Source organism: Tyto alba, unplaced genomic scaffold (assembly GCF_018691265.1).
Source record: "Tyto alba isolate M040663 unplaced genomic scaffold, T.alba_DEE_v4.0 Super-Scaffold_28, whole genome shotgun sequence".
In the NCBI taxonomy this organism is placed as follows: Eukaryota; Metazoa; Chordata; class Aves; order Strigiformes; family Tytonidae; genus Tyto; species Tyto alba.
This window is the reverse complement of record NW_024881302.1, coordinates 6,988,510-7,198,636: the sequence shown is the minus strand read 5'-3', so window position 1 is coordinate 7,198,636 and position 210,127 is coordinate 6,988,510. Positions and strand designations below refer to the sequence as shown.

Sequence of the window (210,127 nt, the reverse complement as noted above, 5' to 3'; positions counted from 1 at the left end):
GACAGGCCATGAAGGGTAATAGCCTGGGCAGGAAGGCTGGGCTGGTTGTGCTGAGGACGGGCTGGCCACGAAGGGCAATGCCCTGGCCACAGGGTTTGGCCCTGAAGGGTATGGCTCACCACAAAGGACGGGCTGGCCATGAAAGGTGGCCTGGCCAGGAAAGAGAATAGCCTGGCCAGGAAGAATGGGCTGGCCATAAAGGACAGCCAAGCCATGGAAGGTGGCCGGGCCACGAAGGATAATAGCCTGGTCACAAAGGATGGGCTGGCCATGAAGAGTGGCCTGGCCACAAAGGATAATAGCTTGGCCAGGAAGAACGGTCTGGCCACAAAGGGCAGCGTTGCCATGAAAGGTGGCCTGGCCAGCAAGGATGATGGCATGGCCAGGAAGGACAGCCTGGCCACAAAGGACAGCAGTGTGGTGAGTCCGGGCAGGAGCACAGCAGCCCCAGCACTCCCTGTGCAGCCGAGCCCCCAGGCCTGGGGCACCCCATGGCTCGGGAGGGGATGGGAAGGGTGGCTCACCAGCTCGGCCCTTTAAAGTAAAGCCATCACAGCCAGGAACACCTCTGCACGAGGCCCGGGAGGAGGAACACCTCTGCACGAGGCCCGGGAGGAGGAACACCTCTGCATGAGGCCCGGGAGGAGGGTGGTCGCGGCTGGGACCAGGCCAGGGTCCAGCGTGTGCGCACGCTGCCGGGAACACTGCAATGCACCTTAACATCCCCTCTGTTCCCAGGGAATTCACACTCATGGTTCCCACGGAATAAAGGGTGGAAAAGGACTCCTGAGGCTCACAGTCAAGGCAGGAGCAGCATAACAAGAGAATAAACTCTCTGATGGTAAACATAAGGCTATTTTAAAGGAACAACTTGAATTAGTTACGTAGTTTATTGCATTTTAAGTACAATTACTCAAGAAGAGGACCCTGACCACCCTTTTGGTTTGATGTGTGTTGACCACGAGTAGCACCCAAAACGTTGCGTAAAGCACAATATGAGCACAACATATATACTTACTAACTAATACAAATGAACACTAGAAGTTATATAACGCTGTGACAGACACCCGGGAGTTACTGCCACTGCGGTATCGATCCCCCCAGAGAAACCGCAGAAGGGACAGGGGATGCTAGCAGCATGTTACGTAGGGAAGCCTCCACAGCCCCATCCCCAGCATCCTGCTCCGCCGCGGTGGTCCGGCCGTGTCGCTCTGCCGTCCCCCTCAGTCTTCCCATCATCTCCGCCCGCCCGTGGGGCTCTCTCAGTTTCGCATCTCTTTTCTCCCCGTGTGATACGAATACCGGGTCCCTCTCCGGCAGGTAGCTATTGTACCTGCTGGAACTACCGCCCTGCCATCTCGGGTCTCTGCCGTGGGGCCCGGGACATGCCCTCAGCGCGGCGCGGACACGGCGAGGCCGGGCCCGGCCCACCCCCGCCACGACACCGCCCGCCCCGCGTGGGGCCGGCCCGGCGCGGGCACACCCCCACCTCGCCGTAAAGCGCCCGCCCGCCGTCGCAAAAGCCTCGCGCGTCCTTAGCAACGCGGCCGCCCTTCCGTGGCGACGGCGGAGCATGGCGGCGGCCGAGGCGGCGCAGGCCGTGAGTCGGTCCCTCAGCCGTCTGCAGGAGCCGGGCTGCGGCCGGGCGGCGCGGCTGCGGGCGCTGGAGGCCATCCGAGCCGAGGTGCAGGAGCGGCCGCTCTCGGGCGCTGTGCTGCAGGAGGTTTTTGGGGCGCAGCTGGTGCGGCCGCTGGCGCGCTGCCTGACGGGGGACACGGCGGAGCGGTGCCGGGAGCTCGCCCTCCAGCTCCTTTGCCACGGGCTCAGCCACGGCGACCGGCCCGGCGAGGCTCTGCCCGTCCTGCTGCCGGCCCTGACCCAGCGCCTCTGCCCGCCGCAGGGCTTTGAGCCCAGCGAGGAGCTGCGCCTCGGCCTCGTCCAGCTCCTCAGCCTCCTGCTCCAGCGCTGCGGGGCCTCCGTGGCTCCCTACCTCACCGACGTTACCCGCATCCTCCAGGCCACCCTCCTCGACCACTATGCCGAGGTCAGGCGTGAAAGTTGCAGGTGTGCCGTGGCCTGCGCCCAGGCCATGCCAGGTGGGGCCTAGGAGTGGGCAGAGGGGGGAGCCGGGGGTGATGTGAGCCTGCAGACTCCTGGGGGGACAGGGGCTGAGGTAGCGACCAGTGGGTGAAACCAGGAGAGGGAGAGAGATGAGAAGTTGCCCACACCCTCACAGGTGGGCTTTGCAGGCCTTGGAGGATCTGCTGGAGAAGAACCATGCCAGGGATGGACACTGAGTGGTTACAACATGGGGGTAATAGGGGGAGGAGGGGGCATGGGGAGTGCATGTGGGCTTGCATCTAGCTCTATTAAAGTTAAATCTGCATATTTACATAAATGCAGCAACATGAATCAGGCTGCTGTGCATAGTGTTACAGAAGTCACGTTGCTCAAGATCTGTCAACCACATCAAGACATGTATGAAGTTTCTGTCTCTCTGTCCTAACAGAGCACTTCCATATGCAATCAGAATCTCTGATAAAACCCTTAATGCAAACAATTTCACACCAGCACTACAGAGTTCGTGTTGATGTAATTCAGGCTACTGGAACAGTGATACAGTTTGGAAATGGAAAGTCTGTGGATGACGTTCTGTCTCATCTGGCCCAGAGATTATTTGATGAAATTCCCAAGGTGTGTCTTTCTTATTTTCTTTTTATTCTGGTGGGTTTTTGGTTTTTTTTTTTTGTTGTTTTTTTGTTGTGGTTTTTTTGTTTTTTTTTTTTTTTTTTTTGTTTTTTTTGTTTTTTTTTTTGTTTGTTTGTTTTTTTTTTTTTTAATCTGTTTCAGGTTGGGTGGGTTTTTTGGTGTTTTCGTACCCCCACCTTCCCCAGATCTTCAGCTTTCATTCATTCAGTTGAGATATGTCACATACAGGCTTTGTCAATTGTAAGCTGTCCATAACCATGGTTGGTAACCTATTCCACTGCTGTCTAATTCTGCAGGCTGTTGAAGTTTGTAGGCACCTTTTTATTTTAACGAGTGCCTTCAATTCTGTCTTAAAGTATTCTGTCAAATGTCTCTGGTACTTGATTCTATGGCCCTTTCAGACGCTTAACAAACACTTATTGCATTAGTCCCTTCATAAGATGCAATTGAGGCAAAATGTGCAACTTACAACTAGAATATTTTAATTTTTGAGTAGGTGTATTCACATTATTTAACTTAGACTTCCTGTATAATGAACAGATAAAATTGTCTTCTGGAAATATACTTGGAAAGCTTCAAATTCCAGAGAAATGTCCATTTCTTACATTCTTGGAGAGATATTAATGATGATAATTTAGAGTTTTCTGAGTTAGGTCTGTGTCTTGTTTTCCTCTTGGAGATGTGCTTTTGTGCAGCAAATAGTCTAACTAAGCCAGAGTGGGAACACAAGAGGGAGCATGATACCTTGCTTGTTACTTAAGATGCTTACTATAAGTGAGGGAATCCTGGGTTCTTGTAGTTTATTCTGAGACTATTGATACACTGTACCCAAAGCAAATACTATGTTTCAATTTTTCTGACATATTGAAAATACTCTTTTTGAATCCATGTAGGTTCGGCATGCTGTAACAACTGTAATTGGAGAATGGTTGTTGCACCTACGAGATAGATACTCATATTTTCACAAGTTGATCCCCTTGTTACTTGGCAGCTTTACTGATGAAATTCCTGAAAATATGTAAGCAGAACATTTTTTTTTTTTTTCCTATTTTTCACCCCTAAATAGTTGTTCTACATGGAAGTGTTTCTGTGTTCACAGATGTATTGCTCGGTGAAAAAAAAAAAGACATTTTTTTTTCTTAAACCCAAAATGATAGTATTATCTTCACTAACATTTGTTATATGGTCTTTTTATGCTACATTTAAGTAAGTGTGAGAGACATGAAGACAGAGAGGTAGACAAAGACAGAATTATCCTTTGTAAGAGGTGACCTCTGTCCACGGAGTACAGAAGCAGCATAAACTCTTAACTTAATGTGCCTAGGTTGAATGGCAGGAATGCTTCCTATCCTTCCAGCTGAATTTAAGAAGTCAGAGTTTCTGGAAGTTTTATTTTAAACTGTTTTAGCGGCATGATGGTATAATACTCTTACTTTATGTCTAGGAAAGTGGCTTGGACTTACTGGGAAAAGATAGGCTTGCAGTGGGAGAAAGAGAATGAAGAAGATCTGAAGGATAAGATGGATTTTAGTGTTTCACCATCTCATTATCCCAAAGGAGGTAAGTGTTGCACTGAAAGTGGGTTTTGCTTCCTGAATAATCCATGAGAGCTGCAGTGCAGTAATGACAGCAGACCAGGATGTGTAATATTCATTACAAGATGTAATATATAGGTGTATATATGGGAGTGGTGTGTGTGTATACATACATATATATATATATATATATATATAAAAATATGACATGTAGCATACAGGTATATAAAATTCTTTATGTTAAATTTAAATTTAAAAAAAAAATGTTTGTTCAGTAACTACATTAAGTTTTCCCATTAATCCCCAAATGCATTATGGAGAAAGAGTAAATGAAAATGCATGTGCTGAAAAATAGGTAAAGCAGTCGTGCAGAAGCAGCAGTAAGTTCTACATTAGCCAGCAGCTGGGTAGAGAAGAGGCACGGAGATGACCGGAAAGGAAGGCAGGATGAAAGAAGAACCTGTGAGCCGAGTCCTTAGATAATGAAAACTAGACAGAGCATTAGTGATCCACAGAATTGGCATGGAAGAAAAATTTGCAGTGAAATGATTTCAGAGTTCTTTGTGAGACACTGGGATGCTAAATAAAATCTGCCAGTGTATGTGAAGAACGTGGGAACAGAAACAATAACTTCTTATATTATACACAAAAAAAGATATGCAGCCCAAGTAGATTACTTTTTAGTACTCTGTGATTTATAAGTAGCTTTAAAATGTTATATTTGCAGTAGCTTGAAGCTTGTTTCCTGTCTCAGGTTCATAAAGTTAATGTTTAAAAATATACATATGGGTGTTGGTGAGAGAGAGAGTTTGAATGTGTCATTTGTTGATTTCTGTACTCATGTTTAACAGAACAAAATCTCTTTTTGTGTGAAAGAACAGGTTCATGCTTGACTTGTGCCTACATGACAGTCACATCACAGAATACCCAGCAGCAAAATCTTTTCCATGACAGGGGGTTCCGGAGTCTTTCTTCTTTGAAATTACACTTTTTTTTTTTTTTTTTTTTTTTTTTGCCTTTAAAGTTGTTTTACTCAGTAATGCTTGAATGAAAGGGGAAGCAGTTCATAATGGTGACTGGTTTGACAGAACTGTTTAGCTTTGAAGACAGGCAAGTTGGTCTGTTATCCTTTACATTTTTTTTTTCTTCCTTATTTTATATATAATATTACCGCAGGGGTTTGTAAATGATAAAGAATGCTATTGCTTCCACTACTGATGGTAAAAATGCATTTCTTTCTTTGGCAGTCAGAGAATTTTTTAACATACACAAGCTGACAAATTTGGGTGTCTAAGCTCCAGTCACTTATTTTGCAGAGACCATCATATAGTGAAGGTCATAAAAGGCTTCACATGCTAGTCCTTGCAAGAGTTGTTACCATTTATATTGCTAATATTGTTATCTTGTTCAGTTTTCTCTACGTGTGTGTTGTGTTTTGTATGTGTGTGTACTGTTTGGGGGTTTTTGTCTTTTTTTTTTAGAAAGGGACATCTATCAATTCATAATTAAATTATATGTACTTTCTGAAATAATCTTCTTACCACAATAAATATGCTTCACAAATTTGGGCAACATTCCAGCCCTGCATTTAATTGAATTTTCATGCATCTTGCTTGGTAGAATGATGCAGTTGAGGCTTGAATGTGACATATGTACACATACATGTATATGTGTATATATATGTAACTAAAGAATATTTTAAATAAATGACCTGATAATTTTGGACTTGAGTCCCAAGTTAATGGTGACTTTAAGACATAATTTCCTGCTGCTTATCTTTACTTCCAAATTGTATGTCTTATTAACAGTCAGGCTTTATGTGACAAAAGAGAACAAAATTGAGAGGAAAAGATGATTGGCTACTTAATCTTACAGATAGTAAACTGTATCAGAGGCACTAGTATAGCTTAGTTTCAAGGAATAATTTGTGGTGTCCTACCACAGACTATATGCATGAGTTATTATGTGTCCTTCCCCTTTGTTTCCCTTCCACAAACTTTTTTTTTTTTAATATGATAATGATGTATTTTAACACTTTGTTGCCATTTTTTTCTGACTTATTTAATGTACTAGAATATCTTCTTACAACTGTGAGTTTATAGTACATTTTGCTTAACTATCTTTGTCCAACTGTCAAGCTAATGGACCTGACATATGAGCCCCACTGTGCTTTGATCTCACGATGACAGATATTGCAGGTCAGAGGAAGAACAGAGTTAGACCTCATACCTGGTGTCATCCAACCAACCCAACTGAATAGCTTTCCATTGAGCAACAGCAGTCTTTGCCTTAGGATACAGGTGCAGACAGTTTATAGCAGGGAAGTCTTTGACAGGAGTAGCTACAGGGATAAATGCCTGCATTTGAACATCTGAAATGAGGGAACTGCTGATAAAGGATGGTCCAAATTCTTTAAACAAACTTCAGCCTCAGGTCGAATAGGATGCCAGTCTGTATTTGCTGTCTCAAGTTGATTTCTTTATTTGACCTTTTGCTATTCGTTGTCAGTTTTCTTAATCCAAAATGTTATCCTACATTGACAAAAGAAGCAGCAATTCATGTCCTGATGCTTGATTTTTTTTTTTTTTTTCCCTAATCTAGGAATTTCATAGGCATTTCTATAAGCCTTTTGTATTCTTCAGACCATTTACTTTACTCTGTTTTCCTTTTAGCTTTTGTAGCTGCATGGGTCAATGTGGGAAAATATCCTGAGACAACTCAGTCATTTCCTTTCTGAGCATTTACAGGAGAACGCTATACCAGAAATGAAAAATGCACTTGCACATTCAATGTTTTTTGACACCTCATCATGAATAATGTTTCCTTCTTAAAACAGTATGTGAGCATTGTAAGTGGCAATTAAAACATGGTGGCTCTCAAGAGAACAGCTTTTCAGGTTTTGTTTGTATAAGCATGTAGAGTGTACAGGGAAAAAAATTCAGCTGTAGAAAAAGTCACTAAAAATGTTTATTGCTTTCTTTGTAAAGTGCTGTCATAGCTTTATGTGTAAAGTACAGAAGTAGAGGTTTGAGAGTTGCTTGTGATACTGATCAAGTTGCTTCTCTGAGTCTCAGTGACTTACAAATGAGATAAGAGGTAAATTTGATGATTACCAAGACAGGACAGTAAGCATCTGCTGGGGAAGCTAAATTTATTAGTTCTCTAGAAGTCTGCATCCTTTATTGTGGTAAGAAATATGTATTTGCAATACTTTGCAGTTTTGTTTAAAAGCAAAAGATAACTACAAAACCCTACTTTCCGCAGAGTCTTTACAAATGAAATTCAATCAAAAAAAAAAAAATTCCCCTCCCAACTTCTGTGTAATCTTTCATACCATTTTCAAATGTGTTATTTAATATAAAAATCAGACAGAGATTGAAGAGTCACATTGGTGAGTTGCTTTTCCTGAAAAGGCCTTAGAAAAGAGATCGTGTAATAGCTGTGATTTTTAAAATACTATCAGTTTGGTTGGCCTGATCTATTACACAGCACTTGTACCCCTTCTGCTTTTAATTTGCTAGATACACTTTCAACCTTTTTCTTTAGAGGGCACAATTGACATTGTCTATTTTACTGCAGTTGATGTCCCCTGTACTATTTGTGACTTCTACCTTTCTTTTCCCCCACCAAATCACATTTAACTCAGTAGTACCATGTTTGAATGAAAAAGTCTTTCTTCTGTTTCATCTCTGTGTGTTTCAGTTTATTTTTTTTTAATGGGATTTGTGTTGCTATAAAAATGAAAAGGAAATTATTAAGCTGTGTTTTCCAAAGTGGGTAATGTCCCATACTCATTTAAGTTCTCTTTCTCTTCCCCTTCTGTAAAGATTTCAAAACACATAGTCTAAATCACCATCCAGTAATAAATACATCAATTTTCAGAGAGCTATGTGGAGATTAAATTCTGCTATATACATTAAAGAAGTACAACTTGCACACATAAATTCCTTAGAAGCATTTGAAATATTTTTCTCCTGGGTTTGTGCGAGTCTTACCTTGGATGCTCTTTGAATGGCTCTTACCTTGGAGCCTTTAAACTTTTCTGAGGATTAATGTGCTTTGGCTTTTCCTTTGATATTTCATTCTCTTTTGTGTTTGTTTGTTTGTTGTCTTCTAGTGGCTCGACCAGGACTAGGTTGTCGGGAACTTGTGTCAAGAAACCTCTCCAAAATTCTTCCAGGTCTCTGTCACGATATAACAGACTGGGTTGAAAGCACAAGAATAAAAGCATCCCAGCTCCTGTATACATTATTGCTACATGCAGAGGATCACATCACGCAACACATGGAGCTACTGCTTAGAACTTTGTACCAAGCGTGCTTGGATGAAGAAAGTGATGTTGTTAAAAATGTAAGTTTAATCTGTTAAAGCATCTATTGTACACTGAATAAAGACCCTATCCTTTATAGTCCCGAGTCCGTCTGCTGAGGGTTGACCTTGCGTTAGGTCACTGGAATTTGCCGATGACTGAAGGATCAGGCTCAGGTTTTTATGGATGCTAAAAAAGGTGAACTATGTCAAAATAAATGTATCCTTGTATTAATGGTATGAAGACCAATAGTAAAGTTATTTAAATACTGTTCAGTTTATGTGCCAACCCCATGAAGCATTGCTAGTGATCTCACAAAAAATCATAAGCAGTGGCTTAAAGTAAAAAAGCCTTAGGGCAACAAATTAAATTTAAATAAATGTGCAGGTCATGCCCTTTCAGGTTAATTTTAATTCTCTCTCTCTGCTGCATAATCCAGCCATAAGTCCAACCAAATATTGAGATATGTTTATTCCATGTGATACCCATATTCAGTGTTTGAATACTTGACCTAATGCTTGTAAAATGGTGCGCTTTTTTTTTTTTACATGTTTTTTGCAAGAAATAATTAGTATCATTTCTTCTAACAGTTGATCCTCTCAACAATTTGATCAACAATAAATCAATAAAACACATGTAGTTGAACACATTAGATAAATTTAGCAAAGGATGGATGGACAGGTGATACAAATATTTTTACATTTTTAAGATAAAATCTTCTGTCCATATTTCTACACAAGGAAGAGAACATATGTATGACAAAAAAAAAAATCCATGTAACTTACTTTAAAGCTACAGATTTTATTGCTTTGGGAAATTGGAAGAATACATCCTGCTTACTGAACGCAAGTAGTCCAACCAATATCAGAGAAGCTGATTCCCTAAATCAGGCTTTTCTTTAGGTTCCTGCTATCAGTTGAGCCATATAGACTGTGAAATCAATTTCTGAAATTATCCTTTTTTTTTTCCCCTGCAATTTTTTGTTGTCTTTTAGGCTTTCTTAGTACTAACTGTCTCCCTCCCTTAAGTTTTCCTGAATTGTTCCTCCCCCTCCCCCAATTCTTACTCTGTTATACCCTTCTAGCTATTCTACCGCTTCCACATCCCCTTTCAGAACCAGCATCTGACCTTTAACCGTATTGCCTTACAGTGAGATTGAGCTTATAAACTCAGCCGGTCACACACTAATCAATAGTAGAGAGAAGTAAACCTGGAAGACTGTCAGAAGTCATCTTGTTGCTTCAGAAAGGGGTATACAGGCCTTAGGAAGTCAATGTCCCAGGGTTGAAGTAAGAGATATGCCACTGTGGGCATGCAGCTTTTCAAGTTCTTTAGTGCTTGTATAAAATACATAAGAAAACTTAAATAATTAGAAGAATAAGCCCACATAGCCCTGCTGTCCTTGTCAAATTTCCTATCTAATGCTTGTTGCTATAAATATAAATTCAGAAATATGTGTTCAAGCAGCATATAGTTTTCCCTTGCCTTTTTTTGACCATACTTGTCTCTTTCTTAGAATTCCACCACTAGTCTTCTTGCAGGTGCTTCCAAGAGATTTATTCCCAATTAGGAGATGGTTTCTGTATTGAATTTTACACTTTGTTGTGCTAAAATTTAAGATTCGGCAACTTTTGTTTGTGAATGCCTTTTATCTCCTTAGTGATGCTGCTTCCCAGGGTGCTGCGATTATCTCCACTATCATTTGTCACTGTAGAACCCATTTCAGAGCAGCAACCAACTTGGAAAATGTACATGTCTTTCTTCAGCCTAATAATACCAAATGAAATGTGTAAGAGTAAAAGACCAGATGGTCTCTCATCCTTTTTTTCTTCTTTTATCTTTTTCTTTTTTTTTCTTTTCCCCCTGTTGAGTAGATAAATTGATCCATATAAATGTATCAATTAATGTTTTTGAACTGTTTAATTGTATTGTCCTTTTCCAGTTTTCAGAGCACTGAGAGTCTTTTTCTCTAAGTCAAATATGGAGGAGGACAGGGATCACATATACATATTTATATAGAGTATGTTAGAACTGGTTTGAGTCTTCACCTTTGTGAAAAGAAACAGCTATATATAGTGCAGATTGAAACTATAGAATTCATGGCTACGTGCTTCCATTGAGACTAAAAAACTAGAATGATTTAAGTATTAATTAGGTGCAATTAAAAATCCATGGCTAAATCACTAGACTAAAAATTATATAGAGAGGGAAATACACTTTCATGTTAGGGGAAATGAGTCAACTATTTAAATAAATGGGCTAGGAAGAAATCTTCCTGTTGCACAGGTGATGGTGCAGTAGTTTACTGTATCTCTATTCATGCACCTGATTGTAAATATTGGGCATCAGTCAGGGAGTAAGTTCTGATGTGATGATACTTCATGTGGAATACAACGTACTGATATGTCTGCAAGGCAGAGATGGAATCAGAGGGCATGAGTATCATGGGGAATACATAGTAATTTAAGCCTTTTCAGTTAAAGAAGTGAGAGATTGAAAGCAGTGGACGGTTCCCCCATGGCAGTGCTTCCACACTAAACCTGATCTGTAATGTCAGTGTCAAAATATCATACAATAACAAAAAAATTCCTCTTTCAGGGTTTTATTAATGTTGCTTTTAATAGACGGGTGATGGGTACAGTAAGAGCATGCCTCAACAGCATTTGGAGGACAAAATGCTAAACCACTAAATTGCAACATCTGGTTATTCTAAACTGGAGACTTTATTACACTGGAAGTTGTATACTTCATTTCTGTGCATTACTTTCTCATGGAAGTTTGTCTGATGCCGAGAAGATTGCCTGCATGCCTTATTATGTGCTTACTGAACATATGTCAAGAAAATTTCTTCATGCATATAATCATTACCGAGTGAGTGGAAAAGGCCTACAAGGCAACTGCTGAAGCATTTAAAATAACAGCTGGAATCATAAAAAGAAAATGCCTGTGATATATTGAATGGTCTTTGTGTTTTCAGGAAAATCCTTGAGTTATTCCTGTTCTTTTTTCAGTGTGTGAAAGCAGCAGAATTGATTGGAGTATTTGTCAGCCCTAAAGTGTCATTGAGATTAATCACACCAGCCTTTGGGAAGACACCTAAGCCATCTTGTATAATGGTTCTAACTGCAGTGATTCGAGGTAGCCCAAAAGAAATCTTACAGCCTCATTTGACTGATCTTGGCAACACACTGTCACAAGCTGGAGTTTGTCAACAAACTGAAGAGGTAAGGCAGACTGGAAAATACACAACAGACCAAAGTTTTGGACCATTGGTTCTCTCAACTTATTTTTCCCCTTGTTCTCCCTAAATGCTCACATTCCTATGCCTCCCTTGCACACCTACCCCACCCTGTCTCAGGATATAGTTGTGGACATGTGTCTGAGACAAAACAGGAGCTTCCTTGTCCTCCCTGGGCCATGTTGTGGTCTCCTGGTCAAATCTGCTATTTCCAAAAACTTGTTAGTAGTCCATCTTCTCAGCAGATGTGGGTTCAAGTTTGACAACTGCTGTAAAAGGCTTCAGATAGTGGGAGGAAAAAGAAAAGGTATGACAGGAAGAGAAGCTGTTTGGTATATACTTGTACTAATAGAGGACTACCTTGGCTGATCCAGAGGCAGAATTTAACCCATGTTTTGAAATGCTTTGTGTTCATAATCCAAAAAAATCATCTATTTTGATCTTCATCAGTGAAAATGACCAAAAACTTTTCACAGTCCATTGTAATTGGCATGTCAGGTTTCCTAAGAAAGATTCCTTCTTAATATCATCTTCTAATTTTTGTTTTTTATTATCATTATTCTCCATTTTAAAAGGAAGGTACCAGTACTCTTACGTGTACATTTAGGAGCATGCTTTGTAAACTGCTGGGCCTGACTACTTCTCTTTAAGTGAGAATCTAGGAGGAAGACCTGTATAAATTAGAAGTTTGCTCCCAAGTGTACCCTTAACTAATGGCTGAGCCTCAAGACCGTTTTCATTTTAGCATTTGAAGAATATTCATCGATTTCTATTTAAGGAGATGAGAGATTCTCTTCAACATGGAATGAAGTTTTTTAACTTCCAGGATATTTTTTTTCCCCTTCGATTGTTCAGATATGGAAATAAATCTGTTAGAGATGCACAAGAAGAATCCCTACAATTTCCCCCACAAATGAAATCCCAGCTTTCATTCCACCAAAAGTTTGTTAGGCCTCTGCTCTTAAGATGACCAAAAAAGGGCCAGTGCTGTGCCTTCAGAAAACCGATTTCATGTCAGATGCAGGCTTCCCTTTAAAAGTTATTCATGCATGTAGATTGAATCTAGTGTAATTGTCTTTTTAAGCCAATGTAAAATATACGTTTGAAGCTCTTCCCTCATTAGGTTTCTTCCCTAATGGAGTATGTACAGTGATGCAGGAATTAACCTTAGTCTCTATGAAGCCTGTGTTGATTAGGAACTCATATAACTGGAAGCACTATAACCTGACTGTTCAAATAACAGTTCCCTGAAGTATATCTGCAAAATTGCTATGAGGTCTTAAGCTTACCACTTCCATTTGGCATTAGATAGAGTAGACACATTCTTCTGCGGCTGAAGCATTTGGTGGAATTGTTCTAGCCTTTGGTCTTGGAAAACAATCTGTATTTTAACAGTGAATGCTTCATAGACACTGTTTAGCTAAGGATTGACCATGTCCATGAGATTAATAACATTTATAGCTAACCTATTCCTAGACTTGATTTATTTTTTTGGAAGTAAATTTGTAACAATGGCCCCTTCTGTTCTTTGAATGTAATCTGACAGCGTCATGGAATATCTGATGCACTTTATCATAGAAGTTATTGCAAACTAACTGACAACAATATTGACTTCAGCTGGTATCAGTTGAATCAAGATAACATGCATTATATTGCATCAAATGAGATAAATTGGCTGAGATAAAAGCAGACGCTCAGGTTTTCTTGGTTTATGTATTTAACCATTATTGTTCCATTCAAAATAGTCAAACATGGAGTAATATTTGAAAGAGTTATAACAAATATGTTATTAATTAACAAATTGCACTTCAGAATGAGAAAGTACCGTCAGTAAGCATTCCAGAATGCTTTGATGTTTTTATTCACAGTGGAGCAATTGTGTGAGTAAGAGCAGAGTCATTTATTTTGTTAACAGGACAAGGTAAATATGAACAAATGGTATGGGGGGAAGATTATGTTGGAGTCTATAAAATGTAGAATGTAGGTAATCAAAAGAACTAACATGAAATTATCAATATGTCACCAATTTAGGGGATTATACAGTGCTCAGATATTATTGTCATTTCCTGTATCTCTCCCTTAAAGAGAATGTTATATTTTATAACAAAACATAATAAATCTATGCTTTTATTAAAAACCAGGTCTTTTATATGGAGCAGTTGCTTTACTGTGTACAAGCATTGATTGAAGCATGCCAAGAAGACTGCAAAGAAATTAACTTGCAGCTAATGAAAGTTTTGGTGACAATAATGGCAATACCATGTTCTGAGCATCTTAAAGAAAAGGTAAACTATGAGCTGGTTTACTATTTTGTTGTGTTTCTGATTTTTACTATTAAGACACCTTGTCTAAACATAGCCATAATTATTTTTCTGTTAGGTTTAAACCACAAAAATCCTTAACTAAGAGCTCATCCACAAAGATTGGTAGAGTTTAAAATGACTTGGTGTTGCATGATCTTGACTGTACCCTCTGTCTCCTCATCTTTTTCCATAGCTGAAATTACTTTGTGTTTAGTCACTTTAAAATAGATAAAGGCAACTCCTCCAGAAGAATAAATCATTAAACTCTTATTTGTAGGAGCTAAGAACTTTTACAATACTACTAGTTTTGTTCGGAGGTTACTTATTTTTCACATGTGTGTGTGTGTATAGCAATCTGTTTCAAAAATTATGTAGAAATACAATAGTTAAACATTTAGATATACGTATAACTTCCAATTCATCTGTTTCACTGTGTTAGAATGAAAGAAGCATGAGGGGATACTTGGATTCTGTGTTTAGTCACAAAACTGTTCTGCAAAGATCTATTCCTATGGCACTGTTTTGGTGGTTAGTTAATGTTTAGAAGTCACTGTGAAGGCTAGAAGATCTATGAATGTTATAATTTGTCGGACAAAATACTGGTATTTCTGCTTTGCCAGATCACAGTTCATAGTTGCTAGGTGCTATATCTATTTCCAGACAATAGTTTGAAGATCTCTCTTTAATCCTGCAAAGCCACGGGGCTATAACTCTGATTAGCAGCAACAAAGACTAGGGTCTTATAGGTTACATCTTTTATGGAACTGGAAGACAGCGTAGTGCTAGGGTTAGGGTGGGACTGAAGTTGAGGTTAAAGTCTAGGGCAACAGTGGTGCCACAACAGCTGAACATACTGTTAAATCTTGCAAACACTGTAAGACTAGCATGTACAGTGATGTTTCTAAGGCATATATTAGCTCCTACATAAGTGTGGTTTGCAGAAATCTGGTTACTATCTGAGTTTGGCTGGCGTAATAGGAAAAGATATTACTTGGGTAAGGCTTGTTCACTGCCTGTGGGCTGTATCAGTGGGGAGCAATGACTCGTGGCTAGTCTAAGGCTGTACATCTCCCACTGTACATACTGTATATGATTAATACCAGAATTAAGGTTGAAGTTGGGTTTACAATTTGGGACAACAGATCCTGGACAATTAAGTTTCTTCATAACTTTGGTTGAAGGCCCATAGAGTTGGAATATGTGCTGGTTTTGAGAAGTGCCCTAGACTTCAGTTTTATTTTGTGGCCAAAACCACCCAGTGTGGGTCTGTAGGTTATAGTTACAACTAGATTTATTTTTACTTTCTTTTAAAGTGTGTTTAGATCATGTTTCAGAATAGATGCCTTGAAGTACATTACTGGAGCATGGGAAGCTCACAGGTGGACAAGGGCTGCCATTGGCCTAGGAGAACACTTGAGTGGGTATTAATCACTGGGCCATGGTTTAGGTAAAGTTTTGGAACAGGATGTGTTCAAAAGTTGTGCTTGTAGCTGGATTCTGCAAAGCCTTGGGAATGCTGTTAGTGCTGGTTGAACTGTTGATGCTTGCTTTTTAGGTGGATGTAAATCACTGGATTATTGTTAATGTTAGGTTATGCAGAGGAGCATACAAGTGGCCAGGAAGAAGCTCAGATTTATTTTCTAACTATTAAAGAACTATTTACCTATAGATCAGGAGCGCTATTAGCCTTTAAAAAGTAATAGTTTCATAATCAATTTTTTTATCTTTAGATAAAGATCACACTGATTTTACAGTAATTGACCTTTTTACCTTCCCACCAGAACTTAAAAGTTTAGATGTTGCAGGAATGCTTTAAAATCAAGAACATTTGTAGATACCCTGATAATAGATGAGCTTTTTTTGGCTAAACATTATCTCACCCCCTTATTTCTCTCTTCCCCAAGCTAAATATCAAATAAATCAGAAAGTCACCCTCATGTAGTACAATTGTGACCTATCCAAGTTGTCTTTTTTTGAATGTGCACCTCAAAATGCAACGGCTACTCTGCTTCCTTTTCTCTTGCTTCCAGGCATGGTATTCCAAAGGCCTGTGTAGCATCAGTATTTATGGCCCCATAGCTGTCAGGCTGCCTCCAAGAAGGCATATACTTAGAAAGCTATTCTGAAAGAAGTAAAATAGAACAAAGCTTGAAACAAGTATTGAAAAGACTTTGCAGGTCAAAGAGGTATGGCATAAAGATCTGTCTCATGGAGAGCTGGTGCAAGGGTGGGATTTCTGAGGAGTTTGTTTTGGCTTTGTTTTTTCTTTTTTTAAACAAACAATCTGTCCAAGTAAGCTTTGGACAGATGGATTTAGTATGTTTTGCAGTGTCTTGTCTGTTTAGCCCTACAGTGGTCTATAAAGTCAGGAATGTCCATTTAAAACCTTACAAATTCATACTCCTACAAAAAAAAGCAGTTTTGTGGAGATAAATCCCAATTTTCATATACAGAAAAGTTAATCTCACAAGTTTATTAAAGGTTTAAGATGTTTCTGCAGTCACAGATTATTTTTAAAGTTGACAGTATTTTGGATGAGAACCCTTTTTCTCAATAGCCTTTCTTTCAGCTGGACAGCTATGGCTTGAATTTTTTTTTTTTTTTTCCCGCAGTTACTGACTATTCTAAAACGTCAAAGTGAGCTGTACAGCTTGCAGAAGGCAAGAAGTTCCTGTTAAAATAGCTTAAGACCATATAGAACAAATGTATTAAAATGTATTACAGCTAGTTTTACAAGTATAGATTTGCTGTATGGAGAAGAAGTCTGTATTCAGGATCAAAAGATTTTGAGTATAAACATAAATTATTCAAAAATTTACATTATAGAACTTAAATTTGGGCTTTACTATAAGGGGACAGAAGATCACAGAGACAGCAGAGACCACAACTGAGGTGACCTGATTGTGAACACTCAGTCTTGCTTGATTTCTGGCCCCTTTGCTTTGTGTTCATCAGTGTTTCTGGTTGCTTAGGACTGAGGAAAAAAATCAAGACCACCAACTGAGCACTTCAGTGTCATGATGATGGTTTACTGGCCCAAATAGACTGAAGCCATAACAGTTGTTAGAGTCTGTTAAGCATGTATTGAGCTTGTCAGTGATTTAACTGGTGGCCTAAAGATAAGATTTTGTTTCATTACCAGTGGCCTGTGCTATGCTGGCTTCTCTTTTGGCACCCATTGATTATTAGCATGAAAATGATGTATCATTAGACTTGTTAACTTTCAAATGCAGGAAAGAAAATTACCCTTGCTATTTTATTCTTTTTTAACTGTGAGATACTTCATAGTAAGAAGATATGCATCAGTCCATTGACATACTTTTTTTTTATTTTAAATTGCACTCTTGAAACTACTTAAAGTTTATTTTAAATCACCTGTGAATAATGTATTATTTTGTGTCTTGTTCAATGGAAAAAAACATCTTGCAGATTGTGATGGGATTAATAATGGGGAACAGTTTCTGTCTTTACACATTCTGTCATGTAAAATGTTCCAATTAGTTTACAGATAAATTAATATTTTACATATAAGTTATTCTGAGTTGTTTTGGCTGGCTGTCAGAATGCTCCAGAATGCTCTGGAAAGGAGAAATCTATTGTGCTTGAGGCAGGCAAACCTGCTTTAAGAGTAACCTTTGTCCTTAGCAAATCCTGAATATTTTTTTTTTCCTAGAAATCTCATTTATTTTCTCCACATCTGGTACTTCCATAATAACATCTTTGTCTGGCAAGTGATTAGTTTGTAAAATTCTAAAGATCCTAGACATGTTTCAGCTAACTTGTGTGCAGCTTGAAAATATGACTTGAATTTGTAGCTCTACTGAACCACTTACAGTCAAATGATGTCAGTCATAGCACTGCACTATATCTTTCCCTGCAAGAACTGGCTATGCTGATGACATGTTATTTCTCGCTGGGGTTTCTAACAGTCTCTTGCTCCTCGTTCTTGCTGTCCACTGAAATCAGTAAGACTATAGATGCTGCTTCTAGCAAGCTTTTAATATCCTCCTTAGGGAAGTCTTGTACCTCTGGTAGGAGTTTTCAGGAACTGTAAAAGCAGACTTTCTGTTGGTTTGAAATACATCTGCTACAAGTGATTAAGAAAATCTGTGTTTCCTTGCCAAGCATGATCACAACTGGAATTCATTTAGTAGTTCTTTTTGCATGTTTTATTTGTACATGTTTTGTTTGTCTCATGGAATGGTCTAAATGTAAATATGAAGAAGGTATTTCAAATGTAACAGTGAATTTTGGTACTTCTAAGCAACAGTAGTTGAAAATTTCAAGAAGAACCTGCCCAGCTACTGTAAAGAAAGAGCATCTTGCATAATTAAAATTGGGGGGGGGGGGGAGTGGGAAGGAAGGGGGAGAGGGGAAATACCAGGTCTTCTCAAAGCTGCAACAGCAATAGTTTCTGAAAGCTGCCATAGCCTGCTAGATGGGACTGCAAGAAATTCCCTCTATGTTAATGTTTTAAAGCATTCTTAAGGAGAAAAAAATCACTACATCTTTAAAACTAGTAAGAGCTTTTTTATGATGTGGTTAGTTTTTGGATAGGTTTTCGCATGGATTAGAAATTCTTTAATTTTTCTGTTATGTTGCTGTGTTCCTTATGATTTCATCTTGAAATCAGGACAAATGTTTCAGTTTTACTTAAAGTTAATGGCTGTAGTATAGTCAGACATTAAATATCAATCTTGATTGTCTGAGTAGAAACTATGAAAAACTTGTATCCCTTCTGTTTTTATAGTATAATTGTGAGGTTTTAAGGTTTTTTCTTTTTTTTTTTTTTTTTTTTTTTTTTTAAACATTGTTGCAGTTAATATAAAGTATCCTGTCTCTGGTTTAACAGGTAGAGGAAACAATGTCTTCATTAGCTGAAGTGCAGCAATTGGATAGTTTTCTTTATCTCTACAAACAGCATATAATTCAGCTTCTGGAATGGGTTTCAGTATCATGTGATTGTTGGACATGCTTTTCTCCAGAAGTATTACAGTTAGATGTCATCGCAACTCATTCAGGTACAACTTATTTCGTAATTCTAAAAAAAATAATTATCTCCATAACCTGCAGGCCCATTGTGCTTTATAATGAATAGTGTAATATTCAGAAACTTCACAAGAATAAGATGGTAAGCAAAACCAAAAATGTTGAAGCAGCTCAAATTCCAGAAAAGACTCCTTGGCTGTAAGTAGCGTACTAAAAGCACTTATGTAAAAGTACGCTGTCAGGTAAATGAAATAGGTAAGGATTATGGAGAGACAACTGCTGTAGTTTGTGTCCAAAAATGTATCTATTTTTTCCCTCTATTCATTAGTCTTATAAAAGATACTATCTTTCTGTTCTTCAACATGCTGCTGTGTATAGATCAGTGAAACACTGGCATACGTTTCACTTAGCTTCGGATCTGCACATCTCTAACGCGGCTCTCCAGGTTGCATCTAAAGGCAAGGTTCTTGTCACCTAGACACCCATTCTAAGATTATTAAAATGGAAAGTCCTCTTTATTTGTTTTTTTCCTTCCTGATCATTAAAAAGGGGATGTAAACAGCTACTTCAACTACAAGTGAGGTATTGTTATTGCTACTGCAGATAGTTAAATGTGGACAGGTATGTTTTAAGGGACTGTATCTTCTGCATTTAATTGTTGAATCTCAAAAAAAGCCTCAACAGACCTCTGTGAAGCACCAACTTGCTGGTTTGTGCAGCAACCAGCATAAGTACTTTTTTTCATCTGTGGAAAGAACAAAAACTTTTCTCTGTGCAAGATCTGAGAGGCCAACTTTTCTGTATATTTGCACTCCCATTTCCATGACTGAGGGACTTCTAGACAGTTGTCTCTGTTTTCCTTAATGCTAAATAAATCGTCAAATGTCTGGGCAAACATTTTGGCTTGCACCCAACACTGGTAATATGCTATTGTCTGTGTTTTCTGTCTGACACAGCAGCTCCTAGAGCTATTTTGTTTCTTTGTTTTCATTCCCACACATAATGTTTTTTTTAATCAATTTAATCAGGTTTACTCATTTCAAATTTCTCAGTTTTTATTGTTTTTCAGGAACGTATGCTTAAACTGAAATTAGCAATGTAGTTTATTTTGTTTATTTTCCATCTGTTGAATTTGCTGTTATCAGTTTGATATAATAGTGGTATCTTTTAAATGTCTCAGAACTCACATGAAGCAATATATTTTGAATAAATGCCATGAAAATAAAGACCTATTTGTTGGCACAGAAATTAGCAAACTGCAGTTCGACACTGTATTGCTTCAGTCTAGACAGTGAAGATGGGGGGGGGGAGTATTATTATTTTAAACATTAAATTTCCAAATATTAAATGCTATTGAACTTGTTTTGTAAACTTGAATATTTCAATCTGTCCATTCCATGTGTGAGGAATATTCTTGTCATCAGAAATACCAGTGTTGTGTCTCCTTCTGGGAAGATTTTCTGAGTGACTGGAGTTGAATGGAATGTGCATCACAAGGATGCAAAGCTGAAGAAGTTTCTCAAGGAAAGTAGTTTATTGCAAGCCTAGATCAGAAATAGCATTCTACAGCAAGAAGCTTGCAATAAAAAGCATGTGTATAGTCTATATGTATTCTTTTTCTTTAAAACCATATAGATGTCAAGGAGAAAGGCACAAACTTCCTTCTGTTTTGGGAAAATCATTTCTTCAAATGTTGGGATAACAACTTAGGATGTGTTTGTTTATTGTTTAGTGGTGAAAACAGAATTCATCATAGGACGTGAAAGTGCTAGCAAGCAAGACAATTAATTTGGGAAATATTTTTATTTCAGATAGCTCCTAAAATCCATCATATTTTAGATTCTGTTGTAAAATGCAAATAAGCATTATTTAAACATGGAGAGAGAATAGTGCTTCAATAATTCTGTTATCCAATTTTTGAGGCTGACCCTTTCAAACATGCCCCTTCCTGTGCCTCTGGGAGACAGGAACATCTTTCCTCAAATGATGCATGTGGAAAAACTTAAAAGAAGAAAAAAGCATAGCTAATGCTGCTGTTTGGAGTAGTGCCATGGCCATACTAGATTCAGTATAATTTTTCATTAACTTTCATAAAACAAAAACTCTGTACATAGCCTCAAGCTTTCAGAGCTACATAGTGAACAGCATTAATACCCCCACCAGATGCATTAGTCCACAAAAAATTTCATCTTGTACTGCTGGTCCCAACAACTAGCAGGTGTCATTGATATGTCCATGCTACATAATACAATGTAGTACATCAATAGCAAGCTGGCTAAATGAGACGTGGGGTAAACATCCTTCAGGAAGAACCATGCTGCTGTGGCTAAGACTGTGGGTACCTGAGCCCATGCAGAGTGAGCTTGGGTGTTTGTACACTGCTTAATATGCTGTGACAGGGATACGTCAACAGCTGCCGTGCAAGAGTGGAAAGTTAAGTACTATTTTAATACCAGGCATATTACAGATTTTAATGCCCTCACATATTAAACAGCTACACAGAACTTATTAGTACTCTGAAATAAGTCTTATGTGTTTATTTTCTAGGTCCTGTCATAGGTGAAGCTCTAAATAACTTTATTCTCATTCTTAAGACATGTCTTCAGCCAAACAAAGATCCCCAGATGAGGTTAAAACTTTTCACTGTTTTATCACAGTTGCTCCAGAAAGCAAGTGAAACTGTCAATTCTCAGGGGTAAGTAGAGTTCTAATTTCACACAGCTGTTTGAATACTACAGTGACATTAAAAAGTAATGACCATGGTAGTTATTTAACCCCTATAATTGTGTCCATGTTAGCATGTCTGGAAGAAAGACTTTCCCACCATCTACAGCATATTTTTCTTGCTGTATTTTTTAACCATCTTTAGAAGGGTAGAGTGAAATAATTAAAAAAATATATATAAATAAATTGAAGCCTGGACTTCTTCCACTGTAGTCTTCCTACCTCTGCCACTATGGAGAATTAAAATGGATATCATGCAGATCTGGATATTTTTCAAAAAATAAAGAGCTATAGTTGGAAAGAATACGTGTTTGAAAGCTAAAATGGGGATTCTTAGGAAAGAAATGGGGCAGGGGTTAGGTCTTTTTGTCTTTTTCTCTCAGGCAGCTCCTAAATCCTTAAACTTTGTCTATAGTCATTGTAAGGAAACAATAAAACACCCCAAAAATGGGCATTTAAAAATGCCCATGATCTAGTATGATGTTTAAAAAGCATTAAACTAGATGTTTAGTAAAGAATTATTATTATTCTCGGTGACTGAAGATGGAGGTCTCCTGTCAACTGGCACTATTTATGCATTGCAAGTACAATCTAAATATAATTTATGATGCTTATAAAACCCCTCCATTTATAACAATGCCAACAGTGGGGCTCTTTTGTCATTATTCATTTAGCCTTACTAATAGTGTAAACACTGCTGCAAAATTATCTTGAATGCATAAACCATATCTGCTCTGCTTTTCCGGGTGCCTGCTGCATTTAGTATGTAGATGTATTCTGATGTCTATTATTTTCATTTTTAACTCTTAAAAATACCAAAAACAATTACATGAAGCATTCTTCCTAAAAGTACTTTGATAGCAATGGTCCTTTATACATAAAAGTTTTTTCATGATTCTGAGGAGCAAATTGGCACTCCATGGGCATTTTGGTATGTTGAACATTCATTCAGGTTCCATAAGGCCATGTTAGTATGAATGTAGATGTATTTTTACCATTCTTAGATATATTTAGTATATTCATGGCCTGCATCCTGTGGGAGGAGGAAAAGGAACAGGAACCCTGGTGTTCCCATTCAGTAGGGGTTTCCAGGTAAGCTGAAGGATCTCTGCTAATACATCCCCTAATAGATTTTGAGCTACTGTGCTTAAGGTGGAATATAATGAAGCTGTCCTTTTTTAACTGAAAGCTTTTGTGCCAAGCGTGTTGTGATCTGTTCCTATATTTTCAAGATTCAATGTTAAAAATCCCTATTCATATGGAAATGTCTTTGTAGTCAGTGGATTACTTGTTTAAATAATCATGTAACTGAGTGGTAGTTACAAGATCAATCTAGATATTCAAGAATCTTCCAAAAAGAAAGAAAGAAAAGCACTTTGAAAACTATTTTAAGTGTTCCAAGATCTGACTAGTTGTTGTAAACTAATCTCTTACATCTCAGATCTATATCATCTAACTGAGACTGCAAAGACCATGGAGCCAAGAAATGTCATCTCATGTGTTCTGTGGTGCCCTGAGCATAACAATACTGCTTGTTAAGTGTGTAATAATGTATTTCAGTCTAAAAATGGCTAATGTGACTCTATCTATTTTGGACTAATTTTACTGTCCTTTATTTACTACAGAACACATTATTAGCTCCTGTTCATCCACCGTACAATGGCATTTATTATTTTCTACATTCGTTTTCAAACATTAAATATGTTCATTCTTTCAAAGTATTTAATCAAATTCAGACCTGGTCAACAAATTAGTCTCACCAGCATTTCCTCTCTATATATTTTCAGTTATCTGGCTCCTGCTTTTCCTCCTCAAAAATAGCATTACAGATTACAGCAGAATAGAATTTGAAGAACTCAGTTAAATTCTCTGTGCTGTCTCTCATTGTGATCTACAGAAAATCATTTAGGCTGCATCAAAGCAGTATGACAGGTTCATTACATGGCATGCTAGAGTCATGACCCAAAATGCTCCTGACTAGGGTGGCTAGGAGGTAGGGAGAAAAGATTTCTTCATTAACAGAGAGCCTTATTCATTCTTTCTCACCTGTACAGTAGGGTTGGTAGCACTTCTTTATCTGAAAGTCTCTGAAGTGCTCAGGTAAGTATGTTGTTAGGTCATGTAGGTACTGCTGGTAGAGAGAGATGATCAGTGCAGGATCATATGGAGAACATCATCAAAGAATTAACTTTTGTTTTGGCAGTAGGGTAAGTAGGATGAATAACAAAATCTTTCATCTGCAACCCAGTCATTTGTATAAATAATGGAGCCAAAGAGGGGAAAAAGAAAACCAAGCAAATGAGCTGCCAGCTTCACTAGGATTCCCAGGAAAGGGAAATTATCAGTGTAGAAAAAATAGAAGAATATGTTTCAAAGTAATACTCTCAGTGACTATAGCCACACATCACACCAGCTCTCCACAGATAGCAATGATGGAATTTGTTTCGCTCAGGGCAATATGAGTGAGTGGCCTTTTGTCAAGATTAGACACGTCCAATGACGTTAATAGACCTGTTTGTATGAAGAACGACTCCTGGCTAAGGATGGCCCAGTCTAACTCATAATGAGGCTCTCTGTCCTCTCAGATCAAGAGCAATGCAATGAATTTTACCAGTAGGTTTATCTTCAGAAACTAAAAAGCAGTAGAGGGAGCTAAATGACTCTTTGAAGTCTTGATCCTACTTACCATTGTGACAGCAAATGTTTTTAATGTAGGAAGTAACAAAGTTTTGTGTTTGAAGAGTTGTTTGCAAAACATGTTATAAAAGCAAATCTGATTTTGTTTTGAATTACCTGGATTTAGGATGTTAAGCTTGGACAAAACAAAAATACACACACAAAAAACCCAAAACGCAACAATCCATAAACATATAAAGCCAAGTGTAGCAGTGCCATAAAAGCAGAAAAGGAGCCAATCCAGAACAAAAATGTATAAAAAATAATTAACATGAAATGAAAATTTAAGTATATAGGTCCATAAAATGGGGGTAGCAGTTTTAATGTAAACCCAAGCTCTGCTTTTTATATCTGTGTAAGCATTATGTATTATTGTATGAACAGGTCATGTTTTAGTTATTTCATATCCAGTTGAGAATGAAGTCTCAACTCTAAATATAAATAGCACAGACAGGGTATGTTCTTTCATGGAAATGGCTCACTTTTAGAATTAAGTTACATAGGTTTACAACAGTAAGATCTGAAAATGGAAAGAGGCAGAATTTATTTACATCAGCAACAGCAAAAAATATATCTTAATGGCAGTGAGAGTGTAGTGAAGCAGTAATAAATTCTGGTTACACAATCACATTCACTGCTGGCAGTAATTTGTTTAGCTCCTTAAAAACATTCTAACAGTTTAGATAGGAAGGCTTTCAGTTATTATGCTAAACACAGTTGTGTGGTCATCTAATTTTCTTAAGCTGACATGATTAGGTCAGATAATGGCCAGATATTGCTTTACTGATTTTAATTCAAGACATTAGAACAAATATTCTCACAAATAGGAATGGAATTTACCTTTATGTTTTGACAGATTGGTTTTTCCTTGCAGTTCAACAGAAGGTTTTATTAAAAACAGAATCAACTACGGATGAAATAGCAAAGTAGCACAGATACCACAAAGCTTTTTTTAGCTTTGGAGATAAAAGGAAATCTGGAATCATGATGATGAATAGCTATATTTTTTCTGGCATTTTTTTTGAATTAAAAGTTATTAATTCTCAAAAATGTGTTTCAATTAATAAATATAAGGGGTTCTGCCAAATTTAGATGTGTCTAATGGGATGTCAGATTACTTGTTATTACTGAATCTTAAGTGCCATCTGCTGGTCAGGAAGCAAGAATGGCTCTGCCTCAGGCACTGCGTGCTCCCTTAGCCAAGGAGCTAAGCAGCAGCCAGGTGTGTCTATTTTCATCATGTTGAAGACAGACATTTTCAGTTTTGTGTGTGTGCAATAGGTAATTAAGGCCTGGCAGGCTAGCTGGTCATACTTCAGTCAGATTACACCTGGATGACATGGTCTCACTGCAGTGGGTAAAGGGTAGTTACAGGAAAGACGTAGATACAATCACATTTCTTGTTACATTGATACAATGTTATTATATAAATTATATAATTTTTTTATTGCCGAATTATCATTGCTGGATGATTTTGGTTTGCTGTTGTGGGGATTTTTAAAAAATACTTAGTGATAATGGCTTGTTGTTAACATCTACCCATTCTATTCTTCCTGTGGCTTGGCACATCTCTGTAGGAGCCACTTATTCATCGTGGAAATGTAAGACTCTTAGAAAAGTCAGCAACAGCTTCTTCCCTTTCTGCCAAGCATCAGCATGGTGGTGTGCTGTTTTGCACTTGGCTGGCCACAGTCCAGGCCTGTGGGAGGTTTGAATACAGTGGTACACCAGTCAAGGTAGACTTGGCATGTTATTTGTCAATCTGTTTTGCATGCTGCCAGCTGTTTTTTAAGGCAGAGAGACACAGTGAATAACCTGAGCCTTGGTTATCTAGTCACAGCCAGGCACATGTGTCTCTGATGCAGCGAAGTCTTTTTTAACTTGTGTGCAAGATATATATCTCTTTCTCTTAATTTAAAATTGTTTGAGCTGGAATTAAATGGTTGTGAGGAAATACTGCCTATTGCAATTGCTGACTCGCAGCAACTGTGAGCATTATAATAGCCCATTCAGTAGAGGAGGAGGAAGAAGCATCAGCAAAAATATCAGATTTGTGTGTTTGTAGTGAAAACAAACAAGTATTGGGACTGGCACTGTCAGAAAATCTGACAGACCTTTCATCCTTGAGGGAGACAAGTTTGAGCCAAGGGGAAGCTGAAGCAGACTGTGTAGACTCCCTGCAGTATCACTAGTTCAGGTCTCATCAATAGCATTCATACTTTTCACATTATAAATACTTTTCACTGGACAGTCTCAAAGGGTCTTACAAATATTAATGAATCCTCACAGCATTCATATGAGGTGTTATCTCCGCTTCACAGACAAAAAAATGAGACAGAGAGAAGGTAAGTAGTTAACCAAGATAACGCAGTGAGTCATGGGCATCATCTGAAGTGGGAGAAAGTTTAGTCTCTCCTTTCCATGAATGTTAGGTATTTGTTTAAATATTATCTAGAAAAAATAAGTTATGAAAAGCTTATCACATACATTATAATCGTATTGGCTTAGAAGATTTTATGTATTTTTTTACAGAGTCTTTTTTCTTCCCCCTTTTCTGTCTATGTTTCTGTGACAGAAAATTCTCTTTTACATCCTGTCAGTCTCTTTATCACTTTCTTGTAAACCTTTATTTTGCTTTCTTATTTTTGGCTTCAGGCTGTTCCCTAGCTACCTTGAGGCTGTGATAAAAGACATACTGGCTCCTAATCTGCAGTGGCATGCTGGAAGAACAGCAGCTGCCATCCGCACTACAGCTGTATCATGCCTTTGGGCTCTTACTCACTGTGAAATGCTTTCACCAAAAGAGGTAAATTCTCTCTCATCAAATGTACTTTGAAATCTTAGGCAGGAAGACAAAATAAATGCAAAGGGGAAAAAAAGACTAAATCCTTATTGTGAGTAATATTTTCAGATGGCCATATAGTTTTCATAATAAAATTCATTAACTGTAATTGAGGATTAATAATTTAAATGATCAGTAGTGGAGGAACAATGATACCCTGATAGGAGACCTGAGGCAAGCAATATGGTAAGCTGTAGAACTTGCCATCATCAAATCTTGTAGATCCTTGTTCTAGCATAATGTCTGTTCCATCACACAAAATATTAACCACTATTAGCACAACAGCTTGGGTGCATGACATTATTGGACCCCTAGACAGTGCCTGTGCAGCAGCACTGGAGCGAGCCAGGACATGCTTTTGTGTAACGTGGCAAATACAAGTTGCCTAATTACCTTGGAACCCACAGGTCCATTTCAGAAAAAAAAAAATCTAGAAGATTCCTAGAAAGGTCAGGAGGACTTGAGATGGAACTTGAAGGGTATCTGTAGAAACTGAAGTAGAGAGCTAACAAGGAGTTCACATAAAGAAATGTTTCCCACCATAGTGATTAACGATGAATTGAATCTAAGGGGTTTTTTGAAGCTTCTTTGCTAACAAAAATAGCATTTGGAAATGATGCACTGAAAATGTGTTAAATATAAGGATTTTTTTTTTAATAAATGGAATTAAAATGTTATTAAATGTTCATAGTCCTTATTGTCTTTATGACAGACCTTAATTGTACAGAGTGCTTAAACACATGTAATCAACTGAGTTCACATACACAAAAACATTTCTATCAGAGACTACTATTCTAGTTAAACATTTTTAGTGAATCAGTGCCTTAATGCCTTTTTTGCATTAATGTATAAGAAATGTACATATTAAAGTGAAATTATGAAACTCACTGAAGCATATTACAACAGTCTTTACTTAAAAGTTTCCTTTTAGAATAAGAGCACCATCTACTGGTACATACACATAATCCTCATTTCCAAATTATTTAAAGACTTGCCAACAATTTTTTAAAAATAAAAAGGCAAGTAAGTTTAAAGCTTTTACAAGTTACATAAAACTCATCTGCATATATACTGAACATTCATGAACTGGATGATCGACTGGTGGATTTTCATTTCCCAGGCTTGCTTAGAGGCAAAAATAGAGCTGTTTAACTTCCAAGATTCTCAGGTTAACTTTTATAGTTAACAACTTCTTTTTAAACTAAGCAAGCCAGTATCAGTCAGACCTAATGGTAACTGATGTAACCACTAAGCACGTTGTTTTAGAGTGACTGAAAAGCTGCTGTTCTTCTATGCTTTTCCTGGTAATTATAGATCTTAAAAGTCAAAGATGGGCTAATGCCACAAATTATTGCTGCCATGGATGAAGATTCTAAAATTACTCGACTGATGGCTTGTCGTATTGTTGGTGTTTTTTTAAAAGTCTGTGGGAGGCAGTTTGATGAAGATAAGTTTACCACCACTTACACAGGTAAGTGTAAAAGTTTAATTAAAAAAAAAAAATAATCAAGATCTCTGTGTTGAAGAAGTACAGCTCCTTCTTTACCTGAAGTGCCATAGTTAGTTTAGCTTTTAGGGATGAAAAGCATTGTGCTGGAGCAGTAGGCAGAGTCACTATGGCTTTAGGATTCACTGTGCAGATTGCCCATCTCACCTGCAGATTCACTGCAGCTGGTAGTAGTGAAAGCGATAATACAGACTAGGGAATGACAAAAACTGCTGTCTGACACTGGCATCTGCCTTTCCTCCCATGTAAAGAGCAAAAAGCCGTTAAACAGCTGGAGGTGCAAACAGGGGCAGATTTTATGTAGACTCAGTTTCTCAGCCATTCTTATTTCACTCCCATACACATATTCTAATTCTATTTCTGTGTTCTCTTACCTGGTGTTTTAACTGTTTAGGTAGTTCTCCCCCAGAGTAATTTTATAGAAACAGAAAAAGCAAAGTGCTGCACAAAATCATACCATTAACAGCATTTTTGTCTATGAGAGGCAATTTAATGTCTTAATCCTGCAGAGACTTAAGACATGGTCTTAAACTGACAAGTGAGACTGCCTCAAGTGTATAAAGTACACATACACATTTTAGAAAATCAAGGTGTTAAACACTTGAGTAGGTGTTGTTGAGTGCAACTGCATCAGCACTTGCTTCTTGCAAGGCTGTTCTGTAGTAGCTTTTTAACTGCAGTGTTTTGTTTCACTGGTGTATTGCAGATAAGTTAATGTCCTTTGGAAGTGCCCTCACTCCCAGTTGCGCAGAGCTGAACAGAATGCTCAGTGTTATTTTGCATTAGACCAGTAGATGGAACTTTATTCACTATTATGGTCTTTTCAAGGCTTGCCAGTATTTCATCTGCATTGCTTCCTAGTTTAGACTATGTGAAATAATGTTCTAACTATAGTGAAAGCAGAACAGTAATGCATTATATAAATGGTTGTCACATTGTTCTCCTTGCTGTGTTTCAGAGTGCCAAGAGCAAGCCATTTAATTGTACCATAAATAGAGCTGAATAGGTAGTGGGTTGGGTTTTTTATATTAAAAAAAAAAAGAGAAGGAGGAAGAAAACCCTAATCTAGAGTGCTGTAATGTCAAATAGCGCTGTTATCTGTAATGCTTCTTAGGATGATGTTTAAATGCTAAACAATGAATCGGGAGAAGTACAGTAACAGGGTTTATGTTCTCAGAAACATACACACATACATCGGACTTTCCCAAACTCAGCATCTTAATAACTGATACTTTTTCTTATGTGTCACAGTAGAAATCTAACAACAAAACATTTTTATTTTGGAGAAATTAATGATCAGACAATTGTCAAAGTATAACTTTGCATATTCAAATAGTCTGCAATGCAGTCATTCACTGAAACAGTAATATTTGGTAGAAATACTGTGCTTTATAGAGCACTGAAATACTTGAACTATTCTGTAATGCATTAATAGACATTTATAGTACCTTGCTAGGAAGAGTGCTAGAGAATGTTCAACTAATCTAAATAATTTTCTACATTTCTTTTCATGCTTTTGATGACATAACAATCCAATAACAGTGTAATGTGTGGTTTTAGGAAGAATGTACTATGTGTATTTGCAATGTTCAAAAGATAGAAATATGTCATAAATGCAACAATAATTTTAGTGATGACAGAATTCATTTCTTTTTCAAATACAGAAGATAACTGCTGTTCACAGTGCTGTTTGGTTATGTATATGTGCATATATATATATATATATACATGCTCCTTTTCAGAAGTTTTAAAGCGTCTGGATGATGCTTCATGTGATGTACGACTGGCAGCTGCTCACACCTTAACTAATTGGTTTAAATGCTTAAAGGACAGTGATGTGAAATCTGCAATGGAAAACCATGTTGAGTTTCTGTACCAGGAACTGTTGATACATCTCGATGACCCAGATCAAAATATCCAAAATGCAGTCCTAGGTAAGACTTTCAGTTGTATGTATTTTTAACATTTCTTTAACATTTATGTATTTTTTTCAAATGTTATATGAAATTAGCACATACAACTAGAGGCTAATCTGAACAATCTGGAAGCTTTCCTTTGAGTTTCAGTGAGTATGAGCTCAGACCTTTTACCTGTAAGCAGAATTTCATGTTTTATCTAGCACTCACCAGAGGGGGAGTATCCATGCATCTCTTGTATTGGAAGACTTTACAGATTGTAAACAGGATATGGAGCGTAAACACAAACCCTTGCAGGATGTGACCATATCCTAGCTTGCTTGATAGATTCTTTGAACACAGACCGATACACTAATGAATTCCAAACATGTAAATGTCAAAAACCAGACCTCTGCAAATGCGGGAGGAATCAGGCTGTCATGACTGCAACTTGCAGAAGAACAACATCCAGGTTAGGTTTCGGCTACTTTTTGAGGAAACTTTGATAGAGAAATGCAGAGAGCCTAATGATTTATAAAACATATTTTTGTTTTACAGAAGTTTTAAAAGAAGGAAGCGTTTTATATCCAGAACTGCTCGTGAAGGAAATTGAAGGGGTTGTACATAAGCACCAAACACCAGTCTATTGTAACCAACTGCTACATCACATTCAGTCAGCCAAAGAATCAGCTTTATGAGTCAGTGCTGAAATTCTTTTTAGTGAACTGTGTGTGAAATGTGTATGATCTGGATTACTTCTGTATTTTCATTTGCCTAAGAAAGGCTGAGCAATAAATAGATTGGTTTTTCTTTGTAAGTTCACTATTAGCTCATTTAAAAGTCAAATTGGCACAATTCTGTTTTCTTTGTCTTTTGAACAGTTCTTTGTATTTGCTAGCAATAAAACAATGGTTTAATTCACTTTGCATTGGAAGTTTTTCAGATACAAGACTTAAAGGAGGAATGTTTTTCAGGAATTGACACTATTTGTAATTGAGAAAGATGACTTTGTTAAATAAATTTAATGTCAAAGTTATTAATGTAATTCAGCGAGGACTCAGTCTTTCAAGGAGCATTTCAAACTCTGGGTAAAATCAGACTTTGCAGAGTCAGGTCTGAGAGGATCAACTTTATCAGGAAAAAAACCCAGCCAAACTTCTCTTGCATACTGCAGCAAAATTCTTATAATGTTTTGAGTACTCGTTATGCTGGTATAATAGGGACATATTCTGAGTAGGTGTCACTAGGAACAGTTTTTACTGTATTATGTTTCATGACTGAGAATAAAATAGCCTTTTTTAAATTAAGGTTTATACATGGGAGGAAATGTGCTATTTTGTCACTTAGATTAACAGTATTTATATTTTTGTATTAAATATATCGCACTGTAGTTTTTGTTTATACCATTGTGCCTTAGAAAGCAAGCAACATTTGTTTGCTTATTACTTTGAAATGAAATTCTGCTACATTAGGTTAAAGCTTAGTTTATTTTTTTTAAAAAAACCTTTGTAGTGTATAAGTTTTAGTGTCATCTTATATTCTCAGCTATGTAATAAAGTAAGTGAGCTCCTAGATTCTTGTCTATGTCATTGTGGGGCATATGCTATTTATTGCACACGCAAATCATGGAAAATCAGGATCCTGATTTTTTTTTTTTTTTTTTTTTTTTTTTAATTATCTGTATTATACAAAAAATGCTCTTTGGCTTCTAACTCCCAAGTGCCTTGTCTTTGTATAAAGTATAAAAACAGGCTCAGTGGTGTTTGGTAATACTCCTTAAGCTGTAGGAAGTCCTCATGTTTGTTTATTCTTCTTAGCTATGTTTACTTTTTCAAACTTATGACATAATTGTTAACCAAACTATGATCTGTTTACAGCAATATCTACTTGCATTCTTAAAGAAACATTTGAGAGAGATTAGATACACATGACCAGTCTTATTCCTAGTTTAAAAGCAAAGTCATGCAAACTCATGGCCCCATCTCCATAAAATACTAGGTTGCTTTGAAAATTCTGCCAAAAAGGGACTAATGATACAGAATAATAAAATACTTTCTTATGGATCCAAAAGCTATTTTGCATTCCTGTAAATTGGATAGTCATTTTAGATCATATGGACTGTATTTGAAGTTGACTTTTATTTTCATTAAAAGCCAAAATATAACTATCCCTGTATTGAGCAGCATTTTAGTTGACTGAAAACTATTAACTAACTTGCTCTAACTGGAGGGTCAGCTGAAATTCTTAGAAGGTGCAATGTGAGTGAAATAAGGAAGCCATTAAATGGAGTGAAGAGGTGGTGCAGTCTCCAACCTTGGAGATAGTCAAAACCTGACTTCACACAGTCCTGGAAAACCTGTTCTACCTGACTCTGCTTGGGCAGGGATTTGGATTGTCTGATCTCCAGAGGCCTCTTTCAGCCTCAACTTTTCTCTAATTCTGTTAAATTATTTCCTTAGTCCAATCAATGATTAAAAAGCTAAGTTAATTAGACTGGAAATAGACTGCATGACTATCCTTGCAGAACCCTTAGAGTTTTTATTCAACACTCAGATCTCAGAAAAAAACAGTGTTTCAAAGCACTGCAAAGCTGCAGGTTCTACCAATGAAACCTAAAGTTTCACCTCGGCAACAAGAACCCAGTTCTTACTGTAAAGTTCCCTTGAAAATCCACCAAATAAATCTTACTTAATGATATTACTACAGACACAATTTTTTTTAGCTTCATATGCTGGCAAAATGTACATTATTTTACTTTACCACTGACTGCAACCTCATGATAGCTGAAGTACAAATGTTGTGCAAATGCTTTTAATTACTCCTGCAATCTAAAGAAGAGATATTTGAAAACCCAACTTCAAAGGTGGGGGAAGGGAAGGGAGCGGAACGGAACGGAACCTTCTTGGGTGAAGTGAAATCTAGTCAAAGTTTTTCAAGGTGTTCTAAAGCTGGTACACAAATAGTGAGAGCTGAAGTATTCCTCAAGCTGAATATCTTCAGCAGGCTGGGAAATTTTTTGTCTGCATATGTTGAACATTTTGTTATCTGTCACAACAGTCCGTTGTGGGATACCTCCCAAAGAAAAATCTCCACATCATCCAACAAACCAGCTTTTTTCTTGAGAGCCGAGAGAGCTTTTTGAATTGAATATTCTAATAGTCCTCCTAGAAACATGTTAAACAGCAGCCTGATCTCGTTTATGCATGTGTGACAAACTAGATATTTTCCACTACATCCTTTTACTAGAAAGTGTTCTGGACATAGGACTTCAACAATATACTGACCCTGCTTATAATTCATCATATTTTAACTTACATAACGGAAATTTCTCTAATCCCTTTATGAAGAAGTACTATTGTTGTCTCCTGTGGATGGTGTGTGAGCCTGGGTTATAGTTACTTTCTTTGAGACTCAACTTTCTCAGCTTCAGCCTTTTACTGCATCAGTAGGAGCACAACTGAAATGTATGATTTTTTTTCTGTTTTGCTAGATCAGCTATTATGTGTACTAGATTTTATTTGTGTTCATTGCATAATGTTATTAGGGTCATATTCATTACATAACTTTTAAGGAAGGACAATTTTGGGGGGCAAAACAGTTATCTCTAACTTTCAGACTCCTTAGATAAGCAGGCTTTAGCCCTGCCCTTCCTGTGACGAACAGATGTGCTTCTGGCTTCATCCTTGTAAGCTAGAAGACCTGTTCTGGAGGATTCTGGGACTTGGATTCTCAGCAAAACAAAGTTGTTGGTAAGTGCATGCCTTTGTCTAACTGAATATAGAATCTTCTAAATATTTGTTGACTACCTTAAATAGAATCAGTTAATTAAACATCGAGAGGGCACTGTCAAATGAGACACCCAGACTTTGAGAGAAAGTCTTCATCAGAGAGCATTTTTAGGAGATGCTGGAGGTTAAGTATGTTCCCAGATCCATCCACTTCTCATCCACGCAGGTCCTTACAGGCAATCTGCAGCTTTCCTCAGAAATGCTTTAGGCAGATTGCAGACACTCTGTCTGCAGGGGCAGCACACTGTCATCGGAGTCCACTAATGCACCCTGTCTGCTTGTGTATGCAGTGTGCTCCCCAGAGACTAACCTCCAGTTATAACCGGAAGGTTATTAGAAACTATAATAACCCATCAGAGCTCGAATCTAACCTAATCTCTACATATAGACCTTTAGCTACATATAGACCTATAGTATCATAATTTTCTGGTTATAACTGGAAATAACTATTATAGTATATAGTATAGTTTTACTGTAGTATAGTAAAATTACACTATTATAGTATAGTATAACCATAATAGTTACTTATGTTATACTATAAGTTATTTTATTTATTATTTTACTTACTATATTTTAAGTTATTATACTATAATAGTTATGGTTATATATGTAGATAGATTAGCATTCTGATGGGTTATTGCGTAGGCTCTATCTCACTCGGGGCAAGACCCTTGGCTGCACAACACAAACACAGGAGAGCATTGCCACAGATATAAAGTAACATTTTGGCCTGTGGAAGTCAACCACTGATTTGAGAGGAGCCAAGTTTCTGTTTCATTTGCAGACTCTGTATTAGGATCACTGCATGGGAAAGTGGGCAACTGTTGTCTAGAAGAGTGGGTCAGAGCTGGTCGTGGTGGATACATAATGGATTGCTCTGTGCCTCAGCCCTTCATGTGAAGCTCTAGCAATATTTTAAACAGAGAGAAAGAAAAATAAAAAACAAATCTTCATCATTAGGCAGCTGAAGGATCAACAAAAATTACAGTTAACAGGCTTGTGTCCATTTACTGAAATCAATCCCCCATGGAAGCTCATGAACAACAGTAACTGAGATGAAGCAGCAGTTGAGAGCTGTGAAGAGAAGGGCTGCTCTGTCGGCATGCCTTGTATGTAATCGGCTTTTCTTGTTAATGTCTGAAATCCCCTGTAAGTCAGGATGGTGGCAGGATGGAGTGGCAAAATTGAATTGAAGTGCTTTGCAGCCCCCTGTTAACTGATAACCTAATTACGCTGTATGGAGCACCCATTGCCTTTGGCTGACAGCAATGATGGTGTAGAGAACGGGCCCATAAAATGTGATGCAGATGGCAAGAAACTTTAATGAGCAAGAAATCAGATTTCCAGATATTTTAGGCAATTTTCATACTAATGCATATATATGATCATCTCCCCAGCCTTGGATATAAAAGCCACCACACTGCCTCACGCTGAGGAACAAATCCACAGCATCTCCCTCACCCAGCACGTCCCTGCCATGCGTTGCCACAGCTCCCCGATGCCAGCACCCCTCTCCGGGCTGCTGCCGAGCTCCCTGTGACTCATCGCAGCACTTCCCCAGCCCCACCACCTTCAAACAGCGAAGCCGTGATCTGGTCCCCACACTGACCCACCGCACAGCTCAGCAATCCCCCAGCCTGCAGGCTGCTTCCAGGCTGGATGTCCATAACCCTGGGAAGTGCAGTGTTTCACCCTTTCCAACCTGCACAGCAGCATGCCGTGCCCAGCACCCAGTATTACCAGTCAAACACCTTGCCACACTGGTTTCTGTCACATTCAGTCCATATCTTCAATTGCTGTGGGGACCTGTGCCTTTTGATAGCGAGGACCAGAAAGAGGAGCAGAACTCGTTTGCTAGGTGTGAATGCAGGAGTGCACTGGGAATAAGAGTGGGAATCACAGCGGGTAGGGAAGGCAAAGGAACAGAGCAATAATGTGGGAATTACAGTGAGAAGGGAAGAGGTGGGACTAGAGAAGTGTGGACTTTGGATTGGTTTGGCCTTGTATTGCAGTTTCCTGCAACTACTCAGTGTCAGTTAAGAAACCTTTTTTCTTTTTTTCCTAAATTCCCAACTGCCCTCTACAGTGTTAAAACCAAAATATTTTTAATATGATCAATTTTTATTCTTATTGACCATTTTTCTACAGGCTTCAGCTTAGGCAGTAAAATTAAATGACCCCACTTTGTGTTCAGAGCTCATTGTTGGACACCGAAAAACTATGAATTTTTGTTTGCCTCAAAGCAGTTTCTTCTGAGATGTGGAAAAATTAACTCCCTATACATACCAGCTTCTTTTAACAAAACTGGGACATCCGACCAAGCTTCCCTTAAATCTTAGAAGCCAGAGGCTCTATTACTTCTCACAGCTGAGGAGCAGAGGCACAGAAAAGTCTAAGCCATCCTTCTCCAGCCTCTTGGCCTGGTCCTGATGGTAAAACAACTGCTTGGGACAAGTCAGAGCAGCCCGGGGAGCTGGAGCAATGCCCGGGGAGTGCGACATGCCTCGTCCTGCCAGAGCAGAGCACAGCCTGCCCCGGCTGGGCTCCAGGGGAATGGCGGGGAGAAATATCCCTGAGAGCGCCTGGCCTCACACCACCAAAGAATTTCAGGGAGATTTAAACTAAGAAGTGATTTTTCCCTGACTATCTTAAGCCCTTGAACACTATCTACTGTAAAGACAGGAAAACAAGTGTGGAGTAAGTACAGAAAGAGAAGGGGCGCTCAGAAAAGTGAGGTGATCGCAATGTATTCAGCCATATACTGGGAGGAGGCGACTGGTGAGGGGCTGGACATCTTAACAAATCATGTGCTGGCTTCCAGGTGTTACTGGGATCATCTCAACTTTGGCTGCAGCATCTCAAAACTTTCACATAGCTAGAGCAAAGCTCTTTTAAAATAAACAGTAATTGCCTAAAATCAATGCTACATCAACATCAGCTAACGTGAATGTCTTTATTTTGCATCTTTTTCTGTTTCTTAAGGACCAGCTGCTTTTACCCATTTTGTATCTGAACAAGTACACAGAATCTATTTATTTGATAATTACATATTTATTACCCAGTCTTTCCCAGGAAGCTGAGTCATTTCTCTTGCACACACAAGCAAATAACAATTTTTGGCCTGATTACCCTTTCTCGAGTGACACATTCCCTGTTCTTTTGTTTACTGACAGTTGAACCATCCTTGCCCACAGTGCACAGCATTGTGATGCCCGCATGAAAACTGTAGGCTCGGGGAGACTAAAAGTTTAACAAAACGTGACTCAGATGCAGATTTTAAATTTAATGTATTTGCATGCGTTCCCCAAATATTTGAACAATGGGGCTTGTTTCACACCAGCACTTCTCTGCTGAAAGCAGACGTTTCTTTTTTTGTTGTTGTCCAGCGGTTACTGTGTTGGCACCAGTGAAGCTGGCTTGAGCATCGTGTGGGATCTGAAGCACTTAAATCCCACTGAGTGGCTCACTGTGGTGCGCAAGCACGAGAAGTCTTAGAGAACAGCAAGTGAAAGGGAAAGAAAATCCACAGAAGACTGAGTGGGAAGGAAACTGAAGGGAGACGCAGAAATAGTGGGAAAGTCCAAGCAAGGATCCAAGCAACAGAGGAGGAAGTGAAAATTAGAGGTAACTCTCCTCATCGCTTTCACATTTCTCACTCCAGAGGCATCCACGGCTCCATTTTGCAGAAGGGGAAACAGAGGCAGGGGGCTGCTTGGCTGCGGCCCCAGGGAGGGATGGGCAGCCGCCATGGAGGGATGCCGGCTGAAGAGCCGGGAAGCCCCGGGACGCTCCCGGTGTAGGGGCGGTGTGAGGGGCTGCGTGAGGGCGGTGTGTGAGGGCAATGTGTGAGGGGCTGCGTGAGGGCGGTGTGTGAGGGCCATATGTGAGGGGCTGTATAAGGGAGATGTATAAGAGCGGCGTATGAGGGCGGTGTAAGGACGGTGTATAAGACCGGTATGTGGGGGGGCTGTATGAGGGGCGGTTACCTGGGGGCCGTTACCGGTGGGCGGGCCGGACCGCTGGGGGGGGGCGCTGGCGGCACGCGCCGCGCGGGCGGGGCGGGGCGGGGCGGGGGCTCCCGGCGGCCTCGGCAAGGCGGGCGGGGCGAGGCCAATCTCAGCCGCCGCTGCCGCTGCCGGCGGTTCTGCCGTTCCCTCGCTCCACCGGCGCCAGGTAACCGCCACCCCGGGCACGGGCAGCTCTGGCCTCGCCTGCGTGCGGACTTCCCTCTGCTGTGAGGGGGAGCCTCCCCCTCCCCGCGTCCGCGCTGGGGCGGGTGGGGGGGTTCCCCTTCAGGGCTCAGGCCGCGTTTCCCGCTCCCTCCCTCAGAGCGGGGCGTGTATGTGTATCTGCGGGGGGGGGGGAGGGTTGGCGAACAGCTCGGCCCCTGCCCGCTCCGGCTGTTGCCGCGCTGCCAGCCGCCCCCCCGCCCCCGTTTACCCGTCACCCGCTGACTGGCGGCAGCTGCCGCCCGCTCTCGCCTCGGCCCGCCCGCCGCCGCTTCCCGCCGAGAGGGCCGGTCCCGGCCAAGGCGGGCTCCGGCGGACAGGGCCGCGTTAGGCAGCTGCCCGCCTGGGACCCTTGGGGCGTTGTGTCTCGGTCTGCACCCTCCTCTTGGCTGCGGGGGGTCGGCTTCTTCCCCAGGTCGGACAGTAGTCTGAGGAAGGCAGCGGGACGTGAGAACGTCGCGTTGGAAAGCGGGCCGGAATTGTTGGGACAAATGCTGACTTCTCTTTAGGGCCTGAAGTCATTTGGATCAGCACTGTTAAGCTGGAAGGAGAGAGACAAATCTCTGCCATAGCTGTCAATCTGCTTGGGTGCCTCTTGGCCTGGCACTTGGAGCGTTTCCTTGTCAGAAGGAACTATAACCTGGAGCTTTCCACCCTGATTTAGAAAGAATTGATAAGCACGCTGTAGTGCCAGCGCTCACTGCAGTTTCTGAGCTCTAGTGCAAAGGTAATGTACTATAATCGATGTTGTGGTCTGGTGCTGCGTGGTGCCAAACCTGCCTTCACTGGCCCCCCGGTTGTCACATCAGGGCAGGTGGTCGGTGAACTGCCTCTGTGAGGAAAGTGGTGTTAAGCAGACAGGGTTTTACTGTAAAACAGTTTGGCACCACTCATTGAGCAAGTGATTGCTTGTAGCTTTACTGCAAAATGTGGTATGTCAGTATTGTGCTCATTTTGAGGTGCTAGAGCTGTGTTCCTGATGTGGTGATTACATTTGGTGGTTCTTCAGTAAACACGGAGGTATGAGTGTCTGAAATATGAAACTGTGTAGAGGCAGCGCCTGTTTTCTGTCAGTCTCAGTAAGTTTTGTGTCTGCTGGGAAGAACAAGTATTTGGTTTGCCTTATTTTATGTTTCTTTTTTAAAAAAAGTATTATTTATAATACAGGAAATGAAAATCTTAGCTAGCAAATTCCATGTTCTGTGTTTCTGCAGTACTTGCAATCCCCCTATCCCACGTCTGACTTTCAGTTTACCATTACACAAAAAGGAAGTGAAAAATAAGCTCATTTAAAAAAAAAAAAAAATCATGTGTCTTGGTTCTTTGCAACTGACTATTACAGGCTAATGCTTCTGTTGAATTTCCAAGTTAATGTCTAATTCCCTCTGTCACTTATGGCAGTGTATTACTATTTGCTGATTTACATAATAATGTTATGGAAGTGAGTTGCAGGCTTTTTCGTTGTAAGTGATCTGTATGGAGGGCTTTACTGATGAGCTTGGTAGGCTTTTTAGATTGATCTATTGGTAAATATGGCATATATGCTTAAATCTGTGCTACTTGAGTGACTTGTAACTTGGTGATTATATGAGTTGTGGACATTTAAGGCATTCAGGTGCAGGAGTTAGTTATAAAGAGTAAGATGATGGGTTTTATGACGTTAGTTAATATTGAGGTTGTGTTATTGGGCGAGCGAAGCGTTTTAGGAACGCGAGACATTAAGTAAAATAAGCCTTTTGTTATCTGCCAGTGAGCTTTGTAGTTAGAATAAACCGGAATGCCGCGCACACACGCGTTTACAGAGCCAGCTGGGGCAGCGGCACCCTCTCCCCACGGGAGCCCGCGGGTTAAGCGCCGTGGGCTGGCAGCGGCGGCCGCGGCCAGTGAATTCAAACTCAGCCCCCGAGTGCCGTGGGGGGGGGGCGCGGGAGGGCTGGCTCCGACCAGCCGGCTCCTGCGGGCTTTGTTGGGGCCGGGAAGCCATTTTGGGATTCTGCGGTGTGGCATGGAACAGCATGTCCTGTCCGCCGGGGAGCGCGCCCTGAGCCCGGGCCCCACGGCGGGCGCGGCCCCGCGGCCCCCGCCGCCCCCCAGCCGCCGCAGCCCGCGGCGCCGGGCACCGGCCGCGCCCCGCGGCCTCCGCGCCTTACCGGGGCGGGCTGCTGCGGCGCGCCGAGCCTCCCCGCTTCCCCGGCAGCCTGGCGAGTCGGATGGGGGAGGCCTTGAGCAAAGCGCTGAAGCCCTGTAGCTGCAGAGGCCTGGTGAGGCTTGTGCGCTGAACTCTTTGTGTGTGTTGAGTGGAGATGGGCTGGAGGTTCCTGGCTTATAAAATGACTCGGGGTGTAGCCGTGCAGCGTTTCGGGTGCTGTGTGTGTAAACCATGAACAGACGTGTTTATTGTTTCGCCATAGCTGAAGGTATGGCTGGTTTCTGTCGATCTTTCTTTTAAAAACCGTTTGAAGGGGTGTTTAATGCGAATATGCAATATTACTGCTTTGTGAAGAGCCTCTGTTGTTGTTGTTAGTAGCATTACAGTTTGACACCTGTATTTGGGGACCTTTGCCATAATAGTCAATGGTAGCATCTAATTTAAAATGTGAATTTTATTACTTGGGATTTTCTTGTTTGTTTGGTCTTGTGTTTTTGTTTTAAAGGAATGCTATTGTTTTAAGAATGTTTTATTAAAATGTTGATTTAATATGGAGCTCTTTGCTCTTCAGCCTGTTTAAACTAGTAGTTAATTGGGTATGTGGAAACATTTTTCATGGAGTGTATTTATTTAAGAATTTACCTTTTTTTTTTTAACTAAAAAGAGTAATTTTATTGGTTGTTCTGAATAATAATACAAACTAAAAATTGAAATTACAAGTGAAAAATGGGTTGCTCTCGTGAACTGGTAGGGTTGCATGCTCCAGTTTAATTGTTATGAATAATTTGCCCAAAAGTCTGTTTAGCTTTTGTGGCATTAATATGTTAAATCATGATGACTTAAGCTTACTTTGTTTGCTTTAAAAGGTAAGAATATAATGGGTTCTACTTCAAGTAGTACTACCAACATCTCTGTAAGACTTTAAATGTATAACTTTTTTTCCCCTTGTAATGTAAAAAATAAGACATGCTTTCTTACGGATTTTCTCATTCTGTAACAGGCTTCCTGGTCAGTATTTCTACTCTGCCAGGGTCCTGTTTGTGGAATGGTGATTTGCCACTTCCTTTGTCACAAAGGGTGTTCATGAGGAAATGCCTAGATAGTGTGTTTGTGGAAGTTTGTGTATGTACCCTAGAAGACATAAGTGGGGGATCATCCTTGTCAGGTGCTTGTAGTGTATTACAGTGTGTATTTGGTGCTGCCCTGCCCCTCCCTTGTGATCCTTCTGTAAAGGCCACTATCTCATCACCTTCCATGAAAGCCAGGAAGTTTGTTGCGGCCGTGCCAGGGGTTTGTTTGGGCTGGTTGATTCTGAAAGTGATTTTCAGGTAAAGAGCCTTATGAGGTAGTGGTGCAGCCTCATGTCATTCAGATGATTCCTAGTCCACATCCTCTGGAGACAGCCAGGTTTTAAGCAAAGGTAGATTCTGCTGCACTGATGACAGGAGTACCTGTGCTTCCTTGTGTTCTTACCAAGTCAGAATCTGTGTCTTCTCCTGCCCTTCTACTATGTTAATTTACTCTAATGCTGATTCAGTTGAATTGCAAGGGAGAGATGATACTTGAGATGATTGTTGTCTGCTTCCCCAAAAAGGCAAACACTCCAGCTGTCTCTTCTGCAGGAACATGGAAGTTAGCTTCTAAGTTGAGGTGCATTGAGTGTCCAGTTGCATTCTAACTGAAATGTGTGCTTCTCTTTAATTGCCTTTAGGATGTCTTATAAATGTGTTCTTATTATTTTTTTTTTTTTATGTAACTACATGCTTAGTTCTTTCATTGTACATACCTTATTAGAAATAGATGCTTACAGGCTTCTGAAGAAGGAGAAATGGCTATTTAAAGTTTGGGCCCAGTAATGCTTGCAACAAAGCTTATACTGAAAGTCTACAGGAATCTGAGTGCAGACAGATCTGTGACACCCAGATCAGAAATCTGCTGGGCACCCAGGAGTATTTAAACTGGAACTTAAGTACTATGTCTACCTCTCAGGTTCTCTGCCAAGTTTTGTGGTTTTAAATTTCCAGAATACTTTATTAGCATGTTTCTTTCTGTTCCAGTTGTATATGAAAGTTTCATAAATGAGAATGAATAATATATGAAAGGTGGAGTGCTGTTAAACATGAATGAACAAATTAGAGTTATTGTCTTCCACCCACCCCTGGTCTGTTCTGTAGTTTAAAGTTCTGCAGTAATAAGTATGTTCAGTGTTTCTAAATTGATTGGGTTGATCACTTGTTTTGTGGGTTTTGTTTCGAAGAGATGGATAACTAAATTTAAGCTGTTGAACTAGTAGTCAGGTTTAAAAACAAATCCAGTTTCATAGTAAATTTTAGATGTCTGCTTTTGAAAATTGTGGTGGTTATCTCTGAAGGTTTTTTTTCAAGTTCTGTTTAAGTCAGTTAAGCCTGTTTTGTTGTTTTGAAAAGTTGAGTATAGGTTTTTCCCTTTGAGTCTGAATTAATTTTAGATCATCAGAAAGTGAATCAAACTGAGCCCCTGAATTTTCTAAGTGATTTCTAACTATGTGGTGTTTAGATGGCAAACCTGTTATCTTTACTGGAGATCTTGGTGCTATGAAAACCAGCTATTAATAGGCCTATGCATACATACCTTCAAGGCTTTTCAGTTAGCAGTGCCATTGTCAAGTACATATTTTATCTAATACTAACTTAATGATATATATTTTGAATCTTATCAGGTAAGAAATATGATGCAATTTCTAGCATGTGATTTCTTCAGAAATCAAGTAAAGAGAGAACTGGTGGAGAAGGGGAAAAGAATGGGAAAGAAACTGAGCAATATGCTTTTTTTTTTTTTCCCAAAAAAGTTCTGCCTTTTCCCTGCCTGTATGAGTAGCATAGACAGAGGGAGGAGTTGGGTAGCTACTGAAAGCGCACTCACATAGCCTAGCTGTACACGTGGGAAGATACTGCTGGGTGTCAAAAGCATGGTATCAGTTACTGAGTTGCCTGCTAAAAACTAGGTTTGTTGATGAAATGATGGGTGCAAAGCAGTTGAGATCAGCTCCAGTGGAAACTAAGCAGAGGTTCCCTTGTGGCGTCAAAAATCTTTCTATTGGGATGGACCAATTTAAGCAGATCAACCTTAATCATAGTTGTAGATTTCAGTAGGCATATGTCTAAGAAATCTGTTTTTCTGTTTAAAACAAGTGCTATCTGATGTTATCAATATCCCTCATCTTGAAATTCACTGTATTTCCACTTTTATTACTGGGGAATCATTACTCTCTGGTCCCCATTTCCTATGTTCTAAAATGAGCTCTTATTTGTTGTTAAAGTATGGCAGCAGTTGTTATGTATTTGAGCGGTATTTGGGGCTTATTCTAGCAAGAGAATTAGACAGCTTTGTTAATACTTCTGCACTACTGATTTAAACTTCCTCTAAACAAACAACAAATCTTGTATATAAGCCAGTGAAAGCATTACGGCTGTGGCACAAGTGAAGTGTAGAGAAAGGTCACTTAATGGAAAAGCTTTCCCTATAATATTAAAAAAGATGATGTGTAAATAGCAAAAGTGAGATCTTTCCGTTAACCCCACAAATGCATGAGAGGGACTCGCATTCAGAAAACTACAATGTTAAGGCCTGTGAATTCTGATTTTTAAAAACAAGAAGGAAAATGTCTTCCATAGTAATGGAAATATCCTCCTGCCATATTAACATCAGGATTTGGAGGCTACAGGTGGCCTGCCTAAGAGCATTTTAATGTTCTGCGTAGAGATTTCTTTTTGAGCTGCTCTTACCCGTACCTGTGACTCTACTTTTTGTCTCTATTTCTTATGTATATGTAGCTATACAAATGAAAAGTCTTTATTTCAAAATGCATCCCCAAAATGAGATACTTCTTGATGCTTTGATTATAAGAATTAAAGTGTAGCTAGGGATATTCTTACCTTGGTTTAGGCGTGTCATCACAGTTGTATGGAATATTTTTTTACTGCTGCTGAAACAGGAGCCATAGATAATCTGAAAATAGCCACGATTCAATTTTGCTCACCATGCAAATCCAGGATAGCCAAAGCTCTATTTGTTAACCATGAATAATCTACTATCGTAGAATCTTTTCTAGAAGAGCAAAACTTTTCTTGGGGCTAATAAAACTGAGAAGGGCTCAAGATTTTTTGCAAATATTTTGAACTTGAAAGTCAAATCATACATAATACTACAAGTAGGCACACATGCAGCTCTGCAAGTTTCTTGATATGATGACATCAGTTTTTATTTTCTTCCTAAATCTATAATACATTTCAGAGACCCCATGGAAAGTTTTACAAGTGTTGGTTGGGTGGTTTTTGTTTGGCTTTTTTCTTTTTGGAAGTGGATGGCACTCTGGAAAATGTACCTAATTCTGTGTGAGTCACTTTGCAGTTGGCTCTTCTGCTAGGGTGTATATTCAGTGTTTTTTATGACAGGAAAAAATAAACCGTTAACAAATATTACAGATTTGTGAAATGAAGGAAACTCCCTTGCTGCTTAGTGTATGGTGCTCAAAGGTTGTAGAGTAAAATGATTTGACTATATGTAAAAACTTTCTCCAGTTTCATCTGTGTCAGGCTTTGTTGGTTCACAGAACAGCCTGTGCTTTACTCGGGCTTTCAAAACAAAACTTGTTGTGAAGAGATCTCTGAAAGCATGGCTATGTAGTCTTTTAATTTTTATGCTTAGCTTTTGGGGATGCTGGCGTAACTTAGTTCCTGTGGAAGTGTTGTAGTATAGTTGCGATAAGAGCTTGGCTCATATAACAGTAATGTTCCCGAGAAGTCAGAAATTGCTGAAAACTGAGTATCATAAAGTTGCGGTCAGGAGTACACTGAGCTTCATGCAGTAATGATAAGGGATATCTGGCACTAGCAGCAATACTGCAGAAATACCGAGAGCTCCATATTTCTGGAAACAGTTTTTTTCTTTATTTCAATACTTTGTAACACAGGCTGAACAATGCAAGGGCTCTTAAATTGACTTTACATAATTTTAAGTCATTGCATTACTTTATTTTCACCTTTTACAGTATGATTTGAAACAGTCAACATGGACTTTTCACGTCTACACACGTACACTCCTCCCCATTGTCTGCCAGAGAACACTGGCTATACATATGCACTCAGGTGAGAACTCTTTTCTTCTTGTAGAGAAACTGTATGTTCTCTGAATGTTGTTAATTCTGGAGAGTGTAGCTTTCATGGTAAGTAGCTGAATTCTTTGAAGAGGCATGCTTTATCTAGTCTGTTTTGAAAATAACTGCTGTGTCCTAAATGGAGGAAAGAATACATTTTGAACTAACAAGACAATGACTAAGATAATGACTCAGTGTTTATTAGTTGCTATGAATAACTAGTCTCCGCCTAGTTACAATTGCTGTTTTATTTCTATAAATACATCATCAGAATTCTTAGATGTTTTCTGGTATGTCTTGTAACTTCTGTATGTGTTTTCTTTTGTGACTTGGCACCATTTTCACTTTAAAACACTGATTGATATGCACTCCTTGTTGCTAGTGTGGAACTTGGCTGGAAGTCTTATGTCGATTACTTTTTTACCAAAACTGCTGCTTGTGTCAGTGTAAAATCTATATTCTAATGAACTTGCTTTTTCTTGTATTTTTTAATTAAACTTACTGTTGTTAGACTGTTCTTCTTAGGTCACTTCAGTTTTCTAAAAAAGAACTCTGTAGTATTTTTGCTAGTTTTTGTATTATGTATTCAAAATAAATGTTGTGATGCCCATGTGAGTGGTTTTAATATTAGAGTAGATTGTGGCTGCTGATTTAATCCATCTAGCTTTTGCTGTTGTTGAGTTGTATTTTGAAGCAAGTATGTATCAGTGAACCCAAGTTATTGATGTAGCTGATTTGAAGCTTAAAAAAAAAAAAATTTGTTTGTTAGGATGAAATACAAGATTGTTTTCCTATTCTGTGCCTGTAAAACATTATTAGGTGTTAATATGTATAAAATATAGTACTTAGTTTGTAGAATACTTGGCTACTTGCCAAGAAAACAGAAGTTGGCAAAACTGTAGAATTAGGAGATCACTAACTTGCTTTTGTGTATAATAGTATTGGTTTTGTGTACACTAAAACTGTAGCATTGCTGGTTTGTTGGGAATCATGGGGGGTTTTTTGGCTATAGCCTGATGTGAATAGTGTTGCAAAATAGGATGTGTTTTATGTATCAATTAATTTGCAACTCTTACTGAATTTTAGAAAATCATTAGTAAAATGTTGGTTAAATACAAGTGATTTACTAATTTCAAGAAAAGATATGCTGGACAATGAAAAATTATTTAAATGCCTTATATCAGCCAGCAGATTCACTATTATATTACGAAGTGGTTTTAGACAGCTCTATGTTGCAAATGTACCTTAGATATTGGCTGAAATATTTTAACTCTTTTACAGAGGGTAACTTCCCCAACTGTGAGCAATGAGAACAGACTGATTCTTCAGGTTTAGACAGTGATTTTTATGTCTATGTGAGCATGTATTTCTTAAAACAAGCTGTGAAATTGTAATCTCATTTGACTTCTTTTCCTTAGCTGTCACATTTGTCTGAAATTATACTAGTATGTTCTACTGTACAATCTTCTCCACAACAACTAATCTTTTCACAGACAAGAGGGAATAAGTAGGTCTTAGTATTAACTTAAGAAATTGAGATTTTTGTTTTTATTACATATATTTCCAAGAGTATTAGCAAAGTAAAGTTCAATGGCTTGCTTAAACTAATTTGGGGTAAAAACCCTTCTGAGCTGGGTTTTTCTTCTTGCCCACTATTTTGTCAGATAAAAATTTTGTTTCTCAAAAGCAAACAAGAATACCCCAGGAACAAGAATTAACCAGCCAGAAAAGGAATATGCAGAATGATAAAGTGATGATATCATTTTATGATATAAAATGATAAAGTATATGAAGTCGGGAGAGTAGTTCATTATGACTTTGGGTTTTGTGTAGAAGACAATTGGAGTGCTTGACTTTCTATATAAATGAAGATTGTTTTTCAAAACTTTTCAGCATTCCATTTTGCTGTGTTAAACTGTATTAGATATAGACATTCAGAAATTAATAGAGCTAGATAAGCTGAAGTTTAATAACTGTCTTAATGAGGCAAGTATAGTTAGACTAGGTTGAAATTAATTGTAATTCTTCCTTGTGTAGAAAGGAGGGATTAGCAAGAACTTTCTTTAAAATTTCCTTTGTAAAAGTTCTGTGAAGCCCCAAACATTAAAATAATGGGGGAAAACTACTTGGTACACTGCCTGTTTTCAGGGTGTCAAGAGAGTAAACTACAGTCTTTGAGTGGACTCCTGCTGTGTGTCTGCTTGCTGAACCTGTGCAGAATGCCCTGTATTACTGATGTAGCTCTTCCTAACTTGGGTCAAGTAATATTTGAAGAATCTGAGGAAAGGCTGAGTTAGGCAGAACTGCTATCCAGAAATATTTTCATCCTGAATTTCATTCTTTCTCTCCCCCTGCCACCTGTATTTGTTTTGCTTATATTTTGATTTAGTTTGTTCTGCCTTTGACAGTTCAATCTTTATAAAATCTGTCTGTGAGTTTCTTTAAAGAAATTGGCATGCGCATGTAGCACTGCAGAAAGAAGTATAGCGAAGTTAGATACCACAAAGCTATTAATAGAGTTGGATATGACCTATTATTAGAATTTATATTAATACTCACTGGGATTACTCTCTGTTCATATGTGTTTGTAGTGCTTCTAATCTGTGCTTTTACTCCTCCAGCCCAAATCAGAAAAGCATTAAACTGATATAGCTAAATAACCTTTATCCTCCTCAGAATGCAAGTCAAACTTGTGAATCTCACCCACTTGTCAATTTATAATTTACACCCCCTTTTAAGGCTGATCTTTGCTTTTAGTCACTGTCATCTTTTGAGTTGTGGTATTTTTGTCAATCTGGGCACTTTAACACTTCTTTTCCTTCACAATTATGGATTAAATTGATAAGAATTTTGTTTGATCCCCCCATGTCAGAGCATTAAATCAGGATGTAACTTCTCTGCAAAATAGTCAAATATTTTTTTATATATATATGTGTTCTGGGACTGATCAAAGCAATAGCTAAACAACTGAAATAGTATCCTTGAGCAGTTAAAGTAGTAATGCCCTGGTCAGAAAGCACAAGACCGTTTGTATACTGATTATATGCCTGTGTCCATGTTAGAGATGTTTGTTTAGCTATAGTGTATTGCATTTATTTTTTATTATCTTGAATAATCAAGAACACTACTGCCCATTTAATTCCAAGGAATACTTATAAAATAAATTACACTTAAGGTTCTTCAGACCAAAGCTATAGGTGTTAAAATTGGCAGATCTTGTTCTCATTCCATTTGTAAGTATATAACTTGAAAATTAAGATATTGTTACTCTGTAGAAGCTTATGTGAGGGAGGTATCAATGTAACAGCTAAGAAGCTGGAAGTAAAAGTCTAGATCCAGTCATCAGATCTGCCAGCTGCCATGGGAGCTGTTTGTCCAGGAAAGGAACCAGAGTCTAGACTGTTTGTGTAGGTTAATTGCATCCCACCTTTCAAGATGCTTTTTGGTTAGCCATACATATTGGACAGAAGTACTATCAATGTACAGGTTCATTTCTGTCCTGTGAAAGGAAAGGCAAGGGTTTTTTGTTTACTGTAGTCTCTTCTATAGAAGAAAAAAGGCCACTTTCCAAAGGATGGAAAGCGAAATGGCAAGATAGGAGACTTTTAGATATTGTCCTGCTAAGAGGACAGATAATTCACTTTCTATGTGAAGAGAATTATCCTGCATAAGCAAGAGAGTAAGCTCTCTTTTTGTTTGAAGAGCAATAGATCCCATGGTTTTTTTCTTTCTTTTTTTTTAGATAGTATAGTCCAACTCGAAGCTGTGTATTCAACCCGAATGGATATAAATGCTCATTGAGATACTTAATAACAGCAAGTGTTCATAAACAGAAACAAACTGAGGCTGGGCACAGCTGTCAGCTTGTCCTGTGTACTTTGTGTTCTTGTGAATTGAGTAGCTGTAAGAAACATTACATGAAGATAAGGAAAAGCAAATGCATCATGGCAAATGTAAATAGCAAATCTGAGTTCTGAAACAACTGTTTAGGGGGGACTTAATAGTAAATTATTGTGGCTTTGACCCTTTCAGAATGAACAAGAGGAGGAGCTATGTTAACCCATATTCTCACTTCACATCTGTCAGAATGCAAGCTATCTAGGCTTTATATAATTTTTAGTTTTCAAAAACATTCTTTTGTACCTAACCTAATGTACACTAAATCCATTTTCACATGAGGAGGCTCCTGTCTTACTTCCTCTCCCCCTTCCACCCAAATGTAAGCAAGGATTAATAAGCATAATGTATATAGTAACGGATGCTGGGTTTGTCTTAAGCTGTGCTTAGACTTCTGCCTTGCACAGGGTTGCACTGCATGTGGCAGCGATAGCGGGGCAGGCCAGTGAGATCAAGCAGGTAGTGCCAAAGACCTGACATCAAATCTGTGCACCTTTGGGTGACTGCTGTTATTTTGGACAAGCTGTGGTCTGATCATGGGGGCTAAATGACCATTTGCTGGAGCAACTAGGTGTTTTCCTGCAGGTCATTGTCTGGGTTAAGTTTTTCTAGCTAAAGAAAATGCAGTTCATGCGCTCTGACACAGTCCCATTTTATGTGCTTCACTTTGCATTGTGGAGCAATCAAGAAACCTGCTTCAAAAGCACCCACCTTGTCAGAATTAAATCACTACTGTAACAAGCTAATAGGCCTTCTGATGTCAACTTGTATGCCAAAGTAATACAATACATATATTATTACCTTGTAACATTCTGGGATCTTTAATGATTCTGTAAAAAAAAAATATTTCCATTAAATTGTTTTTATACAAATACATATTATAGTAGCTGTTTATATGTATTTTTTTAAAGGGAAAGCTTCCATTTCAAATACTGATTGCACAGTAGAATCTACTTATTCAGATCTAATTTGCTTGCTTGCGTTTTTCTGGTATTCTGGGGAGAAGGAGCTCCTTTAGTTAACAATACCTTGCTCAGCTCTTCTGTTAAAAACCAAACAAAACCCCCAGGAATATTCAAGTAATGGCTGTTACAGCTCCATATATCGCTGTGGCCCAAGAGGGAATAAACACTCTAGGGAGGCTGGCCTAGAGCACTGAGTGTTTAGATACTTTTGATCACAGTGCTGAGTGGTTCTAGAACCTGGCATCCTGCTGCTCAGTACCCTCTGACAACAGGCTCTGCTCAGTTACATGACTGAATGTTTCCTTTGAGTAATCTGCTTTAGGCTAAACTTCTGTTCTAGTAAATGTATTTCTTACCAACTCCTGTTTTCATCTCTTTGTGTTATGTTGCCACTTTGTCTTCATTGTAGGTTTTCATGGAGATTCTGAGAGAATCAAATGTAAAAGTATGGAGTAGAGTTTCTGGGGTAATGATGCAGCGCTTGTCTACGTAGAAACTTGTTTCTGTAGGATAAAACAGAGAGAAATGGATGAAAGACTCTAAACAATTTTTATTTGTTCAGAGTTAAATATTTCTGATGATATGCATTAAATTAATAAATATTTTAAAAGCACATTTAAAGTATTGGTAGTTAAACTAATGTAGCTAAAGTAGGGAAGCCTTTTAAGTACCTTGAAGGGGGTAAGTTGCTACTTGTTGGAAGATGGAATTTCAGAGTAGTGTGCCGTACGGATCTTTGGTTCTCAAAACAAGGATTTGGCGAACAAAAAATTTAAAAAATAAACTTTGACTATAAATGAATCTTTACCTTGTAACTTAAGAGTGCATCATGAATTTTTAATTTGCTGCTAGAAGTGGTGAAGAAACTGTCATGAATGGCTTCTTCTCACAGATTGGTCCCAGAAGAACTGTGTGTCTGAGGCTGTAGAACAACTGCTTGTTCTGGCTCAACTTCAAACATGGTCTCCATGGTGGTTGTTTCTTTCTAACTGTGATTTGCTTTCAGCTGTTAAACTTGTAATATGAATTGCTTAAGAGAACCTTGAATATCTACATGCTTCTAAGTTATTTGGCTTACGTGGCATATCTTGTGGGAATTGCTCTATAACCCTGGATAAACTGCTTTTAATGGAAACTTAAACTAACTTGAAGGGCATGTTTGTTACTAGGGGAATTTTCTCTTGAACTCTAGTAACTTCACTGTTCTCATTTTGCTGCAGTTCAAGTTACTCTTCATCTGCTTTGGATTTTGAGACTGCAAACAAAATAGATCCAGTATTTGATTCACCAAGAATGTCACGGCGTAGTTTACGGTTAGCTGCTGCAGGATTTAATAAATCAGATGATGCACAAAATGATCATGACAGCTCTTATGCCGGAAGCACATCCTTCAGAGAACAGTCTTCTAGGTAAGCATTTATCATCACAAGTTAATTTATTGGTTGGAGTTTTGAGGCTTCCTGTTTGAACACAATAGTGCAAACAGAGGTTACCTACTGTTTTACTCTGTTCTTAATGATTACTGCCATACTTTGAAAATTAAATTCAGTGTGTGGTTGTCAATGAAGTCTTTGCATAAGTATAGGTGCTTAAATGTGAGGAATTTCTTTTAAACCTGATTTGAGCTGTCTAGTTATGTCAGTGTCAAAACACCTTAAAAGTTTGGTCAACATGTTTGGTTGGTTGGTGTGGTTTTTTTCTTTTTTTGTTGTTGTCATCTGTTTGCTTGGGGTTTGTTGGTGTTTTGTTTGTTTTCATTTAAAATGAGAGATGAAGAGAAATTTGCATCTTCAGTGCAGTCTTCCTCATCTTTGCTTTGTTTCCTAGGTTGATGAAGCAATGCAAAAGTATGAATAAACAATCTGGTAGCGTAAGACACACGCCAAGGAAAAATCTACCCAGCTCTTCCATGTTTAGCCAAAGCAGTTTCAATAGCCATGCCAGTGATGCATCAATGTCATCCACTGTATTAGATGAATCTTTGATTCGAGAGCAGACAGAAGTTGATCATTTCTGGGGTAGGTAATCATTGCTGTTACTCATAACAGACTCTGAAAACTGCTTCTGGTTTGGTGTATGTAAACATATATCCACATCTTCCCTCTTTTCCCTACCCATTTTTTCATCCTGCCCTCAAATCTGTGCATGTACTTACTCTTTTGCTGTAGATGTCTGCTTGCTAAGATGCCTACTGGAAATTCACAGTCCAGTGTGTAAACTTGCTTCACTGGCATAGTAAACATCAGGACATGTTGCACAGTCAGGTTATTATACCAGGAAAATGTATACGATTTTGTGATGCAACACCATAGATTGTATGGATGTAATTATCTGTTATCATTACTTTCTTCAAAATGCGCATAAAGTACCGTATTTAAAGAATGGTAAATGTTTAACTTGTCTTTGAAAAGCCAAAGGAAAAAAAGCATTTTCTTGTTTCTAGGCAGAAGTGTGTTTCAATTTAACATACCTTAATCTGAAGGTTTCAAATCAGTGACACTTCAAGATTTCCTAGAGAGTGTTTTTGTGTGTGGCTGGCTGGTTTCTTTTTGCAAGTATTTACAAGTATGCTTTTCTACAACTACTATTTTTCACTGAAGAGGAAGATATGAGAGTTTTCTACACAAAGTATTGTGTATGTAAATTGTTGTGTAGATGATCAGCAATTTATTGTATCTCCTAATTCAGACTTTGTTTCTAGTCAGTATGCTCATGATCTTCCCAGAGTCTTAATGTAAAGAATTGTTTCAGTCTTAGTAGAACGTGTTGTAAACTTTAGATTACCTCTCTTAAAACAGAATGTTACAATACAGTAGTACTAAAGTAGTTACCAAGCAACAGAAACAGTGTAAGGTTGTAATTAGCTGCTTTGCAGTCACATGGGAGCTAAGAAGAGATGTAGTTGTCATTCATACTATTCTGTCTGCCACTTCTGTGGTAGAATGCTTTTCACTAACTGTTACCCTACTACATTAATTTCTGAATATATGGATCTATTCTTGTGGTGGACTGTAAAATATGTTAAATACTAAACATAAAGTGGCTTTTCTTTGAAGTCTTAAAATTAGTGGGACTTTTAATTTGAGTTCACATCGGGTATTATAGTTGATTATGGGAAGGCCTTACAAAATTTTTACTTTTTTTTTACTTTGAAGGTCTTGATGATGAAGGTGACCCTAAAGGTAACTACACTTTCCTTTTCCTTCCACATGCATTCTAGTTAGTGGTAACTAGTAATGGAAGTATTGATGTCAATACACTAATTGTTTTACTCTTGATTTGCTAGGTAGTGATACTACACTGATGCAGCGAAATGGTGATATAACAGCAGAAACGCAGACCACGATGATCAACGGCTACACTTGTAGTGACTGCAGCATGCTTTCCGAACGGAAGGAGGTTCTTACAGCGTACTCAGCTTCTCACGTGCCATCCTCTAGAATTTACTCTAGGGATAGGAGCCAGAAACATGCATCCAGTAAGTTACTTTCCCTTGCAGTAGTTGACGCATTTTCCACATAGTGTTATTTAAGCACTTTTCCTACCCTGCTAAATTTACCAATAACTAAATTATGGAGATCAACTTAGGAAATACTGTAAGCTTCTAATACATAATTATCAACTTTTTTTTTTTAATGCTGTAGTGGCGATTTAACAATTTCAAAATTACAGTGCCATGGTATCTTAACAAGTTATATTTCCAAACTCATTGGGGACACAATGGGCTGTTCCAACCAGCAACAATCATAAGTCTCCTAACCTGCTATCGCATCTATATGTGTCTGTTAACAAGGTTTTTGGTCAGGTTTTTCAGATAGAAATTTTTTCTACATGGTCCAGTTTATTTATTTTTTTTTTTTCTTACAGGAACTTTCAAGATTGAGCAGTGTTGTTACTTTGCAGTGCTTCTGTTATCCAAGAAATCTGAGATACCTTCCTACTTTCTGCTTTATTTTTTTTCTCCTCACTTAACCCTGCAGCTTATTAGAGTGTTTTTAGAAGCTAAACCTCAACTACTTGAAAAATTGAACTTCAAAGGGAAAACCTGGTTCCAAATAGACTTCCTAGTGACTGTGTTCCTAAAGCTCAAAACCAAATGAATCTGCTGTAAACAAGGTTCTGCCTTTCTAAGGCAATCTCCATTCTATGGATGGTTGTCCTCATTGTCTTGACTGTGTCTGCCTGCTTCTTGCTTAGTATCTTGAATTTCTTCATTGTTGGTAGTCCTCAGTTGTTACAATGTTTTCTTGAGTGGCCTTGAATTAGAAAAGAACCAGTTTTGAAATTCTGTAGGTTTTTTTATTCTTGAATAATGTTTTCAGTAGCAAGAAATCACCTTGGACTGTAAGGTGCGACTTGAAATACTTTGAGGCAAGTATTGCTTTTTGGTAAATGTGTAGAACAGGTAGGAATTCAGTTGGCTTAGCGTAATGAACTAAGTGACACTGTAGGAAAACTGTTTTCTGTGCTCCTGAGTTTGTATTCACACAGGAGAATTTTACAAGGAACTCATCTTTACATTCCTTTGAACTTTAATCTAGTAGTTTGGGTTAAATTTGGGGAGGGTGAGGGAAATCATCACAGGCTTTTGGAATGTGGCTGTTTCTAGGAAAGCAGCAGTATGAGGGACTGCAGTTTTGTTCCATTGTCTCTGAAGAAGTGTGTATTTAGCATTTGAGGCAGACCACTGCAGTAACTTCCTCCAGTGTAAAAGGTGGAGAAAAGAAGGTGAGAAGTCTTCACCCTTTCAAATCCAGAATAAGAATGTAGTTTCTCTTGTTGGACCTGTGATCCACAAATCAGTATGAACAACTCACGTTATTGAGAAATCCTGAGTTCTGTAAGCAAGGAATTCATTGCTATTTAGAGTACTTAATTCTCGCAAATAAAAGGTATTCTTGAAGTCATACAATCTATCTTGAGGGCATTTTCTCCAGGAAGTGTAGTTCCTACAAAAGCCTTGCTGTGATATCTAGTGCATCCAGACTTTTCAAACCACGCTTGCTTAAGTTTCATGCTTGTAGCTAAACAAAGGCTTTCCATACTTTGTTCTCACTCTTCTACAAGCTAATGGTCACCAGAGAGTAGAAATACATCTTTATATAGGTGAATAATTTGTATTCACAATTTTTTTCAATAGGAGGAACCTATTTCTACACGAGTAAGATTCTGCGATTGGTCAAACATGCTGCAGCATCTTTTGCATCACTATTAGTGCAACTATTTCAAATGGTTTTGCTGAAGCTGGGTTATAAATTTAAAGGTACCTTTTCAGTTGTCTTCCTTGGTCTCCACACAAAGACAGAGTGTGTGTGTTGTTTTTTTTTTTCTTGTGAACTTCATCTTTGGCACTATGGTGTTTTTTCTATAGTCTTTTGACTGGCTTCTATCTTTCTCCTATTATATTGGTTGTGCTACCCTTCTCATACTTTCCTGCTGTTTTGGAAGTATCAGGATTCACGTATGTGAGATCTGTGTTACAGTTAAGATTCATGCATTGATTTTTACTAGGAAGTGATAGAAGTTAATGTTCAAACTGAGAAACTTAAGTAGATTTTTAAAAACTGATTGGTGTGAGAGTGTCAAATCCTAACTTTTCAATGTCTTCCGGTTTGGACTGTCTTGTTATCCTTAAGCCCGCTGCGTGCTTAAAGCCTGATTAGATCTGTCTTGCAAAACTAAAACTGCCATCATCACTTTGTACTACTCTAAAGGACATCTTGTTTTCCTTGAAAATGTTTGATTCTTCTTTGGTGCTTTCTCTTCTATAATATGTGCTCTACAAGTGAAGTTAAATTGCCAAAGGCAGAAGATAGCTCATTTTTTTTGCGTGTGAATAAAACTTTGTTCTCTGCTGTTTTCTCTGCCTCAGTGCCTTATAATTTGCTAATTCTGTCTTGTCAATCTTTTATGATCTCTGGTACAACCAGCACAAAGTTGTAGCAGTTGGCCTGTTTAACAGAATGATAGGAATAGGGACTCAAGATTTGATTTGTTACTTAAGGGCTTTTTTACTAACTTTGCTATCTGAAAAGAAGCAGAAATATTTTTTTGAATGAAAATGCCCCCTGTTGTTCAAAGAACAACAACAAAAAATACTGCACAGAGTAGGCTTCTTCCTTCATTTTTCAGGCTTCCTTGCTTTAACAGTGAATCAAGTCAGTTTTTATCTAAAATCTGCATATATAATCGCTAAAATGCTCATATATAAAAGGCTTTGAACTTGAGAGTTACATTCCATGCATGCTTTTTGAATGTGTTGCAGCTCACTCAGACTACCATGGAAGCAAGAATGTGAAGTTTTGCAGAGAAGATAGCCATCTTGGTGTAAATGAGGAATCAATATGTAAGTATAAGTGACTGATGTTGTCTTTTAGCCTTGGGCAGTACACCAGGTTGTTGCTATGATTGTAACATCAGATGCCCCATAACTCTGTGGAAGCTACAAAGTAAACATTTGTTTTGCAACTTAGATGTAGGGGGGGAGAATGGTGATTGCTTGGTGTACTGCAGTATTTCCCCAAGCAAGTTTAATTCCACTGAAGCTTGCTTAGTCGTTTTTGGTTTGATAACTGGTATTATGAAATAGACTTGTTCAAGTTATCTTATAACAATCTTGATTTGATCCTGACTTTGTCCCATTAATTGACTGTTGCCACAACCAACAGGTGATGACTGTAAGGGGAAGAAACAGCTTGAAATATACACCACAGACCACATGCAATCCTCATGGGCTAAAAGGGTAGCAAGGACCATTTGGCACACCTTTTCTTATGCAGGTTGACTTGGACCTTTTTTTCTTTTGCTTTTATTTTGCATCACAATCTCATAATGTTAATCATATTGTTTTGTGTCTTTTTTTTTTTTTTACCTTCACCTATCAAAGTAGATTACTTAACACCTATCCTGTTTGACTTCTTGCTCTGATTCTGGATTTTGTACAAGCTTGTCAGACTGCTTACCTATTAGTAAAAACAAGGTGTAGGGACAGCATACACCTTGTATGTTAGAAGGAACAAGTCAGATTGTTAATTGATTGCACTTTGGGGAAGTCTGCATAGCTCAATAGGTTGAAAATCTGCCTTTAAATGGAAGCTAGGTATGAGGTATTGGCATGCAGATTATTTGAATAAAGGGTTTTTAACATTTTATTTTTGTTCTAGTGATAGTCAATTTTTACAGGAATCTTATATAGGGATAGCATCTTCCCTCTGAGATGAGCGTTCTCTAGCTTGAATGACAGAGGCATCAAGAATCTGTTGAGTGCTCTTTATTCAGCAAAGGAAAATGATTTGAGACACTTCAGTCACCTAAATGCTTTGCAAAATATTGGGTTGGTATATCTATAATCCGTCAGATTAACCTGAAAGTGTCTGCTAATCTAAAAATGTAGGATTATTTTCTAAACGTATACTACTTGGTTTGTTCTGTAGAATAAATAGTTCTAGTCTTGGATATAGTAACTGTTGGCTTCAGTGGGCTTTAAGTTACAGCATTTTGTTTATAATGTGTTGGGTTTTTTTGTTGTTGGTTTTGTTCTTTTTAAGAGACTCAAAACTGACATACTGAAGATACTTGGGAACGTTCGGTTTAATGAAAACTTACTGTTTTTAACTTCTAGTCAGGAATATTTTCTATTATTTATTGGTCTTTCTTAGACATCTTATTTAATTCTTTCACCAGGTTTTAAAATTAATTGTTCCCTCTTCTACACATGAACCTAGTTAACAAACTCAATGCGTAATTCGGAACAAATAAGATGCTTTTAGAGTAATGATGTGCTTAAAAGTTGTTTTTATAGCAGTATTTTTTTCTGTTACTCTGTTATACTTAGCATGGCACTGTTAGATGAACATGCTACAAAATATAAACTCTGTATTTTGGAAAAATGATATGCTAACTGCACAGATGCTGTTGATCACTATACATGAGAATTCTATTTCTAAATTGTCTTAGTTTCATTTGGCTTTATATTTATTAGTGGCTTGCTTTGCTTTTAAATAGTGAAAAAACAAATCTGTAGATTACTGAAAGGTATGGTTTAAAATGACACAGCATGTAATGGGCAGGGGATTGAGTCTGTTTATGGCGTGAATTGCAAAAGAACATCAAGTTAATTTATGTATGTTACCACATAGAGTTACTTTGTTACAATCTAGGTTACTTTATTCTTCATGTGTTGCGAACAGTGGGAGCAACGGGATGGCTTGTGTCTCAGAAGGTGTTGTCTCTACTTTGGCTGGCCATTCTTTCTCCAGGTTACTATCCAATCTGTGTGTGTGCGTTGCCTGTTCTTTAGACAAACTAGGAATCTGCACTATGTGGTTTACACTAACTCAACTATGCTTATGCTGTACCTTTTGTATCTTCAAATTCATGTGCTACTTTACTTTCTTTATTGACCAAAATATGCTTAATGAGAGGGTATATTTCTGTTCACAGGCATAATGGGAGACTAACCAGCCTGTGTAATGAGGGAATGAGTATGTGAATAGCACAGATTATGGGGTGTCAAGAATAATAGGGTGTGTTTGGTTTGGTAGTCACTTCCTATCTCAGTGTTCCTCCTAACAAAAACTGATACTGCTAGTCTGTTCACTTCTTGAAACATACTGAGGTCTTCAGTGCGTGGTAACTTGGATTTGAACATTAACAATGAATTTCTGGCAAGATGGCATTGTTATAACAAACAAGCATGTCATCTTTTTGCATGACTATTGGTTTTATTGAGTAGCTGATGTTCTAATGCTGTCATACTTGTGATAACTTGATGTTAATAAGCTGCATGCATTACCTGTACTCAAGCATTTCTCTGCTGTGCAAAGTATTCTTGGCCACAGTTGCATGTCCCTCTGGCTTCTTTGAACATGTGCCAGTTACTGTATTTCACACTACCGCTTTTTGTCTTCTAGGGAGGGCAGCTTCTGGCATGTTCAGGTTGCTTAGAACTGGGTGGTATCAACTTGTTACTCTGATGTCTTCACTCAAGGTGTTTCTTCTAAGAAGGTGTGTGTCCTCTGGGGGGGAAAAAAAAAAAATCTGTGAGCGAATTATTTACCCACTTATAATATAAAACAATAAAATATGATAAATGTATTGTTTCTTGTTAACATTCCCCTCTCTTTCTCTAGATACCTTCCAAAGATCTACAAGCTGTTGCTGTTTCTTATCCCACTTCTGTTTCTATTAGGTATGTGAATTGTTTAGTTAGTTATACTGCGAAGCAGTGTATGTTTACTACAGCTGTTCCAAAATAACATCTTTAGTTGAACTTTTGGTTTATGAAGAAGATGCAGACGCAAAAAAGAGCAAATTTATGAACAGGGCAATAATTCAAGCTTTCTTGATTGAGCTTTCCCCTTGCCATGATAGGAATACGCTTGATTTCATTTCAATTTAATTTCATAGAGCTCTTCAGACAGAGTGAGTGAGTAAGTGCGTGTACAGAAGTTCCTTCTTTCTTTACCTCCCTTCATAGGAATAGCAGTGAAGTCATAAAGAGCAGGCTGTGTACTGATTGCTTTGATCGTTGTAGATCTCCCATAAAAGTGTGGTTAAGTTCTTCTACCATCCCAAAGTCTTTCCTTTGCTCTAGCCCATGCTTTAGCTGCTTAAAATACTGCTATTTAGACTGGCTAGTTAGTAGCACTCCAGGTCTGCTTTGAAATAGACTCAGTTTAAAATATTTAACAAAAGTGCTGGGCCATTTCTGAAAAGCAGTTTCATACCTTTGCATGTCCTAAAAAAACTTGTAGCTACTTTGGGGAGGAAAATGAAGCTTCTTAAACTTAGTGGGGATGCAAAATCCCGTACTAAGGACAATAAGAAAGCAAGAAGCTACCCTGTGTAGAAAATGCTGCTAGTTCTCACTAAGATATTGCAATAATAAGTGTTAGCTGTGAAATGCTAGCTTGTTTCCATGGAAGCCCAAGTTTTTTCCAACTTTTTAATAAATATTATGCAATGTAGTAAGTAGGGTATAAGGCAAGATATTTTCCATTGAGATAAAAAGCAGTATTTACATCTGCCTTCAGTGCCTGTCTTAAGTGAGATCTAGGTCCCAGAGAAGCAGTAATAGGAGATTAAGGATGTATAATGATGTATGTAAGTGCAAGTTGCCTGCCATACAGCTGTATGAGTGGTACTAATGGCTGTTCCCTAATATTCTTGAGTGCTTGACTTAGCGTGAGCCAGCTTTAAAAGTTGTTGACTTTTGTTTAGACTGGAGTAGTGTCCACTGTGTGATGTCTACATTGCAAACTTAAAGTAGCTTGTCCTTAAGTAAGAAGACAAGTTGTAGATATAAGCAGTCTTAAGGGAGAATACTCTTCAACACCCTCTTTGCCTCTTTTTTTTTTTTTTTTTTTTTTTTTTTTCTGATCCAGGCATATGGTTCTGGGGGTTTGATGGCTTCATTTCATTATTACCTTCATTGAACTTGACAAGAATTGATAGAATACAGAGACTAGATAACTCTATTCGTGTTCCTGAACCACAGGCTGAATCTTCCCACTCTGTACAACCTCCAAAGGTAAGGGAGAACAATCTAGGGAAGAACTTTCATATATTTTAAGACTTAATTCTCATGTCATCAATATTTTGTGATAACTACTTGACACACAGGGCTAATATAAATAAATGTCTTTATTTTTATATATATATTTTTTTTTAAATCTCTATACTGTAGGATACCATAAATATCTTTGATTCTGGTCGTATAAATAAGCTGGAAACGCAAATGGCCTTCGTGTCTGACAGATGCCATCACCATGATGAAGCATATAGCAAAGTGATGCTTCTCCTGCGTAATCTTCAAGATCAGGTTGCCCAGATGAATGACAAAAGTGAAACATTGAAGCTAATAAAAAATGTGATGGGTCAACATGTTAAAGATATGAAGCTGGAGGAGAAGGTAAGATAGTCAGTTACTGATGCTTTCTGATTCTGATCAAAGCATTCTGTTTTAATAATGCAGATTATTAGCAACTTGACTTTAGGATTCTTTTTCTGTTACAGAATTAACTGATAGGTAGTAAATGCCAGGGAATAGTCATTGACATTTGTTCCTCCTTTGTTATTGCTGACAAAGAATTAATTCCAGATAGGTGGTCTGCAGTAGAATCTTACACTGCTGAAAAGCAGCTGGATTTTTCCTGTTTTCATACAGAGAAAGAAGACTATATAAAGGACTAGTAACAAAGAAGGGGTTTTTAGGTAAACTTCCCTGTATATAAATAACCCCTACTACTACTGAATCAGGCCTTTTATATTTATTACAGATTCTGTAATTTCTCATGCTACCTGCAGAATAAGCACTTAAGCACTCACAGAATGAAATAAAAATTACGCTTTGTAGAAAATATCAATTATGCTATTTGTACTTGGAAAGAAAATACACCACCTTTTTCTTCCCTGTTTTTTAAGTCTGAGTTCCTGGCTTTACATCAAGAACATGAGTCGCGCATCCTGACACTGGAAGACCTTCTTGACAAAATCTCTGCTGAATCCAAGGTATTGAAAGTTAACTTTGGTAATTTACTGTAATTGTAACCCATTAATAAAATAGATTATGTTTTTAGTTGGCTATGCCAAACCTGTTTGCTTTACCCTAGCTTTTAGTTGTTTAAAGTCTCAAAATTTGTGTTCTTGCTTCCCCTTTTTGGAGAGGGTATCAGTCCAAAGATTAAAAATGATTCACTTGACCAGTGAGGCAGGTTGTATTTGGAACAAAATCTTGTTATACAGAGGCACAAATATAAGTTTTGGGACCTAGTCCTCTACAGGTGCTGGTAGAATGTGTAATTTTCATCTAACATTCTTTATCCTCTTGCTGTCACTTGTGTTTCTTTCGATATGTTAAAACTACCTTTTCTATTTTGTAGGGCATCCAGAAGGAGCTTGACATAGCCAAAGTAAAAACAATGAGGTATAAACACTTTTCAAATATATTCTGCTTTTTCAATCCTGAGGCTAACTGATGGTGATACATGTGTTCTTTGAAATACAGCAATCCTTTTCTTTGTGTCAGTTAAATGACCTTAGGAGTTTCTGTTGTCAGCAAGAGTAATTCCTTCTTATAGTAGACTTCAGCTGTAATGCTGAATGAACATCAGCACAAGGCCCATTTCCAGTGTGTGAGCAGTCCAACTACATTTTTTACTAGAGAAAGCTGTTTGTACAGAGGAGGAGAATGAGTGACTTCTTATCCTCTTATAAATGCATTAGAATTTTTCCTGAAATTGCTTAGTAAAGTATACAGTAACTGCTTTTGGTAGGGTTTATATTTATATTCTTGAGTTGTATCAATTCTAGCCTTCATCTCTCTTTGGTTTGTCAGCTATACTACTTTCTACTTGTGTACTGTGTAATACCAGGATAAAATCAGCAGCACTTCATTAAGTAGTTTCCCCATTGGGAAGAACAGAAACACTTATCTGCTGAACTGTCATTTAAATTGGATCTAAATGTAAAATGGCTTTAGAATGATGGCTGATACTTTTTTCCATAGCATGCACTGAACACTGATCCATATCGGTTATATGTGACCTGCTACTTAAGCTCAACTTGACACCTGCCTCTAAAGTTATTCTGGTTTAAGTAAGGTAACCTGAAACTCACTCTAACCAGTGGCAAACTCATGCAAATAAAGTTTGACTGGTCTGCCAGAAACCTTAAATTCCTAAAAATCTATATACATTTGACTTATTGTCAGCCTGGTGATGTTCTAAAGTCATCAGTGCTGGATTTGTTCACAACTTCAGAGTACTTTGATTTGAATATATTAATCCTAAGTATGCCTAAAATAACATCTTAAAGGACTTGAAAGCTCACAGTATCTATCATGGTGAATAACTGAACTAGGAAGGCACTCTCTATTAAGCAAGTATGTTCTCAAACCTTTGGAATTTGATGGAATGATTCAAACTACTTTCCTAATTATTGACTCCTTGTTTTTGCTAGAGATGATGATGAACATAATCAACTTTTGTCCAAAGTTAAAAAGCTAGAACTAGAGTTGTCTCAGATGAAATTGGAGCTGTTAACTGAGGAAAGCGTGAAGACAAGTTGTGAGAAAATAGATGTCATTCATGAAAAAGTAGGTGCTGTAACTTTTGTAACTAAGTAAAACTTGGTACTACTTGATTTTGTTCACTAACTTTCATATAATGCGAGTGTAGTATTCATCTTAACGAATGGTAGTGCTTTATGTACCGATACTGTAAATTTTTTCCATTAGTGTGTAACATCTTGCCGACATGAGTTAATGGTTTGTTTTCTACAATGGCAGGGTTTTTTACATTTAAAATATGATTCAATAGCAGTTTTCATACAGTACTTTGCTGATTTTACCAATGTATTTTGCCTAACCCATGGAAATGTGGGAAAAACTTATGTAAAAGCAAGTTAGGTTTGTGATCTGAGAGTTGTTTTTAAAAAAAAAAAAAAAAGGCTTAAATTCTTTTGAAGCCTTCTGTAAGTTCTGACTAGAACGTAGCCAGCAAAATACAACAGTAAGTATTTGTATGCGATTATCTACTTTGACTAAAATACCATCTTGTGATAATGCTCAGTTATAATCCAGCTACTATGTATGGAATCAAAGCATGCCATGAGTGGGTGATAAAACAACTTGCTTGACTAGGCCTAAAAAGTACACTGATCCCCTTAGAGTTGCCACAGTGCCTTCTTTGAACTGTTGCAGCCAACTGTTTTTATTCTGAAGTGTTGTACCCCTAATGTAAACTGCAACGTTTGCTAGGACTTTAAGTGTGTCTTATTCACCCAAACAGTGAAGCATCCAGATTTTCCCATATGTTCTGCACACCTGACTGGTCTGTTATTTCCATGTAAGTCAATGTAGTTAAAGCACATGTGAAAGCTAGACATCTGTGTAGTACTGAGCATATGTCTTGATTTCACATGTGCTTATTATATATGGTCTTACTTAATGGTTTATAAAGACTAATCATTTCTGTGTAATTGTTAATGGCTTCTACTAGGTGGATGCCCAGGTCAAAGAATCTGTCAAGCTCATGCTTTTTGGTGATCAACAAGAAGACTTTCCCAAATCGCTACTCCAATGGCTTACTTCCAATTTTGTGAGCAGAAGTGATCTGCAGACTTTGCTGCGGGATCTAGAGTTGCAGATCCTCAAGAATATTACTCTCCATATGTCTGTTACAAACCAAAAACTAACATCCGAAGTAGTAACAAATGCTGTGACTAGTGCAGGGATTTCTGGAATCACAGAAGCGGTGAGTGAGTTTAAGTTCTCAAAAGTTCAGCTGAAACTGTAGGGAGTCCTTTTATAAGCATTTTGTGGAGCATGACTGTCAGTATAAATGTTAATGATTTTAAGAGATGCTTGGAACATGAAATGGGGAGAACAACAGAAAATGCTTTATCAATTATACTCTTACAGCATTGCTTGTTGCCTGTTGTGAATGTTTGTTCTTTTCTAAAGTATGCTATCTTGAAAATTGAAGAATGTCCAAAAAACAAGTATACCAAAGAAGTGCAGCTTGGGGCCTTGGGAAGGTGGGGGAGAGAATGCAACTTTTGAAGAAAACCCCAGTCAAGATGCAGTAGGATTTCACATCTTAAGCCAGACAATCATGCATTAAAAATGGCCTGTGTCTTGGCAGAGGCTTTCAAAGACTTGCGATGGAGTGCAGCATCTCAAAAAGATGCTTATACACAAATGTGTAGGTATCAGTTATTCTATCAGTTGATGATATTAGTCTTTCTGTTCTCTTTTGTGTACATCTGTAGCAAGCACAGATTATTGTAAACAATGCACTGAAACTCTACTCTCAAGACAAGACTGGTATGGTGGATTTCGCCTTGGAATCTGGAGGTAAATAGTAAAGGAAACACCATTTTCACTATCCATGTTATTTATATTATTTACTAAAAATCTTGAAATTGGGACTAAAGGTTAGTAGAGCATCCTCGGATGTTGCCTGATTATCAGCCTTAGTGGAATTTATGCATGTTTACAGGGTCATATATCAGCCTAGGTATGCGTGGATGGGGATAGAATAGTTCTTTTAAGCATGTGTACAACTGCATAATAAAGAACCACAGATGTATTTGTGTGGGGCATACGCAGCACTGAACTCACTAGGGAAGATGTGTATTTTTCAGCCCTCTTAAATGAAAAACCTTTAATATGTTCTTACAATAACATTGTACCTGATAGAAGCATTGTATCCCCAGAAAATTATTAGACTTCAACAACATCTTTAATAGCTTTTTTTTTTCTGAAGAAAATAACTGGTATATTCATTACACTTTGTACAAATCTCTGCCTTAAAAGTCATCAGGAAGAAATGAGTAATTGTTTCTGCTAACCTGATAAATCTTTCTTGAGGTGGCAGCATTCTGAGTACTCGCTGTTCTGAAACCTATGAGACCAAAACAGCATTAATTAGCCTCTTCGGAATTCCTCTGTGGTACTTCTCTCAGTCTCCCAGAGTGGTGATTCAGGTAATTAAAGGCCAAGTAAACAAATTCAGCAATGTTATTTTGCATTGAGTGATTTAGATTGATTTTTGGATGCTGGATGTTTCTGTCTGCAATATATTGGTGGGCACAGGTACTTTGAACAAATTTCCCAAGAGCAGGATTATTCCAGTAGTACCTGGACACTGCTTAAATCCTAATCCAGCAAAATTAAGATCCTTATAGGAGGCTTGGGTGGTGCGTTGGGCTTCTGCAGAGTGTGAGCACTGGGAGGGTTCCTGTTGAGAAGTAATGTCTCAGGGTGGGTCTTCAAAACACTGCTGGTAGTTCAGGTGGATATGCTGTCTTCCTAAAGAGTTCTACCAAGTTGATTATGTTCTTCCAGTTACTAAGACTGTCCCTAATAATTCAGAATTCATTACAACTCTTTGCTACAAAAAAATCATAAAAAAATGCTTGTGGTTATTTTTGTTGCTGTGCTCATCCTGTTCTCTCCCTGCTCCTCCTGTCTAGCCGGACATGTATCCAGGGAACTGCTGGGCTTTCAAAGGATCGCAGGGCTACCTTGTAGTGAGACTTTCAATGAAGATCTATCCGACTGCCTTTACGGTGGAACACATACCAAAAACACTTTCACCAACAGGAAATATCACCAGTGCTCCTAGGAACTTTTCAGTATATGTAAGTTTGTCTCTGAACTTAATTTGATGTTTACATGCATAAAGAATATTTGTGTTACCTATCTTGGAAAATAACGATGTAAGGGAGGACAGCTAAGAAGAGAAACTGTTTCTGTGACTGCTGTTAAAATTGTTTATATTTTTTTGAGTTTTAACATTAGGAGTAAGAACCGTTACAACTAATTTTGGGGAATTTGTTTACTGCTGTATAAAGCAAGAGGAAAATAAACATTTTTGGAGGGAGGTGATGGTTTTTAATTTGGTATAGTTCTTTCATACACTTTAATTGTTCTGCCTTTCCTCCACCCCTCCCCCTTCCCCTTTGCCTCCCACAGCCCCCCAGATTTTGGCTCTTCACCTTATCGTGATATACCTTAAATCTTTTCAGTTAATTTGAACTGGCACCACAGTTGTGTAGGCGTGACTGCAGAACGGAAGACCACAGGCTACACCAGAGTATAGTTGTGATATCTGAGAACTTTGTCTAGTTCTTTTAAAAGCTTAAACAGATATGCAGTCATCTGAATCTTAACTTCAGTCTTGTTTATAGCATTGATGTTTTCTTGTTTGTCCTGAGCAGTTTATATTCTACACTGTGTTAGTGGTTTTGCTATGGAAATTAAGGGGTTTGATTAGGAAAACATCTAAACATAACACAACTATTTACAGTGCAGGAAACTCAAATACAGAGCTGTGTCTGAAAAGGCATTCAGTTACATGGGAAACATTCTGATCCTGGTTTGATAGATTTCTGAGTGCTGTCTGCTGAATCTCCATTACATAGGCATGCTTCTGGTTTTGGTTTGATTTCAAATTTGACAGAAGCAAAAATCTTTATCCTGTTATAGGGTCTAGATGATGAATATCAAGAAGAAGGCAAGCTTTTAGGACAGTATGTTTATGATCAAGGAGGAGAACCTCTGCAGATGTTTCCAGTGATGGTAAGTCTGGATTATAAAATTTAAAGCATGAGCAGAAAGATACTCATATTTTCTATAGTAGTGCACAATGAGCAACAAAAGAAAAAGGCCTCATTCTCTGGGCACTGTAGAAGCAGGTAGAAAGTATTTATTCTGCCTGAAAACCTATGGTCTCATTAGATTAGAGGGGAGGAAAGATTTGTGCCATCTGGACACAAATGGTGCGAAGATGGTAAACACAAAGAGTCTGCTTCATGCTTCCTACGACTCCCTTCACAAATAAATAGCTGCAAGGCAAGGAAGGGTCTGCTCCAAGTGGCAGAAAATTCCCAAGGCATGACTTAGATTCCTGCAACTACCAACTTTTATTAATAACTAAGAAAGCAACTTCAGTTGCACCTGTTTATACTAGAAACCTGACTCTGGTTTGTTTGCTTTTTTCTTCTCTAGGAGAAAAGCGAAAATGCATTCCAAATAGTGGAACTGAGAATTTTTTCTAATTGGGGACATGCGGAATACACATGCCTTTATCGGTTCAGAGTGCATGGGCAACCTGCCGAATAATCTTCTACACTACAGCCTGGGTTGGTTTTGTTGTTGTACATTTTGTTCTCAATTTGTATATACCGGAAAGCCTAGAACACTGGAATCTTTAACGGATGAGGATGCAAGATATATACAGCAGAACTATTGATCCTCTGATAAAGGCAGAAGACTGTCAGCAGAACTGTATAAAAAATAATTTTTATTTGCTCTAAGGCCCAGCTTGTAATTGCCAGTTAGCTTTATATTTTTGTGTCCATGCTGAGAGAAATAATGCATGCAAACTACTCTGGTTCATAAAGCCCAGTTGGCAAACAGGCAACACCTATTTTGTTACAAATGAATGTATAGGGTTTTTTAAAAAGAATAAACCACACTTTCTGCAACTAGGAATCTGTTTTTTTTTTAATCCAGGATTTAACTGCATACTACTTCTGTTAGCTTGGCACCATAAGCCAAAAACTCTGGTACATTTTAAACACTGACTGTGGCTAAAGGTGTCCTTCAGCTGACCCTTGGTTTTGACCTTTTTGACGGATCCAAAAGGGTGGCTTTAAGTGTTGAATATGATAAATATAACTGTCAGGGAAAGTTAACACAACAAAAACTAGTTTAAATACCAGCGACTGCGAATGCTTTGCTATAATTTGTGGCCATGATTTGCTCTGAAAGTCAGGGACAAGTAACTGAAGTTATTTTAAGGGTTTTTACCATAGCAACTTGGCCACTTTGTTCTTTTTTAGTGTTAATTCTGAATTGACCTTGATGTACTGACTAACTGGATCAGAGCTGATAAGCCTGCTAAATTGCTTAGTAAACATTAGTATACAGCAACTGAACAATCTTAATTTGTCAAAAATGCTCTCTTTGAGACAAGAATTCCTTAGGCGGGTTCATTGTAAGTAAATGTTGGTCTGTGAGAATGCAGTATGTGCAAAACAGGACTGATGTAAACCTTGCTACTTCACACTTACAAAAGGGACTTCTGCTCGGTACTGCTGTATTGAAATACATGGGCATTCTTGAGATCATCCCCCAAAGCCTCACTTGGCTCTCAGAAGATTAGAGTTGTGTCTTGCTCTCAGAAGCAACATTTCCATCTCGAACGAGATGCAGCTGCCTATTGCCCCCCTTAGGATTGCTACTTTGAAGATCCTTTTCAGAAAAGATTCCCGAAATGTATTTGTAAGCAGAATTTTTATCTTGCTGTTATAATGCATTTTATAGTTACACATGAACTGTTAATCCATGGAACTGCTGACTGGTTTTCTGAATAGTTATGTATGTTGCACAACAGTCCTCGAATGTTTAACAACGTCTCCGGGTGAAGAACTACTTCTTCACTTAAGCTAGAGACAGAACCTATGGCCTACACAGAGGAGCTAGATTACACATGTACAGGTGTTGTCATATTCTAGGTTACATATTTAAAATTAGAATTATCCTGTGTAAATTGAAATTAGGTAGCCAGGGTGGGAGTATTTTGAATAACACTAACTTATTTTTAAAAAAGCAAGATAGGACTTTGTGCAATGTATTTTTGTAAATGCTTTTCAAAATGTCTGTTATTTGCTGCCTCCAAACTGACAAGATGCTATTGAGATGTTTAAATAAAGAGTTTTAATTTTTGAAAGTGCAAAGTGCATGTAATATTTGAAACAATAAAGTTTCTTTTCTGTACTTTTGATCACCTCCTTAAATAACTGAGGACAGTAGAGTCTAAAATGGAAGGAATAGGAGATAAGTTTTCCCTGGGGCTCATTTCCAATTACAAACCAACTCTCTCCCGCTGCCCCGGTTCCCTCCAGCAGCGCCCTGAAGGGGGGTTGGGGTCACCCAGCCTTGCAGTGCGAGCAGTGTTTGGGAGTGAAGTTCCCAGGGCTTGCTTCCCCTTCACTTCCTGTGCAGCAGCGTCTTGTGCTGCTTGAAGGAAAAAAACCTGCGAGGTGGTAGTTGCTCGGTGATTTTTCAAGTGAAAGGCTGGGGGGTTGGGCTTGTTTGTTTTTAAACCCTGTGTCCCTGCACCACAACAGTATTCAAATCAACGCTACACAAACCCCTTGCAGATTTTTATATATATATATATCTCCTTTTTCCCTGGGGTTACAGGCCGGTTGTGCGACACCGGCATCAATCTCTGCACGGGCCCAACCCTGGGGCGTTTCTCCCCTGCCGTTTCTAGCCCGTTGCCCTTCCCGGCGCAGCCTGTTCCCAAACACGACCCCGTTTCTCTGCTCTGGCCGGGGGGGGCCGCCCCGCCGGCCCCGTTACCGCCGCGGCCCCGCCCACGCCGCGCCACGTGACGCAGCCCGTGCCTCGCCGGCCGCCGTCAGTGCGGGCGGAAGCCGGGCAAGGCCGGGCGCCGCCCGCGACGTCGCGCCGGAGGTTGCGTGCGCCTGCGCCCGCCATCCCGCCCCCTCCCCCCCCCGCCCTCCCTCCTTCCCCCCTCCCCTCCTCCGCGTTGATGGCGGCGGCGATTATGGCGGCGGAGCAGGAAGCCGCGAAAGGCGGCGGCGGCAGGAACCGCGGCGGCGTGCAGCGCGTGGAGGGCAAGCTGCGCGCCAGCGTCGAGAAGGGCGACTACTACGAAGCGCACCAGATGTACCGGACGCTATTCTTCAGGTACGGCCCGGCCCGGCCCGCCGCCCTGCCCCTCCCCCGCCCGGCCTTCCAGAGCCTTCCCACGCACTCTACCCTGCTACCGCCCGCCGCGCACACACCCGTGCGCCATTGGCTGCCGCTTCTGCCCATCTCCGCCTCTTGCTCTCTCATTGGGCTTTGAGGGGGCGGGGTGGGGCGGGTATGCGCTGGGGAGGGTAGGCTGAGCGGCGCCGGCCCCGAGCTAGGGCCCGCGGGGCGCTTCGTCCCGTCCCCCACCGCTCCGCTCCCCTCTCCTACCCCGGGAGCGGGGGCTGTGCGAGCGGGCGGCGCGGGGAGCCGCTGCCCGCCGTTGTTTGAAGGTGAACTCGGACTGCGGCGGGTCTGCAGCCCCGACCCGAGCGGCCCGGCCGGGCCCGGTGGAGGGGGTGTCCCCCTCCCCCGCCCCCCCCCCGGAGCGCACCGGCCGCTGACGCGCGGGGGGTGTGTTGCATCATACTTGCCAGAGGTCACGGACAGAGCTGAAATTCGCCCCCCCGTCCCCAGGCGCTTCTGGGCGGCTCCGAGGGGACCGAGCGAGGCGGGGCGGCCGCGGGGTCCCTCCCCGGGCACCCCCTGCGGGCTCGGACCTGGGCTCGCCCCGTGTCCCCGGCTCCAGGGACATTCGCGAGCTCCTCAAGCAGACACAGTCTCACCAGCCTCTGGTTTGCCAGCTTATTTTAAACACCTGCCTGTCTGCGGAGTACACTGTTCCAGGGTTTTAAGGTTTTGGCTTAATGGTTGTTTAGCCAGGAAACTGGGCTGCTTTGGCACATGGTAGTCACCCTCTGGCACTGCTTTTAGGAAGGGGCAGCTCTCAGGATTGCAAGAATTAGCTGCAAGAAGGAATTTTGTTAGAACAGATTCTGGTATTGCCCTGTTTGTGTACATGACAATGATTAAGTAGAGCAGGCCTGAACGCTTGTTTGGAGATATTTCTGCTGCCTGCTGTGTCATAAGAAACGTAGTTTTATTGTAAACCTTTTGTAGATTTTTTTCTTTTTGACATCCACTGTAACTTGTGGCGGTCAGCCTTTCATCAAAATTTAAAATGTACACCCTTGCTTTCAGAGGCATGGAACAAAGTATTATTTCTAGGGGCTTCCTCGGTTGGTCCCAGCGTTGTTTACTTGTGGCTCTGCTGGGGGAGGGCAGGTGGGGAAACTGAATTCTGAGTGTTGGTAGCTCACTTGTGTGTCAGCTGTTCTCAGAGCTTCTCTGAGCTGGAACGGGAACAGGCCTGTGGGTATCCTTGGGAAAATAGCAGCCAGGTATGTGGGGAAGGGAGTCCTTGTGCACAGTCGGCTTCTGCTACCAGTGTACATTACATTGCCTACCCTGCCAAGCACCGTTAACTAAAAGCAGTTGTGTTCTGCCATAGCCTTTTGATGGGATCAGCAAGGGCACTATTTAGGCCTTAGGACTTAAATTGTATTTGAAAATAAATCTAAATTTAAGACAAAGCATGGCCTATTTTATAGTAAGGATTATATGATGTGATGGCTGCAGTGGCAGAAGGTGACTTAGCTCAGGAGGTCACTTCTCATCTAGTCTTCTGAATGTATTAACTCACATACTTTGCTTAAGCCTTCCTGAATTAATTTGGAGTCAAAGATCCTGTCTTTTCCATTTTAAATGCAAGAGACAGAAGGTGCTCAATTAAATGAAAAGGTGACATTTGCATAGCTGGGAAGAGGGTTTCCTTCTAGGCCGAAAGATGTAATGAGACTGTGAAACTTGTTTGGAAAGTCACTGAAGCAAAAAAAAAAAAGTCCTGTGTAGTCTCATGTGTCCTCTGTAAAATGTACATTAATGTCAACAGTTTTCCAGAGACACATTAACACAGAGTGAGATGATCTCAGCTGCAGAATTGTAATTGGGATAGACAGTGCTTACTCGTTTTAAACAACAGTGGCCTGTAAAACATGTGTTCTGTCACGAGTTGCGTATTAAACTTGAAATCCTGACTCAGAGTTTCAGAAGTCATAAACTGGGATGTAATCGAGGGTGGAGGAGTGGAAGAAGTAGAGGAGGAAATATTATTGTAAGCCTGCCTCCTGCAGACTCCTTATCCCTCCCTGTGGTCCAGGGGGCAGGTAGAAAACTGCTGTTCTTGCCTGACCCTGAGCAGTGAGTCCTGTGCTCCTCCAAACAGGAGCGTCTGGGCCAGTGTTGTTGCTGTACCGGCTGACAGGGCTGACCTCTGTTTATGATTTGGTGATTGAGTCAAATGTCTAAGTTTAACATCCCTGTTACATTGGTTTCTGTTTTCCTGATCCATGTAGGTACTTTTTCTGGTATGAATAATCTGTTCCAGGATTTCTCTCATTCTAAATGCCATTTAGATCAATGTCATGGATATTTATTTTTATTTAAAAAACTTTTAAAATAAAAGTTATTTTAAAAAAACCCAAACAACTCTTTTTATATTGGAAAGCTATAATAATTCCCAGATTAGGAGCTTCCAAATAACATTGGGAATCCACTAGAATTTGTGGAAGTGTATCATTGAGATTCAAAGTCAAATGCATAGAAGCACACCTGGATGTGAGGCCAACTGTAAAAATGTTGGAGCTACATGTTGACTAACGTGGAACTTTTGCTGTGATGATTACAAATCTAAATTATTCCAAAAAACCCACCATCGTGCCAGTCATTATTGCAGTTCTGCTGTTTTGGTTAAAAGACCTCCTTGGGGTTTTTAGAAGACAACAAGAAGGGTGGGAGGACTCTGTCTCCTTCCTTGCTTGTTGTCGGATCTGATTTTACTGGTAGGACCTGTCCCTGGAACTGATGGGTGTGACAGGAATCTCACGTGCAGCACACGAGGGTGGTATCCACCGTTTGTTCGTTTGTTCATTTGTTCATTTTCCCTCTGGTTAGTGTGACCCGCTCTGTGCCCACACTGTCCCACCACTCCCCGGACTGCTTCGCTTCACTCCCAGAATCACTGACCCCTCTCTGTTACCCCACGGGGACATTCCTGCATGAGATCTGCTGTACAAGGGGTCTTGCTACTGCAGGAGCAGGGAGGCTGCTCTGACCTCTGAGAACAGAGGGGGGTGATGCAAGGACACAGCATGACCAGGTGTCGTAGAGGACAAAATGAATATTGCAGATACTAAAGCAGTGTGGTAGAACTGGTGTCTTATCTTTTTTGATAGGAGCAAATTGACTGTTGTTATTAACTACTCAGAAAACAGACATTTTTGAGAAGCAGTTAAAGAGAAATGGAATTTGGAAGTTATCTGCTGCCACACCTTAACTGCTTTTATAGGAAATGCTGCATTTGTAATCCAGAGATGGGACTATCCAAGACCTTTAGTTACCAATAGTGGTGATGTGCAGGAGGCTGCAATCGCAGCAGCAGGGTAAGAGGCTCCTGCTCTTGAGGTAACCATTTGGAACAAATTCTTTTATTCTTCATTTCATGGTTAATTCTTAAGTGAGGAAGGTGGAAGCTACAGCAGGTGTGGTTTGAAGCACTATATTTGAAAGACCAGACATGTTTCTATTTATGAATTGGTGACTGTAGAGTGCTGCATGGTAAAACTTGCTGGCTACTCTTGTCTTACTAGAGCCCATCAGAGACAAGTTACTTTGATTCTGCAGAGGACTTAGTATGTGGCTGATGTTCCCTGGCAGAGAGTAGCGGTGGTCAGAGGGACTTAGAGCAGTGGAAAGGAGACATTGGTGAGGAGAGGGCTGGAGTCACTTGTGCAGTGCTGGGTGTGCAAGCTGTCCAGGGTGTATTCTGAAAACTGTTTCACTAGGATGGCTTTGGTTTTACTTAGTAAAGGCTCTGTTGTGGTGGTCTGAGTGGCGTAGTTCAGTGCATTGGCATCTTTTGCTCAGGTGAACTCCTGGGATCATTTCCTTTTCTTTGTTCCAGCCCAAATCAGATTTGAAGCTCTCCGTTTTCATCTTACACTCTTTGCTTGTATTCCATCAAGTCTGGAGCAAAGAACACATCATAGCTTGCAGTTAAAGTTACATCATTATTGAAACTAACCTGATTTAAAAATAAAACCCTTACTGACTTTCTTTTAAATTTTAGTGATCTTTAATCCTTTAAATGTAAGTAACTTTAAACAACTTAATTAGTTGTGGTAATTTTTATCATGGCTTTGGTATTGTTTTCAGGTATATGTCACAAGGAAAACACGCAGAAGCAAGAGAACTGATGTATTCAGGGGCTTTACTGTTCTTCAGTCATAACCAGGTAAGTCACTGATTTTGTGTGTGGTTTGGGGGGAAAGATTGTTATCCCAAGATTTTGAGGGGTGAATGGTGAATTCTCAATGGTAAACGTTTGGAGTAATTGCTTTGTAATCTTTTGTTTTATCTCTTTGTTGAGCCTTTCTCCACAAAGGAGGATTATGCCAAACTGGAACATAAAGCAGAAGTGTTTGTGAGCATCCAAACAATAATTGTAACCACATCTGTTTTGCTTTCCTGGAGCCTTCTCTTTTGATGCCATGAAATTACTATAATTTTTTCATAAGGGAAGGTTGAGATTTGATACTGTGTAGCCTTAGCTGTAGATGTTGATAAAAGTATTAAATCTGCCTCTGACAAAATTCTGGTTGATGTTTTCTTTTATGTACTGATATGTTCATCACTACCAGTATGTGTCTGTTTTGTAGCAAAACAGTGCTGCTGATCTGTCCATGCTAGTTTTGGAGTCTTTGGAGAAATCAGATGCAAAAGTAGCAGATGACCTTTTAGGTGAGTTGACCTTTGCACTCAGTTTGATGGTGTTTAGATATATTTTCACTTCACAGTGACATTTGTTAACCATATTGGAACCTGAATTTCTTTTTGTATGCCCTCCCACATGGCTAAGGGTTACCTTCATTATAGAAATGGACTGGGGGAGAATTTTGTTAGAGAATAATGGATTCCTGATAACTTTGTGGGCATGCTTAGAACAAACATTGCTGTCTTGTGACGTTGTCCTTTCCTCCATGCAGCAGTAATGTATTGTCTGCACAGCCATTGATATCCCCAGGGCTTTGTTAGATGGTGATCCCCCATCCTAGTGGTGTGGTAGTGTGCACATTATTTGTGATTCAGCTGTTCACAAGGACTTTTTCTTGTTCGACCGTGAGTTTTGGTAAGCGAGCAATTCAGGGAGATGTTTTTAAGAGCTGCCTGGCCAGACTGCTGCTGCAGCATGGGTGAACCACTCCTACTAACAACCTACCTATGGAGACAGAGGGACAGAGACCATTCTTTGTTTACTTAGATCACCTTTGACATTTTGTATCCCATCTATGATTTCTGGTGGTGCTTTTCCAAACTATAGCCCTCTGTCCCTCACAGATTCCCCGTGAATGGCAAGCAGTCCCATAACCTGCAGTCTTTCTTCCTCCTTGGAACTGTGTGGCTCTCTGGAATATCCTGTCCCAAACGAGGGCAGGGAAGCTGCCACCTTCTGTACCTTGACTGCAAGGCACAGATGTTGGCTGTGGAGGAGTCATGAGTATTGCGGGCTGATAGAAGGAAGATTGACTTGATGTATGAGAAGTGGCTCGATTTCAAAGTCACTCTTTTCTGAGGTGGTTTATGGAGACTGTTAAGGGAGCTTCAAGACACGGTAGCACTGTGACTTAAATGTTGTATCTTAAAGATCACTAGAAGTAACATTTCATCCTGTTTCTATTAATGCTAAATATTTATGAATCTTATCGCTTCTAGAAAACTTGGCTAAATTGTTTAGTTTAATGGATCCAAATTCTCCCGAAAGAGTGGCTTTCGTATCCAGAGCACTAAAATGGTCTAGCGGGGGATCAGGAAAACTTGGACACCCAAAACTACACCAGTTACTAGCAATTACCCTGTGGAAAGGTAAGAAAAATCAACTGTCTTTTCCGTGTTTTCTTTTGAAAATGTTGAAAGTATGCTGTTGTGGAAGATCTACTTTGGAAGTAGTCTAAGGAAGCCAAGATGGAAATCATTGACTGGGTTCTGCTGTTACCCAATTTTTGCAGTAAGTTCAGCTTAATGTTGCTGACAAAAAAACAGTGGGGCTGTAAATACATATTAGTGCAAAACCCAAACACAACTGCTTGTGAAGCAATCTGTAAAAGGAAAGTTGATCCTTTAGATGTTGAGGTAGTTTGATTGAATCATTAGGAGGAAAACTGCTGGGGAGCAAAGCTGTTCTATTGTGGGGTTTTTTGTTTTAAATCCTGGATAAACATGTCAAAAATTGAAATACCTCACCTAGAATCCAAAACAGATCTGTAATTAGGTGCTTTTTGAGACATTGACCAGCAGGTTTATTTCAGAAAGAGTGCTGTTGCCTTTGATTTATGTGGGATTTTATCACTCATGATGGGATGCAAGATAAACAAAAGTGCACTAGTTAATTATTTTACTTGTGGATGGTAGCCAGTTTTTAAAGTCTTATGTTCAAAACTTAACAAAGGTGAGAACGGTTGAATAAATGCCATCTCTTGTGTGGTTTCTCATGAATTAATAACTGTGCAAGATGATTGTTTGTTTATTTTAAATTTTTCAGTAGCTGCCAAGTGATGATAGTGGTTTCATATAACAATCCTGACCCAAAGGTCAACATTCCAGCTCATTGCCTTTTTGCGTGCAATAGACGATCCCGTAGCTGTTCTCATGGGACTTATGTTAGCTTGATGTTTGCTGCCAGCCAAAAAGGGAGGATTTTCCTCAGAGCTTTAAGCTAGAAGCTGAGATATGATTAGGATAATAAACAGTTGCATTCTGAAAGTAAAAATCCCCATTTTGTAGCTGTCTGCTCACTGTTCTTTGAAGAGAAAAACGTGTACATTTTCTTAGTCTGTAGTTTTTGAGAGTTTCATCAGAAAAGGCTCAGATTTTTAAAACAAAGCTTTTACATGATCCAAATTAGCAACTATCCAGTTTTGATTTGTCATTGCAGTGATTTTGCATGATGCTTTACTTCAAGTTAAGTTCTAACAAATCGTTGCCATCTCATACACCTTTTTTTCCTGCATAATTGCTGTTCTATTCAGCATATGGAAGCAATTTTAATTTTGATAGCGAGAGTGGGCTAAGCTAAAAATAGGAAATGCCTGCTTTCTGTTCACTTAGAAAGAAGGACTCTGAAGGTGCTGTTTGACTTCTTGGTGCACATACTCTGATATGGAACTTCTTGATTCTTCTCATAAGCACTGCTCATAGCACATGAAGTGTCAGCGTGCTGTTAGATAAAATGATATGACCATAGCTCAAACTATTTGGTCCAGTGGTAGCTGTGTTTTGTGGTGGCGTTGTATAAACTATTTAATAGCAGTTGTTCAAATGTATTTAGGATAACGTATTTATTATCTCCCTTTATAATTTGTCTGTAACTTTTATAATGGAAAAAGCCCACTCTTTTTGCTAGTTACCTTGTTTCTATACCATGTGTGTAGCTCTTGTCCTTTTACCAGGTGTAGTGTACAAGCCTAACAAATTTGTTTTTACGTTCAGGTATGATGAAATGATGAACTGTTTTCTTAAAAGCCATTTTCTTTTTCCTTTTATAGAGCAAAACTATAGTGAATCTCGGTATCACTTCTTGCACTCCACAGATGGCGAAGGATGTGCAAATATGCTAGTAGAATACTCCTCGTCCAGGGGATATCGCAGTGAGGTGGACATGTTTGTAGCACAGGCAGTATTACAGTAGGTGTTAAACATTTTTTAAACTATTTTGCTGAGATGACACGGTGTTTGAGGCCAAGCTAATTTAATCCTGATAACTGTAGGTTAACCATGCATCCTTTTCAAAAGAAACTGTGAAACTGGCCAGAGCTTCTGAAACTCACTTTGTATGGTAACAGGAGAAAAGCATCTCCAGACTGCTGTGTTGAATTGGTCACACTGGGGAGAGAAAAAAACCCGAAAACATATTAAAGACAAAACCTGAAATCATGTTAATTGCCTGAAGAATTAATGTAATCTGTTTGACCCTGAAAGCACAATTCTTAGCTTTGTTAACACCACTTTATGTCTAGTTAGGGTTTACCTTGATGTTCTTACCAAGAGTGGACCTAATTAGGCTCCATATTTACTTTTAGCATAGTAGTTGCTTTCAGTCTCATTGTCCCAAGAGACAATTTGTCTTGGGTCACCCTGGTCTGTGAGCAGCAGTGGAACAGTTCTTGGTTTGACAGAGTTGCCGGTGGCTTTCATTTACTTTAGGCATTTATTTTGTAGGAGGTGGGCGTGCAAGCTACTATGTGCCTTTGCAGAGCTCATGTACAATTAAGGTTGACAAAGCCAATTTTACTGTGTTCAATCAGCTGATGGATTTCTTCAGTCAGGGAAAGCAGCTCATGGAGGAGTCTGAGGAGGAGGTGGAGACAGGACTGTGCAGCAGGGAGTTGGGGAGAGAGTAGGTGTTGGGGGAGAGGGAGGAGGTGAGAGCAAGTCTGTCTCTCTTTTGGCAACAGTGAGCTGTCATATCAGATTTGTCCTGCTTTCCATAGCTGGTTGATATAGATCACAGTGGTTTGGAACAGTAGAACATCATTTATGGAAATCCAGTATATGCAGGACTCTTAAACAATTTTATGGGGCTTTATTCTGGAGGGGGGAAAGTTCTGGGGAGAATTTAGGAGTAAGAGATTATTTTTTCAGTATTTATACAGCACTGCTACTGCATCCTTTACTGGCCTGTATCTCAAATACTGTACTAAATCCTCTTACATAGCAGTTTATACTCTAATGAAAATAATTGCAGTTCCTTGCTCAGCAGTAAGGCAGAAGAGCCCAATGCCCTTGCATGTGTGAGGGTATAGAATTGGAGGCCAGCCTATGATCAAAAATGAGGCTGCTCGTGGCAGCCTTCCCAGTGCTTGCTGACAGCATTTGTCCAAGATAAAGTCTCTTGTTAGGCCTACGGGACTTGCAGAGATTGCCAGTTAAATTAACTAGACCTGAACAAAGATTTGATCAGTTTGGGAAATCGATCTATTAACTGGTTACAAATGGTTTGGGAGCTCAAAGTGCTATTTTATTATGAGATTTTTAGACATATGTGTCAAACTTGTTAGTGGTCCTGATGCCATGTTACTTTGAGGTAGTGCTAATGAATGACAGAGTCATCAAACACCAGCAGATACGTACTGAAAGGAGATGTGTTTGGGAGTGGATCGGGCCAGGAGAGAGGTCTTTAATTCATTTTTTACCTCAGCATAGTAAACTCTGGACCAGTAAATGTAATATCGTGTTTAATTTGAATTACGTGGTGGCCAGTCTTTCCACCTTTTGATTTAACTGATGCTCTCTTTTAATAACCATCCTGTATACAATCTGCTTAGATATTGGTTAAACTCATTCTATTAATATTTAATATCAGTTCTCCCTCCCAACCTGCTTATTCCACAGTGTATTCTAGTAGTGCCCTTTCCTGGTTGATAGCCAAACCATTGCTGAAGATGTACATCTCTACTGGCTAGTTTTTGCCATCAATTTAAGCCTGAGGTGGCTTCTATGCACGAATGAAGTAGACACTGTTGAGCTTTTGGCTTCCTTTTTCCTTTTCTGCATGTAAAACTACTTCTCTGCCTTTTATTTTTAACTTGCCCTGTTCTATTTCCTTTTGCAGATTTCTGTGCTTAAAAAATAAGACCAGCGCATCGGTTGTTTTTACGACATACACGCAGAAACATCCTTCAATAGAAAAGGGTCCACCCTTTGTTCAGCCACTGCTAAACTTCATCTGGTTTCTGTTATTGGCAGTTGATGGGTACAGTCTGATTTTTCTCATGTTGTTCTTGGTTTTCTTTTCAGTTGTTGCTGAGATAACATTTTTGGTTGTTTCCTTTCTAGAGGAAAACTAACAGTATTTACAGTATTGTGTGAACAGTATCAACCTTCACTGAAAAGAGATCCCATGTATAATGAGGTGAGTTACTCCTAGTTATAAACAGGATTTAACCTACAGAATGAAATAATAGCTGATTGTCTCCTGTTTTGTGACTTGTAGATAGGAGTCAGTGATCTAGCTTGTGGTGTCACTGCTGCCTGTAGTGTTTTCACCTGTAACAAAGTAGCTGACGTTGTTATTCATCTTGTGTCATTTCAGTACCTAGATAGAATAGGACAGCTTTTCTTTGGTGTTCCGCCCAAGCAAACATCGTCCTACGGAGGATTACTAGGTAAGGTTTATGCTGACAATTGTTTATAGATACCACCAGTCTCTTCAGAGCGGTGGCTCATATAAAACGGCTGTGCTGGAAACAGAGAATCTGTTCTGATGAATATATCATATTTTTCATAACCTGTAGAAACAGTCCCTACTGTAGAATATGAGATTAATTGCTTGCATGTGAAATGAATTTGGTGAAGCTAGTAGACTTTTCATCTCTGAGAAGGGGAGAAGCACGTAAAAGACTCTTACAGTTAACAATTGACATTATGGTATAACTCCCAAATGTAAAGAAAAATCTTATTTGTATTAAAGTTTCATTTCTTCATGCTTCAGTGGCTGGTTTTCCTTAAGTCAAGTCTGGAACTTTGCTAGAGACCTAACCGGTGCTGATATTAAATGCATGTTCCCAGAGTAGAAGTTCTGAAATTAAAACTGCACTTCTACAAGAAATTAAAGGGAATAGAGAAATTCAGCCCTCATTTCCTGGCTCTTATATAAAACGTGAGCAAATTGAACTGGATTACTTTTGTAAAATCAAACTTTTCTTTCCTTGAGAACTAAGCTTTTCTGTTTGTAAACTGACTTGAAGCTTTACCTGCAAATGTCAATTCTCTGATACCCAAAGTTTGATGAAAAACATGAACGTCATAGATCCCCTATATAAATAACAGCTTTTCAGCAATTCAGTTGTCTTTAAATTGAATAAAACAGGAAGAACATGTAAATGCCTTTGAGTCTCAAACAAGTTCTTTATAGCGTGCTGCAGAACATTGCTGCTTTTTGAGAGTTTTACTGCTGGAGTCATGTCTTTTCTCATTTAGTTGTTTTTTTTTATCCCCGACAGGGTGCAACTATAGTACATAAGTATGCAACTTTGGTGTGTTTTTTTTCCAGTGTGTTCTTAGAGAAGGAACAGTATCAAAATGCAGCTTCCTAAACCAATAAATTCTTAATGGAAACTGGTGTGGGAATACTAATGACTTGCTGAGACTCTGTCACTTCAAAATCTCCCTTTTTTTTTTTAATTATTGAAATCTGCACCCTAGCAGGATGGAAGGAGAATAGTTAAAAGTTTTTCAGATGGGATTGTAAAACTAACACTGTTGACTGTCCTGTATTTTCTTCTAGGAAATCTTTTAAACAGTCTGATGGGAACTGGAGAAGATGATGACACAGAAGATGGTCAGGAAGATAGCAGTCCTATCGAGCTCGACTGAATGTTGTTGTCATTGGGTGCCGTGTAAATCTGATGATTTGATGACTCCAAAGACAGTTTTGGAATTTGAATCCTGCAGTTGTTTCGTGGCGCCTAAAAGGGCTCCTCTGGTCTTTTAGAAATGGTTGCTGAAATGTTTATAATGTTTGGTCTATATTATTTATGTAAAAAAAAAAGAAAGAAACCAACAAAAAGTAGCCAAATGAACTAATCGGAGCAATTGTTAGCAGGTTTCCGATACAGCGGCTGGTGACTTTGATTAAAATATAGTCTTCTACGGTTTCTGATGCAGTATTCCCTTTTGCACAGTAATTCAATAAAGCATAAATATGGGTCTTGTACTTCACGGCCTACCCAATGCTGTCTTTGTTGCGAGAAAGCTTCCTTGACCTCCGCCACCTCCAAGGAAGATCTTGAAAGGCAGGGTGATCAATTGAATAATTTATTTGCAAGGCTGGTGCCAAAAGTACTGCGAGACGAGCCAAGCAGCATAATTTGAGGTGCACATCCAAGAGGCATTGATACCAAGAACTCGCTTCCACTGCCGTCACACGCGCCATTCATACTGCCTTTCACTCGACTTAAGGTCTGGCTCTGGCTGAGCCCGTGCGTGTGTTTAGCCAGTACTTCCTGAAAAGCACAAGATTGAATTGCTCTTGAGTAAAAGCCAATCAGTGGAACACAGGTAATTGGCTTTCATGTGGATCTCTTGCCTAGGTGTAAAAATTTGGCATCTAAAGTACCTCCTCTGGCTCATGGCTCTACTCCTTTGGAACAGATTCTTTTTCAGTGTAAGTTCACAACCATACGTAAAGGTGATGGCATTACAGTGAATGAAATTATTTGCCACAAGCAATGTATGTGTTTGAACTGCAGCTGTATGTAAAGAAAAGGGATACTGCAGAACTTTTGGTTCTTTATGATATATTTATTTTTCTTGGGTGATTGATTCATTTAACACTTTCTGTAAAAAAAGAATAAATCGATAAATAATGGAGTAACTTCAACCCCAGTGGTAGGCATAGCCATTCTACATCTCCTCTTTAATGCAGCACAGTGGATGTCAGTGGTACAGTGAACAAATGAAATGGTGGGGAAACGCTTTATTTTTTCACGATGATAATAAAAAGGCTTAGATTAATAAACAGCAATCATGCATGGGGGAGGGACTAATACAAATTTATTGACTGTATGAAAAAGAAAAGGCATTGAAAGGAAGACTTTGTGTTAATTGTGAAGTCTCAAATAAACAGTTTATACCAGGATGTGTGGTATTGCTGCTTTTGAAGAGTTTTACAAGCAGAGCTCTTACTTTCCTTGCTATTTTTTTTTCCCCTCTGTGCATTTGACTGTGGGTCAGCCAGACCTCAGTGCTGCAGCTTTACCTCTGTGCAGCAAAGGCACAGCTTTAGCTGGGTGCTGCGATGGCTGGAGCAGATGTAGATCGCTCGGGTTTGCAGCAGGTTGAGGGACGCACGCCCTGCCCGGGCTGCTGCTGTGGATGTTGAATAAATAAACGCTCTGGGGGCAGCGGGGCAGCGCTCCAGCCTGTGCCTGCCAGCGCTCGGGCCTGTCCTGGGCCAGCTGGGGTGCCCGGTGGCCCCCAGGGCAGCAGGTTACGTGTCCCCCGGGCTCGGGGGAGTCTGGGCTGCTGCCTCCCCCAGCACCCCCCGAACCCCCACCTGCGGGGCAGGCAGTGCCCCGGGCACACGTACAAAATACATAGTCATGGCAATGGTATATACATGTGTGTATAACGTATATTAAAATATACATATGCACACACATATATAAACAGCCTTTTGTGTATATAATAATTTATAATTAAATAATTATATAGCATATAGTTTATAATATTACTTATATTTTTCTTAATTATACACGCACGCAATCTTTATAGCTAACTCTAAAGACAAACAACCAGCCCAGCCTGTCCTCTCCCTGCTCCTGACCTGCCTGCGTTTTTTAAGTGTGATAGTGTGTAAAATATATATTTATAAATACTTTTAATATAAATTAAATACCTATCTATAGTTAGGCATACACCTATGCATGTGGATATATATATTTATATGCAGTATTTTTCTCTTAAATTTATAAATTTGTTATATCCTTTATACCTATATAAAGGTATATATAAAGGCATGTACATGTATATATTTATAATTATTAAATATTTTATAAATTTGTAAGTATAAAAATGTCTCCATATACAGACGTGTATGAAATACATTTAACATATATTTATAAATTAAACGTATATGTCTAAAGATAGCTACATATACACATGCATGTCTTCATATGAACTATATGCAGCTCATACCATGCACACCCTCCCATAAAAGTGTATTATATATTCTGCAGCATCTACTATGCACAGCTCATAGTGGTGTCTGTGAATAGTCAGCAACTCAGAGAATTTATTTATATACTCCTAATATGTGTCTTTCATGTATGTCTGTGCATACATAAATACAAAATCAGTATTATATATAAAATATATACAATATACACTAATACACACATATAGACTAATTACAATATATAGTGTGTTAGATAACACAATGTCCTGGTTTTGTCTGAGAGCTATTTTTTTTTTTTTTTTTTTTTTTTTTTTTTTTTGCTTCCTGGTAACTAGAACAGTTTTGGATTCAGCATGAGAAGAATGTTGACAGTGTGCTCATGTTTTCAGTTGTTGCTATGAAATCAAGAACTTTTTAGCTTCCCATGTCCTGCCCGTGCACGGGTGGGCACGAAGCTGGGAGGGAGCAGGGCCAGAGCCCCAGGCCCAGGGGGGACAAGGGAATATTCCAGATCCTACCGTGTCCTGCTCCATCTGCAGGGGAGGGCAGTCCGGCACGCCTCTCGCTTCCAGGGCTGGGCTTTCAGGATTCTCTCTGGGGTCACTGGCCGGGCATCAGTTGGCGGGTGGTGAGCAATCACAGTGTGCATTACTCCTTCATATTTTCTATTATTACTATCATCATTTTACCTTTATTATACTTCAATTATTAAATTGTTTTTAACCTACGAGTCCCCTTACCTTTACCCCTCCAATTCTCTCAACCGTCTCCCGAGCATTTGGCTGCCGGCTGCGTTTAACCCAGAACAGGTACATAAATACGTTGGTAAAGCTTACATGAAATATATTTACTGGGGGCACACGGACACACAGACATGCATGTGTGCACAGCTGCTCCCTGCCCCCCCGCCCTGAGCAGCCCGGGGAGGGGGGCACAGATGGTTTTGTGGGTGTCCTGCACCCCCGGGGCTCTGACAGCACCGTCATTTCCTTGCTTTCACTTATTTTTAACTCCACCTCACCCCCCTCCCCCCTGCCCCAGCACCACACAGCCACAGCTCTGACATAATAATTTATTGGTTTGAATGACATTTAGTACCACAGTTGTCTTACCAGTGACAGAACAAATGCATACAGCCGATGAGATGCTCTCATTTATACACACCAACGTAAGAAACGCGTCGGACGGGTCAGTGTCTGGGGCCGGTACTTCAGCAGATGCCAGAAATTTCATTTTGGGGTAAAAATCCAGCACATGGTGTGCAGGTCCCAGCCCGTCCGCCCCTACCGCAGGAATTACAGTGCTCACCACAGCGCTGAAACGTCACTTCAAGCAGCTTTTTTTTTTTTTTTTTTTGGCAAGGAAAAAAAAATAATAAAAAAAAATTGATATAATTATTGAAAAAAAGATGCAACCACCAGTCTGGAGAAGCAACATGCCATCGGCTGGAGGGATGCACCAGCCAGGGCTGGGCTGGGCCAGGCTTTTGGGGTGCCTGTCAGCAGAACTGCACCTAAAGCTCAACCCCCCCCACCCATACCATGCTCCCAAAATGGTGTGAACCCCCCCCAAAACATGAAACAGGAACGACCCAGGGAGCAGAGCATGGGCCCCAACCCCAAAAGCTTTTCTTGCCTGGCCTTATGTCATGGCTCAGTGACACCCCCCCCCCCCACTGGGTACCCCTCCTTCGTGCCCTTCGTTAAGCAGTAACGAGGCCAATTTCCTCTATTTCTAAATGCCTTTTGAGCCTAGCCTGGGTACAACGTCACCACCACTGCCCCCAGTGAGGTAATTTACTTATCGTTTACCCCGACGTCGTCGGGAGGCTCAGCCATTTCACACATCACCATTTCAGCTGTTCCCAGGTTGGTGCTTCGCATCCCACGAGGACGTCACCGCTCAGGGACTCGCAGCCCCCTGCGGAACGGGCTGGCAGAGACCTGGGGATGCTCAGCGCCAGCCCCTGGGGACCAGCTCGTGGGGAAAAAAGCCCCATCTCCCCTCGAGATGTGCCACCAACAGTCTTCACCATCCCGCTGAAGCCAGGTGGGACACCCCTTTCAGTGGGTGTGGGGTGACGGGGTCACGGGACCACCCGTCCCAGAGGCACATCCCATGGAGCGGCCACAGAGCCCAATTTCAGGTTGGATCTGCATCTTCTCCGACATTTCGCTGCCGCCCTTCTTGGTTTCCAACATGATCAAGTGAATGATGAGGGGAAAAGGAAGTATTATTATTATTATTATTACTGTTATTATTATTCTTCATTATTTTTAACATTTCAAATAAAACCACGTTGTGTTGTAAACAGAAGCTCACTCCTCAGGTCTGCCCAGCCAGTCCCACCTAAGGTTTATGTTTGAAATGGGCTTCCACTGAAAGGAAAAACAGAGAAAATAAAGTTAAAAGCAGGACAAGCACTGGGAGGCAGCAACAGCCTGGCGCAAGCCCACCCTGCGGATGGTCCTTGTCTCGCTGCTACTCCTTGGCTCAGATTATAACTGGGTGACCAATCATCCTTACAGCACCATAGACATCATGCCAGAGGTGATGAAGAGAGAAGGAGACCATCCTCCTCCTCCTCCCAGTGTGAGCCCCTCTCTGCTGGGACAGCCTTTGCATCCTCCCCGGGGCGGGGAAGGGCTGCCCTGCTCACACTGCACGGGAGGGAGCGATGCGGCTGCATCCCCGATCCCCCTCCATCCACCCCGTCCTCCAACACGCGGGAAATAAAGTTGCTGATGCTGACCTCCAGCCTTTGCCAGCAAACACACCTGCGTATTCCTGAGGCAGCATCGGCCGGCTTATAACTTTCTGAAAAGTTGTAATCCACTCCAGCTGGTCGTCCTCTGTCTCGCAGGCGAAGAGGAATTTCCGATCTGGGGTGACGATGGTGATCCCGTGCTGCCAGTGGTTTCCCTGTGTGGATGGCGGGAGCCCTTCCAGGACCTTGTAGCTGTTTTCCTTGCTCCCAATAAAAACTTCCCCTCTAGCAAAGGCATCCTAGGAAACAGCAGAGCAGTCAGGCAGGCGTGACTGTGAAGGGGAGCTCCGTGTCCCGGGCAGTCAGGACACGGCTCACCCTGCACCATCCAGAACCCTCATCAAGCAAAGTGCAGCAGCCAAACACCAAAAGCACCAACCACCCCAAAAAACCCCACTCCAGCTCCTCCCAGGAGCACCCACAATACGGGACCAACACCAGGGATCCAAAATTCAGCTGCAGAAATATCTACAGCTGGTCCACAGGGTTTCTGAAGCATTTTTGGTGAATATCTGTGCATGGGGCTACTGCACACTGTACACCAGGCAGATCCACCTAGCAGTGATGGCTCAGTGCCCTCATGGCTCTCCCACCAGCCTGAGCTTCACTGTATACTATTATTCTATTATTATAATTATTAATTATTATTATTACTACAGACTATTCCCAGCAGACAGTGCACGCAACTTCATCTTACCAGGGGATCTTTGAAATACATGAGCCGTCGGTCATCCATGGTGAACCATCGCTTCTTGAATCCCTCTGTCTGCTGAAGAGTCAAAAAATGTCGGATTACACACCAAAGCAGCACAGCTCCTCTTACTGGGCATGACCTAGGAGTATCAAGGCTCTTGGAAGAGCCTGATGGGCTGAGAGAGTTGGGAACTGGCAGCTTCTGGGCCAGCACAGCTAGGGTCTGGGCCAGCTGGACCGGGTGGTTTTGCAGGGACAGGCACTGAGGGGTGAGATGAGGTGGTTGGGTTTAGATTTCTTTTAATATTTACTCCCAGGTGAGGGAGTGCGTTAATGTATTCATGGCATTAAGGCTTTGCCTTTCTGGCAAGGGTGGGTTTGTCCCACCAGTGGACCCTTCTCAGACCTGCACAGAGCAAGACTCATGTTTAAAGGGACTGCAGAAACATTTTATAGCCTACCTTTGGTCCCGTTTTCTCCATGTACCCTTCCTTCAGGTAGTTTCTAGAAAGCTTTGGCACCAGCTGGGACAGCCGAAGAGGAAAGAAAAGAGAGCACCATCAGATGGAGGGAGGTGGGGGGTCACCAGGCATGTGGAGCAGGGTTAGGGGGGCACTGGGAGGAAGGCCTATGCCGAGCTCGCCCCCGTCCCAAGCCCACCCGACAGCTCTGGCTGAATGCTTTGGTCCCACTCCTCCAAAGTGCGCAGAAGAGGTGGGTGCAGAAATCATGAAGCATCTTTGAGCACTTCACCAGCAGAACCAGCAGCCTCCAGGAGAAGCCCCCGCGACAAATCCCACTTTACCGGTCAGCTCTGGCAATGCATCTCCTCCACCAGATGCAGTGGGAGCTCCTCATGCAAGCTCTGAAGTATAATTTGCCTGTAAAACCCCATTAACACATGCTGCCTGTGCACTACCCCTGCCTGCAGATATTGCTGACAACAGTTACCAGTACCTAGGATATTTTTAACGTTGCTTTGCAAAGACAAGGCAGTAGCTGCAAGATCTTTTCAGATGCCTCTAAAAGCCTCTTGAAAGATGAGTCTCACCAAAACCAGGGCAGACGAACCTGGCCATGCGCCTCCCCGCCCCTGACTTCAATTTAAACAGGTTATTAATGACTCCACTTGCCACTCCTGCAACACCTAACTCTGCCCAAGAGCAGCTCTCATCTAGCAGGCAGGTGCTTGTAGGCAAAGACACCCCAAAATACAACAGCCCAAAGAATGACAGCGCTGTTCCACAGCAGCCGGGCACATCTTCATCTTGGACATTTCATCGTGGGCAGTGAAAGGCTCTGCAGCGTTCATAGCCCCGGTGTTTGGCTCCTGAGACAGGGCTGAGGACACTTTGCTAATCAAGGAGCTCGTCACCCGTGGCTGAGAGGTTCCTCCACCCTGCAGATGGGTCCTCGAAGACCTTCAGAGATCCTCGCTCCCCAGGAGCTGCAGTGGCAGCCTGAGCATCCTTAGGGTGGTGTGAGCAATTTATACCTCTCTACCACATTTAACCTGGCTCCTGTTTAAAATAAATGCCTTTTCATCTCTCTGACAGGGTAAAGGAATCATAAATTAGATGCTAATGATGGCAACACTCAGGATGGAGCTACCTCGTGTATATAACCCAGTCTCCACAGAGGTCTCCCCAGGCTGAGCGCTATGAAGTATTTCAAGGTCATAAATTAAACCTTGCTAAACATTACACTCCTCTGTTTCCTCCAAAGAATAACTGATGAGAAAGGAATAATAAGTAAAAATATAAATAGCTTATCTCCCACAGAAACTGCCAGGGGGTGAGCATATAAACACTCTCACCAACTGCTGGACAAATGGCAACTCTATTAAGGTCTGTGGGGTTTTTTTGGGACAGTTTGATTCAGATGTGCCAACTAACTTTAAGAGAAGTAGAAGATATGGAGAGGAGCAGAAATTATTAAGGAAAATATACACTGCACAGCACCTGTACAATAGCTAGCTAACGAGGCTCTTACGTTTTTTCATATCTGCCCAGTTTAACTTCTTCTCAGAAAATGGTCTGAAGTCCCTCACATGGGGGATCAGATACCATCTGTGGGACCATTCTTCTTTATCTCCCCATGGGTGAGGACAATGTCTGAGCGTGGGTCTGACGGGAAGGCTTTGGCTCCGGGGCTCCTCGGGGTTCATGGGCAGAGGGGGACAAGAGTTACCCTGCAGCTCAGAGCCAGCCCCAGATCACAACTGGACCCCTCCCAGGTAAGTAATGCAAGGCAGGTAATGCAATTAGGTTTCAAAATCTACAAAGTGAAGGAGGTAACAGAGAGCAATCAACAACAACAACCAGTGACGTTACACACCAATTGCAGTGCAACTGCAACACAAGGCACTTACTGTCAGCTTGAATTAATACTGCCTCTAGTATTATATTAACAAAAGGTAATGCAATTAGCAGTTCCAGCTCCCAGAAAATACATGACAGAGATTCATAAGACAGACTGCATTGACCTGCACACACAAGAACTCATTCCAGAGGCCTAGGTACAGCACTGACATTCCTTTGGTTTTATCTTTTCTACCTTCCATCCTTTGTTTCAGCTTTTAATATTACAGCAATAATCTTTGCAAAAAACACTTATGGCTTCTGCACGCGTGACAGTGCTGGAGTTACTCATACGCACGACTCACATTTTGAGGGTGAACATGTGTGCATGCACACGCACACGGTTTCCAAGGCTGGATGTTGGTAACAGGTGCTGCACGTGGGCTCAACATCCCACCACAATAATTTCAGCCCAGTAATTGTAAAATGCTCTGAAGGATGGAGCACTCTCCGAGCCTTCCAGCTTGTTAACAAGATGATAAAAATGAGCAAAAGAAGAAAAAAAATAACTGCAGGAGAACTCACGTCAACGTCGCTGGCTCCAGGGAATGCCACTTGTAAGTAATGAAAACGTGCTGCCCGGATGGCATTGAACCAATCCACTATTTCCTAATAATGAGAAAGAAAAGCATAGTGAGCAATGTAGTCTGCACCTAAAATAATGTGATCCTGCTGCGTTTCATCTCTCCCATTGCTTTGTCCCAAGTGGCAGAGTGCAGTTTAGCAGCAGTCCTAAGAAAATAAAATACAGACATAAAAGAGCAGCAAACGGGTGAAGGATGGGGAACATCCAGATGCTGTCCTGGGCTGCAAGATATGCACGGAGCTCTGCAGCCCCCACTGAGCACCAAGGGGCTTTCTGCAGAGGGAAGGATTCAAGCACGTCTCTGAACTGGCAAAACCAGCAACAAATCAGCGTTTGAGGGACTGAGCCCAGCACTGAGTTTGACCCTATAAACACTGCTTGGCTCGTGCTGGTGGGGGGCAAAGGCAGCCTGACCACTGCAGCCTGCCCACCATTCCCTGCCCACCCCATCCCTCCAGCACCCACTGCGGGCAGGACATGCGAGCAACGCCTGAATCCCACCCAAATTTTAGGAACATACTTCAGTGTTTTGCTAAGAGTGGCTAGATATCTCTTTATCTTTGCACTGCAGCCTATCAGTCATATCTACGAGTCTTCTAGGGACAAGCACAATGATACTGAAGTCCCAGCTCAATTCCCAGAAGCTCTGGCGCTTCTTCATGCCCTCGGCAAAAATCTCCCTCTGTTTTTTTTTTTTTTTTTTTTTTTTTATTCCCCCCCTACAAAATAGTTATTTTGTAACTTCTTTGTTTTGAAACTCATTTATTCATTTGTCTCTGGTGAGACTCACAGAGCTTGTGCTGCTCTGGATGCTTTTTGAAGGTTTCACTGAGAAATGCCACATTAATTTTAAGTGATCCACACAGGGAACTCTCAAATATCGCCTTGCGGTCTAAAGGTATGGGCAAAGGAAAGGCATGTTGGAAGGCAGATGTAACAGCTGCCCTCATCAGGATGCTGAACTATTAACACACATGAAGCTTCACATATCAGGGACGAGTTCAATGAGTCAGACTTGATCCTAAAATCAACATGGTCAACCCTCTCAGGTGAGGTTGCTGTAGTGTAGGAAAGACCATATCAAAGTAGAAGTTGCCCTTCAGTAAGACTTAAACATTTTTACACTTTAAAAATGATTGAAGGGAAAAAGAAAAAAGGCTCCTATTTTGGACATCTCAGTTTTAAGGAGTTGAATTGGGGGTATCTCAAAAAGGTCTAACATGGCAAATAGCCACCCTCTAAAAGTTCAAACGCTTTGCTTTGGTTTGTTAATCTACTTCAAGTTGAAGGGGAAAAAAAGAAAACAAAAACCAAAACATAATAGGACATACACGAACAATGTTTTGGAAAACTCTGATCTACTTGTCTGAGGTTTTACTTACTTTTCACTTGCTTTCCTACCCCAAGCAGCTAAGCAGGCCCCAGGTAGCAGCACAAAGAAGATCAGTGAGAGGAATTGGCTCCTGAACTTAACGATGACCAAACCAGGCTTGAGGTAATGAACAATAAGCTGTAATGTTAAAATGTTGGCATTTCATATAGTCACCAACTGGATGGCTCTGTGTGTGTGTGTGTGTGTGTGTGTGTGTGCGTCGTCTCCTCAATCGCTATGTGAGATAGGGCTTCACCCTGCAGAAAAGCAGAGACTGAAACCCTCACTGACTTCCAGCAGTCAACTGCTTCTCGGAATATTGATCATCCATCACTGGAGGAAGGCGTACCACCACCTTTCTTTATACAAACCTATACCTGCATATGCAAAGCCAGAAGGCTAACAATTGCTAACAATTTTCTGCGTGTATAACTGCAAACAATGTCACAGATAGACTGAGGCGCTTATGTCTGATGTATTAAACCAACATTAAACTGCTCAGCGTTTTCAGACGGGAAGGTGTTGTCTCATTAGCTCATTGGCAGAGATTCCTCTCACTGATTTACATCTTGGGGCAAGCAGAGGAAATGAACTACTGCCTGAACCTCTGCAAAGGGCTTTGCCAGGCTTTCAACTTCCTTCTGGTCTGCTTGCGGTGCCACCGCAGACTCCCCCTCCGTGTGCCACCCCAGTGTCTCTCCAGTCTCCATCCTGCACCAGAGCCACCCACATTGCCATGGCAGACTCAGACTGACAACCCCAGATAAAAATGCAACTTACTCTCACCGTACCTTCTACTCATCCATCCCTGGAGCTCAAGCAATGAGCCCCTCCATTGCTGCTGATTGATCCCTCATGCCACCTCTTCCCATCCTGAAAGCTCCTGGTGTGGCTCATGAAAGGAGGAGCACCGCGGAAGAATTTGTCCAGAGAACATCTGAAGATCTTGGTTTGCACCCTAAAGGGTGGCTTTTCCTGGAGACTCAGCCCACCTCTGAGCATCCTAAGGGTGATGGTGACACCAGGGATGGCAGCAGCTTCCAGGAGAAGACCTGCAGAGGGAGCTTCAGCCCCGGAGAGGAGCTCAGAGCCGTGGGAAATCCACTCCTGCAGCTTTCCTGCCTCCCACACCCGACAGAGATCCGGGGGCAGGTAAAGGCTGGCTCCAGCCTGACGCCCACAGGAGGGACAGTCCCTCCAGCACACGGGGCAGTCTGCACAGAGGGGTCACCCCACGCAGAGCATCGGTCTCCAGCTCCAACAGGAGCCTCAGCTTCACCCGGGCTGGCTCAGTACAGTGGTGGGTGTTAACAACATCCTTGGAAATGGTCAGAGCCCAAGACACATCTTGCCCTGCCCCTCCAGGCACCTGCTGTCCTTAGACACCCACATCACAAAAGCACCCCGATATGCCTATTTTGAGCAGGGTGCTGGGGCTGGTTTCAGTCTCCCGTTTGCCATCAGGACACACTGAGGAGCTGACAAAGCCACCAGGCTGAGGTCACCCAGGAACCACATCTCCAGCCAAGCTGCATGATGCTGTTTCACCCCATGAAGCTCTGGGGCAGCAGCACGGTGACCCGCTTCGGCCGTCTGTCTTTTATCCCTTTGGGTGACTTACTCCAGCAAATGCCACCAGGGCAGCAGGGCTCTCCCAGATGTTTTAGGGGTTAAATAAGCACATGTGGGATTATCCCATTTGAGAGACAGGCCCATTTTCTTCTGGGGTGTTGTAGCAGAAGACCCAAGTGGAGAGCAGCATGCAATGCTCTGGATTACTGCCGAGATGCTCAGCGGAAGCAAAAAAAAAAAAAAAATAAAAAAATACTGCCCCAATAGGAGGCCAGCTAGATTGGTGACAGGATTAGGGAAGGAGGGATTAAACCCCAGAAATACAAGACAGGAGCCTAAATCAGGCTTAAGCATTTCAGATTAGGGGAGAGGCAGCACCTCTGGGGTACGAGGGGACACCCTGGGGCTGCTGGGGGAGTACGGGAGGGAGCGAAGGGCAGTGGGGGATCGGAGGCGGACCCCAGGGCAGCCTCTGGTCCCAAAGGGCAGGAATTTACCCCAGGGGCTGTCATCTTCTTGCAGCCCTCGCTCAGCCAAAGGGGAAGACCACTTTCAGGGAAGTGAAAAGAAATTCAACCTGCGGATTATCAGATGGCATCAGAGTGTGTCCTGCCAAACCACAGTCAGGAAAGCAGCAGCAAATGTGTGAGACCTGCAAGACTGCTCCTTTCACGAACTCCCAGCAGAAAGCTTAGCATTTAAAACACAGAAACCAAACAACCACACGGGCACAACAGTGGGATGCAGCTTTCACAGGAAAGAGTTTCTTCCTCTTATTTCAGTTTAAATTGTGGCCAGGGAGGTACCTGAGAGCAACACAGCGATACTTTGCTGTGCTAAAGCAGCACCTGGTGACAAGCAATGCCTACTCCGTGCCGCAGGACTCGCATATCCCACCAGGCAGAGCGGATGAAGGGGAGGGTAAATTTGGAAGCAGCCCTGCCAGATCAGCTCTCCGGGACCTGCAAATGCACAGAGCAAGACCCCGTGGTGCTGCAGGGTGTGAGAGGCCGGGCAGGCTGAACTGGAGCACGGGGCTGGAGAGACACAGCCCGGTTAATAAATCACTGTGTGCCCAGCAAGCAGAAGGTACATGGGCATGGCCACGCTGTGCCACTTCCTACCAAGCAGCAAGACCTGCCTAGTTTTAAGTGGTCATCGTTGCTTCTTTTTCTAGACAAACATATACATAGAGCAGGGGAGAGAGAGAGACTTCCCTTATACATCTGTAAGCAGCAGCACAGACACAGGCACTCATTCATCTATTGTACGTATGTCTATTATACACTTGTACACATGTGTGCACGCATATTACACACACATTTCTGTGCAGGTTCAAACCAGCCTATGCTACTAATTAACCCAACCTGACACGCTAATTGCCTCCTGCCAGGAGTGCCAGCACTACACAGGAACCACATCCAGCCTCTGCAGCGCAGCCCTGTGAGCACGACAGGCATCACCCGGCTCCACCGCAACCAGAGCCTGAGCAGCAGCAGAGGCCAGACCAGCTTTGCTCACCCACAAGTGAAGAATATCCTGTTTTTTTGGTTGCACTATTGGCCTGTAAAGTCTGGAGAGAAGCGACTGCTATGAGCACAAACTGCTTATCCCCAGCAGGGCTGCCTGGCTTGCTGTGCCTGGGTGAACAGCTGGGAATGGGTTGTGCACCGAGACAATCCCGCAAATCCCTGCCGTGACCGTCCATGAGGGATTGCCCCCAGAAAGCCTCTGAGAGACAGAGTGCTGAGCGGGATGTAACATCAAAGGCTGAAGGCACTACAACAGCCAGAGGAAAGCAAACGCGATGTGAACATGACAACTTTGGGCTCTTCAGGCCACTCCAGGGCTGCTGATATTTCATGGGGAGACACAAATATTTGGGGGAGGAAAGAAAGAGATGAAAATAAGGCTGTGAGATGGCACCCACTGCAAACTCGCCTGGGACTGCTCTCTGAGTGGACACCAGTCCGTGGAGACAAGATCCACAGGGCAGCACCGTGACTGTTGCAGTTCTTCACAGTGACACCCCCCCCAGGCTGGGACTCCTCTGGCAGCCTCCAGGAGGGCTGGGACCCCCCCTCCCTGCCCTGGCCTCCCTCTTCTTCACACCCCCCTTCAGAGGCATGAGGGTATTGAAGCAAGTGGTTTTACATCAATACAAACATGCAGATTTGCATTTTATGAAGTACAAGACAGGCAGAGAAACAACCAGTTCCTCAGTTCTACAATCTAGTTGACTCTAAGGACTTCCACAAGTCCTCAGAACAAGTCCTCTCACCTTTCATTGCTCCATTCACCCCATCTCCTTCTCCAGGCACCAAGAAGCCTGCCTTAAAAAAATGCCTTTCCCCTACATCTAGTTGAAAGCAGAGGAACACTAATTCCTTCCATTTGCTTCTTGTTATTTAGAAGACACGGTCTGCAACCTCCATGCTTGGAAGGACATGACAAACACGCTCAAAGCTGCTTGTGCACCCTGTACCCCCATCTCTTCCACACACCCCCAACAATTCCCAGGTTGGTTAGAGCCCAGTGTGCCACAGGCTGTCTCTCAGCAGCATCAACCCCCAGGACCACAACCAAATCCTTCTGTTACCTTCGCACTCTCACCTTGCCATCTTCATGATAGACAAAGATATTCCTTGTGCTATTGTCCTTCAAGTAAGTGATCTGCAGTCCGTGTGGGTTCCCAATTTTTGCAGGCTGGAAAGTTGCATTTAGATGTTCGATCTTCATAATTGCTTTGGGTTCTTTTGCCTGGAAAACACAGCTGAGTGAGCAAACACCTGAGAATTGGCTTTCAAACCAGAAAGCAGTTCACTTGATCAGAAAAAAACTCCTGATTGAGGCCATTAGCTAAAAAAAAAATTACTCCCAGCTCACAAAACTGTCCGGTGATGAGATATCAAGAGACTTTGTTCGAGTATTAGTGAGTGCTTTCTGCCAGCCTGGAAAAATGCTCTGTTCTTCTGCAAAATTCAGCAGAGTTCAAGGGGACAAAGGTTTCAGCCCAGAAAAGATGGACAGGCCAAGTCTCATGATAGGATGTTATGCTATAAAGACAAGCATCTTCACCCTGCCTCCTGTCTCAGCTTCTGTTCAACTGTCTCCTGACCCCTAGATCTCTTCCAGACTCTTTACCTAATGATAAGTGACCAGCATTACATTGGGATGAGCGCTATCAAAGAAAGAAAACCATTCAGACAGACCAAACACAAAAAAGCAGACTGCTAACTAACAGGCCAGGATGCTCTCTGCATCTCAAGAACCCACAGCAGTTCATCCTTGGCCAAGAAGACAGAGGATTATCCCCCCTTGCCAACTTCAGATCTGGGTGCTAGACTGGCAGAGGATACCATGCCCACATCCCCACCAGTCCCACCCTCTTACATGAGCCATTGGCTTCTGGCTCCGCTCCTCCTCTTGCCCTCCAAACTGGGAATTTTCTTCTCAGGGGGATAAATATAAACCTTACAGTTCACCTTTTGGGTGGGTTAGCCCAACAGTGAGTCTGGATCAGGCCCTCCCAGGCACCAATCCCACCTGCACCCTCTGTGGCAGGTCACTTGAACTGTATAGCACGGTTGTTCTTCCTAGAAAACATCTCTAGAAGTTTACATCCCTTTCAGGACTGCACTGAGAAATGAACTAGCAAGCATGAATAAAACATCCAAAAAAACATAAAGATTAGGCTCTTGGAACATCAGTTGTAGGGCACAGCCAGGGGCCAGCAGAAGGTTGTGTGGTGGTGCCATGGTCCCCAGCACCATGCAGAACTCCCTGAGCTGGCAGAGATGCTAGTAGTGCTGCTTTGGGAACTTGGGGACTTGCCGGAGACACGCAGCCGTCTCAGGTGACCACAGCGGGGAAATCCCAGCCAAGAGGATGTGTCTGGACAGCGCCGTTCCCACCATGGCTGTGGTCCACAACAAAGCAAAGCAGCTTTAATCTACTGGAGCAGTCAACAGTGACTGAATGGGGGCTGCTGGGACTTTCACTTCTCCCTCGGTAATGACTGGCTCTCTCCTGTCCACAAGGTGAAATTGTACCAAACCACACCGAGCTGAAGAAGACGGTGCTATCAAAGCCGTCTGCCAGCTGTGGAGAACTGTGGATGAATGTTTCCCTCCTCTGCACAGCGTGGCTCATCATGACACCATGATTGCATCAACTACTTGAGAAAACTGCCTGGTGGCCTTGTCTGGGCTGCTCTCAGCTGTGATGTTCAAAGGAGACTCAAAGGTCAAGGAAAACACCTCGGCTTCCTCCATTACATGGTGCAGAATAGTAGAGTGTCTGTCCATTCATCGCAAATGCAATTTTCATGGTAATAGATTCCTTTCTCACTTACAATAAATGAAATGTGCTCTAGGGAAAAAGACAAATGCTTCCACACTGCTTGACACTGGAACAGAAAACCAGGGAGCTTTTCCTATAGATTGCTTGCCATGCCATGCAAAGATTTCAGACACCAGTGACCACTGCAAGGTGGTGATACCTTCATCACAAGCTAGCCATAAATAAGAAACCCACGTCAGTTGGATGATGCAGAACCAGAGCTGAGAAAAACTCCTTCATTAGCAGTTTAAGAAAAGCCTTATCAACTTTAAAGGGCAACAGAGCAGGAATGTGTAAAATGGTCAGTTAGGGTGTCTCACCATGACTGAGGCTCTGGTGGACCAAGAGCAAACCCTACTAAAGAGAGTGGTGAGCTGTACCTGGCACCCTTCTCCTTGCGTGACTGGGGACTCAGTGCTTATGAAAACCGTTGTGATCCCCTGTCTGCATACAGCAACCCCAGGTACTCACGTCATTTTTGTTGAAGTACTTCAGTGCACCTTCCCGCTCCGATAACACGAATTTTCGGCTTAAGAATTGCCCGTTGTCGCGTCCTCTCTTCCACAGAAACCCTTCTCGGTACCCTGCAGCAGAAACCAATTGCTGAGAACCAGGGATAAAGTGCTGTATTTAAAAAAAGAGATTGGGTAATGAAAAGGAGAAGAGCTTTGACTTCAAAACCAAGCAGACCGCATGTGTGGCTGGATTGCTCAAGACACGAACAAAACCGGCCTTCTCCTTCAACTTTGCTCTTCTCACTCTGCTCTTGATCTTTTCCAACAGTTTGTGCCTTGGATGTCCCCGCTCTGACACCACGATGTGGCAGGCAAAGCGGGATTCCTGCCGTGCATCCTGTGCTGCCATACAGGTGAAGACTTGAGGAGCAAGGCTGTGTCCCTGCGCAGGCTCCCAAAGGACAGCCCCGGCCACAGCTCCTGGCACCAGGGATGCTGCTCAGCTTACTCAGATAAGTAGCACTTTTGGAGAAAGGAAAAGGCAGGTGAGATCTGCCCTCCTCTGTTGATGCCGCTAGAAGAAGAAAAACAGGGTGCCTGCACACAGGGAAAGTGGTTCAGGGTGGATGGCTGTATCAGAGTAAGCCAGAAATACATTTTTCACACAGAAAAAGAGGAAAACACTTGCAGTTCTTCCCACTGAGTTCCAGGCACTTTAGTTCAGAAAGCCCCTGAGCCAGACTCAGCACCCTGTCCCCACGGGGCAGGTCCCTCCAGCCCCCAGGCAGCCCAGGCCTCTTCTCTCCCCCTGGATAACAGCCCCATGGGCAGATTTGCTGCCTGGGAAAAATGCTATTCAAAATAAACATGCTTTATTTAAAGCTCAAAAGAGCCAGAAAGAGAGAAAAAAGTATCTAAAAATCTTAACTTCTCAAATCAAAAAAGCAATTACAGCTGCTTGATGCCAGCTCCTCCTGCAGCAGCTACACTGCCCAACTTATCTCACAACAAGTTTAACTGATGCCCTTATTTTAAATGCTTCAAAATAAAGAAACCCCAAGAACTGTCCAATACAAGTTTTGTGAATATTAACAGAGCAGTTTGATGGTCACCTTCCATTTATTTAAGATATATTTATAAAAAAGTCCCACTGAAAAAGTATTCCCTTTCTCTATTTGTTATTGGCTCTCAGGAGCTAGGATTTTCAAATTAAAAATTATATGTTTTATAACAACATTCAACTAAGTAGCTAATTTATTTTTTTTTTAATATGACAAGTGGCATATTAAAGTCTCTCCTTCACCTGCCTGCTACAAACCAGTGGTGTGAGAAATACCTCATTCAATCCACTTTTGACTTGTCCATCCTGATATAGGATTAATTTAAATCACAGATGAAAAGATACAGAAAAATCCCTCAACCAGCCTCTCAACACTGACTCTACAGGTGTAAGCAATATAAAATATTTCCATGATATAAAAACCTAAAGCAAGAAAAAATGCACACACACATACACATTTCTGTCTGGAGTCATGAAATCCTATGCCAAATACTTTCTCCAGGTCCTCAAAGAGACTTTACTGAACGTCTGGCAAAGCCATCCACATCTGCCATAAATAAGTGCAATGGCAAAGCCCGTGCTGTTGCTAATGCTGTGTGCTAACCACAGAGAGCACCATAAATCCAACCGGCGCATCCGACGGCTGGCATGCGGGACTGCAAACGGGCTGATAACTTGATGCAGATGGAAGTGGTGGAAATATTTAAAGCTGTCAGCAGCCTTTCCTTTGTTTCTTTATTCTATATAGGGCATATGTTGCAGCGGAGCTTGTTTTTAAAACGCGGGACCTCACTCTGCCCCTCAGAATGGGCGTGCGTGGCCACCCAGCAACCAGCACGGGTGTTTTCATTTCAGAGCCCGCGGTGATCCCCTCCTCACACATTATTTACAGCTCGCTCGCACAGCTGAGCCAGCACAAGCAGAGCACACACCTCTCCCCCCCGTGAGATCCAGCAGTCCCCGCTGCCTGCGCTCCCATGAACCTGGCGTTCCCCACAGCCAGGCAGACCCACAGCAGCAACTGAGTCTGTGTCACAGCCCAAACCCTCAGTCACCCCACGGCCACACCACTGTCCACCTAATCCTCCCACCTCCGAGCCCTCCCCGTCCCCCCAGTGCAGGATAAGTGCTCCACCCCATGCAGAGCACCGTCACCCATGTGCACTGGCAGCTGTATCTGTGTACCCCAGCCCAGTAAACCAGCGGACTGATACTGGGAGATACATCAGGAGAATGACAAATCTGAAGCTCCTTCCCTGGTCCACCCATCCAGCTTGAGAGAGACTTCCCCAGCACCACAAGCAGAACGAGCTAATTCAGTCCATCAATTCAATCCTATCCAAACTGTGGGCTTGCTATGTGTTTTTTCTAGCAAAAAGACACAGATAACCCCTTGGAGGGCATCTGCAGTGTCAGAAAGAGAAGAACCCACAGGGAACAGGATTATCCAAAGTCTGAGCAAGGGAAAGATGCCAAGAAAGCCACCGAAACGCAGCCAAGGGCAGCCGCATTCGACAACAGCACGGGAAAGGCCCGGGCTGATGCATTTGCATCACTGCCGTGGTAGGAATTAATTGCTGGGGAACTGAAGCTCTGACTGATTCAGAGTCAGATGCCGTTACCTGCCAGGCTCGTATCAGCAAAAATGCTATGTACCCTATAGCAGGCTGTACATGATGGAGCTGAACAGGAATAATGTCTCTCTGACAGGAGACAGACAGGCAGTAGGCGATGCCTGGCTGATACGTATATAAAATGCAAGATTTGCTTAACGTGAGGCAGAGATGCTGCCGGGGCTCTGACGGCTGGCGATTGCCGACTGCTCTCTTGAATGGCAAAACGTTAAGCAGCTTGCTCTCAAAGCGTGCGGTTTAGAAACCAAGGACAGGCAATTTCTGTTCCTGAAGGGTGCTGATTTTTAATGCCAAGCCAGTTGGAGCAATGGGAAAGTACTTCAAAAGCCATTTCTATTCGCTCCACTAAACAGCAGAGACAGATTCAGAGCCTCTCTGCTACCTCTCTGTGTCTGACATTTGGGGATCACTATCTCATAGGGCGCTGGAGAGAGCTGGGTTTGGAGGAAAAAACATCAGTGTCAAATGAGAGAGAGAAGAGACAACACAAGGAGGACAGTGACATCTCCAAATGCAAACGCAGGATGATGGAGATGGAAAGCCCATCTTTTCCTTCAGAAATCCCCACCTGAGGTCCACGTGGTTCAGCAGAGCACTGGGCACACAGAGCTCAGCTCTCGGCAGCTCCACCTTGGAGCAGCTCAGCTCCACAAGTCTTGGCTGTGGTTTTCATCCATTCATTCATTCATCTTGAGTGTTCTGTTACAAACATCTGAATGGCAAAGGATGCTGCAGGCATTTCTTATTAAACTTGTTCCCCTCCGCAACATACTTTTTGTGATTTTTCTTAACATTTAAGGGATGAAGAATAAAATCACTCTGCAAAATCCCCAAAGAGGATATCAAATAATTGAAAAACCTGTAAAGTCCACCTAACACCCCTGGCAAATGGGCATCATAACAGTTTATATATAAAGAGAGGGAAGCCCAGAGAGGTTTGGTGAGTTGCCCAGGACAAAACTGTGTCAAAGTCAGGCTGGAAATCCAGCTTTCCCTGCCCTATTACATAGGGACATGTCATCATTTTGATCTCTTTCCAACCTTTTGTGGCAAAACTCAGTATCCAAATTCCATGCCAAGGAAGAATTTAAAAAACCTAACACAACACTAAGTGTTATCCCTTTCCATAGTTCAAGTGCTTGCTTTTCCCAGGCCAATTGCCTCTGCAAAAGAGCTCCTGCCTGCTCTGACAAAGCCAGCTGCTAATTTCATTGTACTTTGGTACGGATTTTCATAAATCTTTCACTTTCTTCTTTTCTTCTTCCTTCTTCCTTCCTTCCTCCAGGCTGCATTCTTGGGAGCTGTTCCCCTGCTCTGCCCAAACCTGCTGCCTGCACTCCTGTCAACACTCATCAGTGCAAAACACTGTGAACTGGACTTGAACCCAACACAAACCCATCCAGGCTCCCCAGGCAAACAGTATGTCAGCAAGATGCGTCCTCAACGTCCTGATCTAAAGGATTGTGAAAGCAGCTAGAGAAGGTGTCGAGAAACAAAACTGCAGGAGGCTGAACAGGGAGCAGATCTCACACCCGAGGGCATCGGAGCTGGAGAACTAAACTGTCTCTTCCTCGTCTCTGTGAGCTTAGCAACAGCTTCATATTTAGAGGTATCTGGACAAATTCAGATCTTCATGAGGGCTGTCCTGCTTAAGCTGAAGCTACGTGATTGCTAGCCCTACAACACTTGCTGATTGCTGGTGTGGGACCATGCAACTTCATGTCACTAACACGTTTGCTTCCCCTCCCAAGGCGCAGAACAAGGGATGCGGCTGCTTGTCATCATCCCACTTGATCACCAGCACCCAGCCATGACTGTAAAAAGGACTACCTGGTGAAGACCTGCTGGAAGGCACCTATGGGCACCTTTTAGAAATACCACTCTCACATGGCTAACACCGCTGCTGGTCGGTTGTCAAGTTTTCTGCATTACTTCAGCCGCCTGCCAAAAAGAAAAAACAATCGCTTGCTTTTGTAGGCAGTTCTGGCACAAACCTGTGACACTTGCAAAAAACCACCAAGCAGCTGTGACTAAGTTAGCCAATGAATGGCACGTAATATAACCTTAAATCACACAGCCCAAATGGGTATTCTTTACCCATTATGTAGTTTCCAAGGTAAAATGAGGAACTGTCACTTCCATGTACTCCATCACTGCAGGCAAAACTCTTCAGGGCAAAGAAAACAGGGTCACCACTTTGGTTGACTGAAAAGAAGTTATTGCATGGCCTTGTGTCAGCTCCATTGAGCTGGTGGCTGGAGCTCCTCCAAGCCAGGGATCTAAAATTGGCAGGACCCACTGGGTGCTCTAGTCTGAGCTTTCTTGCTGTCCAAGAAGCCACAGAGGAAGTAAAGGAGAGGATTTTCTATGAAGACAATCTGACATAGACATCGTCTTTCCATCCAATTTTTGCCAGCAATTTGTTCAAGTTCCCCATTTTTTAAGAAGAGGGATATTGCTACTTCCTCACTTCAGAAAGCCGTTACGATGCTTAGTTAATGATGGGGGTTTTGGTCTCTGAGAATGTGAATTATAGGAAGTACCCAAAACTACTTTTTAAGTTTCAGCCTTTGTTCTCAGAGAAGAAAAAAAAAAATCTCCTTCGAGGAGGACAATCAGATCCACTGGCTTGGAAAAAAAAAAAAAAAACAAAAAACAAAAAACACGCATGGACTTTGCTTTCTGTCATCCTAAATAAAGCATTATAAATTTGGAATTAAACCACATCTGCTCTTCGGTTTCTTTAGTACTTTATTTTGCAATTTCACCTGGAAAGATGCATCAGAACTGCTTACTTCCATGATGTTTCCAGGGCTGTGGTAAAACCAGGTCTGGTCTAAGGCTTTTAGGAGAAGCATGTTAGTGTATCCAAAACCGAACACAGCAACAGAACCAATACCATACCCAAGCCCAAATTCATCGCTGCTGTTTCTTGCCTTCTTCTCTCACTGCAAGACAAAGCATGGGAGGTTGAAATAAGAGAAAAACTGTACTTGTGTGTGTAATCTAAGAGCAATCACATTTTCCTAGAGTTCAGGCAGGGCACCGCCACCTACAGTAGATTTTGTTTCCCCTAAGCAGTTAGAGTGCTTTGACCCCAATTCCGAGCTTTAGATAAGATTTAAATACAACTATATCACTTGGCTGCTAAAATTGCAGGGTATATATTGCCACTTCTCTGTATGTCAGAAGCTGAGTAGTCTGCTATATTAACATTGTAAGAAGTTAATTAAATCAGAACGGCAGATAGGTTCTTACTGGAGATGACGTGCCTGCTCTTTCTGCGAGGTTAAAGGAATTGCATAATTATTTGGAGCAGCTGAATGGTGAATCCCTGACATCCTGCATCACCACTTACACCAATGTCACAATCTCCTTTTAAAACAAAGAGTCTGAAGGATATTCTTTCTGAAATAAATGACACTGTCCATAATCAGAGGGCTGGATGGAGAAGGCAACATATTCTAAATTTTCTCTATGTATTGGACTTTGAAAAGTGTTGCAAAATGAACTACACACCTCTTGTTTGGCCATGGCAGTACAATTTGCTCAGTTTGATTGCTGTCAGTTGTAATATTTCTTCCACATACTTCTTCTGGCATTCAGCCACCACCAAAGCAAGACATTTCAATTACTTCAATTTTAATTTTTTAAGCATTTGCATTCCAGTAAAAAAATATTTTAAAAAGAATATTAAATCTTCTAACGGAGTGAAAAGACAAACTCATTCTCCCCATACATAAGGTAGTCCCCCTGAAAGTGGTGTCAAGGTTGGTCAAACAACTTAGAGCTTACAGTCAAGGCTACAACCGTTCCTCCACTCCTCCACACAGCACCAGCAGCTTTTTTTTTTTTCACCCCTATCTGCAGCTGTGCTGAGGAGCTTATAACTTCCCTGAAAATAATTCTGCAGTCATCTCTGGATAAATACACTTCCTGCTGGTTACATGTTCAGCAGTGCAGATACAGGCGTCCTGGAAATGTCAGCGTCCACATGTGCAGGAGGCGGATGGGATCTCAGCGGCTCACTGATGAGATGGGCATCCTTCCCCTGAGGTGCTCTCTGCACAGACCAGGTGAGGAGCCACCACGAGCTGCTACTGCTTAAGCACAGTTCAGTGTTTTGGAAATTAAAGCCTCAGTAAGGAGTGAACGAGAATGCATTTAGTGATGCTGCAAACCTGTTTCTTTGCCCCTAGAAGACACCGGGTAGGTAAGCTCTTGGTGCACCTTATGTAAGGATGGGTACCTGGCATGTCTCACGTCACACCCTCTTGCAAGCGTAAGAAGGGAGTGATCTCCCTTCATCCCCCTTAAGACTCTTTATCCCCCTCTAAAGAAATACGTCCTCATCACATCTCACCCAGCCAGGCAAAGGAGCCCAGGACCTCCCATGTGCCCACATCCCAACACCCGCACCAACCATTTTCTCATGCACACTCCTTTTAGAGGCGAGAGGCTTTCCCAGCTCTTAATCAATCAGCCCTCTCCTAATGAACACTTAGCATCCAAATTACTTTTCCTAAAGGCCATTTTGCAGAGAAGGGTTTCCTGTTGCCATCCAGTCTGCCTCTGCTGCCTTCCAGGAGATCATAAAACAATTATTGTCCTGCTGCATTGGAGGCCTCAGCTATGGATGCAAGCAGCTGATTAGATTGATTGCTTTCACAATACCCAATTAACCCACTCACTCTGTAAATGATTGACTTAATCAAAGGCAATTAGCACTTGAATGGCGGCATCAGAGAGAAAGCCAGGATTTAGTAGATGATTGAGATAACACCTTACAGACATCTCCTCAGCCTTCTAAGGGAAAACATCACCATTAATGCTCAGTTCAGAGCTGGAAGTAACTGAAACCTTAGGTTGGTGGTTTAGGTGGCACAGAAAACACAAGGGAGTAGGAACACATGCATTTCCCTTTGCTGATAAAGAGAACAATGCCACATGCTACTCTTATAGGGAACTTGAAAAAGTATTGACGTTCCCCTTTCCCCCCTCTTCCTGCTCATGCAGGACTGGGAGCAGCACCAACCAGTTGAACAGACCTCAACAACCAACTGTCACAAAATGGTAAATTTTGTCCCTGACAGCTCTAGATAGTCAATCCCTGAGTGCTGGACATACAAGGTCGCCTCCCATTACCAATCCTCCAAGCAAAGTCAAACATGTTTTACAAAACCATCTTCAACATGGATGCCCTGCAAGGCATCTTCTCCCACAATGTAAAAAGAGCCACCCAAATATACCAGATTTGGAGGCAGTACCATGGCTCTGCAGACATACGGGTGTCTGTCCTCAGTGACTGGTTTTCCTCTAGCCAAATCACCCCAAGCCAGCACAGCCAAGACAAAGTTTCACCATGGGAAGGTCAAGGAGAGCAACCCCTGCCCCCTAAAATGGAGGACAGAGACCATTTTAGATCATGTGTAGGACAACTTCAAGGTTGAAGCCAAGCATGGAAAACAAACTCTCCAGATCACTGCAAAAATATGTTGTCATCTTGCTTCATCTTGAGCAACAAAGCCTTTGAAACGGAAAAAGTAATTTGTTCAGCTACCCAGCTGCTGGGATCAAAATGTGACACAGAGCCAAATACATCGTCTCTATGGTAAAAACATGGGGCTGAGCTTAGCAACACGTCGTGATCCTGAGGCTGACAGAAAGAAGATGAGTTCTGTCCCCATACATAGGCATGTGGTATTTAAATGCAAGGTCAGTCCCTGGGTTTCCAGTCCCTTTTAATGTCATCATGAATACACTTGCATTGCTGGCTCACAGCTGAAAATCCAATCTGCTTCTAAGCAAAGCCCCAATAATAAAGCTGAAATCCATTAAGCCTGGGATGTTTGCCACTATTTAAATCTGATTAAATTTGTACATGACACCACTAAGCCTAACAGTCAGAAAACACTCCTGTCAGGTCTGATGTTTCCCTGTGTAATCCAGACCCTCTGTTCTTTCACCAGGTTGTCAGCTAAAAGGAGCCATAATAAGAGATCATGTACCTAATCCAGCTTCTTAAACTGTTTTAAACTGGTTTCGTTAATCACATGTTGTGATTCCCTATGGAGTAGCTCTCATAGGGAACACCAAGACATTAAGACAGTCATTCCTAGTCCCAGAAGGTATCTCGGATGGGATCATGTTGCCCCTTGCACCAACTGAGCACAGCAGAAATGAGACGCACGGGGAAGGCGTTAGCAGGATGAAAGGTGGGAAATCGAGGCAGCAGGAGGTGACAACCTCTCGGCAAGCAACTGCAAGGTAAGGTGGTGCAAAGGACACTCACCAGAGAAAAAACTCCTTTTAGTAGAGTGATTCTTGATCTCCCAGTGGGCACTCACCTCCCCTGAAAACACTGTGTGGGAACAACTAACTGTCAGGAGAAAATACCAAAATATACCATTACCAAGCCTTCACCTGAGCACTGCAGGCATATGAGGTTTGGTGTCCACCGTAGAGAACACAGCCACATCCTCCCTTTTATCAGTTTATCTTATAATTGACCGTTGATACAGTACAACTTCCGTAGTAACTTAATTATTGAGCAAGTGTTTACATATTAAAGATAAGACAATAGTTGGCTGCTGCAGAGCAATTCGATTGTATCTGCTGGGAGATGTTAAAACCCTCTGCTACAGAAAACGCCTTTGCTGGAAGTCTTGCGCTTGCATTACTGAGAATTGAATGTGGAATCTAATTTTACTTGGAAATCAAATGCTGCTTCTTCGAGTGGCATCTCCACACGCCCACCTGGGAGCTGCTGACTGCTCAGAGAAAAAAAATCCAGTTACAGGTAAATAACCTTCATGTTTTGGTCTTTTGAAGCCAGTCTTTTATTATAAAAAGGCAGATGAAAGCTGAGAGGTTCCCAGTGTGATGCTCATCCCATTTACCAGCACTAAATGCGCACGAAGCCTGATTTAGCTGAAAAGCTGGACGAGAAAGCATTTAAGGACAGGCACGCAGTACTAAGTCATAATAATATCTGTGCAGCAGTGCGCTGTCAGAAGCTGAAGTTTGAGAGCAAAACCAGTCCCAAACCAGAGACCAGGATCTCGGACCCGGAGGAACCACTGCCACCACCCCACACCCACCGGCCCTGCCCACACACAGAGCTGGTCCTGCCTGGGCGAGGGAGAACCCACCTACAGCCGCCCACGCAACCTCAACAGCTTTAATACAGAAAGCAAAGAGGGAAGACACTGGAAGACTTGGGGATGAGGAGCCTTTACACCCTCAACACGCACTGCAGATGGGCTACGCCAACCTACATGCTGCTGAGGCTTCAGCTCAAAACAACTGCAAAGCGTCAGGAACCACCTGAAGGTCTGGATTTCATGCAGGCATCCTGCAGAGCCTCCAACTACAGCTACAGGATCAGTCTAAAATATCCTCCAAGCCCTGAATAGTTTTAGCTGGGTTTCTTAGCCACACCAGTAAATAAAATCTCAGCCTAGGCAGCTGCTCACATAGATCAATCCAAACAAGGATGAGATTAATTTAATCCCCCAACAGAGCTTTACAGAAGTCAGCAGAGAAGTTCACCACTGGCTTCAGATGGGTTTAGGACCCTCTCTCTGGGGCATCCTGGAATAAAGCATTCCCCCCACGTAGGCAGCATTGCCGTGCAACCATAAATCACAGAAACCCGTCCTCGCACGCACATAACATTCCTCTTTGTTTGCTTTGAAGAGAAATCCAAATGGCTTTGAGCACATCTGCTGCGGTGCTAACAGCTTCTGATCGTCTATTATTGAGTGTTCAACACATTTACAGTCAAAGCTATTGCTTTATGAAGGGAATGGAGAATTTTTTAATTTAGGACTCATTCTTTTCCTGGCTGCTGGTTTTATAGCTGTTCCAGAAGTCAGCTTGTATAGGATGCTCTGGCAGCTGCGGTATCAAGGGAGGTGCATTCAGCAGCGCAGTCACAACCTCCAGGTTGCACGAGGATATTTGCACACCTTGGTTTTTCTAAAACTATCACCCCCTCATTCCCTGGAGCAGTGCAATCCCACTTTATGAACTCCTGTAATTATAAAAACCAAGGCTAAATTCTAGCCCAAATAAATCATTGACCAAAATTCCCATCAACTTTGCTACGCTGTAATTTCTCCTTTCAGCTTCTGCAATGCGTGAAAGTTTGAAATTCACTCCCCACTGAGCAGTCTCCTTGTCTTTTAGGTATTTTGGGGTTGTACTGTTTGTTACTGACATGCCACATAATTGCTTCCCTCAAGGACTGCTCTGGTTATGAAAACAGACCTGGCTCATCTTGCTAGCTGCTGTGTGTGCACCAAACCGGCAGCAATTATTTTAAACCCAGTCCTATTTAGACAGCGCGGGAGACACCTCCCAGCCCAATTTCACTGTAAGCATTCAAGAGGTGGGGTGTGGACAACTCCGCTGCTGCAGACTTCCCTGTTGCATCAGAGATTTCAAGGTGAAATCTCAGGCAAGCTCACTATAGGGGGGAAATGCAGATGGAAACAGGCTGGTGTCAGTCAGAAAGAAGCATCAGCAGATGCTTACCCTTCTCAGTTGAGGTTGATCTAAGACTCAACTACATCTTTGGAAAACTCCAGAAAAAGACATGATCTCACTCTGAAAAAATGTTCTTTATCTGGTGAGAGACAGAAACTGCCTGGCCCTGCACAGGTCTCCACATAAAATGGACCCTTCTTCAACCGAAATGTAATTAATCTAGGCTGAGTTGCCAGGAAATGAGCCTTTTCCACGTACTTGTTATCGTATTACTTCCTAGTCTCTCCCTTCTCGTTATCAGAAGAAAGATGCACCAGCCTTTTGGTCCTGTGACACTACACAGGGAACATGAATGGGCACAACATAAAAACACCGAGAAACATTGGGAAATCAGGGACACCAAGAACTACCTTCATAAACCATCAGAAATAGAAAGGGATGGTTCCCCTATTATTTCCTAAATGTTTATCAAAAACATGGAGAACCAGCCTAATACTTTTCTTTAGCAATCTCCAACCAGTATAGATCCATTTATTGACTGTAAAAAGCCAAGGTTACGGGAACATGCAGCCTGAGCAATGTCAAAATATATTATTTCAAGTTGGTTGACCTCAAACAGGGAAAGCTCAAGACCAGGAGTGACTCATGCTAATTATAATTGGGGTGTTTCATACACTTATTGATCTTCTAGCCTATACTCACCAACGGGACTGACTCTCCCTGGGGGCCCCAACTGCTCAGGGAAAAATCCAAAGCATATCCCAAAACGCAGGCAGCACATTCGGCTGTCAAGGGAACCCAGGGGCAATAGGGCTCAGACCATCTCACCCATGAGAAACTGTATGAGTTGAGCAAATGCAACTGACCTCAGACTGACCGCAGATGAAACATTTTTGATTTGAGTTGACAAATTTAAATATTTCTGTTAAGGATGATGCAAAATGAAACAACGTTTCTTAGGTGTGTTTTTGAGGGGGAAAAAACCTAACCAAACATTTTGCACAAACTGCTTTGATGGAGAAGAAAAAAGACCAAACCCCAACTATTAAAAATTTCACAGGCCAGCCCTTTCCCCTTTCGGTAAGGCTCACTCCCATGCTACTCCCCCTGCAACAAGCACCACTGCTGCTTTAATTTTTGCACGAGAGCTGCTGCTCTTTAGCTAATTATAGAAGCTTGGATCAGAGCTATGCTGAAGGCAGCTTGACAGAACCAGCTGTTAAAATTACAGCTGGATCCTAAACTAGCTGTGAACATCCAGCTTTAGCTTGTGGCGGTGCTACCCCCTCCCTGGAGCCGGCTGCCAACACCTTGCTTGGCCGACTGCTCCTCCTCCTCCACCGCTCCAGCTCAGACCCACAGGTCCTCGCCCGCGATTTTTGGCTGCCTAAATGCTTTTCTGCTTTAGGGAAGCCGAAGACACCAGTGTATTTCTCTTTGTTAGATGTTTTTCTTCTTCCAACAGCTATCTGTAAGATCCATCACCACCCCATCACTTCATCACTGCAATGTTCATGAATTTCCTGGAGAGCATAACAGCCGTCGCTGGCCTCTCGCCACGGCCCAGAGAGGTAGAAAAAAATAAAAATGCACTGAAGTTATCTCTAAAAGAAAAGCTTTTACATTCGGAGCCTTTTCATTTGCCTTCTAGTGGTGACTTTGTGTGGCATCTCCTTAGCAAGGCTGGGAAACGGCAAACGGCATAGCAACTTCCTTTGATTTTAACAGTGCCTCAGGAGGAGGTGTTACTCTTTCAGAGGGGCTGCACTGGGCCTGAATCAGCACTTCCAAATGCTACGGGAAGGCACTGGAAGGCTGCTCGGGTTCTTGGTCATATGATGCCCATCCTGCTGAAACGTCAGTGCATCCTGGCACTGAAACAAGGCCGTGTGTGGGTCCTTATCACAGGCCTGCTCCCCTTGCAGAAGAAAAAATAATAATAAGACAAAAATCACTGTGGTCTCCCCTTGCATCCTCCTCTCTAGTTTAGTTTGTTAAACAGCTCTTTGATGCGCCTTGTCTTTACTGCAGTAAGGTCCATGTTTGATGTTTGAATCATTTGTATTGCAAAATTGCTATGGGGAGTGAGAGCTGAGCAGAACCCGTGGCAGGCAGCTCTCCAGGACTTGTTTTCTCCACTGCCTTCTCCAGGCTCATGGCTGATGCTGCAGTAGATGGAGTTACTCTGGCTGGGGATTATAGCTGCTGGTGATTTCTTGAGTGGATTTTTTCAAATGGATCCCTTTCCTTCCAAGGCAATTTGGCTCAATATTTATTCACCCTGGAGACAGGCTGTTGCGTGAATTTTTACACTGCTCCGGATGAGGCTGCAGAGAGCAGGAGAGGTGACCTGCACACCATCACCCCCCCAGCCCTGTCTGCTTCCCGTGGGATCGGTGTCAGGGCACGCCAGAGAAGAAGAAGTAGTCATTTGTTTTAAAGCAATGACTACATTTCCCTCAAACCTCCAAGGAGAGGATGGGGAAAGATTTCTTGGAACAAGTCCTGACAGGGAGTTGTGCTATGTTAAATGCAGGATCATACAGGGAAGACAGAAAAAGGAGCCTGAGCATCAGCAAACGGTGTCCTGTCTGCTTCAGCTGAACATATTTTTCAATAAGGTTTCCTCCTTCTTCCATTTCAGTTTTTCCCAGAGGCTTTCACCTTAATCTATTCCTCCCCATTAGACAAAAACTGGGGGGAGAACAAAGAACCCCAGCCCTTAGTCCCCCTTTTCTGTACCCATAATCCACAGCACAAGCACCGGCATGTGGGTGCAGACGCCAGACCTCACGCCCACCCACGGGACATCACACCCTGCCCTGCTCCCAGGGCTGCAGAGCGCAGGCACAGCCCGCCGAGCAGCATTTAACCCAGGAGCACGTGTGCTCTGAAGAAGCACCGTGCCCACGGTAAGCGGGACATCCAACGGGGAGAGCCCACCCGGGGGTGTGGGGAGGCAGCGCCCGCGGACCAGTGCCCGCCGAGCCTGGCTCCCAGTGTGACTCACGTCCCGGCCGGCGGCTGAGGTCAGTGCCCGGAGAACAGAAGCCCTCTCTGTGGCTCCAGCAGCATGAGAAGGAGGTTTCTGTGCCAGGCAAGGTTGCTCGCTGGAGGGATGCTCATGCTTTAACTCCCTCCTGACAACAGCACATCAGCCTCCAGTAACCTTGATAATGGGTTGGGAGAACTGCAGGGTTTGCAGTTTCCATCCAGAAACTCACTTACCCAGTCTTCTGATAAATGCTCTTTGATTATAACCTCTTGGGTCCAGGACTGCTTTTTCGGTGCATCTGTACAGCACCCAGAGCACTGAATGCAATCTGCACATAATGGTCTTACACATCCTTGAAATGAAAAAACACTCTTACACTCCCTTGAAATGCAAACAGCGATGATGTTTGCATCCTTTTTAGAGAGGGCTAAAGCCCTGCTGCCACTTAGCCTGCCCTCCTGCATCCCTCCCTGCCACGCTCCCCACAGCTCCAATGACCACAAGAGACGCATCGGCAGAGTTTGCACAGCACCAAGCTCACAGCAGGCTGCAAAACTCAGCCAAGAAACTAAATTCCATGGTACAGTCCCTGAGTGCCACAAGCTGCAGTGCCAGATTATTTTATACTCTGGGACATTAGATGGGGCAGAGGTCCATGGCAAAGAGATGCAGCATCCCTGCACCCTGGGGTCCTTGTTCAGACATAAATCCAGCCGCCTTCTAAGGTCAGTTCTCATCTCCAGCTCTCCCAGGGTGCAAACACAGACTGCAAGTGGGTATCGGTGCCAAGCAGAGGAATTGCTTGTGGTTTCAGCTGGGGAGAGTGAAATGCAGCCAGACTTTGAGACCGAGCAGCCAAGATCTTACAGACAAGGGCAAGATTGAGCGTGGAGATTTGTAACGCAATTCTGCTGAAACCCAGTAAGAGCCGAACCTGGTGCTCTGGTTCAGACAAATACCGGAACTGGCTGCTGGGAATTTACTGGAAACCGTGATTTAACAGAAGGCACCAGTGATGCAATCCTAGTGTGCACACCAAGCACCAGCACACACTGCAGGGAACTGGTGTCACGACTTCCTACCACAAAACATCTCCTCATCCATGTCCAAATCTCTGCTTTGCAAAAGTCAATGTGAATTTACAACAAAATAATGGGCTACTGAAATTTTTGCTTTTTAGCTGCACTACTTTTATTTTTTTATTTCCATCTCTAGGTCTATGAGGGATCTGCTGAAAGGGATGGGAGAGAAGGGCTAAAACAGTGGTACCAAAAAGCACCTCACAATGAGGGATGCTCCACAGATCTCGTGACAGTCACACCTTCCCAATGCACATTGCAGCACTGCATCACAAAAACAAGCACTTCTCATCAAAAAGGGACAGCAGCAGCAAACACTGGAGCTTCTCTCGAAGCTCAGCTCTAATACTTGAGCCTTTCAAGCATCAGAAGAGGATTTAATCCATTTTACAACTAGCATCAGATATCAGTGACATTAAAAAGCAGTTGGAGCAGAGCAGCAACTCTCTTGGAGGCTAATAAGTAGAAATAAATTAACTGATTTCTTTATATTGAAAATTCCTCTCTGGACTAACATCAAAGCCTGCTAAAGTTTTTGACAGCTCTCTTTGCCTATCAGCCATGTGTGCATTGAGGTTAGAGATATACACTCACAGAAACTCCTGAAAAACTCAGATCTTTGGATCAAGATTACAGATGTAGACAGAGTTTTCAGAAGTTCAGCTCAAAAAATGACAGAAGAGCCAGTTATAATTAGGCTTTTTCTAAATTTCTATATATGGTGTAAATCAAGAGGCAAGTCCCTGGCATTATGGGAAATGTGCCAGCAAAAAAACAGAATGAGGAGAAAATAAACTCTTTATTTGTATGGTACTATTCACTTTACAGACACATAATGCAGGCTAGGCTTTAAAGGCGACTTACAATTTTGCAGCATTATGTGCCTCTAGAACTTTTATTCTGATATTCAGAGTCTAATGTAACTTAATGTTTATAAAGTGACATTTCAAGTCTCACTGCTCTCACCAGAAATGCCTCCATGGCCATCACTAGGTTTTGGGGGAAGACTGGGTACTTTAATACAAACCACTGCAACTGCTCTGTAGAGATTTCTCCACTCCTTAAAACACTGAACAGATAGCAGAGATTATAAACCGATTTTTCTTAACAAAGTGTTTATGGTCTAATTACAAACCGCTCTGAGCTGCTCCTGCAAAGTCAGATACATTAGTCAGCAGATCTGCTCCGGGATTGAACATCTGCGGGGGCTGCCCCCAGGTCTCTGCCACAGCCCCTCAAACAAAGGGCAGGCAGAGAGACCGCAGCTCTGCTCAGCCCCGCGTCGACACCAGAGGCTATTTTTATCATGAGGAGATGTTGTAAGTGCATAGGGGACTGGGGAAAGGGAGAGAAGGTGGAAGGGGGGAAAAAAAAATGCTAAAGTATTATATAACTTGACAGGTCATATAAGAGAGGTGGCACATGCCCTGCACCATGGCCAGGTACACCCGTCCTCACACCAGCAGCCATACCGGTGTTCAGGCACAGCACAGAAATGATGGTAGATTGTTTCAGACACACATCAAAAACTCACACCAGCCAAACTCCCCCCAACCCCCAAAAGGCAGCAGGATGCTCCTGCACACACCAGTACACCCCGTGCCTTGCAAGGCTCTGCTGCCGAGGGCTGAGCCGGGCATGTGAGCTTGTTCTGCACCACCACGTTCCCCTGCAGCACATACCAGTGCCTGGGAAAGCCCAGTGAGTTGTTGCTGATAAACCTAGAAACGGTTCCCTTCATTGCCTGGTTTCTCTCATTGCTCTTGTGAGCTCGGTTTCCTAAGGAGCCGAAGCTTATATGAACATCATCCATCCATCTCCCCCTCTGGCTTCTCAGTATCTTGGACAATTTCAGCCAGAAGTAGCTCTCCATAGTTGCTAAACACTCCACTCTCTCTTACTTATAAAACAATGGGATAATTTACACACTCAAAAAATTGGCCTCACCCCTGCTTTTTGCAGAACCACCGCTGTAGTGGGGCTCTGTCTCTTTCTCTGAGGGACTGGAATCTGCCTGCTCTTACCTTACACTCAACTGTACTGCCATCCTGCTCTGTGTTTGTCTAGTGCTTAGCACAGCATCACCTCGGCCACCCGCAGATCTTCACCTGGGTAAAGCCAGGAGAGCTTCCCTGGAGTAGGTGGAAATATAAACAGGAACATCAGCCAAGGATGTGGGCTGCATTTGGGGAAAAAACAACGCTGAAATAATATTCATGCTGGTCTGCATAAGAGAAGCTGAGATAGCAGCTGGCTACCGTCCTGACCACACACATTAACTACTTCAAATCTTCCCTAGTGCTAAAAGCAGCTCTTGATTTAGCTGATACCACCTTTGCAAAAATAGAGTTTCGATTCAACTATTTTACTTAACATGCTCGTCTTGTCAGCAGTTAAAGGATGCTACAGGAAGCACCTATGGCACTTCTCCCTACTTGCAAGGAGATGGTTTCACACAACAGCTTTGTATCACCCATATCAAGTTGCTCCCACAGTATCATTTCATCAGATATCACCAGGGCTTGCGTGAGGAAGGGCACCTCACTACCTACGATGTGATGCTCTGACCACGGAGCAGGTCCAATGGGAGGGAACAGTCTCTTGAACTAAGACTTTCAGACAGTATAAACCAGCACAAGCGTTGATGAAGCAATGCAGATTCACGCCAGCCAAGGCAGCAATATGGCAGAGGGAAAAAAAAAAAACAAAAAAAACCAAACAAACAAAAAAAACCCAAGCAAACAAACAAACACAACAACCAACAAAACCTTTGCCTCTCTTGCACCTCTCACGGAAGCTTGAATCCAGTAACAACCTTCTGCCACAACCTTGACACCACTACAGTGCCCTGAACTGAAACTTTGCAGATGACTCTTTCTTTAAGCCTTTTCACCGGCATCATTTTCTCTCTTGTGGGGAAGGAAAGTTGAAGCAAGAGAGCTGCAGCCAAGACCGAGTAGGCTGTATTGCAAGGCAATTTATTGGCACAGGTAAGTATGTGTATGTGAAAGGATGCTGGAGAAAACACCTCTCCTTCAAGCAGCATGCTCTCTTTCACTACTTTCTCCCCAGCAGTTTGCAGCATAAAAATCTCGCTGACTGCACAGAAGATGCTCTGTTCCCCTGAGCCTGCGGGCCCAGCATGTGCTTGCAAAGCGAAGGGGACAGGGACAGTTCACGTATGGCTTCACACTCCCTTCTGCATGAGCGTCTCCTTAAAGACCATATGCATTAAGGGCTTAGCAAATGACACCAGGTGCCCTCAAGCCGCTGCTTTATTTCTTTGCTGTGGTTGCCTGGCAGACTCCCCCCTCCCGGTGCTACGGGCTGTCTGATGTGCCCTTTTAGGCTGCCATTAGCACTGGCTTGCTCTCCAGGTGCTGCTCAGCCCTGTAATTCAGCAGCGTGTGCAGCAGGAGAGAGGAGCTTTGCTTCTGAGGTTGTAAAAAAAAAAAAAAAAAAAAAAAAACAAAAAAACCAAAACCAAACGGAGGAGCCAGTGTTGCTCTGACACTCATAGCTCCCCATTAGCTAGCTGAAATGGTGTAAGAGACAGCAGAGGATGAGGTCTGTCAGTTAAAATAATTGGGTTTTAACTGCAATGCTGTTCACCACTTTGTCTGATCAGGCCCAAAATAAACTGCATTACATCACTGCAGGTCAGACTGAACTAATAAGGGTATCTTTCTCACACTGAGGAAGAACATATTTATGTCCCGTGCATTTTCTCTAGTCCTTTGCAGTTACAGCTCCTTCCAACTGTGCAAGTGCAGGGGAAAATTAATTCAGACTGCTGCCCAAATTATACAAGAGCCACATGGAATGGAAAGTGCATATTAACAGATTTTACTATTTTAGGGTATTCTTTCATGTCTCATAATTTATTTTGCCATCATATTTGCAGACAAATACAAAATAACATATAAGCCAAGTAATTTTTAGGGCGTTGACAGTGAAGATAGTACAAGGAAATAGGCACCTTCAGACAAATACTGCCCTTTGTAACTACCTGGGTAAATGCAAAGCTCACCTGAATAATGACAATAAGATCTAGTCCATGGTGATATAAATACAGGAATATAAACCAACAGAGCCTAAAACCCCAATCATATTTGACTTTGCTAACATACCCAAAATCTTGCCTATATCTTCTAGCTTTCTCAAGTGCTCCAATAGAAGCTCTTGGGCCATCTAAGGTCACAGTAACACCATATTATCTTACTCTGCAGTCCAACAGGCCATCCCAGCCCACCCAGCTACATGAATACCAATCAGATAAACAAAGACTCCTGCAACTTCCACCCTGAAGGAGAGCGTTTAACTCTTCAGGTGGTGTAAATCTGAATTCCTCCACCATTTTTATAGGACCTGTGACAATTTACATCAGCTGGGAAGCTCCAACCTCCCATGACTGAAGAATGAAAGCAGTGATGCTTGTTGGCATTTATTATCCTTCTCCCTTGCAATTGAAGAATTCCCATCCTGAATGCCTTTGGGAACCACATGTCTCAACATGAAAGATAAGAACAGCATCTGCCATGAGGGAGGGAAAAATCACTGTTCCCCAGTCCTACTGCAAGGGAATCGTATCGGTATGCAGAGCTGGCAGCAGCACTTTTTATCAGCTGTACCCTACTGCAAGTCTTCTCTTCATGACTGCTCTTCCACCACCTGATAAATTAACAGTAATAGGATTTACTGACCTATTTACAGGAAACACAAGAAGGCACCATTCACAACAAAGTTGCAGAAAGCTGCATTGTTGTTTGTGCCCAGTTTAACTTGTGCCTCATTGGAAAGCACCTACACCCTGACCTAAGAGCATATAAATCATTGCTAAACTATCTCAGGCAATGCTTACAGGAAAGGGTGGCAACTGCTTTGCAAAGCCTGGCATCTATCTCTGTTGCTGGAGACACCCATCAGGCCTCTTGCATTCCATGGATAGGTGCAGGTGCCTTCACCGTCCTAACAGTGAAGTTAAGCCATTTTTCCTGACAAGCATTAAGAGATTAAACACCTGGTGTTAAGAGCTCTCCCATTTAATTTGCTCATGTTAAAGCAAAGATCCGAAGGAAGATGTGTTATCCCTGCCCACAACTCCTCCTGGGCTGGGCGTCAGCTCATCCCAGGGCACTGATTCCTCCTGGCATCCAGGCAGTTACACGATGGGTCCACCAGGAGCCAAAGCCAAGTTCAAGGAGCAAACAACTCCCTTTTGCTCTCTCTCAGCCACATGCACATCCCGTTCTCTCATCTGTGGCCTGAGATGAATAAGAGCAGCTGCATCTTGACCAGTTTAGAATATTACAGTCCTCCAGCCCTGCAAACACTGTTCCCTTTTGCTTCCTTCATGCCTCCCTTGGTTAAAATGAATCTATTTGATTAAGAGTAATCAAAAGCACCCAAATGAATTAACATGCAGCAGAACTTTTGGAAAGCATTGCCATAACTGCTGCCTATCAACAGTGGGGGAAAATGTCCAGTCTAAGCTTTTTAAAATTAAACAAAATATTTTTTAAAATTATCAAACCTTTCAATTATATTGAGATCCAGATCTGGACTTTGATGGCAATTACCACCATCCTCCATTCCTAGGAGAATTCGGCACCCATGCCCCATTAAACACCATCAAAAGGGATAATTACCTGGAGACTGACAGCAATTTAGCCAGTTCACTTATCCAAATGGATAAAGCCAATCAGAAACACATTAATGTGAGGGTCTTAAAACTGGTATTATTCTGTACTGTTGTGCAACAAATGTATTGCTAGTAGAAGGGACTTGGACCATGGTGTTAATTGGGATTGCTGAGGTGTAAATAATGTTTAATTTCATAAAGTCTGGCTAGGATGAACAAATTATTTAGCTCTCATACTACAGCTGAATTAAGAGCTCAAACGTATAAAAAGGGTGTATCTAAGAATCAATAGTGGATCACCAAAACATTTAATCACTGTTTTACTAATCTCTCTGCACTATCTGAACTCAAACTGACTCCTCACACTAAAATCAATGGCGCTAATATACTCATTAACAACAGCTCTTTTGGACGAATGAAACCATCAGAGTTTGAAAAACTAACTGGGGGCAGAGGAGCTGAAAACTGTGAACAGCACATGGGCATGTGCTCCAAGGCTTCCTGGGGGAGCAAGAAACTGCCTAAAAATGCCCTGACAGGGATTTCTACTGCAATCTTCTACCAAGGGTAAGCAGCTGTGACTACATGTATAACAGCACATCCCTGAGAGGAGACATCTGGTTCAGGGACTTAAACAAGACCCGTGGATCTACAGCCACGGCTCCTTTCCGGAGAGAGGCTCGAGAGCTGACTTCAACGCTCAGCGCTGCCCACACCAGGGATTTCTGCACGTGCAAAGTGGTGTTGTTTCCCAGTCCTAGTTCTGCTACCTTGCATCACTCTGTCTCACAAAGCAGACATTTCCCATTGGTTCAGGAGCTATGCAAGACCTTTGCAGGCATCTGTTACTTTTTGCATCCCACACTGCCTCTTATTTCTACTCTTCACCAGCAGCTGAAGAGTTTGCCGTGTCCTCCTGCCAGGCTTCCCTGCCTGCCTATCTCAGCTCTGACCTGCACATCTGACACTCCTGTCCCGAGACTCGTTTCTCCTAAGTCTGTCAGTTTGGCTGTGATAGCTTCTGCTTGGCATCTACAGGCTCCAGACAGTCTCTCCCCAAAGGATTTTTCTGAAAGACACCGAATTTCCGACCAGAGTTTCATCAAGCTGCCTTGCTCAAAACTATTCAAAGATAGCATTTTCTTATTTTTTATGCAATTATTGAACAAATATCAGAATGCAAAATTGCCCCTGGGATTGGAAAATGGAATTAAATCTTCCAACAAACATGAGAAAATGGATAACGATGTCTCTATTAGCAACAAAATGTTTCATGCTTACAAACTGGCAATCTGACACCCCTCCAGGGAATTCAGAATGGTGAGAAAAAACGGTTTAAGACAGCATTAGAAAGAAAAAGAGATATGCATACATTCCAGTGAGACACAAATGGGATGTGGGGTGGGCAGGAGGGTGTCCTTGTGCTGGTCCCACCTTGGTGCTTTCACATGCAGTTGAGGTTATTAGTGAAAAGCATCAGCCCAGATCCTCTGAAGTTCCTAGTCATGCTAAGCCCGGCATAACCAGGCACAGGGGGGGCCACCCCATACAGGGTGCATCCTCCAAGACACTGGTGTGGCCACTAAGCTGTATCAACCCCTGCAAGCAGCAAGAAGGCCAGAGACAGGACATGTGGTGTGGCTGAGCTGCTTCTGCAAGCACCAAGCTCCAGCGTGCCTTGGAGGGCACAGTTCAGACCAGTTTTGATGGCACTGGTTTATACCAGCTGGGCAAGCAGGTGGTTCAGCACCACGTACAACACAATGACAAAACACCCCCATTTCACCTGAGCGATACAAGAACTGGCCCAATGCACAAGGGAACATCTCTGTGACGGACATGGTTTAGTAGTGGACCTGGTAACATTAGGTCGATGGTCTTAAGGATCTTTTCAAACCTAAATGATTCTATGATCTCCAGCGTTCTGCTTTCATACAGGACACAGGACTTTCCTTGGGTTCCCTTCTCAAGCCACAACCCTGGGAAACAACCAACTCCCAGTGTAACAGCCCAAGAGCTGAAAACAGCATCATCAACTGGATTACATCATGCAGTTCAGAAGAAGGAGCACTGTTTGGCATGGGGTGAAGTACAGGCATGCAACCACACCTGGGGGCTGTTACGGTTCAGCTGAAGGGAAAAGTTGGCACTGCAAGTTTTGTGTGTGTCCCCAGCTTTGTTTTGTTGTAACAGTAACCGGGTCATGATAAGGAGAAATCACCTGGACAAAGCTCCCCTTAAAAGCCCAGAAGAATCAGCAAATGACATCCCAGTTGCACAGATCATTTTCATGGCTCCTACACTGGGTTTTAATGGTGGTACAATTCTCAAAGACAATATACAATCTAAAAGCACTCATACACAACCTGCAAAATGCCCACTGGCCTGCCTTCCCTTCTCCTCCTCCTCCTCCCGAGGGCACTGATAACTTAAAATGGCTTACCCCATTCTCTTCTATTTTGCATTTAGTGGCTTTTGAACTTCAAAGAGAGGGGAGAAAACCCTATCACTTCACCATGCAGTTAAATGTTATGCAGCCACATTACTGAAGAATACTTACAAAATACACTGCTAAAATAAACTCCCATTTGAACTCTTCCTGCAGTATTTTTTCAGAGAACTCAGAACACACTGCCCCTTCTTCCCACACAGCACTGAAGCACCTACTTCACTTTAACCAGGTACACGCTCTTCTTGGAGTCAAAAGGACTAATCATGTGCTTAAAATTATGCAATTGCCTGAAGTGCCTAGCTGAATCCAAGCTTTTATATCTAGAAGTTGCATGGCATAAATTGGAAACATTATTCCTGGGTGAATTTTATACAAACGTTAGCAGATATATTCCAAAATTATCTAAGAAATCAAACTATTTATTTTTAATAGAACATGTCCAACTCCAGCAGACTGCTTTGAAAATCTGAAATAAAAATGTGCACAACATACTATATATGAATATGGATATCCCACACACACTATGTGCGTGCTTCATGTATACAAAACAGCAGAGTAGAAATGCTCTAAACATAAACTGAGGATATACGAGATAAGATTTTAATTGTGGTTTTAATAACAGTGAACTGATGGAGCTACCTGCTTATTATTAGCCTTGAAAAGCAGCATGAAAATAATATCTTAACCTCTCATCTGTAACATGGTCTTTGCTAATAAAATTATCCCAGAGTCATGCAAGCACATAGCTGGTGTCAACTACTTAATATGCAGAATAAATTAAATGCCACTTACATATAGCAAAGAAATACCCAGCTAATTTCATGCACTTTCCTGCCGGTCTTTATGCTGGTGCAGACACACAATAAACACGGTCGAGCCCTGCATCTCCTCTTCAAATCCTGCCTTTCTGCAAGAAAATCATCCAAGCCACTGCTCTACTAAAGCACCCCTTTGCAAGGCCACTGTCACTCTGCCCATCATCCTGGGAGTGCTGAAATAAGCTTGATCACACATGCTGTGTCTTTGCAACTGTAAAACACTGTGCTTTTATTATACTGCAAGGAGACCAGGTCCCACTGACAACACGTGGAGCATTGTGGAAAGACAGTAACGGAGATTTGGGAAGAGTGGGGGACCTGGCACACTTATCTACCATTAACCGAACCCTGCTAATAATCCTACTTCATCTTCCCAAAGCAAACATCACCTTGATGAGACAAACACCCTCATCTCCATTTCAATCCAGCTTCATGCTTCCTGCTCCCAGGAACAAACTCACTGGTACCGTATCTGACTTGCTGACGGTGAACATCCCATGGAAGTCGACAGAAAGACTTCTGATAACCGATTTATTTCCACCAGATATTAAAATTCCCAATATTCCAAATCAAATACAGGGAATGCCAGGAGGGATCCTTCCCAAAAGACCACACTTTCTCCTCCTACTTAGTGACATATGAGCAATAATCAATATAAAGAACATAAACAGAGACGAAAAAGTGAAGGGTCCTGGACATCAAAAAACTTATCTGTCAAAAGTGTCTTTCACTACCTGCAGAATAAGGCTCCTGCTTCTCGCTGTGAATGAACTCTTTTCGTTCGTATTTGGCTCTGATCCACTGTTCCCGCAGCAGTCTGGAAAAAAAAAACAGAGAAAAGGAAACAGGGTCCAAGATACACGAAGAAAGAATCCAGAATCATTAATTCTTCAATCAAAATACAAGTGCAATTTAAAAGTTTTCCAAAAATTGCACCGTACAGTCTGGAGTCAAGGGTTTCTTCTGTTTACTGTTGGACAGCAATAAATCATTTCCTTGTATATCAAATTTTATTGGAAACTTATTTAATAAAATTTAGAAATTTAGCAGAATAGCCCGTTGCCACCCACCCAATCAGTCTCTGCACAGAATTCCCTCAGTATATGAACGACTTTAAACCTAATTTCCTCAGACTACATTCTTCAGTAAATGGGATCAGTAAATGAAAAAAAAAAAAAACAACAAATGCATACATAAGAAAAATCTTTGCCCTGAAGCTATCGATATAGAAGCAGAAATTGCATATGCCTTATGCAATGCATGTGCATGATGGCATTACGGAGTTAAAGCTGCAGATATTGTCTCTCTGTCATGCATGGACAGCTATTAAAAAAAATTGTGATATGCCATGTTAAAATTATACTTGTAATGATGAGAGGAAGCCTGGCCCACGGATGGGGGACACTTGTGACTCGGTGAACACAGAGCTTGCTGCAGCATGTCACACATCTCCCAAACTAGGAACAACAGGAATTCAAGAAAGAGGTGACCTTCAAAATGAAAGTGTCATAGGACAGTTATATCCCAGGCCCTAGCCAACCTCCTGGAAGGAACTAGGGTGTGAAAAGTGAAGAAGCCTCAAAAAGACCAGGAGAACATGGCTGGGTAAGGATGAGAGGGCTGAGTGCTGTGGAACACAGAACCCAACCACTGGAGGGTGGTGAGAACCCATCTGGCAGAGCTCTGCCAAACTCATAGCCTGTACTGCCAAGTCCAAGAAAGAAATACATGATGCATGGCAGGAAGTGTGCCTATTAAAGTCCTTTACTCTTCATGTTAAAAATCACACCAATGATTTATACACCAAGACCTTAACTTCCAAAAAGGAAAAAATACCCCCAAAACTATAAATACTTTTCTGCTCTTTTATTTTAGCATGAATGCTGGAGTTAATGAAGTAGTTTAGATCTAGAATGTGCTAGAAATTGCTTCAAACCATTTTTAACTGCACTTAGCTCTTAATTGCCCAAGAACCTTAAATAGCCCAAGCAGGCAGAAATCACATGCAGAAATAAAGGCATGTGTCATCCCAGCTTCACAGCAGACATTTCAAAGTGGCCTACACTGATGACAGTAAGAGATCCCCCAGCGTTGGGTATGCTCTGTAAAACCCATCACACTTCAACACATCAACTTTTCCACCAATGAAAACTGTTGATATGCTTATTACCTTTTCTTTTTAGCCGACTATGGAAACGTAATGCTATCTTTTCAACAGACACGTTCCAGAATTGCTCAAAGAAGGTAAGCGTACTAACACTGCTTATGAAAATTCATCTGCAGGTACAGCAAACAAAATCATCAAATCTGCAAGACACTACTCAATGAGAACTGTAGCCGTAGTTGGTTTCCTAGCAGTAAAGGAGGAATTAATTACATATATTTTGTCCCACCCATTGTTTCATCTCCTTGGTTGGGGCACCAGCCTTCCCCCACAAGGCTCGGGGAGTACCATAGCTTCCCTCAACCCAAAACTAAACTGTGAGCTTCTGCTGTAACAGAAAGCATGCACCAACTCTGCCTTTCCCCCTTCTGTTCCTGTTTTCATGACTGATCTTTACTTGTTACACACACATCTGCAAGTTTGACTGTGAACTCTGAAGACGAACACCCATCTCCCTTCTGCTGTCACCCTGTGCTACGCTCTGGTTTGGGTACAACCCATCTTCAGTTCCTCTCAGGAGGTTCAGATGCCTTTTGTAGAAGTGTGCAAGGGGGCTCTCCCAGGTTGAGCAGGATGTTCTTTCTGCATCTGATATCCACAACACGGCAGCCTGCAAACACAGAAGACTGATGACCCAAAAGGTAGCACTTAATTGCTTGTTCCTATACTTCTGCCACTCATCAACAAAGCTACCAAAATTTAAACGTAAAATCAACACAAATACTTAAATTCTTGCAATTTTTCCAGCCCAGCAGCTGCAGAGAGCTTGTTATCACCGCAGCCAAACTTGGACCTTTTCAACAAGACAATTAGGGATTTAACTAGAAGGAAGAAAATTCACACCACCCTCAGCTCCAGCTGACTTCAGTGGATTCAGCAGGAGCTGCAGCTGTTCTGAGCCTCTGAAAGTCAGCCTTCCAGTACAAATGTTTAAATACAGTATAAATTAAGGTTCATGTGCAGCAATGGGAAAACACTTGCTGTATAATGCAGATAGTACAAGAGATACACTCTGCTGGTCTCACGCCTTAGGGAACACTGCTCTGCAGTGACTTATTTCCCGCGATGCTGTCAACAGCAGTGGTTCAACGTCTCCAGCTTTTGTGCAAGGGGGCCTAAACTGGGCACCCATGAGGCACCTTGCCCAAAGGGGTATCCTGAGAAGCTGCCAAATGCTCTCCATTTCTCAAAACCTCTCCCAACATTTGGGCCAGAACGTGAGTGGCTCCGATGGCAACTCCCACAGCAGACAGGACTGCAGCCATGCCTCTTTCCCAGCTCACAGCAAGCACTTTCTGACAGTTCACATGTTCTTCCCCTTTCCTCATCATCACAAACCCAGGCTCTTTCTGTAATTTTCCAAAAACCAAGATACACCAAGAGCAGCCCACAGTTAAGACCAACTCAGTGCAAGGCCAGTAGCTGCAGCTTCTGCTCCAGTGGTTATTTATAGAAAGCAGAACAACTCCAGGAAAAGAAACTGAAACAAAAACCCAACTAGGACAGCAAGGAATCCAGCACCTCCCTTCAACGCAACAAAAGTTGAGCAGTAACACGACCATGCTCACTTTCATGGCCTGGAGGCAATCCTGCCATAAAAAGCTGCTTTTGAGTCTGGCATCAAACCCTAGCTCCACTGGCATAGCTTGGATAAATTTAAACAGGAGCAGGAATTTCTCCTGGTATCTATGAGATCTGAGAGCAATTGGAGGGCAGGGACCACCCAGAGGTCCCTCAAGCCATGCAGTCTTCTCCACTGTTTTCAGTGGACTTTGGACCTGATCTCCATTTTATTTTAAGTATGTCTTCAGGGGCCTTTTAAACATCTGTTGCTGTGTTTTAGTTGAAATGTATTTTTCCTGAGGTGAATATGTATATGAATAACCCAGGGCAGATATCACATGTCAAACACAGGACCCTCCATCCTAACCCGCCCTTTGATTTCAACAGAAGTTCTGTGAACAGAAAGGACCGTAGAAACAGCCTCATGGTACTTTATTGCATTTCTGATGACAGTATAACATAGCAAATATGCCATTCGTGTTTGTTAAAAAAAATTGTAAGTGCATCATTCCTAAACTGCAAAGATACACAGCTTTTGGGATCAACTCCAAAAGCTTTAACAGCCCACCTAAAGTCTGGCAGGCTGTTGGTTACAGGGAAATGTGTCATTTTTTGGCAATTAGAACAGAAAAGGTCTTTGTAATTATCAAGATAAAAACCTGGGAAGAAAAAAAAAAAAAAAACAAAAAAAAAAAAACAAAACCAACAACAACAACAAAAAAATACCACAAAACAACACACCACCCCAAGCTAAAAACACATTTCCAACAGAATAAAGGAAAATTTGACCCCATGAACGGGCTGCACTGGGGAGGCATCAGGTCCAGAGGCCAACAAAGCACCACCAATACCAAGAGATCCAAATCTCATTTTAGGTACTTGTTTGCTTGCCTGGCCACCCACATGAAAACAAGTGTTCTCTGCCAAAGGGCCAGCAAAGAAGGTTTCAGAAGAAGCCAGTGCAGCAGTTTTATCTTGGTCCCATATACTCAAAGCATTTTGCTCACAGCAAAAAACACCACAGGAAAAGCTGTGCAAGCAGCTTAATATCAAATTGTGGCTGTGTGGCTTCACTGTGCTCTATCGAAGAGTGCTGGCCAGCCAAATTTATAGTCTCCAATTTATTGTTACCCAAGACTCAGCTGGGCTGTCTTTCCTAGGACGCACTACAGTGCACACACCACAGGTGCTGCACGGCTGCTATGATGGCTTTCTGAAGACGTATGACAGAAAAGAAGCCCCAGCTAGAGGTGAAAGTGGCCCAAAAGACATCAAACAGCATCCGCTACCACCCTCTGATTGCATCTTTGTAAGCCACAATCAAGTCCAACAAAGACAAAAGAAATTAATGCCATTCAGGAACACCATTTCCAAAACCCAAATTTGTAGCTTCTCATATTTGTCAGAGATTTTTCCAGCAAAAAACCAATATGCTTTCCACAGGCAGCTCTGTGGACGCAGCTATGCCAAATTTCTGTCAAACAACTGTTTTAAAGAAATTTTAAGTCCGAGTCCAAATTTTTGCTAGATTGCAAGGCCAGCCACTGCAGCGTAGACTAAAAGCCTGTCTAGCTTCACGCTATGCCTCCACATCATCTCCTATCTGCTAAGCCCTTGTTGTGAGGACTTGCTTTTAAATGGCTTTGTGGGGGCATGAGGCAGCTGGGGGGGTTCTTCCAGGCACTCTGTGCATCACCCCAGCTTGCAGAGCCCCAGGAGAGATATGCCATCTACCCCCTCAAGACCAGTGGCCAACAGCAAGCTTCTGAAGGAGAGTAAAAAGACAGGGGTTTTGGTTATGAAGGCATAAAAATCTTGCATTATGGATTTGAAGAAGTTAAAACTGAATTCAAGTACAGCTCAAAATCATAACATGGTCAATTAAAATGCTAACTGGTTCCTTTTTTGTTTGGTTGTTGCACATGCACGGTCCAGTTCACCACAACTCTGTTTTTCAGAATGGTTAGACACAGATTAAAAACATGTAGAAAACAGCCTGTGTCAGTACTACCTTAACCTTGTAGCAATTTGCTTTGGAAATTAAATTAATCCATATGAATTAACAGGCTTAGAAGCCAACAAAGAGTAAATGCATGACAAGCAGAGAAGCCCCTGCAGCTGGCTGGGACTGAAGGGGCAGGCAGATCTCAGGCACTCGGCTGACGGCAGGGCGATGCTCAGGCAGAGACTTCCCGAGGCCGAGTGCCCAGTTTGAGCCACCACAGGAGGCTCCACCACTTGGGAACCGACGAGCAGCCACTCCGAGAGGCCACACTGCAGCACCTCAAGCTTTACACCCAAGACATCAGGCACTCTTGAAAGCCATGAACTTAAAAGCTGAAGACCCTTATTAATAAGTAGAAGCCTGAGCAAAACACTGAACTTCACCCCTCTGGACATTAAGCATATACAGTACCAGCAAAAGGAGGTGACAGATGAAGAGGAGAGACCAGGAGAGAAGTTTGCATCCTTGACTATCATTATGCCCCACGCATGGGAAGGGAGGGAGCCAGACAGACCTTTAGACACCAGACTGAGGTAGTGGGCTTGGTAGCTCCTCTACCAAATGAGCAAAACTTTAAATTATAAAATAAGGAAAAAAAATTCCAGAGATTTACTACGCAATTTTCTCTCCACACATTTTAATCATACTGTAATGCAATGAGCCAGTTCTGCTAATAACTGTTCTTCTTCAGATGACTATACAGATGACTCCAAGATGCGAGCCTTGCTTGGATACAACCTTTCTCTGACTGATTCTCATCTCATTCCAGATAAGTCAAGCATCCAGTACAACTCATGCCATTTCATTCTGCCCCATTTTTCCTACCAATGTACTCAAATGTACTGGCAGTCAGTATATTTAAGTGTTCTGCATAAGGAGCAGATGTAGCTCCCACTTATCCAAGCACAGAGAGAGGAGTGGAGCAATGCACTGTAGCTCATACGCAGTTCCGCAGAACGATGCTCTGTGTTCCAGAATCGAGCAAAAAGGCAACAGAAAATCACGTTAAGCATTGGGCAGGGACATGGATGTACTTCCAGTACTGCAAAAGCCCAGGAAAAGCTTGTCTCCAACTTCTTATATCAGTTTTCAGCCAAGCATATGGCTGAACAAGGCCTTTTTCCTTTACTTTTACTCAAAAGCAATGCTCACTGGTAACTCAAAACTCAACCATGTGCTTGCAGTGTATCTGCCCCAGAAAAGTCTGTTTTACAGCTCCCAGTCTGCTGCTGCGGTGTACAACCATGTGAACCATGACCACTTGCAACCATCCAAAGATCTTTTTTGTGGTTTAAGTTCCTCACCAAAGGCTCTTGAGGCCAATGCTGCAGCAGTGTAGGAACATCCCAGAGTCTGGGATTCATTTCAGCCTCAGGGACTCCCCAGTGGTACAGAAGCTGGCTGCTCTGCTCAGTGCTCCTGATGCATGGGCCAAGTTGCTGGCTGTCGAGAGGACAGAAGGGGATTTTTTTTTTTTTTTTTTGGCTTGTATGGGTTTTTTTTGCCTATGCATAGCTGATAAGAGTTTCCCTGGGCAATTCCAGAGCACCCTTCCAAATTCTCTAACCTGCACCATGTGTCTGACAGAGCCAGGAAATCACAATGGGGTTTCTGGAGGATGCAGAAGCCAGATGCAGCAGCAGGCAAATACCACGTATTTCCCAAGGAGTCAAACACAACATCATAGGCAAGAAGAAAAGAGGACAAGCTGGCACTGCAGCACTTCTTCCCTCTTCCTCTGAACTTTTCAATTCTTCAAGCAACCAAAGTAGAGGGATTCCAGAAGTAGCATTATAAAATTAAGAAGCTTCAAATGAACAAAGAGCCTGTCTTTATTATGGCTCGTACATCAGCATCCTGCCGCGCCAAGTCTGGGGGCAGCTCCCACAAAGCCTGCCCTGCCGCTGCAGCTGGCAGCTTGGGTTGTTGTAACTAGAAGCATCAAAACCTCTTGATGCTGCAGAATGTGGGTCGGCACACAACGGCACAGTGCCAGCGCTGGATGGAGGTGTCATCCATCGCGATGCTACCCAGGGCTGTGAGTTGGGAACAACTTATGCTGTTGCAGTGACTGGACTGCAGCGAGGCGGGGAGAAAGCTAAATATATACCCCTTTAAAAAGCAGCACTCCCCTGCTCTTGTTCAGCATGCATCTGTTGAAAGGCACAGAGCGCCTCTAACTAGAGAAAGAAAAATACAACCTGGCACACCATCCTCGAAATATTCCCAACACGCAACATACCCACAGCTGCTTATATTGCAGCAAAGTCAGAAGGAGATCTGTTGCTGCATGAGGTCTCATCTATCCCAATGCACCCTGCTGCTATTGCAGCGCCTGTCCGGAGAACACTTCCATGAACAGAGCTCAGATCAGAAATCAGGACATCCAGGCTGAAAATTGTCCCAGTGCAAAATAGGCACAAGCCAGGAACACAAAAAGGCCAGAAATTGGTCTTCCAGCCACTTGCAGGAAGACTAGCCTTGCCTCATCCTTCCAATCAATCATTAAATAAATAAATAAATAACCAACAAGAAACAACAACAACAAAACTCCTTAACCCTCCTGCTCCTGTTTCACACAGTTTATAAGCCCAGCAACATGTCTCTCCACCAGGCACCAGGAAGGGCTGTGGATAGAGCGGCCGTCCCAGCGTGTGCTCGCAGACAGCTTTGACAGGGCTGCAGTTAGAGCTCAGCCACCGCTCAGCAAAGCTCCCTGGAGTGCAACTGCACCGCAGGATGGAGGAAGAAAAATATCACAGCGGCAAAGCCTGAGTTGCATTACCAAAGGAAGCCAAACCAACGGAGCACAGAACCAGCCACAGACTCTTCTGCCAGCCTGACAGCAGAAGGAATGAAAATGCTTGTGGTCTCTAAACTGCCTGAGCTGCAGGGTGAGCTTTCACTATCTCTCAGCTTGACCCCTGCAAGGAGAGTTGGGTGCAATTTGGGGGTCCCAAACTGCAGAGGGACCTGCCCCACCTCCAGCCAGGCTCCCCCAGCATGAGCTCTGCACCCCCTCGGGCAGGGATGGGGCATGGAAAAGAACCAAGACACTGCTCCAGAACAATCTGAATATCAACTAGGCCCCTGCCTTGTAAGAACAAAACATCAGCTAAGGCAGGAATGTAACATCTAATTGAATTTAACTGAGACTTAAGAGTAAACAAAATCAAAATCCCCTAACAAGTGTGTTTCTCCTTCCAATGACAACTAGGTGGAGAATTTTGCTTCTCCATCCTTAACATCACAAGTACATGCAAGTCTCAAAACAGCACAGCTGACAGCTGGAATTTTGGAGCTTGGAGATACAGACGTGGTACTGGATCCTCTCAGAACCACAACAGCTCACCAAGGATGGCATCCACCTTCCCAGCTGCTGGCAGAGCCAGCAACTTCTGCCATCTGGGAAGCATGGAGAGCTTGGGGCACCCTTCTTCTTCCCTGTATCAAAGAGATGCTATGGAGAAGACAAAGGAAATAAGCATGAATAACACTGTCAAAGACTTTTTGTTTCAACTCTGTGGAGAAGCAAGAGAGAAATTATCAGTGATTTTCCTTTTGTAGATGCAAAAGATGATCTTAGGAAGTGCAATCTATTTACACAGCAAGATGCAGGAAGCAGTTGATGCACAGGGATGAGAAGGATGCTAGAGCCATCTGCAAGGGTCACCGCAGACCCCGTGGGGATGTTGAGACATGCATAAGGCGGCTCTGGCCACCAAATCCTGCAGTAACAGGATACATCTGTCCTTGGGCTGCCAGCTCTGCTGGTCAGGGGAGAGAGGCAGGATTTTGTGGAGATGGATGGATTAACGTCATGCCCAGAGTGTGAAGAAAAGTAGGAAGCCTGGCCTGTTAGCTGAAGGAACAGCAATCCCGTTGTCCAAGCGTAGACAGACAGAAGCAGGCAGGTTTTGTCCTTGACTGTCATAAGGCAATTCCGCTCCACCTCTTCCAGTTGCCAGGTTTGAGACATTATTTTTCCATAATGAGTCATTACTAAATCGCAGCCCTAATCTTTCAGAGCCTCACCCACACAAGCACTTCTGAGTCCCCAGGAAACCCCACATGAAGCATCTTCCCCACCTTCCCTCAGCCAGAACCCAGGGGTGATATTTGAAGACAAGTTCAAAGTGGGAGAAGAACCTGAAAGGTCCTAAACTCCCAACGTGGTCAAACATATGCAGGCCCTTCCCTCTCTCTGCCTGGGGAGAGACAGGGTTTAAAAAAAAAAAAAAAAAAAATTCACTTTGTCAAAGCTGTTTTTCTGAAATGAAGAAAAAAATAAACAGTGGTGCTGCCATTTTCAGTTGCATTTGCACCATCTCCTCCCTTGGACCTGTGGGATCACTCTAGTTTGGGGCACCTTCCCAGTGGTTTCTCCTTGGGCTCCCTCCCACAACAGCAAAGGTATTCCAGCAATAGGAAAGGTAAGAGGCTGAGGCATTTACTCTTGGAGAAAAATAATCCTAGGAAGATAACAACACACTCAGAGTGTGCCCCTCCACAACACACAGTGGCTTTGCCAATCCTCAAATCATTTCCATACTTGTTGGAACCATGGAAGCCATTACAGATCAAAACCAAGATAAGGAAACATTGCTTAAATGAATGCTTTCTTTTTTTTATATTGTCAGGCCAGGCAGTGCCACACATACCTGGGCCTTCCCAGATTTAGCATTTGAGCGTCGTCAAATAGGGGGTAACTGATACGTCACAGAGACATTTCACAAGCACAACAGGTGCCCTCTTTTGTCTTTACTATAAAAGGCTTTTTGCGTGACGTAGGAGGACAATAACTCTTTCAATAGTTATTACAAGAAGATTAAACACATAAAGTCACTTTGAGGATGAGTATAGGTACTCATGAACACTTTGGTCCACCTCTGGTGTGATTTCAGATTTGGGGAACACAGCAGTGCCTTCCTACCCAAAGGCCAACATCTCATGCAGGGACCCCTATGAACCCTTCCAGTACTTCTGTTTTGGGCACTTCTTACAATGCTCGAATACATCATCCTGCTGCTCAGAGCCTCACACACCACTGCCATGCCGCCAAACCACACCTCCTTCTCCAACTAGTGACACCCAGATAAAGCAGCAATATTTGGAGGGAACTCGGGGACCAGTACTCGCTGGTTTGCTAATACAAATGAACTGGCTATGGAAATTATGCCCTTCAGACCCTTTGTAAAGATTGGTTTCACAAAAACACAAAACCCCCTTGGTATTCTGAAGGATTGGACCCTAAAAAACAATTTCAGTTCATCTTCTTGATCCCTAAATTTGTACAGCATGTTCTGGCCACTCAGCCCTCTTGGCCTACAAAGTCTACCCCAGCTCACTAGGGAGGTTTACTCTATGTTGTGTGGGAGATATCTTTTCACTTGCCTTCATGAAGGAGATTATTTTTCTTTTAGGCAAAAAAAGAAAATCTACCACCTTGGCACTAAAACTCAGCATTACTACATTACAAGTAACCTCACACCTCATATAGCAGATAAGTAAGTTCTGGTTTTGATCATCTATTTTGATGCAGAAGGGTTATTTGAAAAGTCAGAGGAAATCAATGGGTAGAAATTGGCATTTCTGTAGCCTTAGAAACTTAGAAGAGTCTGGGGAACAGACAAAGCATTGACTTCCCTGCATCATCTCAACTGTACTTATTAAATAAGATCCCACAAGTAGTATAAACTCTACCACATGTGTGCAGAAGAAAAAAGATTTTTGGGGTCGTCTATAAAGGAAACCTCCTTTGCGGTTAAAAAAAAAAAAAAAGTGTATCATGCTAAAACTAAAATATCACAGAGGCTGCAGCTGCACAAACAACTAAATGCTGTTTACCAGCAGAGGTATTTACTTACTGACAGTCAAGAAACGTTGGCTTGTAATAAAACGGTGGCATTTTAGATTCATATTTTGCTTTTGCTACATTGTTTCCATTTGAGGCCATAAACTGCAAAAAAAAAGAAAAAACATAAATAATTTTAAAATCTTAATGGTATTTTCCTGTGTCCTCTTTTGCTTCTACAGAATAATAAAATTATTGGCATGGGGCCCCTGTTCACTTACTGAGAGATTTCCCCAGAACTGGGCACAGAAGGGATGTTGTAAAGATTGTGCCTGCAAATGGGGTTCAGAAATTACTATTGATTATTATTGCCGGGGCTCCCCTAGCTTAATATGACGCCAGGGACAAGTCCACGTCCCAGTCACAGGTGCACAATCCCCACAGCAGCAGAAGGCAGGACATGGTGACATTTCCCACTTGCAGGCATGTGAATGAGATGGTTCTTAGGGAATCCAGTACAGAAATCAGGCAATCAGAGGGCAAAACCTGACACTAACTTCAAGTCTCCATGCGTTATGGCTCCAGCAAGGTAATAATCTCCAACAATGCACCCTTTGCTTTGGATCACATCATTTGTTCCAAAAGAATAATTTTATTTTTGCAAAGCCATGCCAGCAACCTCAGAAAGGAGCTTTAAGTAATAAATAAATAAATAAATAAACATTTTATCTCCTCTGACAACCCTCCTTTCCTTCTGGTCTTGTATACAAATGGCTAGTTGAGAACTCTGCAAACAAAACAACATATTTCCCTATTCAAATATTTTATTTAATGAAAGTCACTTTATAAGTGTAAAAAAAAAAAAAAAATCATTTTTTTCCAGGCAGCCATGATAAATACATTTTGTCTTGTATCAAATGCCAAGCATACAAGCATAACAAGCAGCTAAGCTTTTTCTTTTTTTTTTTCCCCTAAGCATTTCTTTATCATTATTTTCATGGTTTTGAGCTTTTCAAGTTTACATATTCAATCCATTCTCAAAAAAAAAAAAAAAAAAAAATCAAGAAAGGGAAAACCCATCCAACATAAAAGCTTATTTTTCCTCATAAAACACATGACTCAATAAGCTGTGGCTTTCAGAAAAAAACTCAAATCTACAACATACAAGATAAAGATCAAATGGCTGGTAGCGTTCTTCATGCATTTAAAGACACCAGAAGTCAAAGCAGAAAGGTTTCCTCAGTAGGCTAGCCTTTAGCAACTTCACCCAAATCTAGGCAGGTGTACAGCTTAAACAGAGGGAATTTATACTGTGATGATTCAGTTATGCAAGATGTGAGTTTAAGAGTCTTCAACGCTAAGTGGAACACAGCCAGAAATAGGTAGACTGAACAGGGGTGGTAGACTAGAGGTCTAGCCTACTGTCTAGTCTAGGCTAGAGGTAATGTAAGAAACAGGATGAGACAATTAATTTAAAATTAGTAATTTCTACACAGTCTATTTCATTTACATTTTTATAAGGGTGGGGGAAATACAACTTCTTCATGAAATAGCTATTCTATTTTTCAGTCAGCATCATGGTCCGCAGTCCCACATTCAGGAATTATCTAGACATGTTTTCTGAAATTACATTTGTGTAGCATCTTTAGAAAGGACTCTGTTTTACAGCTTTGCTGTTAAATGCAGCAACCCAAGCTCACTGGTCCCCCAAGTCTCAGATGCACGTACCTCCACTTGAGCATCATCCCAGTCATCCAGACGGACTGACTTCACTTTGCTGACTTGGGGAATATTGCGATGGATTCCTGAACAATTCAAGCAGATGAAGATCCCTAGGCTATGGGATGCCCAGTCTGGGTCTGTAAGCAAGAAGGAAAGAGAGAATTGCACTTGACTGGTCTATCAGATTCAGCTCAGGAGAAATGAGAGATAGGGCAGGACAATGTATGGCAGGGGAGTTCAGGAATCACAAGGTCCGAGTTCCTGGATTTTAAAGGCATCAAATAAATATACAAGCAAAATAAAGATATGTGCTAGTTTATATTGATAGTAGTACAAATTAAACTAACAATTAACAGATTTGCATTCTCAACTGCAGCTGTTATTCATGAAACCCAATATACAGACAAATGCATTTGTCCAAGACCTCCACAACTCACTCCATGCTCACACAAAGAGGTGAATGTCCACCTTTCATCAGCAAAACCCAAGCACTGCGTGGAACAGAAATTGCACAATTAAAACAAACAGCTCAGAGAAATTGCTATGCTTCTCCCTTGATTTGCGGCTTTTTACTTTTTTCTTTTTTTTTTTTCTTTTCTTTTTTACAGTGGGAGTGCTCCACATAGAGACTTTCCTCCCACAGCTACGGCTGCCCAGCAGCACAGCCCTCCATGCCAGGAGGTCTCCAGCCCTTGCCTTAATGGAAAAATGCTGCCAGTGGCAGCTCTGTACTTTCTCCGAGCAAAACCACACTGTTTACAGACCCAAGCTGACGTCTCACACAAAGCACTTTAAACACAAGCCCTTCGCCTCCAAATTCCTCCTCGGGAGAGGCACTGCCTGAAGCGCAGGGAGATGGAGAGGAACCAGAGGAGGGCAGAGGCAGGACACATCCACCAGTGTCTCCTCGCTAATAAGGCTGATACAGGGATCTTTGTTTGAACTCCGACTAGCAAATGTCAGTGCCTGCTATTCCAGCTGCGCCCCAGCAGAAAGAGCTTCCTCGCAAGTCACCAAATCAGCCACTAAATCATCCCCCTCCTCCCAACAAAGGTCCCCTCACCCCATCCTCCCCCAAACCCATAGGGGTAGGAGCCCCCCCGGCCACCCCATCGCATCAGGCTGTCGAGGGATAAGGGCAGGTCTTCCCTCGTCACAAAGTGTCGTCATTTGTTTATTTCCCGCAGTAATTACACTGAACATTTCTCACAGCATAGCAATTATTTATAAAAAGCAAAGGAACATGCTTTTTCCTTCTTATACATATTTAATGGTCTGGCTATGTCAGTGGAGCAGGAGCTGGCATGGGGCAGCACAGCTCCTCTGCACAGGGTATCGAGGTCTGCTACCAGCCCCTGCCTGTGGGGATGGCCACCAACTTCCCCCAGCACACCCTAGGGAAGACAAATTCAGTTTTCCCAGTGGTGGTTGTGATCAGATATAAACCCATGATCTAAATGAGCAGCCTCATAAGACACAGCAGGGTGCTCACCCAGGAGAAGAGAGCAAATTCCAGAGCTGTTACAAGCCCCATCAGCCACAGCTCCCTTGGCACTGGGCTGGGACCAGTTGCCAAAAATAAAGGCGGGTTTTTTTGGTTCACACGGTCTCTCATCCTCATGTGAGACCCCAACAACTACAGCTCAGGCCTGGAAAATATAAAACTAGTCAAGTCAATTTAAGCACACTGCAGCAGCAACCAAGCGCTGCCCACATCCAGCCATGCAGTGAGGGGATGAGTGCTCTGCCCCACCAGCCCTGACCCCCGCACCCTCACCCCACTCCTTCCACAAGGCCCAGGTGACTCAGCTTCACACCACGCCCGAAGATTGCTGCCAGTTATTGGGTTATAGGTTGGCAACAACAATCAAGAGTTCTGCACACTCATGCACGTTTCTGTACTTTAGCTCCTTGTGTTGTCCTCTCCCATCTCCAAACACATGGCTGTAATCAAAGTCTGGGACCTACCAAACTTCTTACCACAAAAATAGTCCAAGGTGCAGTACTGCTGCCCCATGGTAGCCCAGGACCATGGGACAAACAGTGCAAATCAGGCAAGGTGAAAGCATCAGGTTCTCCTGTTGGAAAACCCATCTCTGACTTCCATACAGCGGATCGGGCAGGAGGAAGGGCAAGAGGGTCCAGAGAACAGGGTGGACACAGAGCAATGGCAGCAGTGAGGAAGAAGTTGTTGTGGCAGCAAAGTTTGGGGTTGGGAGCTAACGTGGCCACCAGCTCCCTGTGCTCAGTGCAGCCGTTCCACAATAACCGTGCTTCAATCCTTGCTGGTGTAATGAGATCTGATCAAAGCGGCGTCCGACTCAGGCGAACAGGTTTCAATGCATTGGCCTCCACAGGTTTTATCGGGAGCCCCAGTACATGTTTTGTATTAACTAATTTATCTTAGGCACGCAGGTGGATTTCCTCATATTGTCTGCATCTTCCTAAACTCAGGTTTCCAAAGTCCACTCGAAGAAGTAACCCCTTTGCTGCCTGCACTGCTGTGTGCAACAGGACCAGGAGACATCACACCTTCCTCCAGCCAGGGATGAGGACACATTTGGGTGGAGGAACATCCTGCAAGAAGATCCTCAGGCTCAGATGGAGGACACTCCAGCTCCAGTGGACACTGTGAGGCAACTCATATCCATGTCAAGAAGAGATGGCTTGGGTAAACAGCACCTCAAGCAATGGGTTTCAATCACAACTGGGGCTTTAAAGCATTCTCCTGATACCAACGGTATTTTCTTTAGCCCAGCCTCTTAAACATGCATCCCTACTCCCTGCTCCTCATAATGTCAAGCCAGGTGTAGTTAAGAAAGCAAAAGCTGGGCTATATACAGGAGCATATGCACAAGGTTTCCAGAATATGATAGTACTTAAGAGGAGCCAACAAAGAGGGTCAGTGGTGACCCAACCTTTGGAAGGGATGATCTCGGCTTGTTCAATAAAACCACACCTGTTAGCTGTCTCCTCCTGATCACCTTCCTTTCAGTCTTTCCTCTCTTGTCTAGACACAAGGTCCATGTCCATCCAACACCAACAGCATCCCACATACCAAACTTCGAGGAGCACCGTGACAGAGCTGCATGTTTTACTCAACTCACCTCACCTGATACCAGCAGTTTGCATTGCTGCAGTACATTAATAGCAACTTCCCCTTCGTTGCTCTCTTGATTTTAAAAATACACAGATAGCTCTTAAACACAAAAGTTATACAACAAGGAGGGGATGTAAGAGTTGTAAATGCTCCGCTGGTTGTGCACTGCTTTCCTGTGACGGCTGCAGCCCAGACCTGCACAAATTTGGCAATTGTTTTCAGTGCCAAAGGGAACATCAGGGAGGAGGAGAGTTCAAAGGCCTCAGGTGCTGAGTAGACCCATCCAAAAAAGTAGCAAAATCCCCCCGAACTGATCTACCAGAGGAAGTATCTCTGAAATGTCACTGTTACAATAATTTATTAGAGATTTCTCATGGATCTTGCTCTCCTGGCTGAAGACATCTGACTGAGAAAGTAAGCCAGCCCCAGCCTTTCTTGAACTTCAGTTGAAAGCCAAAAGCAATTTCTAAGCGTTGTCTGAACTAGCCAGAGGGTTATGGACCCACGCAAGTCCCCAGGCTGGTACCTCTCTGTGACCCCCCTGCGCCACCGCTCTGCCCATGGACAGGAAGGAGGAGGGTGGAGGATTCCCCGACTCCATCTTCTGGAGGGCTCTGCCAATGCTGCTTCCCCTTCTCACCCACTCCCTGCACTTGTGACACCATTTTCAAAGAAGCCTAGCTACGAAACCTCTATGCCCACACATCTTCTGCGGGAACTGGTAACAGATCCCCAGGCAGATGGCTGCTGGCCGGGGTGAGCACCCACCTCTGCAGCGATGCTTTTCCAAAGCCTTCTGTAGGGCTTGGGGCTGGCAGCAACTACAATGCTCCCCAAGCACATCACAGTCCCCTTCTCTTAATTTTTGCCCTCCAGCACAAACATGAAAAATTCTCAGCTCAGGAACATGGTAGATAACGCCAGTGATCTCTGACCTTGGCATAATCACAGATTCCAACCCTTCAAATGACTGCACCAATGCAGGCTTCAAGATAAGACATCTTATCAAGCACGCAAATTCACATAAGCGTGTTTATATGAGAAAAGTGAGTTTTGGGGAAGCACCATTAATTTAGTGAACCAGTGTCCCCAGGCTGTACATGGCTGGTGGTGCAAATGCCTGCCCACAGCGAGCTGAGGTCTCCGTAGCCAGCTGAAGTCCACCTTGCCACTAGAAACTTCAACTGCTGGAACACTTTCTCCATGCTGGACACTATTGGGGAGTTCAGTAATTTTATTTAAGCCATTTTACCTGGGCAGGGCTCAAAAAAGTGCACCAAAATGGTAATATATCGTAATCTCGACCTTTTTGGGGCACTGCCCAAAAAAGATGATTTTTTTCTAAGCCTCCAGAGTTTCAAGCAAACAGCAGTGAAGTCTAATGAAAACTCTCTGGCATGCCCAAGTTCCACACAAATTACTTTATTCCATTATGTCCAGCCAAAAGGAACAAAGAATAACAAGGAGCAAGGGGAATATTAAATCAAATATAGTGTTGTAAGTGCAGAAAGTCTCTTAACCTGCAGCATCATTGCTCCAGAACAACAAATGCCAGCTCTAGAAGGCTTTCACTGCCCAATGTGGTAAAACTTTCTGGTCACTTACAAACGGATTATAATGAATTTCAAAATAAAACCTTGATGCAACTTCATTTTTAAAATTAAACAAAGCTAAACAAAACTCAGTGAAAGGGGATTGGGGTGATATTTTCCCATCTTGTTCATCTGAAAGGGAAGGCACAGACAAAGATTAGAGAAGCATCCAAAGCAAAATTAAAACACTTGGGCAACAGAGCTAAATTCAGTAATTAAACTTCCTCACCCAGTCCCTTCTGCCACCACGAGCCCCAGGAAAACCAAGCGCACAGAACAATGAACTCTGCAGTTTGAACCCAACATTTCTGAGCATACGAACAGCCCATGGAGGGAAAAAACAAAGTCTGAACCCAGAAAAAAAAAAAACCAAGAAAAACCAACATAAAACATAAGACAATTTATGCAAACCAAAAGGCTAGTAGAAAAGACTGGAAGTGGGATGCCGGTGGAATTTAAATTTTTAAATAAATAATCAATACTTCCTGTATCCAGAATATAAATATAGGGTTCCGGTTTGAAAATCCCTAGATGCCATTAACCCAAAGAAAATCCCATGGAGCGGTAGCAGGCTCAAAGTAGCCACAAGACAAAAGCAAAATATTACTCGGATGCTCCCACTCCACCTTTAGCCTTAAACCAGCATTACAACTATATATAGCACAGTATATTGCTGAGCAAGACTAATATCTGCAAGAACGTGGCCAATGCATGGCAATACCCTGTGAACGCATCCTCCAGCACACAAGCAATGGCCTGACCCTTAATTAGCTGCCTGGCTGCATCCCTGTTATGCCAGCTGGGTGGGAGCCAGTGTTTTGTTAGGATGGAGATTCAACAGATTTTTCTGATCTCTCTCCCTGGTTTGAGGTGATAAAGACTAATTAGAGGGGAGAGGAGGACCTCTCGAGGAAGGCAAAACCTTTTTTTACCCTGCACTAGAAAGGTTACTCATGCCCTATGATAGAGGGTATAATCACAGGGATTTTAGTACAGTCAACACAAGCAAAAAGCCTTTTCTGCTTGCCACTCAGCTGATGCTGATTTCCTAAATGCCCTAGCCAGGAGAACCTTGTGTTCAGCACTGAACTACTGTTGCTATTTACTTTAGGGAAAGATTAGGAGGTTAATAAACAGACCCTGGTCATGCATGTTTAAAAATAACAATAAAAGATGTTAAAACTGAAGCCAGATAGCCTCCCACCAACACTCCTCTCTAAGTAGGAAAATTTTTCAGTGAAGGCACTAAACTTGCCAAGGTCTTTTTATTCAGCTGGCAGGTCTCAGCAGCCCCCTCTGCTTGCTATCTGCAGCCCACGACTGTGCTGCAACCCAAGCATCAGGACCGGACAGAAAACACTGTCACATTAAACCTCCTTTGTTTCAAAAAGTCCTTTTCCCTGCAGAAATTGGCATCGATCTAAACACAACTGCTATGGGATTTTTTTTTTTTTTTTTTTTTTTTTTTTTTTTTACCCCTCCACTCTGCTTATGCCCTGGGAGAAGGGCTGGCAAATTCCCAGAGGGGAAAAAAAAAAAAAAAAAAAAAAAAAATCACTATTTAAGTGAGAGGACAATGGAGGTGCAGGAACAAGTTTCCACTTTTAGCTTGAAAATGAAAAGCCCGTTTCACGCCATTAGAGTGGTGAAGCTCTGGAACAGCTTTCCAGTAGGAGGTAGTGGGGGCAAGAGAGAGAACTAGCTGTGAGGCAGAGACCCATCGCTCCACAGAGGGGATGGGGAGATGTTGCTGCGGATAACAGCTCGAGGCAGGACCCAATGACTCAGTCATTTGTCTTTCTGATCTGTGTTTTTAGGACCGGTGGTTGGATAGGGGAAGAGGAGGGTTGAGATCAAATCCTTTCAGTGCCTTCCTTTACCCTGAGCAAATCAAGCAACCCCCAGCACTCCCGTGTCTCCCTCTAATCACCACCCTCATTTCACGACATCAAGGGAATGGAAAAGCTTCACCTGCTTTAGAAATTAGAAGATGTTGGGCCTGCAGGAAAGGTGTTCACAATCACCTCAGCAACACACCACCCACCCTCAGGCTTTTATATATCCTGTTACACCAAAATACCAGATCTACTCAGCTTTGCAGAACAAAGCTCCAACACCAGGCTCCGCTCCATCGCATGCCTTCTGCTCTTCCTTCACCCCTCACCTCCTCTGAGCCTCGGGCACTAAGGCTGATGTTACCCAGGGTCCATGTCCCTATAATCCATCCCAAATAGGAAAGATGAAAACGATAAAAACAAGCCATGTAAACTGCTGCCGGAGGGTTTAAACTGCAGGATCACTTTGATGGGATTTCCATTTCTGTCTTCAGAGCCTCCCTGTCCTCCTACAATGTAAATGATTCTTGCTCCATGGAAACACAAGCTTAAGTCATAGAAAAATGGAGTAAAGAGAGAAATACTCAAGGTCTTGTTATGCCCTGAGATAACCATCCATCTCATGATGTGAGGAAAGATTGCCTGAGACAAAGAATCATTTAGGAAAAAGAAAAAAAAAAAAGGCCTAACTGCCACATTAGTCTTGAAGAAAAAAAGATTATTCTAATACATGGAGAGCCATTACACACCAGCAATTCAGCAAGATTGCTCAGTTTGCACTTAAGACTGCATTTACCATGCTGTCTTCACTGTGAAAGCACATCTTTAAACCCACCAGAACAAGATGCAAACCAACATCCAGGACCCTGACTCCAACACAGAAGTATGTCATGACAAGAGATCCAACACCCCAGATAATGACTTTAGTACAGTGGCTCCTACCACAGAATTCAGTCTCAGAGATGTAGCTAATGCAATTTCATTATTCATTACAGATGGATGACATTTTTGCAACTGAAATATCTTTTATTCAATACATTTCATTACAAATTAATGTTTTGTAAAGATACAATTAATAAAAACCTAACTAGAAACTTAAAAAAAAAAAAAACCAAAACCACAACAAAACTGCAAGTGAAAAATGTAACCTCTCAGGCTTTTTTCCACTCTAGTTTTCAGTTTCTAGTTTTGCATTCTTTCTGCATTTCCAGCTGTTGTGGCCAGGGCCACCGTAAGCCTGTTCTCCCTACCTGAGACATGCCCTCAAAATCTGGGAGGAGTTTTTGGAAGCTCTGCTTTTGTACGAGAGATTTTTTTGCCATACACACATACTGGTCCTGTGGACGACACAGATCTGACCCTCCTGAACATCACATCCAATACCATGTTTTGCCCAGCTGCAAGTGTACATACCCTGTTCACAAACCAGGAGAACACACATCTTGCACATAGCAGCCTTGCTTGCAGGACTTGGCCACTTAATTAATTCTCAATCACGATTAAGTGGTAAATTCTGGCACAGCCCCAGGCAATCAGCAGGTTTTGCCTAGGTCTCCCCAAGGAGAAGCAATGACCCTTCAACAGATGAAGTTACACAGCCCAGGAGGAAAAGCACTGCCTCCCCTAATGCTCTCCATCCATCCCAAGCTTTGATTTTTTTTTGCCTGGTCACAGCTTAGCCACAGCAATGTCAAGCTGTGAGCTCTTTTGCATCAGGAACCCGGGTTTTTGTTACACGAGTACACAATACCTGGGACAAGCTGTTACTTCAGGGATATGGCTAACTGAGCCTCACCCAAATGCCAGAACAGTAACAAAAGAAAATAACCTTTCTTGACAGCAGGGAAAAAAAACAAAACAAAACAAAACTTTCACTGACTGGCTAATTTCTGAAACAAATAATTTCCAAGAGCAAAAGAAAATCCAGCTGGCTTCCAAATACACAAATTTGTGCAGTGACTAATAGAGATTTTTCTCGTGTTATATTCGTGACCCAATCTATTCTTTTTTATCAGCATCCCTGAGCAAAATACCCACTTCTTACCAAGGACCCTGTATTAACTGTGGATCTCAGGGAGAGGAACACACCCACCTAAGAAGCAGCAATAATAAATCAGGGATTCTGACCTTTCTCTTACCCCCAGCTGTACCAGATCAGCACTATGATGATACACACATGTGGGAAATCACAAGTACACCCTGCTTTCCTTATCTTCTGTTCATTCCCCACCCTCCCTTCTTTCATTCTCACTTTTTCTGCTTTGTTGCTTTTCCAGCATTTAGCTGTCCGTCCAGTTCCACCTGTCACCTTTATCTTTCTGTGCATCCCACTTCTCAGCAAAGAACACACTTGCACCCCATTCTGAGGGCTCTCTGGAGGCTTACCCTGCATTATCTCATACCCAGAAAGGCCTGGCCTGCCACACCTGCCCAGGATGAATAACAGAATTCAGCCTGAATATTTTCTGTATTATCTACAGACACAAGTTATGTGTCTTAACTTATGTTAAGCAGCCCAGGGCATCTCAAGTTTATCCTCACTCCCAGGTAGACAAGCATATTACAGCACCATGAGTAGCTCTCATTTGCCAAAGAAACTGAAGCAAAGTGATCACTAAAGAAATTGGGTTGACGAACAGAGATCCAGTCCCAGGGAAGTAATGCTGTGACAGTTCAGAAGAGAGGCTGGATGGTATGAATATAGCACATCTTGTGTTACAAAAGACACTGGCCCAAATTCTCCTCTCAGAGTTTCACATTCACCAAGACATCTCTGCATGCAAATGTCACCAAAAGCAAAATACAGTTTTGTTGTTTTACAAGCCCATTTGAAGCCTTTAAAAACAACCCTCTTTCCCTGCCATGAACTATTTTACTGACCTACAGCTTCATCTCCATTCTGCTGATGCTGAGAAACTTCCCATTTTGCAGAGGGGCTTTATATCACACACAGAGCAAGGGAGAATTACCCCATGGATCTGAATGGCCCAAGCTTGTAAGGTCTTCTCTGGGAAGGGGTAATTTATGCAGACACCTATTCGGTGAGCCCAAGCTCAATAAGATACCTCAAAGGTGGGTTGGTACACTTAGACAGTAACACCCGCCAGGAGATGGGCAGGAGGAGGCAGAGCAGTGCAGCGCTGCAAATCTGTTCGCACTATGCAGAAAGTTCTTTGTCCTTTCCAGCCAGGTAGCGGGGGACACAATGCATCCAAAAGTGAACTGCAGTGTCCTGAGATGTAGATTAGGGACATAAAACCATTGGTAATAGTACGAGCTAGATGGTGGTATCCAATAATCTTGAAATCCTAAATAAATCAATAGCTGGAAATATAAGGTTCTGCTGAAGTGTTGGGTTTTCTTTAACCTATAGAATGACAGGCTGAAAAGGACATCCTTTCTCTATACCTCTTCAGAGCCATCCTGCCCAAGCTAATGCAAATTTAGGTGTTTCTATATAGTTGTTTTTGGTTTTTTTTAAAAGACTTACTTGCCATGCAATTTTCTAAGATGCTTCTCAAAGGCAAGTCCCACCACACCATGCAGACCCTACTCAACAAGAGCAAAGGCTCTCCCATGCTCACATCCCGACCACAACAATTCACCATCCAAAGGGCAAGGAAGATGCTCCTAGCTCAGATTTTCTCCCCTCTGCCCACCAAGAGGACTAGGGACATTTCGGCCCCGTCCTCTGCGCGGTGCAAAGCAGTGCGCAAGGCCGGTGCCCATCGATGGCTCCGCTGGTCAAAGGTTGGTGGGCAGGATGCCCAGGGCAGTGCCTCTGGTTCCCCTCTGTTTGCTCACGGGTAGGGCAGGAACAGCGCTGTTCGCCAGGGGACACGGAGGACAAGCCGCCTCCAGTAGCTCCGGGCACCCCGCCGGGCACAGCCCCCAGCCGCCCGGTTACCGACACCGGGGCTGCACTGCAGACCGCGGGGACCCGCCGGGGATGACATCAGCGCTGCCACGGCCGGGCGAGGGGCCGGGCTGGGAGGGAGAGAAGGAGGGATGGGGCGATAGCTCAGCCGGGGCTGCTCCGCGGGTACCGCGACAGCGCATCCCCATCCCTCCCCCCTTCCCCGGAGCATCCCCGCTGCATCCCCTCCCCCGGGGGGATTGGGTGGTGGCGGGGGTGGTCGGGTCACCCCTCGGCGTGGCGCAGCCGTGCCCGGAGAGGGCAGAACCCCCCCCCCCCCCACCCCGCCGCTGCCTCCGTTCCGAGCCGTTCCGTTCCGTTCCGTGCGGGCAGGTGCGGCCGCCGCCCGCTCCCCCCGCCTCGCCCTGCCCTTACCCGGGGCGGCGCAGTCGGCGCACGCCGCGTTGCCCGGCCGCTGGAGCAGCTCCACCAGCGCTTTCCTGCTCCTCTCCTTCGCCATGGGGGCGGCGGGCGGTGCGGGGCTCCCCTCGGCTACGCCAGGTTCATGGCGCGGGGCGGGGGCCGCTGGCGAGGCTGCTCCATGCGGCCCCGCTCGCCCCCGCCAAGGTGAACGCCTCCGATAAGTAAAACCGCAAAGGTTTTACTGCCCCGGCCGCCTCCTCGCTCCGCCGCTACCGGAGCCGGAGCTGGAGCCGGAGCCGCCCGCCCGGGCACGGCGCCGGTTCCGCCTTCCGCCGGGCCCCGGGGGGGGGGGGGGGGGGGGCTGGCGGCTCCCTGCGCCGCTCGCCCGCGACCTCCAGCGGCCGCTCGTCGTCGGGCTCCCCCCGTCCACCGTCGGGGGGTCCCCCACTCTCAGGGCACCCCAGCCCCTCCCCGGGTGTCCCCGGCGCTCCCCAGCGGTCCTTCCCCAGGTTTAACTCGGGGCTGCCCGGCGAGGGGATGCGCTCGCTCCCGGGGGTGGGAGCTGCCGTGGCAGCGGGGAGGGTGGGGGACAGGAGTCTTCGTGTGGGGGAGGTTGGGGCTCACAGCACCCCAGCCTTCACTGGGTGAGGCCTCAGCGCTCGAGCACCTCAGCAGGTTCACGAGCAGTGCTTTTGTGGCGCCTCCTTAACGTTAGCATCTTTTGGGGGGGTCTTCATAAACATTTAACTGGTATCCACGTGCACTCCAAAATGCTCCTCCTTCACCGCTGCCCTTCCAAGTGCACATCACCACCACCTCTCATGTCTGCGCCTTGGCAGGCTTGTCCTCCAAGCATCTTCCTGTTTTTTTCACACCCCTCCATGGTGTCAAGGAAGTATCAGGGGAGAAAACACCCCTGGGGCAAGGTCACAGCTTCCCTGTGTCATCAGGGCGGTGTTGCTGAGACCAAGGGCTGCAGCTGCTGGTGCATCTTGTGTCACCTACAGGGGCAAGGCTCCTGTCCTTGCTTTACCAGCTAAGGACTAGAAGGTGACTCGGGGTGATATGGGAAGTCTTTGGTCAAGGAGGGGGTGCAGAGCTGTGCCTTGTAGGCTGCTGCCTTAACTAACCCCTGCTGAGACCTCCCTCTCAAGTATGGGTCACAGGCATCTGCGATGCTGCTATGGCTTATTTGTGGTTCATACAGCTCTGCTTATAGAAACGTTTTTGGTTTTGCAAAGCAAGTCCCCCATTCAAACGGTCCATCTTTGCTTCCTCCAACAAAGCAGAGCACCCACCCTCCTGCAAAGCTCAGCTCACACTTCATGCTCCCCACGAGGGTCAGGGTGCTCACGAGTGTCTGCAGGAGGAAGGTACCAGTAGCTCCTGGAAAACTTCCACAAGCAAATTACCGTCTTGGTCCTGCGAATGTACGTGGCTGTGAGCAGGTTTCAGGGAACACTTTGTGGGGGAAAATAGCATATACCCTTAAATACAGACAGAATTACGGCCTGGTGCATTTACAATGTCCCCCTTGCCTAGAACATGTTTTCCTATGTGACCTTTGCATTTGTGCTCTCAGACAGGTGACTATAACCGAGTTGATTTTTGACTGTTTTAAACTGATATTGGCCTGTTCCTTGCTGACTCTATGCAGCATTACACATCATGCTGGGGTTTGCTGGTTTTACACAGGTAGGCTGATAATGTCTGAAAACTCATTCCCACGCTAACCAAAGGCATAATCCCACACACGGGCCTTTTGCAGAGAAGTTGAGCTGCTGTATCCAGATCTCCACCTTCTTCAAGCCCCAAGTCATTAATACTAACCTGGAGCAGAGCACTGACTTCTAACATCCACTGAGTAAAACCAGCTCCAGTATCTTAGCTCTCATCCTCCATACCCATGCCATATTCCAGCTTGTCAGTGTAAATGCTTACTGGATCAGAGCTTTACCTAAGTCCAAGGTATGTTAGGTTTTCATTTGAACTCTGGCTTTTCCAGAATATGCAATTGCTGAATTCCTCATGCGATAGCCAGGATTCTGCACATCACCATGAACTTACCGAGGGCAGGGACTGGGAGGAGGAAGGGGGATTGGTTAAGTCTCTGTTTAGCTTTCCATTAAGACTTATTGATTCTCTTAATTTTTTGTTCTCCTGGTTGCTAGGCAATCCCTCTCTCTCCTCCGCATGCTGGAAGCCAGGGCTACAGACATAAATTTATATCTTGTAATAAAATCAGATATAACAGAGCCTGTTGTCAATGATGAGAGGGAAGTAAAGGACAGGCAGAGCAGGAGAACAGGGCCAGCAAGGGTTGATCAACAGTGGTCCTCAGCATTTAAGTACCATCCCAATTACTCCAGACTTCACACTGGGAAACAAACAGCCCATGCAGGTGGAGGGGACGTGGAGAAAAAAGGGAGAAAAGTTCAAACTAAATGAGCCAAAATTGAAGATAAACTTTCATTCGGCGGAAAATCAAAGGCTCAATCCAATCTCAAATATACAAGAGTATCTCCATAGAATTACTCCTGATTTATCCAAGGCCAAGAGGCTGGGTATGGCTCCAGTGTTGATCCAGGGATGCTCTCCTGATGGTCATTGGCTCCTAAGGACTGTGATTCCTGGCATAGAGCAGGGACATCCCAGATCTCACCATCCCGCACAGGGCGAAGGACGAAGGTTGCCCTGGCAGGGCCAGTAGAGGCTCCCGGGAGGCTGATGGGCATCACTGCTTGGGTTTGTCCATGTCAGACTGCTCCTGTCTGTGCCTGCAGGAGCTGACACCTTGTCTGAGCTTTTTCCCCACATTTTGCCTGTGGGTACAACCTGTCAGGGAACACTTAATGAATTTGCTCCTACTTCTCACAAAGTCTCTGGCCAAACTCCCTGGAGACTGGTTGTCACTGTCAATATATCACCCTCATTCACATGCTTTCTGTCTCTCCACTGCTAAGTGCCTTGTTAAGTCTGATATAAATTTATATACATATGTATATAAATACGTACATATTTATGTGTAAAATGTGTTTGTTTGTAAACACACACACTTTTAACTCAGTCTTTTCTAAATCACAAGGTTGTTGCCTTAGAAACGGACATTATTAATGTGATCTCCCCAGGTGCTAAGCTCAGTGGCAGCAAGGGCAACCTCTGGAAATGCCAGACTCTGAGGTCAGGGCAAAGGATGCTCAGAAATTCCTGGAAACCTTTTCATCATCTTTGTGGTGACACCCTGGAAAGGCACAGACATAACTATACCTTCTCCTTACCCTTCCACATTAGCTCCTTTCACACTGAGACTGCCTTGTTTTGTTAGGAAAGAACTGTTTACACTGTTTTTTAGTTAATTTTGCAGCCCCAGACCTGAAATGGCTAAATCAATGTCACAACCATACAAGTAAAAGGGTGTTAAACTCAACCCCTTATGTGACCCAGCAGCGCATTCACAGCATAATGTGGGGAAGCATTACAAATTCCTGTGTGAACAGCAAACCTTAACAGAAATATCAATAATTCATGCCACTGCAACTGCATTCAAGCAAAACTCTCTGGAGGAGTTGACACACCAGGCTGGATCCCTTAGGCTTCCTCAGCACCACAGGGGAGGCAGCTCTTGCAGCTGGAGGTCTGTGTGAACAAGCCATAGCACTAGCCACCCGCACCTATGCTAAGGCAGCTAGTTTCCGCTGCAGTATGGTTTCCTGTTCAATAGGAAAAAAAAAAAAAAAAATCAAAACAACAGAAAAAAAAATCAACCAAAAAACTGAAATCCTAGAAATTCTTCTTAAAAAAAAAATATATTTTCTGGGTTATCCAGTTAAATTAAGAGTGGCTATAGCTGGGAGAGAGGAATGCCATGGAGCAGAGAGCTCAGACCAGGGCAATTAAAAACTCTTGAACTGAAAATCCAATACTTGATGCCAACTTTCTCTGATTTTGAGCAAATTGCTTTATGGACCCTGTGGGATTTTTCTCCTGTAGAACAGGGAAAAGAACACTCATTGCATCTGCATGGTTAGGACGTGTTGGTCAAGTTGAAGAGGATGTTGCAAGAGAAAATGATGTGGGGGTGCAGAAATAACAGACTGAAGTCCTATGTCTGCAGAGCTGCTCTGCACCTGCACCGGCCCTCAAAGAAGAAAAGGCATTGTGCAACTCAAAGTGCCTCACTGCAGAGCAATTTGCAGATCAGGGTTTCATTATATTTGCATAGTGGTTAACTCTGTTGCAAATCTCAGTGTCACCAGTGTGAAAAAAAGGAGATTCCTTTATTTCCATGATTTAATAGCCGTGCAGGTAACATCATGCACACCATGCCATGGAGATCCTCTGTGAGGGAGAAGAAATGGGGAGAATGAGGACAAGAAGGGGGTGCAGAGCAAAATCTCTCTGATGATTGACTTGAACACCATTTTTTTAGGCTTCTGCAACACCCTGGAGCTGAGAACCGCTCTCACAGCTATACCACAACAAAAAGGAAAGTAGCTCTGACCACTTTTCTGGGTCTGCCCATCATGTGCTCAGGACATCTTTTCTGATTCTTCTCCACCCACGGTCTGGCCAGGCCCGCTGTAGCGATGGGCTGGTTTGGGAATCGGTATATGGTCACAGTGGCTGCTTAGTCACTCTGACAGGGTGGTCGGGAGCCAAGAGACAGCCTAGAGAGCAAGGGGGTAATTGATAGCTTGAGGATGTTGGGTATATGTACATCTGCTCTAGAGTACACAGGGAAATCTCAATGCAAGAAAAACTGCACTGCAACAGTCCTGTTGCTGCTGTATTGAATCCATTTCATGCAATGTAAAATATGACGTGGAGGGGGCAGCTGGGGGAATGGCTCCATGGCAGCTACCAGGCATCTGACTGGAGCTATACTGATTTCTATAGCCTAATGATGGGTTCTTTTCTGCTCTCAGAGAAGATGAAATTAGACCAATGAAGTCAATAATTCACCTACACTAATGTTAGACCACTGTTTTTAGCATTATTCCTGATTTATACTAATTAAAAGGCTTAGGCCTAGGGAAGCTTTGTATGGCGAAAACCAACATATATATGAAGAGATACATATGTCAGGGTATCAGCTCCAAGAAAAGCCAAAGTGATTATTCAGAGCAGGCCATCATCAATTCAGTCTGAGTCAGAGACAGCAGCAGGACAGGTTCGACGTGCAAACTGCAGGGCAAGCACTTACCATGGAAATTGCTTTTGCTCAATTCCAATAATTTAATCTCTTCCTGGCTCAAATGGCTCATCTTTCCAGGAACAGCTTGGAGACATTCAAGTAGGAGACTGGACTGCACGATGTCCCGTTGCAGGGTGGAGATGGAAGTTGTCCAGCCAACTCCTGCCTACTCTGGGGACCCTGGGAACCCGTGGCTGCTCCTGCCAAGGACCCAGTGCCAAGAGGGTGATGGGGATGCTGTAGGCAGGACCACAGGGCAGAGAGCAAGGGGCTGAAGCCCAACACATAACTTCTGGTCTGGAAGTCCCTGCAGCAGAGCTCAAGTCCCTCAGAAAGAAGACAAGCCTTTTTAAAAGGACACAGACAAAAAAAGAAAATGGTGCAATTATAGGTCCCAGCGATTGGTCTCGTATCACGGACTGCTGCCTTCAGCTGCTCGGCCAGCTCAAACATCTGAGACCACATCACTTTCTGTAACGTTGCTCAGCTGTGATTTGAATAAAGCATTAGATGGAAATAAAGCTGTGGGTTTTCTCTAGAAAGAGATTAGAAATGATGGCCTGAAGGAAGCTGCTGAACAGCTGGAGATGGTAATTGAGCCTCCCTCCAATTAACTTTGTCCACAGAAAGTTGAGGACCATGTCCTATCCTTCCTCTGGCTGCTGATAGGATTGTTTGGATGTCACTGCATGCCTCTTACAAGCTCCCACACCATTGAGATACAGAGCATGCTGCTCACTTATTTGTTTATTTCAATATGCTTTGCCAAAGAAAAATCAGCAAAGAATTAATTAACAGCAATTATTTCTAGCAACAACAGAGCAGCCCTGCTCCAGAAGCCATGAAAACAACATCATGAGACCCCTGTGGCTGAAAGCCCTCTATAGACAGGTGCAAAAATAAACAATTTTATGGCAGGCTATAAAAGGAGCCCAAGCCAGGTTGGGAAATGGCAGGAGAACAGCCATTTTGATGGCTGAGTCGGAGCAGCCACCCAGGTGACTTTTGTGAAGGATCTTTAATAAACAAACCAGAGCAGAAGCACCAAGCTGAGTCAAAGGACCAGCAGGACCAGGTTATTGCTGCAATAGAGGGTTTACTATACCCGTCACTCTGTGTTATTAGTGCTGCTAAAGTGATTTACTGTCCAAGTCAGTCCAAACGATTAGAGCTGTGATCTAAAGTACTAGCCAGCTCCAGTTTCAGTGATAAACATCACCCCCCCCTGCCTATTGCTTGCTAAAATAAGCTGAAATAAAGCCATCAATCCAGACATCTCTCTGCTCAAATGAGTCCTTCTAGCTGGCACCACTGCACCTGCGAGTCTCCTGCCGCGCACGCTGAAAGGACGGAGGTAGATGCTCCAGACATGGTGTCATTTTTCACCCACCTGGTTCTTTTTCAGCAGCTGGTGAACTCAGCATTTCTGTTGTCCCTCTGATCAGGTCTTGCACATCTATCACCAAAGCCCTGCAGTGACCTGGTTCCTGTTACATCTCTGTGCTGCACATGCCCACACTGAGCACTTCCCTGTGCCAGGAGGCCAGGATGCATCTCCTGCCAGAGATGTTCACCTCCCTGCTCTGTCCTGCTAGGTGGCAGTGGACAGTCCCTCTTCTCCACTGGACTCAGCAGCACAGTTTGGGGAGGGGGGGGGGAACTAAACCAAAACCCACATTCCGCTCACCTGTACCATTCACACTGATGTCTGTGCTCACAGCCTGTTAACACCTGATCCGTGGCACTGCCTGGGCTTCTCCCATACAGATACCTGTCTGGCATTGGGCTGCATGGACCCAGTACCCACATACCTATAGATCAGACAGAAATTCAAATGCACAGAGAGAGGGGGACAGATTTATGCTGCCTTAGCAACAGCTCCAAGCACACACACACACGCCGGATATGTGCCAAACACCAGGCACACCCTGGAGTGTGTGCTCTGGAAGGGCTGGGTCACAGTGATGGGTTGTAAGGATGAGGGGTTAAAAACAGCCCGCTAAATCCATGGGTTAAAGTCAGCACAGTGTAACTCCCACATCCATGTTAAAGAGCAAGAGCCGAGGGAGGCAGCCCCAGCTATGAAAGCAACCAGCCTCATTACGCCCCAGGGCTTTCCTATTTGGTATTTGTTCATGGGGATGTGAAGGCTCATTTATCAATGGGGGGTCTTGGTCCTGCTTCGTTCAGCATCCTGAATTACCAGCAATTTTCTCAGCACTGATCTGATCCGCAGCTTCTGTACAATTCCTGAGTGGCAGTGGGCATTTTTTTCCCATTTGGGTCTGCCTGCCCCAAACTGCCTTCTTCACTGTGGTGAAATCCTTTTGACCACCCAGCAAGCCATGCTACCATGGGGCTGTCAGAGCAACCCAGAAGGAAAAGCGCTCTGTAGACTGGCAGCAGATTGCTCCTCTAAGCAGGCTGCAGCACACAGTATCACATCAAATCCTCAGGGCAGTCCTGGTGTCCCAGATTCTGTAGTGTTATCACTGTCCTCCTTTGTCTACTAAGGAGAAATTCAGTGCTTCCAAAACCTGCTAAAACCCAGGACATTGTCTGAGAAGAGAGAAATGTAAATTGAGCAAACAAAACTGGGCTTGACTCCCTTGCAGAGCACCTCCCCCATGCAACTGCCTTCCCACATGCTATCCTTGATTAGCAGCTTTGAAAGCAAGATCAGAACCAGGTGTGTTAGCCAGTTCTTGCTGAGCAGGGGTTACTAGCAATGAGGAAACTAGAAAACCTCCAGAAATCAGAGCTGTAAACTCCTAGAAAGTCACTAAAATAGTCAAAGGACTCAGTTGCCCAAAGGGGCTGCAGGAGCACCCCCCACTGCCTACTTTTTAAAACCATCAAGGTGAAGTTAAAAGCCTGGGTCGTTCCAGGTAGTCTCCTTGATTTCTTCACCCCCCTGCTCTCTTTTTGCAAGGCTGCTTTCCACCAGTGTTCCTATCAGAGTTTGACATAATTCATAAGGACCTGAACAGAAAAGCATCTACAATACTGGGTGGTTTAAGGTATTGCTCATCACCAGGCAGCAGCACACACAGCCAGATGGACCACAACATCCTTCCCACATTAGTGGGAACCTACCTTACTCTGTGTGGGAGCTGGGAAAGACTACTTGTGCAAACAGCTACATGTCCCACCAGAGGCGGGGAAGCATGGGACAGTAAAGGCTGGATTCAGCCACATTTGGCCAGGTGCACCAGATTTGATGCACCTGAAATGTTTGACACTCACAGAGATAACTTCAGCTTTTGTTGGGCTATACAGAGAATGCCAGTCTTGTCTGGGGTGTTTTTCATCCAGCCGAGCCCAAGAGGAACCAGCAAGCGTAAGACTGATGCACCCACTAATGCAAGTCCCAACATTGCCTGGAATAATAGGAATAAACAATCCAGTGGTGAAACAGTCTGTGTAGTGCTTGAGAGAGAGCACAAGCATCAGTATCTCTGGGAAGAGCCATAAAAACCCATCCCTGTATCATCATCAGTCCCAGGAAACAAAAAACAAACAAACAAACAAATGCATCAAGGTCTATCAAGTCCTCTGCACACACACATTGGACTTCTAGGTGCCTTTCTATGAAGCTCCTATTTTGAGCAGTGATCAATTTTGCATTTCAAGCCATATGGCACCTTCATTCCAAAAGGAAGGCATTTTGTCTTGAAATCTGTAAGCTAGAAAATCTGCTGCATCCTGACGGAAATGCAGCATCACCAGCTATTCACAGAAGCAGAATCATTAAGAGAAAAAAGAAAACCAGGATAACACAAACCAGACATCCAACTTCCACTGAAATACCCTGGAAGGGAAAATGGACCCTTGCATGTGCTCTTCCAAACAGTCTTGTTTTAATTAATCTGAGTTAGAGCTTTGATTTTTGTAGGAAACCTGACACAATATGCAACATTCCCAATTGAGCAGAATCTTCTCCAGGCAAAAAAGTAACTCAAGTCCTCTGGGGTCATTGGATATGCTACCAGAAATGATGGCATTGAGCCTACAGCAACAAGTGATTCTAGAAGACTCTTCTTATAGGAGACCAAGCTGCTCCTTCTCCCATAGACTCGTATACCCCAGGTTTAGTTCCAGCAGCCTAGTGGAAATGGCACTGCCTCCCAGTGCTCTCCAGGCCTACTTGGACTGAAATAACAACAGTGTGAAATTCAAAAGGTGCTCTAACTGATCTAGTTCCTTCGCACTCTTGGCACTGGTCAGGCCAAACCCACAAAAGCATCAGTAAGTTATTTCAATTGCTGCCACAAAGGGTAATTAATCATCAGCAAAGGCCAGCAACTTGGTAGTCTCCAAAGGAAACCAAGTGGGTGACAACTTACCATAACCGTGTGATGCCCAGCCGCGAGGACTTCCGTGGCCTTGAATCAGGCAGGACAAACTGGGGAGAACGCTTTGAAAGAGGACCAAATGTGAAAATCAGCTGGCTACCCCATTGCCTGCCTGTGCACAACCCCCAAAACAATCACTTTACAGGTGCTGACAGACACAACCTTTCTGCTATGCCAGGTATACATATATCTGCCACACTTCCAGGTGGCAGATGCAGCAACAGTCCTTCCTTAGTATAGAGGCACAGGCTCACTGTGCTCCTATAAAGCACTTTGGACCATGGCCCACTTCCAGCACAAGCACAGGAGGCTCTCTGTGTAGGCTTTTCTGTGAAAGAATACCCAGAGCTTAGGAAATATTTATTAAATCATTTCTTCCTTGTTCTGCAGGTCATTGCAGTTGTTTGGAGACATACACCTAGAGTTCAAGGTCTCCCAGAAAGACATAACAGTTGGCTTGCAGCAATGTTCTCCCTGTAAATAGCTGTGGTGATCAAGTCTAAGCTCTTTGCGGTTGAATGGGTTCTAATCTAAGCAAAGGAAGGGGGAATGTGTGGGCAAGGCTCTCCTAAGTGCCAACATGCAAAGCTCTGCTGACCCGGAGCCCTCCGGGGACTCCCTGGGCCAGGATCCCAAGCAGCAGCGTGCCTGGGGTTAGGCTGTAAACCAGGCTTTGCTGAAGAGAAGCTACAGGAAAGATGATTACAACGCCCTCACTTATCAGTTTTGATTATTGTGGTAACAGCTTACATAGTTCTTCACTCCAACACAGCCAACACTTCCTTCCTGCTTTGGGCTATCCCTTCCACACCTGTACAATCACATCCAGGCTGGCAGTATGTACATCAGTCCCAGCCCAACCTTGTTTCACAACCGCTTGCATTTCTCCAGCTCCCAGGGTCTGTCAGCAGGTGGTGCTTCGCGGCAGCGCTGGGCAGGCGGCACGCAGGCCGCCTGCTCACAGAAAGATTAATGCATTGGTGTGGGACAGCTCATCAACTCCAAACAGCTCCATAAAGAAATGGGTGCCCCTGACAAACCACCTCCCTCACGGGACACACGCCTTGGATTGGTGTTTAATAATTTTTTCTGCAACTTGGCATCAGGCTTCTGGAGAGGTTCCTCCTTGGTACAGGAAAGGTAACTACAGATTTACAGCTTTCCTTTGGCTTATATACTGCTGTAATTTTAAAGGAGCATAAACCAGGATCCCACAAGCAAGGTTAAAATAAAGAGGTTTATATGGAAAGGCTTTAACAATCTATATGTTGGTGGAAATAAATTGAAGAGCATTCTGGGACTCTTCCCCCAAATGACTCTGCTGCTGCAAAAACTTGTCCTATAGAGCAAGTTGGGAAAATTGTTTGACCCCAGGCTCAGCATTGATTAATGACTGGGTTTCCCACCACTCCTCAGTTGCATTAGATCTCAATCAAGATCAGGTGATGACCCTCACCAGCCTTGAACAAACCTTACAGCTCCATTAAACATATTCCCTTCTCCAGCTAATGCCTTACAGCCAGGAAGTATGTGCCCCTGCCAATTCCCTGAGTTCTCAGCTACCCACTCACAGCCCTCTTCTTGTCCTGGCATGAAGGGGACAGCACTGGGAAGCTGACTCACCGTGCTGGGAGGCAGGATGAAACATGCCCATGGATCTGGACAGGATAAAGATGTTATCTTCTTTCAATTTGGTGAAAAGTGCAAAACTCTCACCCCAGGTAACTCCATTAAGGTGGCAATTACTATTTCTGTAGTTATTTTGTGAAGGATGAAGCCTTCTCTGGCCGTTCTGGTGGCTCAGTCAGTCTGCGCTACGCAGGCTCCTGCTGGCTACGCTGCCGTTAACACTACAGGAGGACTCCAGGCCTACAAGTAGCACAGAGCACTGTTCACTTCAGCATGCCAGAAAGCTTTTTGAAACTGCCTTTTACCCCACCATCCCTCCTGCAGCAGGTCCAAAATTTGGGCCTTGGTCTCTATAAACAGAGTCCCCAGTGGTCCCTCCTTCAGTGTGCATTCTGAGACACTTCACTTAAATGGCAACTATCACTCCAGCTCAACAATCAAAACTCAATCACTCAAGACTTCAAAAGCTTCACCCCTATTACTCTGTAATAACCTGGAGGAAAGAGTTGGTATCAACTGTCTCAGGAAAAGCATGCACCTAACTCATGAAGTAACTGTTTGGACAAACAACAGTGCAGAGTTACATCCGAAAGATGAAACCACCACTGATAACAGCCCAGATTAGTCCACCACCACTGTCAGGTTCTTTCATACCTACCAGGGATTCACTTCACCTTGTAATATTCAGGGAGCACAGAAGCATGAAATTTGATTTCTTTCTTCTAAAGATGCTGGAGATTATTTTAATAATTCTTACTTAGATTACTGAAAGAAAGCTCTTGTTCAGTGATTTTATATGAAGTCTTTTAATATGTTTCAGCAATAAAATCTCTGCTTTCTTTTCTATAAATGTACTAATCTCACCAAAGGATATAATCTAAACAGTAGAATGAAATAGAATAAAAATATGCAGCAGCAAGCGAATATTCTTTTCAAACAGAAACCCGCTCTGAACTATGTGCAGTCTGTTCAATCAGATTAGACCTGAGCAACAATTTAAATCCCAGCTCCAACTATCAATATGAAGAGCAGAAAACGTTCTTTTACCCTTTCGTGGATCTCTGTGTGAAGATGCACAGTTGAGAGAAGCAGAATCAAAAGGAATAATAGCAGACAGCAGGAAAGGTGAGATATGTCAAACAAAGGACACCAAATAAAGGAGAAAGTGTAGGAGAACTGCCTTGGTAAACTCTGTGTATCACTATCTGCAGGCTCTGACCCTAAAGCTTGCTGTTTGAGAGCCAGATCCAGTGAACCATTTCTCTGTGTGTTAAAAAAAAAAAAGAAAAAAAAAAAAAACAGCAGGAGGGACAGGGCAGGAAATACAGTGGAAAACACATCCCACGGATTTACGAATTTATTGTCTGCTTGAAACATATTTCTAGGGGGTTAATAGGCCAAATTAATTCATAATGAGTTCAAACCAAAATAAGAAAGACTCATTTGCATTAGTACATGCAAGAGAAATATAACTGGGTCTGATAATTCATGGCTGAGTTACACAAACACCTATCAGGGATCTTAAAGACATACTTAGACCTGACTGCTTATCTACTGTATGGTCTGCTGCATTACCTTAATGTATGGGCTGCAGCTACGTGTTCTGGGAATAAATACTGTATTTCTGAGATAGTTAACTCTTGACATACCCTGGTTTTTAACATAAAACATTTGGTTTTAAAAGAATAAAATTGTCCAATCACATTTATATGTCCTTTTAGAGTTAGAACACAAATATATACCATTCCTGTCGCCATGCTGATTTTACCATGAAGATATTAAAAAAACATATGGCAGCTCTCCTTGGAGAAATGAATGTATTCCTAATGGAAGATTCCCAGTTAAATGATGAAATAGTTAGGTGAACACTGTTGGCATGGTAAATAAAAGCAGAATCACTACCTGCCTGCTGTCTGGAACTAGAAATACTCTCCCAACAACAATGAAGGTTAAGAGACTGAAAAAACCCCATCCCCAGTACCCAAGTATTTTCTATAGCAGAGTGAGATCACCCCAAAGATGGAGATTAATATCAGTATTTAATAAAAAGCAATTTTCAAGTACCACAACAGCTTTATTCCCACCTGACAAGTAACTGCTGTAAGCATATTAGTAATGACCACATAAGATTAATCTGTAGTTCAAGATCTACACAATAAAGGTTGGTGGGTTTTTTTCTGTCTTTTTAAAATAAGACTTCACTGTTCTTACAGAGGCATGGAGATCACCTCAGGCAATAATTGTTTTCTCCAGGTTCTTATGGATCTTTAAAAGTAGGCTAGAGAAATTTAAAGAAAAAAAGTTAATAAATACTTGAGGAAAGTCAAAGGCAGTACTTTTGCTCATTTTAAAAAAAGAAATCTTAAGAAAATTAAAACTCTGAAAAAAAGTTCCTTCAGTTAACACTTCCTATTGCAATACGAACAGAATGTACAATATGTACTACATTGACTTATGCTTTCCATACGTGAGGAGTAAAGTTGTCTGTCTTCATTACAACTTTTCAGGTTTTGCTTCTGATTGCTCATCTATCAGGTCTTTATATCCCAATTTTTCCAGTGGTTCGTTAGCCATAAGTTGCCTAAGTTAAAAACAAAACAACAAGAATGTTTTGTATAACACAGTCTATAACCAAGAGAATAGCAACATTTAGAGTAAACAGTGCTAGACAAAAGAAATCCCAGGTATCCACACCAAGCAACTGCTGCTTGGAAAAGCCTCTGAAACTTTTTGGGAAAGCAACATTCAGGGATACTTTTTTTTCTTAACAGTAGCTTTCCAATTAAATGTGTTGCTTCCTAATACTAGATATTGAATAAGAGTTCCCTCAGAAGCTGACCCGACTCTTGGTTATCTTTAATTTACAGACTGCATAAGAGCTTCCTAAAATTCTACCTGTGCCATTTACCAGATTTTTAAGTGAATGTGGTTTAGAACAGCATTTGTAGTGTCACTACACTTTGCTGTCGTGACCTTCAAACGGTTTTTGATTTGCAGCCTTCCTCACCACCAGCCCATGCAGCGTATGCAAGTGTCCTTGTATTCAAGTGCACTCTGTGCATTTCCCCGCCTCTGCCCTGAACAGAAAGCACTGCAAAGCAACACTGAAATGGAAACATCCCTGGAAAACCAACCATCAACACTTTTTTCACTTGAACTGCACAACAAGTTAAACTTTTAACCTGTAACCATAGATAGGGGGAAAAAAAAAAAAAAAACCTTCACATTGAGAAAGACGGCTGTGCACGGTGGAAGCTTGGCCGGCCTCGCAGTTACTCAGCCTTTCGGGCTGGGTATCTACACCACATCGAAAACATAAGGCAAGGAAACTGCTAAAGCCACAGAGGACACCTGCTTCTTGCAAGGACACGAGCTTTCCGCACGAACCCCTGCCCGCGGGGTCCGTTCCCCTCCCCGCCCGCCCGGGCCCCGCAGGCCGGGTGCCCCTTGCCTCTCCATACGGCACTCCAGGTAGGCCATGGCGCGCTGCCGGCAGGCCCCGCTCTCGTAGCCGCTGTCGCGGAGGCACTCCATGAACCGCTCCTTAAAGGCGCTGCACTCCCCTGAAAGAGAGCGAGGGCCGCGCTACCGCCGGGCTCGGGCAGCGCCCGCCGCGGCCCGCGGGGAGCTGAGGGGAACGGGGAGGCGCGGACCCGCGGTAGGCCGCGGGGAGGCCAGGCCCGCGTTACCGCACCGAAGTGATCCAGCGGGAAAGCGCCCTTGTCCGGCGGCCGCGGTGTGAAGCTTTTGCTGCTGAAGTTCATGGCGGTGGACATGTCGGCGGCGGGAGGACGGACGGACGGACAGACAAGCCGCAGGTCCCTCCAATCACACACTCGCCGCCTGGGGGGAGCCGAGCGCCGAGCGCATCGAGCGGGGGGCACGTGACTGCGGCCGCTCCGCAGCGGGGGGGGGGGGGGGGGGGCGGGGCCCACGCCGCCATGGGAACGGCGTGGCCGTTGCTGCGTCAACCGGAGCGCCTCGCTCCTGCGGGGCGGGGGCGGAGAGGGGGCGCGTCGCCACGGCAACGCGCGGGTGGGCGCCAAGAGTGACGTCACCGCCGCAGGCCTCGGCCACCAGCGCGTGTCACCATGGAGACACTGCCGCTGGCCGCCATCTTGGCTCGGGCCCGCGGCCTCCGGGGGGCGGCGGGGTCGGGTCGGATCGTTCCTGCTGTGCTCCTGCCGCTCCCCGCAGCCAGGGCTCGATCAACCTCTGCGAAATAAAACGGTTTATTCTCATAAAAAGCAGTTGTGTTGTTTTTTTTTGTCTCCTAATTAGCCGCCGGGCTCTGTGAATGGGAAGGGTGAGAGTGATGGTCGCTGCCTGGTGAGGGGCAGGGGAAAAGGGTTTGTCGTGTCGCGTTTGTTCGCTTAGAAATGAAGGGAGAAAGGGTAAAACTCAGAGCCCGGTGCCGGCAAACCAGTGTATACGGGATCCTGCCTTATCTGAGCATCCCCCGTTTCCACCCAGGAGCCTGCGGTCGGGCCTGGGCTGAGGTGGGCTCCTCCTTGCCCTCCACCACGAAGAACAAATTCCTCACCTGGCACTGCTGAGCATGGGGCTCGACTTAAAACATGTTTTTCAGGACCCAGCTCTGGCTGGTGGTGTGATCAGAAGCTCTGGGGATCAGTACCCGGGGAGGCAGTATGAACTTTCCTTAGAAATCCAGCAAGATTTTGGAAAAAGCCAACCCTGTCCTGCCGCGATGACGTGAACTCCGCCATCAGCCACCCATGACAGCAGCAACACAATTGCTCATCCCTCCTTAATCCTCCCGGTTTAACGCCCGTGCACCAACCTGATGGGCAGCACTGAATTATATTATGCCTCCTAAGCACTGGGCAGGTTCGCATCAGGCAGCATGAACACTCATGAGGCCAGTAAAACCTTTGGCAGATGCCTGGGAAATGGTGAACTTCTGGGTCCTCAAGACAGATAACCAAGAAAAACACCCCTTCTGCCTGCAGGTTTACAGCACACTCTCTGCAGAGCCTCAGATCTCATCCTGAAAGGAGGATAAGAAATGACGCTAATTTAACCTACCCGAGTGCAAACTGTGGCTTACGCCGTTAGAGTCTTTTTTCTTCTTTGCCCATAGCTGCAATTGGTTTAAGATGGTCTTTCATCTGCTTTAAGTTGATTTTCTTTTAATTAAATGACTGAGATAAGTAGAAAGAATTCAAGGTTGGGAAGAAAAAAAGAAACAGCTGCAATTGTTAAGGACAGCCATTATGGAAATATTACCTGCAGCCCCATTTACAGTGTGTTTTGTTTATGCTTTGATTGCTTCCTTATTACAGTATTGAAATTGTAAATGGAAAATTACACTATGTTCTATTACATAAGCAACTGGTTTACACAGCCTGAAATATAAGGTTTTATTTCTTATTATGTTTTCAGGGCTATGAACAATAGATGTTTTTTATTATACGGTAAATAGCACTTTTCCACTTGACTTCGTTATAACACTTAACAGTAAAAGGGAGATACTCCTTTTTCATAAATACATGCAGCAAACTGTCTCCCAGGTCTCAGAGGACTGAGCAGCAGAGAAGCAGCTTTGGTTTATCTGGACAAGTTTAACTGAAGTGTCAAGGTACTTGATTTTAGCAAACTGCCCAAATCATGTCCCTTATTTTCTGGCACAGTGATTGACTTGCTGATTCTTCATGTGATGAAGGAAGAAATCAAAGGAAAAAGATATGCAAGGATCCCCCAGTGGAATTATTCTTGAACAGACAGCAACAATCCTATGCAAAGGCTGTATCACCTTGCTGTATTACATTATATCCAGATGTTTTGATTACCTATTAATTAACTCACTGTCTTTGCAGTCTTAAATTTTGTAGTTACCCAAATTCAGATCAGATATAGTAGCAGGTGTTTGGTTATGCTTACTTAATGTTTTTATTGCAAATGTTAATTGTATCTTCTAGAGTTTCCTTTAATGGTACGGTTTGTCTTAGAGCCTAATACATGTGCTTTAGCAGTTTAGCATGTTTTTCTCAAGGAGATCAAATTAAACCCCTCTTAGATAATCAGTGTGAAGAAAAAAAAAAAACAACCTTGTTTGCAGATTAAGCCAACCAGTTCCAAAAGAATTCAATAAAACCAGTGTCACAAAGATCAGTGCCACAAATAAAGAATTAAATGTTTTTCACATATTATCTTTCAACGATGTGAGAGACTTTCATGGCACCAGGGAAATCTGAAATAGCTGTTTCGGTAAAAAGGTGCCCATTGTACAAGAGAAATTGGATAATTTGTAAAGCATCCAGTGTTTCACAGTATCCCTAGTTTGGAATCCTGAGCCCTTTCCAAAAATTAGAAGGCTCAAATTAGAAGGCTCACCAAACTAGAGGAAATCTTGGATCTTCCCCTTTCAAGTTACACAGCTTGATAGATTAAAAAAAAAAATCCTTTCCTTGAATCAGAGCTGTTAGTCATTAATTATGGACTAAAAAGTCCTTAATTATGGACTAAAGTAACATTTTTTAAATGTCTGCTTTTTTACAACATCAGATCACACTGAATATTTATTCCGCTCTTGGTGCTTATCTGTCAGTTGTACAAATGTACCTCCAGAAGGAGTTTTTACACACTTAGCATTACTTTTGGAAGCACCAAATTGAATAATAAATCAGAGCAGAACCTTTATTCCCTTTTATAGACAGGGTAGAGTCCAGGATGTTCATTATTTTCCCTCTCTCACCATGCTGCATCTTCTAAGAGCCTACAGATTCAAATTATCAGGTAGTTAATTTGAAAATAATTTATAGACAAGCCCTGAAAGGCTTTGAGTAAAGTACTAGGGGATATTGTAGCTTGACTTGGGATAGCTGTAAGAAATTAATCAGTTGAACAAGACCAAGCACATTCAGACACTGGAATTTGTGCCCTTGAGACTGCTGTTCCCAGCCCAGGCACAGAACACACCTCAGAGAAACATCCTTCCAGGATCACTCATTCCTATGCCTCTCCCTTGCGCGGCAAGCATGCCGCCAGCTCTTACATAAGGTCTCTTGCTACATCATTGCCACAGGCTGTTGTAAACCATTTTTTTCCCTTTTAGTTCAGGTTCCTAGACAAGCAAAAATGCAGAATATTGCCAGAATAGTCTGGGGAATGGGGATTTCTGTTGTGGATGATTAATGGAATATTACTGTTTTGCACTTACAGGGAAATCATAGTTTCATGCCAGTAAGGTCAGGGCCTTAATATGTTATGTGCTCTACAAAGATGTACAGAACAATAGCTCATTTTCTGTTATGATTGAGCCAAAGCCTCATCAGGTTAGAGGGGAATGTGGTAGAAATAGTAACACTGTGCTGAAAGCCAAAGCAAACATTTTTCTTACATTGATAGTTGTAATTCTGGTGTATCTAAATCCACATCTCTCTGCATCAAGACAAGGGACCCAAAAGTAAGATGCTGGGATCCTGGCTCTGCAGATACTTATCAACTAGTCATCCTTCATGCTATTCCCCAAACTGCCCTTGGATATGCCCTGTAATTTCTGCAATACTGTGTTGAGATAGAGTCAAACTATAAATCCAGAACAAAGAGGTCCTTGGAGCTATGTCAAGGCATGTGATCTGTTCAGTCATATTTTGAAAATACATTCTTCATAACCTGACCTCCTCAATACTGACTTCTCAGGTCAGGCTGTCTTGGGTTGTTGGCATAAGTGTGAGGTCTGGAAGATCATGCTTCTGCCTATAGTCACAATGGATTTTACTGCAAATATTCTTATAACTATCCATATTATAAAGTACATTACCAGCACCAGATCCCAGGATCTCCCATGTATTTTGTCACTGAGTGAGACTCGTGAAAGAACAGGGCTTTTGACAGCAACAAAGTTCCTGAGAACAGCTTGTTACTAAAAGGGGTAAATGCTTAACATGAATGGGAAATACTGTGACCTTAGGCTCCACACAGAGACAATGCACTGATCCCATGCACAAATTTTTAACTTTTCTTCTCCCAGTGACCAGACCCATCACATACAATCTGTCAGCTCACAATATAGAAAAAACCCAACAATCTTTCATTGAAATTTTGCAGTGAAATAATGATTTTGAAAGGTATTTTTCAGGAATCTTTCCTCCCAAAGTAGATGTGCAACACACACTGATTTGACACATAAAAGAATTCCAGTACAAGTTATTTGTATCAAAATGAGCACAGTAAACACTTGAGATACTGATCACTACCCTGTGATTTTTTATGAAAAATTGAAAGAGGTCAAAGTTGGAAAGCTTTTGATCTCTTTTTGCACTGGCATTTGTCAAGGTGAGCAAAATCCATTAACAAGGAGCAGCCTGAGTTTTAACACATCTGAGTCTTCAAAAATGTTAATGTTTAATAGGGTGTGCTCATGCTTTATATATCCCTGATAACAATGCATGGGCTGATAGGCATCTCTTGAGGTTGTAAATCAGTGGCAGAGCCTTGCAAGGCACACAAATACTTGGTGTTCACTCTCATGTTTTATTATGTTATCAGAACTCATTGACTGAATTATGGCCTTATAACAGCTCTTTCTCTATATTATCCTGCTGTTACTGTAGCATTATTAACCTATGTCCCATTAGAAGATTGTAAGTCCTTCTCCAGATGAGCACACAGAAGTTAGATGACTCTTGGGCTGTTTAATGTACAGGCTTATTTTCTAAGAGGAACTGATTATTTCCCTGAGCTATACCCACAGAGTCTACTTACCTACAGATGATATCGGTTCTGGCTTGGGCTGGTAGAAAGACAAAGACCTGTGATTAGGGAGCAACATTTTCCCCCCAGTCATGTGTGGGATGCCTCACCTGCAAGCCAGAAACTCAGTTATAGGCTGTGGTCAGGATAGTGTACTGGAAGCCAAGTCATGTGAGGAAGAAATGGAGGTGAGGACATCACATTAGTTCTATTTTAAAACCGCAGTGATGCCGTCCCACTGGAGAACTCATCCGTCATTTCCCACAGTGCATGCATCAGTCCAGCAGGTTGCAAGTCCATAGGCTCATTACTTGACAAAGGATTTCACACTGTCTTATCGCCAGGTACAACCTGAAGGTTTAAACAGCATGAAAGCCCTTGAGAAGGCGCTCTTGCTTTCTGTGACAGTAGCCAGCTCTACTCCAACTTCTATACAAAAATAGAAATAATACATTTCCTCCATTTGTACCTAACTGGGCCCATGTAGGGTTTTTTCCTCACTCTTGCTGCATATTATGATGTCTCAAGAGTCCCAGTGGTCACACTATTTGCTCAGAGAAGAGTCTGACAGAACAGAATATTCTTGGAAATATCTGGGAGAAGAGGGTGCAGGCCAAGGTCTCACAGCTGTGCAGCAAATCTCGAGACGGCCATGACCGTCCTTTCTTTGCCCACCCTGCCTAGTCCTCGTCTGCACAGGGTAATTCTCCCTTCTGAAAAATTCCACTCCTGATTACCAGCCTTGGAAAATAGGCAGACATGCAGGCACCTTTTTCATGTCAATCTAGTTAGAGTTTATTGATTCTCCTTGCCTTCAGCTAATGTACTTTTATTATTATTATTATTAAATAATCATCATTTTTCCATCAGTGGAGCCTGCACCTGGGAGCCTTGGAGGATTCTAGCAAAAGTATTGTTAAAACTAAGGGTTTCTAAAGGGTTGAACAGCAGCATGACCCAGGAATCAGACAGAATCTGCAACTGGGGAGCAAAATATCCCCACTTGAGAATATGTGACAGAGCATCAAACTGGGTCCTTCGCCTAGAGCCACCATTTAAAACTGTGGCCTCGTGTTCACGATCACATCTGCTTTGTTGTCATGCCCCAAGGATGCAAAGGGTGTGCAGGTGGCTCTTGGGGAGCTGTCGCCCGGGCACGCAGGCTCTTGCAGGACCCTGCCCTGGCATGGTGCGTGACTCAGTACACCTGGAGTGCCAGAGCTGTTGCTGTGTGCTCCTCCGGGCTGGCAGCCCCTCAGCAATAGTTGCCCAGGCAGCCTCCAGCCTCCTGCCTCTGCCTGGCCAGCTGCAGAGCCTGATTCTGGCCCCTCCCAGGTTACAAAGATCCCAGATCTCTTTCCCAATCTAAGCAGAAGGATTGCCTGGAGGGGATGGGTTCTCCTACAGGATTGCATGCATCTGCTCGTAAACAGGCAGGACAGCCAGGAAAGAGTCATCACCAAACTCAGAGGCAGAGGTGGACATCCAGGCACACAGTTCTCTGGAGAGTAAACTGCAAAATAGTGACTGAAGTGGTTTCGGAGGCATTTTGGAATTGCTGGTAGAGGATTTGGGGGACAAGATCAACAACAGTGTCAGCAATGAAAACACTGTGTTGCTCAAGGACATGATTTTACTGGGGTGACAGGAAAGCAAAGAGAATCAGAGTTGTCACCTGTAAGCAGCCCTAATCCTGTCTGCAATCCTGAATTAGTACATCTTTATGCTACCACCATTCCAACTCTTCCTTGGTCGGCATCATCTTCCCTGAGGACTTCCTTGCCAGCAGCACCCTGGGCCATGAATTACTGTGGGCTTTCTCTCCTGCTTCCTGCATTGCATCACCAGTGGTCCAGCTGAGGCCTGTGACCTGGCACTGTAACAGCAATCCACAATGGGTCCTGTCCCTTAATTCTGCCCCTGAAATCACGTAGACCACAACATACCCATAACACAGATTTTCACTGGAAAACAAACACCTTGCCCCAGTGTTGTAGATGAAATAGGAGCTCCAGATTAAGATAATCCATGTTTCAGCATAAAATAGGTTGCTTTATTTGGCATAAAAATAAACTACATCTGGTCTAAATGGAAGTAAACAAGACCTCAGAGTCCATTTCTCTGTGCAAAGCCACTTCCCCAGAAGGTGTGTTCAGGCAGTGGCAGAAGGGCTATAAAGGGACCCCAAGATACTCATACCCACACTTCAATCTAGACATGGCCATACAGAGTTTGCTGCAGTACGTGGGCTCCAGCTCGCTGCTCTATTTGGCAGCAGGGCTGGTCGCTCTCCTTTACTTTCTTACCAACTTGAAGAACTCGGCTTGCAGTTTGCCTCCTGGGCCACGACCCCTTCCTTTGATCGGAAACTTGAATGTGGTGGACCTGAAAAAGCCGTTCCAGTCGCTGACAGAGGTAGGGCCTGAGTGAGCAGGCAGGAGGAAAATGTGCAATTCCTGAAGCGAGAAATGCAACTGGGGAAATGGAGATGTAATTGTGTTTGTATTGTATGTAGGGCAGAGATGAGATATTTGGTGTATAGACAGGCTGGCAGAGTTTCTTTACCTTCAGAGGCATACACACATATACACGTATTTATATATATAAATATAATACACACATTCCTTCCTTTATACACACACAAGCAAAAACCCCCACCGCTTGCAATCAGCTCCACCTTGTTGGTATTTTGAGCCCCTCAGAGGCTGCAGGTAGAAGATTCAAGTTGGGCCAGCCTGCTGACAGATCAGGACTGTTTGCCATCCAGAGACATCTCACTGCAGACAGACCTCTCCCACTGAAGGTAGGTAGGAAGGAAGGGTATCATCCCCACAGCAGAGAAAATGGCGTCATATGCACATTTATTTCCAAAGCTAATTATATCCCTGCAATGCAAAGATCAACTCTGCCTCCCCTAACCTTTCCCAACCCTTCCCCTGCACACACACACTGGTCAGGGTTATTTAAGACTTGATGGATGACTTTTGTATATCTAGGTAAACAAATTGCTTTTTCTCATGCAGATCCATGGATACTTTTATTTCTAAAAGAGAAAAAAAAAAAAAAAAGACTTAAATATTATAAAGCCAGGTGCAATGATTGTTTCAGAAAATGCTCTGTTTCCATAGGGAGGTGGGGACAAGTCAATGTGAATTTAGATTTCTTCCAGTTGCTGTAGAGGTTGTTGAGGTGCTGTGAGTGACCTGTCACATACCATGTGTGTGTGCTTACCAGACACTATGATGGGGGAAACCCAGTGCTCAGTGAACTCCTTCAGCCACCTGAAGAGCCACAGTGAGGGGTCAGTGAAGGCATCGAAATTCTCCAGTTAGCCATGGAAGAAAGGGCATCCTGGGATGAAAAAGTACAGAATTCCTATAGCAGTCATGCAGTGTTCATCTGCCTTGATGTACAGTGCAGAGGATGGTGCAGAGCACAGTTTTGATGGACTTCTGGTCCTGAGCTCCCCTATGATCATAGGTATGTTTGAGGGTGCTGGTATGGAAGAGTAGCTATTCTTGGCGCTACTGGGGGATTTTATGATACAAATGTCATGCAAAGGCACCAGACTAATTTCCTATAATCTGCCAAGCAGCTTTCTTTAGGCTTTCAGACCTGCCACATCCAATACTTCTGTTGCTGAGAAAAAACAGGGCTGATGCCAAGAAGTACTAATGCAAAGAAATGACCCAAGGAAGGCTAGGAGGTGGCTGTGATTCCCTGCCCCTGGCTCTGCCACACACTCTCTGAGCTGCTGGGGATGAAAGAACCAGTGTTAATGTTATCTCCCAAGCCGTCAAACCACCGTTTGATGAAAACAAATTCAATTTGTCTGGTGTAATAACAGGAGCTGCTTCTAATCTGAAATTCAATTTTCGGAATGTATCTAATGCATAGCAAATGGTAACCCAGGCACATCGGAAACAAGAAGACATTTGGAGCGGATGGCTTGCAGTGTGTTTAAACGAAGTCTAAAATACCGAGTGAATGATTAGATTGTCAAAGCCACCCTTCTGTGTAACAGATGATTCATATTTAATTTGCTATAAAAGCCTAGAGCTCCTGTGACATTATCTACAAGAATATGCTTCCTAGCTGGATTCAAGTTGCTGGTGGCCAGCAAATAATTTTGTGATGACTGCAACACTACCCACCTTGCCATAATTAGAGACAAGTGCTGTCCTGAAAGAAAGAATTATTGTCTAGCTTTGTTTTTGCAGTGTTTGTGGCTTCAGCCTCAAAGATGTGTGCACACCCGCTTGCCTCAGGTCAACAGCATTAAAATAAACAGGCCTGCCTGATACAGCATTTTCTAACTAGCCTCCGAATGGTAGTATCTCTGGGCTGGCCTGTTACTGCAGAACAGCAAAGGAATGCAATGGCGTTGTATTGACTTCTCTGATAGGAGCAGTGATAGCAGACACCTTGTTGTGCAAACAGGGTGCAAGCAGAGATGCTGGCATCGATAGCTGTTGCTCATTAGTTGCGTTACAGCAGCACCTGGAGACTTCAGGCAGGGCTGGGAGGCTCCTTTCGGGCTAGAAAACACCTAGGGTGGCTAGTGCTAGTGTTTGGGTCCAGATCTGGTTTTGAATGAACATATTTATTCATCTTGACAGCTCTCCAAGATATACGGCAATGTCTTCACTGTGTATTTTGGACCCAGGAAAGCTGTGGTACTGGCTGGATATGAAACCATTAAGGATGCCCTTTTAAATCATGCTGAAGAATTTGGAGAGAGGGCAGAAATACCCATATTTAGGAAAATGACACAAGGAAATGGTAAGTGACCTTTTGGCTGGTTAGTTTTTGTAGTTTGTCTATGTTCATGTTCTTAGAGCACAGAGTATCATCCTTTTACACATTGCTTTTTGTTTCTGCAACAGTGTAACAAGCAGCTTTGGTACCAGTGTGTTAAGAAGATCTTACAAATGTTTATTAACCACAGGTAACATAAGGATGTTACACCTTTATTATAGGCATAGCATTCAGCCATGGAGAGCTATGGAAAACTATGAGAAGATTCACCTTGTCCACACTGCGAGATTTCGGAATGGGAAGGAGAACCATTGAGATCCGAATCCTGGAGGAAGTAAACTCCCTTATCAAATATTTTGAATCCTACCATGGTGAGTGGCAAGACTTTCATCCAGAGACAGAAAACATGTCTAGCAGAACAATAAAGATTAATGCAAGTTTAACTCTGAGCAAATGGTATCTCATGGTTAAAGTTCAACATACGCCGAAGTAGGTTATTAAACTGAGGACTTAAAACATTGAAACCAAGTTCCCTGCTAAGCATTCTGAGTGTTGAATTATTTTTTCCTTTGGGAGCTCAGGACTACATTTCCATAGGAAACCAGACTGAAATGAACATAATCACAGTGTTGTTTGTTTTCGTTGCTTGAAATACAGGGAAACCATTTGATACGAAGATGATTCTGAACAATGCTGTATCCAATGTCATCTGCTCTATATTGTTCGGAGAGAGATTTGAATATGATGATCCTGTATTTCTAACTTTGCTGAAGATGATAAATGAAAATACTAAGCTGTTGGGATCCCCTATGGTGCTGGTAAGAGCTTGATTTTATGTTTAGCTTTTAGTTTTTGGGGGGATATTTGGTTGCCTGTGTGGCCTCCCACATCTTGCTTCATGAGAACAAGAACATTTTCAGTCAGCCAGCCTGTACAGAACACATCTGTGGTTCTGTATCCGCAAGACACAGATGCCCAGGCCCATGCACTTAGTCTGTGAAGCTTTTTAGTAAAAGAAAAAAACCCAAATTCTTCATAAAAGGAACTATTTTACCCTCTTTGAAGACCAGAAGCACAATATGTCTCTCTTATCAGAGATCAATCTTGAAATGCCATCTCAAATTTGCCTCCTTGTATTACACCTTCAGTAACTGTCTTAGTTCTGCCTCCCCTAGATCTAGGTTTGACAAACTTATTTTTCTTTTATTTTGGCCACTGAAACTCAATCTTAGCAAACTAACAGCTGATACAAACCCATTCCTTCCTGACACAAAGCTTCTGCTCTGAATGCCAGTAGTCATCTTTCTGAGCCACACTGAGATCTGCAGCTGGCTGTAACTCCAGACAAGCTAAGCCCAAAAAGCACCACCCAAGCACAGGTCAGAGAGTTACACACTGTGTACAGACACTCTCCCAGGACAAGGCACCAGCTAACAGCGAGTGTTTGTTTAATTGACTAGCAGGGCAGCTAGTGGTGTCCTTGAAGATGTGCACACCTCTCATGGGATGATGGGGGTGAGACCCCTCCTTTTTCCTGACAGCACGTATGTCCATGGGACATACTGCAATGCTGTGCTCAGTCCAGCTCCTAGGAACAGAGTAGTTGGGTTAGCTCGATGCTCTGCCTAAGCTAATTGGCTTGGAAAGCACCATGTTGACACAGCAATATTGTCTGTCTGTGTAAATGGCCAGTCCATGTCCCTTCTGCTGCCATAGGATGTCACAGACCCGAGGGCTGTGCCTGGAAAAAGTACAATGCTCATGTTCCCATCTTTCACATCTAAGACCCTCTGTCCCACCACCTACACAGCTGAAAGCCCTGAAAGAAGATTAAGCTGCTGAGTCTTCCAACATACATGGCAAGGACTCATGCAGAGGTATAACAGAGAGAACATTCTATTTCTGCAGCAGTTCATAGCTGCTTGGACTGTACAAGTGAATGTGGGGGAATTAGGACCTGAAATGTCAGGGCATGGGACAGGGGACCAGCAGTGTGGTTTGAGATACCAGTGTGTGTTCAAAATGCCAATTAACAGTAAGACTTATCTTCTACAGTTATATAATTTCTACCCATCCCTTGGATTTCTCTCTGGAGCTTCCAAGACTGTGCTACAAAATGTCAGTGAACTGAATGCTTTTCTCCAGAAGCTCTTCCAGGAACACAAAGAAGAGTTTAATGAAAATAACTTAACAGGCTTTGTTGATGCCTTTCTGATGAAGCAACAACAGGTACTTTAAAGCTAAGTCTCAGAGTCTTTCTGTTCTCTTAGCTCTGACTGATTATTAGGACTGACCATCTGTCAGGGACTGGGAGTGAGTGGAAACAGAACTGCAGTGAGCAGAATATATCAAAGCTCATACTCACAGTGAGCTGTGCTGTATTCACTCCATAGCTCCACTGAAACTGCTGGTTAAAGGGATCTGATTGTCAAGATGTCCCACGTGGGTGAAATAAGTTATCACTCAGCACACGTAAGGAGATCATCCCAAGCCTTCCTGCAAAAATGGTACAGTGATAAACTTCATTGCAGTAACTAAATTCCAACTAACCTAATATCTAGACCTGGGAATTGCTCATACACTTGGGACCAGACAAGTTCCTTACAGCATAGGCCCTAATGCTAAAATACTATACATTTAGTTTCCCAGAGCATATAAAACCACAAAAAAGCTAAAATGCAGATAAAAATGGTGGCAACACAGTCACATATTGGTATCATTTGATGTAGATCTTATGGCCATTACCTGTATGTTTTGAAGGAGTCAAAGAAAACCCACACTATGTTCAACAACGGAAACCTGTTGTTTTCAACCCTGGACCTCTTCGCTGCTGGGACTGAGACTACTTCTACAACTGTGCGCTGGGGTCTTCTTCTGATGATGAAATACCCAGAGATTCAGAGTAAGCCTGAGAACTCCTCTTGTACAATATGCTGTTGCATGCTTAATGCTTTGGTTGTGGAAGGGAGTGGAACTCATTCAGTGTTGTCTAGAGTAATTATTCTGAGTACTCTGAGAGAGATAACAGCCGTTGACTTTACAAAGGAATTTTATTCAGCTGGATTTCCATAAACCAGCCCAGCCAAGTGGGAGAGGCAAAGGGCCAGTCTACAGTTACAATAAATCTCCCCCATCGTTATTCTCCTGCAGGCTATGGGCTTACGTCACTAAAGGTCTCCTCAGGAGCTGATTCTGATCTGGTTTCTGTTGAAGGTTATGAGATAACAAAGGTGTTTAATCAGAATCAGACATGGGATGTAGTGTAGTAACTCCGTTCAAGCTCCCTTGGTTCAACAACAAACCTGAAAGAGCCACACCATGCCCTGACTTACCCACTTCTGCTCTTCCCAAATACCCCTCAAAGTTTTCCCTTTTATTCATCTCGGCCATTTCAGTTGCAAGATAAGAGGGTTATCAGCTTCTAAATCCTTTCCTCCCTCCAAGGAAAGATTCAGGAAGAAATGAACCATGTCATTGAACCAGGAGAGCTGCCTAAGTTGGAGGACCGGAAAAAAATGCCTTATACAGATGCAGTAATACATGAAATACAAAGGTTTGCCAATATTGTCCCAATGGGTGTATCACGATCAACTCCTACTGATGTGAATTTCCAAGGCTATGTGATTCCTAAGGTGAGTCTTGAGGCTAGCAGCTTACTATGCACAGACTCCTTATGGTTTATGTTTAAAGCTGATAAGAAGAAAAATACAAAAATCTAAAGACACCGTGATGCATGATTTAATCTATGAAGTGATCCTTTGTCTTGGATCCAGGATAGCTGTTATAAACATGCACTGGTCTGTGGTCTGTTACAGCTGTTTGAATCCAGAATAACCAGAGACTTTAATTAAATCACACTGGTTTGAATCTCTTATGTCAAATGTGGAACCTCTACTTTGGCACCTTTCTTGAAAGAACTGAAAGGAATGTTTTGTGGTCCAAAAAGTGAGCAGCAGCTACTGATAAGAGGCAGAGCCACAATGGGGCAGGGAAGCATCCCCCAGTTGTATTTGCTGTGGCTCACTATTATTTACCTCTTCACATTAGAAAAAAGAAGGACGCCTGGTTTGACTAGGAAAGTGATCTGCTCCAAACAGCTACTGTGAGTTCTCTGGTCCTTTTCAGGGTACAGAGATTATTCCACTGCTGACCTCCGCTCTGAATGATGAGTTACACTGGAAAACCCCAGATCAGTTTAACCCTTCCCACTTCCTGGATGCCAGTGGGAACTTCATTAGGAGAGAGGCATTTATTCCATTCTCCATAGGTAAGAGGGATGTGTGTGCACCACCCGGGGCTAGGCTAATGGCACAGTCCCCCTTGATTCCAGGAAAGTATAAAAGTCAGGGACACAGAACACAGGATAAGGGATTTCTGGTCATTTCTCCTGTCCACCATTGCTGTAGATAACCACCTCTTTTTGCGAGATCTGGGAGACACTGATTTTCCCACAATCACTGAATAATTTCATATACCTACAGGTTTCTGTGTAGTTTGAGACCAAGTCAGTAGCACCTCTAATATACAGAGAGAAAGAAGGAAAAAATTTTCTACTTCAGCACCCTGCCCTTATGAGCTGTACATCCAGTTTAGAAGCTCCCAAATATCAACACCAGCAGTTACAGTGCTGATCATCTATGTCTCTCCTGGTTGTTTTCAGGACGAAGGGCTTGCGTTGGAGAAGGACTGGCCAAAATGGAGCTGTTCCTCTTCTTTGCAGGCTTGCTCCGCAAGTTTGTTTTCCAACCCCCTCCAGGAGTGGATAAGTCAGAGCTAGATCTCACTGCTGATGTCGGCTTTACCTTGAACCCCATGCCTCACCTGGTTTGTGCTGTGCCCTATGAATGATCAAACGACATGGAGTTAGAGTAGTGAACACTTCAAGCTTGAAAGCAAGTCTAGTTACAGGGGGAAAAAGCTGTCTGTAACTGAGCTTTAGGGGAAGGAAGACACTGGGCACTGCTATTTTACTCTCATTTATGCCATTCTTTCCAGCAGCTTTTGTGGTGTCTGTATAATGCAAACCCTTCAGACACCCCTGAGTACTGCTCTCAGAAACTGTGATTCATTCCTGGAACAGCACATCAGAGATGCAGTTTTCAGGGCTGTTTGAAAGAATTAAATGGCTTCAAGCCTCCTTTATAGATGTAACCCATCAGAGGCTTTCCTCTGAGAGCCTCCATGGAGAATTTCTCAGCCCAAATTCCAAGCTCTGTAGCAGAGCTGATTATCAATGGTCCACCTGGAAACAACAGACAATGGATCTAGAAATCTCCCCAGGACAGTTGCTCAGCTGAGCCCCAGACTGAGCTTCCATTGTGTGATACAACCTGCCTTATCTTTATTACAGAGTCCCAGACACGAGGGTGTAACATGGGCTGATGCCAAGATCCAGGCACGGGACAGTTATCAGAAAACATCTAAGTGGTTTTGGAAGTGGGTTCATTCCAACTCACACAGGGCACTTTATGCCAAAGAGCCTGTTTATGATGGGGCCAATCTAGAAGCTTTCTGCTTCTGCTAAGAAAGGCATTTCTACCACTCCCTCACCTCTCCTGGCTTCATGCTGGCTCTGGCATTTGTTTGATTCCTTACTGGGCCATCTTAGATCTCTAAACTGGCAGAAAATGACCAGCCACAGAAATTTTCTGACTCAGCATGGCTAAAGCTGAACACAAGCCCAAGGCAGTGTGAGGGCGATGCAGCCTGGGGCTGGGCAGCAGAACTGCCATGCTCCCATCAGAGAGCTGAGAGAGGCTCAGCCCTCTTCTCTGCTTGCACCTTAGGAGCCGTAGTTGCTCTCTAGATCCTCTCTAGCCTCCATAGAGAGAGAAAATCCTTCAGTGTATGATCCAATTGCCATAAGATCTGAATTACTCACTCTCTGTTGTCTGCAGGCTAAACTATCATTGACAAGCTCCTAATTCAAACTTCAGTCTCATGTATCAGGTGTGTTGGGATGAATAGGGACAATATTTTCCATTTGACTGAAAATGGGGCTTCAACTCTTTAGAAAATGTTGCTGTCTTCAGCTCTGCACCAGATACATAGCCGTTGGCATTTCAAGCTGTCTTCCTCTCCAGACATTCCTTGTGTGAGGGATAGGCAGCAAGGTCTCCAGGCAGAGTGACAGACCAGCCAGCACTGCTGAGCGAATACCCCTGCCACGGCCTCTCGTGGAAGTTATATGTGCTCAGTACACAGCAGGAGCAGGGCCACCACAATAAGAACTGCAAGCGAAATTTTGGTGCTCGCAAAAAGTGCCTTGGCCACTTGTGTAGGAACTGAAGTTACAAATCTAGAGATGATAATGCTCACGTTCTGCCAGCAGTGATCTCGCATCATTGTCAAGGCTAATAAGATTTTGAATGTAGTCACTGTGAAAATAGATGTAAAACTGGTAATAGTGTCAGGAAGGAGAAGCAGGTTAGACTTTGTTACCAAGTTGCTCCTCTGTACCATTAACTTGTCAAACGGGGGTCTCTGTAGAAAGCTGGTGACACCCAAGAGACTGCAGCTGTCCTAGAGCAGCTGTTTGATTACTACAATTAATGATTTATTTCATGTAGCAGCCATTAGGAGTAGGAACAACTAGCTGTACCCACAAGGCTACACCCATTGAGGGAAGCGTGATACGTGTGTGAAATCTGAATGGCGGTGCAGGTACAAGAGAGGAGGCTGCTTCATGTGCTGTGGAACAGGCAGAAAACCACATGTGGGTTAGGGAGCAGTGAGTCACTGAGGATGCTTTTGTGTTGGTTTGGAGGCAGGAAAGTCAGGTTAGGATGAAAAGAAAAAAGGGAGAAACAGAAAGTTACAGAGACTGAGGGGGCAGTTATGGCAAATCTATGACATAAAACTAAAGCTGCTGTCATCTAAAGCTAGTCTGTGCTGCGAGTGGAAGGAAAGGAAGGAGGAAGAGAATATGAAGGAATGACAAAGTAGGGTGGTCTTTGGCCAAGACACTGACTCTTCACACTAGCTTTAGGTCACACAACTAAAGGCAGCACTCTAACAGTTGTACTGTATCTTGTACTTGTCCTGGTATTGCACTTGTACATCTATTGTTTCATGCGGCCAGCTCTAGCTTCTGGTTACATCTCAAGGAGTCTGCTTGACAAGCTATGTAACAGAAAAGCCTTCTCTGCTACACTTGCTTACGTTTTGTTTTGCTGTTGCTCTATTTGAAGTCTAACTACTGCAAGCCTGACCTTATCTCCTACTTAATAAATAAATATTTTGCTCTGTTGCTGTTTATCTATCTGGTGTTGCAGGATGAAGTTGATTTTGGGTCAAGCTGATAAAGTTGGGCTGCACCACCTTTAGCACACCCATACTAGAGAGGTGAGCACAGGGATCCTGGGGCAACATGGAGCCAGGACATGCTTAGCAATGCAGAGTGAGCAATATTCCTAGCCACGAATGGCTCAAAGGAAATAACTGAATTTCTAACTCCAGAAAATCACAACTGCTGTCTGAAACAGGACATGGCTCTGGATGGCTCTCTGATGTGGCCTCCTGTGGCTCCTGCCCTTGCTTAAAAGGAGCTCATTACAGTAAAAGCCAGCAGGAGTTATCTGAGGCTGCAGTCCTGGATGCACTGCTGGTCAAGAATGGGACTGGCAGGGAAGGCACAGAGATTTTGGAGGATTTAAGTTAATTTAAAGAATGCAGGGCTGGTGCTGTACTGGCTGGCTCTCCCCAGGCTAACTGGCAGCCCGGTGGCTACGCTTAGAGGTGGGTGCACGATGCCCACAGTCAGTCTCCTCACCGGCACCACCTGGTTCACACGCTGTGGCAGCAGGGGATTTGCCACGTGGGCCCAAGGGACCGAAGTCAACCCGGCCTGCGAGCACCCCGAGGGGCCCAGCTGCCCCAGGAATGCACCCGGAGCCGTGTCAGCGCCTGGCAGGTGGTTTGTGCTCAGCTCTGTGTGCTCAGGCAGGGGAGCACGTAGCAGCGCGGCTCCGGAGCGAAACACGTACCAGACACATTATTGAGACAGGAATTTCTTGTCATTGAAAGAGCTTGACTTACCTTTGTCATTTTAATGCATTGCACTCAGAGCCTGCTTTGGGAAAAAAAAAAAAAAAAAACACAACAATACATTCCCCCCCACCCTGGCTTTTCAAAGATAATTTAAGTCTCTTTCTGAAAGGCCTTTTTATGATTTCAGCAGCTCACAGGGCAAGGATGAAATACCAGCAGAAAAGGCAGTAACACATAACTTTCGCACTGCAGGGTGCTGCTGGTCAAACAAAACCCTGCAGGAACAAACATTTTTCACAGGGAGCAGAGCGTGTGCCATCCCAAGTTCTCATTGCAGTGCCCACATTCTGCGTCCTCTGCCAGCCCTGATCCTTCTTGCCTGTCTTTACAGCCCCTCTGCCTCTTCACTCACTTGAACAGGCAGGGTTGAGTCATCCTAGGCATGCTCTGGGGGAAACCGTTGCCTCCAGCCCATTTCTTGGAAACTAATAAAAAAAAAATATCTCAGAAATGTTGCAACACACTTGCTTCTTCTGCTTCTGGGTGGCTGTTGTGCTGTAACATCTCCACACTGCGCAGGCAGCTCCAGCATGCAACCAAGCAGCCGTTTGCTCTGGGACCGTGCTAACCGTAACTGTGCCGTACTTCGGAGTAGGTCCACTTCCTTCCCTATCTTCTTTGCATTCACAAGGCTGAGGACCCATATTTCCCGAGTAATGGCCTTTTATGATCTAACCTTTGGATAAATGTACCTTTAGTCTTGTGCTTCCTGATCATGTAAGACAGTTCTTTCTTCCCTGAACAGTTTTTTTCCATTGGCTGTTTGTTCCCAATATCCTCTTGAAAACCACTATTCAATCAGGTAGATCTCAAATCTTTCTGTATAAGATTTAAACCTTTATGATAGATGCAAGCTCCAGGTGTTTAGCATCTTTGGCTTAAAATAATTCCATTCCCCTGTCTTGTTCTCCTTCTGAAGCCAGTTAGGTCAGCTGGCTTCATTAACTTCGTCCCTCTGTATCTTAGAAGCTGCTCTTGCAAAATGAAGAAACCTCCCAGAAGTTTCAAATCTAATTTTGTCTTCCATTCTACTCATGAAACCACTCATGATCACTTGATCCAAGCTAATTTTCCATGGCTAGCTATTACATGTCCTCTACTTCAGACACAAAGTCTGAAATCACATCCCTTCTGGGCAGTTCAGAGCCGACTTTATGAAGAAGTTTACGGGCTACAACCCCCAGGGATACATGGGCTTTGCCATTATTAACAACCTTTGATCTCCACTTGACATCAACAAAGCTAAAGTTTCCCACAACAATACTATTATTCTCTCTAGTAACAGGGAGATCTCAAACCCTACCCAGATCTGAATCTGGAGGTTTCTAATAGGATTCAAAGAAACCTTTTTATTTCCCCATGTCAGCAGAGTGTTTGGAGGGTCATAGTACTGTTAATAAGGGACCTTGAGGTCTCAGGGGGTGGAGGAGGCTATAGAGGAATGCCAAGCACCTTTTCCCATGTATATGTTCTTGCACACACATGCATGGGTTTGTAATTTGAAACTCTCTTTACTTCTGGACAGGCTTTGCAAACTGCTTAGACCACATTCTCTGAGGTGTTTAAAGAGGGTGGAGTATGCAGTATTTATTTAGGTACTCTACAAACCTTAATAAGAATCGAGTGCTTGTAGCAATCGCAGAGAGCAAACAGAAAGCCAGCTGGCAGAAACTGAACAGTGCCACTGCATTTTTATTGCTTCTAAACCCCAAAAAACAGATTATTACTAAAAAAATGTCTTTTTTAATTTCATTTATCTCTGATCCTGCATTAATTTGTCTGCTATGTGCAGCAGTATTATTAGCTGTACTTTATTTTTCAACTGGCTATAAAAATTCAGCTTTTAAATTTCCTCCTGGTCCAACTCCTCTTCCGATCATTGGTAACCTGCACTTGGTGGATCTTAGAAGGCAAGATAAATCACTAATGAAGGTAGGACAACAACCCCCAAACCCAGACCCTCATAGATTTTAAATCTGCCTGGGATATATCAGCAAGAACTTTTTGTCTTTTTTAATTCAAACTAAATTGTAAAGGTGTGAAAATAGATTTCTAATATTTTTCTGGGCTTCTTCTAGCCAATGTCTGTGCTAATGCAATGTCATTTATGAGCGATCAACCATTAAAAAAAGACCTCTGGGTAATATGGGATTTCTTCATGTAATTGTGGTGATGTACATGAAGTATATAATGCTTGTGGGATTTGGAATGTTAATTTGACAGCTCGGACACCCAGAAATCTTTTAAAGCACTAGGACATAACTAACATGAAACTAAATTGCTTCCCTCCCCTCAGCCCTGGAGAACTGGCAAGGGGAATTCCACGATCCAGTGACCCCAAAACTGCTTTGGAGAGGGCCAAACCCAGATGCCCCATCGCAAAAACCACTTCCCTCTTGGATACGCATTAAAATCTAGACAGCAGCACAAGGGAGGGATGGAAAAATTGCGCTAAGGAGCCAGAATGAATAGCCTGCAAGCTCTTCTATTAACCTGTAATTAAGACAACTTACCCCACTTATGGTGGTAAACAGTTCTTCAGTGCAGGACGAGGCTGGCACAGCCCGGGGTGTTTGTTAGGCTGCTGAGTGCTCCCCCCTTGCTTTAGCAGACAGCACCCTCGGGGACCGACCTGCGCCGGGGTCAGGGAGAGAGTGAGCAAACAGACAGCGGCGGTTCATGACCAGGCGTCGACACGGCTCCCGTAACACCGGTGCTCGGCAAACACTGGCAGGTCTCTGGGAGCAGCCGAGTGGTGGGTTAGCACTGCCATGGGGTGAGGCTCCCAGCACCTGGAGTTGTTATGGGCAATGTCAGGGTTGGGGTCAGTTTACCCAGCGGGGCTGGGCAGACGTTGCTACAGTCTCTGAATGGTGGTTTGGTATTACCTCCACATGCTTTCATCACCTGCTAGGCTCTGTTTGGTATCGCCTATGTTTGCCTTTACTTTGGGGTTACTCCAGAGGGATTATCCCCCAGCTCAGCCCACAGAGAGCAAAAATTGGTGATTGCACTGAGCAGCAGGCACCAGTGTTTGCTGGCTGGGCACCCCGATGGGGTGTCCCTTCTCCCCTGCAAAAGCTGCCGGTGGACCCGGCACGGGTTGAGGCTGCAGGCATACACAGTGTGTTTGCTTAGGCAGCAGATTTGGACTATGGCTTCCTATCACCTTGCTCCAGCCCAACCCAAACTCTTCTCGGCTGTCCCCAAGTGCTGCTTCCAAGCTGTCAGGGAACAAGATGCAGCTGCAGCAATGGGGAGGAGGTAGGCAGGAGCAGTCAGCCTGCCCCCGTCCCCAGTGCCCCAGGGGGGATACACGGGCAGGAGCTGGGGGCGGGCATGACAATCTCACCCTTGTAAAAAGCAGACGTGTAGCAGCAGGCACACACACACGATGGTCCTTACGGAACGTGGATTCCCTCGTCAGCCTGCCTCACTCTGCCGCAGACCCCATCCTTGGCAAAGAGGAGTGGGGATCTGCACACAGCACGGCGGCTCCGAGTGGCACACTTAGGACATGCCAGCGGGACCACATGCTCCTGGAAGGATTTTTAGCCTCCTGAGGTACTGCGTTGCCTTTGAAAACCACCCAGCAAGGCACAGCTCTGGCGAGGAGCTGCAGAGAATTTGTCCTGGGGCATGTAGCAGTGAAAGACCTTCTCTGTGTTATTGCAAAGATACGTCCAGAGCCCTCTCAGTGCAAAACAAGCATCACTTTGTGTACAAGCATGCGGACGGCCAGCCTCCTGCTGTGGGTTTCCCTGCTGTGCCCAGCTGAGCTTTTGATACCAAAGCCAGGTCTGAGTAGAGGGGCATGGATTTCCAATTTGTGGTCATCCAGCACAATTAAACGCCTGGCATGGGACAAACAGCTCCCCTGGTCTAGTAGCAGGGATGCAGGAGTGCTTTGGTATGAGAGGAGCATTGTATCAAAGATTTCCTGTGTGACAGCATCATTATTTTCACTGAAATGTCTTCTCTTTTCGTCTTTCTCCGGTTTGCCAACTTGTCTTGACATTTGAGGTCCTGTCCTTAACTCTAGGTGGGTTTTTTGTTTTGCATTCACTTTCTCCTTAACAGCAAAACCCGATTACTAATGCACTGATGGGGGTGGGGGTTCTTTCATGACAAAAAGCCTAAAATCCATACGAATGCCAGCCAGGCATCCGTACGAAATGCCTTGTGTTTGATCATGATGAGCTCCAGCTCACAGGCACTGTTCTGCAGGTAGCGGCTCCCGCAGCCGTTCCCAGCAGGATGCCAGGATGTAATATATCCTTTCAGAAAGCAACGGGCACTTGCCCCATGCACGCTCCCTCCCTTCCTGACCATCACAGCTCGCTTCTTTTTCAGCTTGCGGAAAAATACGGCCCCATCTTCACCCTCCACTTTGGGTTCCAGAAAGTTGTGGTCCTGACCGGGTACGAAGTTGTGCGGGAGGCGCTTGTGAACTACACAGAGGAGTTTGTAGACAGACCATCCATCCCAATATTTGACCAAATTCAGAACGGAAACGGTACTAGAGCAATGAGCGGGGGTGGGCGGGAGGGACGACACCGTCGCTTAGTGCCAGCCTAGCTGTGCATCCCTGGAGCCCAGCTTTTAAACATCCCCCTTGGACCCTCCTGAAGCCAAGGTGACGGAAAATATCTGGCTTTCCTTGCTTGCATGCAATGCCTCCTGGCTTTTCAACATTTTTGCTAATACACCTGCAGCTGACCCATAACCTAAACATTCAGGGGTGAGGAGTGGGATTTTTAAAGGCACTGTGGTAATTATGAGGTTAATTTCCATAAGATGTGAATGAGAGCGGCTCACCACCACATTTACAAACCTTCCCCACAGTTTCAGGGCACTTTGGACTAACTGGTTTGGCTGTTCAGAGCTGTAGGGCTTTTCCCTTTCTCCCACTGGCAGGTGCCACAATTTTGCACATCAGTCCCCCGTGCCTTGCCTCCCCACAAAGGTTCTTGGGTGGACAAACATGAAACAGGTTCAGGCAGAAGCAATAGCCTGAGTCTGGAAATTCATCCCCACAAACAACTCCATAGTTTTTCCAAGGCAACTCTCCATCCCTGAGTATTTCAGAGGACTTTTTGCCTTGTTTTTCCATCCTCTGCTTCAGTTAAGGCTTTAGCTCTGAGCATCCAAAAGGCAGCTTTTTATGCTGGTCACAGGCTGAAGTTGGGATTACAATTAGAAATTAAATTACCCAGCCATAATATCAGTAGATGAATTTATCGCTACATAAGGGAAAGGAATCAATGGGGAGAAAAGCATTTTTCAGACCTAATTTACATGTAAAATATCCCTGTGGGAGACTGTCAGTATTGCACTATAAGTCCTTTCACACTTACCTTCTCAGCCCAAGTCTGAGCCGCTTAGAGGTGACCCAAAGCTGTAAATTCACAGGGCCTGTCAAGTAACAATGGTCACAAATTTTCCCGTGAACATTTTTTCTTCAGAAAATTAAAATTTGTTGACTCTGAAGTTGTTTGCAGAAAAAGAATGATCCAGATGAAATTGCATAAATTAAAGAAAAATTTTAAATCAAGTTTAGAAATTTGCTTTAGCATTTTTAGAGCAAGAAGTTTTGCTTTCCAAATTAAAACTACACTGTTTTAAAATAGCGTTTACTCTAGAAAAAGCAAACACATTTAAAAACCTTGCAACGAATCCAGTTTTTCAATTGACAATCTGAGATAGTATTTGGATTACTGACACAATTTTTTCTTTCACTATTTCCAGTACTTGATGGGATGAAATACCTATCCCTGCTCGGTAGTGTTAGTGATCATCAAGGCATGAGCTCAGAAACTTCCACAAAATGATAGTACTTTTTCCACTGCTGAAAATACAGTGTTGCTGGGAATCTCAGTAAGACAGTGCAGCACTGACCAGGGTTGAGGAGACTGAATTATCCCATCCCACATAGATAAAATACCTTTATGACAGGAATAGGATGAACAGAGAAGCTTCACAAATACAAGGTTGTTGCTTGAGGTCTTAGACTTGCAACCAAATAGGGTCAGAAAGGTTGCATGATTGACTTAGAACAACATTCTCTCCAGCTCTACAGCCAACCCGTACTGGTCTGAAAGCCATACCTGCTTGTCTTGCACTCAGGAGAGGGCTGGGACAAACTGGGTTGGGTGGGAGCTTATTGTTTCCAAGCTACAGGCTCAGTGAGACTGGGAGAATGGAGCTGAGAGAATACAGGGATGGGGCACACAGAAATGGGAGACCCTTAGTCCCTAAATCCATGGGAAACTGGGCAGCAGAAACACTTGTGGAGATCCCTCCTCATCCAGTCCCCTATTTTGTTTCGTGCGGTGGGGCTCCTCCGTGCATGAGCCCAGCGGCGATGTCTCACGGCCTCCCCAGGTTTGTTCTTCTCTATCGGGGAGCTGTGGAGAACAACCCGGAGATTCACCGTATCCAGCATGCGCAACCTCGGCATGGGGAAAAAAATGATAGAAGGGAGAATTTTTGAGGAGCTTCACTTCCTTATCGAGATGATCAAATCCTTCAAAGGTGAGCTGGAGACCATCACAGTGCTATACAGCCTCATACGTGTCACTGCTGCCGCAACATCTCACTAACATTTCCATCCTCCTCCAATTGCAGGGGAACCTTTTAGCCTGACATCCTTCAACTGTGCTCCAATCAACATCACCTTTATCATGCTGTTTGGGGACAGGTTTGACTATAAGGACCCAACATTTCTCACTCTCTTAAGACTCATAGATGAAGTTATGATTCTTCTGGGATCTCCATATTTGAATGTAAGTAATCTGTCCCACAGATTAACAGGTTTTTACACTGACATATTACATTTGTGAGCCACACAAGCCATAGGATTTGGTTCAGCAGTTTTCAAATGTTCAGAAGCAGCCATTACAACTAAAATGTGACAGTTCTCCATGTATCACCATGGTCACCACAAATGTGCTGTGAGATTCCCCTTTGCTTTTCTCCTTTTGAACCATCCTGCACATCTGTGTAGCACTAATATGAGAACAGCACTACGGTTATTTTAGCTTCATGGAATTTTTTTTTTCTTTCTTTTTCAACATAATTGCACTATCTAGGATTTCTTTGTCTTTGCTGCATTTTCTAAAAAGACACATTCAGTGTTGATGTCTAGGTGAGTGAGATTTCACAGACTGCATTAAAAATGCTTCCTTGAAGAGGGCCAGGAAAACTCACTTATTTTCAAACTCATAGCCAGTCCTTCATAACTGATGTTGTAAAAAACTAACTAGTCTCATCCTGATCTAAACTTGCTGGTGGCCTGGCACAGTGGAGCTCCATCTCTGTTCAGAGGCTGACCAGGCTGTCACTGGTAGAGGATCTGTTCATACAGAACAGCATAAATGCTTAAAATTAGGTAGCACTAAAGAAAGGCTCAAAGGTTGCAAAGCCCTCCATTATGAAAATCTGCCCAGGAAGTCCCTGGGATGCTAAGATACTACTACTACAGGACAAAATTCAACTGATATGTCATGCCTTAGGAAGAAGCTGTTTCAGTATACTAGTATTTCTGCAGACTTAATGCTTCTCTTTTTTAATTCCTCATTAGTATTTCAATTTCTACCCGTTCCTTGGATTTCTTTTCAAAACCCACAAGATTATGCTTGGGAAAATAGAAGATGTGCGTGTCATTTTAAGGCAATATATGAAGGCAAGCAGGGAGGATATCAATGAGAACAGCGTGAGGAGCTACATTGATGCACTGATATTCAAGCAACAAGAGGTATTTGTCTACTTAGTTCTGTTGACTGGTTGCAGTGTCTCCTTTCGATTTTCTAGCTAAAACAGTTGCTGAGTCTTGATTTCAATCATGTCATATAAACCTATTGAAATCCAGGCTGTTATTCTAGTGGTATTGAAATCAGACACCAGTCTATTACAGTTGGTGTAATTTATTGCAGGGATTTTTCTATCAAAATTAGGATATGAAAGCCACTGTCTCAATCTGCTACTAAAATAGCAGTGCTGCTAATATGAGATCAACTCCTTGTTCCTGGTAGAAAATGCATGAATTCACATGAAAGCTGACTCTGCCTTTCTTTTTACAAGAACAAATCAATTAATCATCGATACTGTTGCTCTAAGATGAATGATACACTTAAAGTACTTGAATGATAATTCATCAGTACAAGTCCTAGCCCTGTCCTGTATCTTACTTTAGTAGCGACTCGGCAGTTTCACATCTCAGTTGATTTCATTCAACAGAAAATATATGGGCTCTGAGTTTTTAATTCTTTCCAGCTGGACCAGGGCCAAACTTAGGCACTAAGTATTCTACCCAGCTACGTGGAGGAAGGGTCGGTACAGTCCTAAAGCCTAACAGAAATGGCCTGAAAGGTTATTTTGAACATTGTTCGGGGTTCAAAACTGTCCTTGGACAGGAGGAGTCTCTCAGAGCTACGATTAGCTGAATCTCCTTCTGTACAGGGGAGAGACCAGGCTCTTTCCAAACCTGTGACGCTGAGTCTGTTAACAGCATCTGGCCCTGGACTTCAGCCTGCTTCGGGGTGGAGATGGATGCCAAACCAAAACTCCACCCCAAACCTTCCATCTTTGGTGCTCCCATCTTTGGTGAATGCTGTGCATTCAAGATCAGGTCTCTTTTATCACCCAGGTCACAAACACAAAATCGTAGTCAACAGGATCCCAGGCTATGCAATATTTCCCAAGCTTGCTGAATACCAAGACTGATGGTTTTAAGACCTTTCTTATCACTTGTGTTTTTCAAGGAGAAAAACAAGAAAGACAGCCTATTCCATGATGACAACTTAATAGCATCCATACTTGACCTGGTCATGGCGGGAACAGAGACCATAGCCACAACGCTCCAGTGGGCCATTCTGCTGATGATGAAATACCCAGAGATTCAAAGTGAGCTCCTTCTATTATGCTCTGTCCATGGCATGGCTGATATGGGGAAGGGAGAGGCCTGGCTCTTTTCCCTTAAGAGCTGAATCCCATCTGTTCATTGTTATGAACTCCTGATGTAATTAGATGCTGTTCAGAGTCACAATAAATTAGTCCCTTTGTCTTGCTAGGAGAAAGGATGAGTGGAGATCAAAGTATGATGCTGGGGAAACAACCCATCCATGTGTCTGAACTAGAAATAAAGCAGGGAAATCCAGGCTGCTGTTTTATTAATCCTCTCAGACCCTCCAGGCCCTGCAAAAATATGTTTTTCACAAAACTGAATCTGAGGAGGGAGCTGGATTCCTTGCTGGAGAACATCCCCTTTGTTTGTTCCTTCCAGAAAAGGTGCAGGAGGAGATTGGGAGAACCGTCAAATCTGGAAGCTGGGCCACATATGAGGATCGGAAGAATATGCCATTTACAAATGCGGTGCTACACGAAGTGCAGAGGTTTATCACCCTCCTGCCCCATGTTCCCCGCTGCACTGCTGTTGACACCCACTTCAGGGGTTACTTCCTTCCCAAGGTAGGTAACTGCTCCCTCCCAGGAACACACCGCCCCCTCATTTTTGCTAGTGCCATTAAAGACTGGTTTCTAGAGGGAATTGTAGGACTGAAGCCCAAAGTAAGCATCCAGAATCACCCCCAGAAGAGTTTCTTCCTCTCTGGTGACTATGCTGAGTCCAGAGAGACTGGTATTGTAGGACTCAATTCAGTCCCTCTCATGCTCAGGACTTCCTCACTCCACAAGTGACCCTGGTTTACCTCCTTGATGCCATCTGCACAGTGAAGTATCTGCCAGGGAATTTACAGGATTTGACCCTCTGCTTGAGGTTTTCACAGCACCTCCTGGGGTTTGGCTTCAATCCTTTGTACTGCTGGGAAAATCTCACTGACTTCTCTCTCTATGAGCTGATGAGATAAAATCCTCAGGGTCTCCAGTACTCCAGGTGGAGCAAATCTCATGGGACACCAAAGTCTGTGTCACAAAATGAACCAAAACAGAGCATTTTGCTATCTGTTGTGCCTCTATGTCCTTTTCTTCCAGGGTATAATTGTAATCCCATCGCTTACCTCAGTGCTGCTAGATAAGACACAGTGGGAGACACCACATCAGTTCAACCCCAACCACTTCCTTGATGCTGAAGGGAATTTTGTAAAGAGAGAGGCTTTCCTGCCCTTCTCCACAGGTAACTAAAGGGCTGATCTGCACAGAGCTGAGGCTATGGCAGAACCATTTTATTACAATATACACTGATGTGCACTTCATGGCTAAGTACTGCCTTTAACTCAGTCAATAAGCAACCAGGCAACTGAATGGAGTAAATTATTCTGCATCCAGGCAAATGGCTGCTCTTAGAGAACACCTCTACCACCACTAAGGAGGTTGGTTACCAAAGAATCAACAGAAGAAAAAGACAAAGAGATATATTAAATCCAAAAGAAGGTGGAAAAATGCCTTAAAGCTGTAAAGAGTAGGTAGATAATCGGACAGGAGTGATAGGGCTGCCAGCCTCACTATGCATGGGGTCTTGTGAGCTCTCCTGGAAGTGAGGATACAGTCCAGGGACCCTCAAGTCCTGCTTTGAGGAAAGTCCCACGTGTGAGTGGGTCTGATGGACAAGGCCTCATCCATTGTCTACCAGAGCCAAGGAGGATGGTCCCAATAAGCCTTGCATCTTGGCTGGTTATTACAAGCAGCAGAGACCCAATATGGGACAGAGTACACCAAACCATATTACTCTCACTATGAAATCTTAAATCCAAGGCCCTGGATTGTTCCCACAAATCACCTTGGATGGTGATTCTTCCAGTGGCACTTTTGAGAACTGCCAAGGATTCCCAGAAAGACGTGTTTTTTTAGAGGAAGAAACACAGACCCATGGTTAGGGGAGATGATAGAGCACTTGGCATCTTGACACTACCTCCAACCATCATTTTAGTCAAGTCACAAACTTTTTCTTTTCTTTTTTTTTTTTTAAATTTCAGTTGCACCTGCAAAATATGATTAACATTCTTTCCCTGAAGGGTCATAAACCCAAGTCCCTTGGGACTCAAACTGAGATAATGCTAGGAATAGTTGCTAGATATCAGAAACTCTCCCCTGAGCCATCCTAACAGAAGAAATGTCACTTCCACTGTGCCTTCCCAACAGCTTCCAAAGGTTGATGATTTCCAGAAATGCCTGCCACCCAGCCCATGCGCTCCATGGCTGCAGCAGTGTGCATTACGAGAGGACACGGCTGGTTGGAGTAGTCTTGCTGGGAGTTTAACAAATCCCAACACTGCAGGAGCCCTTAAGTACTATAAAGGGAGATTTCCTGCAAAATCCTACAAATCCTCCCAAGTAACCCTGCACTTTCCAGCTGTTCCTCTGAAAGGATTGCTTGAAGGAATTCCAGAATGTGCTCCAACCACAGACCCTCAACAGTGCCTTCTGACATTAGGAAGCCAGTCGGCGCTGTCCACCAAGTGCTTCACCTGTACAGGGGTCATCATGCAAAGCCTGAGAATCTAGCACAATGAGGGAGTAGGAAAGAAGTAACACAGTCTTTTCTAACAGTTGGATGCTAGGATAAATTGTACAGGAAAAATTAGTTTCAAACCATTCCGCTTTGGGAGGAGGTGGTATTTTTCTCTCAGGCTGCTTTTCAAAGAGAAAGAGTTAAAGATGCTGAGAAGGTTGGAAGAGCTATGGAGAGGGTACATCATAAGTGCCTAATAACCCTGTAACATGCCTGTGACTTGCTGCTGCAGGTAGTTGTGGGATAAAAGAGACCAGGCAGGCACACTGTACCAGTGTGACTGGGACAGATACCTTTAGCAACACAGGCTCCTCTGCTCTGAAACGCTCTGGTGTGTTTCAAGGTTTCATTCCTGCTTCCATTGCAACATCTCAGATGCTGTGTCCATGGCAAACACTCTAGTTCAATCTGTCCACCAAGTAAACACACTGCTTTCATCTGCAGGGCGGAGGAACTGCATTGGAGAAAGTCTCGCCAAGATGGAGCTGTTTGTCTTCTTTGTAGGGCTGCTGCAGACATTTACTTTTCAACCCCAGCCAGGAGTTTCAGAGTCTGACTTGGACCTTACTGTCCCTCAGACGACTTTCACGTTAAGGCCTCAGCCTCAGGCAACCTGTGCTGTCCTGCGTGAATAACTACAGCCTTGCTGAAGAGCAGCCCAACAAGTGGGGAAGCTGCTTAGACCCAATTTAACTATGCTAGGACTCACCACCCCCCATCCTGCCACATCACCCTCTTTCACATCCCCTTCTCACTGTCTCCATCCACACCCACTCTGTTTCTCTCCACCACTGCATCCACCCATAGGTTGCTGACCCCTCTTTGCTCCTGTGCTGTGAGGGGTGCATATGATCAGTTAGAAACCATGATCGTGGTTGACAAACACATACTTCTTCTCAAGACAGACTGTGCAAGGATTCACTGGAGGGATCAAGGGGCTGCTCTGGTGAAGGGGATACAGCCCACAAGTAGTAGGTGTGACACCCAGGTTCCTATGGCAAAGCAGTGAGGTTCATAACATCGCAGAAATCTGCCCAAAATCTGGAGGAAAGGCACACCACTGTTTGCTAAAAGCCACAGAAATACACTTTGGGTCACACACTTGGATCGTCTGTAGGTACCTCCTGAACTTTTCCAAGCTCCCTAATTACCCATAGCTTCTATGAAAATCCTACCAGGCTAGGCAGCCAAGTCAAACACCGGGAGTGAAAAAACAGATCAATTCATGTAATTTGATGACAAAGTTATTTCTACCTTGAACAGTGTCCTGAAAGATGTCTCAGAGTCTACAAACCCGTTTAGATAAGCAAATGCTGTTACCACCAAATTCAACACTGCTTCACAATCTGAATGAAAGAAGATCCACTTTTCTAAATTTGCAGTCTAAATCATAAGGCCATATGAGATTTGTACCAGCAAGCAATCACAGAAGGCTAATGATACAGGCCTGTTTCTAGTTTTATGGTTTTCTGTCTTTCCTGATCCTGTTAAATAGGAACAAACACTGTTCCTCTCTTCAGACCTCCTGGGTAGTGTTAAGAGCTGACGTCAGCAGTCAATCTGGTATTTGGGATTGTCTGGCCATTGGAACCAGCCATGCAATTTCCTTGCAAATGGTGTCTGATTTCACAATGCTTGTATTGCATACACACACACGCAAGGAGAATTGGGATCAGGGATTAGAGACGTCCTGGTTTTGGTTGTTTTCCTTTCCTCTGTAGCTTTGTCTGGCTGTTTTCCCCATCTGTAGCACTCTTATCTGCCATCATATTACACAATCTTATTCCAGTTGATGTATAGCTCAGGCAATTTTCATCCATTTATCTGCCTGTGAACTGCCACTTCTCCATATGCATTTTCTTATCATGTGCTTTATCATATTGTTTGTTTCCCCCTTCATGGGAACGAAATAAAGTTTTAATCCCACGTCTTCATTATATTTCATATGCCTGCCACCCAACTTTACATTACACAGAAATGGAAATGTCATGAAAGATTGATCCTGAGCCCAGAGTGACAACAAATATTATCATTTTACTTGTATCTCATAGGTGAGAGGTTCTGCATACCCTCATCCTAGTGAAAAACAGCTCAAGAGGAGACCCTCTTTTTCTGCAGAGTGGTTTCTCCAGGGCAAAGCGCTTTCCCTTTCTGCGCAGCTATGGGCTAATAGTCAGTCCTGGGGATGGCCTTGGTTTTTCACTTTTATGTCTTCAACTCTTAGTTGCAGAGGCTGAATGAAAGGTTGCCACCATAGCTTCACTGATGCTGGTGCTGTCCTTTTGTTTAGTGCCTTGGATCCTGAGCTTCTCACCTCTTGCTCTCCCAAAGCATTGCCTGCTGGCAATGTCACTCTTGAGGAGTGGTGGCAGCAGGATGGGGTCTTCTTCAGGGAAGGCAGGGAGGGATAGATAAAGCGACTGAAGAGCAAGCCACATATCAACTCAATGAAGGAAGTCTTGGCCTTGCTGAAATAAAAGACGACTTTTGACTTTGGCTTCAGAGAGGCCAGGACTGTTCCTGCACTAGCCCCTTCCAGAAGTAGTATGAACCCAAAAGACAGATATGGCAACACTCTAGGTGCTCCAGGGGACAAAACTGGGCTGGGTTCAAATCTGCACAAATTCGCTGGTGGAACATCAGCCCTGCCCCTTGCCATGGGCTCTCAGGTTCTTGGCTTCGAAGGAGAGAGATGGATTTCTTCTTACATGGCATATCAGCCTTCAGAGCCTGCTCTTTTTGGACCTCACCTTCCAGACTGGCACTCCCCAGCAGGCAGAGCAGAGCCCGCAGCAGTGCTGGCCACATACAGAGGTTCAGCAGCCTGCACAATCCCCGTGCCTCAACAGGAGCCATGAGTTACCAGGTGCAAACATCCAAGGAAAACATGTTTCTCTGATTCCTTTGAAAAGTGCATCCTACTTGTGCCTGTGTTAGCAGATGGATGGAAGTGATGACTCCTCAGCACACTGAATTAGACAGCTGAATATATCTCTGCAAAAGAAAGTACCTACCTCCCATTTATTTTTTAAGCCCAGAAATGGAAGAACATTGATTATGACTCAGCTACATATTTATCTAGCAGCAAACATTGGCTCTCAGGGGTGGAAATACCATTTCTACATTCCTCGGTGGCCTGAGGGTCTTCTTTCCAGCTGCAAAACATGTTTGTGCCATGCAACACACTGATCTGAATTGAAGACAAACATCTTGAGGCAGGACAGGTGGCTTGATTTTTAAAGCAAGATCTGAACAAATCCACGTCACGCTGTCTGTGGCTCATGCCACATGCAGCTGGCTGGGCAGCACATCCCATAGCCCAGCCTGCCATCCCTACCACTGCATGGTGCTGGGACCAGGGGCTCCTGCTCTCAGAGGGGCAATGATCAGGTGCAAGGATTTCAGCAACTGTACAGATTTGTAAAACGAGGGCTGCCTTGCGTCTGCAGCCCTTCTATGCACTGGCCAGAGCAATAAGCTTTGTACAGAATAGAATTTCTATTTTCTTTTTGCCACGAGATGGCACCACGATCCCTCTGAGTCACAGACAGCCCAGCCAGGCAGTCCTTATTGGGATAAAACGCCCTGCCAGCCACAAATCCGGGCTGTATGAAGAGGGCAGAGCTAAATCTTGAGTCTTTATGCAGCCTCAGATCTAACTGCATTTACCTGCGAGCAAGGCTTAGAACAAAGACAATTATTTACCGTTAACCTGGAAGAATCAAGTGGTATGCAGGGAACAGGAGAAGTCCTGTCCCCATCACACAGCAGATGAGGATCCTTACCAGGGATTAACCGGCTCAAACACGTTCTGAGACAATGGATCAACCCACCTCCCATTGCAGTCCTATCAGATCCTTCTGGACTCCACTCAGCATTACAGACCAAGGAAGAAGCCAGCTGCTATAAGAGAGTCCTATTGCCTTCACCGATGAAGGGACATGATAAGGCTCCATCTCCAGTCATTTCAGAGGAGGAGGAGAAGAGACGGGAATGTCAGGAAAAGGGAGGGTCCTGACAAATCTCACAGAAAGCTGGGAGAAGTGAGGAAAGGGGAGATGGACAGGTTTTCTGTTGCTTTACCCTGATCAGCCTAGCTTCTGTGCTGCTTAAGGCAAGAGCATTTTAGAAGCATTTTTGCAATGTTTGAATGCTTGCTTGTTCACATATGGTGCTCTGAAAAAAAGTTCAGTTTATGTATTTGAGCTACCTTTGTAAAATGTTGGGAGGGGTGTCTTCACTTGTCTAGGGAGAGCTGTTAAGTCCCACATCAGTGCAGGTGTAGCAAAACCTGTACCCAGAAAGGGTCAATACTCCAAAGGAACTGTGCTAAGGTCCTTCAGAGCAAGGGGAACCTAAAATGTCCAGGGTTTGGTATTTAGGATTCAAAACCAGAAGTCTGAAAATTATTGGAAGAGCATCCATCAGACACAGAAAGAACAGGTATTTGGGAATAATTTAACCCATGTGCAGTTGAGAGTGAGAAAAGAGCAGGGATTAGATGATGGCCAACATTTGTATCTAATATTATTCCCCAAGTGAAGAAATAATGTACTCTTGAGAAGCATAATCTCCCAGAAGCTCAGAACTAGAATAACTTTCTTATGTTGTGTATTTGCTGTGTAAAGCAGTGGCTGTCCTGTCATTTCCAGTCATGTATCAGGCTGGAATTTTCCAGGTAACCTTACCCACCATCCCTCCTCTGCTTCTTAGAAAAATATTTGTTCAAGAGATATTTTAAGCATAGAGCCTGTACTTGCAAGGCTTTGAGTAAGAAGACACTACTTGTATCTACTGCACATGGATCTGGTTTCTCCTTTGTGCATCTGCTAGGTTCTGCACAAAACAATTATGTGGATTTTTCTCAGTTCAGAGCCTTGGGCTTATTGGCGTAGCACAGCGCAGACACACTGTGGGTGGGGTCTCATGGTGAATCCAGCTTCTGCAGTCATGTCCAGCTCAGATTCTTTGATCCCAGGTGGAGGCTTAAAAGTAAATTTCTGGATCAAGCCTGTGAAGAAGATGAAGAGCTCCATCGTAGCAAGACTTTCTCCAATGCAGTTTCTCCGTCCTGCAATGCCAAAAGCATGGCTGTTGGTGGAGTGATTGGGTAAGCGGTAGCTCATCCGGACACCTCTTCCTTACTACTTGGTAGCAGTAGTGTGAGGGACAGTATAGGCCTCAGAAATGCAAAATAGCATGGCATGATATTCAGCAGCCATCACTGTTGGTCTCCTACAGGCATTTGAACATGGCTGTTTCACTCTGAGCCTGCCAGGAATTGATCTGGGACACCCTAGAAACCAGCCTTCCCAAGGCAGAGGGAAGGCTGAACTCTTGCTTGAAGGCACTGAGTATTCTGTAGGTCCCAGTGGTGTCTTTAAACACCAGGGCCTGGTATGCCTCCCTGTGTGGGCTGAAGGGCTGTTTGCAAATCATCAAACCCCAGAGAGGGTATTTCCAAACCATCCCCACCACTGATGTCTATGTTGTTCCCAATGGAGGCTCGATCCTGCCACTTGAGTAATATCTTCTGAGGGGCACTGGGAACTCGGTGCCCCGGGCAGGACCAAACACTTTCATTACCTGTGGAGAACGGCAGGAATGCTTTCTTCTTTACAAAGTTCCCATCCGCATCAAGGAAATGGTTGGGATTGAACTCATCTGGCGTCTCCCATTGTGTTTTATCCAGTAGCACAGAGGTAAGCAGAGGAATCACTGTTGTTCCCTGAAGCATAACAAAGCTCTGCTTTAGAATGTGTGGATGTAGCAAACTTCTGGCTTTGCCCATTCAGCCACATAACTGCTTCTCCCTTTGGGCTGTGTCTGCAAACAAACTTCTATCTCTGAAGAACTGATTTCTAGGCTTGCACATGACCAAATTACCCTCAGTAAATGTGGATACCCAGTTCACTGAAATTACTGACTAATATGTGATTAAACAACACTGGTTGTTGGCTCTTCCTGAGTTATGAAGCAGAAGAAAGATGTGGGCCAGGCTTCCTTCCTGCCCAGCTGCCTTCTGCTTTCTCAAGCAGGCAATGAGACAATGCCATGGTACTCCAGAGGCAGAAGTGCTCTACAGGGAATGAATGACAATAGAGAATGAAGAGAATAAGGTACAGGCTCCAGATTACAAAGACTGAGTTCTGGGAAATGGGAAGTTGTGTGCATAACCCTGAAGTCACACTCCATCTGTCTGGGCACGAAGGAGACAGGGGATTAGGGAACTGGCTCTTCCCCACCAAAAGCCCTGTGCTTCAAGCTTCCCCACTCCTTATGACATTTAGTCCTGTGGGTCACTGGTGTGCTGCACCTCCCTCTTCCTTTGAAGAGAAGCAAGTACCTTGGGGATGAAGTAACCTTTAAAGTGGGTGTCAATGGAGGTGCACCGTGGAACATGTGGCAGGAGGGTGACAAATCTCTGCACCTCGTGGATCACTGCATTGGTAAATGGCATGTTTTTCCGGTCCTCAAAGGTAGGCAAGCAGTCAGGGCCAAGAACTTGCTCAATCTCTGTGTGCACTTTTTCTGCAGGGCAAAGGAAAGGCACAGAGTGAGTTTCCCTCGGTGGTAAAGCACCTCTAAATCCCCACTCATGCTGACTGTTGGTTGCACTACCTCAGGGCAGGAGGTTGCCCAGACCCTGAGAGCAGAGAGAGAGCTCAGATCCTTTGGTCCCGAATGGCAGCATACAGTGCTTGAACAGCGGTGGACAGGTTCCAGATTTTGGATGCATGAGAGACTATGAAACTTTTGCAGGTGAGAATCACTTATGAAGTCACTGCAGAGTACTTCAGTACCCTACGTAAGAAAAGCAAAATCAAAAGCAAAAAAAAGTGTCTTACTTTGAATCTCAGGGTACCTCATCAGCAGAAGGATGGCCCACTGCAATGTTGTGGATGTTGTCTCAGTGCCCGCCATGAGCAGGTCAAGCGCAGAGGCCAATACATTCGCATCATGAAAAATTGTATTGTTTTTATTTTGCTCCTTTGGGGAAAAAAAAGAAAAAAACATGGCTGTTAGTACAGAGAGAGAACTAGGGCAGGTGACTTAGTCTTCAGAAACATTACAGTGGGATGCATGTCGATTACAAGTGCCAAGATGCACTGCACTGACATACCAATACGGAAGTGTTACACTTTTCAGCAGAAATATTTTCACAATTAAAGTTTTGCTCCAAAAAATTAACTAACTGGACAAATTAATTGTTTTTTTCCAACATCACATGACATTTATCTATTCTGGGCAGTGGTTATTCAATCGACTCAGAACTTCCATCTCCTGCCTGTGGATCCTGAAAAGGTGGGAAATTGATGAGTGGTGCAGGACCGTGCCTTCCCAAGTCAGGGAGCTGGGGTTTGCCTAGGTGTGTGCCAGGCCCTCCTAGGAGCCACAGGAAAGCCATGAAAGCCCAGGACACCACTGGTACATCAATTCCACTGTCCCTGCTTCGTGCTGCTGGTGGGAAACACTTTGCCCGTTCCTGTGTGCAACAGCTGAGGCACTCACAAAAGGTGTCAAGCTCAAATACCCGTCCTGCCCACCACCCGGCTCAAGTACAGGGATGCAAACACTTGGAGAAGAAGGGCACATCCAGACTGATACTTCCTTGCTATACTCCCACACTGTCATTCCTGTTGGTAAATCCACCACATGGGAGCTAATGATGTGTTTGCAGAAACGCAATAGGAACTTCTGCATCTCTGCAACTCGTAATCTGTTGCCTCTTCCCATGCCCATAGGGAGGGATGTGTCTGCCTGGAGTGTGTTGGAAAAATGATATTACCTCTTTCTCTTTCTCCAGCAATGAAGGGACTACAGCTGACAGCTGAGGACAAGTTTTAGACATACACACAATACTGTGTACTTAATTATTTCTTGCTTTTCCTTCAGTATCCAGTGTTTAACATATTAAAATACTCCAAATTTAAATATTTTCAGATAGATTGTAATAGAGCAACACAGAGCATCTCTGTATAACATACCGCACTAGGAAACATCATATTGTTAAAATACCTCTTGTTTGAATACCAATGCATCAATGTAGCTCGTCAGGTTGTTTTCATTAATACTTTCTTTGCTTTCCTTGATGTGCTTCCTTAAGATCACACAGACCTCTTCTACTTTTTTCAGTATCATCTTGTGAGGTTTGAGAAGAAATCCAAGGACAGGGTAGAAATTAAATAACTAAAAAGAAAAAAAGGGGACAAAATCACAGAAAAAAAATTAAATTCGCCCATTACCTTACAAAACTCAGGTATCACAATGAAGAAATCATTTATGTGAGGAACCAAATGATATGTGATTGGATCCTCTTGTTTGGTAACTAAAAAATTTTAATGTATAAAAATGCCTTTTCTTATTAAAAATTCTCTACAGAAATGAATGGAGCCTATCAGACTTGTCTAGACAGAGCCTATAAACACGAATTTAAAAAAATACAATTAAGGGAAAGTGATAGTAAACTCATGAAACAATAAAATTACATTTTTAAAGAGGTAATAAAGCAAAAAGATAAAGCATTACGCATTACGCAAACTCTAAATGTTTAGCAATTCAAAATACTTATGTTTTAAAGTTGTTAGATCATCATTTTTAACTTTCACATGAATTATAAATCAATTACACTCAGTTCTCAGCATCATTAAATTTCACAGCACAATAAACAGTTGCATTTTATGTGCAGGGGGGGTTACTTACACCATTTCTCAATGTTATAAATAAACTGGCTGCAGAATAAGATTCACACATCTCTTGCTCTTGCTAACTGGTTATAATTTTTGCTGTTTTCTGAAAAAACTAAACCTGCTGTAGAGATTAAAAGAAAGGGGATGTTGTAGTATTGTAAGTTGTAACTATTGTAAATAGTTCTTATTCAAGCAATAAATTCATCAGCATCTTTTTTTTTTTTTTTTTCTTAACAGCTTTCTGGATAACTGTTTCAATATTACCTTAAGTAATTAATACTCCATTCCTTGTGATGGAGGATTAAGTTTAACAAGAGCTTGCCGCTCATATGAGAACCTCTTAGTTGGAATACTCTTTTGATGATTCTTATGTTTCAGTACCCTAAAGACACTCCAAAACTATCCAGTAATAGTAGGTCAGCTTGACCTACCAACTCCAATGAGATACTGGAGCATCTCGTCACAGAGGGTAACTTACATGTAAGAATGGAGAGCCAAGAAGGTGCATAACTTCATCTATGAGCCTTAACAGAGTGAGAAATGTTGGGTCTTCATAATCAAACCTTCTTCCAAAGAGAATAGAAAAGGTGATGTTGGTGGGGGCCATATTCAAAAATCGTAATGGAAAAGGTCCACCTAGAAATTAACAAAATCATAACTGTATTGGCCATTTCTGGGGAAACCCAAATGTCTTCACAGTGGCTTTGTAAAGTAGCATGAAACACTCAATGGCATCTCCAGCTCACCTTTGAAGGATTTGATCAACTCAATGAGAAAATGAAGCTCCTCAAGCATCTTCTCTTCTCCAAGATGCTTCCCCATGCCGAGATCCCGCATGGTGGCTATGGTGAACCGCCGTGTTGTCTTCCAGAGCTCTTGAGAAGAAAAGAACACACCTACGGAAGGATTGCATGCTCTGTTTGCCGAGGCAGTACAGGATTTTCTCAGAAACATCAAAAGCACAGCTGGGGAGCACAGGCATTTTGCAACCTGGTAGAGCCTGCTTGGAAGAGGACTGGGGGGGGGGCTCTTGTGGAGCTGGCTTGGGAAAGCACTGCCCCAGGTAGGTTCAGGAAAGCAAGAGGCAATATTTTAAACAGTTGGGTGCTGTTCACACCAAGGCTCTGGGTTTGGCTTGTTTATAGCTTTGTCTTTTTGCAGCCATACAGAGTAAAAAGCTCTATGCATGGTCTTTGTCTCAGGCCGACTTGTTTTTCCTTAGAAAAATGAACCAGCTGTTTCAGAGAGCAAGGCTAGGAGCAGATGACACCGTTCCATCCCTGTCATGAACAGAACAAATCATTTCACTGAACAACTTGAGGTTTAGAGGATGAACTGTACACTGTGCAGGGGGACAAGGAGGGGTGGCAGGGAGGCACCTTTGCTTACATCTGGGGAATACCCCCTGGCTGGCTAACTCATTGGCTAAAGAAAGTGCTCAGCCAAGAGTGCATGGAGGTGTTTGGGTACAATTCAGAAGTCCTCCCTTCCCCCCTTCAGCCTTCCAGGGCTGAACATAATCTGCATCTTCATATGGTGGTTGGGAAAGTAGTGCAGTGCACCCTTCCTCACGCTGGGCCTCACTCTTAAAAACAAGATAAAAAAAAAAAAAAAACAAAACCGCCACACACTGTATGCATTATATACATATTAGGTCATCAAATATTTTCCTTTCAGCCCTGGATTATTCCCTTCATTGTTTTTCAATGTCTAGTCTTGGGCAATGTATTACTTTTTAGCGTGCAATTCAGAAACATGCCAAAAATCTGTTTACAGAAGTAATTGTTTGAGGTACAAACAGCCCGTGCTATTGCACTCTTGCCAGTTCTTTCAGTCTTTATCATGAGTCATGTGTGATCCATGCTTTGTCTGAACTCCCAGTAACTGTAGAAAAGAGATTGCATAAGGACCTCAGCCTTCACATTGTGAAAAATAATTTCCTTCCCTTTGCACTGTAAAAAAAACCCCTTGAAATGTGACCCAAGTAACACTAAAAGCAAAAAACTGATAAGGTAAAGAGGAAGATCCCCAGATAGGAAGTATTTTTCTTAAGAAAACAAACAACTGCCCCCAAGCCCCACAAAACGTAGCCCTCAAGGATAAGGACACATATCAAGACTTAAATACTGTTGCAATTGAAACAACGCATTTGAGAAACAGCATAGCAGGCGCATCCTTGTCTTTTCAACCTGCCAGTACCATTTCCGTGTTGGATGTGATAGAATATGGGTATAGCTGGTCTGTCCTCAAACACATCTGCCGTGTTCAGAAGGGCATCCTTTACTGTTTCATAGCCAGTGAGCACCACCACGTTCTGAAAACCCAAATGCACGGTGAACACAGGGCCATATTTCTCTGAAATCTAGAAGGAGAGAAAAATCAGAGCATGGAATTTGTGAGTGGGAGTGGTAAGTCTTGATGGGGTGGCTGAAGAGTTGTCTTCCCTCCTCCTTCTCTGGCCAGAAGGGATGGAGGGATGCCAGAGATAAAGCCCTGAGACACTTAAATGAAAGAGGAATCAAAGCAAATAAACACTGGTCTTTTTAACCCAAGAGCTTCCATAAAACTACTGTCTTTCTGAGCTGGCTGGACTCAGGTTGGCCGGGTGGGTTAAAGAGTCAGAAGGTAACAAGACTCTTTGGACACCAACAGCAGCATAAAAGCATCACTGCCAGGCAGCTATTGAGCAACTGCTGATTGAGCAGGCTGTAACACTCCAGTCCACCAAAAGAGAATGGAAGAGCATAACCTTATTTGTTAGAAAAAGTTAAATAAAAGCTTTATAGTAATTAAGGCAAAGAGGTATATAATATGATTCACCAAGGATGGACATATGAAGGCATAAGAAACCATTGCTCTTTCAACTTGCCCTAGAAAATTACCACAATACCACACTCTACTTTTTATTTCTGCTACACCATAGTTTTCAAGCCACGGCACAGTTGGACTTCATAGTGAGATCTGAGATACCAGGTAGCAGGCACTCTCTGGAGGCTCACAAATATGGCTCTGCCAGGCCTTACAAAGAATTAAGACTCGACTGAGAGCAATGGAGTTGAAACTGCATAAAGCTATTATGAAATCAAGCCTGGTGTCCCACAAAAGGAGACCAGTTCTGGCAATGTAAACCAGAGAAGGTTCCAAAACTTAGTAACCTCCGCTGCTGTACCAAATCAAATAGGTAGCCCAGGCAGAGTCTTATCTGTGCTTCAGCAATATAGCCAGACTTGTTTTATTTATACAAAAAAAAATATAGTTCACAGGATGCTGATTTTAATTATTTGTTCAAAATAATGTTTTGATTGCTGCATCATCTACTGTGCAACTTTCATGGGGAAATCCTTTAGGAATTCTCCTTTTGGAGAGGATTTTCTACTCCAGGTCATTTGTTTGCTAATACCTTAAAAGTCTTTTGGCAAGTCAACTTTCAGATCATTACTGCAGATTCACAAGCTGAATATAAAATCTCACCCCACTTGTAGCTGCAGCCTGGAGGACCCTCTCACCATCCTCTGCCCTTTGCAGTCAGGGCGAAGCAGACACAGGCTGACTGCAAAGGGCAGAGGATGGTGAGAGAGTCCTCCGTGCTGTAACCACAGGCTCCTTTCCCAGTTTGTTTCAGCAGAAGAACCCTTTCCCAGTTGGCTTCTTGATGCTATAGTTCAGTGGGGGAAAGAAGGCATTGGCATGGCCAACGTGTCCGATACCTTCTTCTTGAGTCTGTGCTTCACTGAGATGTTATCACCTTGCTCTTGGATCTCAGGTCACCTCCTCTCCAGTTTCTTCTTTGTTTATTCTTCCCAGCACGTCCATGCACAACCCCCAAACCCCTTCCCCCCCTACCTTTCTCTGCAGAAGGATTTCTGGTCTTGCCAGAAACAGGAACCACAGTCCAAACCATTTCCCACCTCCCAAGCTCTGGATGTTGAGCCCCCTGTGAGCTGGCTGGTGTAGGATGAAGATGCATCTCCACAGGCATCTTGGAGGCCCCTCACATGGCACAGTGATGCGAACGAAATAGGGGAAGCCAGCTCCTCTTCTCTACATAGTGCTAAGCAGGGCAGGGGGCTGCTGGCAACCTGATGTTAAAAGGCTTGGTGTAAGGTGCAATATATTCACACCCCATATCCTGACATGTGGAATGCCTGCTGAGCCACATTTTGGCTCTGAGAGACTAAACACATTGAAATTTTCCCCTTTTTTCTGGAAGACAGATGTGAGGCAACTGTGACTCCTATAGAGAACCTTGTTTTGCGTAAGTCCAAGTCATTCACTGTTTCAAATGATTTCTTGTACATTTCTTCTTTGGGCTGTGCGGTATTAATTCCCATTCTCATGAAAAACTGCCAACATGCATAAGAAATACAAGATATTTTGGCAACCACAATTAAGCATCCATCTTTCAATTTGGCCGTGTGGACACTCAAATATTTTTAAGTATTTCACAACACAAGGAAGAAGCCAAAATTTAGGTCCGTCAGTCTGATCTGATGTGGATGCTTACAATTTTCAATGTGTGGGTAGTTCTCATATAAGCACTGCTCATATTTAAAATCGCCTTCTGCAGAGTTGGGATTTAACAATTTCCTTGGTCATTCTGAAACCTTTAAAGCATCACAGTTTTTTAAAAATGCATTTGGCAACAAAAATCATCTCATCACTGTCACCAGAGGAGAATTTTAAATAGGTACATGCTGACATTCAACACCCTAGAAACAAAGGACACTTGTTCTTACCTTCATTAGTGACTTGTCTTGCCTTCTGATGTCCAGCAAATGCAGATTGCCAATGATCGGAAGAGGAAAAGGACCGGGAGGCAAATTTAAAGCTGATTGCTTAAAAACCTTTAAAACATAGAGTGCAGCCAATAAAAGCAATGCGCACGCCCCACAGATGAAGAGGAGTATGAAGGCAGTCATATTGTGATGGGGCTTGCCTTTCTGGAAAGCCACTGGGACACCTTTATTAGAATGCTCGCATTATTGCATTGTATTTATTCAGAGTAAATGATGTCAGGGTTTCTGCTGCACTTTGCACAATCTTCCCCTCCACCCCCAGAGTTCTCCACAAAAATTGGAACTTATGTCTGCAAAAGGCAAAGTCCAAGCACAACTCGTGGAGGTGCAGGCTTGCAGGCTTCCTGCCGAGTGTAGCAGGACAGGTTTGCTTCATTTCCAAAGCCTAGTTCAGATTCTTCTGCCTGTAATAATTTCCCAGCACCTGGGAGCCCCATATCTTTATTATTATGAATCAACCACGGAATTTCTCTTAAGATTTCCTCTTCATTCCTCATTTCCATCCTCTCTATCTAACCTTTCTCTGAACACAAACAGCTCTTTACTTTCTGCCTTCTAGCTCTTTACCTTACAAATGCTGATCCCAAAATAATCCTTCAGGGTAGACAAGCATTGCTTATCCCACGGCACAGTGAAGGAGCAGCAGGTCCTGCAGGTGAAGAGCCTTGCTCCAGGCCATGCATGGAGCTGGGTGGACAGCCTGTGGACAGCATCTTCCCTCCTCTTCCACCTTCTTGTGTCCTTGCAGAGAAGCGTTTTCTCCCAGTGAAGGGAAACAAAACAGGATAATCTTGACATGCAAAAAAACCCAGGGCCCGTTTGTTCCCTCCACAGATTCAGAGCTCTGTTGCGTATTTTTCTGCTCTTCCTATTTATTGACACGTTGAATCTGGGCTGTCCTGAAGGCCTATATGGTAGGCAGACAGAAAGCTACTCCTTACATCAGGGTAGCCCTATAGCCTGGCTTGAACAATTTGTCAGCCCCATGTAAAACACTGAACAAGGCGCTTTTACAGTTCTTACTCTTCCTTACTGTGGGCTACATTACAGGAAGCTCAATAAAATGCAGAGTTGCTGAAGTCCTCTTATTTTTTCCCCCATCAGAGACCAGTGAAAAACTAATTCAATGCTGCAAACCCCAAAGTCGCAGTTCAGTGTCATGCCTCCCTCTTTCATGAGTGGGTCTGTCAGTGAGGGGCATTTCTTCCAGCTTCCCATCCAGTGTTAACCGGTAGCATTTTCACTTTATACACAACAAAAGGGATATAAAAATCATGTCTTGAAGAGCTGGATTATTGAATCAATATAAATGTGGAAGGCTTTGCAAAAGGTCTGCTGTTCCCACTGGTTTCTGGCAGCGTCTAACAGAGTGAGACCTGTCAGAGACATTAGTGGAAACACATCACTTTTGTAAAATTACCCTGATCTCACAAACGATGCAATGGTCCCGCAGGTAGGAAAAGAGCATTTGACACCTTTTTTTTGAGCCCTTTTAGATCACAGGGATTTTGTACTGCTCCGTACTGTACCATGAGATAGCATCAGCCTTGAGGATGCTTTGGGTCTGTTCCAAGCTGCAGCAAGGTTCACACTTACACTGGACACAATGCACATTCAAACCTGGACTCCCCATGGACTGTCCATGACAGTCAGGCCACAGACGGACTGGAGAGGATGTGATCTCAGCTCATACGCAGTCCTCTCCCCAGCTGTGCACTGATGGGAACCGTTCGTGAATCCCAAGCCCGCTGTGTTACAAACAACAGCATCTGTGGTAAGAGCAGGAGACCGGGCGTCTGGATACGGGTGTTTGTGTCCTTGCGTGGACAATGACTTGCCTGTGTGGCTTTGAGGAGCGCAGCACAGGGCTGTCCTCGGGGCGTGCACCAGCGCTGGGCTGTGAATGCAGGCGCTGTGCCCAGAGCCCCGCTCCCCTGGGGCTGACTCAGCTCCTACCCTTTCGTTATCGTCATTTCTGGGAGGCCTTTGGGCTGCATGTAGAAAGGAGGTAAGCAGGACACGGTATAGGAATGGCATCTTCTCACACCGTAAGAATTACCAAAAGCAAGAGGCAGAGAGATGTCACTCTGACACTAGGAATGTCTTTATGTTTCCCAAGAAGGGAGCAAGGAAGCAAAATCAGCCTACCCCTCCTTGCACACCCAGCCCTCTGCTCTCAGCCTGCCCAGCCGGAGGAAAGGTTACTCATTACCTGCTGGGTGAAGCAACCCGTGAAAGAGGCAAAGCTGGGCAAAGATAACAGCATCTTAGATGGCCTGCAAAAACATTTTCATCTAAGAGATTTAAGTTAAAAATTAAAATGAAAATTAATCTTTATCTAGGAGTAAATGATCTCTCTGAAAAAAGTCAGAATCTCTCCATTCATGGTAGGGTCATGTCACAAGTCAAGGGAGAAATTACAGAAAGGGAAGCTCAGAAAGAAAAGCCTTTATACAGAATGCTCCAGGACCGAACCACCCATGGATTTGTAGTTGGGAAAGAAAGTAATTCCTTGGGCTGCCTATAATTATTTGGAGGTCGAGTCCTTCCAAATCAGTCACTCTTGGTTAAAGAGGACTAGAGAGCAGAAACTGAGGTCTTCCCTGCATCTGCCCTTGGAGCCAGCAATGAGCAGGTGGGGTTAAAATTCAGACTGTAATCATCACCCTTTCTGGATATATCCTACTGTAACTTTGTATAACAAGGGGCCTCATGAACACCATGCTGTTCAAGCCCTGCTCCTGCAGGAATCAGTAGAGAAAGCCTTCAAAATCTTTCACTGAGGTATTCAGGACTACATTTATCAGGTGGATAAATCTGTCCCCCAAATCCTCATCTGGTAGCTTTGAGAAGCATCATATTATTCTCCAGCACGTACAGCAGTCACACACAGAGTGCGCTGGGATGTGCTCTCCAGCCCTGCAGCAAAGTCCCTTTCACAAGCAACTGTGTCCCCAGCCTCTCCCGTATGTGGGCAAAACTAACAAATTAAGGTCACTTCTGGGCATTTGGTGGTAGGAAAGTATTTCATTTCTGCTTTACAGAAAAAGGCTTCAGGCCCAAGCCAGGTTGTCCATTTCTTTGAATCTAGGATATTTTTCAAGGTAAGTACAATGAAATAACCTTGCAGCAGAGGTGAATGCTCTATCCCCTCCACTAGCACACTTGGCTCCAAGTTGAAGCTGCTTTACCTGATGAGCACTGGGCTGAGACAGTCTGTCTCTCCAGGGGCCAGCCTGGCACCAACTTTGCTCTCAGACCTTTTACTGTTTTCTGAGGCTTCAGGGTTTGCTCTTCATCATCACACTGGGCTCCTCCTTCCCCAGCACCACTGGCAAACCCAGCTGCTGCACATTTTCAGGCAGGATTTGCTGTAATTTTTAAATTCTGCTTCCCTGGCATTCTCATCCCGTCACCCAGTCTCTGATCCTTGAAGTTTCAACCCCAGGTTTTAACTGTTGCTTAATTATGCAAAAACATGACATATTCAACATAAATACTTTTTTGCTCCTCTCCTTCTGCATGAAGATTTCCGCTTTTCCCCCTCCCTTTTCTCTGTTAAAAACAACCTGCTCCTTGATGGTACCCATGGGCAGGCCTGCCCTGCCTACATGGTGTTTACCTGCACCAAAAGCTCTGCACATCCGAGCCCGTACCTGGGTGGCAAAGCCATGTTGCTGTCCCCAGGGCTGTAGGAACAGCCACCTCTCTGCAGCTCACATGTCCCTGTAACTAGCCTGGGACACATCCTTACATGATTGCTGCTTTCCTGGCAACAATAGAGCCTGAAACTGGCAGTTCTTCCAAAGCAAACATGAAATCATAGGTGGGCAAAGCCTCCCACCTCCATAGTCCCATGTTACTGCACACCAAACAAAAGCCAGTCTTGCCAAGATAACAAGGTCAGGTCTCCAGGTTGTGTTTTTCAGGTTGCAACCTTGAAAATGCCATTCCCTCTCTTGTGAGTGGGCTTTTCCTCTCCATCCTCATCTCCACACAGCCCGCCTCAAGCAAGCAGGAGAGTGCCGGGGGGCCGTGCCCTGGGAAGCCAGTGGGATCAGCGGGAAGTGGCAGGACCCGCACGGAGGGCAGATCAGCCAGGAAGGAGCCAGCAGCCCTCCAGCGTGGGTGGCCTCAGCAGCACTTTGCTCCATGGCTGCAGCTTGCAGGCGGCCACGGGAAAAAAAAATAAGCCCTTTTCCATTTATTTTTCTTCCAAGCTGTGTTTTAAATGTTACCCTGAACGGCCCTTTGAAGCAGCACGAGCTGCCTCAGACCTCTCTCCTCAGCTAATTAACACGTGCCGACAGCCGTGACAGCCTGGCGCAGCCCTGAGCAAGCTCTGGCCCAAACCCCACCGCCCAAGCCCCTCCATGCCTTGCACAGCCAAAATGCTGTTGACCCTGAAACCAGCAAGTGCCTTTAAGTCATTAATCCATGCACAAGCTTTATCTTCCAGGTTGGGGCTGCCTATCATGAGCTTGTGTCTCCTCGCAGAGCTCAGGAGCACCAGCTCTTACTGGGTTTGGAGAGGTTTGGGGTTTCCTGTTCAGAGCTGCAGGCTGGGCATTTGTCAGAGGAAGGTTGAAGTCCTTAAATGGTGTTAAGCGGGATACAAGCTTCTACAGTCCTGTGTAGATGGTCTTTCAAAACGCCCCATCATATTTCTCAGTTCCTGGGGTCCATCACTCATGTCAGGGACACTAGCTGCTCTCCAGCGGCAGTACTTTACCCTTCAGTGGAATGTGAAGTGCACTCCAGCTAAAAAAATGCCATTATCTCTGGTTTATAAAAGGAAAAACCAGATGGAAAAAAACGAAAAGATTTGTTCAAAGGCCACATGAGACAATGACAGAAACATGAGCAGAATCGCAGTCATCGCTAACAGGCATACCAAAAAGGGCGACACAATAAACATGCCCCCAGAAGATAATAAAGTAACTCAATCTATCACGATTCAGATATTTTATCACTCATGGAGCACTTGAAACATGACTTGCAATCACAAAATCCAGCCTGTGGTTTTAAACCTGTGGTCTCAGCAGTGGCAATACTGAGAAACAAGCCCATCTCCATTCAAGAGCTGTTTTAAACAAACCCAGACCTCCCTTGGAAGCATTCTAGGGATTTGCAAATTTTGGGGTTTGGAAATGCTAATGTATCACTGCACTGCATCACCAGCCAAAGGAGCACCACTCCTTTTGAGGTTACAGATTAATATTTAATCCAATCAATAATTTTAAGTTAAAATGTAGCAGTATTATCTGACCAGGTTAACAGCAAGGACAGTTATCAACCTGCAGTAAGTGAA

The 210,127-nt window shown here is 43.1% G+C and overlaps 8 protein-coding genes and 1 long non-coding RNA gene across 26 annotated transcripts; 5 read left to right on the top strand and 4 right to left on the bottom strand.

The window, feature by feature from the left end:
- The first annotated feature begins 1,557 nt into the window (after positions 1-1,557).
- DNAAF5 (dynein axonemal assembly factor 5) lies at positions 1,558-31,582 on the top strand. Its single transcript, XM_032983793.2, has 13 exons — positions 1,558-2,096; positions 2,510-2,694; positions 3,603-3,727; positions 4,154-4,269; positions 8,362-8,594; positions 11,565-11,777; positions 13,933-14,076; positions 18,947-19,115; positions 21,631-21,778; positions 27,139-27,289; positions 28,640-28,796; positions 30,575-30,766; positions 31,286-31,582. Exons 1-13 carry the CDS (start codon positions 1,574-1,576, stop codon positions 31,423-31,425), a joined length of 2,496 nt encoding a protein of 831 aa, XP_032839684.2. The 5' UTR covers positions 1,558-1,573; the 3' UTR covers positions 31,426-31,582.
- Positions 31,583-34,386: 2,804 nt separating this feature from the next.
- On the top strand, positions 34,387-70,177 carry SUN1 (Sad1 and UNC84 domain containing 1). Of its 14 annotated transcripts, none has more exons than XM_042798399.1 (23): positions 34,387-34,476; positions 45,923-46,019; positions 52,110-52,298; positions 52,717-52,907; positions 54,045-54,071; positions 54,176-54,367; positions 56,030-56,152; positions 57,155-57,235; positions 57,558-57,668; positions 59,049-59,147; positions 59,802-59,895; positions 60,021-60,079; positions 61,275-61,420; positions 61,577-61,801; positions 62,314-62,400; positions 62,772-62,815; positions 63,850-63,985; positions 64,890-65,144; positions 65,662-65,746; positions 66,263-66,378; positions 66,868-67,035; positions 67,883-67,975; positions 68,405-70,177. In XM_042798399.1, exons 2-23 carry the CDS (start codon positions 45,943-45,945, stop codon positions 68,516-68,518), a joined length of 2,712 nt encoding a protein of 903 aa, XP_042654333.1. In that variant the 5' UTR covers positions 34,387-34,476; positions 45,923-45,942; the 3' UTR covers positions 68,519-70,177. The 14 variants fall into 14 exon arrangements, with proteins under 14 accessions (XP_042654333.1, XP_032839526.1, XP_032839521.1 ...); XM_032983635.2 differs by lacking the exon at positions 34,387-34,476 and adding an exon at positions 37,938-38,139; XM_032983630.2 differs by lacking the exon at positions 34,387-34,476 and adding an exon at positions 38,604-38,688.
- On the bottom strand, positions 46,029-51,359 carry LOC116959357. Its single transcript, XR_004405796.2, has 3 exons — positions 51,246-51,359; positions 50,726-50,754; positions 46,029-46,162 (listed from the first exon to the last, which is right to left on the bottom strand). It is a non-coding gene; the product is annotated as an uncharacterized LOC116959357 (long non-coding RNA).
- A 699-nt stretch (positions 70,178-70,876) lies between the features above and the next one.
- On the top strand, positions 70,877-83,756 carry GET4 (guided entry of tail-anchored proteins factor 4). Of its 2 annotated transcripts, none has more exons than XM_032983725.2 (9): positions 70,877-71,119; positions 75,278-75,356; positions 75,781-75,862; positions 76,835-76,984; positions 78,664-78,802; positions 80,730-80,870; positions 80,954-81,029; positions 81,210-81,282; positions 82,404-83,756. In XM_032983725.2, the coding sequence occupies exons 1-9, from the start codon at positions 70,962-70,964 to the stop codon at positions 82,490-82,492; spliced, it is 987 nt and encodes a 328-aa protein (XP_032839616.2). In that variant the 5' UTR covers positions 70,877-70,961; the 3' UTR covers positions 82,493-83,756. The 2 variants fall into 2 exon arrangements, with proteins under 2 accessions (XP_032839616.2, XP_042654628.1); XM_042798694.1 differs by lacking the exon at positions 70,877-71,119 and adding an exon at positions 71,334-71,457.
- Positions 83,757-85,852: 2,096 nt separating this feature from the next.
- ADAP1 (ArfGAP with dual PH domains 1) lies at positions 85,853-153,767 on the bottom strand. Of its 2 annotated transcripts, none has more exons than XM_032983698.2 (11): positions 153,748-153,767; positions 136,364-136,494; positions 134,709-134,800; positions 123,844-123,926; positions 98,957-99,069; positions 96,758-96,904; positions 91,140-91,223; positions 88,716-88,778; positions 88,259-88,330; positions 87,572-87,800; positions 85,853-87,172 (listed from the first exon to the last, which is right to left on the bottom strand). In XM_032983698.2, the coding sequence occupies exons 3-11, from the start codon at positions 134,795-134,797 to the stop codon at positions 87,144-87,146; spliced, it is 909 nt and encodes a 302-aa protein (XP_032839589.1). In that variant the 5' UTR covers positions 134,798-134,800; positions 136,364-136,494; positions 153,748-153,767; the 3' UTR covers positions 85,853-87,143. The 2 variants fall into 2 exon arrangements, with proteins under 2 accessions (XP_032839589.1, XP_032839588.2); XM_032983697.2 differs by lacking the exon at positions 153,748-153,767 and adding an exon at positions 147,176-147,484.
- Positions 153,768-159,664: 5,897 nt separating this feature from the next.
- LOC116959377 (cytochrome c oxidase assembly protein COX19) lies at positions 159,665-162,235 on the bottom strand. Of its 2 annotated transcripts, XM_042798887.1 has the most exons (4): positions 162,036-162,235; positions 161,793-161,904; positions 160,809-160,922; positions 159,665-160,619 (listed from the first exon to the last, which is right to left on the bottom strand). In XM_042798887.1, the coding sequence occupies exons 1-3, from the start codon at positions 162,115-162,117 to the stop codon at positions 160,835-160,837; spliced, it is 282 nt and encodes a 93-aa protein (XP_042654821.1). In that variant the 5' UTR covers positions 162,118-162,235; the 3' UTR covers positions 159,665-160,619; positions 160,809-160,834. The 2 variants fall into 2 exon arrangements, with proteins under 2 accessions (XP_042654821.1, XP_042654820.1); XM_042798886.1 differs by having other exon boundaries at positions 159,665-160,922; positions 162,036-162,234.
- Positions 162,236-169,214: 6,979 nt separating this feature from the next.
- Positions 169,215-179,020, top strand: LOC104358008 (cytochrome P450 2K4). Its single transcript, XM_009963528.3, has 9 exons — positions 169,215-169,471; positions 171,676-171,838; positions 172,036-172,185; positions 172,472-172,632; positions 173,870-174,043; positions 174,575-174,716; positions 175,259-175,446; positions 175,940-176,081; positions 176,475-179,020. Exons 1-9 carry the CDS (start codon positions 169,274-169,276, stop codon positions 176,660-176,662), a joined length of 1,506 nt encoding a protein of 501 aa, XP_009961830.2. The 5' UTR covers positions 169,215-169,273; the 3' UTR covers positions 176,663-179,020.
- Positions 179,021-181,485: 2,465 nt separating this feature from the next.
- On the top strand, positions 181,486-193,301 carry LOC104358006 (cytochrome P450 2W1). Of its 2 annotated transcripts, XM_009963526.3 has the most exons (9): positions 181,486-181,795; positions 184,217-184,379; positions 186,248-186,397; positions 186,491-186,648; positions 187,446-187,619; positions 188,626-188,767; positions 189,147-189,331; positions 189,854-189,995; positions 191,775-193,301. In XM_009963526.3, exons 1-9 carry the CDS (start codon positions 181,598-181,600, stop codon positions 191,963-191,965), a joined length of 1,503 nt encoding a protein of 500 aa, XP_009961828.2. In that variant the 5' UTR covers positions 181,486-181,597; the 3' UTR covers positions 191,966-193,301. The 2 variants fall into 2 exon arrangements, with proteins under 2 accessions (XP_009961828.2, XP_032839609.1); XM_032983718.2 differs by lacking the exon at positions 181,486-181,795 and having other exon boundaries at positions 184,215-184,284; positions 191,775-193,299.
- A 1,926-nt stretch (positions 193,302-195,227) lies between these two features.
- On the bottom strand, positions 195,228-204,939 carry LOC104358005 (cytochrome P450 2W1). The gene is made up of 9 exons (XM_032983677.2): positions 204,757-204,939; positions 202,220-202,382; positions 200,767-200,916; positions 200,499-200,656; positions 199,350-199,520; positions 198,179-198,320; positions 197,677-197,861; positions 196,917-197,058; positions 195,228-196,401 (listed from the first exon to the last, which is right to left on the bottom strand). The coding sequence occupies exons 1-9, from the start codon at positions 204,937-204,939 to the stop codon at positions 196,214-196,216; spliced, it is 1,482 nt and encodes a 493-aa protein (XP_032839568.2). The 3' UTR covers positions 195,228-196,213.
- Between the last annotated feature and the right edge of the window lie 5,188 nt (positions 204,940-210,127).

Coding starts and splice junctions, on each gene's coding strand:
- ADAP1 (XM_032983697.2), bottom strand. CDS start 147,260: ATGGCGAAGGAGAGGAGCAGGAAAGCGCTGGTGGAGCTGCTCCAGCGG. Junction 136,495..147,175: donor CGCCGACTGCGCCGCCCCGG/GTAAGGGCAGGG, acceptor TCTTGCTTACAG/ACCCAGACTGGGCATCCCAT. Junction 99,070..123,843: donor GCAGGAGCCTTATTCTGCAG/GTAGTGAAAGAC, acceptor TTTCTGCTGCAG/GGTACCGAGAAGGGTTTCTG.
- LOC104358006 (XM_009963526.3), top strand. CDS start 181,598: ATGTCTTTTTTAATTTCATTTATCTCTGATCCTGCATTAATTTGTCTG. Junction 188,768..189,146: donor GAAATACCCAGAGATTCAAA/GTGAGCTCCTTC, acceptor TGTTCCTTCCAG/AAAAGGTGCAGGAGGAGATT. Junction 189,332..189,853: donor GGGGTTACTTCCTTCCCAAG/GTAGGTAACTGC, acceptor CTTTTCTTCCAG/GGTATAATTGTAATCCCATC.
- DNAAF5 (XM_032983793.2), top strand. CDS start 1,574: ATGGCGGCGGCCGAGGCGGCGCAGGCCGTGAGTCGGTCCCTCAGCCGT. Junction 3,728..4,153: donor GATGAAATTCCTGAAAATAT/GTAAGCAGAACA, acceptor CTTTATGTCTAG/GAAAGTGGCTTGGACTTACT. Junction 14,077..18,946: donor CTGAGCATCTTAAAGAAAAG/GTAAACTATGAG, acceptor CTGGTTTAACAG/GTAGAGGAAACAATGTCTTC.
- LOC116959377 (XM_042798887.1), bottom strand. CDS start 162,117: ATGTCCACCGCCATGAACTTCAGCAGCAAAAGCTTCACACCGCGGCCG. Junction 161,905..162,035: donor TTTCCCGCTGGATCACTTCG/GTGCGGTAACGC, acceptor GCTCTCTTTCAG/GGGAGTGCAGCGCCTTTAAG. Junction 160,923..161,792: donor CTGGAGTGCCGTATGGAGAG/GCAAGGGGCACC, acceptor TTTTTAACTTAG/GCAACTTATGGCTAACGAAC.
- GET4 (XM_032983725.2), top strand. CDS start 70,962: ATGGCGGCGGCGATTATGGCGGCGGAGCAGGAAGCCGCGAAAGGCGGC. Junction 78,803..80,729: donor GTAGCACAGGCAGTATTACA/GTAGGTGTTAAA, acceptor TTCCTTTTGCAG/ATTTCTGTGCTTAAAAAATA. Junction 81,030..81,209: donor GAGATCCCATGTATAATGAG/GTGAGTTACTCC, acceptor GTGTCATTTCAG/TACCTAGATAGAATAGGACA.
- LOC104358008 (XM_009963528.3), top strand. CDS start 169,274: ATGGCCATACAGAGTTTGCTGCAGTACGTGGGCTCCAGCTCGCTGCTC. Junction 169,472..171,675: donor CGTTCCAGTCGCTGACAGAG/GTAGGGCCTGAG, acceptor TCATCTTGACAG/CTCTCCAAGATATACGGCAA. Junction 175,447..175,939: donor AAGGCTATGTGATTCCTAAG/GTGAGTCTTGAG, acceptor GGTCCTTTTCAG/GGTACAGAGATTATTCCACT.
- SUN1 (XM_042798399.1), top strand. CDS start 45,943: ATGGACTTTTCACGTCTACACACGTACACTCCTCCCCATTGTCTGCCA. Junction 62,401..62,771: donor AAATCTCTGCTGAATCCAAG/GTATTGAAAGTT, acceptor TCTATTTTGTAG/GGCATCCAGAAGGAGCTTGA. Junction 66,379..66,867: donor CTCCCAGAGTGGTGATTCAG/GTAATTAAAGGC, acceptor CCTCCTGTCTAG/CCGGACATGTATCCAGGGAA.
- LOC104358005 (XM_032983677.2), bottom strand. CDS start 204,939: ATGACTGCCTTCATACTCCTCTTCATCTGTGGGGCGTGCGCATTGCTT. Junction 200,657..200,766: donor GTTGATCAAATCCTTCAAAG/GTGAGCTGGAGA, acceptor GTTAATTTCTAG/GTGGACCTTTTCCATTACGA. Junction 197,059..197,676: donor AAGGTTACTTCATCCCCAAG/GTACTTGCTTCT, acceptor GTTATGCTTCAG/GGAACAACAGTGATTCCTCT.